Source organism: Netta rufina, assembly GCF_964035555.1.
Source record: "Netta rufina genome assembly, chromosome: 3".
NCBI classification, from domain to species: Eukaryota; Metazoa; Chordata; class Aves; order Anseriformes; family Anatidae; genus Netta; species Netta rufina.
This window is the reverse complement of record NC_140125.1, coordinates 28,746,672-28,972,204: the sequence shown is the minus strand read 5'-3', so window position 1 is coordinate 28,972,204 and position 225,533 is coordinate 28,746,672. Positions and strand designations below refer to the sequence as shown.

General features: G+C 35.9%; 2 protein-coding genes across 2 annotated transcripts; one reads left to right on the top strand and one right to left on the bottom strand.

Annotated features, from left to right (window-relative positions):
- Positions 1-21,390: 21,390 nt before the first annotated feature.
- On the top strand, positions 21,391-61,691 carry GREM2 (gremlin 2, DAN family BMP antagonist). Its single transcript, XM_084285242.1, has 2 exons — positions 21,391-21,553; positions 59,706-61,691. The coding sequence occupies exon 2, from the start codon at positions 59,707-59,709 to the stop codon at positions 60,211-60,213; it is 507 nt and encodes a 168-aa protein (XP_084141368.1). The 5' UTR covers positions 21,391-21,553; position 59,706; the 3' UTR covers positions 60,214-61,691.
- Positions 61,692-67,803: 6,112 nt separating this feature from the next.
- Positions 67,804-222,340, bottom strand: FMN2 (formin 2; the record flags this gene model as incomplete). Its single annotated transcript, XM_084284031.1, has 19 exons — positions 67,804-67,830; positions 69,269-69,350; positions 85,396-85,545; positions 99,464-99,515; positions 113,118-113,210; positions 123,341-123,461; positions 123,631-123,690; positions 125,392-125,538; positions 126,486-126,615; positions 126,795-126,886; positions 136,467-136,528; positions 157,192-157,279; positions 168,546-168,690; positions 169,812-171,508; positions 174,785-174,817; positions 185,232-185,293; positions 190,393-190,540; positions 202,732-202,898; positions 220,408-222,340. The coding sequence occupies 19 exons, from the start codon at positions 222,338-222,340 to the stop codon at positions 67,804-67,806; spliced, it is 5,289 nt and encodes a 1,762-aa protein (XP_084140157.1).
- Positions 222,341-225,533: the final 3,193 nt, after the last annotated feature.

Below are 225,533 nucleotides of genomic sequence, written 5' to 3'. Positions count from 1 at the left end.
CTCCAGCTCCAGGCCTACATTTACAGGCACGCTGTGAGCACAAATGTCTCCAATCTGGTGAGATAAATTGAAAATATTACTTCCTTCCCATCAAGTCATGCCAGTTGCAACTGAAATACACTGAAGAGATTTTCTATCTTTAGATAGAATATCTCCACACATTTGCATATCCGATCTTTTTAATTATTGCCAATTCACTTCCATTTTACATCACACTAAATGCTTACACTGACTGTTGATATTTGAACTCAACAACAACAGATGGAAGGGAAGTAAGGAAAAGGAAGAGATTTTAAAATAGGTTCTGGGTGTATTAGTAGCAATTATAAGGTTGGCTCCCAGAATCTGGGTCTACTGAATCTTTGGCAGCATGCTCTCAGTCTTAAAGCTGAAGTGGTGGTCACACATCAACCCTGGAGTTACCGATGCAGTTCCAAGGACTGGAGTCCATCCTCTCCCACTGATAATAACTGCATCTGCAGCAAGAAGTCTGCCATTCTGTAAGCACGAATCTGCTCATTTAACTTGCTTAATTCTTTCCACACAAACACAGACATGCACACCCAAAACAATACTTTTTAACTCTAGCTCTTTCATCCTGAAGTTATGCAAAGGTGCTTCTTGCTGTCAAAAGACTCCTGAAGGCTTGCATTTTGGGAAGAGGTAAGTGATGAAGGAGATGGACCTGCAAAGGTGAAAAGAAGCATTCCTCTAAGCTAGAAGTTACAGTACATCTCTGGTCAAAATTCAAAGTACCAGCTTCATTTATTGCAAAAAAATAGGATCCCTTGTGACAATAATTGCTGCTTTACTACCGCTGTTAATATCAGGCTGGGAGATGCCACAAGCAGCTGAAAGCTGCAGGTTTTATTCTGTAGGGCTGTTAGAATAGCAGAAGGCTAAGCAGCTGATGGAAAGCAAGTCTGTCAACAGTTTGGTGTGACAGACAATCCATTCCCACGCTGTCATGTGCTACAGATATCTTCTTTACATTCCTACACAGGTTTTCAAACAATGAAAGGAAGTGGTCAATCCCTTCAAATTTGATAGAACGATGCTGGCATTGAGTTTTGCGGCTGCAGTCATGTATCAAGAGATTATTTGTCCTGGCATAGTGAGTTCAACACAAGTGTACATACTTGATACTTGAATGTCAAAAACTTCACTAAAAGAGAGGCCAGTAAACTGTTATTTTCTCTAAGCACCAGTTCTCTTTAGATGTAATCATAATAACAGTGTTCACATTTGTGCTAACACTGGCCAGCAAGGACTGAAATCTTGGCCCTGTTGAAAACTTTCATAAAGTTTTGGCTGAAAAGAGAAAATAGGTTTTCACATGAAAGTAAAAAGACAGAAAAATAGAGTTTTGTGTAATGGTAAACTTTTGTGCTTTTCATCTTCCTGTTGTTAATGCCCTTAAGTTTATAGAAGTTCAAGTTTGTTTGTGCTAAAATGAAACAGAACAAAAAAGAGTTCACTCCCCTAGCCTTATTTCTATCTGTTTCTTCAAAACAGTAAACCTGGCAGGAATATGTTTCAATGCAAATGTTGTCAAATTCACTGCCAGCTAGGTATCAGGATGATGATACACCAATTGAATTCCTACGGGTAGATTCAGGGATTTTGTTCACATTCTGAAAAGCGTGATGCTAAAGTTCCAGTCTGCAGCCCCAGACAATCTTTAGAGAAAATGTGGCCTTCAGACAGAAAGCTAGGTCTGTCTGATTTGCTAAATCAGCAGGTCTGACCTAGCAAATGCTTGCTGTAATCAAAGGAAGCCATTCCATTGATGTTAATCAACTTTGGAAGCCAGCTCTGTAAAGCAAATACCTGTAACACCAACTATTTAAGCCATGAAAAACACAGAAAATGCATCAAGTCCTTGATCTGTGAGCCACATGAGATTTCTGAGTAAATATTTCTAAAACTTCACTCAATCATAAAGAAATAAAATTAGCTGAACTCAGAAGCATGCTTCATCATTTTGGTGAACATAAGAATCACTGTTAGCTCACTGTAAAAATATTCAAAAATGCTGCCAGATAGTATATGTTAAATGGGATTTTGATACAGGGTATTTGCATTTAGAAATAGCTTTTATTTATTCATGATGATTTCTTTGTAGCTGCTTATAGATGCATTGAAAAAGAAAAGTCACAAGCAGCAGAAACAGCAGATGGCAGCATCAGGCTGCCTTATCTGAACTATTAAAGCAAACGGAAAAAAAATATGAACCTAGCTGAACAAAAGTTTCTTAGAGTTTGTTTGATTTCAGATCTCCTTCATTTCTCCTCTTATTTTGGATTGATTTTTTTTTCCTTTCTCTATTTTTTTTTCTTTCTATTCAGTATTGTAAAAATCACAGCAGAGGAAGAAAATTGCTGTCAGGTCATCCTGTATTGATTTAGTAGAAGATAGTAAGACCTGATGTGACCTGCTGAAAAGATGACATGAGGTTATGGCCTAGCCTACCGGTGCTTCACGTCGTATTAAACACTCCACAGGGGCAACATCTGGAGGGTTAAACAACTGCTGGGTAATGCAATTTTAAATACCACTTCATCAAAGTAATAGACTCCACAGGACCCTCTTGGGATCTGTAAACTGATGTGTTCCAGGCTTTGTATGCTGCAGCCCTTTTGTGTAACACATTAAGGAGAGTCCGATAGCTCTGACTATTGCATAGGGATATAACTGAGGTTTGCAAATTCATCTACAGCACACCACCTTGCTATGAGATCAAATTCAAAGCCTTAAAGTTTTTTGTTTGTTCTTTGTTTTTGTTTTGTTTTGTTTTGTTTTTACTCAAAGCTTGATAGTTTTACAGCCAAAATTCCTGTTAGTCAAGGAGAACAAGTTTTTAGAACAGGAGGTTTGCTCTTGAGTGTTTTAACAGCAGTGTACAAGCTTCAGAAAGGGATCAGATCCCATGCTCTCTGTATTCCAGAGTAGTTACAAAAGACAGAATAAATTCTTGGTGCTTTCTTCCTAACTAGCCAAGCTTTCTACCTGAATATCAACCTGATTCATTGGGTCCTTACCAGACCTGGCTACTTTTCTGCATTCCTCAAATACAACCTAACCAAAGCTCCAACAATAAAATCATGAAGAAAATGTCTCTGGTATGGTGGACCATGGAGGCTGGTACAGCCATCTTGCTGCAAATCAATGTACCTGACAGTTAAAAGAATGGTGTGTCATTTTCTGAATTAACTGTTTCTACTATTTTGGCACTGCAAAGCAACAATTAAGAGAAGTCCCATCAAATAATTAATTTCTTTTAAAAAGGACAACCCAAGAACTTTTCCTATTGTCTGCTAACACAACTTTCACTTTCTGAATGCTAAACCAGCAAAAGAGTTAGTCCACACAGATCCCTGCATCTGGGCAGGGATAATTACTTGGTAATTATCACCAACTGATCTTCATCACTACCAGAAATATGTGGAAGAACACTTGGCAGCTCCTTTTCAGTGAGAAATATTAAATATTTTTAAGGGTAAGTTTTGCAGCTGAAATGAGCTAGCAGTGTTCGGCTGAGGTCAATGGAAAGACTTCCAGTTGTTCCAAGTGAGTATCTGGCCCCAATTGCTTTCCTTGCTCGAAGATTGTTCTCTCTGCTTTACTGTACTCATTTCAGATCAAAAGGCAGTGGAAAATTTCTTGATTACCTAACACAGTTTTTGTTCAGAAATGTCTCTGGATAAGTTTTTGTGTGATGCCTTTCAAAGATGGATGATGACAGAAGTCACAGGCAGAAGGAGGAGATCTGAAGGTGGCTTTAAACCACCATTCCATTTATTTCTGTTACTGGGTACTTGTAAATTCTGAGAGCTTATGGAGAGCATTGTTATACCTCTGCTTCCTATCCATATAAAACAACAGTCAGTCTTCATCTACCTTTGTGATAGAAAGCAGACACAAATCATTCCTAAAGTGCATGTTGCAGCCTCACATGGCATCACCATGGCAATCCTGCTCAAAATGTTTATATTGGGCAGTAGTATTCACAGCTGATCATATTAGGTAAGCTAGTCTTTCTACATAAAATTTTATTAAAAAATTAATGAATTATAACATTTATGAATGCTTGTATATGAAAGATGCCTCCCCCCTACCCCAAACTGGTTTCTGTTCTACACTTTAGAAATAAACATATTAAGACTGCAGGCATATTAGCTACCGTAATTGATTTACTGGAATTATTTTCCATTCCTTGTTACTGCTGGGGAGACCATGGCTGCCCTCCATCTGTGTAGAGGTCTTCATAAGAAAATGGGGAGCAGTAGAGAAACAGCATGGATTCTCCAAAGAATACATTAGTTTATTTATTTATTTCAAATGTCTTTCATGTCTTAGCTTTGTGCATCTTTTCCAAGAAGCAAATGCTTCACAGATGGAAAGAAGCAATTTTCAGTTGTAAAAATTCTAAACAGTTCAGGTGAAATGAAAAACAGAATGTCCTGGATACAAGCCAACTTTTTTTTCTAGCCTCACTTTGACTGTGAAAATATTCAACCACCTCCAGAACTTATGGCATGAGAAATGCCCTGCCTGGGTTCTAATGCATGTCTGAGGTATCACTGCCAGGTAGATGAGAAAGGAAGGCTCCTATTTCCACAGACACTACACATCTGCTCTGATTTTCTGCAGGGTAGATCTACAGTGACGCTACAGAAAAAAATTGAGTCTCACATAAACCAAGCTTGTATTGGTATAGCTCCTTTTCTGGAGGGATGTCTGCTATGTTGTTATCAGGCAAAGACACTAATTTGTCCACTGCTACTCTGTTTTCTATCAATTTGTATGGCTAGGTAGTGAAATTAGGAAAAAAAATCATAGGTGATTTGTAAGAAAGAACAATGAGCTTATTTTTATATGCCTCCTGCTGATAAAATCTTTTAGGATTTACTGCAGATGAAATTAGCAGTAGCATTCATAATTACCCTGAGAACTTTAGGGTACCACAAGCTGTCTATGAGGCACTTAAATCTCCCTCCCACACACCCACCCCTGCAGGGAGCTTAACTCATCATTCAGGACATCCACATTGGAGCCAGACACCCATAGGCAGACACCTACACATCTATGACCTGCTGCATGTGGAGTGAAGCCCAGCAGCAGCCAAAACATTTCCTTGCACTGTAGGTAGAGGGAAAAAAAAAATAGGGGACCTGAGATATTTCTGGATAATAGGGAGTTTAGGCTCACTGGGCTCTAAATAGACACTCAGGATCATAGACTGAGTGTAGTATGGAAGAAGGCCCATAATTATTAGCTGCCGTGGTGTTGCCAGGAATGCAGCTCTGGAACACATGAATGAATATACAATACGCAGTCCTTTGCTCACTTTGGATGTTGCAATGGTATTACAATGTGTATTTGACAGGCATGTCATGCAGGACTCTAAAGGAAGAGAGAAAAGCATTCATAGAGGGTGCCGAGTCAGGATCTAAATGCATAATCCAAAGTTATTTCCTATAAAGTCTAGCACATTCTCTGAAAAATGTTGAGTCGTGCCGGAAATGTCTGGTTACTTGTGTAAGAGTTTGCAAGATATACAAACTCATCAGGCTCTGACTCCTAAGTCTTATGACAATAATGCATTTTCTTCCAGACTTATTCAATTGCATATCTGATACACATAATGCTCAGCCAAAATGACTTGTTAGTGATTTATTTTGAATATCCAGCCTTTACCATATGACATCACCTCCTTAACTTGATGAAAAAAAGGTTTAGACTGAATTCTTCCCATTAAAAATAATGGGGCAGTGGTTTCTTGATGCCAATATTTACTGATATCAAAGCAAAATATTGTCTTGGTTATTTGTCTTAATTTAGCCCAAACAGTACACAAAGCACAGTGTACAAAAACAATGTGTTCTTTCTTCTAAACCAGATCATCACTTACTAATTACTATATGATTTAAGTGAAAACAGAGACATGATTCAGTAATGCTTTATAGAAATTATCTCAATATATTCAGAGTTTTTTGTTATCCTGATTGATAGAGAGGTCATATAAGATACAGTGGCTTTCATCCAAAATCTCAGAAAGATTACTTTTTAATTATCTGTTATAAAAAATACAGCATAATGAGACCCAGATTCTTCGCTAAGATATCTAGCAAACAGCTACGTTATTATGTAAATGTATATGTATAATAATATACATTGTGTGTGTGTGTGTGTGCACGCACAAATACACACACATAAACAATTTTCAAAGTTTAATTAAAGCTTACAGATCCCACTGGTGTTTGCACAGACCATGTAATACATCTAAATCCAACACAAAGCCCAAACCTTTATCACAGAAAATTAATGTCAGAACTGATATGCCCAAAATGGATCCTTTGCTTCTGAATGACAATTTGGACACAGAGAGGGATGTGGCTGTGGTTTCTATCTCATTTGAAAACTCACATGGAAACTCCAGGGTCACATGCTCAGGTAAATTATCAGAGAAAAAGTAATTGAGAGTACTGCATGAATACCTAGAAGAACTAGTCTGTTTTCAGCATACAAAACAAGATTTGATCCAAAATTTTTGACTAGGACTCTAGGACGCAAGTGACTATGGATGAATCTGTCTCTACACCATTCACTTTCTATTCCCCAAGAAATCTTCAGCAGAAGCTAAGAATGCCTCTCCCTCAAGCCCTGCTGACATAACACCCCTTGTTTACATGCATCCCGTGGACCTTTGCTTCCATCCACATAAGGCGCTGTCTCCTCCTGCCTTCTTTCTGACACTTCCTGTATGGGGCTTCATTACCAAGGGCACTGTGGTCTAATGGGAAACACATTGGCAGCAGCGAACACATCAAAACCAATTCATTGACTTCTTTTGCGCTTCCCTAACTGCAAACATGCCCAAACAATGCCAAGCACATCAAACATGGGCTTTTAGCTATACTGCATGCTTTGCAACTTCTGAGCGGAAGCAGCAAAGAGAATTTTGGTCTGATTACCACTAGATGGAGCAAAGCCAAAATAGGAGATTTTAATAGACTTGTGATGGAAACATCTCCTATATTTTTTGACCAAATGACTTTGGTTGAATGATGAAACCAGTTTTCAGGTGGTTAAGCTGAAAACCACACCAGTCTGGCTCTAGATGGAGTGAAAGAGCCTTGTTTGGTATGCCACACTGATTTGCAACTAGGGTTCACCCAACAGATTTATGGCACACAATCTTCATCATTTTGTATGATGAAGAACATCAGATTTTTAAAAGACTGGTTTCCTTGTTTTTCTTCCAGTGCCCAATTCAGATGAGTAAATAAGGAGTCTAAACCATGAAGGGAGCCCCTATGCTGTGACTGCATAGATGTTTAGGCTCTTTTATTAGGCTTCTAGTGTAGGTCACTAATATTTGATGGTGCTGACATCCTCGAAAGAGTTTATTGGTAGTCCATCTTCCAACTTTCTCTTGTGCACTGTTAACTGCCCAACTAATTACATACTAATAATATGTGGGGAAATCACTAAATATCTCAGCTTGGAGAGGTGCAAATTATCACTTCTACTGTTTTCACAGCACAAGCGATATTTCCAGATGTGTTCAGCATTGCCCTAGTTCAATTTCCAACCAGGGAATTTTCACTATTATCTTAAATGGCTGCTGACAATAAGATAACAGTTAAGACTTCTGAAAATCCACTACATACAGATGTGTTTTTTGAAAAATACCATGTAGTTTGAATGGTAAACATGTATAAATACAGGTAATGTGTATTACACTGTTGGTTTTGTAATTGTTACAACTCTGCATATATATCTGTAACTATTGAAATCCCTAAAAGTCCAAAATTACTTTACGAATTGAATTGATTTATTCACTAGACTGTTTCTTTTTCAAATCTGAAAACCCTTATCTCCTATTGCTTATTAATTGGCAGGAAAGTACACAATTCATTCATATTATTCTTTCAGTCTGAATTATAAGCTGAATTTTACTATTATTCCTTTTGAAGTGGGAACCATTTCTACTTCACAAGCTTTGAAGATCTTCTACTAACCAGATGAATGCCTTGTAGTTCTCTGCTACCACTAATACTCTTCCAGATGAGGTTGCATGGATGTTATTTCTTTTCCACCAAGTGAGGCTCCTTTTTACTGTGCTCAGTGATGAAATGATATAAGGCAATAGCTGGTCAGAAGTCCAAATACATCTCATCAAGAACTTTTTAAAAGAAAATGTTGTTGAGGAATGTTTCTGCTTGAAAAAGAATCTTGCATTTTCTCCAGGAACTTTTAAACAGACTCAGGAGAAAATAAAAACTTTGAAGCAGAATGGTGATGTATCTATTTAAAATGTTCTGTTACCTTTTATTTATTTATTGATAAAAGCAATGAAATTGTCATTTACAACAAAACAAGAAATTATACATTTATTTTATAATAATTGACCATTTGACTCAAAACAATGTTTTATTTGGGATTTTAAAAACTGATTAGTGCAAATTACAGGTCTTCTGGACTGCAAAAGGAGTTGCCATTTCAGTGTAGACTACATCAATTTGAAATAAAACCAATGTTTTTACATGCAAGAATATTTCAAGCTCTTCTACACAGCTCCTCATGCCAAATGCTTAGCTGTCCGTGTCTATACACTTCATAGTTATCATAATTTAATGATCAGAGATGGCTTGTGAGGTCTTGGTTGTGCAAGCAAACCTGAATTTTGCCACCCCAAGGAGAGTATGAGAGCCAGGCTATTCCTCTCATGGGCCGGAGAGGCAGAGATGAAAAGGAATATAAGTGGGATGAAGAGTATCAGATGATCATGCTTGCTGCTCCTCATGCTTCTAGGGGGACAGGGAAACCGTAATGATGTTTCTAACCCAGAATGATGGAGCTTCCCACATGCCAGCTCTTTCTTCAGCAAAACAGTGGAAACATACAGGTTACCTCTGGCAAAGACAGTCTGTGTGTTGCTGTCATTCTCCCCCACTGCCCTAATGCAATGGTAGTATCCTGCCAAACCAACTTGCCCAGATTTTGAATAATAATTCATTTACTTCATTCACTTCAAGGGTACCATTCCAGAATTTGCAGGGTATTTAGGTTACTTGCAAGTCTTCAGCTACCAAAACCCTCAGCAAACAAATTATCTTCCTTACCACAGATGTATAGAGTTGCCTTATCATAACTTTCCAAACAGGAGTTTGACTAGGCTACCCTATATGCTTTTTTTTTTTTTTTTTTTTTTAAACACAAAATATGAAGAGTTAATTTACCCTTTTCCACTAACACATTTATCATTGTATTAATCTCTTACTTCATATCCTTTCTGGAGTACTAGTTTACCATCTTATGAATATCAGGTACTCATATCAGTAGCTCTGACAATTAAGACAGATACATACTCTTACACAAGTCTTCTAACAATTCCTCATCCTGTTTACTTCACAAGATTGGACACCACTGTAGTAAAGATGTACTGGAAAGGAGCTGATAATTATTTGGGTCTTTAGTTAAACAGTTTGCATGTAGCCATTAATATCCATTTACATTTCCAACTGGAATGGGTGGGGGGATCCATCACTACTAAACAGAAGTTTTCTAAAAATTCAACATAAGATAGAAATGACTTCTCTAGCTTTTTGTTTGTTTGTTTGTTTTGTTTTGTTTTTGATACTTAATCAAGTATCAGGAAGAGATAGAACTTTTGTAGGGCAAATCATTTATTCTGAAGACGTGTAAGAGTATGACATAAATAACTCGCTACAGATATTTTCTCTCTCTCTACCAATCATAAACGGGTGAGAGATGACTAGCTTAAAGTAGATAACTAAATTTTGTAAAGCTAGATTTAAGTCAGATAAATCCAAACAGCTATGTCTCAGCTTTAATATCTAGTGGGAAAAAAAAAAAAAAAGTCAAATCGAAAGGTCTATATCAGGAAAATGGTTATGCATGTGTTTATGTGTGTATATGTAAATATTAATGAATCTATCTAAAGCCCCATATAGATACAAATATTTTATACTAATTTTTGTGAACTATATCTATAGCAAGGCTGGTTTTCTTTGTGTCTCTTTCCTTCCTGACCTACCTTTCTGTCTCTTCATTATCTGGAAGACATCACTGCCTACCTACTTGGTATGTGGTCAGAGTTTTTTTAACTTATTGAAGAAAAACATTTGGAAACATCTTGCTCTCTTCATCACATATTGCTTGGCAATATTCTATAGTGCAAAAGTGGTTTTAAAATTGGGTTGTCTCCTGTTGCTCAGCTTGTGAGCCTCAAGTCTTTATATAATTTTGCAGCTGTGAAATATCATTTCATTCTAAGGGCTGTAAAGAAAATTGTTTCCTTGTCCGTTGTTCAGGCAGGACCACCAAGCAAAGGGGAGAAAGTATCCTCTGTGCTGGCTGTGCCTGAGGTCACAGCAGAGGAAAGTGAGCCGCTGTGATTCATGTAAACACAGCGTTTGTTCAGAACATGTTTGTGTCTGGGAGCACAGGAGCTGATAGTGTGTGCCAGAGGCAGACACAGCTCTGTCAGTTTACTTCATACTTGTGTCCTTGCAGTTCGAATCTGTTATTCAGCCACCCGAGTGCTGGGCCTGTCCTCAGTCAAGAAAGAAAATTATGCCAATGCAAGTGATTTTTTTTTGATATGGAAAAACGTCAGAAGGGGCTAGGATAAGATTAGCAAAACAATTTCCATTGCTGACCAAACACAAATTTAAACCCGGGTCACTAAAGGTGAAATGTCACTACACCAAGTTTTGTAGTTTTGACTTCCCAGTTAATCCTTATTTCAAGGTAATGTAATTCAACTGTCAGCTGGAATACTGTGTCCAGCCCCAGTATCCACATCTTTAAAAGGACTTTGCAAAATTGGAAAGCATTCAGGAAACTGCTTCAGGAATGCTTTGAGAACCCTTTAATGCAGCAAACAAAGCCATAACAAGATCCAGTATCAGAAAGGTGTGTTTTGAAATATTCATGTTAGAAATAAGGGATATTAAAATCACACAGACAAGGGGGGACATGTTAGCTTCTTCATCACTTCCATCTTTAGAATCTAGACTGGTTTATTTTATAAAAAAGATCATCTTCTGCATAACCAGAACTATGAATTTGAGGCCAGAATTAGTAAGTTTCATCACATTCCCAATGGGCTTTGTCAAGCTCTGAATCAGTGATAAGTGAGGTAATTTCAGGTATCATGCCTCATGTCTTCTCTTTTTGAGTGGGTACATGAAAATTGGTTCAATAATCTTATACCCAAATGAAAAGCCGAGACAAGCTGAGCCAAATCTGACAACTGATTATTTTAAACTACATTGTTAGATTCTTATAGTTGGAAGATTATTTTAGTTGCTTCTTCTGATGGTTACATGCTACTGTCCATGCTACCTGAGAGGATGAGTGGCTTAACACATCCAACACAAATATGGGCATATTCGTATTCAGATTGAAGTTTGGCATCCACAGAAGATGGCTTGAATAAAACTTAATTGCTTAATAGGAAATGAATATGAGAAAGTGCATTAACAACACCAAAATTATTCATAATCCTAGAATTATTCTCCAAGTATTTTGCTTTAGTACAATGAAAATTCAGAGGGAAGTGGCATGATACACTAGCCATTCCCAATGTCCCCTTCCCTTTTACACGTTATTTTTCCTGGTGGTATATTGCCCTTTTTATCCATTGCTCTTCCATCTCCTCTTTCAGTGTAACTTTTTAAATGTAAAATTCTTGTATTGTCAGAGCTTCTTCAGATTTTTCCTCATGCCTGTTTCCCTCCCATACTGACCACTCCAGTTCCAGGCTACCCCATTCCAACAGTGCCTAGGTTTATAGAAGTGTATTATGTGGGAAAACGAGGAGATGTGTGTGCAGGTCACCTTGCTGTAGTTGCACTATGAGTTCTGCTCATCTGCAATGCATTTTTCCACTGCAGAAAGCCAGGGTACCTGAATAAAATATGTAGTACTTTATGTACATAGTGCTTCATTACATGAAACAATAAGGCCATTATGAATTACCCACAGCACCTCAGGAACTGCAGAAGTTGTAACCCTTATCTCCAAACACTAAGCCCTAAGCTTGTTTCTGAATTTCCTAATGGTTAGAGAGAAAGACACTAAGCCCGTCTTCTTATATAATGTTTAAAAAGATAGTGATAGTATTGAAAGCAGACCTGAAGACATACTCAAGTATTCAGAAATGTGGTTGTTGTTGTTTCAGTTCTGTAAATTGGCTTAATATGAGTCAATAGTATGAACAGTACCAGTCCATTACACACAGCCACTCTCAACAAGAAGAAGACTCATAAGGTGGATCTAGAAAAGCATAGACTGAGGACTAGAAGAAAGATAAAACAGACTGAGGACTAGAAGAAAAATAGGGGGATCTTGCCTTCCTGTTTCTAGTATGATTTTAGAGGTCTTGTTTCTTTATCATGCAATTTTCTTCCTGTTCCAGTCCAGGCCAATTGTCTTATATAGATAGGTGGATTGTTCACATTCTGTATAGCATAGCATGAAAAGAAGAGAAACGTATGCACAGCAATACTGTCATTTTAAACTTGCTGAAGATTCTCAAGTGCTTTGGAGTTGGAGGTGTTATAAATATCTGATAGTAATAAATAAATAAATAAATAAATCGATCAGTCCCTTGGAGAAACGATGATGCCTTTCCAGTTGTACTGTCACACACTCATAAAATTTACAAACCCTGTAAAAATAATAAATGTTCCTACGCTGTACTCACTCTGTTCTGTATGGATGATTCCCTTCTTGTCCCTGAATAATTTAATGTGAATTAAAATATATAATGTATTTTATTTATTATTGATATGAAAATGGATTTATTTATGCACTCAGGATTGTACATGTATTATTTTTTTATGTGAATCTGTAAGACATCTCATTATCTATAAACCGACTATTTACTAGCTGTTAGGTATAGCTACCTGAAACACCCAACCCTTTGATGTTCAACACTGACAATAATCCCACTCCATCACTGAGAAATACTCTAAACAGTTTGCTCAAATATTCACAGAATCACAGAATGGTTGTTTTGGAAAAGTTGGAAGGGACCTCTGGAGGTCATCCGGTCCAATCCCCTGCTCACAGAGGAATACCTAGACCATGTCCAGATGGCTTTTGAATATCACCAAGGAGGGAAAATCCACAACCCCTCAGAAATCTATTCCAGTGCTCAAATGAATATATATTCATATACACATTAATAAAGGCTAATTTCTTTTTGAAAGTGGACACACATACATATTAATTCAGGTTCCAGCTCAGACTGAGGCAGCAAGCTAGTTAGGTGAGCAGTCTGCAGTTCATGTGGAGGACTGGGCAGAAGAACCACACCCTCTGTTCCTGCACTCCATCCAGATGTCTTACACTGAGTGGGAAGATGGCATGCTTTTCTCTTAGCATTTGTGGCTTTACTTCAAAGCATGTGGGGATTTCTCTAGAAGGATGGGAAAGTGACAGAGCTGTTCATATGGAAGATTTGCTCTTGAGACATCTGTTCCTCTCACTTATCATTTGGAACCTTGTATTTTTACTTTTGGGAAAAAAAAGATAGCTCAAATTCAAGAAATTCCAAAAAGAGAAAAAGAAATATATATATATACATATGTATGTATGTATGTATGTATGTATGTATGTATGTACACACACTTTTTTTTTTCCTCTACAAGCCACTGTGTGTAAATAATCTCAACATACAGAAAATAAATTGTTTTTATTGCATAGCACACAGTATTCAGTATATTATTTATTTTTTAGAGAATCAATCCACAGCTGACAAAGATCTGTCATTAACTGGAAGATAGTAGCAAAAAAGGAAAAAACTGAAGGACTGAAGAAAAAAAATGCTATATTACTTAATGGATACATATAGCTCAAAGTTGAGCTGTATAATTTAGTCAGAGCTGGGTAGACAATATTATGTGACAGGAGCAGAAAGAAGAAAAAAATACCATCATTTACATAGAGTTGATGAATGATGTATAAACTATGCATAAATTGTATGAAACAGGCCAGGCAGATTGACAAAACTTGGCAAAAACAATTCAATCCGTAGAGTCAAATTATGCAATAAAAACAAGCTGGCGCTATTCAAACTGGTACATTTCACAAAAATAAATAAATAAAATAAAATAATTTAAAATAAAATAAAATAAAAATTCCTAGGTTCCCAGAAAATCATAGATTACATTTGTTTTGGCCAAATCTCAGTCCCTTTCTAGTTCATGCAGTAGATGTGAATGTTTTCACAGTGATACATATTTTGTTGTCATTTGGTTTTCCTGGGCCTTGATCACATCTATTTATTTCCTAGGATTATGATAAATGTGTATTTAAAAATTAATAGCATAAGGGGATGTAGACTGGACAAGAGGTTTCCTGAAGACTGGAATTTCAGGGACAATAATATGTGGCAACTCTTATAAGATATTTTGTGCTCTGTCACCTCATTAGCTCATCCAGTAGCAGCTTAATATTTCTCCATCACATTTAGCTGCTGTGTTCATATCTTTGAAATCTTGAAAGAGGATACTATCCTGTTGTTTAAACCAACTATTTCAGTGAAATGCTTGTGTATTTCCCAAAACATTCCCTATCAGTATCAAGTGAGATAAAATTAAGTTTAATTAAAATACCTAATGCAATTGCACCATAAGATATTAATATATTTTTCCCCTGTGTGCTGTACATATTAAAATGCTATCATATGTATTCCATACTGAACATATCCCTCACAGGATTCTTGCCACTTAAAATCTGCCCTGCTGTCAGAACGAGCAATCCATCATTTTATTTGTTTGTTTGGAGTATCCTCTGCTGCTTTTGGTGCAGAGAGGGAGGGCTCAGTTTGCTTTGTGCAACTGAAACATCTCCCACAGTCTGCTCACTCTGTAGTAGCAAGAAAGAAAATGCTCAGATTTGAAGGAGACATGCTCTCAGTCATGGACAGCTACGGGCTTCCACAAGAGCCGTAATGGCCTAAAGTACACAGAGCAAAAGAACTCAAGCTTTCTTAATCAAGAGCAACAGTGATGTAGCAGGTTGAGAATAGTCTTTTCCTCTTTTTCACTACTGTGATGGGAGATCCACAAAGAAGGGCAAGATGGTTCCTTGGGATGAATTTTTCATCCTATGGAACATGCTGCAACTAATTGTGTTTCTTCCATTTTAAGGAAGTTTTGCAAGATTTTTCCTCTGAAACACCAGAGAATTGAAACACCTCAGACTAAAGCAAGAAGCCACAGCACTTTATGCAAGGATGCAACATATATATGGCTGGGTTACAGAACACATTTTGAGAGGAAAACTAGTAGGAGATTAGCAACTAAGGAGTAGCAAAGAAATGTAAGCTATACATCTGTAGAAAATAATACTCCCAAGATTTTTAAACTTCATATTTTATTTTTTCTTCTCTTCCAATTGAATGAACTTGTTCTGTTTAGGAGTAGATGGAGACGTCACACAAAAAGCAACACTTGTAAGAATCTCACTCAACACATTTTCATGAAAGAAATTAACCAGGGACCTAGTTAATTACTCACAGTTCTTGGAAGAAGCTATATTGGCAGCCTTCCTAGTTCCACACATATTGCCTTTATTAGTCGTTATACAGAAAGTGAATCATACATGACAGAGCTGGTCTGGCTCTAATATTTTGAGGTTATCTGGTCCTATTTAGTGATGTTCCCTAGAGATCCAGATGTCCCCATGGCCCCATATGACAGCAAAGAAGGAAGAGAACTCATCCCAAATGGATTTCTCCTCTCTGCTGCTTGTCTCAATACCATCTTCCTTGGCTAGGTACTCTCCCCATGCAACTGGAGAAAAGAGATGAAGTGGAGTGAGCTGGTCTCATTCATTCATTTCCTCTTGGACTGAGGCAGAATCATCTGCTCTTAAACTATGACAGCATCACAAAAACAGGTTAAAAAGGAAGTGTCTAAGGTCAGTCTAATCTATAGACTATAGGAATGACAGACCTCGGATAGCCTGACTTTTTTTTATCCTTGTAATTGTCATTGAAGGTAGATCTGAGCAAAAATCCAGATCTATGTCACATACTGTACGAGACAGAAAATATAGGCCTGAGCATTTGTAATGCTCGGTCATACGAGATCACGGCTTTCACTCTAGATGAGCACTTTTCAAAGGGTTGTAGGTGGGTCAGGGTTCTCAAACTATTTCCAAGAGTTCATGGCTTTTGTAAAGTGTTCACCTAAGAAATCACAGCTTTAAAATTACCATTGAAAAGAACGTTTTGGTCTAATGTGTACATATTAAAGGAAAGGAGCAGTGAATGTTTACGGACCTATTCTGTCTAAAAAGGGAATGGCAACACTAACATTTCACATGCCAATTTCCCTTATTTTTTTTCTGTTCTTCACTAGTTACCTGTCTTCTTACTATAAACTCCTTAAAAACGATATGGAAACACATATCATTAAGCCTCCACTGGGGCAAGCAGAAATCTTTCCTAGACTGGAAAAGAATTCTAGTTAAGGAGTATTTTATTTCAGGCTCTGTTGGGACTATTTTTATTTGTATTTTTATTTTTTTAATTTGGTAAACTTAGTTTGTGAGCCTTCTGGAGAGTAGATAGATGAGTCAGGAGCAATCATTTCCTCCAAGAAAAAACACAGAGGAGAGGAGGAGAGGACAGACCACTTCCAAATACCTAAAGCATAATTTCCTGTGGTGTAGAGGTGGATTCTGGGCATCTGGGTAGAGCTTGGCTCTAATTAAATTTTACTGGGAATGAAGTGAAAGAAGATAAGGGTAGAGAGAGGTTTCAGCTCTTTCTTTTCTGTCTAAGGAGTACACAGAATAATTTATATTTGAAGTCAGAGTCAGGCAAGACTAAGAAAGTTTCATTGATGTCTGCTGTGAAATACAAATATGGCATTTTTGACAGAAATAATTTTATTTCTGTTAATGAAGTTCATTATCAGTGGCTGGGTAAAGTACTTACTCATGTCCAGGGATGGGATGTTGCCCTGAGTCAGCTAGAGACATATTTTAGAATTGTTTTCCATAGCGCACTGAAAAAAACCAGAATCCAAATTACCACTGTTTAGAGTGCTTTTCTGGCTTGAATCCACAATGTTAGAAAGAACTCCAAGTTAAAAAAAAAAACAAAACAAAACAAAAACAAAAACAAAAACAAAAAAAAAAAAAAAAAAAAAAAAAAAACAGGTGCACTATGTCCAAAGGCATTTAGGTGCCTAATTGTCTATGAAAACAGTATGAGCTGTTGAAGATCTTGACAAGTGTGATTTATCTTAAGGGGACATGACATTCTCATGCACTCTGATAGATTATCCTAAAGCTTCACCCAATATTGCTGCTACAACCTCTTACAGAGATGCTAAATTATCATGCAGATAAAATATGAGCCAAGTTCTCTGCAACAGCAGTGTGATATCACACATTATAACTCCCATTTAGCAAGGTGGCTTTAAGTGGGTGCTATTAAGGAGCCAGAAGTGGGAATACTTATACATAGTGACTACAGCTGGGGTGGGACCAGCCACTGAGACTGAGGAAACTCAAGATCAGGAGCCAGTCTCCAAGGACAGACCAGCCCAAGGCTCCAGACAGAAAGTATGCTCAGGAAAATGGAGAAATCAAGGCTACCCCAAACCAAAGGGCAAATCAAGAGCAAGGTCAGGAAATGAAAGAGCTTGCACTAAAGGACAAAGCTTTAGATAAAGATGAGCTAAGTCTACAAAGGGTCAAGAGGCAGGAACAGTGTAGAACCAAAGGGTCTGCAAGGCAGTGAAAGCAGCTGTTGGGGTTGCCTCCTGGACCTGAAACCAAACCATACACCAGCCCTAGGGCAGCCAGGCTTCTCAGGAGCCTGATCTCCCAGGAGAGTGATCGAGCACAGTTCCTGGCTATGGTGCTTGGCTTCAGGGCCTGAGAAAGGATGACATGCAGAACCCAAAGCATGTGCTCAGGTTGCCCATTCAGTGCAGGTATGCCTATTTACAAATAGGAAAAATCTGTGTAATGGAATCAACAGACCTCTCAGGTTTCTTCTCTTCCATCTTATGAAACTCTATGAATCATATCTTGGGACAGGACTGAGGCTGGGCTGTGTGATGGACTGCCCCATCTCTCAAGTCTCTTTTGGCCCCGGGGCTGTGGTCTCCATGCACTCCTGCCAGACGTGTTCACAGATCAGGACAATCTCTGCGTTCAGGACTGCAAAGTAGAACAGAGCTGCTGTAATGGCAGTGACAGAGATATAGTCCTCACTGTGAAGGAGATGGGCACCAGTTGTCTGGGCTTTGTCTCAGTGGGAGACACAAGATATGAACAATAGTCATTCCTGAAGAATGGCCAGATCAGAAGGAGAATGCAGTCATGAAATCTGTAGATTAAAAATGGGTATATGCTTCATCAGTTTGCTGAGTGGCTGCCTCTGTAATTGCCAAGGGATGTTAAAAGGTTAGTTTGTTCATTTAAGTAGGGCATACAATAGAAGTCAGGCTGTCACACTGTAGGAAAGATGCAGTAATATCAACACAAATGTGCTTTATACTGGTGTCGCTAGGTAACTGGTATCTATAACATATAGCTGTTGTACTTTTAAAAATCAAAATAAAGCCCGCACACCAATTTTTTTTTTTTATTTTTTTTTTATAGCATAAAATTATGGTGTACACCAGAGCAAAGAATGAACATGTTATGTATTTTCCATGTCAGATCAACACCCACTGCAGTTCTCATTAACAAAGTTGTAAAAAAATTAAAGTTTTGGAAATAAAATGTCTCAGTTAGCCCTACTAGTAAATATGTGGAAGGAATATTCACAAAACCCAAACATTTAATTTAGAAATTAGTCATATAATGAGAAAATAAAAAAAATATTTATGAAGTCAAACAACTTTTAAATCTTTAAATTCCCCACATACCTTCTAGGATTATAGTAACCTGTGGAAGGTCATTATAGTTATAAAGGAAAAGATTAAATAGGCACTTAAGCAGACATAAATAAAACGGACAGGTTAAAAGCTATTAAATTGAACAAGACTAGATGGAAACCTCTAGTGCTGTAAAGGAATCCAAACTAAACGGGAAGGAAACAAACATGGTGTTGAGAATGGATAACATGAAGTAGCAACTCTGGAAGTACAAAACCTTATGAAGTCCCAAGACCATTTCACCACAGAAAGATCTAAGGTCATAAGGAGAACCAAAAAGAATTTCTTCCTGTAGCAGGTTCAGAGCTTTCCTGCCCCCTCCCCCCCTCTAAAAAAAAAAAAAAAAAAAAAAAAAAAAAAAAAAAAAAAAAAAGCAGGAGATAAAATGTGCATAGAGATGATGTGATAATACATCTGAAAACCCATAACTGGAAGGAAGCCTACAGGAACAGCCTGCCACAGTGTTTGCTTCAGCACGTGCTCAGCTGGAGGCCATGTGCCTTACCCTTCCACAGCCAACCGTCCATGAAGGGAGAAAAAGGGGAGGCTGAAAAAAAAAAAAAAAGGTCTGAAAATGGTGTAAGGACTCTTCCTGGGAGAAAGCCAGCCTGAAGGCAGGCATCACTTTTTGACTTAGGAAATACTGAAGTAAGATAAGCCAGTCTTTTGGATCAGGAATGCGCAGGAAGAAACATGCCTGCTGCAGAGGTTCCAGTGGAGTCATGGGGATGCAGTGGCTGTTGTGGCTGAGCCTGGAGGGCCACGGCTAGCCCTCCAGGCTAGCCATGAGATCACAACTTAGCTTGATCTCTAAGCTAGTGATTTCATTTCTCTCAGGGAAAAATAAATGGGAAATATGTGACGGAAAAATACATAATAATAATGAAACAGGAGGATTTTTTTAGTTACTTTTGTGTTCCAGGCATATAAATCCACTGAATTAACTGGGGGATGTTTTCGCTAATAAAGCTGGTAAAATGAGGGATGATTAGACCTCAAGTATGGATATTTCTAAACATCTCTGTTTTCATATATTTCTCAATATTGCCATTTTTTTTTTTACTTTTGCCTGAATAAAAAATAAACAAAAACATTTTGTTAGCTAGCTCTGCATACCCTGAAGAGACAAAAGCATGCACTCCTTCTAGAGAGGGCGAAATAGCATCTTATTTTACAAAGAAAAAAATCACCAAACAACCAAACAACCAAAAAAACGGAATCAATTTGAAATGTTCTGAAGGTTACCATTTAAAAATGTAGAGATGCTGCCGGGATGCAAAGGTATCTCAGCAACTCCATTCACTGTGTTTCAAATGCTACAGTCTGCCAAATTTGGATAAATGTTGACTTTTAATGGCACCTGATGTACCATCAGGCACAGACATTTCTTAATTCAACAGCATCAGTCGAATGCAAGTCACTGCATTAATTAAGAGTGCGTCTGTTATAACTGATCATTTTGTTCTCCCTAATTTTTAATAAGCAATTTTGCCAACATGTTTACTGGAAATATTACAACATCTTCCTGCGCTGAGAAAACCCAAAGGGCCTATTTATCTCATTCTACTGTATTCTTGTTTAAACAGAGGGCCATGCTGAAACCAAAGGATTGCCATTTCCCCCAGAAGACAGGTCTAAGATTTGACATTATACAATAGCACGTCTGAGGGAGAGAAACGTCTTTTCTACAGGCCACTGAAGTCATCCTGAGCAAAAGGGGAATACCAACATCAAAGATGTACCGGGAAATGACAGTCACAGTCGCTGTGATTTAATAACCCTGGGTACAGGAACAGGAGGCTTAGCATCCTGATTCTATTTTCTGTGCATGCCACGGTTTGACATGGATTTGACCAAGTCAGGGCTAGGAACCCAAACAGCGTTAAGAAAAGCAAACTGAACTTAGGCAAAGACTGCTTTGTCCTACCTCAGACTGAGCCCTCAGGTGATCGGGCTCTGCATGCTTTTAATTTTACTCGATAGGGATATTTAAAAACACGTTCCTAGCACCAGCGAGGCTGGATCTCGAGCATGACACCGAATGTCACAGGCTCTTAGAGCGCAGGTCCTCCGGCCCAAGGCGGGGGACGGCGTACGGGGGACCCGCGGGTGCTCTCCCGGGAGAGCCGGGGCGGGCATTCCCCCCGCGGAGGCACGGCCGGGGGGTTCGGGGGCGGCCGGGGGGGGCTCGTCGTGCCGGCGGGGCCGCGCACAGCCCAGGGGCTGCCAGGGCCCAGCGGAGCGTGTGCGGCCGGCGGCGAGGGGAGGCGGGCGGGGAGCCGGGCGGGCGGGCGGGCGGGCAGGGAGGCTGGTGTGAGCTGTTTGGCCACCGGAGCCAATCGAAAGCTGGGGCTTGATCCTCTCCTCGGGCAGTGGCTGAGAGGAGCCAGTGCCGAGCTCCCCCCCTCCGCAGCCGGGACCCGGCGAAGCCGCCTCGCTCGCTCCGGGCACTGCGCTCCCGCAGCGGGCGCCTATGGGCATCCGCACCGCGCCGGGGCTGCACACCACCGCCGGCGGGCGACGACGGCGACCCCGCTGCACGCCGCGTCTGGATCTATAGCCGGCAGGACGGAGCGCGCCGCAGACCCATCCCCGCCTCGCTGCAGGTACGGGGGGGCGCCGAGCCGGCACCAGCCCGCGGCCGCCCGCTTGCTCTCCCCCATCTTCCTCCTCTTCCTCCTCGACCCCTGCCCCCCGACACCCGTCGCGGCGTTGACAGCGCGGGGCCGCCCCGCAGCCCCGCCGCAGTCTTCGGCAACCCCGCGGCGCCGCCCCCGGGCACGCTCCCTGAGCGGGCCCCGCCGGGGGCAACGCGGGGCCCCGCGGGCGTCTCCGCGCCCAAGGGCGCTGAGGTCGGGTCCCGGCAGCGCCGAGGCTCGGCGGCGTCGCTCCGAGTCACCTGCGGGGCCCAAGCCCCGTGGCGTCCCGTCCCCACGCTCCCCGAGGGAAAGCTGCATCAATATATATATATATATATTAAAAAAAGGAAAAGAAAAAAGAAGAAAAAATAAAGAGAAAAGCCGCCCACCCCCTCGCGCTTGAAACCTGTGCCCCTTTGTACCCTTCTTTCCTTGCTTTGGGTTAATGATGGGTTGTGATTATGAAAGCCCAGGAGTGATCATCTCCAAGAGTGAACAGCACTACTTTAAGTTGGGAGCTGTAAATCTGTACAAGTGCATACATACGCCGCTCATTCCTCCTGTGAATGACAGTAATGATCCAAATCCACGTCTTGTCTCACAAGGAGCGCCTGCCTGACTTTGTGCTGAAGCTAAGGAAATATTTGCACTCTCACAGGTCTTGCAGAATTGGAGTCACAGGTCCTGTAAAAAATTGCACTGGCATTTGGCTGAACAACTCTTTTAGCTTGCTATTGTGAAAGCTGTTATATAACTTTCAGTGGATTTTTGAGGATGAAATTAACAGCTCATAACAAGTTAAACCTTTTTTTGAGAAAGGGGGGGGGGAATCAACTGAATGAAAGCCCAATGACCACTGTCAGGTGAGCTTCCATCTTACCACGGCAGTGGCAGACATCCCCCGAGGAAAACCCCCAGGCCAGGAATCCCACAGCCCTCCTGGGAATCACCAGGCAACAGGTGCAAGAAGCGGCAGGGCAGTGCCCGCGCACGGCCCTAATTAGCAGGCTGCTTATCAGGCCGCTTCAAGGCTGTTTCTCACTAAAGCGGGGAGAAATCAGCGTGACTTCAGAGTCCTTACTTCCCGCCAGCGCAGATACAATACAGATACTGTGCTTCGTGAGGGAATTAATTTGTTGCTTGAACTCCAAGAAGTATGTGCTGCCTGGTATATTTTGACACAGATGCTTCACTTGCTAACCTTCGCGCATAATTTCCAGGCTGGCTTTTGCAAATACTGAGGAGAAACAATACTGTTCTAAGATTTGATAGCAGAGCCCTTAACAAAATAACTGAACAGAAGCAAGAAGTCTGGTTATTACTGGGAATCAGGGTTCAGTCTCAGTACCCAGGCTCAGAGCAAGGGACCTCTCTTTTCTTGCACAGTCCCCATGAACTGCCGTTGTCCAAGAAGGGCAGCAAAGTCTTAAATTCTGAAAGACTGTGTGATTACTGTGAAACTGAAGAGGGCAGACCTATTTGCTAGATGTGTTGTGGAATGAGGGACAGATTTAGCTGGTAGCATTTTGCTTTCTTGCATCTCCTGCTGCCCACTGTGCATGCAGAGCTCTGGTGCTTGGGGGGAAGTGCATCTGGTAACTGCAAGGTTTGCTCAACCTCCTGTGTGGGATGATAAGTGGCGTGAAGGAAGTGAAAAGCATCAGAAGGGGCTCTGAAAGGGTGGCACAAAAATAAATGCCATTAACTTCAGATTTTGAGCTGATTGGTTTAGCTGATCTATTTGCTTTTTGTTTGTCTTTCAAATAGACTGTCATGAAACATGACTTTCAGAGTGGAATAGAACAAATGCATAGGAAGTTGAAGAATTGAACTGAGGGGATTTTTGTTTCTTTCCATAGTACCAGGTGAGGGTAAAAAATAATCTGAATTTCCAGCTGAGGTATATAGATATGTGCAGTCCTGTGGAAACTGATGGGTTTCAGTCATCATTTGTCAATGTTTATGGAAGTGTAAATCAAGTAGATCTGGGCCATACCCTTTTGTAATAAATAGTTCAGTCCTGCTGTGATTTTTCTTGACAAACTTGGTAACTGGAAAATTCCAGTTTACCAGAATCTGATGCTTGAGCTAGAACTATTTCAATGTAAGTTTAGTAGCACTGCATGTAGAAGTATGAACCCAAACAGTCGAAGTCACCGTGCAGATTTACTGACACTTGAAGAGTCTCTTCAAGAGCTGCACAATAAGCTCTTTCACTTCACTCTCACAGATGCTCATGGGTGTGGTTGTGCATTTATATTAGGGTTGTGGTTCATATCAGGAGTGCTCTTTTGACGCCAATCTTACAGTTGTTCCCACTTACTGTCCATCTCCATATACCTCATGGTGGGCCAGCTGAATTCCTTTAGGCTGAATCTAAACTGGAAGATGTGCTTGAGTCATTGCTGGAAATTCAGTCCGTGGGACCAGACCAGAGCCAGCCTGAAGTAAAACCCTAGGAAATGCATTTAGCATTGACACAAAGTCTCCTCCACATAATTGTTTTGCTCAATATTTCTGTTCCTGTTGGGCTGTGCTGCTTGCTAACATAGATGTAGTCAATTTGCAGTGCTGATACACAGCACAGTTTGGAGCAGACACTAGCCATCTTTCCCTGGGGTGTTGGCTGTTCCCTGCTCCTGGCACCATTGCCTGCAGATGTGTTACCGAGAAGCTCATTCTGGCTCTGTGGAAGAGCACGACCCTGAAACCAACTGTGGCTGCCTTACTTGTATGAACACACACCGAGAACATTTCAGTTCTAAAAGAAGATGGATAGGTGGTAGTTGTGACTTTTTGTTTATATGTTTATTTGTTGGTTTTTTTTTGTTGTTTTTTTTTTTTTTTTTTTTTTTTGTGTGTGTGTGTTTAATAGTCTGTTATGTGATTGCAGACTTTTTTGAGTGAGAACTTCAGATAACACAACCTTGTGCTTGCCTGATGAATGTGAACACAACAGTTGTTCACAGAAAAAGACTACGGGTGCTTCTTTATGTCTGCTTCCCTGCCATTGGCCGTACTCTGGTGCGTGTGAAGGTTTACAAGGCTGTGTTTATGTTCCTCATTTCATTTGGAAGCAGTGAAAAATGTTGGCTTGAAATGTAAAAACTGTCATTTAGAAATGCAGTGCTGTGTTTTGTGAGTGCAGCATCTTGCCTGACTACATTTCCCATAACACACCAGAAACGTCCCTTTGAAGAAGGTGCAGCCTGTTCTGGCCATTCCTGTGCCCCAGCACATCAAGAGAAAGAGAGTGTGGCCGTACAGTCCAGTTGTCCCAGGCAAGTGGGAATATGTGATCCCCAGATAGATGTTCAGAAACATCCACTTACAGCTTCTGATTAAAACACTCTAAAGCGTCTTTGTGTGCAGTTTTCACTTTAAAGACGAAAACACTTCTCTGTTTCTTTGGTGACTTGGCTGACTTTTTTGCACTTTCTTGTTTTTCTTAGTTTGCTGTTATTCTGAAAAAATATTATAAATATATATACATATATATAGAAGATCCATTACATTTTGTATGAAAACTTTTCTAACTAGGAAATATATGATTAGAGCCATTAATGCTCAGATACTTTTTAGTCAATAGCAGATGTTTGTCATTCCTGCAAAAATTGGGCTTTTATTGACACTACAGTTTTATGCACATATTCATGGGGTTCATAATGTAAGTCATAGGGTTTTGTGTGCATCGTGAATTATATATATATATGTATATATATATCCTCCTTGTTCTGCATCACTGTGACTGCTCCAAACTGCTTTTAAAAAGCAGAAAATGTTGTGCTATTCAGAGCAATATGAATTGAAAAACAAAAGAGTTTTTGTTTTGTATTGTTTCTCAGATGACTATATTTCTATTACTAGAGGTTTTCTACTCCAAACCTTATTTTAGTAGAGTGCTATGGGGGGGTGAAGATTTTAAGATGAGTTATCTGGGTTATGCATATGCCACTTTGAAAACATGGTATTTTTTGTTCTCAGTGCATTAAGCCTTTTATGACTTTTATAAAAAAAAAATAAAAATAAAAAAAATCTTTTATAAAAAAAAAAAAAGATTTTTGAAGCCTGCTTCAGAAAGGGAAACAGACCTTAAGAATCTTTCTTGCTGTAAAACACAAGGCAGTCCATCTTTCAATATCCAGTGTGATACAATCATGGAAACTTTAGTTATAAACTGCCCTTTTTCAAAAAGTCATCTTACAGCATCTACCTTTCACATTCTTTTTTTTTTTTTTCTTGTGACTATAACCATGTTTATCTATGACATTTTGCACATATATTTTTTTTTCTGTTACTGTTGTCTTTATAAAGCATATACTAGTTATAGCAACATACATGTATTTTAGATTAGTCATAAAATTAAAGGGGATTTACGAAGGTCAGTGTTTTAGAGGCTATATTGCCATATAGAATTATATCATAAATATATTTTGTATATAGAAATATGCATGCTACTGTTTTCACTACAAGATTCTGTATAGAAACAAAAAGGTACATTTTTCCCATGTTAGACAGTTTCAAAGTCATTACTGTATAGGAAGTGAGTATTTGAAGAAACTATCATTTGTAATGAAACTCAGAGGAAATTAAAGTTGTGATGCATTCAAATACAAAAAGTCTCATAAAGATTACATTTCTGCCTATTTTGCATTAAGGAAGTGGGAGAACAAAAATACACTGAGAAAGGAAAATATATCATTTACCCTCCAAATTTCGTTTTGGAAACATTTTTTATTAAGTGTGATGGGCAATGCACAAATATAACATCAGACTGTGGATTTAATAGCAATAAATCTTAAAAATTTCCTAAATTTTTAACTTCTCTTAAAACTTGGAAACAACATTTTTACAACTCATGAAGAATGCATTATTGACCATGCCTTGTACAAACACTTGTTAGAATGGAAAGCTTTATTGTGCTGGTGCTACGAGTGAGCTAGCTGCCTCTCTTCATTTGTATGCAGTTTTGTTATGGATTACAGCCATGTATAGTCTATTCTATTAGTCTGCTTAAGTGCTGTTATGCTAGCGCTAAATAGCCTGATGTTCTACAGTAGTGCTAACCAAAAAATAAACAGCATTGTAAAAATTCTGCACGACTGTTTCTGGCAAGAAACTGCAGTTTTTTCCTGGTGCAAATCTCCAACCTAATCTCATTTCCAGTGAGGCCAAAACACTAGTTTGGCCTAGAGTTGAGCAGGATCCTGCCCATAAATCTGGCCAGTCTCCATACAGATAACATCTGGAAAGTAGTCATCTAAAATATGTGGGAGAGATTGGGACAGGGGTGTAAATAGTGGGTCAGAGCTTCTATCCAAACTGAAAACATCCCAGCTCTCAGATGTCAGACTTCCTTGCTCTAGGCATGTTTTTTGTTATGAACCATCTATCGTTTGTCAGTTTCTGTTCCATCAACATAATTTGGAGCTCAATGTCCTTTCTTAGGAACAAGAAGAGGTTGACAGCAGAGAAGATGGGAAATATGTGAATATATTCTGTGTTACTATTGCATGACTTAATGGATACATCCAGTAACATCTCCTAATGAAGGGAGAGATGGCTATCATTTGTATTTCTATTTAATTTGTTCTTTGGCTGACACCTTTCAGATTATGGCACACAATGGATTTATGCTAAGCATGTTTGTTGACTTTGGTCTATATTTTTCATTAATGAAGCCCATGGAAACTTTGCCCAATACTTCAGGGAGAACAGCTTTTGCCCAGATATTCCTAAATGTGAATACTTACAAATCATAAGCATCTTAGATTCTATGTAGGTAGGGCAAGATTGTTGATTTATTTATTCTACTCCTTATTGAGGCTGGTCCTTAAGTAAAATCATAGCCCCAGACTTGTGACTTCTTAATGGTATCTGAAACTGAAGATGTAACATAAACATTCAAATGTAACATAAACTGATTTTTAGGAAAATGTAAAGCTTTATAAACTCACAGGAAATATTTGAAAATAGCACCATTGTATGCTATTTTTGTTATATCTGATGACTCTTTTCCTATAATGTCTCTGAGCCAACTGAGAGAAGTGCATATGGCTGGAAGATGAGCTAGTTTCTGTGATCTGAAGCTATCTTGATTTGAGATTTCCAAAGTCCCTTCATTCACTTTACAGGATGTTATTCAACAGCTTGATCTATTTTTTTTTTTCTTTTTGTTTGTATTAATAACTGTAAGACAAATGCTACCTTGGTCTACCATAAATTCCTCCCAAATGAAGAGAAGCTTTAAATGCAATTTGTGCCATAACAAATCCATTTGTTTTTCTTTATCCACTTTTTTTTTTTTTTTTTTTTTAACTTCACTGCACTTGATTTTCTTTCTTCTTGATGGAGCAGTGAAAAAATACCTTCACAAGCTAAAGTTTATTATTTTCTAAATTCTACACCCCAAATGCCAGTTGCTTTATCCTTCAGCTCAGGTAGATTGCTTCCAGTAAAAATATTTTTATGTTATTGTTTTGGTAACTGAGTTTGAAAGTGTGATACTTGCAAACATTCTATTGAATACCTATCAGAAATTGCCACTTGACCCTTTATAAAAATAATCTTGTTTTGTTTTGTGTTGTTTGTGGATTTTTTGTTTGTTTGCTTGTTTCTTATTTTTTGTTGTTGTTTGTTTTGTTTTGTTTTAAATCTAATATTTTATAAAAACCTAAGCTTTTTTGGAAACAACTTTATTGTGTCATTCCAAGTCAAGCCTATTTTTTTTTTTTTCTGGACATCTCTAAGGTTTCTTTAAACGAAGGATATGATATTACAGGAAGAATGTTACTCTTGTTTGCCAGAGGGCCGTACTATGTTTACTATAATAGGATTAAAGGCAATTTGGAAGTCAACGCTAGCTCAGTGGGAAATTGATAAACACACATTGTACTTGCAGGAACACTCTGCCCAGTAGTATTAGGAAACTTATCGCTATTTATTTAGCAGTTCAGACTTTATCCGACAAACAGATTTGTTGTCCATTTAAGACTATGCCAGACTTTGAAAGACTTCACAATATGGATGTGATTTGCAGAATCCAAAGCGTTATCCTGGCATAGCCATCAATGTGGCTTAGAACTGGGATTCTCATACCATAGACTCTCAAACTGACGAGTCTGGAGCTTATGGATCCTGTTGCTTTCCAAAGTCTGTGGTTTGATTCCTGGCATTTTAAGGTAGGTCAAATATTATAGCCACAGTCATAAACAGTGATTTTCAGAATCTAAGCAAGCTAGACGAGGGTGTAGCTTCTTGGAAAATTTATTCTGGAAGAGGCAGACCCAGCAATGTCTCTGGATCCGTATCTGATATTGGCAGACTACCATTGAGAAGCAATGGTAGTCCAGTCTCGTATTTACTAATGTTTGTTTATTTGTGCCTTGGCCAATGTTTGAACTAGAGAGTGAATTCAGGAGAAAGAAAAGGCCACAGGGATGAATTTCCATTCCTAAATACATATTAAGAGGTCACCAGATACCTGCCTTTTTACACGTACACAAGTACAGTGTCTCAGTAAAATAGAATGAAGTAATTCTGCTATGAATGACATACATATGGAGGACATATCAACTGGATGCATAATCACAATGCAATACATAAGCTACTATTGTAAATGTTTTAATCACCTCCAAAGTGTCATTTGTAAAAGTGGTCAGCGAATCGCTTTGTATTTCTGAAAACCAGAAAAGGCCAGTGGACTTTTCCCATAATTTACAGGGAATTAGTAGGAACTGTAGGACAGAGGCACTGTTGGTTATGGAAACTACTGCTGTGAGCTGTTCATGCTGTGCAGTAATACAGTTGTTTGATAGACAGGGAAATCAGCTTATTTCTAAGCTGCTCTCAGCTTTTATTTTATTTTATTTTATTTTATTTTATTTTATTTTATTTTATTTTATTTTATTTTATTTTATTTTATTTTATTTTATTTTATTTTATTTTATTTTCATTATTACTATATATATATATTTTTTTTTTTTACAAAAGAGCCTAAAAAGCAAGGATATTTTGTTTTCTTTTATATGAAATATATGGATTTGTATGTTCTCCGTAAAGTCCCCCCAAAACACTAGCTTCTGCCATTCATATAACGTGCACTGTGAATAGCTAATCTACTCCCGAATATTCAAGTCTGAAAAAAACTCATTTGTTCTGTTCAACACAGTTGTTCTAAGAAGGAACAATTTCATTTCTCCTTTGTTCCTATCCCATGTAAAATAATCTTTAAAAAACTGTAGAATCACTGAAAATGACCTTTCCCAGCTATTTCATTATGATCTGAGCCTCTCTATAGCAATGATGGCCATGGTGCAGTCCAGTGTTGTGGAGCCTCTGAGACTGCCAACAAAAACAGGAATTTTCACTTTGGGTTTAGCTGCTCTGTTCAGACAGCAGAACTGCAGGCTCATGGCTGAGAAGTCTGTAACAAGGGTTTCCTGTCTCAAGAGATAAAGTTGTCTATGTAACTCTGCTGACAGTCTGGTCATGGGGGGCCCGAGTTCTTCTTCAGGTCTGTCCTGGGCAACTTCACCTGAATACTGAAGAAGTCTTTATCTTGCTTTATCATTAATCAAATCAAAATGTTGCCTATTTGAGCTCTTCTGCTTAGCTTCATCCATATAGATATGCTACAATCAGAGCACTTGCAGTTTGCTCCATTATATACAAATTGTAATTCAAGGCTGCGGCAAGTTGCCAGTTCATCTCCCCACTCGGACGCCAGCTTCATTTACTCGTATAAATAACTGTATAGCGGTCAAACATGATTGACTTAAGCTGTTAACTTTTTCTGAACGTGTAAAATATAGCGCGTTCGGGGTGCTAATGGAGTACTTGTTGTTTCTTTCCCCTCACACTGAAATTTAGCTGTATCAGTTGAGAATATTGAAACATATTTTTCACTGTATTTATCTTGGCTTTATGTTTATTCTTACTGTTTACAGGACAACAGAAAAAAAAAATCCTAAGAATCCATTTTTATTGTCATATAAGCATATGGATGGTTTGTTTTATATTAGTTAAAGAGACACTTCATTAGTCAATAAAAGTGAACTGTAATATAAGATATTTTGGTTATGAAGGACTCCAAATGAGATTTTTTTCCCCCAGGATATTTTTTCATTTTTCTTAAAAAGTGCTAACTACATTTGAAAACTAGCTTATTTTACCATGCCTCAAGTAACTCATCAAAATCTACTATAAGTTTGTTAACATTTTGACGCATGATGCTAACTTCTAAAATCAGTCAGATAGCAATGCTGGTGGACTTTTTCAAATAAGAGTCACAATTCATTTTTATTTTTTTAAAGTGCTGTCTTCTTGCTAGTTGTAAGCCTTTCCTGAATCTGCTGTGATGGACTTTTGCTTTCATTTCATGACCAATTTCTTCAGGGTGGCAAAACCTAATCGTTTCTTAAAAGCATTAATGGTCCAAGGAGTATTGCTTCCTTGTTATGATGCCTATGGCTATGGTGTCACTTTAGGCAGGCGAAAGTCTAAACTTGTGTTGAAGTGGTCATTCTGCCCTTGTCTCTGCTCCTAGGCACTTGGTTGTTTCTTAATTCTGCTATAAACTTTCTTTGTTACACCTGTCACAAAGACAGGTGCAATGGTACAATCTAAATGGTACAATCAAAATCTATGTGAAACTGGCTTATAAGCTGTGCTGCATGTGTTCAAAATGTTTTGTGTCCTCTAGCTGGCAACGCTAAGTGCAGAATATGGCGGCCTGAAAACCCCATTAATGCTCATTGACATTAGTAGTCTAGTTCAAGCAGCAGGTAGGTATACAGGCTCAGTGATGAGTGTGGAAGATCTCAAATGAGATTTCTATTGAAGAGACAGCCCAACAACCAGCACTCTTTTATATACTGAACAATGGCAAAGGCTATTGCAATCATTGTTTGAACTCATGGGCCTCATGGGTTGCTTTATAGGTTGTAAAAACTGTTACTGTAAATTAAAACTAAAAAAAAAAAGGCTATAATTCTTCTATTACAATGCTTATTACAGTGTTATATCTCTATATGAATATGAATAGTGTGTAAAAGAGGTTGCCATGACAGTATGTATAAATGTAAAAAAACAAATGATGTTTGCCTTACTGCAAGGCCTATAAGGATGTGAATTCTAATGCAAATTTGCACACACTGGATTAAATTAATTGCTCTACAGAGGAGTGGAACAGTGCTTTAATACAATGCAAAAATATTTTTATGCTTAAAAAAAAAGGCACTACTAACTATGTCTTCTATATAGTGGGAAGATCTGCCATTGTGTATTGCTCTGCTATCTTCATTTCTAAACTTGTGTATCCAAATTTTTTGTTCATGGTTTACACAAGGTATCTGTAAAGTGTGTTTTTTACTGTAGCAAAAGAAAGAGACAACAGTTAATCGCCTTCACATTTTTCTCTTTTCACTTTTCTCTTTTGAACCAGTATTTACTAAGCATATGTATGGTTGGAAAGAAAGGATTTGCTTCCGAAGAACTGAGTGATTCCATACATGGATTGTTTCTGAGCAATTAAGTTACACTTCTGCTCAGTGTGGTTTTAGGGGTAGCTCTGAGTTGACATCATACATAAATGGTAACTTTCAAAACAGCTATGTAAATACTTAGGTTTTATAATAAAAATTTCAATATAATTCTGCAATTATTCTATCATATTTTCTAAGTTTTTTTTTTCTTCAAATTTGCATATATTATAAATGTCAGAATTTATTTCAAATTTGAGTGAAACTAAACTAGTTACTTTGAGATGTGGGGTTACCCTATCAAAGATATCTTCACTAAAGATTTGAAATTAACACTTCTGAACTTCATTCTTTAAGAGTCACCTTATTTATAGCAAGATAAATGCACTTTCAGCTCTAATTGCACACAGCAGCAAAAACATTCTTGGGATAGCCCAAGTAATGTAAAATATATCTTATCTGGGAAACCTTGAAGGATCTATTTATTCAAGAAGATAGGAAAATTTAAGTGATGTATACTTACAGCCTAGATTTCAGGATATACAACTGCAGCTTGCACATTTTATCAGGACTCCCAATTTCTTTTAATTAAATAGAATTTTTAAAACATCATAAGCTATGCATTCACAGAGTTTGTAGGACAGATATGATGACATGCTAGAAGTATATAAAAGAACTTGAAAAGTATATTCAAGAAAAAAAATGCAAACAGATTAATGCCTTTACATAACAGAAAAAAAAAAAAAAAAAAAAAAAAAGGAAAAAGAAAGAAAAATGCAAATAGTAACAAGTGAAAAGCAAGGTAAGCTTTTAAGTGGTCTGTCAGCTTTAATTGCTGGTTAAATTCCAAACAGTTTATGGTTTCTGAGTATTTCTTTTATTCAACCAATTTTTTAACCACCTATAGGTTTTTTTATTCTTCATAAACTATTTTTTTATTTATCATAAACTCACTCATTCAGTAGTCATTTCAAATATTTTAAATGGAAAGTGAACACATTTCCTGAGAAATGCTTAAAAAGTATGTCTTTATTGTAAGATATCTGTCTGTAAGCTAACAATCTCTTAGGACATAATCCTTTTCTAGAGGTTTATACGTACCACTTGCTGTTGTTAAAGCTTTTTATCAAGAAGTCAAATAGGATCTATTCTTCTGCAGGCTTCCTTAGTTAGCATGTGTGAGGGAACTCACGTCTAACTGCTAACAGATTTTATGTTGAGTAACCTTTCCAAGTATTCATTGCATGTTAATTCTTGACAGATAAAATTACTTATTCACTATTGACTTATCTTTGAGGGATGATTTACTTTGTCACTATTTAGTCATCTTCATGGTATGTTGAGACAGCAGTGTCTCTTCAAATCATCTTATGGCATGACACAATTTCCCTGATACAAAGTTGTAGTTAGAGGTCTGTAGAAGAAATGTGAAGGGGAAAATGGAAAAGACAAGTTTTAGCATGTTTTTGAATCTTAAGAGAGCAGTAATTGGTGTCTGCAAAGAGGGTTGCACCTTTGTAAATTTTGTTTGCTCCTGCTTGTTGGTCTACTCTCCAGGACATGCTGGAAGCATGGGGAAAGAAAGGTTAAGTATTTAGCCATTTTCTCTTTCTCTTTTTTTTTTTTTTTTTTTTCTCATGGGATTAAGTTATTTTACCCAACTCAAAAAATAACTAATCAAGAATAACTGCAACATTGCCTGTCTCTCTGGATCACCTTCTCATATCAGCTTACTCTTTACTTAAAATATGCTTATTTAGCCCAACCTTGCATGCCTTTGACTTGCAATAAAACCTTGACACATGCATAAATTAAAGAAAAGAGCCTTTTGTTTTTATTCTGAGTGTTTCAGCTTAGTCTCAGAGTAACTTATGGAGAATCTGCATGTGTCTGTCACCTCTGGCACTGCTCAGATATGTGGAGAATAAAAGTAGCCTTTGCCTTCTTTCCTTCCACCTATTTTCCCTATGCAGAAAACTGTCTTATTATGAAGGTCAAATGACTCTACAAATAAGAATGTCCGGTTACCAGTTTGGTAAAATGGAGCCACAAACTTTTGCTTAATGGCAATTCACCTTAATGCTATATTTTAGAGTACTTAGACTTCTTCTGCTCAGCATTACAAAAGTGATCAAGAAATTTGCAGGGTTCTCATTCGGTGTGTCAAGCTGTGAAGATAGATTAGGTTGACTGAGTCTGAACTTGACAAGCCTTGCAGAAGGTAAGTGTTGAGGGAAAAAGATGGATGATAGATTGAGAAATGCTGCAGAACACTTCTTAATGCTCCCATCTTTGGATGCATGTGCTGAGAATTTCCCTCTGTAAGGAAAAGGGTGCAGCTGAAGGCTAGGGAGGATCATTATGAGGGCTGAATGCAAAGGTTAAGTTACACTCTGGAACTAAAGGTGATAAAATCCTCAGAGCTATAAGAAGATGTAATCAGATCTAAAGTACAGCTAGACACATTTTACACCCTCCCCCAACATGCAGTAAAGCCTTCACACAAGCACTGGTCCCCGGTGCTGGTGGCCAGAATGTCATAGTTCAGAGCTGGTGAGCCTTTCAGAGGCTGTTGGGATTTCCCAGGTACTTGTGAGGTTTTACAAATGATGATCACTGAACATGATTTTAGTACAGGATAGACACTGCTGTATAAACACTAATTTTACAAGGCTGAAGTTTGATTGGAAACTGTGTACACAAAGCAACACAGACACTAGATTCTTCATTGATACTGTATTAGTAGTGCATGAGGAGAGATTAGGATCAGCCTTTTTTTCTTTGATTTGCCTGCTACAGCCAAATGTCAAAAACTTAATCCTTGCAGCAAACCTGTACCAAAAAAGGCACTGGTGTTATGAACCACACAAATAATGCACACATTGTGGGAAAGTTACCATTAGCTTCAGAAAAATAGACTATTGTTTATTGCCATTGCTGAAATTGATCATAATGACTTAAGAAGGTCTGACATCTCTAAAGGAAACATTATAGGACAGATCATAATTTGGTTGAAGCCAGGGTTGTAAATCAGTCGGGTATAAGGTGATTCTGACTATACTTCATTGCTTTTCAGCTTTTCATATTAGCTTCCGTGGCAGTTGTACCACTAAAATGTTAAAGTTTTGTTTTTTTTTTAATAACAAATAAAAAAGTGTGTGTGGGGGGAAGTTCTGCTGTAGCTCTACAGTCAATCAGATATTGATCTACATGGAATACACTTGAACACTGGTAGGAGGTGATAGCAAGCAAGATGTTAATGATGATTTTTTTTGGCACAATGTAATTGCACTCAAGAGGAATCCCTGGACCCATGTTCTTGTATAGCACTGGTGTAAGGGGGAGGAAAGGAATTTGACTGAAGAAAACACAAGTGTGCAGATACATGGCTTTATGGAATTCACCTGAGCTTCCTGAGTGATTGTGCCAGTCTGTACATGTTTAAAAAGAGGTTAGTTGTTCATCCTTACAAGCACTTTCAGGGGATAACTTTTTAGCCATTGTTTACAGAACCTGTTCAGCTATTAGTACTCTTGTATGTCCAAGGAGTCCTGTAGCCTTGATTAGGGCTAACTAGTCTAGATTTATGTGGTGCATTACAGAAAACAGATGTTTGTGGAGTTTCCTCTCCCTGATCCTTTTCTTTTCTTTTCTTTTCTTTTCTTTTCTTTTCTTTTCTTTTCTTTTCTTTTCTTTTCTTTTCTTTTCTTTTCTTTTCTTTTCTTTTCTTTTCTTTTCTTTTCTTCTTTTCTTTTTCTTTTCTTTTTTAACAGATCAAGTTTAATTAATTAAAATGCAATTTCAGATTTACAAAAAAAAAAAAAAAGGAAATGTGATATTGAATTGAAAGATAATTTGTACTGGAATCACAACTTATTACAAGACTAAAAATATTGTTAATTTATTGTTTCAAATTACTTCTTGGTAATTTTTTTGGCAATATATATATATATATTTTTTTCATCTGTCTTGTCACAGTAACTTGTTTGTAATCATCTCTTGTTACTTCAGACCAATTGGGTATTTTTAGTGGTGGTACTTTTCTTATCCACATGAGCCTTGTGAATATCAAAGAATCTACCTAAAGACAGATCTTTACCTGGCTTGTGTATTTTCAACCTGAAGATTTCAGCATTAATATTCCAATGGAGTAAAATTATTGGATCTGTTGAAGTAAAATATTATTTTCTCTGCTTGCTTTAGTAAAGTCAATATTTATCATGTGAAAGCTATAAATGCATGCAAATAATATTTAGCTAAGTATTTACAGAGAACCATCCATCTTTCCTACCCTTTCTTTTATGAACTTACTGGGCACAGTAAAGAGGTGTGTTGGGGGCTTCTTGTTGGTAACAAACACTGCGGTATTGCCTAGTATTTCAGGAATTCTTGCAGTTTCATCTTATGCTCTACTGTAATAATATATCTCAGGATTCCATCTTGTATTAAACTCCTTTTGTTTCAATTCCTTGGAAATGAGGGATGTAATTCTTGTTAGAATGGGACCCCTTGATCATCACTTTGTCTTAAGTTATGAGATAATATAGTATAGCATTGGTTTAAAAACATACTGAAGCAATGGTCTTCTCAAAGAAACAACACTACTTAGAAGAATTGTGTACAGTTACTAAATAATAGCTTTTATTTTTTGAAGTTGTGCATAGATGAATGAGTTTCCTGGCTTTTAGGAAACCACACAATGCAATATCACCTCACCTCTATAATGTACTCAGAAATATTAGACTATACCTGGGTAAAGGAGGAGTTCCTCACAAAAATGTTGAAGAGATGCCTCTACTCTGTAGGCTAATTTTAGGGAATTAGGAAAAGAAGCAAATCAAATTTCTAAACGTATCTCAGTTTGGGGAGAATAAACAAGGCAGATGGGAAACTGAAATTTAATTCCAGTGTGTGTTTAGTGTCAGTTTGAGAACAACTTGATTTATTTATTTGTTGGGTTTTGTGGGAAAGGGAGGGTTCAACAGTGGATACATCTTCACAGGGTATTACTGTGATTATAGAACAAATATCATAGCTTCATGATGACAACTGTTGACAAACTATTCCACACCTGTTAATTACAGGTATTGCAAACAGAGAGGAATTTGGGTGTTTGCTGTCACGAGGACAATACAGATGTTTTGGGCTGTGTAAACTTCAGTGTGTTTGTCTCACATCTCTGAGGACATGATTGTGTCCATGTCTGGAGTTTGGATCAAACTATTAATGCCAGCATTCTCCAATATATCACTTAATGCCTGTCTCATCCACATTTGAGAGCAGATGAGAGTTATGAAAGTGCTCCTGAAACATTTTACATACCAAATTACATGCGAAAAAACATCCTGTGCCTTGTAGACCATGTCTCAAAAGCAAACGGCACACGTGAGCCAAGTTAGCTGTGCACAGCTTGACCAGCAGCTCTCGCTGAGGGTCTTTACCTATTGTTTTTGCCCTTTGTCCTTCTCTTGCTATCTGAAATACAATGAGAGGAGGTGGCCATTTCTCCATTCCCCCACCTATATACCTGCCTAATGGGCAAAAGTAACTATGGAGCAGGCAGTGGTACGCAGTGGCAGCATCTAGGCTCTAAGTGACAAACAGTGAATTGCAAAGGCCACCATCAAACATGTCTTGTTCAAATCAGTGAGCGGAGACCAGTGGGGAATATTCTGGAAGCCCCCATGGTGACACCACTAGGGCTGTGTGTCACAGTGCCCAGCCATGGTCCCCAGGATGGAGCAGGTGTTAGGTACATGTACTTCAGTTATGGTACCATCTATTCACACCAACTAATTCAGCAGTTTTGACTTGAAATCAGTCCTCAAATGTGGTTTAGGATAGAGTTAACAGAACAGAATAGTTTAGAATATTCAGTTGGAAGGGACCTTCAAAGACCACCTAGTTCAACTGCTTGACTACTCTGGGGCTAACCAAAAGTTAAAGCATGTTATTGAAGGCATTATCCAAATGCCTCTTGAACACTGATAGGCATAGGCCATCAACCACCTCTCTAGGAAGCCTGTTCCGGTGTTTGACCACCCTCATGGTGAAGAAATTTTTCCTAATGTCCAATTTGAACCACCCCTGGTTCAGCTTTGTGATGTTCCTGAGTGTCCTCCTGTCATTAATGATCAGGGAGCAGAGACCAGCACCACCCTCTGTACTTCCCCTCCTCAGGAAGCTGTGGAGAACAGGGAGGCCACCTCTCATCCTTCTTTTCTCCAGGCTGGACAACCCAGTGACCTTAGCATCTCCTCACAGGACATGTCTTTCAGCCCTTCTACCACCTTTTTTGCCTCCTCTGAACACTTGCAAGTACTGTAACGTGTTTTTTTTTAAAAACAAACAAACAAAAAAAAACCCTGTGTGTATGTGTGATTTATGGATATTTAAGGATACTTTAGACACTTATTTGCTAATGATTTATAAATGGCATTCTTATCCTTCAGCAAATAAACTGGGCAACACTTCCTCTAAATAATGTAAATTTTGGAAAACCCTAGGCATTCTCCAGAATGTTTTGGTCTCTATTGTCAGAGACAAATTTTTAAGTATTCTGTCTGCAGCAAAATAAATCAATTTGTCTTTGATCTGAAAACATCTTATAATATCTGCATCATAAACCTGGTAGGTTCACAATTAGTAGATTTCAGTGCATTAACCATGAGGATGGCTTTTAGTAATGGTTTAGTGAGCCCATAGTAAATGCCTCTATGGCTGTACTGCAAAAAGAACAATGTTTTCTTTCTATTGATAAGTATCAAGAAACATAAAAGTCTAGGAAGATAGGAAAAATTATAGAAAACTAGGCAAAAATGTATCAAAAGTTGGTTATTTGGATCACAATAATTACTCTATATAATACCTACATATATATCTCTTTATTTACTTGAAAAGGAATTAAAGGGACTCTGAGATGTCACCTACCTCATCTTCTGCTTGTTAGGACTCATTTTATCTAAATTAATTCCTGGGACATGCGGTGATTTTTTTTTCTCCTTTTGCATCACTTTCTCCTTAACAATTCTGATGATGAGTATACAAACTTAAGCAAATCTACTCCAGTGCCTGACTATCTGTATATCACGAAGTTTGCTAATAGAAATATCGTTTGAAATCATATTTTCAGGCACTATTGCATTTGCATACATGAAGCGTAAAAAAGATTTTTTTTCTCCTTCCTCTATGTGTTTGGAAAGTAGTAACATCACTCCTGTTGTCTTTGCTTCATCATAATCCCTGATTTCTGCAATCTTGCCACATTATTATAATTTCTGTGTTTATAAAAGGTCTCATTTCTCTTCCCTGCCCTGCCCCTAGAAATGTTCATGTTTTTCCTGAATCATGGCGCCCAGAACTGGCATATAGCCTGTTACTTTTCTGCATGCACTTGTGCAGTCATATTTTGAATCCAAAAATCAAACCTTGGTTTGTCTTTTATGTTCTTGGAAGATGACCATCAAAGTATGGTGGGTATAGATTTTACTTTTTTTCCCCCAGAGATTTACATATAAATAGTGTTAGCTTCTGCTTTGGGATTAATTATCTATTTAATTATTTAAGTTTCCAGGTAATTAGGAGTCTCTTGTCCTAATATAAGACATATTGGGACAGGCTGGTTGGTGACTGTGACCATCACTGTGAGTGGCATGACTGCACATAAAAACAATATGCAGCATGGTATGTATATATGGAAGTTGACTTATTAAAAGTTGCAACAGACTGTCATTGAAGTACAAAAACTAAGTCTTAATTTAAGAGGAATAAATATTATTTGAATAAATATTATTTTCTCCATTAACACTAGTGACAGGACCCACGGGAATGGGGTTAAGCTGAGGCAGGGGAAATTTAGGCTGGACGTCAGGAGGGGGTTCTTCACAGAGAGGGTGGTTGCACACTGGAACAGGCTCCCCAGGGAAGTGGTCACTGCACCGAGCCTGTCTGAATTTAAGAAGAGATTGGACTGTGCACTTAGGCACATGGTCTGAACTTGTGGGTAGACCTGTGCGGTGTCAAGAGTTGGACTTGATGATCCTTAAGGGTCCCTTCCAACTCAGGATATTCTATGATTCTATGATTCTAAGTTACTGATTAGAAATAAAATCAATAAATTTGAGATGGTAGACAGCTTTCCCCCATTTTAATACCATCAGACCAGAACTGCAAATTCATTCAACCATGATAACATTTTCACCTCAATTTTAATTACAAGCATGTAGGGTGTGTTCCCTGATGCTTATGACTTTCTGTTGTGTAGGGTTATCACTCTTTTCTTCTAATATCTGGTAACTCCAACAGGCTTTTGGATCTGATCTTAATACAGGACATGTATTAAGTGTTTGCTTAGCTTCTTTAGTGCTAGTTTAAGGCTCTATTCCCTTAATCAGAAAGTAAATTACTAAAATGGTGTGAATTCATATCTGTACGAGAGCTTGGCCCACTCTGTTGACCATTAAGTATATTATATTTATGCATATATCCAACTATTTTTAGCTGAAAAACATTAGCCTGTGTGGCACACACAATCCTCCCCTTTTTTGGAGAACAAAATGCCTTTGTTTGGTGACAGGGGAGAAGCTTAATGCACATGTTCTGTGCCCTTTGGATGGTCTATCATTGTGGTATGTGTGGCCTTTGACTGGACAAGAGAGATACAAGCTGGTGCCCCTTCGGCATTGAAGACTTCATCTTAGGCACTGCTTATATGCTGTTTCAGCATTCTCTTGAATGAATTCTGTAAAACATGTCTTTTGTCTCCCTTGTTCATACATTAGGATCCTCATTCCATATCTTATCGTGTCATATGTATGCACAATTTGTGCTTTTGCCCAATGAGGGAAAAATGTGAATCCACATTGTAAATTCAATAACCAGAACAAGTGAACAACTTTGGTTATGGTTCTGGTGCTCTATTATGAAAGGGAGGTTAGGCAAATGTTTGCATTCAAATTGTGTTTTAAGTTCTTATAGATTTTTTTTTTCCAGGTCATTAACTAGCAGATTTCTTCAGTCTCATAGGCTTTTTTAGCTCATCTGTTACCTGGAAAGAGAGTGGAAAACTATTTAAACTATTTCCCTCTAACTTCTTTCATGACGCCACATCTTTCTTTCTTTCTTTCTTTCTTTCTTTCTTTCTTTCTTTCTTTCTTTCTTTCTTTCTTTCTTTCTTTCTTTCTTTCTTTCTTTCTTTCTTTCTTTCTTTCTTTCTTTCTTTCTTTCTTTCTTTCTTTCTTTCTTTCTTTCTTTCTTTCTTTCTTTCTTTCTTTCTTTCTTTCTTTCTTTCTTTCTTTCTTTCTTTCTTTCTTTCTTTCTTTCTTTCTTTCTTTCTTTCTTTCTTTCTTTCTTTCTCCTAAATTTAAGAGTGTTCAATTTTGCAAAGTGTGAATTGCATGGGTATGTAGCATCTTTACAAAAAAGAAGAGCCATCTCACCAGCTCACCATCTCAATTGTAGATTCTGGATTGGGCATGGAGAATCCAGCAAGGGGTGGTGTTAGGGCAGGGAAGGTGAGGATGGCAGGTGATTAATGGAGAAAGAGTGAAGGAGAAAGCCTTATTACTTCATATATCATGTAGATTATTCCTATGCAGTCTATCCAGGGGTTGTGTATAGTCACTTAAAACTCCAAAGCCTTTGGGGAAGAAACCTTTCAACTTACAAAGTAAGACACTCAAAGGTCAAAAAGTAGCATGCAGCAGATAGACTACATGTTTTTTCTTCCATCTTTAACATTTAGTTTTGCACTATAATTGTGGAGCTTATTTTCAAGATAAGATATAAGATCCTCTTTTTAAGAATCGTGTATCTATTGAGGAACTGAGTTAAATGGTACATACCTCTTCTGGAAATCTAGTTGTAAGTAAGAGCTGTAATGTTTGTTACCTGCAAAATACAAGTCCTTGTGCCTTTCTAGCAGAATGAGGTTCTGGCAGAGTCATTTGCCTCAGCCATTGTGCCCTGTGCCCATTTGAATACCTTACATTTACCACCTGGCTTCAGATGGCCACTGTGGAGGACTGTGCATCTCCATTAGGGTCTGTCTCTGATGTGCCATCCTGTGCAAACACATTAGATGTCCTAGGGCATCTGGAATGATATTAGTGTGGTTAGACAGCTGAAGACCATTTAGGAGATGATATAACCTTCACATTCTATTATTATTATTATTATTATTATTATTATTATTATTATTATTATTATTATTATTATCATCATCATCATCATCATCATCATCATCATCATCATCATCATCATCATTTTATTTTCTCACACTGCTGTGGTACAGACTGTAGTCCTACCACCACGCTGTTTAGACATAAAGACCATGCATCCCATACAGAAGTCAAAAGCATGCAGCTCTGTCAGTCAACGCCACCTTTATCAGCCACACCCTTTCAGCTACTTTAGCCTTCTCCACCCTGAAACAGGTAGGTTGGGTGACACCATTCCCAGGCCCCAGTTTGGAGGGAGTATCAGGGTGTGGTGTCACAGCTGGTTGAAGGCAGCCTGGCACAGGGGCCCCAGCGGTGCTACTGATCTTGTAGGCAGCTGGAAAGCCGGTCAGCAAAACAACAACAAAAAAAGTTGTCAGCTGGATCAGCGAACTTATCTTGCTGACTGTGTGGCTGCTTGGTTGTTAGTACTGGCACAGAGTGACTGAGGAGAGAGTGTGTGTGTGTATGCATGCATGCTTATGCGCTAGGCAGGAGAGGGTGGAGGGAAGGTGGTGCAAGTGCGGCTAGGGGCAGGGGGACCTTATATGTCTCACAGATTAAATTAATTAAACTACACCCCAGCTGGACTTGATATGACAGCATGAGATGATTTAAGCTTTATCTCAAAGGGGCACAGGTTACAATTAGAAATATATCCAACTGACATTAATCGCTGTTTTGGTTATTTCTCAAGGTCAAACACAGGGTTTTCTCTGTGCTATTACTTTACTTGAAAGTGGAATTGTGCTGTTCTGCTGAGTATATGAATTTGAACTCACATTCTGAAGTATTCTTATCAGAATGTAAAATTAAGAGAAAAAAAAAAAAGCATAGGTTTTCATTCTTTAGGTGTGTGATTATTTTAATTTAGATTCAGAAAACTGGGGAAAAAATGGCTATTTTAATATGTTAGAATGATAAAATTCAGGGAGCTTAAATCAGGACCACGTGCTCCACATCACAAAGACTAATCACAGAAAAATAGTGGTGGGCTCTATTTCTGTAAATTCCTTTAGGTCCAGGAATTTTATTTTTATTCCCTACCTAATTATCCAGCTTTAGCAGGAAGTATGGGTAATGGCTTATTGTGCTCTGCTCTTTCCTTCTACCTGTTTCTGCGATTTTTAGGTTTTCATCCCCCAGTGTGGAGGATGTGAGTTGAATTATCTCTGGTTTACGTGGGTACTGAAATTCTGAGGTTATATTCATAAATGGGGAAGATCTTGTTGCAGAGCTGGTTGTGTGAGAAATAAATAGCTGTGCCCCCTCTGCCTGAATTTCTGGATGTCTGGCAGTAGTTAATGGTGTTCGTCTTCTACTCAGTGGTGTCAGTTGAATGCATGTGAAATATGCCTGACAAAGCAGGACAGCCAGGGAGCTCGTGTGTGGCTCCTGAATTTGTCTGCCTTCTGCATGAATCATAACAGATGGCTTTGCCACCTTTCCAGCAGTACATCTGCACACCCTGAAGAGGTGATGGTGTATAGATATGTTAGCAATGTTGTAGCCCAAAATGAAACCGGAGGCTTTGTTGGTGTGAGAACAGGAGTTTTCTGTATTGCTTGTATTGATTCAAGTATGTCCCTGTCACCTGTTTCTAAAGTGTGTCCAAATCTCATCTCTGGTTTCTGTTAGATGATTTGTCATGGATTTGGCAAGCAGCCTTAAGCAAATATATATATATATATATATATATATATATATATATATATATATATATATATTTTTTTTTTTTTTTTTTTGGAGGGGGAGGGGCAGAGAATAGTCATAGAGAGGACCTTGCTAAAACCATGGTATCTAGATGAACTCTTTATGTCTTTATACAGGTATGCTACAAATTCACGAAGTAGCTTATTTTCTGAGGTCTGTTTCTATAAACTCAAATATGCCTGTCTTGCTTGCTTTCCTGTTCTGCTCTCTAATCCCATTGCATATTTTGCTTAAACTGTATGGTATAATGAATTCCCACTTTTTTTTTCATTTTAGATAAGCTTAAGGGTCCTTCTCTTAAGCCTTCTATCAAGGATGTAGATATGAAATTGTGCACTTGTTCTCATGTAGCCTTTTATGTCATATTGTAAAACAAGAATTTGATTGTGGGGAGAAAAAAAAAAAAAAAAAAAGAACGAACCCCCACACACAAACTTGTCCTGTATTTTAATGACAAAAGTTTTGCCAAGTGGCAATTAGTATTCCTCAGTTTTTGTGCTAATTAGGAGCTTCTCAGTGTCCTCCAAGAAATACATTTTCTGCTGAGTTAGCAAATATTCAGACAGGTGAGATAATTTGGTCTTCGATAGGTGCAATTTTTAGAGTGTTTTTCCGTATTGCTTTTCCCTTTCTCTTTTATGGTCTGACATTATTCATATTTTTATGCTGTTTAAATCACTGGTCTGATCTGCACTGAGCTTCTCTGCAATTTTGTGTTGGAAAAAAAAAAAAAAAGTATGGCAGCTGAATTAGTCACCCAAAGGAAAAGGTATTTATTGTTATGAAACTAAGGGAAGAGAGGAAACATAGTCTTGTTTTTCTTTAATGAGCTTCCATTCAAAATACAAGCATTAAAAATCCCATGGGGCTGTGGTTATTCTTGACCCATTGAAGACAGTCATGCTCCATGAATTGTGTTAGCTGGCTGCAAGGGTTCAGTTGATTCTTTTTCCTCTCCTCTCCTCTCCTCTCCTCTCCTCTCCTCTCCTCTCCTCTCCTCTCCTCTCCTCTCCTCTCCTCTCCTCTCCTCTCCTCTCCTCTCCTCTCCTCTCCTCTCCTCTCCTCTCCTCTCCTCTCCTCTCCTCTCCTCTCCTTTCCTCTTTAGAGGTTTACCATTGCTGAGGCAAAAAGGTGTTTCATGTTAACTCTGTGAAATGGCTTCTTGACCTTTGAAAGTTTAATAGTTTCACATCAAGATTACCTTAAAACCAATTCTTTCTCACTTGCTCTTCTTCTTCAAAAGGAACATAAGGATGAAGTCAGAATCTAGTAGTTCAGCTGAACTGAATTGAAAACCTAGGCCAGGTTTTGCCAACTCTCAGGAGAGTTGACTTTTTCTCCAATTTGTGTATACCATGAAGATAGAGCCTTTCATCGTATCAAGGTCTCATAGTGTCATAAAATGTTTTTCATCCAGTATTATTTGAGATTCCAATCCTCTTGATCCCATATTACACACCGTTTGGCTGGTAAGTCTTCTGTTTAACCAACACAAAGGAAAAAGTCTAGAAAACAGCCACATTCATTGGTGAGAGAGCAATTTTGAAAATGTCGCTGGTACTAGTGGTCTAAATCACTTATGACTATGTGAATTGTGTGTATGATCATTCACTAGGAAGCAAAGCAAATCTATGGAGTGATGGATTTTCCTTAGGATGATCTTACTTCAGGGATGATCTTATTTGGTCTGATCAACTAAAATGCACCCTGGCAAGTGGTGCAGACTGCATTCAGTTACTGAGCCAACTGACTGGTTTACAGATAGGGTGGCACAATTTTTTGCTGCTGCTAGGAGAACCATTACAAGTAATATGCTGAACCTCTTCAGCTGATCACCAGCTGATCACTCTCCCTTGTTGCTTCAGCAAGAAGTAAGTAAATGCTTGAACCAGCCGTAAGTGGCAGGATTAGTAAAATGTTTTAGACTATAATGTACAACATATTCTCTGACTGCTTTGTAATAAGAAAGGAAAAAAAAAATAAAAGACCAAACTTTCTAATCACTCATTTCTCAGCCTCACAATCAGTCTTGCATTTCCTTGCCACATATGGGAATGCTAGCTAATGTATAGCATACTATAATTGTGTCAAAGGGAATCTGTCTTTGCCACTTCACTTTCACGACTCATAACTCTCAATCAAATCAAGCAATGACATGAAGTGGAGTATTGGTATCTTTCTCCCTGTACATGGTAGTATGAGGTCATCACAGGTGACCAAAGGTGTCATCTGTCTCTTCAAAGAAGTGCCACCAAAGTTAGAGCTAGAGTAAAGGCCTTTGATAGACCTGGAAGAGAAATGGAACTTTTCATATTTAAATTTCTGGCTAGATATTAGTTAACTCATTCTGTGATCCTTCCTGAAATTTCTGAGAATAACTTTCTGAAAGAACTGAAGAAAATAATATTTAGATTTATTTTTACTTGTCTGCTTCTAATGAACTTGAAAGTGTGTAATGGAAAATTATTCAAATGTGAACAGCGGTGACACAGTGGGAATGGCTTATGGTCAAACATTGTGAAAAAAAAAAAGTTGGTTTGTTCATCTTCACCAACAGTTGGTGCTGTTCATCTTTTACTTGTGTTTATGTCTTCAACTACTATTAGCCAAAAAAAATAATCTCTGAGCCAGAAGGTCTCAAAGTTGGAATCTTTCCCCTTTTTGATGCTGCAAAATGATAAATGCAACTGTGGTTACAAGGTTAGAAATGATCCTGAAATTGCCTACAGAAGGGGAGCTCTGGCCCTTTCCTGTGTGTCTGTGAGCAGAAAAGTTTGGTAATTTTTTCTGTAGGCTTCCTCTTTTCTTCATCTGTCATAGGGAGCATCTTTCCTGCCATCACTAAGAAATATGTGCGCTCATTCCATTCCACGTGATACCTATATGATATATGAGTCCTTTACACTTTCCTTTCTGGTATTAAAACTGGATCTGCCGTCCTGATTCAAAAGACTAAATTTTCATATCCAAGTCAGTTCATCTGTTTGTCATGCATCATTCCATTTCCCAAACTGTATTTGAATGACAGCTCAGCTTTGAGACTCTGTCCAGCTTCACAGTTTCAATCATTGTAAAGATGGTTGAATGAACATTTCTCGTTCCAAATATTGAGTTGTTACTTTAAATCCCAATACTAGTTTTGCCTCTCATTCACTTGTCCAGTGGCACACTGCTGAATCTCCTTTTATTCTTTGAAGGGAGTCTGAGGAAACCAGTTCATGTGTGTTTTTAATTATATGTTTGTTCAGCCCTCTGTGGATGTCAGGAGCTGTGAACAGTAAACGCCAAGTGATTGCCAGGAAGAAAGCTGCTGACTGCAGTACATAGTAGACAAAACCCTTCTATGTAACTGCCACTGCCTTGCCATGCACATACCAACAATATCTGATTTTGATTATAGTTTCTCCTGTGATTATAGTACTGTCTCAGGTTCTCCTAGAGACAAAGTCTTGGTCAAGTGAAAACATAAGCAATGGTGTCATCAAGGACAAAGTCAGTCTCCTCCAGATTCCAGTCTATTGACTCTTCTTTCTTCCTCATTTGAAGAGAACTGAAAAGCTAACAATCCTCCTTTAAATGAGCATAACTTGCTGTATTATGTTGGTCTAGACAAAGGAAATCAAATTAATTAGCAGAAAGACTGTAAATGTGCTGTGTAGGAGGACCTGTCATTAAAGTACCTCATCCAGGCTCCTGTGGCTTGGTTTGCATTCCGAATGATAACTCTGGTCTTCCTTTCGGCAGAAGAAGAGAAATAGAATAATACTAGGCTTCAATTAGAACCATAATTTAGTCATGGACAAGGAGAGGGGGAGGTGAGTAGGAAGACAGTTGCTCTGCTAAGCCTAGGTCATAAAATATAAAATCCCAGTTTATGCATGGCAACAGATCCTTCTATGATTGAATTACAGCCTTCACTTTCAATAATGGGCCAAGTCTGTAAACCAGAATACAGACAGAACAAATATTTACATTCTTAGGGCAATGTCGGAGGAAGAATCACTGAGCAGAGCATGAATCAAAGCCACAAGAACATAGATGTGGGACAGCCACGTGTTGCCATCAGTGTGAAGTGGGAAGGACAGAGTAAGTTTCCAGAATTTGGATGTAAACTTTTCTGCAGTATTTCACTGGAGGTTCAGCTTCTGGTTAAGCAACTCACACTGCCAATAATTATGAATAAACTGCAGTTTGTCTTTATATTCTGCGCACTATACATTTTCCAGTGTATCCAGAAAGTGGTATTGAAATACCTAGGTATTTAGCAATGTTTATATTAATAATGAATACTTACAATTTTATTCGTATTTCTGACTTTAGCACCTCATAACTTTTGTACTTTTGGCAGTTGATTATCTGCTGATGTGATTTATTTTGGTTCAGCTGACAGCTATGACAGTAGTAAACATTACTTTCAATTTGTAAATATTGATAGACTTGTAGTGAAATAAATTAAAATTCCTTTATTTAACTTAACAAAATAACTGGAAAACAAGGGTCATAATGGTTCCATATTGAGGAGTTTGCATCAGGACATCAGTTGACACGTACTGCCATAGCCAAGAAGCCATATAACTCTGAAGTTTTTGAACTCAAAATTTCATTTTAATTTATAACGTGCATACACAAACGTGCATACACAAACAACCATCAGGATATGTGGTTTCTGTCCTTCTAAGCCCTCACAAATTTCAATTTCACTTCAGTCTTGTACCTGAATTTTCTCGTATGTGATCTTGAGCGAACAGGTTCTCTCTCAGAGAAAACACCAACAACTGAGTTAAACATTTGAAACAAAAGTAGTTAAACAGAGTTTCTGATGGACCATTAGTTAACCCACAAAATATAAGTGTAAAAGTAAGCCAGGCAGAGGCCTTAGGGAAACAAGAAAATATCTTGTAACTCCCCAAGTAAATTTGTTAACAAAAGGGGATCCAAGATATCACAGGATCAGCTCAGTGGTAATACCATGCATGGTCAACAGCAGTGAAGCATTCTCGCCTGGCTTCCATCTATGTGTGATGCAAATAAGGCTTTCTTAACCATTGGGCCAGCTTATACACTGAGCAAGAGAATGTAGTAAAAACTTGGAGGTGACCCATTCTTGTTTCAAGGGGTCTTGTGTTACACATGAACGTTAGAACTCATGATTTCTGATTTTCTATGGATGTGTTTGGTTTGCCAGTCCACTACAGTAACTCTAAACAGCGTCTTTACTACTCACGCCACTTAAGGTACCAAACAATGATATCCTTGACTTGTTTGACCTTCCTCTTGCCTGAAATAACTTTTGTGCCTTCCTGTACACCCAGGAACAAACACAGTGCACTGCAATGGATGTTTCAAAACTATCTTATTGTCAAAGTTGTTTGAAATTGGACCAGTGGATTAAAAAATGTAATTGTGAGGAATTGTCAGATGTATAATTCACGTTGCTCATTAAGAAAAGACTAAAAAATGGGGGATTCTCTAAATTCAGCATAATTGAGGAGAAAAATGCTGCTCTGTGAAGCTAATCGTTCTGGTAAGGCACTTAGTTACATGTTTGCCTGGCTGGGGTTAACGTTAGCTTGATAGTTGTTTAGTTTGTTCATTACCTTCTTTAGTTTGTTCATTGTCTTCTGCACTCTGTTCCCAGAACTGTTGTAAGGTTTAGTCAGCAAAACTGATGTTTTGTCAGGCAAATTTAATCAGAGATAAATGTAAATGAAAAACTCTTTAAGCAACAAATCAACGCTATTTTTTTATAAGAACTTTATGAAAATTGAGCTTCAGTGTTTCTTGCAAATAGCATATTGGAAAATTGTGGGATACACAGATGAAATTTTATGTGTGGGCAGGAATTTGTATACTACCTAATAAAAAGGGTAGCCCATGGTATATTGAGATACAAGCAATTCTTGAGCCATCCATGTGTTTCAGCTCTATCAACAGGATATTGTCTCACTAAAAAACTTAATATAAATATTAGACCATAAATAATATTTTGTATTTTTCAAACATGAACACAACTATGTCAAAGTAATAACATAGCAACTGCAGATAATTTCTAGAATAGACATAGAGCTTGACATAATGCAAATCATAGAATCATAGAATCATAGAATATCCTGAGTTGGAAGGGACCCTTAAGGATCATCAAGTCCAACTCTTGACACCGCACAGGTCTACCCACAAGTTCAGACCATGTGCCTAAGTGCACAGTCCAATCTCTTCTTAAATTCAGACAGGCTCGGTGCAGTGACCACTTCCCTGGGGAGCCTGTTCCAGTGTGCAACCACCCTCTCTGTGAAGAACCCCCTCCTGACGTCAAGCCTAAATTTCCCCTGCCTCAGCTTAACCCCGTTCCCACGGGTCCTGTCACTGGTGTTAATGGAGAAAAGGTCTCCTGCCTCTCGACACCCCCTTACGAGGAAGTTGTAGACTGTGATGAGGTCTCCCCTCAGCCTCCTCTTCTCCAGGCTGAACAGGCCCAGTGACCTCAGCCGTTCTTCGTACGTCTTCCCCTCCAGGCCTTTCACCATCTTCGTAGCCCTCCTCTGGACACTCTCCAACAGTTTCATGTCCTTTTTATACTGTGGTGCCCAGAACTGCACACAGTACTCGAGGTGAGGCTGCACCAGCGCAGAGTAGAGCGGGACAATCACCTCCCTTGACCTACTAGCGATGCCGTGCTTGATGCACCCCAGGACACGGTTGGCCCTCCTGGCTGCCAGGGCACACTGCTGGCTCATATTCAATTTGCTGTCTACCACGACCCCCAGATCCCTCTCTTCTAGGCTGCTCTGCAGCATCTTATCGCCCAGTCTGTACATAAAGCCAGGGTTTCCCCGTCCCAGGTGCAGGACCCGGCACAAATAACTGGATCTACCAGAAAACATGGAAAAAAATAGATGATAATTCTCCGTTGATTAGTGTTTTGAATATACAAGATTACATGATTATTGATTTTTAGAAGGAATTACTTTTCCCTGTCCCTAAGGAGAAGCAAGTAGAAACTTATGAGCACTTTTATGGTGTTTTAAGGTAGAGGCCTCAGTATTCTGCTAGAGCAGATCTCTATGCTCTCAAATGCCCTCTTCTGAGAAAGGTACAAATACAGTAATACATGTATATTGAAGACTAATGGTTTTCTGCCTTGCTGTGAGGGAGAAATGAGCTTTGTGATCTGGAAATAGGCCATTATTTGAAGCTATAAAGCAATAAAACTCCTAACACAAACTCTGTTCTACCAAACTTCAGGAAAACCGCATAGGACATTTTCACATAGAACCGCTTTCATATAGAAAAGTATTAAGTCTTTAAAGAAATGCTTGCCTAAGGGTAATAAATCTGGTTTGATCAGCAAAAAGAATAGTATTAGTGCTATACAGTGTGATTAAAAGACCTTGCAAACTGTCCACTCCCAGTTAATTTCTGACCTCCAGTAACTCACTTCCCCTCTGTGCTCTATTCTGGTCCCACCATATGTTGTTCACCAAGTTAGTCTACAAACATTCTGAGGTTATGCCTCTTAGTCAGGCTCTGGTCTTGGATGAGATTTCTATGTTCTGTTGTAATGCAAACAACAAAAATATAATGGAGACTACTCATTGCAAAATAGTCTTTTGTAGTATCGATTCTCCAGCGAGGAAGGAATGAAATGAACTATTGTATTTAAATGCTGAACTTTCCCCATTCTTGTGTTGACTATCTTCTTTTCCAGCAGGCTGAGGGATAGTCACAAATGAAGACATTTGCTCAAGCCACCGCTTCTCTTCCGGTTTAGTTTTTAGTTTCCCAAGGGCAGAATTCTGCTGTTTTCTCCTGAATGAAACACTGCCAAATGGGAGTGTACCAGCTGTCTTTTGCACAGAAGAATAAAGTTTAATGTAGGCTGTTATTGCTTGCTGGACAAAATGTTCATGTCCAAACAGAAATGACTTGCCTATCTGGGGCTCTTATGCTGAAAAGCGGGAGAACACTGAAAAGGAAAACAAACATCTTTTTAACCTGGTTCACTCTTGAAAAAAAATACACATTTTTAGATTCAGAGGAGAACTAGCTTCCAGACCATTCCAAAAACCTATTCTCCTTGTATCCAAGGAGTTTTCTTTTATTTATTCCTCCCACCCCCTGACTGTAGCATTCTCCAAAACCAGGTTGGGAGAAAGAAAATCAACCTCATGGGCAGCAAGCAGAAATCTGGTTTTATTTTGTGGGTTTTTCCCTCCCCCCATTCTCCCTTTTTTCCCAACTGTTGCATGTGCTGCCAGTACTGATGACTACCCAGACACTTCTGAGTAGGACATCTCACTCTGCTTGGGACAATTCACATGTGCTCACCAGGCAGACATTTGTCTGTGGTTGGCTCTAAAACCACAAGTTCCTGAAACTGAAATTGCAACAAAATTTAGGAGTTTTAATCATAACAGTATTCCCCAAAGTCTTTGTCCAATTACCTGTTAGTATTCAGTCTGAGCTCTGTGTATTCAGGTCCCTCTAAAAATGGCATTGCTGCATTACCTGAGTACTATAGGATGATTTAACACATTTCTTGCCACTTTTCTTCCTCATCTGTATTTTGCTTTTGCCTGTGTAGAACTGATAAATGCTGATGCAGTTGTGGGATCAAATCTTAGTTGCTGATAAATAGAGGACATTTTGAAGTTGATAGCATCTTGCTTCTCTATATTACTTGGGTAAAATTCAACCTTAAAAATAAAACAAAACTGGAACCTAGTTCCCTTCAATATTTTCTTCTAGTTGGACAATTGCCTTAGGAATTGCATATATTATATAAATGGTGGGGTTTTTTTTGTTCGTTTGTTTGTTTTTTTGGTATGCACTGGTATTTATCATGGATAGAAAAATAGTAAATGTATCTCAAATTAAAATACCAGGGCTGGTTTCACCAATATTTCTATTTTTTTCTTTGTCACTTTAGTCTTCTGGAATTCTAGGTCACATCTTAGATGTAAAAACCTGATATCTCGGCTATTGAAATTTCCAGTGACAGTCCTCACAAGCTCCTAGCTTGGAAAATTAGAAAATTTTTCTGAATTCCTCCAATATTCATACTATTAAAAACAAAAATAAAAAAGTGAAGCCCAGGTTTAGAAGCTATGCAAGATAAGAAAGATTCAGTCTGTGGAGAGACGAACACCATAGATCAGTAATACAATATTTAAATCAATATACTTCCTGGCAGGATGTCAGTGCAAAGAAGAGCATAGGAGTAATGTGATCTCTTAACTCTGATGAAATGAGCAGCTGCATTCAAACCTGTTTCAAATGTGCTTGTCTGAAGTTCCTGAAAGAAGGAAACCATGGTTATAAACATGGATTTCTGGTGGCAGAAAGGTAGATAAGAAAGATAGGGGACAAACTGGGAAGGAAAAGATACAATTCTAGCCAGTTTGCTTTAGTGCCAAAGGTGAACTTACCTTAAATTTTCTTCATAATTGCTCCTATCCTAAAAATAACATATCTGACATATTAAACATGGCTGAACATAACAGGAACAATTTTTGTTTGAGTCCTTGATTCCTCTTATATTTTTGTTCATGCACCAGAAATTCTTCTACGCTCCCAGCCTCTTTGTGGAAAATTCAAGATAAAACTCCCTGTTGTAGAGAATTTATAGTGAGAGCTGAAATTAGTGTGAAGTAACCTCATCTGTGTTCTTTTAACTAGCTTTACCTTAGCAAAGACTGGCCCCATCAATATATTTGTTCTATGTACTTTTATCTATGTATATTCTCTATTTTTCATGACTTTAAATTCAACACCTTCAGGAACTGTCTTGACAAGGAGAATGTCTAAGTTATAACATCATGGGGGAAATGCCAACCTCTTCTGAGGGATGCAGCCATACATCTTTGAAACCCTTCCATACCCTTTCAGAAACAGAACAAGAGTCTGGCCAAAACAGTAAGGTTCCCGAGACATCCAGCTTGTGGGCAGACCTCTTCTGTTTCATTCACAGTTTTTTGTCATTGCCTGTAGGTTTGCATGGGCCTCACTGAAGGAGAGGTGTTGGTGGGAGGAAGACAGAAGGATGGAGAGGAAAAAGATTCTCCATCCAAGCCAGGTAGTGAGCATGCAAGAAGTTCATGATATCTGGAAAAAAAAAAAAAAAAGTTTTATTTTTCTACACGTACTGCTAGGGTTGTGACGCAATAAAACTGCATTCTCCCAGATCACTGTAAAAGGTTCTTAGAGGGCAAGAATGGAAAAACTTCTGCCTGTAATGGCATTAATTATTGTTTTTTAAACAGTCATCCCCTTTGGTATTGCGTGCCGTGGTGTTTAAAGTGATGCTTTAAAAGTATTCCTAGTACATGGTAGATCTTTATTGCTAAAATGAAGTTTGTTTGTTTGTTTGTTTGTTTGTTTTTATCTGAGTATCTGAATAACACATTATAGCTGCAGTACTGTTTTTTTTTGTTTGTTTGTTTGTTTGTTTGTTTTTCCCTGCCTCCTACATGTTCTTTTGTTGTGGTTGGCCTCAGTCTTACCAATTTAATCACGAGAATCATGATTAAATGGTGGAATCATTCATTAAGTGGTCCATGCTTCTGCAAAAAGAACGATATAATACAGTGTTCCATTATTGCTGTTGTTTTTAGAGACACAGGATCAACAGTTTCCAAAGGATACTCAAAAAGAAAGCTAGCACCAAATGCCTCCCTTGCACAAAAATGCTTGATTGGTGTAGTTTTTATTTGAGCAATTTACCATTAGAATCATGCTTGACCATTAATAAATTAAATAAATAGCATTTTTGGCTTCCTGATAGAGAATCTGATATTTCCTGGCTTCCCACATATATTGTTAAAGCCAAGTCACAGTTCTTTGAAAAGTTACTGCCTGGCTTGTCTTCAAGGAACACTTCTTGTGTCCCATCTTAAATGCTGAATACTGACCATGCACACCATGTTCTTATGTTAATATACATATGGCTGTTTTGTATTTATTTATTTTTTTTGACTAGGTCTAATAAGAAAGTAAGTGGGAAGTCAAAAAAGTTTTGGTAACAGTTTCCCAGAATTAACTGACTAGCCAGTGCCAAAGAAAAGATCTTGTATTTCTGAAGTTTGCAGGATGGAAAAGAATGATGCAGGGGATCAAACATGACTGGGTATATATCATGCCACAGAACTGTACCTGATTTAATCCAGGCTATATTGCCTGCCTTTTGCTGCTAGTTGAAGAGAAATAACCATTTTCCAAGGGAAACTCTTCTGCTATGAATGAAGTTCAAAGTTTTCAAAAAATGAAGCATATCTGATTTTTTTTGGTTTTTTTTTGTTTTTGTATTTCTGTCGTTCTTCCCATTATCTCATACAGTGCTTTTGATGACTGTAGAATAAGTTTATAGCACTAAATCTTCTTCCACATATGTATTTACAGTTTTACCAGAGAGCACAATGCTTCCAGGCATGCTGATAAAGGCAAAAGTATGTGTTACATTCTGAAACAAGCAAATAGGTCTTAGAGTTGCAGTTTTCCTGAGCAGTTAATGTTAAGATACCACAGCAATCTTCTAGTTACGTCCCTCTCTCTTCCTCTCCACCTGAAGATCAATCCTGAAGCAGGCTGTTCTAAGAAATCGGAATTCAGAAATAGTCAGAAACTGCATCCTGAGCTCAGAAAGTGAAGTCATGTGCTTGAAAACTAGAGGAAGCACCAGAGCAGTCACTTGGTACAGATGGGCACTGTCATTACCTACTTTCCTGTCTTTTGGATGGTAGCTCCCAGTTGTGTTGGTAGACTTCTCCAAAATGATGCACTTGAATTCTGAGGTCAAAGCCATTGCTCCAGCTCCCAGAGAAGTGCCCTAACCACAAAACTATAGGCTATTTTTGGGGTTACACTACTGCCTGTCCTGCTCCAGAGCTGGATTGCTTTCAAGAATGCATGAGTTATAGGGCCAGAAGGTCGGTATGCATGAGAGAGCCTGACTTGGTAGATATTTTATGTTACACAGTAATTGGATACAAACAAGAAATAAAGCTAAGGGCAGACACAGCAATCCTGGGTCTTCCCCTCCTATCTGAGTGACCTGACCTCTCTGGATTACAGAGCTGGATCTTGGCGTTCCTGTTTCCTTGGCCAGTCTTTTTACGCTCCTGGGTACGTGATAGCACAGCTCCAGCATGACATGTTTCATGAGCTTATGAACACATACTTGAAGCTGATTTCTGTATCTAAAATAGGTAAAAACTTAACCTGTGAAAAGCAAAGGCAGCCAGGCCCTGTTTTGTGTCTAGTGTAAGGTTATTTTCTGCATCAGTTCACACATTCAAAATATGGGTTCGGTTGGGGAGTTGCAGCAGCTGGCACAAACTCCTAAAGAAGATGAAAACTGTCACATAGGAGCTTCCATCGTCCCTGACATGGGGAGCCCCTCAGTGCAGTGGGATTCATAGACTCATGCTGTCATTTGCACAAGTATTAGCAGTTTTCAACACTTGAGACCACATGCCAGGTAGTTCTTTGATATTGTAACAGGACAGAACTGCTCTGTTCTTGCCAGAAGCTGGAGACTTCTCACTTATATTTTGTTTCTTCTCATTCTGCTCTGTGTGCAGACAGGCAGCATTCACCATGTTGGTTTGCATTGTAGTTTACCACAATGATCTGTTTTTATGAGAACAGCGAAGTTTCTCTTCTCTTTGCATGTAATTACCTAAAACACTTGTAGTCCACAGCATATTGCTGGCATCAGGTGACCTTGTTTGCACCCTTACTGGCTTGAATAGGGGGCTTGTGTGCCAGGGTTTAGGAAGGCGTGACTTACCAGCTAGTCAGGGGCAACTCTGATTAGAAATTCCATGTTCTGACATGATACACATTTGACCTGTTAGAGTAAAATAGACTAATACACTCCCTTTACATATCTGAGGGTTCAGGCTTGAGTGGGATCAGTGACAGAAATAGGTGTTGCATTCCTACCTGTCTGTAGAAGTACTTGCTAACATGCACTGCAGTGTTTGATTTATAACCATACAATAGTGGCTTTGATTAATAATGCTTTATGAGTTGTAAACATAGCCTTACTGAATAAATCTTACTTATTCTGTTGGATGGCTTTCCATGCCCAAATAAAACTGTTTCAGAAATTACAAAGCTATTATAACGTTTCTCTACATTATAGACTTTTTTAGCTTTCTGTCAGCTTTACAAAATTCCTGTATAGGAATCCTTGACATGAAAGGGAAGTTGTTTTAACTTCCATTTTGTGATGATAAAGGGTGGTTGTAGTAAGACAGGGTTTCACAAAGAAAGGGGTTGTGGAAAGTGTCTCTCCTTTTGATGTGTCTCTAGACCTATACTTTTCCCCATCAGAATAAGAGAAGTGAAACTGGAGAGGTGATATCCCTGCTGAAAAGGGCCAAACTCCCTCCCTGAAGGACAGTAGAGTTAGTATAATTACTTCTTTGTGTTCTTGCATTTAAAAAGAAAAATAGAAGAGTATGTCAGAGCAGTGCTGGCATAAGACATCTTGTGGAGAGCTCTCTTCTGCCTCTTTCTTGAAGATGTAGTCTCGTAATTCCTGTTTGTTTGTTTTTTTCCCCTCCCCTTTCTACATAAAACATAAAGCAATGGGCATCAGTTTTTTTATCTACTACTGTAAAGCAGCCATCAGTACAGAATAACATGAGAACAATTTGAGAGGAAGCGTGGAACACTATATTCAACTGAAACTAATTACCTGATTAGATTTTGGCCTGGCTGTGGGGGTTGACATCCAATGGTCTTGGCGACAATACCTGTGAACAAAGCCAAGTCTGGTCTTGATTCATTTAAAGAATCTGAACAAACCTTCTGGACCTTGTGTGCTGAATTCTAAGCAGTGCAAAAATAGGCCACTTATTTAAAGTGCCCATGACTACCACGGATGTCAGGAGGCACCTTGCATACTTATAGATGAATGAGATTTTGGGGGTTTTAGAAACACTTGTCTCTATTGAAAGGTGATTCTGTTTCAAGCATGCAATCTGGCAAAATTTTAGGTCTGCATCAGAGCATTCTCCACTCTCAGCAGTAGGATTAGCACTTTCATTTCCTTTAGCACTTCCAACTTCTCCCCTTAAATTTTAGTCAAAAACTGATATTGAGATCTTGTAAACTTAGAAGGTTACCTAAAAGATGTCTTACCTACTCTGCTATAGTAGTTCCTTATCTTTATCTCTCTAGAGGTTAAATACATGTTAAGTCTGCTTTGAAGGGTGAGAAGTGTTTATTATTGCTGTGTCAGTCTTCTCTTAGGTCTTCATCATTATTGTGGTTTAATCCAGCCGGCAGCTAAATACCGCACAGCCAGGACAACTGTAAACACATTTTTGATATGTTGGTGTCTTTCTTTGTTAGGAAAATAGCATGTTTTTATGTTAGGACTACCTATATAACATCTCAAGTGTCTACTGTGTTAGACATATCTATGTTTATTGGAGTGTCTTGGCATCACACTGAAGGAAAAAAAAAAAAAAAAAAAAGCATTACTTGGAAGGATTTGAAGCTTTACTGGGAAGAGACGGATGACTATTTCATCTATACACTATTACAAAAATACAGTCCATTAAGAGCAAAGGTCTTTTAGAAAGACTTGAAATGTCCTTACCTCTGAACTGGAAGCTTCTGAGCTGCACTCATTTTGGCCCCCTAGAAATACTCTTCTCTCCCTTCCCTGAGAGAACAAAATTAAATAAACTGTAGAAATGAGCTGTGACAGTTCATTGGTGAGCATTGGAAATGCTCATTGGTGAGCATGAGGAAATTTAGTACTTCTACTCTGATATCATGGAAGCACATTTAAAAACACTACTAAACTGAATTGGACAAGTTGTTGATGAAAATCCAGGAGCTGCTAAGAGATGCTCTGCAGAACAAGAAATTCTAATAGACAACCATAGGAAAAGTATTTTTGCCAACTGGCTTATTATTTTAAGTTAACAACTGGCTTATTCTCTAACCTATTCCTTAACATCTAAAGTAAATATTGAATTCTCCCCTGTTTACAAACCTTCTTAAGCTATTTGCCTAGGAGGCCTTGCAGTAATGAAGTCCTCAAAGTTGTGTTTAAGCATTTCCTCCTGTTGCAATAGCAAATCCATCAAGTTTTCGGACTCCCACAAAGACAGCAAATGAAGGCTGTAAGAGCCTTAAGCCCCAAAACATTTCAGAAGCAATTTGAAATAACAAAAATAAGCTTTTGGACACCTCTCCCTCCTTCGGCATGGAACTTGTCTAGATAGGGACTCCAGGGCTGAACAGGCAGACAGGAGTTCACCTCATGTAACCTGGTATTCCTTTCTCCTCTCCACAGCCATCCACAAATGAGCTGTCACAGTATTGGCAGGAGTCTCCTGAGCCTTCACTAGCCAGAAATTTGCCCAGCTGTTTGGCCCAGGATTTCACAGAAAAAGAGGAAACCTTTCTAGCTGAAGCTTCTGTAAAGTCACTGGTTCAGTGATGAAAGCAGAAGCTTCCCTATGAGGGAAAGAGAGTAGCTGGAAGCTGTGATTTTTCAACAGGGCCTGGCCTCTTCATGATAGATATTCACCCTAGAATATACCCCTAATCTCTTAGGAAAAGTGGTGAGATTGCAAAGGCAGTAAGGTCTCATTTTTTTCTAACAGTATGTGTAAAGTTAAAACTCCATTACAATCTTGTGGTTTGAAACTGTGTCTCTTCTAACAGCTACTTGCATTGCCATTGCAGGATGACTTGGAAATTTGCCTTGTCGGTCCTCCTGATGGCAGCGCTGGTTAGACTAACAGACACCAGGAAAAACCGCCCTGCAGGAGCCATCCCATCCCCGTACAAAGACAGCAGCAGCAACAATTCAGAGAGGAGGCAGCAGCTGAACAAGGAGGTGCTGGCCTCCAGCCAGGAGGCCCTTGTGGTCACCGAAAGGAAGTACCTCAAGAGCGACTGGTGCAAAACACAGCCCCTGAGGCAGACTGTCAGCGAGGAGGGCTGCATAAGCCGCACCATCATCAACCGCTTCTGCTATGGGCAGTGCAACTCCTTCTACATACCACGGCACGTGAAAAAGGAGGAGGAGTCCTTTCAGTCCTGTGCTTTCTGCAAGCCACATAAGGTCACCTCTTCGACAGTGCAGCTGGAGTGCCCTGAGCTGGACCCACCATTCCGACTCAAGAAAATTCAGAAGGTGAAGCAGTGCCGCTGCATGTCTGTGAATTTGAACAACTCGGGCAAACTGTGAGAGCAGACGTGTAGCTACTAATTGGTGTTGTCTCCACCAGACTTACTGCTGCCTCTCCTCTCCTGTTGGGCAGACTGTCTCTTCTTGTTTTTTTGTTTTTTTGTTTGTTTGTTTGTTTGATTTCTTTCAGAAGGCATCTCTCCAACAAGGAAAGGCTCCTTGTCACTTGCCTACTGGAATAAAGCTTTTTAACGGGCTGTGTTATGCACTTCACCATAAAGTTTCAGCGTATGTCCAGTATCATCTGGCGGTTGAATCTTCCGGAGTGGAGCAGGCTCCCAGAAGCTGGGATTGATCATCTAAGTGACCAGTTGGCTGAATCCAGCATTAATGTTTCCACTGTGTGGAGTAAAGCCCCCTGCCCTACACTCCAGTCCCTTCCATAAGAAGAGAACGCCTTCCTGATGCGTTGGTTCAGAGCTTGCTGCACTCACTCTGACGTGCTGTGGTGCAGCCTGGAACCGGATGATGCAGACAAGAAGAGTAGCAAGGGGTAACACGCAGAAAGGAAGTGAGACCCTCTGATGAGGCTCAGCTTCTTAAGACAGCTTTAATTGTGCAATGACAAACTGTTCGGGGCTTGTAGTCTGAACTGCAGATGAGAACTGAAAGGGAGAGGGTGAAGCGTCAGGTCAGCCACCATGATCACATCAGCAGATTGAAGATGGATTCTTATGCTGCTGTGGCTGGAATACACTGAACACGTGGTCTCTGCAGCAGTGTTTGTTTTGTAACCTAGCTATAGTAAACAGCTGTTTAAAGTATTATAGACCTAGCCATGTATATTTTTCTTGTGGCAGAACATGCCAGAGATTAAAATGTGTTGAGTAAGAGACTTGGTTGCTAGGTCAGCTGCCTGGCTTAAAATGAACGTTTTAACTAGGCTTTTAGTAGGTTTTGTGTGTTATATATGTGTGTGTTTCTTAATTCAAAAGGACAACATCCATTTATTATCTTATATTTATGCCTGCTCAGACTGGGGAAGGTGGATGGGTAGTGGAAGAGGAGCTGAGAACCCTAACAGTGTTTCACTTAAGGTATAAAAGCACTGTTGCACAAAGAACAAAATTCGGTCATTGCTGGTCCGAATACAAAAGCTGCCTTATGCATTAGTGTCATCAGGTGTTGGGAGTGGCATCTCTGACTGGAAACCATGCTAACATGTTAGAGTTGAAGGACAGACCCATCAGTCAGTGCTGTGGGAATGGGTCACAGCTGTATGAACACGGGGAGAGTCAGCAGTAATCACTACAGCTCTGGTGGTCCACTGTGCGTTTTTGTTCTACATAATCAAGTGTTGGTGAACACTTGCAGTTCGTTTTGATCATACTATGTTGTTATTCAGTTGCTGGAGTTTAGCATGTCCTGTATATCCTGTTTGTTCCAGTTCTGATCTGTATTAGTACCAGCTGCATTAAAATCCTAAGATGTCTAAAAACAAACCAGCCCCTTTCCCCAAACCAAAGCCTATGCATGCTCAATCGTCTGAAGCTTACAAATTAAAAATGACAAGTTGACTCCCTGATGCATGAATTAGGATTCAGCATCTGCATCTACTGAAACCAGCTTGCTGTGGGAACTCTTTCCTGCCAGCCTCTTTACATGTAGCCACTTCAAGGGGTTAACGTATTTAGGCCTCTGGCCAGCCAAAGAGTTCAGTGCCACATTATGCGAGACAGGCTGCTCTAAGAGGCTTTTGGGACTGAGTTCCACAAGAGCTCACCAAGCGGTTTATGGAGATTGGCACGGGCAGGATGAGGTTAGTCAGGTATGTAGCCCTATTAGGTGAACAGCCATAGGTTTTCTGCTGATCATTCAGAAGTACACAGGGAGACCCTTCACACTGGATTGATTTAGAGGCTGTCAGTACAATGCTGCCAGAGTCATACCAGCCACCAAACGGGAAGTGTTCATTCTAGGCTTGATAGTATCAGTGTGGGTGTGGGGAAAGGTGGCAATAGCTGTAATCTATTATGACTCCAGGGATCTCAGTCTCCACTTGAAAGAAATGAACTGAAAGTCAGGCATTTTGGACTGGAGAGAGAAAAACACCCTAGTGACTTCAGTTAGGAAAAATGTGCAAGAATCTTTATCTTTAAGCTATGCCCTGCCTGTTTTTTTTTTTCCCCAGATTGCAATATGAATATGCTGCAGCTTAACGCTCCATCTAGGAGCTATTGTTTATGTAAAAATTGAGTTGAGCTTGTGATGGTTAAAACTGTATTTAATTCTTGTTTTATAAATGAAAACAAAAATGAAGAAATGCTTTAAGTATAATGTAATTATTTTATAGGTCTACTATTAAATTATAGATTGAATAATAAAGCTACTATAGGGTTATATGGCATCCAGGTGTACAGGCTTTGCTTCAACACCTTGTGTCCAGCCACTCTCTTATCAGTATATTTTTCAGCTTCCTTTTGACCTTACTAGATGCAGGTAAATGGATTGTCCTAAGAGCTTGTGAAAGCCTAGCTACTTCTCCCCTTTTCCCCTACCCCACCGCTCCACTGCAAAGATACCTGCAAGTGAAGAGAGGAAAACAGATTGAACTAATAGCAGATTCTGGAGTCATTTATTCATGTACAAATTCTGGCCTTTTTTTGGTTAACTGACAAGAGCACAACCAAAGCTCACTGAACTGAACTGCTGACATCATTTGTGGAAAGAGAAGTAACTATTATCTCAACCTAAGTGATTTTACTTAAAATGCAGGTAGATCCTTATGTAATAGGTACCAACTTACCCCATAGGGAAAAAAAAACCAACACACCTATATTAAGATTTAAATGAGTTTGAACTCTTGCTATCAACTCTTGAAGGAGTACACTGTATGAATCTCAAAGTATAGGGTAGTGTGTGTTATTTGCTTGTTTGTTTGCTTGCTTCCAACCCAGGGAAAAGGGAGTAACAAAATAATCTTAAAGGAAAACATGAGTGAGCCATCATTTGGCCAGAAGAGATGCCTGTCGTGGACCTTGAAAGAAGCACCTAGACCACAACTAGGAAGGGAGGGCTGTCTCCTGTATGGCAGAGTAACTGACATTGCAGAAACCCTTTGCTGTCTTCCCTTTCCCCAATGTCTTGACCAAAGCCTCTCATAGTTCAGCAATTTAATTTGTGAATTTGTGAGTTTTGCTTGTTTGGTTTATAAGCAATTTGGTTTTACTGTTATGCTGTGCTTTCACTACCTAAGTAAGTGTGGTCAGGGCCCTCTACTAAGAACCTGCAAATGACTCCGTCACTTGGCTCAAAAGCAGCTCAGGCAGCCATCTTCTCCAACACCCCACTCACTTCTGCCCATCTCTTAGCCACTGTCATGCTTTTCCAGTAGCTTCATTGCCCAGCACCCACCTGAACTTGTATCTGTTTGCATTACAACCTAGATTCCAGCTTGGCTCTCCCTGCCTCTAGCTGCCTGACTACCAAAGCGTACCAGAGGTTTATGCAGTAATCCAATAAAGTCCCTGTTGTGGAAGCAGTCCAAGACCAAGGCAAAATTCCCAGCATCGATGGAAGAGGCAGTAGGTCAGATAGATCCTGTATTTCTTAAATGCGACTGGTGTTAGCTGTACCACTGTGGAACTGCTGACTTGGCAGGGCACCAGTCTGTGATGAGTGACAAATGAAGACTCCCAGTTTCTAAGAGCTTAAATTTGAGCTACAGCTGAGAAGAAATAAGAAAATAGTTTTGACTCAACAGAAAGTTTATCATTCTTTATCTTCAGAGAGACACCATGCTTCTGAGACAATGGACTTACAATTAGAAGCCTTTACAAGTAGGTTGGATGAATGTTTATCAGATACAGATGGGTCTGCCATAAGCAAGAGAATAACCTGGAAAACCTGTTCCATAACGTAGGTCTCATTTGATTGATGGGCAGTAGATCTGAATGACGTTGGACATTCTTTTTTGTCTTCTTCGTTTGTTGACCAGTTCATACTATCTTCAGAAAAAAAAATCAGCTCTATCAGTTTCACTTATTGTGTCTACAGCGGTTCAAATTTGGCGTAACTTAACTGATATAAAGCACTTGGCATAAACTCAGTTCTCCTTGTTAACCTAGAGCATGCAAGAAAATAATGACAATGAAGACTTGCTACATGTTCTCTAAATTAAATTAATAACTGTTTCCAACTTCTTACGCTCATCACTGAGAAATCAGGCAAGAAAAAATGACAACATATGGAAGATATTACTAATTGCATTCCCAATGCCACTGTTGGTTAATACTTAACTGACTTTTGGAAGTGCTTTGGGATGATGAAAGTTGCTACAAAAAAGCTAACCACTACTGCGTCATAACACATATGACAAAGTACCATGCTTCTGAAAGACTTTAATTTGCAAAGCAGAACACTACAAATCTTCACAGTTCCTCATAAAAGCCAGACTTTTATTCTCATACTCAGTAAGTTACACCCACTGCTCAGGTACGAAAGTCCTTATTTAGCTGCTGCAATTTAAGTAACTCCGTGATATATGGGGTTCACAATCAACAAAGGTTCAGAACATGTGGAACATTTGATGTTGCAATAAACAGGGGGTGAAGGGACCTAAGGGGCTGTTCCACCTCTTAAAAAACCAAACAGCCAAAAAAAAAATAAATATATATATATATATATATATTAAGCCAGAATTCTGTAAAAAGCTGTGCGTCACTGAACAAAATAGCAATGGTGAGAGTTAGGCTGGGATTCCACTCTGGGAGTGCTGTAGGTCAGCCATGATGCTGCACATAATGGGCTACTTTACTCTGTATAGAAGTTAAAATAACTGTTTCCAACCTGTTTTCAAGAGAGGTGCCCAAATAGGTTGAGCCAGAGCACAATGAAAGAGGAAAATCTACATAGTAGCTTGTTTCTTCAGGTCATAGCCTGGTACTGCCAGCTGCAGTCAACCTTTGACAGAATTGCAAACAACTTTTAGCATCTGTGTTACAGATCCTGTGAAAAGGGTAGCATGTATGTATGTTAATATGTATGTAACAGTACTACAAGGTTGTTAGACATATACAACATCTTTAATGATGTAAAAAAAACATTTTCATTAATATGTATATAAAAGATATAATATACAGATAATACTTTTGAAAGCATGTTTTTGTCCTGATAGGAATTTCATGAGCCTGTTGGCAGTGTTAATAGGAACAGGTTAAAGGTGCCTTTGTAGTAAGAATGCAGTCAGGCTTCTATTGTGTATCAAATCAGCTCCACAGCTGCAAAGAGATGGATTTGAACCACCTAAGCCTAATGCACTACTGGAAGGTATGCACAAGCCAGAGAAGTGAGGACTTTCAGAGCCCTTTGCCCAATCAGACTGTAAGTCCTCACTATCACCACCCAGGGAAGAAGTCATATGTCTACATAACCTGAAATTACTGTCACTGTGCTTCCAAGTGGCAAGGAAAGAGAATCCTGTTTTCTACTGATCCCTTCGCAAAGGTTTTTCCTTGACGAGAAATGGTGCTTTGGGAGTGAATGGTTGCAAGCAAACTACAGCACAGCCTGAGATTGAAGAGAGAAGGCAACTATTTTGTTATTATTCATTTTATTTTCATATAAATTAACATTCTAAAAAAATTGAAATAGAAACACTAAATACAGTATTGCACATAGTGATCTTTGTTAGATGATCTATTATTTCATTTAGTATAGTAATATACATACTGTAGGTACTGAAGGAAACAGGAAAGCTACAAATGAAAACATGCTACTGTATCCTTGCACTTAGGAGCAAAGTTAAGAGGAAAAGACTACTGTTTACATAAATACAAACATGGATTTGAATCGGTGCCATTAAAATAGCTTTATTTTTTAAAGATTTTTTTTTTCCATAAGTTAGTTGTAACAACAAATAATATCTTCTTTTCACTTCCCCAAATAGTAATGTTACTCCCATCAACACAAAGTTTTAGAACTCTGTTCTTGGTAAATTTATATCCCTGCCAGAAATTATTACAACAACAGAATTTCAAATAGGTTTGTCAGCAACAGGAGACTTGCTTTTCACATAGTGAAAAAAACATCATTTCTAGTGCTTGGTATATGTGAAGAATAACAGATTCCTGAGGTCAAATTTCACACTTTCTTTTATGACACCTTGTATAAAATATTATAGCCTCTGGAACACTAGGAATGTCTCAATGTGCTAGATTAGACAGGGAACAACACACCCCAGCAGGTTAGACCTCATTTGCTTTACCCCAGCATCTTTCAGGCTCCAAGACTGTGAGCATGTGCATCTAGTTCAGTTGCACACACTGGTTACTTTCAGGAAAAGCCAGCCATGAAAGCAAAACGTTATCAATCAGGCTGATTGGTTTGGGGCTATTTATTTAAGACCAGAGGAATGGGTTGTTACTGGTTGAATAGTAAATTCTGGATTGAAATTAGGAATTAAGCACGTGGTCTAAAATGGAAGCCCTAAGTCATAGATTTCAATCATTGACCTCCTAAGGGAGGGAAGCTGAAAGCCTGGAGGAAAACTCTGCAATTACATTAAGTGTGAAATTGATGTAAATTAGTTGGTAGTCTAAGTCTGTCACTAGAATTGGCTACTGTTTTCCATAAATGTCAGTCTCCATGTGCATCTTTTAATGGTTCTCTAAAGGAGTTTTAAATTAATTGTAAAGCTAATTCCAAAAGGAATTCATGTACATGTGACCGAAAGCCTGCCTGACATAACTGATCAGCAGTTAAAACTATAAACCTTCTAAATTTCATGTAAAAGTATTAGCTAATTTATAATGTTAACAAACTATAATAGCCTAATCTCATACTCTCCATAGTACTTCTGTGCTTTTCTGTATTTTCCTGCCTTTCATTTTTATTTTTTTTAAATGCTGGATTTCTGACCTCCCCATTACCACCTGACATTCACTATCTGGCAAAAGATGAAGTAAAAGTATGCTGCCTTATCGATTTTAAAGATAGTTATAGTAAACATCTTGTTCCACAAATATTTAGTCATGGAGGGCAACCAAACGAGTTGGGAAAGCATTGATTATACTGTATAAACAGCACTTAACGATTCAAAATACAAACTACAAATGCCAACAAAATGCCAACATGAAACAGATACAAACAATTCACTAGGAGTAACATTTCTTTCCCTAATCTAAGTGCAGTGCCATGAAGTATTTGTGATAGACAGATGTTGCCAGTAGGAATGGAAATGTTTTACTTTATCAAGTAGCATTCTTATGAAGTTAAACTTAATGCAATTTCCAGCATGTTCAGAACTGATGCAGATGCTGCTTTTTATGCATGCTGACTTGGCCTATTTGTAATATACCATACACTTAACAAAATATCATTTTTGAGTGGAAAAGGAGATACAGAGTACAAGGAAGGTGTTTCAAGTCCATACCTAGTCTATTGCTGGGCACTCCATTAAAGTGATTACACTCATTCATGAATGTATATTAACACATCAATTGGTGGAAAACTCTAGAGAACAGAAAGCAAATTCAAAAAGGTCAAGAAAGCAAATGATTGGGATGGTGTAGTTTCCTTCCCCTTCACCCCCCACCCACAGACATGTTGAGTTTTGGTAACCAGGTAACAATGGCTTTTGCTTTTCTTCTCTCAGATTTTCATACTTATCTTGGCTTTCTGAAAAATAATAAATAACAAAAAAAAAGCAGAAATTGAATATACATAAAAATATCACAAATATGTAAAGCACACAAACACATAGGCTAACATACATTTATACCTACTCTGGAGCTGAATTCACAAATAACATCCCTTTGAAACTAGAACTGATGTAAAGTGTAGCTAAACACTGCTTGTGAAATATTTTGTTTACTTCCCTTTTCACTCTATCAAATTTTCAGTAACTGTGAATGACTGCAGTGGTATATAATCCAAGATCTTGATATTCAGGCCTATCTGTAAGTCCAAGTTTCAGTGACTATAATAATGGTAATGATACAGGAATAATTAAGCCTGTAGTTATTTTTAGAAACTATATGTCAGTGCCTTTACATTCAGCAAGATGCAGGGGAGACGGAGAAATCCAAATCAACATTTTTATATTTTTAAAGCCTCTTGATCCAGTTTCAAATAAAATTGATAAAGTAAAATCTAGTTTATCCTTCCTAACCAAGTTGTTACCCTGTTTACATTTCCTGTGGCATGAACCACAGCCAAAACTCCCTAAATACACCACCATTTTTTGGAGCTAACCTCTAAAATTAAAAAACAAACCTCTAAAATTAAGAAATAAATGCCATATCATATCTTCATGTCTCAGGTTATGCTAGTTGGAATACAGAAATTACAACCTGTTTCATCTGACAGATGTATCACAGTAAAATAACCATGACAACAAAACACAAAACAATTAAATAATGCTTGGGGGCACACATGAAAAAATCATCTGTTATAAGATTTTACAAATATAATTGATGGCCAGTTGCTACAGACATAATTTTAATGTGAGGTGCCATAGGAAAATTGATTTGTTGTAAAAGAAGTCATGGTCCTACCAACGTTTTGGCAATCCTAGTGGAAATTTTTCACTGATTTGACAAGAATTACTCATCTATCATTAAATTTATTTATCTGTTTTCAGGAAAACAGTCAGAGCACAGTATTATCTTTTCCTAGAGCTGCTGTTCCAAAGACATACAGATAAGTGGAACAGAAGCCACTAGTACTTGACACAGAGATCCAACTTGAAAAATGCATACTATCATGAACTTTCCCTACATTTTGTAGGTTTAGAAGCAAGTAATTTCAGACTGAATAAGCTTGAAGACTGTAACGGCCTTTCTCCCGTCCAGGTGCATCCCACATCAAGACTGAGATGCAGACAGATCGGCAGGACAGAACAATAATATGCTACTCTTGCTTGTGCTCTGTCTATTTTGTGGAGTAACATTACCAGGCAGCATTTAAACTACTTGTTAATCTAACAAATTAACACCATTTATGGAAGCATAAAAAAAAAAAAAAAGCATATCAAGAATAACATACTTATAAAAGTCAATGAGAAAAAGGTAGGGTGAATGATGGGAACAGAAGTATAGCTACAGTTTTTACTTACAATTCCGGAATCATGTTTTGGTCTTATATTGTATAGTGATTTCCCCTTTTTCTGCCTACAGACTTCCTCTGCTTCTTTAACTCTGAAATGAGACAAATTATAAATATTCCACTAGACGAAAACAATTTCCAAAAATAGTGCTGTATATAACTTAAAAATTTAGGCCTGAAGATACAAATGGACCTTATTCCCCATATTTTTATTAGCAGGCTCCACAATCCACTTGCACTCCCTGGTTGTTGTTGTCAGAGTACCAGGCTCTAGCACTTACAAGGTCAAGCGTAATCAATGGCATATTCAATACTAGTTACAAAAGTAATCACTTTTGTTGTAGTTAAAGATTCAAGTCTAGCAGGATTTAAAATACACTGGAAGACACGAAGACTAACTTTCAAAGCATTCATGCCAAACAATGCTATGAAAGCTACTTTTCGTGTCATGACTATTTTGAAATCATTTTTCAACCACTCCTGACCTCACTACTTCGACTGCAGTTTAGGTGAAGATTCTCACCAAGCTAATTTCTCTTTAGCCCAAATTTATTTGTATTAAAAATGGCAAAGCAGCTTAACCTACAATTCCAGTCTTCACCCTCTAACTTTAAATTTTCAGTCTCCTAGAAATGAAAATGTCCAGAATCATTCTTATAGAACATGATGTTTACAACCAACATGGCGCACAACACTGCACACATCTCTTTCCGAAACGGAAAATTAGCAGTGAGGCTTACATGAATACTGGAGGTGAATATACTTGGTTGCTTAGGTGCAAAGAGAAGAGCAGGTTCCAGATATGAGGGTGTCACTTATTAGCATTTCCTGACTTGGTAAATGGTAACAAATTAGGCCTTGTGAAATACCACAAAATGTCACATTGTGATGAGATAAATGTCCTTTCAGTCATCCAGATAGGGAACAAACCCCAAAAGCAACCCCAAAAGCCAGAAGGCTATATTCAGACTGGGAGTCTGCCAGAATCAGTCTGGTGAGCTCAATGGCACACTGCAGAACATTGCTCTAACATTTTTGCTCGCTTTGGAGATCAATCTTCCAAATACACATGGTTATTGAAACACTGATAATACAGATTTATGTTATGAATTCTCTGAGCTTCAAAGACTTATATATACCCTTTTTATGTGATGGCGTAAAGTGGTGTGAGATATGTACACTTTGTTTTGATGAGAAATGAGACTATTACTTATAAATAAGAAAGTAGAAAATAAAAATGTAAATCCTATATTGGCTTGCTCTTGCCAACAGTATAGATTTTGGATGGCATTTACTGTGCTTTTTCATCATTATCCAACAATGAAAAAAAAAACAGTAAAATTATATTAAAGAAATGATATATCTTGGCTGGTTCCTTGCGGTTCATCTCCAGACCACTCACGTCTACTATTTCACTGTGGCTACATAGGGCAATAAGAGAATCAGACTTCATGTTACTATTTTTTTTTAATATTTTTTGTGTGTGTGGTAAGGGCCAGATTTCTGAAAATATGACTCCAGCTGGGTCTGCTAAGCACATTACAAAAACTGCCTTTGCATTCATCTCTCCAACATCCAGCTTCATCAGACACACCTCGTTCTTTTCATAAGTCTCAAATTTGTACTTTCAAAAATTAATTTAAACTTCAGTTCTTTTCCAACACTTCCAACAAGCTGCTCTCTTCATTTGATGACCATATATTTTATTAGTGTAGGAAGACCTTTACGTGCACAGGTGGGGGGAAGGTGGGGAAGCTTTTGAGACCTCTTATTTTCAAGCTATAATACTTTCTATCTGACTGCAAATCAGACAGATTGCTGTAGCATAATGTAGAACAAAAATGTCAAACAGCCAAGTAATTCACCTTTAAAATGTATTTAAATAGATCCAGTAAATGTGGCAGCCAAAACTTGGTGATAGTTTTAAGTAAAAGCTTATGGGAATAATATAGAATGCAGTACAATTCAAAGATACTTTTTCCCCCCAAATTCCACTTTTTCTTCTGATTCACTTCTACTTACATCCGAAGGAGGAAAAGTACTTGTGATATTGACCTTCCAATGATATTTCCAAAAAGTCAGACACATTCCAAGCTATCAAAAGCCACTCTTACAGATATTAAATAGCTCATTTATGATATGATTTCCTCATTTTCAAATACGACTATAGCTAGCTCCCTTCACGGGTAGACATTTACATAAGAAAATGAAACCTTACTTAGGGGTAAACTAGTATCAAATCCTGGGGACAGTATTAGTACTACTGAGGTTATCAAGATGACTGTTTTATAGAAGCAATTTAATATATTCAGGTATTCAGGATACTCAACATGCAAATGATAGCATTTGTAATATACAAAAGCATTTACTGAACCAGTTCACACAGACCTAAATGTTATTCTCAGGAAATGTCAGGAAATCTTTAGTTCCAGTCTTTGTCCAGTTTAAATAACCCCCTTTAAGGATATATTGAGCACTGCTTGCCTAACATACCAGGTCATAAGACGGCATGGTTTCCTGTAGGTCTAACATTTACTCAAAACAAAAATCCTCATTCTAGAATGGAACCTAATAATACAATGATAGTGGTTATTCTGTAAAAAACAGGTCTTGCCATCATCATCATCATTGCCAGTGTAACACCTTTAAATATTCTGTTTCTATTAGAGAAATAGCTATTTGGAGAAAGGCTGTCTTGGCTTGAAACAAGAAAATGCTAATAACAATGCCACTCAGTGAGGAAGATGGTCTTGATTTCTCTGTCCCTTAAATTACACATAAAAAAAAAACCAACAACCTCACAGCTTCAAGATTGATGAAAAGACAACCTTAAAGCTTGCACTAGCCATTTTTCTAGGATTATGTAAGAGACGCTGTTATAACTCTGGTCCCAAGTTTTTTGGGAGCTTTTGTAAAATTCCTTGGAGTTTGAGCCTACTTATTCATAGCAACGGGAATGCAGAAGACAAAAAGCATTATTCCCTAAAGCACTTGAGACAAAGCTGAGAGCTAGCAGCCACTCAGTTCCAGTTCCAACCATATCACTGACTCATTGTGTGTGTTTGGGATAGCTTGCTGTCTCCTGGCCCCAATCCTGCAAGAAGATTCAAGTGGTTGAATAGAGCCTCACTGAAGCCAATACAACCTATACTTCTTGCTTCTTCAGCAAGAGATATTAGAACGGCAAAAGGTAGCACATCAAAGTCTCATTATTAGGAGGCTTAGTTTATGACCACGTTATAACTGGAAGCCAAGAATACTGTACAAATATACAGCTGTATGTATGTGTGTGTGTGTGTGTATATATATATAAGCCAGCAAATAGGTGAAATATAGAGATAAAGGCAGTCATTAGCCTTCCACAACACTAAGTCATAAACCTGAGCTGGTATCAATTTCTGCAGTGCACAAGTACATTTTCCAAAGACCAACCATTAAGCTTAATAATTATTTTATTAAGTTTAAGATTAAAGTAGTTTGATCTTTCCAGAACAAACAGATATTTTTTGACATGAACATCAATACCATTTAAACTGCAAGGTCTAGAAAAGCAGATAAAGGGTTTTCTCTGAGATAAAGACAATAGTCTCAATTCAGTTGGAAAATATTATTTAATTGCCACTGGCAATCCTTCTCAACTTCTTAGGTTTTCTCCACTGCTCCTGAATGATTCTTCATCTTTCTGACTATCAAATTCATAAGATGTGGGCAAAAATACCTTACTTCTGTCAACTCATTATTAATTCAGGTCCTATTTTTACTGTAGCAAATTCCTGCATACCCTCCTCTTGCTCAGACCTTTCCTACACTACTTCCCCCAACTTTGGTGTGGATATGCAAGGCAATAATCTGAGATCAAGATGTGCAAAAATTGTGTGAACTCCAGCTGTTATATCAGGAAGACTGGCTTAACTATTCATCTATGGTCAGTCGCTAGAGCTTCACGAAGAGGTTCATGGAATCTAACGTTGGGAAAAGGGAAGGGGATGTTTTGAGAAAACACAAGAGCAATCTGTGCTCCTCCCAACAGCCACAAAAAGGGAAAAAAATGCAGACAATGACATACTTCCAGGCCCAAGGCCAAAGTGACACTGCTGCTCTACCAATGTTGAGAACAAAGCACTCAGAGCATGAAACAGTTAACAAGACATTCCTAGGAAAGGAGCAGGGATTCAATTGTCAGGGCCTGTGTGGAAAGATAGGCTGCCACTGAGGGGGGCTGTGGAAAAAAAGAGTCTGAAGAAGGTGGGTGTTCCCCAGTGCCTGCGAATTATGACCCTTAGGCAAAGGCAGGCATGTGTATAGATTGATTTATTGTTTTGAAGATCTGTTTCTATTTAAACTATTTAAGTTCTATGCAACTAATGCATTCTGTTATAGAGGTTGTTTGGTCCCTTTATATAGAGCTATTGCTCTCAAGTGCAACCAAATATTCAGTTAGAAGTGGGACATTAACTCCAGGCATGATCTGAGAATGGGTGAGAGAGGGTGGTGCTAAGGGAGCCTAACAGGGTCAGGGGAGGTTCAGGTTGGATACTAGCAAAACATTCTTTACTGAGAGGGTGGTCAGGCAATGGAACAGGCTCCCCAGGGAAGTGGTCACAGCAATGAGTCTGCCAGAGTTCAAGCAGCGTTTGGACAACACTCTCAGAAAAATGGCTTGATTTTTGGGTGGTCCTGTATGGAGCCAGGAGTAGCTGGACACAATGATTCTTGTGGGCCCCTTCCAACACAGGATATTCTAAGATTTTATGAACTGGCACATGAAGTGCTCTTGAAGAAGCCAGGAGGCACAGTTAACACGGTGTAATGGGAATTATTCACAAGCTTACAGCGTGCTAAGATGCTTTGCTAGACTGATTATATCTTGACAAACCATCTCACTTCATACTTTTCAATTGTTTCTCAAACTGACTTTACTTCAGTACGCTGTCTTTAGCTCATTTGCTATCAAGCTGTCCCAACTCATGCCAATCTTGGCTTAAAAGCGAGCGTATCAGTTTGACAAGATAGAATCAGCTGCATTACCTTTATCAATTTTTACTTGTTTCTTTTCCCAAGTCATTTGTTCGGAATCCAGAGGGACCTGGATGGGCTTGAGAGGTGGTCCGGTGAGAACCTCATGAGGTTCAACAAGGCCGAGACCTGTGTCAGGGCAATCCCAAGCACAAATACAGGCTGGGCAGAGAATGGATTGAGGGCAGCCCTGATGAAAAGGAGTTGAGGGTGTTCATCGATAAGAAGCTCAAAATGAGCCAGCGATGTGCGCCCACAACCCAGAAAGCCAATTGTATTGTGGGCTGCATCAAAAGAAATATGGTCAGCAGGTCAAGGGAGATGCTTCTCCTCCTCTACCCAGACCTCATGAGACCTCACCTAGAGTGCTGCATTCATCTTTGGGGCCCCAACATAAGAAGGATTTCAACCTGTAGGAGTGAGTCCAGAGGAGGGCCACGAGGATGATCATTGTGCTGGAGCACCTCTCCTATGAAGACAAGCTAAGGGAGCTTTTTCAGCCTGGAGAAGAGAAGGCTCCTGAGAGACCTTACAGCTTCCTTCCAAGTACCTAAAGGGGACCTAAAAGAAAGCTGGAATAAAGACTCTTCACCAGGGATTGAAGTGATAGGGCAAGGAGCAATGACATTAAACCAGAGGAGGGTAGATTTAGATTAGATGTAAGGAAGACGTTCCTTATTGTGAGAGCTGTGAGACACTGGAACAGGTTGCCTAGAGAAGTTGTGGCCAGGTTTTCTCAAGGCCAGGGTTGGATGGGGCTTTGAACAACTTGGTCTAGTGGAAGGTGTCCAGTGAGGGTGGGGTTGGAACTAGATGATCATTTAGGGTCCCGTCCAACCCAAACCATTCTCTGATTCTTGTTTTTGCCTTAAAAAGGACAATCTTAACAAAACTAAAACAATCTTTTCAGTCTAGACAACCAGAGAGTTGTTTAACTCTATGTAGCAATCTGAAGAGCGGAGGTATTAACAGCAGTGGACACAACATCAGGCCCAAGGCAGATTCCATGAATGCATAATAAGAATGTTCAGAACTTGTATCTGAACAAATATACGTCCTTGAATATTAACTAAATTTAGCTAAAATATTGCTTTCATTATTTCAGAAAGGATAACCTTCTGAAAGGCCAGCAATTAGAAAACAGGTAGGGAACACATAGTAGTAAGCAATTAGTTTAAAACAAACAAGAGAATGAACAGCTAGACACCTACAGAGCCCAAGAATTAATATCTCAAATCCAACCACTTAGAAACATTCAGGAGACTCTAACAAGTATTACCCTTAACAAAGTAGTTTCTTTTTTCCACCAAAACTAAAACACCCTTCTCCAACACTTTCACCTCCTTATACTTTGTATTTATTGTTAGACTAACTTACACAAACTGTGGTTAAGTTTAAAGACTCTGTGAGACAAATATGCAATTCACACTTTGGCTTGTATACAGGAAAAAGGAACCAGACTTCCTTACAAACCCAAAAGACGGAGTAGCTTTATCTACCTTCTAGACCAAAAGCCAGCCTGGCCACAATCTTATCAAGGCTTAGAGAACTTCTGTCATCATTCAATCCATTGAGAAGGGGAGCCACTTTCCTGCCACTAAACATTAATAATGTTGTCTGAAGTATCTGTGGCAGACAGATTCATTTCTTACTGGCTCCATCTAGGCTTGGTAGCCTTACACTTCACTAGCAAGTACTATGACATGACAAATGTAAGCACAGTGAGAAGGCTGGAATGTTATATGCCTTAGATAGTAGAGCTGTTCACAAAAACTTCCATGATAAACTCACAGAGACATTAATTTTATGGTTTGGCAGTGTAGTTCATGAAACCCAGAAGAAATTTTTCTGCAGATATACTGTATTTTCTAACAAAGCAAAAGCTGATGCCAATATTCCTTATATTCCTCAACATTTATTATCAGATAAATAAAAAGTGTTTTTCATGCCAAAATACTTTACTTAGGTTAGTCTGCACTGGAGATAACTTTTTCATAATAACAACACCACCTTTACAAATAAATAATTAAAAAAACATCCCCTGCAAAAATATCAAGCGCCAGATATCCTTAAGATATCAAGGATAGAAAACTTTAAAAATGTTTATTGGAAAACTCTTCCAAGAGCAATGGGCCTAGCTTTTTTTAACTCAGTCACTAAAAAATTGGAATGACTTTTTGGTAAAGAGTTTCTCTTTAGTAAAAAATAAAATAAAAAATAAAAAAATAATAAAAATTAGAGTAACTGTTAGGGAAAATTACAATTCCCAACATAAAAGTAGAGTAAAAACTGTAGAGCTTTTACTTTCATGCCAATAGTATTGAAGTGATGACATAAATATGATTCAGTAACTGACTGCAAAGACTTTATACAGATAAGAAGCACATTTTAACGTACCTGGTCTCATCAAACTGACTGATAAAACCTAACCTCTACCTACAAAGAAAGATATTCTAATATAGAATCTCTTTCCTCTTTCCTGACATCCCTCCCGGCTCTTTGCCTGGCTACTTTAAGGACCATGGGGTGGACAATGACTGGTTGAAAGATGCAGTGATTGATCATACTTTGGCTCAGAGGACCAAAGAAAAATAGATTAAAATATTTTAATTTGGCCAGTTAACACAGAGAGTAACCGGTAGTGGGACCCAGATTATGATCCCTCCTCGGTTAACTGTGTAGAACAGATTTTTGGGAATACATCTTATATTTTCTTCCATGTGCATCATGTTAAAGTGGCCTAAAATATGACACTGAAGCCAAATGAATTGAAAATGAGACCTTCCAATTTGCAGTCCTACTGCTATCCACGACACACTTCACAACCCTCTGAAACAATTTCAGTTTGGAGGTATTGCATTGTGGAAGTGAAATCTTTCTAATTTGGCTTGACAGGGATGAAATGAATGTTGAATTATCTTATTAACCTATGGAAAAGAACTATTTGGTTTTTATGCATTTCTATCTGGCAACAATATTTTTGGTGATCTAGATGACTGTTCTTATCTGTGTAGAAATAAACACATGTATAAATGCAAAAAAAATGATACTTTGTTAAAATCCATGTTTTAAAGATGATAACTTTAGTATTAATGGTAATTTCATCTTGAAAATGTAGTAACACAAAAATAAAGTTTTAAGGATTATCTATAACTCTAATAAAATGCAAAGAAGCATATGACCACTTAAATAACTATTTCCTGACTTCTTGAAAAATTCATGTATTTCACAATGTATATCAAATGTATATCAAATTCATGTATTTTTCCTGTCAAAGTGGCCAATATTTCAGACTATACCTGTCTACCTTCAGGCAAGATGGAAATCACTTTCCTCCAGAATTTGCATATGAAAATCGAGATTGCTCTCAGAAAAGTTAGTCATCAACTTTCAATGTTTTTCTTGGAACTGAAGCAAAGATTGCTCTCAAAGAAGCTGGCTGCATTCTGGACTATTTGGTTAGGAAACTCAACAGGAAATAAGGCAAGAGAACAAGACTGGAGGTGAAGTAAAACCAGTGACATAATGAGCAAGCAAAAAGAAACGAAACTCTGGAATGAACAGAAATGTGAAACCATGTGTTTGCTCTAAAACGTGGAAACAGCAAATGCAGTAAAAAGAAGGAAAAAATTGCAATGTGTAAAAAAAGAATGAGAAAAGTCTTGGTGAATAAATTATATGGAGAAGGAGACCATCTTAAAGAGGATATGGTGACATACCCTATGCAGACAAGTAGCTATGTTGGGTGTACTGGGGTATACATATATTATGTAATCCATAGCTACAGGAATTTGCTTGTACAAGCAAATATGAGAAATGAGTAGAAAGAAGAGATCACTAGAAAGAAAGGAAAATTAGAAGAAGTCAGCTGGAGAACCACAGAATTAGAGATATCCAGTGCAGAAGGCAGGAAAATAAGATGCCTCCAACCTTGCTCTACCAGCTAACAAGTCTCCTATCATAAGTTGCCTATTCATAATTGTATACTGACATCAAAACAACTGCTGAAACAGCAAGGTTCTTCCTAAAAATGTAAAAACACAGACTGTTCCTTGTACTCATGCCATAAGACATGCATGCAACCATGTACTTATACTTAATGGATGTTGTCATTATGATAGCTGTATGCAGCTATCATAATAGCTTTGTTTGGCACAATGTCTCAGTATAAAGGAATCTAACATCTTCAGTAGTTAGAGATTAGTCTGGGTTGTGGTAGATTTTAAGTCATTGCAAGTGCCTTAAACTTTTGGGGACTAATATTTTAATGCCTTTTTTTTTTTTTTTAAACACGTTATGATATTTTAATGCACCTCAAATACCAGTGTAATCATTTTGCCTGGGAATGAAGATATTTTACAGGTATTGAAATTGCTGCACTTCTTGTCCAAAAAAAAAATCTGTTTAAAACTTTTAGTGGTGCAATTTTTCACTAATCTCCAAGTATCTATCGATTATGTTGGGCGGATTTTTTATTTTTTATTTTTTAAACCACAGGCAGTCATTCTCTCTTTCAAGAACTAGCAAATAGGAAAGAGCCTCAAAATCTGAAAAGATCACCATGGGGTAGGAACCACACAGTATCACCACTTGACTATATAAAGTGATTTCTACCAGAGATCCAGCTTGAGAAATGTATCTCAAAATTTTTATTTTTCACAAACTTTTCCTTCAAAAGCAATGCTAAAAATGAAAGTTAATGCTTTCCTCCCCTAACCAAAAAAACCTAATGTTTTCATTGAAAAAAAAATTACTAATTACCAGAAGTGCACATGGAAGAAAAAGAAATACTGAAATATTGAGCAACATGTCTCAGCTGGACACCAAATTGTCTCTTTGTGAGGCACTGCCTCAAAGGATTCTTCCTAGCTTCTGAATCTTTGCTCTATTTGACTTCTTTCAAGTATGTTTTCCAATGTCTATAATTTAACACAGTATTTTCTGATCAGAGAGCTATTTTAATCAAGTTAAAATTTTGAAATACTCTCAGAAACTGAGGAACATTTTAATTGTTCAGTTCAAAGACACATAAGCTGAATACTGTTTTGAAATGTTATTGTAACTACCCATTGTAAAACAAAGCCTAGCAGCATGCAGACCAGTTGATTAGACAGAAATACGGAGAGTGAGATTCAAGTTCCCAAGCCAGAAAACGTATCTGCTTACTAACATCATGCTAGGAGCTTTTAGTTTGTATCACAACAGCATGCCAAGCAAAATGTGACCACATTGAACATACTCCACATTTCCATCATTTTCCTCTCATATTTTCAGTCTCTATACCTTTTTCTACTCTTTTATTCCATTTCCACATTTCTTTGCAAGTACATATTCCCATGTCCCCAGATCTCTCACTATCAAGTCTGACTCACTGGTTCCTATTATAAGTGTTAACAAAATATCCCTTAAATTACCCTGAGAGTACATTGCTTGCGCTATGGGATTTAATGCCCTCCTCTGCAAGCAGAAGTGGCAGCTTACCAATATGCTCCTCACTGTGCAATGTACAGATATCCAATGCCAGACTTTAAATTGCTCAACAGCAAGTTTTAAATCATCCTGCCGAGGAGTCTGTAGGGAGACATACCAGTCTTTCTGCAGAGAGAGATCAATGAGCTGTGGAGACATGCTGGCCAGGAATCTCCCTTTCATCTAGATATACACAGTGTGACACACCAGGTGCCAGCTTAACTGCTATTCTTACGGGAATGGGCAACTTTTACATTTGAGAGACAAGTGCTTTATTTGATTTTTTTATTTTTAGTATAGATTATTTTTAATGTGTCAAAGATTTATCGTGGGAGTTAAAGGGTTGAATAAAGCTAGCCAAAAGATATTCTCTAGTTTAGTGTGATGCAAGATAACAGGGACTTACAGAATTTTACCATCATGTTGATCCTGCTCATGAACTCTCTTCTGCTGGCATCCCTGACAAAGTTATTCTTCGTTCAGTGATGTACCTTTTCATAAAGGCAAGGGCCAGTGTGAATCCATGAGCAATATTCACCTTATGCACATACTTAAAAGGTACCCATATCTGCCCGTGTCCCCCTCTAATTTTCTCCTCCTGTCTAGAAATTCATGTTTATTTCCCCTATTTATGTAAATCTTTGCAAGTTGGCACAGGCCATGGAATGGCAAACGTAGTCTGAAGAAACTGACACTTAGGACAGGAGTGGGCAAACGAGTGTCAGTATCCGACTTGAACCCTGAGAAAGGGAAGGTGGATCTGTAGCCTTGTAAAAATGCTTTTGCCTTGAACTGTTTCTAGTAAGCTCTGAATCTGCGTCTAAGGACTAATGATATTGACCTTTGACAACAATGGAACTTTTCTTTGTTCCAACTTCATTTAAACATAAAAGTTCTTAAAAGACTGTCTGCTTTTTTGTTACTGTCATAAACCAGGATGTGTACCCCATCTGTAAAGAAAAGATGAAGTTACGATCCTAATGATGCTTGTTGCTGCCCACACCCAATGAGATTTTTTTCAAAATAATTGTATTTTTAGCTACCAAGGATTTGCAAACTCTATATTTACACAGCAGCTGTTTCACCTTTTATTTTTTCCCCCCACTCCCTCCTATTCTTTTAATTGATCATAACTTTTCAAGACTTCCTTCTGCAGAGGTTTAATAGGTGAATACCTTTTCAGTCTTAGGACAGGCTGCTTTTTCCTCATTCCTAAGAAAGCAGTTGGGTCTGGGCCTGTAGGTCTTTGCTGGACATCAAGAAAAACTAAAATATTTCTCCAGTGCTAAACTGGAATAATAAATTTAATGCCAAATATCTTTACCTCAGCAATATAAAGAAACCAAGATAAAAAAGAGAACAAAGACAGAAATTTATGAGAAAAGAGTTAAGATATTAACTTTGCCAGTTTGCATGAGACACCTGCTCTCTCTACAGGAGAAAAATATGAATTTCAATATTGGTGGTGTGATCCCTTAAGAGTTTTCCTAAGGTGAGACTTTTGTATAATTGTCACTGCAGCTGTGCATTATCTGACAGTATACATTCAGAGGTCAATATACATCTCAGGGTATTTAGCAACTGAATTAAATGTATAGGTTATGAGGATGCTGAATAAGCATAAGAAGTTTGTAAGGTTCAAAATCATATTCTTTTTTCAAACAGCACTGAAAAGGAATTAGGCAATATGTCAACTCTTGGCTTTCTTGCTGATCACATATGAAGTGCAAGCTTCATACGAAACCATTCAGGTGTTTTCAAAGTACAAACACAAAGTATATCCTACCAGTGACAATTTAGAAATATAATGAAAGTACAAAAAGACCAACATTTAAGGATCCGAACCAGGCCTCATTGAGTTTTTGTTTGCTATAAGTTGCTTATTGAGAAAAAAAAAAAATACATTTTAAACTTTCATTTAAAGGTGTTTAGCATCAGAAATTTAGCCTAAAATATTATTTTAGAAATTTATAAATAATCAAGATGACAATTTTGATTGGAATGCTCCAGTTAGGCTCTACAGAGTGACTACAAAGAATAGTATGGTTAGGAAAACCTTTTGGCAGACTTACTCTTTCACTGTAATTTTGAGGTGCATTTTTCTTTTTATTGCTACTGTATTTTAACAGTTTATCATGCATAATTTTCTCTACAGCTGGTATTTTCCAGTTCTGCTTCATTTCATCTGACAGAATTGAGCAAAAGCAGTAGAAAATTTTGGAAAAAATAATTTGTTTTTAACCTCACACCATTTTTCTTCATTTTTTTTTCCTCATCCTCTTCTAAAGAAATATGAAGTCTGACACTTCAGTGTTTATCTTTTACATATAAATGCCTGGGAAACCAATACACAGTTTAAAATACTGACTGAGAAGTGTTTAAAAAAAGAGTTGACTCACTTGTAACAAAAAGTTGTACCACCTTAGGAAATAACATCTATGAAAAGCCTTTGAGTAAATTATTGTAAAACAGTGTGGCTCATCTTTACAGAGACTAAATAAGAAACAGTCAATATTAACAAGTAATTCCTTTCCCTACACAGTCTATACATAAACTGAGATATAAAATATTTTAGAAACAATGCCCAAACTATTCTAAAAGCATAGTATAAAGGTTTATTAAACTAAATATGAAAGTAGTGGAAGAAAAGGGGGAAAAAAGGAAGGAAGATGATTAACCTAAAAATAAAATCAAATAAAGTTATACTTTTTATAAATAACAATCATAATGTAAGTATGCTACATGAGGCAGTGGCCTGGGAAATAATTCTTCAAAGGTGGCAATACTTAAAAAGTTTCACCATAAATGTGACTTGATTTTTTCCACCAATGAAAAAGCACAGAAAGTTACTTTGATGATTAATGGTCTAGCCTGCTCTTCACCTTTAGCAACAGAAAATAATGCAACTTACTCAGACAGGAAGAATTAACAAGTGTTCACTTAACAGGAAATTCTCACCTTCTTGAGGGTTAATGACATTTTAATGCAGGACCAGTATTGCATCCCTCAAATTTTACTGCTGAGACATCCATATATTCTAGTCACCAGTTACTTCAATTTAAAATATATCCCTAGCATTTGATAGACATAGGCCATCACAAATCAAGATTTCTATTAAACACTTTAAAATGTATTACACTAAATTCCATGCTATGTCCTAAACAAACAAACAAAAAACCCAAAACATTCATTCAAGAATATCAACTGAAGAGTTAAAATCCAGTTTCTTAATTTTTTATTTACATTTTTTGTTAATTTCAATGGCAACAGGCATGTTCCTGTCACCTCAGCATCTGTCCATACAGGCTAAGATTTTCAAAATCATCATAATTATGTTTTGTATATTCTTACACCTTTTAGCAATACTTAATATTCTGTTAAGATTTTTCTCCTCCTGCAATTTCAATACTCAGAAACCTTCATATAATAGCATCCTTCCTATCAATAAGAACAGTGGAAGTATCAGGTCAGGCAAACAGTCTAAAGGACAACTTCAGATACCAGGCTGAACTATGACGGCAGGCAAAATGTTTTCCACAGAAAGGCTTTGATAAAACAGTTGTTTATCAAATGGAGATATTTCATTTGGGGGAAAAAATGTACTACTTGGAAGATATTTACTCTACTGTCAATTAGGACAAAATATGTTAGTACCTAAAAGGCAATGAAGAGCACCGAAACAACACTGTGCCAAACTTTTCTGAGGTGAGCACAGACAGGAAAGGTTTCCAAACACCAAACCCTGCCTAACCTGAACAGAGTTTACAAAGTGGAAGATTGGAACTTGGCAAGACATGTCAACCTCTAAGTAAATAAATAAATAAAGATCTATCTTTGATTTTCAGGATGGATCATTTTCAGTTTTAATTTCAGTGACTTCCTGGTTTGCAGCTACACAGTCCTGCCTGTACCCCTGAGAAAATCTCCCCCATTCCATCTGCTCTGAGCCTCGGCCTCTTTGCTGTTCTTTCCAGGAATATCCCAGTTTCCTTTCCCACTGTAGGCCCTTTTTCAGTATCCTTTCATTCCCCGTCACATCCCCAACCTAAAGACATTCTGTAGGCAAACATGTTCAGTTCTTTTCAGATTAAAAGGCACCCTTGGCCTAGAAGGGACCAATTTGGCAGACACTTTTTCCCTGCTGCTTCAATGCATCCTCTTAGCATATTTGTACATGGAACTGAAACAAAAAATTAAATGATTGTATCACAATACTATTCTTAGCTTCAGAAGTGTACAAAAAATAGGGGAAAAATGGTTAGTTAATTTCTTTTAATTAATTTCTTTTATAGCAAAATATTTTGTAGAGAGAACATTCAGGGGAGCTTTGGAGGGTTTATGTTTGATTCTAGAATAATAACCTAGTACTTTGGAAAACAAAAGGGCAGTTTTTAAAATACTGTTCTATAGAGATAATACAAAATGAAATTAACATGTATTAAGTTGGCAACTAAGTCTTTGCACAGGAAACTAACGATACTATTTAGCTGTCAAGTCAATTCTGAAGAGATGTACTTATTTACTTAAAATTAAGTCAGTCAGTAAAGTGAAATGCATCCCCAGATTGCTGCTGTATTGCACTAATATTTGTACCACGCTTGTGCAATAGGAACAGAATATTTTTTATATACATTTTTTTTTTTTTTAACTGAGACAGTATTCATTCCAAAATGTATCCACTTACACTAATTATATACAGTATATATGACACTGATCATATAAGTGCCTAAGGAAAGTTAACAATGATTTCCAAAGCCAGATGTCTGTGACATTTACGCAGGGTGAGTACTCTTGAAGAAGAGACCTATTCTTATACAATTACCAAAATATGGACCGATACCAAACATTTAAAGAACCTAAAGCTTCGGTCCTGTTAATGTTAAGGCACAGAAGTTGCTTCATTATCTGTACAATGAGATCACTCAAGTTGCTAACAAATGTAACCATGTTTACAGTTTTCATGGTTGTATTTAAATTGTCCTTATATGACATTTATTACTTTTTAACAACTAATTAATTCTTGGCATCATTTTTATAAACAAAGAATTACCACTATGTAATATCTGCGTGCAGATGAAAGAAAACTTCATAGCTCTTCTAATACATGGAACAGACATTATGGCTAATTTTTCAAAACTACAATCTTAATTCTTTATGTCATACATACCACAAGGCACATGTCTGTGGGGTTGTGATTTGGAATATGGTTCAGTTTGATTTTTCTCCCTCAAGGTGGGATCAATAGACCTTTTCTTCTCTCTTTCTGTTTCCCCTCCTTTTTCCCTGACTTCAATGGACAAATATTTACACATCTTGCCTTGACTTGTTTTCAGTAAATATATGAATGGGAAATCTTTTTTTTTTTTTAATCAACTTTCAGACCTGAAACAAGTTTCTTGTTTCTTAAATTCATATAGGCATAGCAGTTATGTGTTCTACTAAAAAAGTCATTCACATAGCTGACCTGAAAAACTTTAGCACAAATTGTTATTAATGTCCCATTCAAAAATTATGACAACTAGGCGGGGAAAAAAAAAAAAAAAAAAAAAAAAGACTGAGAAATTCCCAGTGCTAATGAAGTGAGGGTGACTGGTACAATTGCTCTCAATAACATTCTCTGAGAAAAGCCTTTGAACAAACAAACAAATGTACCTTTCCTGAAGAATAAGTTTGTTTTCCTTCTTCCAGAAGTCTTTGAAGTCAGAACTGAATTCATGCCAAATACTGAAAAAAGAATGTGGAGACACCTCTTTCTCTCCCATTTTTGGTTTCATACAGAAATATGCTGCAGTTTCCAAAAAGCTGTTAAAAAAAAAAAAAGAAAAAATGACAAATGTGTCAATGATACCCACTGACATAGATTTTTTTTTCCCCTACTTAACACTGACATGGCATTTAATTATCTTTGGTAGCAGATCTAAAATATAAGAATATAAAAACAACAGTTCTCAGCTCTTAGTATACCGATAAATACATAATACAATCCTTCAGCAAAGTTAGGATCTGGCATTTATCACAGGATCATAGGTTCTGTTTTTGACCAAAGTATTTTCCATTTCAAAAGCTAAAATTAGTGCACTCTCCAGAGGCCTGCATATCCAGACATCCACACTTGACAGTGCTTTAGTGTTGTGTTTAATGCAATTTTCAGATATCATATTCAATGCCTATAAAGACTGAAAATGAAGTTGTTAAAGGTCTGTTAAACCTACACTGCAATAAATTGGGATAGATGCATTAGATGGGAGCATACGCAAAAATATTAAGATTCCCACCTGGGCACAACAAGAAATTATGCAATGAAAAACTAAGCCAGGAGCAACTATGCTAGAAAGCAAGTATCTATCATTCTAACAGAACAATCTGCCATTTGCTTCTGAACACAGCAATTAAATTTAACAAATTTCTGAATTTGAATTGCTTTTATTTCAGATTTAAGAACATGTAGAAATATTATATTGAATTATATAGGGAGGAATTACCTCAAAAACTAGTTGTTTCATTAACTATTATTCCATTTCATTTCTGAGGTAAAGTTCTGTAAATACTGGAGCTTTTACAAACATATTTCTCATCTGAAGCTCAACACAGAAGCCTCTGAAGAACCAGTTATTTCACGAAAACTCTGGAAGGCTGTCTCTTGAAATATAATTCTGGATGCTTTGCTCATTGATCTAGTGCTACTCCATTACCCCTATGAAAACTTATATATAAAGTTATATATAAAGATAAATATATATATAATATATATCATAGTTTTAAATATTTTAATCTTGGGAAAAAAATACAATTCCAGTTCAATGGATGTAAATGTCATTTTAGTCATAGACATTTCATCTTTCTACATGGACTATTGTATCATAAAGTATTTAATGGTCACAGATTTAATCATTCAGAATGGTCGGCCTTACAAAGTCTCTGAGAAGTCTCTCTATTTCTCAAAATTCAACATATATGTAAATGATCCTATTTCTGAATAAGAAGGTCTACAGCTAAAAAATGGTATCTGTTTACCAAATTCTATACACTTTTTCTCTTAAGTTATATATATACATAATTTTTCATTTTATAAATATATATATAAATAATATAATAATATATATAATATATATAATATAATATATATAATACATAATATATAATATATATATTTCATATATATATAATTTTTCATTTTACTTCAGCAGATGGAATATATATATATATTAATATATATATAATATATATATAAATACTTATAAATAAGTAAAATGAAGTTATAGAGAAGATCAAAGATGTTGCACATAAAACATTAAGGACAAAAACATTCTCACTTTTACATCTATTATACTAATACTCAAATGCCACATCTCAGCACACCATTTCTTCCACTCCCACAGTTAGCCTACCATATCAGTATGCTCTGTGACAGCACTTCGTTAATCAGTAGAGTATCTGTTTTGAATTTCTCTAGCACACCTCTCCAAAAAAAAAAAAAAAAAAAAAAGATTTATAGATGATTAAACTACAAAATCCTATTCTACTTGCCTTACTTGACATTTTTTCTCACAGGTTTATACCGGGTAAATATTTATCATGCATCCTATGATCGCATAGAACTACTTATAAAGAATATCCCTGACATACATCAGTCAACTGAATGCTGCATTGTATTTTCAGAAGTTTTGCTTTCTTTTTTTTTTTTCAAACATGTTTTCAACTTTTTGAAAGACTAAAGCAAGCACATCTGGGAGATCTTTTTGGTTTTCCTCCCAGTCTCCTCCCCTGATTTCTAGTTATGGAGCTTGTTACTAGAGGAAGTTACATAAAAGGTTCCTGTGATTTTTCAGAATGAAGTGGCAATACTTTTGAAGGAACTTGAGGAATAGAGTAAGAGAGAGAGAAATCCATAGGCATCAGCTGAGTCAATGGCTTATTTTTAAGGAAGCTGTCTGAATGAAGGTCATTAGTGATTTGCAGAATACAGAAAGACCAGAAGTTAAAATAAGATGCCTTGACCTGAGAAATCTCTCTTCAAACTGTTCTGCAAATGACAATAAAGTGAAAAGAAACAGACAGTAAATGTCTATCCTAAGTAATGCTTTTAAATTTGAGGTAACGAGCTAGAATTCCATTACAGGAAAACATCCCACAAAACGGGAAGCCAAGACAGAGTGAAATTCATATTGTAGAGGAGTATGTTCAAGAAAAAGTTGATGACTAACACAACCAGCACTAACGTTTACTGAAGACCAACTGGATAGCCAATGTTTTTTCTGTGACGACTAAAAATCTCCCTGAGGACCACTTGTACAACTAGTGCAACCTTATGCACACATACAGCTGTGGCTAACAGCTGTAACTTTCTAGGATGCCTTTCTATATTTCTAGGCATATAGACAGAAATGCTCAGCCAGTTTGCTTGCCTCCGTGGCAATTTTTTTTGGAGGTAAGGGAAATAACCTGTTTGTGAAATGTGGAACAGCAGCAAGGTAGCAGGTTATCATTGTTAATGTGTCACACCTTTTTGATAACTGTTAACAACGTACAATGTATCAGCTGCAACAGACTCCAGAGCACAAGTCTCCATGAATCAAATTTTTTTTTCTATATATGCATATCTAGCTGTCAAAACAGTTACTGTGTGTATATATATATATATATGTACACACATTTCAGATGGAGGGGTCACCCCTAATTTAGTAGTTACTAGTTTCAGAGTGCATTTAGAAGATACATAGAAATCTGCTTGCCATACTCTTGATGCTGTCATTTTTGTACTACAAGACAAAGTGGCATAATTCACAGATGAAAGAAAAAGCAAATAAAGTGAATCCAAATGCATCAAATAATAAAACACACAGCAGTAAATCCTCCTATTATCATGCTCTTTAAATATCTGATTTGGAAATGTTTACATACATCAAACTAGATATGTCTCAAAGCTGAATCCAGGAGGAGACGCACATTTCAAATACAAAGAGAAATTTGGATGACATTTTCATAACCCTAAGAATAGATATTATTCAAACCTCAGCCAGGCAGCAAATACCTTTTCTCTGGTGCTTTTGAATGGGTTCCCCCACAGACATTTTCCTGTTGATCATTCAGCAGATTTGGAAACAAGACATCTTTAAATACTATCAATACTTTTCATGACTGTACATGCAGGCACACAGACATTTTGAATCAAATAAGGAACTAGAGTTGAATGCGTTGTGTTGCTATAATTAATTTTTGCAGGATGTAACTTTGGGAAACTCATCTCATCTTTCTGGATATCATTTCACCTATCTGAAAAATTAAATGTATTACACAAACAGGTATTGCAAAGCTTGCTTAGTGGCCATTTCTTAAGTGAACAGGTTCTTAGTTTTCTGTAGTCTTAGCAAATGTATTAAAGGAAAAGAATGTGCATTAGCGAAGAGAGAGTAGTCATGGAAGAGGGAAGGAAGGGCATGCAAGTTATTTTCCGGGATTAAAAGAGGTAAAAGAGGTCAGCGGCTTTGCTCCAAATAGCATGACTTTGAAAGCCTGATTAAAAGTAAAGCAGTGATGTTCACACTGCTGTCTTATCCTGACATGGCAAAAGCCAACTTTTTAAAAATAAATTTCAGACCAGTTTTCGTATTTCACATGTTGGCTCTGAAGAAGAAAGATATAAATTAAATCTCTCAGAACAGTAGACGAGTTTCCCATCCATGATAAATGAGTAAGAAAATAAGATTTCTCACTTTCTCATCTCTTAATTTCCTTGGTTAAACTGTTTGTGTAATTCAGAAAACAAAACAAAACACACTGTAGACTGAGATGACTGCACTCACTGCTTAGTCAAACGTGGAAATTTGATGAATGATTCGTTGTAGGGTTGTTTTTTTTGTGTGTGTGTGCTCCATTGTGTACAACTGTGAGACTATGTAAATTATTTTTTCTACTTGGAGGGATAGAATAAGTGGATACACTAACAGCCAAACCAAATTTTATCAGGGGTGTGTGTGTGTGGGGGGGGGGGGGGGCAGAAGTCATTCACATTGTAATTGGCTTATTGACAGCATTTCTAGATAATAGGTCTGATCCATTAAGAATATTTTAAGAGCAGCTATGGATTAATCAATTTTTCCATTCCATTTTGAAGGTAGTAAGAATTCTAAAGTTCATACAGTGATTTAGATTCAAGTCTGCTATACGTGATGTATCAGCGGATTAGTTTTTTCCATTCACTTGGTCAGTTTATAAAGATATATAGGATATGTTTGTATATGTGGATGTATATAAATTCATACAGTAGGTCAAGCAAAAAGGGGGAGAGGAAATAGAGCAGTTGGAAAAAAAATGAGACAAGTAAAAAAATACTAAACAAAGACCAGTAGTAATTTCACATCAATATCAGTTGAAAAGGCTTTTGTGGCCAAAAAAATAGCAAAGTGACAGTAGGTTCAGGCATGTCCTGACTGACATTTCTGAGAAACAGTGAACGAACAGTTGCACACACCCACCTGATTTTCACATACAATATATTAAATCACCTGTAAGAGTACAGTTCATGTTTGAATGTGTGTTTAAATGTAGAAAAATTGTTTCATCAATTTTGCAATAGAGATTCTGTATTGTTTAACAGGTTATATATTTTGTTTGAAGTTCAAATCTGGATATTTTGGACAACTTGTATTTAGGTTTACAAACTGCTAAGCATCACGTATGCACATTTGAAGTTAAAAACAGGTAATCTTAGTGGTGGTACTGTGCTAATTGGTGAAGCAGTTGTGTTTCAGAAGCAGTTCTGACTCAGATAGGAATTGCAGAAAATTTTTCTCCTTTAAAAACATATTCAAACATATTTGTATTCTTGCAAGTGATTCAGTTTTCCATATATGGAAATAATGCATGTGTGTTGATGTATGTATTCACCATTTCTCAGAAATGCTGAGGTATATTCCAGTTTGATGAAAGTCATAGGTAAAACAGAATTACACATAGTCCACCAAAAACCAGGTAAAAAAGAAGACAGAAGACTACACGTATCTCTTACTGATTTAAATCTGACATGAGTTTGATTTAAAAGCCAAACTGATTTGGCAGACCTGTAAACCCATGCAAAGTTCCGCACCTGGATTTATGACTACAGAGGGAAGAGAACAGTATATAGGTAACAGTAGATGTTCCCTGGAAAAGTTATCTATGTGAATCGTCACATTCAGTCTTGCTTTGTTTTACAATTATGAAAAGGCTTCGTATATATATATTTTTTTGTGTGTTCTAAACAGCCGAAAGCATTAAGGAGAGCTAGTCATATGACAGAATACAAATTCAGCAGTCACAAAATTATATGACAAAATATGAAACAGAACCATCATCCTGGTAGTTGAGATAGAACAAGTCTGTGAGAAAACTTAACATGCACAGCATCCTAAGATGCCTTGCATCTTCTATTGAGGTATTTTGTTGAGGACCCTCTCTACATAATAACCCTAGGTCACTTTCTTTGTTTAGTTTTTAATAATACCATTGCCTCTACTCCATGCTCTACCATGTCCTGCATGATTACAAGTGAAAAAAAATAAATTAAATATAGGTTCATTCAAAATATGCTGAACTTATATTTTGATAAGATTTTTTTAAAGCAGTATCTTTAAAAAAGTATTAAAAATTGAGATATGCCAGCTTAAGTAAACTACCAGAATGATTAATCTCTTCTTCCTTTTGCCAATTTATATTGTGTAACTATGGATTTTGTAATATCGTTCCTTAGAAAACAACGGTCTCGAGAGATTTTTTCCTTTCCTCTAAAAAAAACCTGCCAAACATTTGCAATGTTTTGAATCCTAAGTCATCTCCCTCATCTCTAGTCCCTTACCTCCTATAAATTTATATTTAAAAGAATAGTGTTTTAGTGCTCCAACTAGATGAAAATTAACAGTTTCAACAACAAAATCATCCCTGTACCTTTGAGTTACTATTTTTTCCACAACAAACAACCAACACGAAACATACAGAGAAAGAAACAGGAAATTATGTTTTGACAGTCCAGTTTGCCTCATTCATACAAATTTTGTTTCCCCTTTCCACCCCTAAATGGCTAGGAAAAAATTAATTTTAATATTCATGTAAAATTGTCAATATTATCAATTGTATACATTGACAAGGTACTAAATAATGTTATAGGCAGGATGAAGTTATCTTAGCAGACAGAACTTTTCTAATTACAAAGAATAGTGTTTGAAAAGTTGTTCTGCACAGACTGCATCATCTCTAGCCATCTAGAAATCAAAGGTCCGGAAATGTAGGTTAGAGGTATCTTTGCTACTTTCACTGTATTCTATACTAAGAATTGATTAGCCACAGCAGACTCAAGAAATGGGGTTGAAACATTTCAAAATCTGGGTTGATGAAGTGAAAAGGTCTTTGCATGCATTTTTAAAATTCTATGCATTTATCTTTGAATTCCTAACTTATCCCAATACACTCTCTTCATAGCAGTGACAGTATCTTTGTTTAGGTGAGGAGAGAAAATAGGTAGTATTTTCCACAGGGATCAAGTTTCAATGAAAATGTGACAGCCATTGGGGTTGATGGAAAGATTATGCTACGTAACTCTATTGCTCCAGACATCTGAATCATTGATATTCACACATTAAAGCAAAGCTAAATAAACCATAGTCCTCTGGACATGAGGAAGTCTTTTCAGGCCAAAGGAGCTGTTCCCATCCCTTCTTCCAAAGATTACGAGGGTTTCATGATATTTCTGGTGATCATTGCACTGTTTTCTTTGGGATAGAGAACAAACTTTTGCCTCATCAGCAGACTGATTAAGGTAGAACAGTCTTCCAGGCAACAATTAAGAAAAAAAGCAGGTGCAAGATTTCCCAGGAGAAGTGTTCGTTTAAGACAGTGCAGAAGGGATCAGGTTTGTTAAAGCATTTCTGAATCTGCTTTATTAAGGAAGCCATCTCTTCAAAAGGAGGAAAAAAAAAAAAAAAAAAAAAAAAGAAACTGCAACAATGCTGAGGAACAAATCGAGGAAGAATAGCAACAACACTTTTTTTCCTAGCCACTTAATCTCCATATATGAGAAGCACATTGGGGTTTCAGCAGCAGACTGAGGCAAGCACTGTATTGTGGAGGGGTTGAAGGCAGTATTCCATCAGATGGAAATTATTAAGAAAGGAATGACCTATATTGTATAAGTTATTACTGGACAGTTCCCAGATGAGTTAATAGAACTGTGACCTAATTAAACCACATCCTTTATGTCCAGTTTTTCCAACTGCATGTATATGACAACAGAAATATAATATAATAAACCTTAAAGTAAATTTTAAAATACAGCAAGGAACACAACAACTCTGGTGGCAAATGAAGAGAAAAGAGTGAAAGCAGAAGTGGTATCCACATTTAAGTCACAGTCATTGCAAATGCTAACACCATACTATAAAGGTCTTAAAAACAATCTAACTAAACAACTCTGGTGGACCATATAATGAAAGAAAAAACCTATTGAACATAATCGTAAACTGAAGCACAATGGAGAGTCACTGGAGCTAATCTCTCACAAGTCTCACTTCAGCTGTAACAGCTCAAAAGGAATATCTTAAATTTTTGAAGACTACTCAGTGAAACCACCTGCTGGAAATAGAGTAGAGCTGAAAATAATGTGTTACATTTAAAGATTTTAATTTCTGTGGTGTTTTTTTTCATAAATTTTATTAGTGACATTATTATTTTTTTTAATACTGAATTTAATGTTATAACACTAGATTTTGGTATGAATGGACCCCCACTATTGAAACTATACTGTTATCATTGATACTTAACTTTATTGTCAATGTTACTTAGTTGTGTAACTGTATTTACACCATAAACTAATTTCTTATTTTTTACGGTAAGATCTAAGAGTACGTCCTCTACATAAACTGCATATAGTAGTATACTATGCTGAATATTAGATCTCTAAATCGTATGCCAGTTTACTAAAAGCTGTAGTACCATTTGTTCATACTAGCATTGAATGCCATTACAGGGAAACAAATTTAAAACCAATAAAATGATTTAAGCAAGACGCCCAACAACATCAAAAGAAAAGATAATGCTCTTACACACACACATACAAAAAAAATCAATCATGCAGATGGTTAAGAACTTGCACTCATTCAGCAAATATTTTTAGAATAGGACAAACATCAGGGAAAGATCAATTACCCATATTTCAGAAGAAACTTTTTGACATAACTAAACTGCTGGCTATGTTTCCATTACTGCATATTTACAGGCCTTGATATTTCGTCAGAGACAGGATACTAAACTAGAATGATCCAATCTGTTTAACAGTCTGTAAGCTGCTTCTATACATATTTCCTTTACCCACTGAATATTTACTTTTTGCTGATGCAACTAATGTATACCTCCAGCCTGAAATGTATTACCATGAGGAATTCAAGTCCACATGCTGGGAACCACACAGCAGGAAAACAGACCTAATAACAGGAAAGGAACCAACAAAAAACAAATGGCAAAAGAACAGTGAAAGATGGAGGCCAACAGCATACTCTTATCTTTCAGTTAAAAGCAGAGTTGTTATTATTATTGTTACTATTATAAATATCTCCCTCCATTCTGAGCTTTTCACCACTTTCTTTCAATCACTTACTCAATTTTCACTTCAACCTTACGATTCACTTTTGGAAAAAATCCAAACTATTGTGTGGAGGGTAGTGAAGCAGGAGGAACTTTTACTGTTTTAAAGGATTACCAGACTCAGGCGCTACATTTCTAGGTGTTGCTTTTCAGCATTGCCATTGTACCATAGTGTCTGCTATTTCTCTAAGTGTCATCAACTTGTCAGCTCATGAGCAGGTGTAAAGGCTTTGTTCCTCCTCAAATGTAATGTTCAGTACAGCCAATGGAAGTCTCTGAAAAATGTCGTGTCATGAGTATTTTTTTTTTTTTAATTTTTTTTTTCCCAGGGAATGTAAAGGTAAATATTTCTCTTCAAAATTCATGTCATTTGTTGCTACAGCAAGAAAGCAGCAAAACATCACTAAATGGATTATTAAAAGTTCTGAAAACAGAAGAGGTGCCTGAGAGGCAGCACTCAGGAAGCACATACAAGACTGAAGATCACTGGAATGTGCAAGTAATGTGAGCAAATTATAAAGTAAACCAAATAAAAATATCCTGACATGAGGAAGATGAGCATTCTGTACCAAACCATACACATCTGAAATTCCCTAGTTGATACAAATGGCAGAAGGCAGTAAGTCCTTTGTTTGACTTTTTGTAAAATATATACGTGCTATCAGAATGCACTGAGATTTACAGAAAAAAATAAATTTTTAGATATTTTTAAAATCAGTGACGTACACAGAACCATTATAGTAAGTAGCATAGCTGTGTATTTACCATTCATTTCCTGCATCAGAGCAGAAAAAAAAACAACTGAACAGTTTCACCCCAAATCAAGCCACAGTTAAATCAGACTTGTGTCTTGGTGTTATGTTATCACTTAATTCAGGGTCATACTACCTAAAATATTAGACATAAGAGGGTCTATAGTGTTTAAGAGATTCTTAGCATGCATTGCTTCTTACATGGACTTAGTATGAGTAAAACTGAGCAATTCTCAGAACAATTGATTTTTCTTGCCAAAAATCAGACCCTCTATTTGAATTCATTATGGTTCATTAGGATTCAGCTAAATCCAAAGCTTATTTAGACTATAATAGATATTACTGCTCTAAATTTAGAATCTGATGTTTCATTGAGTGACAGATAGCAGGAATAAGTGAAGATCTTCTGAATTTTTCTCAGGCCTAAACCAACCATCTCCATTTCAATCTGTGAATGATTCTAAATGCCTTATTCCAAGAAGAGATATAACATTGCAGGTAGAAGGACAAAAAAATTAACTATTTCAGTGGAAGAGAATCAGTGTTCCAGTCTGCGTTTATTTTGTTATATTAAAAGACCATAACCTGTAAGCTTTCCAAGGAGATCAGAACTAAATACTGGGCAAGGTATTATAAGAAAGTAATAAAGCTACATGCTATTCCTTCATAACTAGTAGGTACATAAAGGCAGAGACTAGTGACCTCCTTCATTTAATGCTGTTTCTGATAATATTGGTCTGATCGCTTAGCTGTTGTTTCTTCAGGAACCAAGTGCAAGAAGAGAAGCAACTAGCTTATTTCAGACTGTAAACCAGCAAAATGGTTTTTCCTTCTGATGCATTTGCCTGTTACCCTAGCATGGTAAACAAGACATCAGCTATCATACAACATTTGACAATAACTTTGATGCAATCTTGGTTTCTATTTGCTGTAGATACTATGGATCAAACTATCTCCTTCTACAATTGATAATAAACGATAATTGTTCGTATCTAATGATTCTAGTGATTCTAATTTTTTTTCTCCCTGCTTAAAGGAAATATCTTTCTTAAAGATTAAAGGCATTTAAAGCTAAGTAAATGAAAATATGGAAGATATACAGAAAATATATAAAAATGTAGAAAATGTACAAAAAATGAAAATATAGAAAACACAGAACATATTTGTTATTTGGTGTTGTATTTCCCAATTTTCAAATCTCATTTTTAGTTATAATTTTTTTTTAAGTGTCAGTTACATTATTTCCAGCTGTGTGAATTGAGCACATAGCTATGCATCTTGGTGCATAAGACACAATCTAGAAAGATTTCAAATAGGAAAAAAAGGGGGGAGAGGCTCCTAAAATACAGAATCATCTCTTTCTCTCCTCTTCTCCTCCTCTTTTGCTTCCCCCGTGTTCCTCCCTCCCCAGTGTTTTTTCATTATTTTATTTTATTTTTTTTTTTTACTCTAACTTGTCATGTATTTGACAGTTTCTCAAGTATTTAGCAATGAGGATCTAATTGGAAAGTGCCAGGTTCTTTTTTATTGCACTTTATCAATATTGTTAACAGAATGATGTAATTGTTTGGGGTTTGGTGAAGACATTCCATGTCACTTCAGTGTTAATACCAGGCTGGAGCCTTCATTGTCTGCCTGCGTAAGCTAGATAAACACAGACCTGTGTGCTTTCTTCTCATCTCAGGATACTTACTCAGAGAGATCTTGGAACATATGCCTATTGCGAGCTAAACATTTCACTTTTCATTTTATCCATGTGCCAGAAATCCATTCCTTGGATAAACACTTTACATACTGACACTCTTAAAGTTACTAAACACGATAAATAAAGAGAGAATACATCATTTCAAAACCGATTAAACATTTTCTCACTTGTGACAAATGAACAGCTATACACTGCATGGAGTCCCTGGAGCAGACATTCCATTTTCTTTGTCTTTATTTTGTGTGGAAGATTAACTTTCCATTTCAGCTCATCTATTGCACAATTGAGCTTTTCTAAAATACACATTGCTGCATTTTCCCCAAATCATTATTCATTTTAGAAACATTTTGGTTGTTACTGCTACAAGAGCTGTTCTTTTAGACTTCTGTGCTTTTAATGGAGATATGAGCTTTAATATTCTGTGCCCAAGCTAAAAGAAAGAAAATTTGTAGCTCTTACTAAAAGCTAAAGAAATGTTATTTTGGGGCAGACCTGAACTTACATGTGAGCTGAAGTTATCCACTTCAAAAAGTAAAATCCAAACACATTAATCACATTAATTTTGCTCCATCTAATCCATCACTTTTCCTTGCACCACTTGCTTGTCTGGTCATCCTATGCACTGCTGTTCTATCTATGATTAGCCAAATGTAACTAATCTTTCATTTAGCTTTTTAAGCTTTCACCTTCTCTTTCACTCCCTGCCAAAAAAAAAAAAAAAAAAAAAAAAAAGAACCCAAGTATTTTATTTTTAAGACCCTTTAAAGATCTTGATGCAATAAATACACATAATACCAAAACTACACCAAGAACTTGTCTTCAGTATTTTAACAAATACCACAAATTTGATTAAGAATTACAGTGTGTGGGTGGAAGGAATAAAGAGAAATGTAGTTTACATAACAGTAAAAAAAAAATTGACCCTAGATTTTTTGTTTTAGGTCCCAGTGTATTTCCTCATGTGTTCTATAAGAACTTTTGCATGTGATGTCACCAATGAACTAGAATTTCCTTCTTGGACAAAATACTGTGCAAAGGAGATGCTGCACTCATCAGCAGAGGGGAGGAGAAAGAGTTAAGACAAGTAGGATGGAGTAGGCCAAGCTGACTGAGGGTCCAAGGAGCAGTTTTCTTTCTTCTCCCTTACCGTATACCGTATATCCTAGCTATAATGAAAGGAATATGTTGATATCATGGTTTCAGTCAGGAGAAAAATAAAAAATAAAAAAATAAAAAATAAAAAACAAGACTGGAGAATTCGACAATGACAAGTCACAAGTTTTCCAAACAGATTTCAGATCCCTCTTGCCCTTAGGAATCTGTCAGCATTGCACATACAGTCTAATCCATATTCCACAGGAGAAAGTTTCCTCAGCAGAGCAGTCAGAAATCAAAAATCTCTCTTCTACTAAGTTTCTTCCCTCAAAGTTTTATTGTAAAGGAAATTTTTAAGAGTAAGAATCATGTAATTCAGCAGTTAAACAAGCTTCAGCAGTTTCAGGAATGCCTTTCAAATACTTGAGCAAGAGGTACAATACTGAGCCAAAGCAATACTCCCTTTGTTCCATTTTTTTCCATCAGGATCCCACATCATTGATATACCACTCAATGACCTTTCAAGTAAGGAGGGAGCTTCTGATGACAGAAACATCCACCTTTTCAGGTACCGTCTTTATTACATGGCCCATGGGTATAGACAGAAACTACTGGTATTGGTGCTGTACCAGGAAAGTAGTCACCCATAACGTGACATTGTAGAAAGTAACAAATCAGGACATCAGGGCCATAGGATGGCTAACAAATCATAACTAGAATCATTGATAGTGGCATATTTTACTGTACATGAATTAATGAATACAGCTGTATTCATCAGCATATATTCAGTGGCAGTTGTAGTTAATACAAAAGGAAGATGCTATTCTTAGTGAACAGAAAACTAATACAGACTAATACAGTTTCACCAAATCTGGACTAGAAACGGTGTGTGTCATATTTCAGTCTTCTGCAGGGACAGATAAAAGTGTGTCCTATTTAGACACTGCTTCTGGAGAACACTGCCAGAAATTAGAAGAAAACACAAGTTGTGCAATGCAATGAAGTTCACAATTTTGAAAACTCTCAACTGTACACATCTGTAATGAAATTTAATGAAGTATTTCACTTTTTGCCACAAAAACTATCTGAATATCTATTAGCAATACTACAAAGGAAGTCACATTCAATTATACATATCATTAGCATATTAAAAAAACAGATTTCCATTCCACATTTTATAAGTTCAGGAAGTTGTACCTAATGAACATTAGCTGTCTGGGGAATGCTATTTCTGTCAAATCACTATGATTCTGGCATGGAAGGAACAGTTTCCTTTCAGAGTGAATGCCATATTCTAAGTTTGTTTTTACATAAGGTATATGCCTTTTATACCTTAAAGGCAAGTGTCTTGCACTAGTTTTTTAAAGGTAGACTGCACATCTATATACCTTTTTTTTTTTTTCCTGTTCATCAAGTTGAAATTGACAATAAATATAACTTCATTTTCCAAGTGCATTTCTTCCACTATTGAAAAATATAACATTGGATTTCAAAACAGCAGCTTCTAAAAAAACCCACTTCCTTCAGACAAGGAGTTTAGCACGTTGTTCTTTCTTACCTTTTATGTGCTTCTGTTAGTGACTTCTCTTCATTTTCTTGGTCTAATTTAGCTGTAAAAAAATACAGGCAAAGAATTAAAGTGAAAGATAAAGATTATTTATTTTTTTAAATAATGTTCACTGTAAAATTCATAAGTCTTTTATTCTTTATTTTATAAAAACAAGCTGAAGATACACTCAAGTATAACAATTCTGAAAAAGCTACATGAAGTCTGATATCCCTAGATATCCCTAGAAAAATACACACACTCCTAAAAACCCTCAAAACAAGTGCTGTGTTTTTTGTTGTTGTTGTTTAAATCTTGCAGTAATATAAACAATATAAAGTCATGAAAGTGACTTTAAAGCAATTCTTAAAGTATGACTCTGAAACAAAAAATATGGGAACTTGTCTATCAAGAGGGAGGAAAAGCACAAAGCATTTGATTTCATAGCTTTTCTGTAAGTTACTTGATAGATAAAAATTGTCTTCTCCCTCCCCTTCCCCTTCACATAGCTAGTTAGTTTATGAACTAGGAATTCCTAAACAAGAATAAATTACATCAATTAGTGAAGTACTAGCACCATAGTAGGCCCATATCAAAAACATTACTTTCTATACAAAGGAAATTATTGCATTGCCATTATGTGAAGAAAAGTCAAAACCAGCAAGCTGTCATTGCCACACTAGTGAAAAATCAGTTTCTCACTTCTTCTCTCATTCTGCACTACATACCAAGTTCAGTTCACTTAGAAACACTAATATGCAAAATCTACAAGAACATGCATATTAACCTAAGTATCAACAACATGCAAAGCAATAGTACAATATCAATCTGTGCAAGTGTACTTAGATCAAATTTATACAGTTATTCAGTTATCACAATTTAAATCCATTTAAGAGCTGCATGTTTTAGCCAAAATCTTTGTAGTCTGGAACTTTATTCCCTTTTCATGTCTGCTGGAATACTAAGTTTTTAATTTGCAAGAAGAATTTTAGAATTCAAGAGAGTCATTGGGTTTGGGGGCATGAAGAGGATCTGAAGTGTCCTGAAGACAAATAAATATCAATAGTACAGAATTCAAAGAGAAAACTAAAAAAGAAGCATAAACTTTAAAGCTATTTCTCATTCCCTACATTGCTTTACAACAATAAAAAATATTTTTCTACTTTGTTGATGCACCACATCAACAATGCGGTAGGAAATCAAAAATAGTAAATATAGATTTTAAATTTGACAAAAATAAGAATGGGATTTTTAGGGTACAAAAATAATCACTATTTTTTCTATTATGATGTTTCTATCAGCAGCACTTTACAAACACACACTTGCACACAGACATGTGAAATCTGTAGCAAAGTTACACAAGTGCAGTTTCCCATTCCGCCCTTCCACTCCCCCCCAAAGCCGGAACAAGGATCCGAATTATGTCTGATGCTGCAAATGCTTTTTAATAGTAGTAATGTAATCTGCTGAGGTGGGTGAGCAGTGCTCATTTTACCCACAGCAGCAAACTTTGTATCTAGCAATTGTTATTTGAAGACTAAGGCTCCATCGTTGTTTTGTTTGAAGTGAAAAAGAAATCCCAGCAAACCACAGGAAACTTGAGGGAGTACTGGGTAAATGTTCTCAAGGAAACTCAAAAGAACGTGAAGCCTGCCTGATTACGGGTTTCATTACTGACTTGAAACTCGGCCCAGATTCTTCAAAAGGTTTCTGAGGGCTCAAAACCCTTCTGAGTGAACCTGGGCCCAGTGTTGAGTGAATCTGGGCTGACTTATAGTTTTGCTTGAAAGCCTTGTCTTGCTTTGGATATGAAACCAGGTGAAACCTGGCAGCTTTGACAGATTTTTTACTTCAATCCTGAAAGTCAAGGTATGATTTGTTGTAGAACCATATGGTGCAAGAGAGAAGAAACTCCACACAGACTCCTTGGATGAAGGGAGAATATATAATTTTACATTAACACTTTTACTAATGTACCTTCAGATACAGTTTCTAAAATAAGCAGTGCTGTTACTGAAACATGTAATTTGAAATCCTCTCAGTTAAACAATGCTTGTAAATGGAGGCTAGCATGTTCCAGCTTAGGATAGTCTTTTCGTACTTATATCTGCTGGATAGAACCCTTTTTATAATCTTACAGGATTGATTGGACACAACATCTGAACTGTCTAGTTTTGGCTTTTTCATCATCCCAACCATTATACGCATGCTTATAAACAATTACTTACCTAAAAAAGCAATAGAGCAAATATTTTATAATTATTATTTTTTTCGAAGAGTGCAAGTACAAATTGTACAAGGCTTATCAGTGTGTTAGAATGTTTCCATGCTGCAACAACTTTTTTTTTCTTCCATTCTAATTTAGAAGCATGTATCTGTACTTTTAATCATTTCCTATAGAATGGGTACTACACAAAGAATCTTGAAAATTCCTGAATTATTCAGGTGTATGTAATAGTTTTTGTTTGTTTTTAAGCTAATAAGCACATATGCATAAGGCAGTTACTATACCCCCCGAGATTTCATTCTGCATCAGATCACCTCTTAGCATTAACAGTCTTGCAAGGAAAGAGTTTTCTCTAAGAGAATTCTGTTGTAGTCTGTTCCAAACATGTGATGACATGACACCTCTAAATCTTTTTAATGTTATCAAAAGGACATTATTCAGGTGTGAATCAGACTTGCAATCCATTTGCTTTCTTGTTTTTCAAGATGAAAAAGAAAGTTAAAGAACAGTATTTAAATGTTTCTGCTCCAACAAGATGACAGTTGACACCAGTGGAAGAGAAGAAAACATGGTACACACACTCAAGGATCTGTCGCAGTCCAAAGCAAACATTTAAATTACTACTTCTGTACTAGTGTAAACAACTGAAAGCCGTGGACAATAGCTAGTCAAAGACATTCACTGAGATTTAACAGGATGCTTTCTTCCCTTGTTGGTTATCAAAACAACAAAAGTTTTATTGTCATATGCGTACACTGGAATAACTACTAGATTTCTGAAGTAGCTAGAGAGTCTGCTAAGTTCTGAAATTGGCCACTGACATGATCACCTAATATTAGTGGTTGCTGGTATTTTGTCATACTAATTGCTCCTTTGGTAAATTATTTTCAAACCATTTTTTCTGTTTCAACAAGGGAGTAATGTTTTTAATATAGTTTTTCCTCAAAAGCTCCAGGTATTTCTGAATGTTACAGCTATGACAGATTCAGCCGAAGATTCCCCATACTGCATTAGACTTTTCCATTTCATTGAATATAATGCATCTTTACTGTCACTTCTTCCTCCAAAGCAGTACATCACAACTGGTAAACAGAGTGCCTGAAAGGCACTTTCTTGTCATTCTTTCTTAGCAGCCTATATCAATTAAGTGCTAAATACAAGCTGAAAGGCAGCCATGTGGGGAGAGGAGTGTTGGAAGAGAAGTCTGTTTCCTTTCACAGATGAGAACTTCTCCAACAGGTGAAGCAAAAAGGAGAAAATCCCTACCCATTTCACAGTGAACCTACCATGACAATAGCTGGTGCAGGAAAATCTGTCATCTTCAAGGGTACTGTGGCAGCTGAGCACATCAGGGTGCGCAGCTCAGCCACTGAAATTCCCCCCCTCTCTCTTTGTCCTGAAGAAGCAAGACTTCTTCAGAAAACTTCAGAAAGTCTTACAGCTTTTCTTTGAAAAATATTAAAAGAGGTCTTGTAGTCTCATCTGATTTTGTATACGTTTATATATAAAAATATATATACTTCTACTGATCACATCAGGAACTTTTTGCAGGCCCTTATGACAGATGCAGAGGTTCCCATTCATGGGTCAGTATTTTTTGCCAACTAAAAATATTCCATATTTTATTGACTCAACATCTTTTCCTCAACCCCCTGCACTGAAATTAGTGTTCTTGATCCTTGACACTAATTTTCTGAACTGCCTCCAAATATATTGTTTCAAATCTAATAAATACCTATAAAATCTATATCACACCCGGAAGTATTAGTCCAGTTAGTATTTCACATAATGCAGAGGGGAACAAAAGGTAATACTTAGATTTGTAACTCTGCCTACATACATTCAACACATTGTAGGTCTTTATATGCAGCTCTCATAATCCTGAAAGCATATATATCCTGTAAAATCTACTTAATTGAAAAATAACCTCAGGTCATATTGACAAACATTGCATTATTGAAAAGGGAACACTTTAGAGTGAAAATGACCTCTCATAGAACAAGGAAGAGAAGATGCCTTTTATATTCATGACATATACTAAATTAACTTACTCCTTTCTCACTTTTTCTTTTGAAAGCATCTCTTAACGTCTTCTTATGGGACAATGTTCTACTGTTTGCCTGCTTTTTCTGTTAAGATATCTTCATACTATTTCATGTTTGTCCCCATTTACTGCAAGCTCTGTACTTCCTAAATACTTCATATATTTGGTCAAAATTCAAGTACATTCCTTCCTCCCTATATCATTCCTTCCAAGCGTGAGGCTTGCACTATATCCCAGACTATTCATCTAACTACAGGTTATATGCATTTCATCAAAATTTACATCAGATATTCTAATTTGTAGCGTTACTTTTGTATTTGCTTAAATCTATTGTTTGATGTTTAATAACCGGGACATAAAGGTTGCTTTAATGCAATCAAAATGCTATTTCCCACAAAGCCTCACAAGTGATGTCTAATTAATTTAACGTATAAAAGGTGTCATCATCAGCATAGATACAGTCTAGAATGTTAACACACCATTATTGTGTTTGCTCTTCCAATTCTTCTATATTCCAGTCCTGCAAAGTTACATACAAACTTCTGCAAAGGCATGTATATGAACAGTCATACCAAAGTGATCTACACAGTTAAGAAAACCCGAAATGTTATACAAAACCAAATGAAAGAATGAAACACAGGCATTCTAGAAAATTACAGTGTTTAGCAGAACAGTATTGTTCACTGGTAGGTGAAAATTTTGTGTGCGTGATTTGTTTTTGTTGTTATTTATTTTTTTAGAAGCCTAGATGATTAAATGAAATTGAGAGGGGTTCAAAGGTAAGGATATAGAAGTTATTTTTGACCATGAATTGTCCCTTCTGATCACGACAACTGACATTTCAGACATATTATGCTAAAACCTTTTTAGGAATCAAGCCACTCTCTGAACTAAGAATGCTGCCAAGTATATTCTCATTTTCAGTCCAATGAACTTTTTATATCAGTCTCTTCTAAATGTAATCATTGTACTTTCTGCATTAAAGCTGTTGTCAAAAACAAAATAATATCTAATATATTAAAAATATCTGATTTTCTGTATGTATATGATTATGTGCTGTACAGGCATTGGATATAAGTTCTATTTTCCCTGTTATCAGTTCTTGCAATTTCTTATTTGGAAGTGCAACATTCCATTCTTTATCACCTCTTCCAATGGACTTAAAAATTTTAGGAAATATCTGCACTAAGACTAATGGAGAGGTCAAAGACTTGAAACTACTGCTTTAAAAAGGGAGTATTCTGCCTTGCACTACGTACATTTTAAAAGCAGTGGAATTCTTAGAAATTATTTTTACTGAAAAAAAGAAACACAACAAAACTCTCTGTTTTCAAAACTTTTACAAACCTTTTCTGCAGTTTTACCATGATCTTTAAAGAACTTTTTTCCCCCACAGAATTAATATTAGATGTGGTTCTGAAAATATTACAGAATATAGTAAATATCTTAACCCCAACCATCCCTTGCATAAAAAAATAAAAACAACAACAAAAAAACAGTAAGGGCCAAACAGACCAAAAAAATAAATAAATACAAAGTTGAGGGATAGACTTTCTTAAAACATGCTGCTGACCTACTCCATTGGGATCTGAGGACTTGAAACGCCTATCTGAGGCTATGAGGAAACCTTCTGCAGATTATCTCAAACATGTGAGTAGGAGAGGAGAGTGATAAGATGTTGCATGAACAAAGCATGTAGTCACTCTTGTATTATTAGGGTCTAAGGTTCAAGTCCGCAGGACCTCTGCCAAAGCTTCTAGGAGAGTTCCTCCTTTTTTTTTTTTTTGTGGTACATGCAGTTTTTAGATATCCCTCAGAACACACTTAAATAACACAACTATTTTATTTGGTCTGGAAATAAGCACATTGTTCAATGCTTGTTTTGAAACATCTTGACAATATTAACTATCAAAAAACAATAAAGACACATGGTGAGTGCAAAGCTCTTAAAGTAGGCAACAACAACAACAAAAAAATCTTTTCTTCTCCCCTTTGGTCTTCTGAGTGTTCTTTGACTAAATTTATATTTTTGTTGTTGTTTGTTCTCTTTGCCTGTTTAATTTAATAACCATAACGTGGTTGAGGAGAAGAGTGGCACTGGGGAAAGCTAACTAGTCATTTTAGGTGGAATCTATCAAAAAAGGAGGTGGGTTTCTGGCAAGACTGTAAACAAGGATTAGATGATCATTAAACTTTAAATGATGATGTCACTGGTGCTCAGTGGCTTTGTAAAGAAAAAAACTTAAAATGCAATATTAATATGCAAATATAAGCTTATAACCTGCAATAACAGAAATTTTATGAGAGAAAAGGGACTTAAACAGTTAAAAAATAATTTGTGTGCAAATCTACCAGATAAACATAGTCACAAAACAGGTCGACCCTTTGGTTCAGATTCAGAAATGATTCTGAGTAGACCTCCAAGGTCTATAAATAGCATTCAAATACCCACCTGGAGCTTACGTTCCACCGGAACAGTTTGCTTTTAGCCTGTGCCATGATCTTGACCCAGCGATTACTGTCTGTAGACACCACCTGGCCCCAAACCCTGTTGCAATTTAAGCTACTTCTACTGAACCAGTTTCAAAGGGCTATGAGTAAGAAGATGCACGAAACTGCCATCCCTTCTGATCTCCTGATCTCTCTTAAGGGAATATCACATCTTCTCAGGTAATTGAATACAGGAATGCATCTGAGTAATCTCAGATGGAAGACAAGAATCAATCCTTTCATCTTCTTCTCTATCTCCTAGATCTTTTTGCTTCTCTCCTCCCCTCCCCCCTTTATATAAGGGTATTAACTCTTTGTTTATAATTAATTATGCATGATCTTTCCAGTAACTTTCAAGTGAAGCCAGGATGTGGGTTGTTGTTTGTTGTGTTCTTCTGTTTGTTTTTGGTTTTGACAGATACAACTCCTTTATGATGAATCGTTACAGCTACGTTGCTATAGTTTTGAGAATTTCTATTTATAGTAAACAAAGATGAGAAATCTAAAAAAGCTTTGCAAAAAGAAGAAAGAACTTCTGGAAACCCAGAAGGATCCTTAGATCCTTCTGGATTTCCTATAACACCCATAGAAGGTAGTGAGCAGGAAGAACACCTACTCCCTTCTCCCCCATTTTTCTAAAATTTTCATGCATACATGAAACAGGACATATAAATACTTCACTCAGGCCTCAGTTTCTTGAGGATAACTGGGAATAGAGCATCTAACATGCTGGACATTTTTCTAATTATGTTTTTTCCATTTTTTTCAACACCTGTGAGTTAAACAAACATTTATATTGATTCCAATCAATTATACTTGAGGAACCTGATTCCTCAAATAAATAAGAACAACAAAACTCAGCACAAGTCCTGCCTAGCCCTCAATACATGTTTCAAGATCTGAATTTTCTCTACGTTAGTTTCTTCTGTTAATCCATCTCAGGCAACAGTAAAGAGATAGGTTATTATCACCCTTTGAAAGATGACATCTACTGTAAGCTGAAGGAAGTGGGACCCAGTTCCAACACTTCCAAAAAATACCATGCTATCATACTCTAGTTATGTGCATTTTGTGACTATTCATTATTATGTTGTTAAATGTCACATGCAAAGAAGTAAAATACATCATATTTCATATACAGTTTTGACTACCACTCCCCATACTAGTGTTTCTAAAGTTGTACACAGCGCATCGTGAAGTCAAGACTAGACCCTTAACAGACATGCAGTTAGCTAGCATACATAGGACTAAATATGCATTATTAAGTAAAGATCCTGCAAGAGGTTTCAGGTCTAATTTAAAAGCAAAGCTGTCCAGCTGTAAGCCTGGACTCTGGACTACTGAAGAACATGCAATGCCATGATAATTAGAGACAATACAGGAACAAAGTTGTCTTGCTTAAGTTTTAATATCTCTATTTTTTTTCACCACCCCAAGAAGTAGATGGTAAAAGCAATGTTATTTGAATGCTTTTTGGATTTTACAGAAGAAGGAGATTAAAATGTGGATTGGATTATCTTTGCCTATAATTATCTATAAACTTTTCAGTAACTTCAGTAATCTGCTGCACTCATTCCAAATAGTTTTGGGGTGGATGACATTATGACACTCACATACTCTTCCCAACCACTAGCAAAACCAATGCCCTTCTTTCTTACAACACACCTGTGTTGTCTGCCATCACTGTACTGATGCCTATGCCAAAAAAAAAAAATGTTTCAATGAGGTCCTGTGCCAAAGACACAAACAGCTGCCATGCCACGTCCAAAGGTTTGTCCTTTCATGGACGTTGAGGTAAGGAGAGGCTAATTCAGTGAACTCTGTTTAGTGTTGCAAATACAACAGAATGTGAATTCGGATTATTAGGTAATAATGTACACCAATGGAGGTGCTGACATCTGAGGTAGGGACAAGTTTATACAATACCGAGGTTAAACTATTTATTAGCATTAAGATGTCAGTGTGAGATTACAAAAATACTTTCAGCACTCAAAGAAAAAGTTTTAAAAGCTCATTCAATAATCCAACGAAAAGAATACCAACATAAAAATGTAAACATTCATGGAACTAGTTTAAGTGTGAATTCCTGCACTTTTGTTCTAGTGATTGTATGTTGCTCTATCTCAAGATGATTTGATGATCAATGATTTAAAAAAATTGTCTCAGTAATGAGTGTATTTTGATAATATTTAAAGTGAATGTCTCCACATAAATCTAGCAATACCTGACCCTCTAGTGTTGTATTTTTAAAAGAAAAACAAAACCAAAAATATTTCTTCATATATAATTCCTAATGGTTTTAGTCATTTTCTCAAATTATTTTTAGAAAAAAAATAAGAAATAGTGCTACATTCTCCTCTATATTAATCAAATTATAAAAGCAACATTTAAGGAAAATGTAATCTGCAAAATCAATCATTTCTACGTTAGAAAATGCCAGAATTAAGATTATCCTAGCAGCATTCATTTCGCAATCATCTACAGTACTTCTGGAGCCAGGAACTGAACCCAGCCATCCAAAAGTCAGTCTGATGCTTTAGTCTTACTCGCAATCCATCATATGATGATGCACAGCCTTTTGCTGCTTGACCTAAAAGAACAAGTTATGTCCAACTAGCTGGTTGCAGCTATAAAGATAAATACAACACACTTTGTGATTTATACATTCATTTACTAAAGGTTTGGAAACTGGATTTCTGAATGCTCTTTCTGGCAAGAGAAGGAGATGGTTACAGTCAGTTCCATCACGAGGACAATTTTAGCATCTTTGTTCTGCAAGATCATAAGGATGAGGCTAGAACTTGGGCCTGGAGAAGAGTCCAGCAGCATGAAACGTGGGGCTGGCACTCACTAACAATTGCAGAATTTTGTGAAGTAAGACCAGAAGGAGCCACAGGTTGAAAGGTCACCTTGTTCGCCTGAACTGGAATTATTCCCTTTTCCAGATGAACTAGCTAATCACCTGAAAAGTATGTTTTCACTTCTTTTAAAAGCAATACATTCTAGTGCTCAAGTATCCTACACTATAACACTTTTTTTAAAAATCCAAACCTAATGGTTATCATATTCAGAGGCTAACACAATATTCAATGATTTCCTCAGATTTGAAGTCTGTCACATTCACACAATTTATAAAGGTGAAAATCTGTTTTGAATATTTTGCCTCTTTCCAAGTCCCAAACCAAACTTCTATGAGGGTGCAGTGGCTACTGCCTCCTTAGAATTTCTCCTTAGAAATTTCCTGCCTTATCAGGCTGACAAGAATGCACAGCCGATCTGGAGTCCCTGGGGCTCCCAAAAACTGCTTTTCGCTGCAAAGTTAACCACAGTTAAAACCTGGGCATTGAAACTCAGTTGCAGCTCATCCACACACCTTCATCTATTTATTTATTTAACATGAGCTAGCTATCCTATCAAGTGTTAAAGGATTACTAACCTCTAACAAATTTCCTCTATATCTTGCATGATACTGTTTCTACTGTCTTCTGTGTGTCCTAAGAAGGCTTGCCCCCAGGAAAAGAAGTGATTTCCAAAGCTTCCTGAACTGGTGGATGTGATCTCAGATGTTTGTGTGTCACTATTCCACCCACAACAAAGTACAGTTCCAAAGGGGACAGCATTTTCAGGTAGTTTTCTTTTATGATCTCTCTTATTCAAATCCCGATAACTTGTTTGGAGTAACTCACAGAAAGAAAACTTCAGTAAAGATTACACTCCTGTATTGGAGAGATGCAAATAGTACTTATTTAGTACTTTAAGTCTTTAAACAAATGCTTAGAAATATGTAATAAATAAAACAATATACTTCTTAGAAGTCCTGTATATTCTGACAATCTCTCTTAAATCTCTTTTCTGGAAGTGTCTTTAAAAAAAGGATCTGTGAGTACGGAGAATTTCAGCAAAAATTAGTCATATGTTAATTTGAGAAATACAGAAGTCCTGTATGTTGTGCATTTTTGAGTGCATGCGGCTCCGAGTGAGAGAAGGACAGAAAACATGGGAGAACAGAGGGTTGCTTTGGAAGTTTCAAGGCACGTAGGCCCTCCAAAATTAAATGCATAGGATAGGGAGTGCTTGCAAATATTCACTGAGCCAGCGTAGAGAGGGTAGGACATAGATTTAATCTTTTGCTAAGGAGAATGATCATTTTATAAGTGGCCCTGAAGTCCATCAGAAAAAGACTGACATCCTTTTACTACTTTGCTTATTTTGATGAATATGATGACTATTTAATCTACTGAGTGGGCTAGCAAGAGAAGCGCTGGACAGCCTCAATTGTACATACCACTAGCATTTTTATCTAAAATGTTATGACTGAACACATTCCATATTTCTTCCCCTTTTTTATCCTTTGAATGAATAATCTTTACAACTCCGCTAGAAGAACTCTGTTACACAGCCATTTTTGCCTCTAACGGCTCTAATAAAAGTGTTAACATTAAGTGTTGTGTTTTTTTTCTTTTATTAATACAATCAGGTAGACTAGTTACAGTAACTTAATTCAAAGTTACATAACTGTGCCAGACAGTAACTATTCTTATAAAAAGTGCCTTTCTAACCCCTTGCCAAGGATATTTAATTTGATGTCCAAGTATTCTTGCCGATGGGAAACCCATTTTCCATTTTAACTGCTAGCAACAAGTTTAAGTGAATAAACTAGCTACTTTGAACTTTTGAGTCCCATTATGCACACAAGTTATCTACTCTGAAAAGGCATCATATAAACATGCCAAATTATTTAACCCTATGAAAAACGCTTTTCATCTGAATTATAAGTTAAAACTTTTTCTGACTTTAGAGAAACTGGAACTTTAAAAGATAAAACTTAAAGCTTGATTTTTCTTTGCCCAGAGCATATGTTATATAAACACAAATCCCCAAAAGGTGCCAAGAATTGTCCCTCTGTTTTTCTAAATGATCATGTGTGCAGTCTAGCTGAAAAGACTCATCGATTATGTCTACATAAACAACAAAAGCCCTTAGAAAAAATATCTAGATCAAAAGCCTGTCAAACACTGAACAGGAAAGAGAAATCCTGCTTTAAACATGGCCTCTTTCAAGTCTGAATTCAATCCTATGAAGTAAAAACAAAGGATTTCATAATGAAAGGTATTTAAAATTACTTTATTTTTGGAACTTAACCAGGGATTCTTTTTTCTTATACGTTAACCTTTGTCTGCCTTATATTGTAATATAATTCTGCAAAATAGTCTTTTAAAGAGTTTTAAATCAGTGTAGAAATTGTTTAGTCACAATTCACTGTATTCACATTTACATTTCTAATTATTTTAATTAAAATGCAACCATGATATTTTTACTGACATTATGGATTTCTCTTTTTGTCAATGACCTGGTAATATCCACTATTAACATGGGAACTCAGCAACGTTCTTCATGGATGAGATGCATATCTATATGTGTTTTTTTCCACACTTTCCTTAAATACATACACGTAATCAAGGTGAAAAAAAACACACACCCTTGCAAAAACAAAACAAATTACTGTAGCTTACCTTGTATGCAATTACCCTCTATAAGCCATAGTCAAAAATGAAAGTAAGCTACTCTAGAGTCAGATACTTCCCAGACTGCTCTGATTTATAAAAACTGAAAGAAATTTAACTGATACACCTCTGATGTATTATAAGCCCCATATTTGAATTGTTATTCTGTTACTCATATCTACTGATGAAGGACACAACATTCTGCTTGCCAGATTTGTTAAATGTGTGTTTATCTCAGGAAGTATCAGTTCACATCAGTTAATTCAAAATAATGTTTTTGCAATACTCATATATACAAATTTTAATCAGAATTTATTCACTGTAATTGGGAATCTTATAGCATGGACCAGTATGTTCTGGAATGCTAACATATATATATATATATATATATTAGTTTTTAAAGTGTTTGGACAGATCACCATAGATATTCCAACCAAAGAAAAAGTGCATACCTGGCTGGCCTCTCAAACATACAGCATAGACAGTTGATAATGATTTCTCTAAAAAATAGCTTATTATCTCTCAGTAATTCATTAGCCTAGATCTGTGTTACATTGAATAAGTAGAAAGTGACTTCTCATATAAGTCATCTGATCAGTAACAGATCTGTCTTCTATTATAAAATGTAATGTCAAAGCAGAAAGAGAAGTAATGTGACTAAGTTAAAATTACATTAGTGTAACTCATCAGGCCATTGTCACCCTGATGTATTCAACTCCAAGTTGTATCAAAATATGAACTGGTCTAGACAGAATATACTCTTTCAGAGCAGTGTTTCAAGAGATGCTCTGATACACCACTAGTCAAAAATTAGCTATCCACACTTCCTATAACATTGTAAAAGAGACTAGTAAAGCATATTCTATTCATTTTTAATTTTTTTTGGTCCATCCAGCACTCAGGATGCCAGTTCATCATGAATACTTCCAATATATTTTATCTTGCAGCATTTTCCATTAATCACATCCAACTATTGCATATGGATTTGCCTTATATCTGGAAAAGCTTTAACTACTTTTGCTATGCTTACTCCATGTTTCTGGCAAATACAAAAGAATTATCTCTTTGGAAAGAAGTTAATGACACAGTTCCAGCTTCAGTAATTTTTCAAGGAAAAAAAGGTTGTAAAATTGTTTTCTCTGGAATGCTGAACTTATCAGAAGATCACATACTTGAGCCAATAGCATTTGTCTTTGCTGTCATGCAAAAGAGAATGAGTCACCTACAGTACAACAGAATCATTTTGTAAATCTTTTAGAACTGTGTGGCATCTGATTAAACTAATCCACATCTTTCTATGATGCCAAAATAAACAGTCTCTTTCCCACAATGTATAAACACTGTTCCCATAACTTGCCTTTGAAATGTCATTAAAAGGTTAAGTGACGTTTCATTATTTACCTTGACTAATGAATTGTTCCATGCTGTCTTTGAAAGGCTGGAGGTGCTCTTCTAGTGATAGCTGATAAACTTTTGCTGCTTCTGTCTCACATACTGAAATTGAAATAACAGATTAGCTTAAGACACATCATAGTATGGATCTACACGCTGTAATAAAAGACACCCTTGAATTAACATATACTCAGTGAAATTGCTGGAATATGTTCCTCAAGCATACTATTTCAAGTACATACACTATGATAATATATTCAGGAACAGCTATGCTGTGATTGAACGTTTTTGACCAAAACATAAAGATAGCAGTAGTAAGATTAACAAAAGCATTCAACTGTTTTGAAGAAGACAAATTTAAGAGACTGACCAGTGATTATGAACAGTGATTGCAAGTCAGGTTGATATACATGGACTTAGGTGAAAATACCTTAATAAAAATAAAATTCAGTTGCAAAACCAGCACAAACTGTTTGGAGGGACCTTAATTACAGTGCATAAAGTATAGGTTATGGCTTAATACCTGCAAAAAACCACAGGTGTGGTTAAGTGTTTTGAATTGTTCAAAAGTAACAGTGAAAAATTATTGAAGTGCAAGAATATGAGAGTAGAGCCATTATAGCTTGAAGAGACCTTGGGGGAGGACAGCTAGGTTCTTACTGCACCAGAGACCAGGGCAAAGTTTGAGCCCAAAGCTTCCCTGACATATAAGTAATTGGTTAGGTGGTACCATCATATTCCCACAGATGAACCAAGGTAATTCTGTCTGGGGCAACAAAATAATTGACACTACATCTGGAAAATGACTCTGCCTGAAGTTTTCCAATAAAAGTGCACATATGCAAAAAATGTATTCCTTCTTGTTTACACTCCAGAGAATGTATACTTCAGAGAAACAGGATTATTGCTACGTCTTTACAAACAAAAAATAATTAGAGATTAAAAAAAAATGAAGATTCAGAATGCACTATTACAACTATCTACTTTAAATATACATGATGGGATCAGTCCAAATGGGATCAGTCCAAATATCTACGAATGAGAAATGGTCTGTTTTTGATGACCAGAAATAAACAAATAGTAGCCTTAAATACATTGTGTTCCAAAAATGTAATTCTGTAATATTTTAAAGGATTTCAGGAATTTAAAAAAATAGTAATAATTAGTTGTCAGGTCATTCTTACCTAACCAAGCATGAGTTCACAACCTGTAATAATAACATTATCTAGTTTACAGCAACAAATTAATGACAGATCAGGAAGAGCATGGTGGTGGTATTGCAATTAAAGATAATGTAATTAAATATATATAACATAGATAAGATAATGTAATTAAATATATATAACAAATATCTATAACAAATGCTCATCAGCCAGCCCACTGTAGATCTGTGCCTAGTCATTCAAGCACCAACAAGGTAAACAGATATGATGGTAGTCACATCACTCTTTTGTAATGTTAGCTGTGGAAATTGATTCACCTTTACCTAGTCCCAAAAGTTCTCAAAGTATCTTTAAGGTCTTTAAAAGTTCCCTGAATTTTCATACAGCATAGGACAGACAAAATAGAGGAATTATGTATCATTCTGCAAAGGAATTAATTCTGACAGTAACATTTTTACACTATTCTTTTCACCTATTTAGTGACAAAGTTGTGAGATGCTATAGACCCTGCCATAACCATCCATTTCATGTCACTCAAATTCCATATCTGTTTCCAAAATATGTATTACATATTCTTCACAGGGTTAAGGTTCATAGAGACCTTAGTTTTATACCTCATTCCAATAGCCTGAAGCAGTCCTTTTTCAAAATCTATAAGGAAATGCAGGGATATACCATATTTTATATTCAACTTGCTATGAAAAATAGAAACATAAGTAATATTGTCAGAATGAAATGTCTTAACCAGTCAGATACTGGAAGAGCCCTACCATGGTTGGTTTGTTTGTGTATGTGCTGGGGGAGGGGGGGGGAGTGGAGTTAATTATATCTTTGTTTCTCTGGATTGCTTTTTGTGTGTTTCTTTTTTTTTTTTTCCCCCCTTCTCCCTACATGAAAAGACTACAATTAATCACGTTCAGAAGAACAGCAGTTCAGGTTTGGTTTTGACCATATTCCTGAATTGCTAATGATGTGCAAGTCACTTAAAAAAAACACAGACCCCTCCCCCCTCCTTTTTTCTTTGGCTTTATAGAAAAATACCATATTAATATCCAACTTTAAAAAAATAAATAAATAAGAGGGAGAAATGCTATCATTATCACCACACTAATACCTATGTTGTAATCTGCCTACTTTGAGACAGATAGTGTTCAAGACAAAGTAGCTCGTTGGATGCTTTCTTCGTTAAAGAATTAACAGTCCTGTCAGCTCTCTTCTACATGTTTCCTAGTTCTCCAAAGCACCAAGTTTGGAATCATGGTCTCCTTGCCCAACCTGTTGGTTATAGCACTCATTTATCATGTTCTGTAATTTGTCACCAGAGCATAAAACCCCTCTATTTGGATGAGGTATTGTTATTCCTCACAGTAACTAAGGGAATTAAAGTGGTCATCATATGAAAGGAACATAAAACACTACACAGTTACCAGTATTTCTGCCCAAGTGAAGGAACATGATACTGAATAAATATGTCAGATGTGTATTTAATAACTTCTAAGCAATGTGGAGGTGAAACATGGAAAAAAAAAGTATGCAAAAATGCCAGTCTTCCATATTTAATTCCTCCCCTCCCCCCCAAGCTCTATACTTAATCACATTTTCCACAAAACAGCTTAACTAGACCTCCTAGATACCAAAGGACTAGGGTAGCAAATTAGATCTGCTGTAATGAGTTTGTTAAAGTTTTGTCTAGAACAAAAGCTTGTCTCTTTTCTGATTCCAGCAAGAAAACTCAAAATTTGCGTATTATCAACCCCATGCTTACAGGTTTGGTTATTCTTACATGTTGGGAGATGTATAAGCAACATAAAGACAATACTAGTGTAGATACCTCTGTTTATTTTAAGCAGATTATAAATTTTCTTATAATGTTAAAATGGAACGGTGTTCAAGGCACCACAAATGGGAGTCATGTAGGCCAATACAAAAGCCAACCACTACATAGAACCTTATCTCAGAATCTGGCATTGCCCAAACAGGCAGAAAGAAAGATAACTTACTCACATTGCTTTAGATAGTGAAGGTGTCTGTAGTCCTGGCTACCCAGTCCACATGCACTGACTTTGTACCTTCCAAGGATTTCAAATCCTAAGCAGGTGTTGGTGCACGCCGAGACACCTCTTTCTCAACCTTCTAAATCATTATTAACATATAAGCAGTATTTCAACAATGGAAAAGACCAACGGTCCATCTAATTTCATCTCCTCTCATAAGTTGTAGGGGACTGTGTGTGATTCTCTGGAGAAGCAATGCAAATGAGCTTTTCTGAGAGGAACTTCTAAGTCTCGTGTGCTATCAGTCTCAAACTGATATATGAGCTATTAGTAAATCAGATAGCTTTTTGAACTAGCAGTCTCAAAGTGATAGCTTTTTGCCCATACGTACAAATGGAAATTGATGTAAAAAAAAAAAAAAAAACAGATCAGGAATTAAAAATAAAATCTAATTACAGCTATACACAGTATCTCAAGAATCTAATTTCATTCACTATTTCCATGTGAAAATGCCATTAATTGCCATTTCTCAAATCTGTGTTAGACTGCTCTTTAAAAAAAAAAAAACCTACTACTCCTACTTTAGGTCAATATACTAAAACTGCATGAAGTTTCACAGCTGCCAATACTGTTTAAGAAACATCTACAAAAATGCAAGAGAAGTCACAAAGCATTCCATGCACTGTATTAATGCTTCCATTAAGTGACTCTAGTAAGTGATTTAAGATAAACCTAATTTCAGCAAAAACAATTGTTTTTTCTTTTTTTAAGAAGAAAATGTTTTCAAGATTTAAAGTATATTTTTATTGCTGTTTTCCAACTAGTTCTGCTGGATGCCAAATTTTAGTTCTTGGAAGTGCACATCTCTGCTACTCATATTAAAATATGCTTTTTTGAACAAAATGCATGAGCAGATGATCAATGACTCCTCAGGCTTACTGTATCGTCTTCGATCAGGATAGTAGGGAAAAATATGATTTTTCTTTCAACACTTCCAAAACATACAAGTTTCATGTCACATAACAACAAACAGCAACTACAAAAAACAGACCAACAATAAGAAAGCAAACAGAACTGTGAATTATTTTAGGATGGTTAATGAACTGAGGTTTGTTAGGCATTTTGGCGAACCACATCTGAAACCACAAACTTATATGAGTCCTGTAGAACTCAGGTGGATTTTCAAGAGTTTAAGATACCTGAGAGAACAAGTTGCGGTAAGATTTAATAGACTATTTGTTTATGTCTTTAAGGAATTTTGTCCCTGATTTTCAGAGGGTCTGAGTACTCAGACTCCCCCAGGAGATATGCCTGTGTCCAACTTGTTTGAAAAGTATATAACAGCATAACCACTGCTTTCACAACTTCCTCAGTCCTTTCTTATTCCTTATACATGTAGATGAAACTTCTGACTTTAAAAGAGAGTTTAGATTTTAACAGAGGAGAATGCTCATCTCATCGAAAGAAACTGATGAACTCAGCTACAAGCACAGAAAGAGCTCTTAATTTTCTTTTACTTATTTTTTTTGGAATTGTAAAGGCTTACACTAAGAACTGCTGAATCTTCAAGGGATTCCATAGACAGCTCCTTGTTTGGAGTTTTAAGGACAGTAAAATATGACTCACAGATTGACTGAAAGCCTGGCTTTAGTTTACATCTGGTTTGGGTTTAAGAGTCTGCATGCTGTATAACTGCAGCAATTAACCCTTTCAGTGATAGGAGAACAAACAGCTAGAATTTCTGGATGCATAGCTGTTAATGAGTAGGCAAAAGTAAAGATTTAATTTGGTTAAAGCAATAACTGCTTCTGTAAAGATAAGTTGTACAGATAACAGTAGGATTGACTAAAACAACTAGTGTTCTGTCATTTTTAAAAATATTTACCTTGAAAGATTTGGCTTTTTATTATAAAGTGCTGAGACCATCTTTTCAATAGAATATGGATCTATGGATCATATAACAGAAGGTCTTAAAATAAAGCATGTCTTAACCATGATAATCTTCATTCCCCGTTATATCAAAGCTATTGACAGAGAATAACAGAAACACAGACTCCTCTGTTAAAGTTTTTTGAAGTTGTAATGAATTACTTCCAATAATGCATTTTTTTTATTTTCATTTGAATTTTTCATCTCCCTGCCTTCTTTTCAAAGAGCTTATAATAACAACGTAGGAGTACATTCAAAAAGAACAGGTTTGTGGGAAGCCTCTTTGGATGGCATTCATTTAGTAAATTTAGCTATCCAAATCCCCAGGCAAGACTCAAGACCTTGCTTAGCAATTAGTTTTAGGGGAGCAATCACTTCCTTTCCTGTTATCTGTAGTGGTACCCTAAATGCCTGCTTAACTTTCTGTTACGTAAAGTTGGAATTAATGCTGCTCCTGTTCCCAATCAAGAAGTGACACTGAAATGTTGCCCAATGTTTTAACCCAATAATCAGAACTTTGATGTAAATTGTGTCTTCTAAATATGGAAGAAAAAAAAAAAAAGCATTGGGGTGTCTGTGGGGGAGAAGATGATGTGCAAATTTATTTTTTGCATTTTAGCCTGTATATGTTAGTATTACCTATGAAAGAGCTAACAGTGGATGCGATCTCACCACGCACCCCAAGCACAACAGTTGGCCATGAAAAGGAAAACGCCACCCCAAACTGCAGCTGGGCTACACTCTTAGGGTTGGGGCCTCTGTCTAAATTTCAGTAGTAACCATTACTAAGCCAAAAGGAGTGATTTGTTAAAATCCAAAAAGGTTATAATAGGTAACTGCAAATAAAAATGGTAAGAAACCAAAGCATAACACATCTACTATCCTATCTCTCTGTCCCATATTGATGCCACCCCAGATTCAACCACAAGAAATCTTTCTACTGCATGATATGTTACTTCTAATCCCGATTTACACAGACAATATTAACCTGAGACCACATATCAATCCTAAAAACAAGAGATCAAAATTGAATAGGCTTAGGTCATACTAAGAAGCGAAGCAACACAGGAAAAATAGGGAAGATGTATTTTTCCAAATTATTATGGGGCTTTTTTCAAAACATACATTTTAAAAAACAGTGTTCTGCAAATGCTTAACAATTTATAAACAGTTTCACTCCTGTTTATTTCAAATCAAAGAGATATCCTGGGCCATATGGCCTAGCTTCTTACGGATGGATACTTTGCAATGAGTTGCAAGCACTAACAGTTGGAAAAAAAAACATCACTACAAAACAAATACTTAAATTATCATAATCATTATTACTTGTAATCAGTTTTAAATCAAAGGTATTAAGTATGACAATACTATGGCATATAAACAAGTAATGACTTTGACTTGATTTTATAGCAGTCTGTATGATATGGTGTTATTACTCTCCTCTACATGCCACTAGTCAGATTTATTTTTTTGCCTGACGTTGTTTCTAATTCCATTTTAGCTGAGCTTCAGTGAAAGTTTTGCAATAAATGACAGTTGAATTAGTTTTTGATTTGCAAGAACTTACTATTGTAAAGCTAAAATGCTAACAAGTAGACAAAGAACAGTTTCTAAACTGTCTTAACCTGCCGTAAGTACTTCATAAATACTGTTATTACCATCCTAGTTCTTTCCTAAATGAAATAGATGGCCTGAAGAATTTCATGGGCCACAAATCCATATTTTTCCTAAATCACAATTATATCTACAGAGAATGTCAGAACATTGAGAAGATTAAACATTAATTTATACATGTTTTCCACATCTTTCTGCTCCACCATTCTGAAGTATCTAGAAAAATATGCTAATAATACTGGATATAAAACACAGGTCCTAATCAGCAAGAGTCATGCATCATTCTTGTGACCCTGGATGCCAAATATTCTTTACATGGTGAGTTGATTTAAGTCATGTGGCAAGTGCTAAAGTTTCTTCTGTGGAATGACACAGGAACAGAAGTCATTGCTTGGCATGACTGCATCAAGGAACGTTGCTGACAGCCAGGAGAGATCAAAAGCGGATCAAGTTGCTTAACAAACTATATGTCACTGAAGTCAAAAAGGCTAAAGAATCCTGGAGAGCTGTGAAATCTGGGAGCAACAGATGGAGCCATACTCATTTGGTTTGTTCTTAAAAAACTCTACTTGTTTTTTGGTCTTCAATTTCTTATAAAGAATCTACCATATTAAGTTTATCCCTGTGGATATTATCTTAAAATAATGACAAAAAAAGCCTGAATAATCTGCAAGAATTATGTTGTATGGTTAGTAGAGTTTCTGCTATACTACCTTAGGTGACATTTACTTGTTTTTATTTTTATACAGAAAAAATGAAAATTTCTGCCTTATTAATCTTGGAACAGGCACACATCATGCTTTATGAAAGTCTTTTGCATTTAATTTAGAATCCCTGAAGAGATTCTCTATTCTAACATTTACAAATTTTAAGGCATATACTTCACAAAACATAAAAATGGACAAGAGCATCCACAGTCAAATGGATGAAAGCATACATTATGAATGGTTTTTCTTCCCAGACATATCAGAATAACTACTACTTTTATACAACAATAAGCCTTAGCTCAGAACAGTGAAACAGTGTGATAAAAATTATTTCACAAAACCATGAAGATGCTTTATATCTGTATGGTTCTGTGTATGTTACTGACATATTTATATGGTAAAATACAGCATTTCTAGAATGAAATGCTATCGTTATGACTACAAAACTTTTTTTTTTTTTTTTTTTTTTTTTTTAAATAAGAAACCTCCAGTCTGTGGTTTTGTTTGTTTGGGTTTCATTTATAACTTTATAAAAGGATCCACTTGGGGATGCCTTTTTCCCCCATTTTTACAAAATGCGATCTCACTGTGCATTGTCTGAAGAGTATTTTAAACTAACATACCCTTAAACTGGTGATATTGCCTGTACCAATGCTATGTGGATTTGTGCATTTTTTTCAGTGACAAAATACAAAATAAAGAAGGCAAAGAAACAACAAGAAATGGTGTGAAACAACAAGAAACAACAATAAAAGGATGGTGTAATCCTCTCATTAAAAATTCCACCTAATCACAGATGAAGATGGGACCATAGCTACAAACCACATCTAACTGTAAAATGGGAATACATCCATAGACATCTATTCTTAAAGTTTGGTGATGCTCAGTACTTCCCAGGAATACTCAATACTCATTTATTCTCAGTGTCTTCAAAAGGAGAGGATCATATTTAGGATTTTGTCATAATTAGCATCTTACAGCTCTCCCTTTCTGGTCAGTCATTTAGTGAGGCACTTGCTAGTTCCTCAAATTGTAAGGTTCCATATGCACATTAGTAAACCTGGCAGTGTACTTAAACTAAATGCACTGGAAAACCACTTTGAAGTCACTTTATCCATTCAGCTAAAATTTGCACTCTATTCAGAAAAGACCAGCATTAAACATGGTTATTCTGACTCTTTGAATGCATTACAACAATTAAGCAATTGGAATACCCGTAATTTTTAGTGAATGCTCTTGCAATCATAGTTGGGTTTTTGTTGTTGTTTTTAATAATTTTGAATTCAGGTTTACACTTTTCTTTGGAAAAGAAGCACATCAAAAAGCATTTTGCATAACTCAGGGTTGATAAGAAAGCTGTGAGATTGCAAACTGTAACTGAAATTTTTACTTCATATCCAGGAGTGGATGCAGACGGGCCAACACCCAGAGAAGCTTGTCCCAAAGGGAATGGGCAAGAAGTCACAGTGCCTGCAGCTATTTTTCAGTTTCATTAACTACAAAACAGAGTGACAAGGGAGATTCAAGAATAATGGCTGGATCTGGAAGCACAAAAAGAATTTGACTGCAGTCTTGTGGCAGAGTGAAAAATGTAATTTCCATTTTTACAAAACCCCCACTTTGATCACTGCACAGTGTAGATTTATTCCATAAGAGATTTATGCCCATGTGCAAATTTTAATCTTGATCTAAAAATATTTAAGCCCTTGTCTGTATAAATACATTTTTAGTGAACTTGGAGGGATAATGTTCACCTCCATGAAAGTTCTTAAACACGTGCCTTAAGTACCAAGTACTTTCTCTCAGTCAAAGCTAAGCATCTTTCTCTTCTATTTGCAAGCTTGAAAACCAGCCCTCAGAAAAAAAAAAAGTTGCAAGAACTATAGAAATAAATTTACGTAGCTGAACTACAAAATGTTTGCTGTCCAAATTCTTCAGGGCAGGAAGTGGATGCTGCTTCAGTTTGCTTCTCAGTATCACAGTAAGTGACCTTGAAACAACTTTAAATTTTACTTCTAAATATTTAAAATACATTTCAAAACATCTGAATAGAACGTCTGATAGCAAGAAGAGAAGGTCAGATTTTACTTGTATTCTGTAATGGTGTGGTTTTTTGTTTGTTTGTTTCTTTTTTAGTACAGAACCTTCCATTCTATTCAGGAGCTAATGGTTTACCAAATCATTCCTTGGCCTCAAGACTCTTGGCATTCAAAACCAGCAAGACAACAGAATTACAAAGATCATTTCACTTCTTGATCAGAATCCAGCTTTCCAAGATTTAATATAAGTGTTACACATGATACATGTTCTTTATTAAAGTCTAGCAAACCTATCACATTTTTAAAAGTTGAGTTTATTCAAGGAAATATCGTTCCATAAACATGAGAAAAAATACTTCTTTTGCATACTATATTTTAGCAAAGTCAGGTTATTTCAGCATGTAAAAACATCCTGTATTACTTTTTCTTATTTGCTAGAGAGTAGCTTGGAAAGCTACTTTAGTCATGAAAGCATTTTAGTCATGCAAATAGTCTGATACTTCACAATTCTTATGAAAGACTTGTTGAAATCAGTTTGATATAAAAAAGATATTTTGTTTGGGTTTTGAGACAAAATTTTATCAAGTTGGCTTGATGTTTATTTTAACAGTCTCTTCCAGGTTAGCTACAGAAAATAAATTATTGCTTAATCATAAAAAAGCAAATTAAGGAAACAAATTACTAAAAGAGGACTTGAAATACAAGCATTTTTACACTGTCATCTAATTTCTCAAAATGATACAAAATAATAACAGCAAGTATATGCACTTAATCTAAATTCAGTACCTCGCAAATCTTTCTTCATTTTGCGGAGATCCTTTTGAAAGTCTTCAAACTTCATTTGTGAAGCCTGGAAGAGATCTTGTGGCTCTGGAAGAGGAAAGATGCATTGCTCTTTTCCAGCATCCTGACAAAAACACAAATGTGCAGTTACACAGTGTTCATTACTTTTCTATGTAGCAAAATATATAACTGAAAGCACAAAGAACATCTGCATGCATTCCTTGCCATCAGAAAACTGTATTTATTTTTTTTTTTTTTTAACTTGAATTTTAAAAAGCAGAATTAATTCTCACCTCATCAAAATTACGCAAATAGTAGGAGACAATGTAAGATAGAAGACTTCTGCTGTTGTCCTGTGTAGAAGAGAATAAGGTTTGTTACATTACTAAAACTCACTGAAAAAAAAAAAAAAACAAAAACACACAAAACAAACAAAAAAACATCATTTGAGTAAAAGGAATATTTAGTCACATACAGGTAATATTTTGCTGATTCAGTGCCTTTACCAAACAAACACACAAAAAAGTTTTATCTATTCATTAAATACAGTAACAGAAAAATATGTGTTAACACTTGTATAAACCATTCCCAATTTTTGAAATATACCTGACTTGAAACGGAAACCTTGCATTTTTAAATTTCACAACAAGGGAAAAAGAGAAATTGTTTCTGGGTTAGTATACACACCTTGTTTTGGCAACATTCAGGTCTTTATAGACATGCATCTATAGACTAAAGCAAAGTTTAATTAAACAAAGATATTTCTAAATGAATTTTTGGCACTTTTGGGGCTCTTTTGTGGCTTGACTTTCTCCTTATTTCTCTTCTGTAATAGATCGTCAACTGAAAATCTTAGAATTTAAGATTTTAGATAGAACTATGTTTTCAGATGGAAAACTATAAGAACTTTTCTGAGTGAACAGTAGCAAATGAGTTGAAGATGGATTTTGTAATTGCAAGGTTAACGGTAACAACATTTCGAGCAAGGTCTGTACTATGGTGTCATTCACATTACTACTTTCTTGGCTTATCGAAGAAACAAGTGCACCAGAATGAAGTTCCTTCACACTTTTAGAGGAAAGTAGTTGGTAAGGTTAAACAACATTCTGCTTACATTACCTCACACAAAAGCTACAGCATGTATATTTAGGAAGTGAGGAAGCAGGGAAACAAACTCTTCTTTCTCCGCAACTTTCAGAACAGCAGATCTTGACAGTGATTCACTAGATGGACGTAGGGGCCAATTTAAATTTTTAAGAATTATTACTATAACCATTCTCATACCACTACCCACATTCAGAAGGGTCTTTTCATCATAGACATAGAGACTCAAAGATAATTGTTTCCCTGTAAACGGAAGCAAAGCTTTTAACACAACCCCAGTATGAATAACCAAAGCCAAAAAAATGCTGGTAACACACAAGCTTCAGTCTAGCACTGTGCAAAAAACAAGACTACCCAGCATTCTCTTTACACATATAACTGTATCAGATGAATTTTAAATCAAGTACTTATTTTAATTATACTTTACTCATCTGGATCCATGGTCTAACGCATACTATGTAATCATGATATATAATATCATGAATAATAAGGGTGAATTTTGTATTATAACAAAGACAATGTCTAATCAACCATTTTCGGGAGCAACTGCTACTACTCACAAAAATTTTAAATCAGTATCAAAAAAAAGTTGTGATTCAACTGTTTCTACTTCTGCCATAAACCCTTTAAGAGTAAGGATCATTGCTTGTGAATGCAAAAAAAAAAAAGTGAGACTATACAGTATACCAAAAGTCAAATACATATCAGATTAGAAACTAGGTTTAAAATATTTTTGTTCATAGTGAAAAGAAATAGTTCATTTCCAAATGTCTATGAAAAGTCTATGGAAATACATTCAATTCTAGGAGTGCAGTCAGCTAAGTACAGTAACAAAATTGTTCCCTTTGACATGCCTAGGTCTCACACCTTTTATTTAGAAACGGAGAAAGAGTAATTTTTGGAAAGAGTTTAATGGTGTAAGGCCTACAGGAAGTCTAAGATCAACTTACACTGCTCTTGACATCTTTCAATTTTGGCAGGATATCTAGTCCAAACCCATCAGCTTGTCCTCTTGTCCTGTTTCCACCATTCATGTAGTTTCCAAAGGCAAGAACCAAACCCAAGACCTGCATAACTCCTGACCCATTTTTCAGTGTCTACAAAACAGAAGAGAAACTCAGTAATATTTACTGTTAACAGTATAACTGGCAACAGTTTTTAAGCAGATTTGTGGACACTGTTTAGAAATACATACATCAAGGCTCAAATATAGGAAATCTTCTGGTGAAATACAAAGATGTAGAATATTATCAACATATTGTGAATGAATGTAAAATATCTCCAATTAAGATTTCTATTTAAAAAAATAGGAAAACTATACGGTATTATGAGAGGTGATCATTTGGGAAAACTTAAATAGTAATTTCTTAACTGGTGCTGACAGGAATTATCTTTTTTTATTTTTTTTTTATTCAGGAAAGGGTTCTGCAATAAGTCCCTAAAACACCTGTATCAAATAACTAAAACATTTAGTTTAAAACAAACAAACAAACAAAGTGATAAAACAAGTAAACATAATTTAAAATGGTTTTGAGTTATTAAAGTACTGATAAAGGTCTGCTTGTTAAAGCCATGTAGTATTGTTTTGTTTGTTTTTGCAGGGGACCACTAAATTACAAGAATCTCTTCCAGCTACAGTCAACATTGCTATCTCTAAATCATTTTAGACCTTGGAAATATAATTTATTTGTGCTTCCAAAATACAAGCAAACACAACGTGAACTGAACTGGTATTCATTTGGAAAGGAATGGCACAGTCACTATGGAGAAAGACTTTGCTTTGACAAAAGGAGACGGTGCACTGTTTTCCAGAGGCTGATATGCATTGATGGCAACAATATGATATAGTTCAGTACCAAAAGCTAATCTTAAAATTTGCTTTGATGTTGAAGTACAATCATAAAATGTTCTATTCTGCAGGACTGCTATCCTTCAGATTTAATGAGCACTTAAAGTAAATAAAGAGAAAACTTTTGAAATATGAGTACAACTTAAGATTAAATATCAAAAATTTAGCTCTACCTCTTTATGAAGCACAACCTACCTCACACAGTTTCTGTAACAATTCAAGTTTGCGATGGATTGAACAAATGCTTTCTGAAAATGTTGACTGAAACAGGATGCAAAATACACGTTCTGAAAAGTTGGGAATTAGTGAGAGTTCATAGAGGAACCTGTAGGAACAAATAAAGAAAACGTTTAGAGCCAGTGTCAGTACATTCGGAGGCTGGGCTTTTTTTGTTGTTTTGTTCTGCTTTTTGATTTCTTTTCTATTTTAACATGTATAGCTAGTCTACTGCAACATGTAACTTTTTCTGAAGTAAACAGAATTGTTTTTTAAGTATGCTCTTACTGTTCTGGCTTATCCAAAGACTTCGCATTTTCTTTTTCCTTAGATGCCTTGCTGTGCTTTTCTATTTTTTCTAATTCATCCGATTGTGCTCTCTGGAATAAAGAAACAAAGTAATTAAAAAGTGTTACTTAAAAACCCAGTCAAAAAGCACAAACAGATGCTCTTGTCACTAATCTCATTTATGGATTTTTTTTCCTTTCTGGTATCTGCTTATAGTAAAACTACTTAGTCCACGGAGTGATTTTAAGTAAAATGAAAACAGAACAATCAATTTTATTGATTACTGATAATCTGTAAAAGATTTATTCATTCAACCACGTATTGAGAATAATCTGTGTCCCCATTCCCTTTGCTTTGACTGTTTATTAAACCCTCGAATCAAAGAGCTTTCTTATTGAGATGTGTTTTTCTTTCCAAGTCTATTGGGTTGCATTTGCATGCAAACTGATTTTTAAATATATTTAAATAATATCTACTACTTAAAACAAACAAACAAACCCACCTAAATGAAAATGTTTGCATTGCTTACTGCAATTAAAACTTTATTTTGCATTTGGAAAAAGCTATGGAATAACAGCAATTAACTGATTTATAATGGAGCTATCATATATACCATAATACATGAGAACTACTGCATATTTCTATGGAGCAAAATTATTTTCATTTTGTATCTTAATAAGTAAAAACAATTATATGTAAGCTGTCTAGTGTCTTGGAGAACTCTGTGGTACATTTTGTGGTCTCTTCTTCAATATTCAAATCAAAAGAAACAGAGCTTCACTTCTTTTTTTTGTATCATGGAACATGGAAATTGTTTTTTATTTCCAGTTACAGTGCTGGAAAATCAAATATCATGGAAAAGAATAGAAATGGAAAGAAATTTCTCCTCCTGACCTTTCTTTTGACATCCATGGTGGTTTTCAAAATAGATTCAAAATAGATTCAAAACATGAATCTGTGCAATAATGTAAGAAAAAGTAGGAAATATAAACATAGATATAAATAAATATAGATATATCTATTTATTTATATTTATTCGTTTAAGAAAACACTGCATACGTTTTTGAATTTGCTCCACCACAGATCTCATAGACAACAGTGGAAAATTATGTTCTAACTACTTAATGCCAAAGCAAAAGATTGGCTGCACCTGTCTTGCCTGATTTTGCATGATTAGCACAATTAGAAGAATTAGGGAACTAGCTAAAATCATACTGCCATGGCTACAGCAGCAATTTGAAACTAGAAAGTCAGGTTTGGACAGTTCTACTGAGGTTGTTGAACATCTCATGTGAAAAAGGCGAAAATCCTTACGTGAAACAGAAAGATGCCTCAGTTTCTCTGATCAATCCAGTAAGTCTGGAAATGACACCAAGACCATTTGACCAGCCAGAACAGATTGCTCTGTCAGGTTTTGGATCTCTCTCAGGATCGAGACTCCTCAACCTCCCTAGGTAGTCGGTTCCAGTGTCACATTTACAGAAAAGAAATTAAAATGGTATTTTTATTTCTAAATGAAATCTCCAGCATTTAAATTTCAAGAGGCCCATAGACCAGTAATGTCTAGTGTGGCAATCTCTGCACTTCACTCCTTACTCAGACATGCTGGGTAACACCTCCCTGAGCTCTCCTGCAAGCTTACCCCTAGCTCTCTCAGCCTCTTCTTGTATGACATGTCCTTCATGCCTTTCATCACCACTGTGGCTCTGCACTAGACTTGCCCCATGTCCATGTCACTTGCACTGGGGAGGGCCAAAACAGGACACGGCACCCCAGATTTGGGCTCAGCAGTGCTGAGGAGAGGAGAATAATACTTTCCCTTGACTTGTTCAGTCCTTCCTCAATCTATCATATCTATCTTATTTTTAAGAGCTAGTCTTAGACTACTTTATGCATACCCCAAAAACACTTCAGTGTGGGAAAACAAACCTGGGGATTCATCCTGTTATAGGTATTGCTTCTTTTGAGGCAGGTGTAGGATATAGGAATATAATTACAGTAGTAATTTTTGCTTTATCCTGAGGAGAAGGAGCTTTTTAGGATACCAAGGTCTAAAAAATGGATTCAGACATTTTAGAAGACTCATCTGGACATGGAGTGAGGATTAGGAAAGATGTCTCTTTATAAGACTTAAACAAACAAGCATTAGTTCTAGATTGAATAGTCTTGGCTCCAGGCCCAATACATAACAACACTCTTTTCTTCCATCATAACTTCATTTCTCCTACCTGTCAAAGGATTGCATCCATATATTTTAGAAGTACAAGGGAAGCAACATGGATACTACTTAATCAAAGGAAGTAGCTGCATACTGAAATCTATGTCACCTGTTAGCAGAGGACTGTTTGAGGTCAGTAAGAGAATCCAAATCTGTGAGCAGTGGCATCTATCCTTCATCTTGGAAACACCATAATGTTCTAGCTATACTTAGAGCACATTCTCACAGTCAACAGTATCATGTTGTATCTGTATTCACAGTATGCAACTTTAAAGAATAACCAAAAAAAAAAAAAGAAAGAAAAAATTATTGCCTTAAAGGGTTTATCTTCTAACAATAGGTAACTGATGATAAAAACAAAACAAAAAACAAAACAACTTATTAGAAATATTGATCTTCAAGAAAAATGGCATTCTAAGATTTCGGTGTTACAAAGCTCTGACACAGAGAGATTTCCTTCCAAAAACTTGTGGGAAATACAACTAATCTTTTGCCAGAGCATTAAACAAATGAGCACTTTTCTTCCTTCTTAGAGGTCTCACACAGTTCTGTAGAAGGGACTCTAAATGGTCAGAGTTAATTTTGACCCACAAAGCTTTCTGACAGGCCTGAACAGACTCCAAAGCTATGAGTGCAACAAAAATGACCATAATCAGTCTGAAATGAGTGAGTTGGGTATGATATGTTTGTCCTTCAAATTCCACAGGAAAATTCTTCTGTTACTATGTTAATGCTTATTTTGTTAATACTGACAAAAAGGAAGAATTAGGCATGCCCAGTCACAGGGGGGAGAAGCAAGAGGTGGAAATCAAATGCAAAAAAGTAAAATTAATGGAAAAACTAAAGCTATGTGTATGTGTATGTATGTGTATTAAAAATTACTTTTGTTTTATGCATTCATTTAAGTAACTTTCAATAAATCACTTAAGATATATATTAATATCTTATATATTAATATATATTAATTTAAATACCATTGCTAACTTATAGTTCCTGTAAACTTCCAAAGCTATTTAAACAAATAGTTTTTATAATAAAATTCCTATATTTTATTTAAAAATAATAGACATTTACACACATATACATATATTGGTTTGAAATCAAATGTGAGTTACAATGCTTTACTCCATTTTTGACAGTAGCCACTTAAATTGAAGAAAAAATAAAACAATAAATTCTCCTAAAGTATTGCATTGATCACAAGACATATTTTAAAATTAGGAAATATAAGGACAATATATTTTTAACTCCTGAGGTCAACTCAAAGATCACCTCTTTGTCACAGTATCATCCACTCTATCCCCCTTGCCCAAGCAGTATCAGAACTTCTGTCATCTCTGACAGGTATTATTCCTCCCTGTCTTCTAAGCTGCAGGTGAAAGAATCCAAAACTTCTCCAACAGCCAGTGTTCTCTGCTATCCTCATCCCTGGAATACTTTTCCTAATATCTTATCTAAATTTCCCATGCTGCAATTTACTATTTCTCCTGTTGCAAAGACAGGAGTATGTCCTCAGCCAAACATGTGTTTTACTCTGAACAATTCCACTACATCCAGGTTTCGACTAGTAAATCATGGTTTTAGCTTAAAATCAGTGTTTTACTTGGCTCTATTAGTTACTGACCCACATTTCTTTAATCAAAGTGTAATACTCAGAACTGTTTCAGCCTTATTTTAGGCTGCTGTTGAATATGAAAACATTTTAAAAACATTATAATGTGTATGAATATAGCAAATAAAAATATTGCGTAGTTCCAAACTCTTAATAGAAAGGTGAGGAGCCACCATCAATGTATTGCTTCATTTAATAAGGAATTCCTGTGATTAGAACACTTTTCTAAGCTTTTCAGCCAGCCTTTGGAAGAGCCAATTGAGCTTCCAAATTGGACCAATTGGCCCAATCTTCCATGGGCTTTTCTAGAATACCCTGTGACAGCGTCAAAGCCACCCCTCTCCCCCGTCAGCCTTCAATGCCAATGCCCGCAATACTACTATACTACTACAAATATAGTTGGAAATAGTTGGAAATGAGATTGTTTTGGCATTATCTTCTCTTGACAAAGCTATAATGGCTGTTATTCAACTCATTTGTTTGATTTTAGATAAGTGCAAGTAGCTAATTTACTCACTCTGTAATTTTCCCAGTAAGTAGCTTATAATATGAATATGTATTTTATACATTCTCTCTATCTAACAGAGAGAATACTTTTTTTTTTTTTTAAGGCTTTTTTCAAAATTTCTAATCTAGTTTTCAACACCAGAAGTTTCCATTTTTGAGCACTGCTGGTGCTGTTGAGAGGAAAGGCTTGCTTTATATTTTGTGTTAGGGAGCAGGTGTAAAGAAAAGAGTTCTTAACTTTACCTAGACATTCATAGCCAATGGAGACTTAAAAATAAAAAAAAAAATAAAAAAAAAATCTCCATTTCATTTCTAATCAGTAAAAAGTCTGTTGACAATCAATAAAAACTACAGATTTTAGAAATCTGAACGATGCCAGGCAATGCAGCATTGTTCTAATAGTCATGTTGTCAGACCCACAGGAGTCTAGGTATGTGAATGACATGATTTTTTAGGGAGATCAATTTTATTTATTCAACTTAGACTTAAAAAACCCTTCAATTATTCAATTTACGCTCCCCCCCCAAAAAAAAAAAACAACCCTCCAAAAGTCAGTTTCCCTACTAACTTTTTTTACATTTTTTTTTTAAAGTATAATTAAAAAAAAATGTTCAGAAAGAATGTAAACAAAGTATAACACAAAATAAAAATTCTAGGTACTTTAAATTATGACAAAAAGAATGAGGATGACAAGTCTTCTGCACAATTATTGTTGAAAATCATTTCTCAAAATTGTTACTGGTTAGCTTATTTTTGTATGGCTAATGTTTATCTGTTCTCAAATTTGCAGATAGGTAATAAAAAAAAGCTTTTGTATTACCCTTCAGCATTTGTGTCAAAAAAGAACATTCAATACATCCCATAAAATTCATTAATCTGATTGTATTAACACCTCTTTGAATGTCAATGCTCTTTATTTCCTTTGTTTATATATATATATATATTACAAATAGAACAGAACAGTGTAATATACCAGAATTTTATGTTAATTATATCTAAAATCAGGCACCATAAATCTGATAGAAAGACCACAAAAGCATGCTGTTTCAGTTTTAACTCTTTTCCCACTTTTGCCAGTGTAGAATCTTACGAATCTTATTTAGGATCAAAAATGTGGTAAGGGCCATGCTTCCACTTTACAACATAATTCTATTTCCTGTACTTTTCTCCTTGCAACAGAACCTTACCTCTGACCTTAGATCAGTTTGAAAGCATTTATTATTATTCATATTTTATTTTTGTTTGGTTTTATTTTTGGGAATGTAACATTTCAAAAGTGACTTGTCTAAAGAACATTGTCAAAAGTAAATGAAACAAATATATACAAAGATATCCTCGTTAACAGCAATTATCATATTCTTTCAAAGCTGCGTCTTGTATAAGAGGTTTGTATTATCTTGCTGAAAAATGTTAAGATGGAGCATTTTAATAGTCTGTTTAAAAAAATCACAAGAAATAATTGGGGAGGTTTGAATTTTAGTGGTAAAGTAGAGGCAAACACTGCACACTTCTCGATGCTTTTGTTCTTACAATAGGCATTTAGAGGTTTTTGAAAGCAGTGAGCTGTCTTTTAAATATATGGATAGAACAGAATGTAAGAGGAATTAAGAAACTATAGAGATTTGAATTTGTGATGTAAGGCAATTTTAGAAGAACAAATGCAGAAAGCAGAATCCTTTGATACAGTTTTCAAGCAATTCTTATACACTTATTTTCACAATACAGTGAAAATACAGCAGGCCTTAAGCCTAACCTGATTTCAAGAAGGGGTATTTCAGATAAAATGTCTGCTAAGAAGCTACTTGCTTTCAAGGTGAATATTCACTTCTCCACAAATAATTTTATTTCTCATTATAACCACCATAGTTAAAGACATACAGTGAATTGATAACTGTATTCAGTTTTATCTGCCTTCTTCCTCTCTAAATAGACGGCACCTGGAAAAAAAAAGATCTTAAGGAGTAGGGATGCAACAATTTCTCTTTCCCTCCCCCCCATAGCAAATTGAAAAAAAATCTGCAGAAAATATTTTTTATAATAATGTGATAAATGTATCCCCAATCTTTGTAAAATAGATGGAAACAGGAAAAAAATACTGTAATGATAAAAGGGTAAAATGGAATGCAGCTCATTAAAAGTAAATTATTAACTGACTGTTGACTGACTCCAAATTGGAGTTCTTTGTATATAAAGCAGAGAAACCACCAATTTAAAGTGCATTACGTGTATGTTTATAAGATATAAGTAAAAATACAAATAAAATAAAATAAAATGCAGAGAAAAACTGAGCCCATAAGGCCATTCTGGTAGATGCTAGCTGTGAAAGCACATTAAAGTTCCACATGTAGACTTATCTACTAAGGCTTTCCTATTAATATTGTCTTAATACATAGTTAATTGTCAACACATTTGAACAGCTTTATAAAGAAAGCTGCACAACCATATGTGGGAATGATAACACTGTATGAGCCAGGACTGCAGTAACAAAGAGTTTCTCACTAACTCCAGTACCAGTTAATACTATTAAATTATTGAGAGCTTGGGTCATTGGTGGGGTGTGAGTTTCTTCATTTATAAAAAGTCACTAAGATATATACAGTAACTTTGTGGTTTAACAAGACTTTAATTCCTCAGTAAACAGGAATTGAGCCCTTGGGACTGTGGTTTTTGAAATTAGGGTGTGTTTAGGTTTGGAGACTGCCCAAATTTCATTCACATTTAAGAAGGGAAAGCACCATGCCAGACATATGCAATCAGGGAAAAAAAAAAAAAAAAAAACACATTCTGATGGAAGACTGTAAAACAAATGCTGCCATATGTTCCATAAAGATCAGATAGAAAGGCTTAGAACTAGTATAAAGGTATTTAAATATCCAGAAAAAAAAATCCAACTCAATAAATAAACTCTAAGAACTAAAAATTTGGTTAATGGCTACAATATAACAGAGTTAGTCACCTTATCCCCACCCACAACACAGAATGAGGCTGAGAATTAAGGGAGGAGTCAAACATGTTAGTGCCTCTTGAATCACCTATTGCTCACTTTTTTTTTTTAATTGAACAGTATTTTTATAATTAGTGAAGCTACCAAGATCTGATTAATATATTTGTATTTTCAATCTGTAATCAAAGATAAACAACAACAAAATAAGAGGCTTCTTTTCAGTCAGTTTTACCAAAGGACCCAGCAACAAGATTCAGCTCCTCTGATGAAGGTCTCTCCAAATGAATTGAATCATGTATTTTTTTTCCTGCTTTCTTGCACCCAAGCAAATATAGTGATAAAGTTGGGCTGATACATCTTTTATTCACAGAAAAAGTCTATAATACAGTCATTCAAACTTTCTGAGTCTTCCCCAAACTAGCATATATTTTCCTCAATTAGGCCAACTTTTCCCAGACGTTCTCAGTAATTAGCAAAAGTTATTACAAAAGCAGCATTTGGTATTTCAGCAAACTGCAAATTTGGAGGTAATCTATTATAATAGAATTCAGAAGTATATTACAGATGAGATTAAGAAAGCGATTGAAAAATATCCTGTTAGCACAAATGATATTCAGCAACAAAAGAGGACTACTTTTTAAACTAATAAAGTCAAATGCAACACAAAGGAGTGAAGTTTTGCAAAAAACTGATCATCAGGGCAGTATCTATTCCATACTTGCAATAACTCAATCTCTCACAATCATGCATATGTAATATATCAAATTACTTTTTTTTTTTTTTTTGCATGCTAAAGAATGTGTGGAATGGGATATAGCTGTGCAAGGAGGCATATTAAAAATAATGCAAAACTATAGAATATTTTGGTTTGGAAGATCACCCAACTCTAGCCTCACCTCCCACTAGAGCAGGTTGCCCAAAGCCCAATCCAACTTGGCCTTCAACACTTCCAGGGATGGGGCATCCACAGCTTCTCTGGGCAACCTGTTCCAGTGCCTCACCATCCTCAGACGAAAAAATTTCTTCCTAACATCTAATCTAAATCTCCCCTCTTTTAGTTTAAAACCATTCCCCCCTTGGTTCTATCACTACAGTCCCTCACAGAGAGTCCCTCCCCATCTTTCCTGTAGGACCCCTTTAAATATTGGAAGGAAAAATAAAAATAAAGAAATAACACATGACTGTCCAAAAATGCTATGGAATAAGGATGAGAAGTGTTTAAAGTGTAAAGGCTGGGGGGGGATATAGTTCAGACAGGTTTCCATTAGGTCATTATCTTCCTTAGGAGTGCTGGGGGAGCTAATTCTTCAGGGATGAAATAAGAACTGTAGAGCTTCTGAGTTCTTATTAGAAAATCACAAACTTCCCTTCCCCCTCCCCCACCCCCACTCAGAGAGGACTAGAGCTTAACTCTCTTTTCATGCCCTAAAGTGTTTCATTAATGAGAAATTCCAGAAATTAATAAATCATTCCAAAATAGGCTGTAAAAACAGTCCCCCAAATCCCCCAAAATCAGAAAGGTGCAAATTAAGGAATTTATTATGAAATTATAACATGATGGAAATAAAAAGTCCAATGCAATATCATACATTGTTTTTTAATGTCATTCTGTTTCACACAGCTTTGTGTTTTGGAGGGTAAATAGAGAGCCTCTTTGCTCTTTCTGGAAATACCTATGTCTCCAGGCAATGTGCTCCAAGAAGGCAGTAATGCTCACTGGCCCCAGCTGAAGACAGAAACGTGCTTCTGAAATCCACCTCATTGAGTTTTGCATTTAACTTGCTAAAGCCAGTCTTTGACCATACCTGAGTACATTCTGAATCCTTGATTTTGCATATCTAATAGTCAAACATACTCTGATGATAAGCACCAGTCATTTATGAAGCCTCCTACTTTTCATTGCATTAACTTAGAGTAAGCCTTTTGCTTTCAAAGAGCTGAAATTATTTTGAAGGAAACCCTGAAATAACAATTAAAACTACAGTTCCACAAATGAAATAATGAAATGGTTGTTCTTATTAAAACAAATGTTTTTAATTGAACACGTTTGTTATATTAGTGAAGTTACTAGGGTAAGTCTTGGAGTGCAAGGCCTGATGCCTATTGACCAAAGACTGCCCTACCCAAAAATACATACAAGAGTAAAAAAAAAAAAAAAATTCTCATTTAGAAATCAAATCACAATACTATAAGTAATAGATATGCTCTGTATAAAACACATGAAGACTATTAATACAGTTCAACTGCTTATCACTATCTTAATTGCTTCGGACAAAATAGTCACTTCAAAATAGGACATTCTACAGATTTCTTACAGTTACTGATGCAAGACAAAAATACTTTCATATGGACCTGCAGTATTCCTTTATTTTATGGACTTTGATTACTCACATTCTCATACAGGGCCTGAAGGGTCTCTAGGTCAACCACAGAATTGTCCAAGTTAACAACAGCTATAAAAAAAAAAAAGAATTAGTTGTCAAGATGATAATCCAGCTGTGAAAGAAAGCCTGAGCACAACACTCAGCAATAGTTTTTATGACCTATTGGTCATACAGCTTAAGGGTTTTAACTTTATTAATGCCTCGAATAGTGCCATGCCTAAGACTATGGGCTAGAAACCTGGCAGAGCCAGGTGTCAAGCGTTAAAGAATTCATTTCCCTTCCCCCAAACACATACACACACGATCCCACGAGTATGGCCATAGCCAGAGATCAGAGATAAGCTTTACATCAGACTTTCACGGTCTGACTGAAAGCATTATAAAAATTTGTAAATCTGCACCACAGCCACACACACACACACAGAGAACTCATTCCTGTCACTGGTTGGTTTCAGTCTTAAACTGATTAATCCATAAGTCAGCCAGTTAACTTCAAGACACCTGACAAGGGTCAAGTCTTCTATGCACTAAGCCGACAGGTTTAGTACAGATACAAAATATGCCTTTCCTGTTCCCAACCAATTCTGGCGCCACACACATACTGTATTTTTTCAGTGTCAAAAAGCAGGTTCAACAAGCATAGAGAGTGATTTCCATCTAACTACCTTTTACCAAAGGAAATAAAATCTAGGGACACACTTTTAGGAACACAAACCTGCCTCCCCACTAATATTAGGAACATTTACTGAGGCACAGGTAATGTTTGTGCGCACTAACGAAGAATTATTCTTATCTAACACAAAGCAAGAATTATGCAAAATGAAAACAAAAATTACTATCTTTAGAATATTTTTTATAAGCACACTGACAATTCACTGACAGGACAAATAAATCTAATTCTTGTCATCCAGACTTTAAAAGTTGAGATTTAGAATGTCGCATTAGAATGTATGTGATGGTAACAAAATATTTATTTTTTTAAAATCACACTATACCAATCTTTTCTCCATTTTGACCTTCATTATTTTTTTACCTCTACTGTGATGAGATGTGTGGTATGTATGTGTCTGTATTTATACAGGAAGTACCATAATCCCCTAGGTGAGATTCATCTAGGAATTGCAAAATGATCACTGAGAGCAATACAGCACAAGGGTATTATGTCCTATAAATCCGTGTCTTTAACTGTCACAGAGAAATTCTGTGTATATACCTAAAGACTACAGACAATATAATTCAAGTTCATTGGTTTCCGATTGTTTTAAACCATTTAGAGATACCACTCTGAGTCTGGGACTCATCACATTCCCCCTTTCCAGGCCTGAGACATAGTTTTAGTTACAGTATAAGAAAATTATAAACAAAGTAGTGTTGATCTCAAACTAAGCAGGGTACACTATCTATAAGGAAGGCATGAAGCTAAGTTTTAGGACTGACACAATAATAATAAAAACAATTATAAAAGTCTTTAATTTTTAGAAATAACAAAAAAGCAAAACCTTATCTTTTTCCCATTTTCCCTCATCCTTCCCTTGCCACAAAATAAGAGCATCTAAAAGATAACAGCAATGTACCAGATAACAGTCCAGGAAGCAACACATTTATTTTGTTTTTAGGTAGAGGGTGCATGCAAAAATCTGCTCTTAGTTATTTAACAGACTTAAAGATGCTCTCTCAACAAGGTACTGTATGTAGTTTTTGATACTCCCTTTTGCGCAGTAGGCAAATCTATGTGCTTTGAAACAAGCCAAACTTGCCTTGAGAACAGGAAACCAAAACACGCATGCAAATAAATACTGGGTCTAGATTGGTTAGGCCCCTCTACTTTGAAGAAACACGTGTCAAAGCATGTATACAAACAGCTCTATTAAAAACAGGATATATTGTGAAACTCAGTTTTCATTCTTAAGCTTACGCAATGTTTTTATACGTGAACACACTTGCAACCCTTCAGCTATTTATTTTGACTTACTGGCTGTCTTCTGCCTGCTCTACCCCCATCGTCCTTCCTTCCAGAGACTGTCTGCTCCTGCACTAAGAAATATGACATAAGTTCCTGTTCTGACTTTTGCTCAACATTAAGATCACCCATGGATTACTTAAGGGAGCAATAGAACACTTTTGTTTGAATGCTTGCACGAGATAAGAGAATGCCTGGCAAACACAATGGTGCCAGGTCTGTGTACTTTCAACAAAACAGGTATGCAGAAGAGTGTACATACTTCAGGGAGCTGCTTAAAACAAATCAGTCTGAGACAAGAACTTGGAGAAATTAGATCCTAGTATATCTGTTTCAAACCTCTTCCCCCGTCCTAGTCCTCCCTCTCCTCCCCCCCCCCCCCCCCACCTTGGGAAAAATGTTTATATATAAAGATCTATATAGCACTTAAATATCCCATTAGGATTTTTCAACATTCACCACTTTCTTTTCCCCTCTTTGGAAATCAAGAGATGAACTTCTGTTTCTTGGTGATATTGCAGCACTGTAAAGTAGAACATGATTGTTCATAAAAATAAATCACAACTGTTGTATGTTTAATTCCATTACCCAGACAATTTGATAAAACAATGTTTTCTTCCGCAGCCACGCTAACTAGCTAAATATATCCATTGTCCCCTCCACACAATGAGCATGATTACACAAAACAGACTTAAATATATCACCAAAAGATTCCATATGGCAACTAAATAAAGAAGAAAAATATAGACAAACATTAATTTCCCCTCAAGATCTCCTGACCTGTTACACTTACAGTACACTTTGATGTAAACATCTGGAGAAGGGTTTAAGAGTTTTGCAGTCAATGGATATGTTCACCCATATCACTTTTGTAGAAGGTGATTTTTTTGTTTGTTTGTTTCGCAGTTGACATTGCCATTCCCTGGTCTTGACTACTGTAAAATACTCTTTAATAGCCAGCACATTATCCAGTCTTTCGGCTGCATTCATAATGCAGCAGTGGAGAATATTTAGTGCCTCTTACTCCCATAGAAAAAAAACTTTACTTTAATCAAATCAAATTCAGGCATTCTGTTTTTACATTCAAGATTTAATAGTTCTGCCAATTTCTATTTTCTTGTGTTCATATTGTCACCACTGTCAATAAAACCAGTACTAGTTTCAAGCACTAATACAGAAAAAATATTCAATGTATATAATACTATACAATATTATACATAACAATTATTTATATATAATTGTGTAGTTGTACACAGAGATACTATTAAATTTGAACCATATATACACAGACAAATATGCACAGACAAAAATGAAAAGAACTACAAACCAAAATTATTTATTTATTAAAGCAAGCACTGGTCAACAGATGTTTATAGAAAATCTACCCAGTAAAAAGAAAAAAAAAGAGGTTGAAGAGCAGTCACAAAAGGTTTCTTGACTCTATAAAGGACAGAGAAGTAAAAGAGAACATTTCAACAGATTTGTAGCCAAAATCAAGGATTTCTACATAGTTAGAGGAATATTTTTTTCTGTCTTGAACTTTCCTGATATTTTCATTGTTTTTGTCACAACCTACAAAAATTTAAACTAATATCTTTGGGACAGAAATTATATCTTTTTTATACAACTGTAGAAGAATATGGAAAGTTTAGCAGAATGGAAGAGTTTTAATTGCATTCTGTACTTCTACAACATAAATTGAACAAGAAAAAAATATGCATATGCACAATAACAACTCACTTAGATACTAGTTTCAAAATGGAAATTTAATAAAATTTATGCAAAAGGATAAAGATTTAGCATTCCTAGTAATATTAATTTGCAAACTTGGCTGGGCACCATGGAGGAAAGTTCACCTGGCAGGAAGATAATATTATGACTAAAAAAATTGAGATTACTGTAAAGAACATGACTACATTCAGCTGCATGCTGAACTCAGAACAGAGAGATCTTCTCCCATATGCACAGAAAAAAAAATGGAACACAGACATTTAAAAAAAAAAAAAAAAACAAACAATCACCACTAACATGCCTTTAGCGGAACATAGTATGTAACCAAGCCACCAATGAGATCAAAGACAGGGAGTTGTAGAATGCAAACTGTATTCTCTGAAAGGCTATAAATGGAAGCAGCTCTGTTTTTGTTTGTTTTGTAAAACAGATCATTAACATCATGTATACACCTAGGAGCACGTGAACTACCAGCTACCACTGAAACAAACATGACAGCCAATACAGACACAGCATATCTACACAGACTATGAATCTAAATCCAACAACAGTAACATGTACATAAGCTGTAAGAGAAAAGACAGCTTCCTACAGCTAGCCAGCACTTGGAAATTCTTTTCTGTTTGCAAGTCTGGGTTCTTCCTTCTAAAGTGGTCAAAATTCGAAATATGTCACTAAGTAGAATTTCAGGAATAAGAAAAAGACTTAACACAATATTTTGGATCCAAATTTTGTCATAAACTCTCATGAGGCACAATCTTGCTTATAGGTGACTATCAGAAGACTGATACTCAGTCCAAAAGTTGGTTCTTCGTCTTCCCTTCTCATAGTAAGCTTATAGTTACTGTCTATACTGTCTACTTCTCTGGCTTTCCGAAGTAAAACTCCTAAGATTTGCTGTCTTAGGAGTCTATCCAGAAGTGACTGACCTCTTTGTGAGGCCTCCCAGAAACACTGCTATCCAACCAAAGCTGACTGAGCGATTCCAAATTCCACTTGACTGATTACAGATTACAGTTTATCTCCTCATGGAGGAGCAGTAGCTAAAGCAAAGACACCTAAATTTTGCACAAGGAATTCCGAACCAGTCCTGCTATACTCAGATATATATATATATATATATATATATATATATATATATATATATACACACACACCCAGCTTCTGGGAGAAAAACAAACCACCAACATTTTTCATGCTGTTTTCCACTGCAATTACCTTTTCCATGACTCCAAAAAAAATCAGTATCACTCCAAGATGACACTCCTTTTCCCTCCTGCACATTTTTGTCTCTTTGCATTCACATCTGCTCCCATTCTCCAAGAGAACACCAAGACTATTTCCAAGACTTCAAATCTCCATTGTCAAACAGCAGCAAGAGTCACTTCAGCAGGTTACAGAGACAGTATTCTTCACTGGACCTCCTATTTGTACAGCAGAGAATCACCATAGTGTGTGGGACACTAGTTTAGGGGGTTCAAAGTTGTTCCAACATTGTGTGACTCTGAGGTACAAGACTAGAAAACACCGAGAGCTTACAATATCCAAGGTACCTTTCCCTAACTTCCATCTTAGATAATTGTTCCTTAACAATAAAACCATCTACATTCCAGGAATGATTTTGAACAATTTAGGATTTGATTAAAGAAGGCTGCTCCAAGAATAATCTATAGGTAGTAAACTTAAACAGTCAGAACCAGCATCAGTAGAAGAATAACACGTTGACAGAACCTAAGCAATGGAACGAGACAACACGAGAAAAGAAACTTGTGCAAAACCATATATACGTGTAGCCTGCTCTAAAATATGAAATGTTTCTGGAAAAACAAACAAACAAAAAAAACACAACAAAGCATAAAAGCAAACAACTAGAACCAACAATAAATGGTTTGTCTACTTATTGAATATGGAATAGAAACCTTCACTGACACATATTTGAAAGAATATGCAAAAACACCATGTATGCAGATATTAGCAAAACAGACAGAAGCCTCAACATCGACAATTCCATCGTGTTCCTCAGAATGACTGACAGGTAGGCTGCCAAATTCAGAAGCAGCAGCAAAACAAAAACACTAAATATGTCTTCCTCAATGTTCTCATCAAAATAAATAAATTAATTACTTTATTAATAAAGAGCCAAGAGAGAGTTAGAAGAAGATCAGAGTGCGTTGAATTCCTTTTCTACCATAAAGATTATGACAGTATGACTCAATATCAAGGTAAATAAATTTAAAAAATCAACTAAATGTTATTATATAATATCAACTAAATTGCAAAATTTGCATTAAAGTCATTGAATTGTTTACATAATAAAACCATAGCTTCAAGGATTGCTATCTTCTTCTCTGTTTTTTTCCATATGAGCTTATTGTTCATCTAACACAGACCTACTGCACAGTCATATTTTTGTCAGTGATAGTTCCACAAACTACTACTGCTCTCTTGGGATTCTTCTTCATCTCAATTAAGGGAAATACAGAAGTCCTAATGCAGAAATTTAACTCTTAAATGAGTCTCTTTGAAATAAAAATGGAATAAGGAAAATGCAGTGTAAAACAAAATGCCCCTGGGCTAATGGGAGCTCCAGCAAAACACTCAAGGATTATGGCTATATATACATATATTTTAAAGATCCTCAGAAATTAAATGATTTAAAAGAATTTTTAAACAGGAGCACCTGAATTTGCACAACTTAGAGAAAAAAAAATGTTGACAAGGGGTAGACTAATGAATAATGTTGATAATAGATGGTCAGCTACACTGGACAGAAATAGCATAAATTTAAAAAATATATATTATTACCTACCTGCTTGCCCTAGGTACCTAGGTATCTTTGTGATACGTTTATCTATTAGCAAATACTCTCAACCTTCTAAGGATGTAAAGGTAAGTACACATAGCACAACATACATGTAGGTTGGTTATTCAAGACATGCACACATAGCATGGATTAGAGGCAAGAAACAGCACACAGTTCTTCTGTGGTAGTAATTCACCTTGATCTAATGCTTGTGTAAGAAGCCAGAACAGCATACTAAGTTTTCAAGCAGAAGACATGGATTAAGCTGAGCTGTTGCTTCAGGTTGGTTTGCTTGTAAAGAATTTAACATTTTTATATAACTTCAAGAACAATGCATTTACTTAAGTCTCTGGGAAGCAATAAAATTAGAATCAATTAACAAAGCATATATATTTTTGAAAATTTGGTGTAACAGAAGTAGGAGACATGATGAAGAAGTAATCTTTGGTATCACTTTTTACATTGCTTCTTCTATTATAAATACTAGTCAATTTTTTTAGAACTCAGCATTTTCCATTGTTCTATAGTGTTACAAATACATAATAATACATGTAAGAATAAAGTTGTTTTTGTGTTTTTTTTTTTTTCTTTTTAACATACATATAAATACATATAGAGAGGCATACAACAAAATATATAACCATACATAGTTAATATAAACAGCTACATACTTTTCAAACAATTGCCTATAATGTTAAGGACAGTTACTGATTATGTGAAGTCTGACTTCATACACCTATACAGTTTGTTTATAAGAAGTATGCAAGCTCAGTTCTTAGAGAATAAATATATTTTGTTTGACTCTGTATGTCGCCCTCTTGTCTAGGCAGGAAAAAAAAATGGAGACCAATGCTGTAATCCTTTCAGAATAAAATGTTTAAATACAAACATGATTGCCATTGTAGACTGTTTAATTTAGAGAGATTGTATTTCAGTTCTGGTTTCGAGAGGTTTGCTGATTTGACTATTGAGAGTACATTTCAATGCTTATCTTAATTGTTTAGATAAGTTTTGTTTAAATTAGGCAGGTGAAAAAAACATGGGTGTGGGATACAGGAAGGTTGAAAAAGACTGGCATTTTACCAGATTATGCTTATTTTAAACTATAATGCATAGAAGAGCAAACAGTCTCAAAGAACCTGCCAGGGGCTGGTCTTCAGGGAGTGAATTTGAAGCGCAAGATTGGCAGTAGTCAAGATTTTTCAAACTAGAAAGGATTACCATGATAACTCTATAAACACTACTTAAGGCTTGCTACAGCACACAAATGCAAATGATGTAAGACCAATTTAATAATTTTTTTAAAAATTACGTTTTATGCATATTTAAAGGTTTTACTGCTTTCTAGATTGACTTCCTGTCCCTTAAATGTACTTTTAGAAGTGTTTCATGAACACGATTTTTATATAAAACAATCATTGACATATGGATATATTTTACATGTAAGAAATTCTGCTACAGTAAAAAAAAAAAAACAAAAAAACAAACAGCTATAAAAATACAATGCTAATTAGTGCTTACTGAAGTATCAGCTTGTACTATGTTTTTGCAATTTCTGGTTAAGGTAGTATATCGTACCACAAGTGTTTCATTTCAAGGTTCTCAAATGGAGACTTGTCACACCTACCAACTGTAACATTTTCGTGGGGAGACTACTAGAACAGAATATCTGAGGAAAATATCTTTAGGATGCTTATGTGACCGTATATATTTACAGTGCGCACATTATAAAAACAAACTGCAAAAACAGATCAGCTGCAGGTGATATGCAATAGGTTTGACATGTATTAATCTGTCTTCAGAAAGATAACATACAGTTTTGTATTCATGAGTCAAATGAAATAAAACTTGGCCTTCATGGGTGTTAGTACTTTTTGTTTTAGAAACCTATATATGCTACTACTTTTTGATCCCTGTTTCAATGACATTAGATCACTGAGTTCCATCAGACTATTTGTGATACTAATGCTGGTAAACGTGATTGACAAAGCATGTATGCAGAATGAGGTAGCATTTCTTACTAAATACAGTTGGAAGAAGTTACTAAGACTTGGTCCGGAATACAAAAAAAAAAAATCATACGTTTCAGGATACATACTAATTTAGACCTTTATTTTATTTTATTTTTTTTTATATATATTTATTTTTTTTTTTTTAAGTATTTTGGATTTTCTGGCTTTTGGGTTAATTCCACCTTACCTATTTGCATCTGAGTAGCTCAAAGTAAACAACAAAGCCATGGCTTACTGAGATGTCCAGTCCATAATCAAAAAGATCAACTTATTTTTTCATGTTTCATAGAGCTCATTTTAAATTATCAAGACGAACAAAATGCAGGATGCAGAGGAAGAGATTTACTTATAATCATCCAATAGATCTAATAAGCAAAGATGAAACCTAGGTTTACAGTAGTGCAAAGTCAAGAATAAATTTAGGTTTCAATTATTCAAACTATAAAAAGAATCATATATTTCTTACTTTGTCATCATAATCACTAGAAGGAACTTATTTTTTATACAGGATCTCTGAACTGTGTTACTTTGCTCTGTGACCCTGAGTACATCTGAACAGTCCCCAGTCTTTTCATGTTCCTTATGCACATTCCAGTCTTTAATCATTTTTCCAATCCATCATTGAACCTCTTGATTTTTGGTACTACACTAGTTTGAGATAAAGCAACCACAATTCATCCCTCATAATAAAGGCAAGGGTATACTCTAGAGCATTCTGCATGTTGGATAAAGTTAGCTGGGCGGATACCAGAAATAGATTTGTCCAGGAAAGGTTTTCTCTACATAAAGCAGCTCACTCAGGATCTTAGTTTTTCTGCTCTCACTTTACCCACAATAAATAGAGGTTCAGGTAGCAATTTAGCATACTTGCTTTAAATGACTGAAGTGTCAACACTAAATCAGTTTAAAACTAACATATACATCTGCAAAATTACTGGTTCAAAAAGCAGTATGAGAAAGGAGAGTAATTTAAGTTTTCATGGAAATCTGCTCTCAGTTCTCTGCAGCCAATTATATCTTTAATATCATTGAAAATGAAGATATTAAAAAAATAAATATATTAATTATCAGTGAAGTCCACATGGTTTTGTTAATGAGAAAGTTGCTCTTTCCTAAGCAGACTCAAACTCACCCAAAGAATCGTCTTGATTACACTGTCAATAATCATGATCAATGGCTGATTTAACATTTCTTGTCTCTCTACAGGAGTGACTAGAAGTCAAAACTAGAGGTCTTGCTTAGACAAGAGGTCTAGCTGATGGAACAAAGACCAAAAAAAAAAAAGGAAATAGAATAACCTGAAGTCTCAAGAACCTGTCTTTCTGGAGAATTGTTTATTTAGCTTATACAGAATAAAGTTGAGAGGCACTGTTCTTATGTACGCCTACAAGAGATGTTTGAAACTAGATCACTCCATAATTTCAGACCAAAAAAAAAAAGTCTGTAAATTAATCTGACTACTTCACTTTGTAAAGAATATTTTAAGTGTTAAAAGTAAGTGAAATTAACCTTTTGAGCATTGTTTTGCAAGATACACTGACATCACTTAAAATATTTGTATGAAATCCTAGACTCACCAAAGTCAACAGCAAAACTATCAGCAACTTCAAAGAAAGCAAAGGGTTGAAGGGTCAGAATTTCAGCTGGAACTCGAGATCATTTATATTGTTAAAAAGTTCATATTTGTACAGACTAATGGCTTGAGCCAGAAATTAGCAGGCAATATTACATGACTTGTCTTATTTAGTAGCCAGACTAAATGCTCAGAATATTCTTTCAAACTATACAAATTTAGAGTTGAGCTGTGTGTTTGCTAGGTCCTTCTGAAGTTCTCCATTACTCTTCTCTAACATCAGCAAACATAAATCATTTCATCTGCATGGAACTTTGCTACCTTTGATGACTTACAATACACATTATAGTGGAAATTCATTTAGCCATGAAGATATGCAGTAATTCACATGCAGAAACAAGCTTTCCTTGCTTACGGTTCAAGCTGGCCAGATATGCATGATGATATCAGTATCTGCAGTAGTAGAACCAGTTAGAAAAATTATATGGAAATTTACATGGATTCAGAAATCAGGCAAGTCCCTATCAACCCATGATTGCAGTATAGTCAATGGTTATGATCACAAATTGAAGTACAATTTTTCTTGCTCTAGAATTATAAAAAGAAATCATTTGAGAGGCTTCATTTCAAAAGCAAATTTTCCTTTCCATCTGTTAGACGGTAGTATCTCACTAAAATAAAGATTTTAATTTCTTCCGCAAATCAAATTAAAATTTTATTTTTTGCACAACAGAGACCAGTTTAGATGTAGTCTGGTATATTCCACGTCAGCCCAGCCTGAAGTTTGGATAAATACCATGGCCTTCATTGTACTAATGCATGTTAAGTCTTTGACCAAATATTCTGAAGTTACAGTATTAAAGAGCTACAGATGCTAACAAAATGATGTAATGATCTTGTGATATTTAGTCAATGCTCTAAGTATGGTGGGATTATTAAAATAACGCAACAAGATTTTTGGCTAGGTAGAAGACAGATGACACATCTTTACTAACTCAAATCACAATACTGTGATAACTGAGGGCAGAACGATGCGTGTTTATGGTTTAAGTTCCATCTTTTTTCACGCTCCAAACTATTTCTCAAGACCTGGTATTAATAAACTCAACAAAATTACAGACCAGAATTGCAACAGAATCAAAAGGTATGTGGAAAACCAAAATATATATGTCCCAGAAAATATATATATTTTTTTGAATCATGGAATATCTCACATTGGAAGGGACACACAAGGATCATCGAGTCCAATGCCTGGGTCCCCAAAGGGCCACCCAAAATCAGACCATGTTTCTGAGAGTGTTGTCCAAATGCTTCTTGAACTCCTGCAGGCTCAGTGACATGACCACTGCCCTGGGGAGCCTGTTCCAGTGCCCAGCAAAAAAACCTTTCACCTATATTTATTTCAGTATTGTTACTCGATTCAGTCTGCTGATGACTGTAAGACTAGAAAAGGCATTCTATATTGCTTCAGCTCAATACCATTGAGCTATATTACCTGTTTAAGTAGCTAAAGTTATTTGCAGCTTCATAAATAAATAAATAAATTACACTGAAATATAATGCAACGTATATCGAATAGGGAGGTTTCCTGTGGAACAGCAGAACAATGGAAATAAATCTTAATCTTTCATTATCCAGAGACCATGACAGAACATGACAAAGAAGAGAAAGAAAGGAAAATCCAGGAGCATCCAGGAACACTGGCACAATAGCTCTAGCACACAAAAAAAGCATGCTCTCACACTAAACGTTCCACCATTTTTGCAGTAGAAAGCGATTTTCTAACATCCAACCCTAGTTTCCCAGCCCTGTTTCCTACCCTGTCGATCACGGCCGGATCCAGCAAACTAACCGCTGCCCTACCTCTGCACCATCCCCTCTGCTCCCTGCTCTCGGAGCCGAGGTTCGCCGGGCTGAGCCCCGCAGCGGGCCGCTATTGCCATCTGCTGCTGGGAGCGCGGAGCCGCCCGCCGCGCCTCCGGGGGAAGGTGGGCAGCGGCGGGGAAATTCAAAAAAAGGGAAATGCAAAATAAGTGAGGGGTAGAGCCAGGTACGGGGCGGCTCTGTGGTACGCTGCTGTGCAGTGACCTGTCTGCTGGTGTTTGCGATCGGCACGTTTTTGTTAACCAATGGATGCAATGGATGTTCCACATGAGACCAAAGGAAGATCGTCAGTGCCAGGCGCGTAATAAAAGGTTGAACATGGTGCCATAACCAGCTACTGCAGAAGAGTGGCAGTGAACACTTGAGGAAGTGAGAGTCAGTAAAAATAAAGTGATGAACTGAAACAGATTTGCCACGCTCCCTACCCAGGGAGCCTAGGCTGAAATACAAAGAGCACAGTTAGTACCCTGTTACAAATCATTCAGCAGGCATTTTGATAATGACTTCTAAACACTAACAGCCATAATATGCAAGATACAAAACATAACAGTGGAAGGGTTAATCTGAAATACATATCTGAGATCCGTGCAGAGTGTAGATTTTAGGATATTGCAATTACTACTCTAAGTAGGCAGGTAGAAATACCAAGAGTTGAAGCAACACTTTTCCTAACAGTCTTTTCCTAATCTTTCCATATCCCCAGCGTCTTTTCTCCTCAAAACCACATACATGATTAAACAGAAGAGCATGGGAGACACCTGTAAGTAAACAATACTTTTCAAGAAGTGGAAATCAGCCAAAGAAAATAGAAAAGCAAAACGTGTCATAAGTTCAATGTAAATTGGACGAGAACAAAAAAGCAACTTGCCAAATGCATAAAGCTAGTAATAAAATTGCTTTCAAACACATCAGATGTAGGAAGCCTGACAGGAAACGGTTGGGCACACAGATAATCTGGCTGTAAAGAGAGCACAAAGGGAGAATCAGAAAAGATTAAACAAAGTATTTGTGTTAGGATTCACTACCACAGAAAAGGTCAAAGATGTTCTAATACAAGATCTACATCTCTCAAGTGATGTGTTTCGGGCACCATCTTAAACCGATGAATTTCAGAGCATACAAATGCAGATTTTAAGAGGATTCTAGAGATGATGCTGGAAATTCCAAACCAGTCAGTCTGAATTCTGTGCCTGGAAAGTGTCCATGTATTATATGGAAGAACAGCTTCTTCAAACACAGAGAAACACAATGTAGTGAGAAAGGTTGCATGTTGTTTTGTAGTGGATACCCATGAGCAACAAATTGAATGGGACTCTCCTAGTGGAATCAACCAAGGCACAGCAGTGGTCAGATTAATACTGCATTTGCATGAGGCTCCTTCTTACCTAAGGCTCTAGGAAAAAAAAAAGTGCTGTCATGAGATAAAAAGGAAAGTTTACTTAGTGTAAATATAGAAACTGATTAAGAAAAAAAAAAAATCACCTACAAAAATGATTGATGAATTTTCAAAATAGAGAGTTGTAGCAGTGGGGTCATACTAAGATCTTTGCTGGTTCCTGTATTGTTTAACGAATGTGAGGTAATAATGTTTGCAGATAATAAAAGTTAGCCAGTTTAAAGCTAAGTGCAAGCATGTGCAGAAGGATCTCTTTCAATGTCAATACAAGCAAAGTAAAGTACATGGAAAAAAAAGAATCCAAATGTAAAAACAGTGAAAGATACAAAATCAGCAGCCCTTGGGAAAAAAAAAAAAACACTTTTTTCATAGGTTTCTGAAAACACAAGCTCAATGATTAGCAACAGTTAAAGGGCAGACATCAGTAATATAGAAAAATGGAGACTGAAACAGAAGTTTCAGCCTACTGTGTCATAGGCACACAGTGCACATAAATATTGAAAAATAACTTGCAGAGCTAGTCAACTTTTTTGCAAAGAGAAGAAAGAGAGCTATGGATGGTAGACTGGTGACAGGGAAGAACAGAAATATAGGCAGTGTGTGTGAAGGTCTTTCCAACAAAATTTTCAATTTGTTTAGAGAAAGACTACTACTGCAAAAAAATTAAAAAAAAAAAAAAGATAGAGATCTATAAAATTACATGAAATTCAGTCAGTGCCACTCTGTTTTCTCCTACTTCCTTGCTATCCACACAGGAGATTGTGTACTAAGCTAGACAGATCTTTATTTGGCCTAATACAGTATACAATTTTAATTTCTTTCTTAAGCAAGGAATGATAAGAAGGGAAAAAAAACGCATACAACTAATGATAAAAAAAGTATGGGTCCATTTTGCAAGTTTTACTGTTTTCATTTTTATTAATTTGGATTGAGATTAGATTCTAACTTCTGTAGACATGAGGCATTTATTTTTTTATACATCTGAAAGCATATGTATAAATATATTTAAGCCTAAAAAACACATCACTAAATGTTGTGGCAAGCATCCTTTCCTCCAAAAACTTTCAACTCAATGAAAAAATGTGTGACTAAAGAGCTGCATTACAAAGCGCTATTGCAAGAAGAGATTTGTTCCTGCTTCGTAAATTCTTAAGTCAATTAATAAGATGTTCATAATGTTCATAACGTTAAAATATTTCTTTGGTTCAGCAATACATAAAAATATGGCACTGAAGAAGATTCCTTCTTCATTTTGTATTCTGTAAAAATATTTCCTTTCTTCCCTGTTTTTGCATGGTACTGATGTGAACAGCAAGCATTTTATTGCTTTTCTACTCAGAATTTCATAGTCATCCCTCTCACAAGTGACTGACTACACAGTACACAAATAAGAAATAACAGTAGTGATTTTTTTTTCTTTGGGTAGAACAGAACTTTCCTGAAACTTTTTGTTCAATGCTGCAAAGTTAATCAGACTTCCAAGAAAAAAATAAAGCGTTTTGAATGAAACAACAGACAAACAATGCAGTTACAGTTCTTACATTTCTTACAAAACTTTTCTATTAAATTACATTCATATGTTTTTAACAACAACAAAAATTTTTAATTAGCCAAACTATCCAATGTGGCAATAATTAGTCTCTGCCGATTCAAATATTGTTAAAAATTTCAATATAATTTTTCCTTATTTAAAATGTATTTGGCATTACAGAAAAATGTATTTAGTTCTATAAACATATTTTTAAATTGTAAATTCCAAAAGCGTGTTGCATGGAAACCAAAATTTGGTTCCTTTCTTGATGTGAACATTTCTGTCCTTCATACCTGGATTTGTTGCTATTATAATATATATTAGTAGTATATATTCATTTGCATGTATAGGCAAAAAATAACTGAGGTTATATTTTTCCTTGACTTCTAACAACTTAACCCCATGGGGAAGCTTTGTTGCCCCATGATCAATGGAATAAGCCTTCAGAATATCTCACAGGATAGGTCCCTTCCAGTCCCCTCTCTATCACTACTTGGGACTGGCTTTTAATGCTATCAAGGTTCAAGGAAGTGCTAATGCACAAGACAGAAAAAGGCCAAACCAACAAACCTTTTTCTTTGTGGTGTCTTGGAAGGATCTAAACACACATTGGAAAGGCTATCAAAGGGAAGCTTGACCCTAGATCTTGAAAAAGTTTTTAAGCTGTCAAAATGCGCAATATTTGATAAAGTAAAAAAAAAATAAAAAAATAAAAAATAAAAATAAAAATAAATAAACCAGAACAGGTAAAGTTTCTAACTTTGTAATTAACTTACACAGACTATAATCACTTTATGGATCATCCCTTTAAGAAAATGCACAATTGTTACCTTGCCTAAAAACTGATCTATATATCTACTTCAGGACTTTGTATTCTATTCATAACCTAAAATGACAGAAATTAGAATTTTGGTCATCTAGTTTGTCTTCTAGTTTAACAAAGTCCAAAAAACTTGAACCAATCATGTTATTTTACAACTTAATTTGTTTAAACCGTAAAATTCATTCTGAGAAGATATCCATTCCTGATAAATAATTTGATTCTATGAGTTTAAAGTGATTACATTTATAGACACGTATTGTTAATGTCCTATTTACAATAAATACTGATAAATACTGAATAGAGTACCTCTGGACCTTTAATATGATAAACTAATGTTGAGTCTTAGTTTCCAGATTGAGTCATTTTTTCCTGAATGCTTTCCATTTAGAGCATCTCTACACATAGATGTAGACTACATCGTAGTTTAATGAGAGCAAAGAATTCCTGCACAGAACCTTCAAATAATGCAGCATGAGAGATTTTCCCTCCTCCTCCAGTGAAATAATTCAGTTAATGTTTGACAAAGTTTTTCCCAGCTCATCATTTGTGTCTATGTGAGCAGTCAAATGAGAAAACAAAACCAAGATTCTCTCGTGTTCATCTATCACAAATAGCCTCATATTAAAGATTAAGCATTTATTTTGTCCATTAACATTGGATGTTCATCCACTTCCTGCACAGTTGTCTTTTGAATTCAGAGCAGAAACTATGTCTGTTGTACACAGTTGTACCTCTGTTAGTAGCGGAACGCAACTTTCAGTAAAATAATCTCCAATCCAGATTAAAAGGTCAGGCTTTAACAACTAGTAGGTGAACCTGCCTACCTCTCCACAGCTCTTTTTCCTTTCTTTCCTTCTCTCATAGTATCACTGACCAACAATGAGTTGAGAGCTGTAACACAAATAGCTTTGGTCTTCTGTACTTTTTTTTTTTCCTTCCAATTATCAGATCAAGACAGGTACCTCTACCAAATTTTGTGGATTACAAGCATCACAGAAAAATAGCTATTATTAAATGAGGATGTCCTTAGAAAGGGAAGGGAGGGGTGGATCTGATGCAGAAGTCTCTAAACTACTTTCAACAGAAATAGGGCAACCAGGAGGCAGTATGCAAAGCTTTAGAGAAACAGTTACACTATTGCAGCAATATCAGAAGTAACACAATGCCTGAAATGATAAACCACGTTAAAAGAAACTTACTTAATTGGAAAAGATTTCAGAGAAGTTCAAAAGACAGATTTGCTTATGTTGTTTTTGCCAGTCTTCTTTCAACATTTACAAGACATGTTCAGCCTAAAATAACTTTGTTCAACAAAAGATTAATTTCTATTCTGAAAATAAATGCTGTATAAAATCTGACTATGTAGGGAATATAACATTTTCATGAAACATAAAATTTGCTTTCCTTCTATTTGACATCTTTGGTTTATTTTATTTTTTTTTCTTCTGCATTATTCCCTTATGTATTAGAAGTTTTTGCTATTGCTACTGCACTTGTTAACATGCATAAAGATAAAAACAAGCAGAGGACATACTGTATCCTTATAACTAATTGATCAGGGAGGGAACTGACAACTATGTTCTGGGCAACATATAACAATCATTTGAAATTGTAGCTATTTCTTGTGTTTGAAGGTATTTAAGAGACATGCTTAGCATGCAATTATATACTAACATATGGGGTGTTAATCATAGACTACTAAATACAGTTTACTGCAATCTTGTGGGATCTCAAATTTAAGCACAAAGAAAAAATAGGAAAAAAAATCTGAGCTATAAAAGAAAAATATGTAAGTGCTTGTTTGGTATTTCTCAAGCTTTGGCTGTATCATGCTGCCAAATGCATGTGTATTTCCAGTGAGAACATAACACTGGATAGGATGAATGAGGGAGATTTGTGGTACAGTGAACATAAAAAGCAAGCAAAATATCTGGATTAAGTGTTTTGCATAGTTGATAGGTGTATAAGGAATAGGTGTCAGTAAAATGTTGCATGAAACCAGAGAAACCGTGAGGACTAATTTTCATACTAATAACAGAAAAATGGCATTGAATTTAAAGAGAACATTTCTTACAATTCCTACAGTTTCTAGCCTAGACTGGGTAAATTAGCTAGAAGTTCTGTTAGTAATTAGAATTAAAGAAAAAAAAAAAAGAAAAACAACAAAAACACAAACAGAACATAACAAAAAGAACAAGAAATCAAACCATCCTACTTGACAGCACTACTAGAAACATGTACTAGAGCTCAGTACAAATACGCTCTGCTCCTTCCACACTGTAAAAATATTTAAACAGCAGCCAGGATTTTGGAGTTTGTTTTACTAATCCCAACGCAAAGTCAGGAGCAAACAAATGCAATTCTTCCAGCAGACGCTTAACAATATCATCATCATCATCATCAAAATCTATTTAGCTAATAGTGCAGTAGTCTAAGATCTTCCATTCAATGACATCTGATCACACATGCACGAAAAAGTCACTAAATGTTCTAGATCATTTTAAAAAATCCGAAATTTTCAAGTTTCCAAAACAAGCTTTCAAAGATCATTTTTACAGACAATATTTCACCTATGTTTTTTTTAACTCCAAAAATCAACCAACCAAAAAAACCCACCAACCTTTAGAACATTAGGCCAGGTTTCAAGGTATTTTTAGCATTTTAATTAAAAACAGTGTGGATTAAAATTTGAAATCATAAATGTATTAGGTGAACTCATAGCTATCACAATTGTTTTCCCTTCTGTTTCTGTAACATTTTGAAATTTGTCTAAGCTGTTAGAAAAATAAAACACAATAGCATGCAAACCAAGGAATATCAGATTGAATACCACACTGCGTTGAAATACTCTCCCCTCTTTCTGGGTATTTTTCTAGGTCAGTAAAAACAAACAAAAATCCCTACAGTTTTTCTGCAATTCACATATTTTTATATTCATTAACTCTACTTCCACCAGATATCCTTTAGATGTAATAAAAGAGATATTCAGAAAAATGCCTATGAAGAAAGTTTCCTGGTGCCACAAATAGTCAAAGTGGGGGAAAAATGTTTTGTTTGACTGGCTTTCAGATTCACAAAAATAAAAAAAATTCTTGTGTTGTACTGAGCAAGATAGAAGTAAATTTTCATGTCATTATACAGTAAACAAAGTAAAACCTCAAGAAGACTACTCAAGTCCTGGGCTAGAGGACCAAACACTGATCCATTATTTTACTGTACTTATTCTCATGCATCTTGAATCTTAATGTATATAAAAGCAAATATATCATTATTTTGCTAATGCAGGTTTTTATTTCAACATTTTAATTTTTGATAGCACTTCCTCATTAGACTATTCAAACTGTAGCAGATAAGCAAGCTATGAAACACTCTCTCTCAATCCTTACTCGTCTAACAAACTAGTAAAAATAGTACATACATAAAGGTGAAGCTAAATATTCTATGATTTTATAACTTCTCTCACAGACTCTATGGCTAGATCACTCAGAAAACTCTGCATGGAGTTACCAATGCCACAAATGTTTCTGTTGAGATCTCAGCTCTATTTTTCCTACTCCCAACACATGAATTTCTTTTCTCTTCCTCAACACCTTTCCTGCATGCCTATTTTATGTTAAACAAAAAGCAACAAAAGCATTTTTAACAAAAGGATCTTCCAAGAATTTCCCAAAGTCATCCCATCAGAAAAAAATTCTCTTATATTTTTTCAATCACTTCTGAACAGCTAGGAAGTAAAAACACTACTAAAATCTCCTTTGCAAAAACTATTGTTTTTAAAAAGCAGCTATTGAAGGAGGAATATACAAAATCTGCACATAGCTGTTAGATGATCACGTGTACTTAATATTGCAGTAGGATAAAGGTTAAGCATAATATTGTTTGACCCCTTCAACTACTGACATTCATGCCATGTTATTGTTAGTGTTGCATGTTAAGCAAGCAAATTTTCAATGAACTTGTGTTGGCTTTACCACAGACACAGATGTTAGGCGGACTCCTTTGTTCATAAGGTTCTCATTATTAACTGAAACCAAGTTGAATATTTGACTGAAGGAAAGGACCATATCATTGTTTTCAGATTTTGCTCTATGACTTAACTGAACTACATCTGCCAGCTTTGGAAATACCAAGTACTTCTTGGCGCCAGTACTGGCGCCTTGCTCTTAAGTGCTTCAGCTTGAGGAAGTCTAGTAACCATCAAAACAGTTTAATAAAAACTTAAAGTTGTGATTAAGAGTTACTCATTAGCTGACAGAGTGCACTGAAATTTGCTTCTATTTATGAATAATTTCACAAAATAAGCAAATCATAGTAAACTGAATGCATGGCTGTAAATACGTAGCCTAGAAAGTTCACAAGATGTTTTTGTGATTTATGAAGTCTGTGTTATACTTGAAACCACATTTATTTAATAGATAGGCTGGCACTTCACAGGACAGTTCAGTCTGCTTCAAATCTATCCAAAGCCTTTGGGAAACATAAAGGATGGTCTGAATATAAATACAATTCCACTTTTCACCTTTTTGCACTACTGTCTCTTAGCATAAATGTGAGAAGTATTACAGTCCTTCCAACAAATCTCCCATTATAAACAGCTGTTGAAGATGAAACAACTCCAGTTTGTGCTAATCCAAATATAAGAACTATTTTAGACAGCAAAACAATCCAATGTTACAATTCATTTTTCTGGATATACCTTTGGGATCTTTGAATTAGAAACAAACTTTCTTCCACAGAAAGACCAAAATCAAAGAGTCTAGATTTCACACCACTCAGGTAGTTGATGCCCAGAACTGTGGGAGGCAATTCTGCAAATTATCAATATTTGTTTTCTATGCAGAATACGTTACGGGGGGGGGGGGGGGGGGGGGGGGGAATGACATCTGATATTTTCAGAAAATTAAAGTGTGAAAAAACCCTCTTGATTTTTTTGACCTATCAAAAGATAAATATAATAAGCATTTCCAAATTATTAACAATGCAATCTAAGCTAGAATCAACAATAACTATTTCACTTACCATGCTGAATGTCTCTCATGTCTAAATGAAGGCTAGACATTAATATTCCAACAGCTTGAGATCTTTTGTTACTTAACAACTTGACAACCTGCCAAAAGAAACCCATCTATTAGTATCCACCTGCATTAAAATGTTACAAGATATTTTGTATTACTAATAACAAACTAATAGTGAGTATTTTTATTGTTTTTAAGTGTTTCAACTGCACAAATCCATCACAAGTGTAAATGTCATCTAGCTGAATTTTAATCTTAAAAGAGTCACTATAAAATTTCCCCTAGACTTCATTCTTCATCAGGATGCACACTTTCAACTTCACACTGATGTTACTAAGTGTATGAAACAGGCTGTCATATAAAAAAATCCAACTGTGTCTATCTTGGAAATGCTTTGGTTTCCAAAAACCACACAATAATTTCCATCTTTGATGTAAGCTAGAACTGTGAGAATTTGTATTTTATTTGAAAGTTTGACGTAGTAGGCGCCAATATGAATTTTATTTAAAAAGCAAAATAACCACGTACATATTGGTATTTTCTTTGATCACTTTTAGGGAATACAGAAGGTCTCAAAGCTTTTTATTTATTTATTTTTTTAAAATAATAGAAAAAAGTCCTCAAAATTTCTTGCCCTAGGGAGTTAAAATTAGCCACTGAAAAATATTTTTTTTGTGCATATTTGCTTTGCAAGCATAAAAGCAACAAGTAATTCACAGCTTAGAATCCTGTGGAAGACAGTCTATTTGAATTAAGCTGGCTGTAAATTTTACATCACTAATATGAGAAGCAAGTAATGCCAGAAAAGGATCCATATCTGTAAAACAATGTGAATTTAGATAAAGACATTTTCAATGTAGGGCTATAACCATTATACAGATGAAAGAGGTTAATATTTAATCAACTCAGTTTGGTAAGTTTTACATTGTACTAAACATGCTGAAGAAAAAAAAAAAAACCTTTGTCAATTATTTGGAGGAAAGGCGAAAAAAAAACAATTTGATCTGTAAATTCAAGTTATTTTTACATTTCAGTCAGGTAGTACATACATATTTTTTTCAAGTTACGTAATTTCTATATTAGCATTGAAATGCTGTATCACCTACAGACCCACTGAAAAAAATAATTTAGTAATCAATTAGAAGAAATTAGATTATGTAAAAAAATAAGATAGCTTGAGTAACGAACGTCAAAATCCAATCCACATCTTAAAACGTATAAAAGTACCCACAAGATGGCCACCCTGTGGCCACCTTTGATTCAATCAAGTTTTCACACACAAGTTTGTAAGTTGATGTCTGAGCTGCAGCTGAAGAGAAGTAAAACCATGACACAGAACTCTTCCACTAGGGCCTGCCTAGAAAAGGAAGCTAAAGTCACAGTGCTTGCAGAATGGGTTTCCTGATAATGTGCTTGACTGGGCAACCTTAAACCTACACAACCAACAGTGTGTCAGGTATTTCATTTTCCTTTCCTGATAGATTCCTAACAGATTTCTGATTACAGCAAAGTGAAAAATACTGCTCCCTGCAAATGAACTGAAAAAAAACAAAACAACAACCACCAACACCACCACCACCAACAACAAAAAAATTAAAATTAGAAATCAGGTATGTCATAACTGTAGATCAAAGGTTAAAGAAACAAATCCAAGGCACAGATATTGATGTCATCTGTCAGAAGTTAGCAAGTGCCTAGGCAATATCTAGCACATGTGATATATTAGGAAATTAAAAATTGAAGTCAAACGGACTAAATCAAAATTTTACAGAATAGGATATAACAGACAAATTTTATGAAGGAAAACTATTATAATTCAGAAAAATATAACTAAGATATCCTACACTAGCCTTCTAATAGGCTATAATTATTAAATGTTTCCTATAAGGAACATAAATCTATTTTAAGCCCATAACTTAGATAAAGCTAGGACAAATAATATGAGAATTCTCTGTGAGAAGAAGCTATTATCAGTACCCACATACTACTATATTAGCTTAAAATTGTGAAAACACTATTTCTACCACTCATCATCAATCTAAATCTCAGAACTACCAACGTGAGGACTACAAATATAGCAAAGGAACCAAAGCAAGACGAAAAAAAAAAAAAAAAAGGAGCCACAAAATAAAGCAACTAGGTGCTTATGGTGCGGATTAGAATGTGATTTCTTACAGGACCAGATTTAGAGGCCCGGTAAATGCCTTTGAGTCCTGCTCTCTAACAGCAATTTGGTCTAAAAGTTAATAGAAAAAAAAAAGAAGAGGCTTATTCTTAAAGAGACCTGCTGAATAAAAGGATAATTATTTACTGACTGATGCATTCTGCCTGTGATAACAGGGAAAAAAAAAGTGATGTCCCTATGCACAATAGGTCACCCTTTCTACCAAAATTCTGATTATTCATCAAAAAGTACCAAAGTGGTGGAGTCACCATCCCTGGAAGTCTTCAAAAGACGTTTAGATGTAGAGCTTAGGGATATGGTTTAGTGGAGGGCTGTTAGCGTTAGGTTGGAGGTTGGACTCGATGACCTTGAGGTCTCTTCCAACCTAGAAATTCTGTGAAATTCTGTGAAAAAGAGTCAGGTGAATGGTGTGCAGAATAGCATCAGGTAAAGCATTTTTATATAGCAACTACAGATTTTGTCTGGCTTTATTTAAAAATGTATGCTCTAAGTCAACTTTTATACTCATCTTCATTCATTCATTCCCATTTTTAGTAAATTGCATGAATATTAGAGCTTTCCAATAGAATGGTTGTAACAATAAAACACTAATTCAGAAAATATGAATATTAGCATAAGTGCCTAAAGCAATTCCCACTAAAAATAAAACAATGAAATAAATCAGCTGCAGTCTAGGCCTACAGGCCACAGACTAGTGACGCCATTTAAAGGCGGAACACCAGAAGATTGATAAATCCAATCTCTACAAGATCTAAAGCCTCAGACACAATACACAACTCCTTTTTAGTCTGGGTCCTGGACCTTTGCGTTTTAAACAAATTTGAAAATAAATAAAAAGGAAGCTAGAGATGTTATCTGAAGCCTAAACTCCAGGACAAACTTTCTAATTGTTGAGTAGTCTTCATCATTAAGCAGTAAACAAACTACATGCCAAATTGTTCCTGATTGTTTAACACAAGCAAAACCAGTCAAAAAGATATTTAGTGAAAGGTAATGCAAGACACATGTTTGATGAGAACCCTGAAGCAAAAATACAAAGATTCCCTTTCCCCAGAATAATATTTAGTTAATGCATGGAATTCTGAAATGCTTCGTTCTCTGGTTCCGATTTTGACCGCTAGCATTAAGCAAAAAATTATTCCATGGTTCTCACTGGCTAAGAAAAACTACAGAAGAGTACAAAAACTCATAAGCAGGAAACTCCCCTGTACAAATACTTGTAGCTTGTAACTTTTGCAGAGAGGATACAGAAATACGGAAGTTCCAAACCAGATCTTTAAAAACTGGATCATGGCAGTAATGCAGAAATCATCTGACCAAGCATTATTTCAACAATTCTTTTCTATGGATTTCAGTGTATTTCAAATGTAAAATTTTACATTTGTAAAATATACAGTCAAAGAATTGGACCCATCACATCCTTCACGTGGATATCCTTGGCTCCTTATAGATATAAACAGAATAATGTAACGCTCTTCTGAGTTTATTTTCCTTTAAGGTAAATCCAGAAGTGACTTCTGGCTAGTGATGGTGTGAGAGGAGAAACAGGCACTATGCCAAGTACTGAGGAATTTTGGTGCAGCAGGAGATCAAACATTTCTACTTACATATAAAATAACACTCATTCCTGACTATCTAAAAGACAATCTGTGCTGACTGCATGTACTGATTTAATTGAACTTGATTTATATCACTTCATTTGAAGAATTACTTAGCTTAGAAAAATTACTAGCTTAGATTCAGATACACAGTAATAAGACAGAATCATTGTGTTCCTCAACTGGAGACTCAAAAGTGCTTAAATTTCCCCCATTAAAATAATCACAATATTAATTTTAAGGACCGGAGTGGGGAATGGAGATAAATAGCAAAGTTTAAATTATCTACATTAAATATGCATCACAAGGAAGTTATTTTTTTCATACCTAAAGCTCTTTTTTGACAGTTTGACTCATTTTTGTGTACCACAATTACAGTTACTCCTTCTTTCATCATCTAAAGGATTGAGGTACTTAAAATTTTAGTTTCTAATTGTTTACCTCTTCCGTTTATAATTGTCAGAATATCTCCATGGGTTGATTAATAACACAAGTGACAGCCTAAAATATAACCTCTTAAAAAATAAAAATCCAACAAGCTAAAATATCATCAGAAATTAAGTATTAAAACTAGAATTTTCATGCATGGTCTGCAATGCACTCAGCATTTTTTTTTTATTGCAGGTCATCAGCCCAACTGCTGTGAACAACCTTGTCACTGTGCACTCACGTTAGGAATGCAATTACATCTTTTGATAATTTTTGCAAGAGATGTTGCATGCCCAATTTCTTTATCTCATAAAATATTAATTGATCAAATCAGGAAGACAAAAAAAAAAGGAAAAAAAGGATAAGTGAAAAGATGGAGAAAAAAAGCAGAAATGTGAGAAATCAATAGGCTATTTACTATACCTAGTGGGAGATATTCCATGATCTTAAATACAAACAGAAAAACCCACTGTAGGAAAAGCTTTAGTATTCCCACTTTTAAGGGAAGACATATGGTTACAGTCAAATCCCAGTGAAACCTTTCAATTACAGCTGTCTGCTTTTCTTTAGCAGCTTTTTGTTGTTGCTGTTTGTACTGATCAGCACTAAGCAACAAAATATAGCCATAAGGAAAAATGTGCATTAAACTCTAAGTCATCATCAGAAAAATCAACACTCTCATCTAAAGTCTTTTGATACTTTAAAAACAACAACTAAAAAATAATTTTAACAACTTGATTTTCAGGCTGACACCAAAAATCTGTTTAGCTTTTAAAGTCAGTTAGGATCTGATAGAAATACAGTTAAGTACACTCATACAAGTTAAACAGATTTTTTTTTTTTTTTTTTTTCAAATAAACCATCCCATTCAGTGTACAAATCTCAAATTTTTAGGTGAAACCCATTCAATCTACACATTTAATTCTGAAGTAACCTTTTTTTGCTTTTTTGTTTTTCCTTTTTTTTTTTTTTTCCCGATCAGATGTAAAATCTACTGCACTAAAAAGTTTTGCTTCTTGCCTTCTTAGCACAACAAAGGTAGGCAGAGAGATGGGAGGAAAAAAAAAAAAAATCATATATCCATGCTCTCTTCCTTTTTCCCTTGATGGCGCCTAACGCTACAATGTCCAGTGCACTGAGCCCTTGTACTGAGAGAGTTAGAAATGCACCATGGTCCTCTCAGCCATTCAAGCTGAGATGGATAAGAATGTATTTGAAAGATACAGAAGTACTGTATGGAAATGTGTGATCATCAGTCTCCTTTGAAAGATGTCTGTAACTAAGATGTCTGTTCAACTTGATGGTTTTAGGTACACCAAGAATTGTACACAGCCCAGGCTGGCAGCTATTTCTGCTGGGATTCAAGATCTGGGTTACTCTTTTTAGATGTGCAGCTTTCAAACTCACAGAACAGCCACCGCTCACTCACTTCAACCCAAAGCCTACTTTACCCTTTACTTCAACAAACTTTCACTATGACCTTCCCCTACATAGATCTTCCAATTCATAAAGGAACACAATGAGGCACTCTACATTGCACCTCTGGTTAAGAAATGAGCATAGCCCTTCTTGTTCATGCAGAATATGTAAGCTTTTAAGCAGCAGCAGCTAAAACAAGCCAATAGGTCAGCAGAACATTTCAGATGAGGATACACATACAGAATAGAGAAACAAATCTGTGATCTAAATACAAGAAAGCAGTAATAGGAAACAAGAATAAGAAATGTACATAGTTAGAAAACATCAACCTGGGAAGCCTGAACAGGCACAAATTTGATACATGGATGCAGTCAGGTAATATTGTGCTTGCAACAAAGAATTTTGAAGATAATGCAATAACAAGAAAAATAAAAAGTCATATAGCAACAACATATCCAACAAGCCACATAAAGAAGAAAAGCAGAGGTAAAAAAAAGATACCATATTAAAAAAAACAGTGTCTCAAAAAATCAGTCTTACAAGCAAAACAAATGAGATATTTAATTTCATAAATAACATCATTACATATTTATGTACAAACAAAAAGCAACATATCAGACAAGTCTTCCATAATTCCTGTCTGTCAGGGCAACAGAACCCCAACTGCCTGGAGAATGCACAAAATCACAAGAAATAGTTGTGCCAGTGACACTGATCAATAAATGTGGATAAGAAAACTCCCTAAGACAGTGCCTCACCTATTTGCAGAGGAAACTAATCCTCCTTTTCAAATAAATAAATAAATAAATAAATAATATATATATATATATATATTTCTCCCTTCATGTCTTCCTTGTTAATGAATAAACATGAATAATCTTTTATCTGTTAATTCAATGTGGCATTTACTGTATTTAACAATTTATACTTATTTTTATGTGGTATTTTATTCCTAGGGGTATTCTATTACCACAGCTTCTTTATGTTCAACTTAAAAATTCAAAAATGCTGAAATCATTAACAAAACACTTTTATTGATACATCTTGTTTGCATCTAAAGCTTTTGAAACAGAACGAAACTTCAGTAACCTATTATTTATTTTCTGGGGTGGAAGTAGGAGATTAAAATCTTAATGTCAATAGATTAATAGTGGACTTTCCATATGAGAATATCTTCAACATTTTTCTTTCATTTACGTGATAGATTATAAACATATGGTCTGTACTTGAAAAGTTCACTAGATTTAAGTGTGTATTATTTTTCAGAAATACAGTTAAAAGATCATCAGGAAGGCTTTTAAGACAATGATTCAAAGTTAGGAAAGAAATCTGTGCAACTCAATTCAGTCCCTTTTGTCTACCTGTTATGCTGACAGTCATATTAAGATTTTCTCATCATACACTACTTTTCTACTATCTATTTGGTGTACACTAGCCAACATTCTCCATATAATTAAGTTTTTAATATTGAATTTACATCATTCTTTAGTATTTGCCTTAATTAAAATATAACCCTTTTTCTTCCTGCTTTTCTGATTACATTTTTTTTTTTTTTTTTTTTTTTTTTAAGTGCTGCAACTACCAATAAAAACATTGTTATTCTGGTATCAGCTCTATTTACTAACTAACCAGGGTTCATCATTAAGAACTGTGCTCATTCCACAGCCTGCTGCAGGTATGGAATACAGCCTATGAAAAATTCTATCCCGACAGGTAACTAAGATTGATACTGTAACTAGACAGAGTGGTTGAACAAGACAATCCAAAAGCAAGTTTTCATCTTTTACTTGGTTAAACAGTGTAGTCTTGATGAGGTACACTATTTGCTGACAGGAACCACCCACATCAAGAATACTTAGATTCATAATAGGTTTTTGAGAGAAATTACTTTAGATGGAGTAAGAGGTGACATAGATTTATACCTACCTTGCTCTACATGTATATTTACATCTGTCAGATCTCCTCTGTTCTTCAGTCCCCCCTCAGTTATTCATCTTAATCTCCCCCCTCAGTCCCTGTTTTCCTATCTACCACTACAAGATTAGGAAAAAGTCTTCAGAATTATATCTGAAATCTCTTCCAAGCTACAGGAACTGAGATTTCATAAAACTTGGAAAATAGTGAAATTTAAGCAACCCTTTATAGAACTTACAGAAGGCATGTAGCTGATAACATTTTTACATATTTCAAGCCTATAGAGCTATGTGGACATGAGCAAAACCAGGCTGTTTTCTTTTTTTTCTTTTTCTTTTTTTTTAAAAAACATTGGAAAAACGAACGAGACACCCAGTGTGGGGAAAAAAAGCAACAAAAAAAAAATTTGCAGCTCAAGAGCTAACTTTTGGCGAAGTTATAACTTATAATGAAAGCCATACCATTTTAATAGGTAGCGATGGCAGCTCTACCTATAATATAGCCCATAAAGGGCTTTCTTTGAAGATTTGAGCCTACTTAGGCATTCCCATTTAGTGAGCCTGCACACATTTACAGCAGCTGAGAATTTGACATACGCGTATTATCAAAGGAAAATATATCACAGCTTTTGTCATAGCACCAAACAAGAGACAGTAGGAATAAAATCAGCTACATTCACAAATAAATATTAACCCTTCATTTTTCCTCTTTCTTTATGGTTCTGGAATGGATTTTAATATCTCCTTCACCCAAAGCAAGATGCAATATGTTTTTTTTCAAGAATTATTGATTTATATTGTCTTAAGATATTTGCAGATAATCATATTAAGGAAAAAATAGAAACAATATTTTGCAAGGGTGAAAAAGCAAACAATATATGTAAAATTACCACTTTAAAAGGGATTACCATTTACAAATAATTACATCATGCATATCTACATATACACACACAAACGCGTATACTGTCATATATAATAACTGCACGCAGAACAGCAGTGTTTTCCAGAATAATACTTCACCTACTTAAACATCCCAAAATTATCAAATCTTCCTTCAGATTACCTAGAACTTTTCTTCTCCTGTCCCCGTGTCCCCCCTCCCCCATGGCCTCTTCTGTAAATACATTTTTATTTCAGCTTACAATAAAAATATTGTTATTAAAATCAGATGTTTATATAGAGTACCAAATATTTTATACATTTGAAAGTTATTTGGGCATTTTTTTTCCTGATAACTATTTCCAGTTTAGCTATAATTTTACATTCAATACATATAAGCAATACATCCACTCAGCATACCCACATATTAACATAAGGAAAAAAAGATTGCCAAACTAGAACTTCTCTGGTAAAAAGTACAGTAAGCTTTGTGGATCCCAGTTCTGTTCTGCACAGTGCTGTTCTGCAGCTCAACAGGTGGCAGAATACATCTGCCTTGCATAATGCTTCCCTGTAAAAATCACTACAGAAACACCATTTGTAAGATCTTTACAACACCCATAACTATCATAGAATCTATGTAAGTCAGTAACCACTTAAGCAGCACTTGGTGCTTTCTATAAAAACATACTTGTGGAATTACAAACATGCTTTCCCCCCAAAGAAACCTGTTTCTTCTGCTAAACATGGATGGACTTCATTATCCAAGTGTTTATTGCAGTATAAATGAAGAGAATTTCAGAAATGAAGGCCTGCATTCCAAACTACTGAGAGTGCATTCACAGAATATGTATGCATATTTGAAGTTGTTCTACTTTAATTTTCTTACATCAATGTTATGAAAAGCCCAAACTGTATTAACGCACAAGAAAATTGAACTTTGACATCTGCAACAGATACTAGTTCTAACAGTAGTTCTAATGAAAGCATGTGATGCCTTTTTGTGCTAGAAACAGCACATTTGGTTATCTATCCAGTTGAACTTTTTAACCAAATACTATCATTCAACAAATTGGACTTCTCCATTAGGCAATTTCTCTCTCATTTGGTAAGCATTTGTTTGATCAACAGACGAAGAGAAACACATGGAAGACTTTTTTTGTCAATTTAGGTAGCCCACAGGAATGTATGGTCCAGGTTATGGCAACTACTTAGATTGCCTTAAACTTTTGCATTGAAATTTCTGTCATAAACAACTTGTTTTTTCAAAAACATATAGAACAGTCATTTTCATTTAGTTTTATCTGCATTTTATTTATTGACAGTATTTCTGTCATTTCATTAAAAAAGTGCTAGTATTAAAATAAATATGTAATGTTTATTCATAATTTCTATCTTCACAACTGTTTATGCCACAGAATTAAATAAAATTTAAACATAAACATAATTTCTATTATGTTTAGAGATTTGCATCACCAAACCTCATGAAATGTGAATAAATTGACAATTTATAGACAAAGCATCACGTTCTTTTGCACTTCCCTCTATTGCTTTTTTTTTTTTTTCTTTTTAAGTTTAAAGAGGTATCAATGATTTAATTAAGAATGACCACGAAAAGTGGCTTTTACTGGTGGGAAGAGCAAAGATCTTACACATGGGAGATTTGTTGCAGGACAGGGAGATAGAAGCTGTAACCTGCTACCTTTACAATAGAGGTTACTCCATTACCTTTATTCCCATCCCAGTTAGCAGAATCTAGTGTAGTACACAGATACATCACATGTGGCTGTGCTATCCTGCCCATCCATCAAGGTGAAGGTTTTATCCAGCACACTAGCACAATAATCCGAACCTCACTACAAGTTCTATTGCCTGCAGGAGGTTGCCAGCACAGTAAAGAGCACCTGCATGTTTATACTGCTGACCAAAGGGTGCATGTGAGGGATAATATCTCCAGAGCCACTAGGTGTAGAGGTCATATTCAAACATAAGATGTACTGCACAACCGCATTGAGATTCTGAAGAGTACCACTGCACATTGTGTGCGGGGAAAAATAAAATAAAAAAATCTCATAAAGCATTAAAACGCGTGGAAATAATGATAGAAAGAGCAGCCTAGTCTTGAACTGATTTCAGACAAATGAAGATGTAAAAACAATAATTTTAACCACCATTAAAGATTTTAGAAAAACAAAACAAAACAAACCTCCTTTATAGCCTGAAATTTTAATTGTGAATTACTGATCATATCACCACGACTTGGTTGGGACATGGATACCAAGATTAGAGCCTTCTATTTAGTTAAAGATTTAGATTCAGTAATTTTACCGTGGGGTTTAGCTTTCACATTTAAAATATTTCTATTTTTATTTTTTGTATATCTTTCAAAAAATGGTTTAATATTAGATTTTCTTGTGTTTTTCATATTCATATGCGTAAACTTCATATTCACTATATAAACACACTCACACAAACAACTATTATGATTGGTGCAACATCAGGACTTCGATTCTTAAACATTTTCCTCTGAAGTCATGGTAATTTGTATGCAACCGTTACATTATTTAATTTATAAAATTCTTCAGAATAATTTATATACTGCACATGTGTAGTCAATTTCAAAGCATCATATTTGCACCACCTATTTTTAATAGTTTTGAAGTAGATAATTTTAAACCAGGTAAAGCACAGATTTTTAAAGAATGAACACATACTTGAAATTAATTAACAAAAAAGAAATGATTAGTTAACAGACATAAGCTTAGAAATGCATCCTCCATTCTCTCCTTTTATTTCTCTTTATATATATATATATGTGTGTGTGTGTGTGTGTTAACAATTTCAATCCATGTAAAATTTATCTCAGCTGCATGCAAAATTCTGTCATTGTGTAATAGCTAGCCTAGAAAAGATCTGAAATTAAATGAGTACTCACTTGTTTAGTCTTTGTTTTTGTAATGGTGTCCGAAATAGGTTTCTTCCTCTCTTTAACAGCTGTTTTAGAAAACAGTTCTTCAAACTCATGATAATCTATGGAAGGTTCTTCAATTTTTTCCCACACAAGTGAAGCACTAGAATCTCTAAAGTTAAGCAAAAGACCTATGTAGGGCAGTGTCAAACTAAATAAAGTCATAAATGGTGGAATGAAGAAAATAAAATAGCAGCAGTTTACACGTTGTTGCCTAACTTCTACTAGCAATATTTTGATAAGACATACTGTTGATTCTCCCCATACTTCATTTTCTTTTTTGTTCACCAAAAAAAGAGTCAGACTCATTTATCTTCACCCATTTCACATACACAGGAATATAAACAGGCTGTATATAGGTTATAAAGACAAGCACACAGAAGAATAGAAATGGACAGTTATTTGCAGATCACCTTTGTGACAGTGGCAAGGAAAACTTGAAAAGAAAGAAGTTCATCGTTAAGGAATAACAGCAGAAGGATTGTACAGTCAATACTCAGAGACAAAGGAAAGATTAATAAGGAAACACTTTTTCATGACCAGAAATAATACTTCACAAACAAACAAAACTCACCAACAACCAAACCCACATATTACAGTATATCAACTAAAAGAGCTACAAAAGTAGCTTTATGCTGCAAGAAAAGAGAAAAACAGAAAAGAGAAAAAAGAAAAGAAAAGAGAAAAAAGAAAAGAAAAAGAGAGAAAAAAAGAAAAAAAAACTGCAGTTTGAATCTGGCTGCTAAATATGCAATGTGGAAAAATAAGGGTTTCTAGGTCTCCATACAAAGGAAACTAAAAAAAGAAAACTGTTCAGTTTACATTCATTTGGAGGAAAAACACTACCAAAACTTATTCTCTCTTGCTCAAGAGAGAGACCAAATCTGTCTTGAAAGCTGAGGGATGCACAAGTACAACTCTTTAGAAAATAATTCATGGAAACTTAGTGGCATACAGCCACCTTAGGATTTCTGATTAACACATGGTATGCAACTCCAAAGGACAGCTGAGAACTGCCTTCAAAGAGCTTTCATGCGTAAATAATATTACTCAGAATTTCTGCACTTATAAATAGAATGGGTACCCTGTTTAAATACCCAACTACAAATAAAATTCTGCTTGCCCCAAGGCTCCCAAAGGCCTGCACAGTGGTAAATAAATCATTTTGCTTATGACACCACCAGGACAGTCTTAAAGTGAAATGAACACCCTCTCCACAATTATATAATTTACCTTTTACTGTGGAGCTGAATTCTCGTCCAGTAAAGAGGCTTCATTGGTCGAGAAGGTTCTATTACATGTTTTCTGCTCCCTTTCTCCTGATTCATCCCCATTGCAAATAAACCAGATGGTAAAGGAGGAGGAAGAAATCCACCGACTTGGACTGATGGATAGGCAATGCCTTGGACTGGTGGTGGAAGTGGTGGTGCTTCTCCAGGCAAAGGTGGTGGAGCTAGAGGTGGCATCCCCAAACCAGGTAAAGGAGGTGGTGGTGGAGGGACTCCTGCACCAGGCAGAGGTGGAGGAGGTGGTGGAGGGGCAATACCTGCACCAGGCAGAGGTGGTGGAGGGGGTGGCGGAGGGGCACCCGCACCAGGCAGAGGTGGCGGAGGGGGTGGCGGAGGGGCACCCGCACCAGGCAGAGGTGGCGGAGGGGGTGGCGGAGGGGCACCCGCACCAGGCAGAGGTGGCGGAGGGGGTGGCGGAGGGGCACCCGCACCAGGCAGAGGTGGCGGAGGGGGTGGCGGAGGGGCACCCGCACCAGGCAGAGGTGGCGGCAGAGGAGAAGGGGCTAGGATGTCCCCTCTGGGTAGAGGTGGGGGAAGCAGTGGAACTCCTGCTCCAGGCAGAGGTGGTGCTGTGGGTACTGTTGACATTCCCAGACCAGGCAGAGGAGGGGGTTGGGGAGGGATAGCAGTCCCAGGTAAAGGTGGTGGTGGAGGAGGAGGAGGAAGGATGCCCCAACTGGGAGGAGGGAGTGGAACTCCTGCTCCCGGCAGAGGTGGTGGTAGAGGTGGTGGTGGTAGGACTCCAGTACATGGAAGAGGGGGAGCTGGAGGACACGCTGCTATCTCCCCACTTGGCAGAGGTGAAGGAGGAGGCACCAGCTGTGGGGGTGGTATCATGATGCCTGGCAAAGAGTGATCCAGGTGTGGCATTGCTGGGCCAGGAAGAGATGGAGGAAGTCCTGCGCCAGGCAGAGGTGGTGGGGGTGGTACTTCTGCCACAGGCATGAGAGCAGTGATGGAAGGACCATGCACTCCAGTTACAGGAGCAGCAAGTTCAGTGCCTGATAGTGATGGGGGAATGCTACACATGGGCTCTGGGGGCAAAGAAAGGGGATGTTCACTACAAGTCACATTTCCAGTACTTAGAGGCTGATGAGCAGATGAAAATTTAGTCTCTCCTTCAAATGCAAGGGACAAATTAACTTTGGGTCCTGGAAGAGGCGACTGTGACGTAGTCTGTACTGATTGGCTTCCATCCAGTGGCACCGAGATTAGCTTCGGAGACAGAATTAAGGAGATTTCAGAACAAAACGTGGGCTGTAATTCTAGAGCTGGCAAGTTCTCTGTTGGCTCTGCACTTTTGCCCCCTTCCAAGTACAGTGGTGAGGGGGGCTGTGGCAGTGCATTGGCTGAAGGCATTGTGTGTGTTAAATAATCTTCTATTGGTGATGTTTGTACAGATCTTGCTTGTGACACTATTCTGGGCACATACTCCTCTCTGTTTGTTTGAAGATTCACAATACTAAGTTCCCTGCACACAGTGTATGCATGCTCATTTTCCTGCTCCCTTCCAGCAGGCTGTACATCTGTAGCAGGGAACTGTTTCTCTAGTTCTGCAATTTTGGTCCTCAGATCCTCAATAGTTTGTTCAAGCTGTTGGATGACACTGGCACGCTCCTCTGATTTCACCTCAAAATCATCCTTTAAAAGAAAATAAACATGCAATCAACACAAATCAGATAACATTTGTCACTATATAAAAAATAAAATATACTTCAAGAATATTGGTATTCCAGAGCTTCAGAAATAAGCCAGTTATAACAAGCCTTTAAAAAAATATATTTTGGCTAGCTGCATTTTACAGCATATGAAGACATTTCAGGAAAATGACTTGCTTCAGAATGAAACTACCATCACATCAGCAAGAATATGTTTTGGACTGTGATTACACTTAAAAATCCAGAGCAATCCCTCTCCCCACATAACCATGACCAAAAAAAAACAACAATCAAACATTGAATATTAGTACTGTAAGAGTGTGCGTACACCTGGATACACAGCTATGATGGTGGGAAGGGCACTGCAATACTTAAATTCAGTTAACTGAAAATACATGTTTCTTCAAAGGCATGGACTGTGCATAACAGACTCAACATACAACTGACTGCTAGATTTCAATACATATACGTTAATGATAAAATACAGATTAGGCATGCAGAACCTCTTGAAAGCAGCTAATCTCAGAACAGGATAACAATACTTTTCTCCAACCAGATGCTTAGAAAGGAAAGAAGTAAGACAAAATCAGGCGAGAACTTTCCTCCCACCTAAAATTTGAAACTTCTCTGCCAAGTAACAAACTGTGAACGAGTATCATCAGAAAGAGCTTTCTGTCTGTAATAGTTATTCTGTAATTGTCAGCTTCCACATTTTTCATATCTTTCTCTGAAATATCTGATCCTGTCTACTGTAGATTGAGTAGAGAAAGCATGAGCCTTAAACAGCACAGTAATTCCTTCCTTCTAAAATAAATATCAGTTAAAAAAATAAATTCAATCAGTATGTTCTTTATCATAAAGATGGCAAAAGAAGCAACTTAGACCAGAAATTGCCATTAGTGCTTATTTAGGAAAGTTGGTCAGGATATAGAATAGAAGTGACATTACAATACCAAGTCTTCTAAAAAAGATTTTTTTTTCTAGTTACATCCATTTACTTTTTAATATTTTTTGTTTTGGTTTGGTTTGTTTTTTTGTTTTGTTTTGTTTTTTGTTTTAAGATTTGGAGCAGAGGTCACCATCATCATCAGTTCAAGCACTTAGATTAAGTTTTTCATCCAACGGGTTTCCCAAATTGTTATGTCAAAACAGTTTAGTGCTTTTTTTCCTCCTTTTACAAAACCAAACTTCATGGATGAGACTGTAGGCTTACTTTATGGGTGATCTTTCAAATATTCAGATTTCGCAAGTCTTGTAAAGAAGCCTACAAATAAACATACGATACCTGGTATACTAATTGCCTTGATTTGTTTCAGGAAGATGTTTTTCATCTCATCCTTTGACACATGAAACATTTAAAAGTCAATTTTCTTTCTTGTAAATGAAGTTTAATTTCCAGCTGGGGACTATTAATAAAATGTATGTTCATTAATACTTAAATTGTTTCTGCGCAGAATTGGTTCTTAAACATAACATTTCAATTTCATGTTTATCTTAGTTTTTCAGCTATCTTCAGGCAATCCCAAAAGGTTTTTTTTTGTTGTTTTTTTTTTTTGTTTGTTTGTTTGTTTTTGTTTTTTTTTGTTTTTTATGTATCTATTAGACTAAACCAATTATTATGTGATGCTGAAGCCACTTCATCAAAATTTACAGTCCCCTATGTTACTGAACTTTCTGGAATCATAGCTTGCACTGCAAGTTATAGATTATAACTAGTTCTCCCTCGCAAACTTTGAATAGAAATGCAAACCAGACATCCAAAAAGGCTTTTGATGAATAGTGAAGGAATGAATACAGCAGACATTTGCACACAATATTATAACAAGGAAAAAAGGCTGAAAAAGACATTTCCACTACAGAGTGCTCAGGGTGCATTCAGATTCTGTTAATAGCTCACTGTTTTGTAGAAGCAACTCTTTTGTTGAAGAAATTCATTATGAAAGAAAAAGCGAATATAATACTATCTTTTTGTTTCACCTTCTGGTATCCCCCCTTCCAGTCACCTGCAAATACAGTACTAAGACCTATCAGTTCTTCAACAAGCAACATTATCAAAGGAAATTTGTTTCTAGGATTACTAAGGCTAAATGGTAATTTTCAGTTTGAGAACAACTCCGGTTTCCCTGGACTCTCAAGCTCCCATTTTTAATTGAAAGAACGATCTACCAACACTTTTGTGACAGATGCAACTTTTCAATTTATGTGAAGTGGGGAATCACTTTTTGCTGTAAACAAAGCATAGCCAACAGGATTAGACAATAATAAATGGTCCTGAAGAGTTACCTTAGTGATAGCTGATCTCAAAAGAGTTCACTGTTTTAAAAAAAAATCATTTATTCAGGTGATTGGATTGTTTTCACAAGAACAAAAGGTGATCCTTGAATTCTGAAATGATACCTGAACTACAGGAAAAATCTAGGATTTAATGTTTTACAAGACAATGTATTCTTGTAGACCAAACTTCTTTTGAGAAAAGAGGTATTTTTAAAGTTAAAAAAAAAAAAAGGCTATGAAGTGATATTATTAAGCAACTGAAGACAAGAAAAAAAGTCTTGATGAACTAAAGTAACTTTTGACTCCATGTTTTAAAACACTATTTTTCCACTGCCTTGTGACACAGTATTTCAAACAACTTGGCGAATTTACTGTTATGTTGTTACGTAAGAGTCACCAATACATCCAGGTTTTCACAAAGACAGCATGTTATAAACACAAGACTTTGCTATGAATGCTGAGAAACTTATCCAGAAAGAGCTGCATACAGCATTGAACCAAAATTCACTTGGTTCAAAAACAATACCCATATTTATAAGCTTCAGTAGTTATTTTAGGTGGAAAAAGGTATTTTACACTTTGCCTTTTAAGATGCCCTCAGATTAGATTCATTAGATTTATGCCTTTCCTCCAAGTTTAAAATCTTTCTCCAAAGTTATTTTGTTTTAACCCTCAGAAATGGTTGTATCAAACAAACATAAGCCATTGCAAGTTTCCACTATCTTCAACAAGAAAAGAAACTTAAAAGACAAACACAAAAATAAAACCCATGAGTGATCAGAAATGAAACTCAGACAGTTCTCTTAAAAGAACAAGCAAGGGAGGACTTAATTTTCAATATACAAGCTGTTGATATGAATATTGAATGAAAAAATGCACATCATGAAAATAAGGTTCACTTTTAATCCAAAGGACAATTCCACTGCAGAAACCTACGGGGTTTAAAAGAAATATGTGGGAACTCTGTCTTGCCTAGAGTTCTTACCCAGGACCCAGGTACTGTGGAACAGTCTTCTTTCTGTAAAGAAAGAAAGAAAGGTGGAAGCTTAAGCCTTGCTTTATCCAGGTGACTTGTGTGAAAGTCGTGAGTAGGGAAAAAATATAAACATCTACAGGTGCATGGCTATAGCACGGTGCCCAGCATTTCTCAAACAAGCTGTACACATTCCATGTTCAATGATTTGAATGCATCTGGGACTGCTGGCCTGATAGTGCTTGTGTTTTACTGATAGACTTGTCTGTGTACAGTATCGAACAGATCTGAAAATACTGTTTTATTGTGTAAAGGTTGTATATTTGAATCTGCACATGTACAAAAAGCCCGTGCATTACATCCAACTCATTCCAATTTTGTCATGTTTTCCATGTATGTGCATCAGATGTCCAGCATAAAAGCTGATCTATGTGGATAGAACACGTCCAAGATCTTAAAAATTTTAGAAGTTCAGATCACAGCTACCTCTTCTAGTGAGTCAGATTTATTAGGTGAGTGTCTGAAACCTACAAACCCTTCCATGACTGAATTTCCAGGCAAAAAAATAAAAATATAATAAAATCTGTGTAAGTTACCCCTAGACTATATATGTATATATTGGTATTGGATAATATAAATATATTGAATATATCATATATAAAAATTGCATTCAATTATATACTTTATGAACAGCCATAGTGTTTTTCTCTGTGGAAAAATAAACAGGATGGCAATTCTTAATGGAATTTTTGGAATATCTGAAAATAGGCACATTATAATTTAATTTTAGAAGTTAATGCCTATTGGAAGTTGCATCAGTGATTTGATCATTTTCAGCAATTTGTCAGTTAGTGTCATGAAATTTCCTCTCTGGCTGGAATTCATATTTAGATGATATGTTGACACTATTTTTTTCCCCGTTTTTTGTCATTACTGTTTGTTTCCTGAAAGACATTAACTGTGTTGCTACTTGACTGCAAGCATGCACATGAAATACCAGCACACACTTAAGTAGGACTAAGATGGCAAAGTCAAAGATCCGTTAGTTTCTTCCCGTAAGTCAGAACGTGGCACTAGCAGCACCCACTTACATGGAAGGATACTCCTTCCAACCACCCAGTTAATAAAAGGTTCTTTTCTATGCAAAAGAAGTTTTTTTGTTTGTTTGTTTTGTTTGTGGTTTGTTTTTTTTTTTTTGAGTGCATTCGCTCACAGAAGGGCACAAATTAGTGTCGTGGTAAACAAAAAATAACTGAAAAAAATAGTATCTGCTTAGTATTCTCTAAAGATAACTCATTTTCAAAGGTATTTCTTGAATCTGCAAACCAGCCTTAATGAAAGGAGACATAATACAAGCAGGAATTCTCAGTGCTACAGCTATTGTCAAATGAGAAGTATTGACGGTCACTTGATTTGCATTCAAACAACTCAGCACCCATCTAATTTATTCTCTCATTTCACTTAATCCTCAAAACCCATTGCAACATGGGTTTTACAGTTGTAGAAATTCAGTCAAAAGCTGACAAACATGCCAATGACTTCAGGGAAAACTGCCGAAGGAGCAGAATTAGGATTGGATACCAGTTTATTCCTTAGACTACTATAACAAAGCTTGATTTCAAGAAGTTTTTATTATACTGAAGGGACAAATATATGTTTTCAGAACAATTTCAGCTATGCTCCATGTTTCTTCCTACAACCACAATGCAACATGATGTGCAGCTCCCCAAGACAGTGTTGAACAAGCAAGCCCTGGAAAGGAAGTGCAATGCTCTGCCCTTCCTGAAAGGCTAAACTTTAATTGGTGGATTTCAGCTAATCTCCCACACAGTGACACAAGTGACATACTGCAACCAGTGAATTACACCAGTTCACACTGTACTGGCATTGGGCCTATTTAACTCTTCCTAAACTAAAAAGACACAACATGTCTAACAAGCTGAGAAGTTCTCGTATCCTATCACAGATGTTAAAAAAAAAAATAAAAATGCAGAAATCAATAACTATTGCAATTCAAACAGTTCAGTTAAGCAAATGGATCAGTGAGGAGCAAGGATGTTACCAAAGATGTATGCATTACAAATGCCAACTTCTAAAGCTGGTGACCAGAAGAAAAGTTCCAAAGTTTCTTCTCAGACAATTTCTTAAAACTTCTGTTCCTGAGCAGTTATTTGAATGTCTTATCCCTGGACTAAGCACACTTCAGAGAATAAGACTCCATTTCTTTTCAGTTCCTGTTTTTAGTCAAGAAACATAAGATACAACAAAGGTTGAAAAACTGCAGAATTTTCTCTCTGTAAAGTCATAATGCTCTTAACTGAGGTGAAATATGACCATAGGTTATCCCCAATATCTGCTACAATAGGAACCTCAGAAAAGGTTTTGTAGACTGAAGACAAAACAAGATAAAAATTTCACAGAACCACTGACTACCCTAGAAGCTAGACAGCAGTGAAGTATAACTACTGTCTTCTTACATAATATTATTTTTAGTCAGCACAAATAGCATTTTTCTGCCTGACTTCCCAGGAACTTTTGGTTCTGCTTTATTTAAAATGAAATAGAAATTTAAACAAAAACTACATTAACACAAAAAAACCCTCAAACCTTGAAGGTTTCTCTTCTAGAATATTTGAGATGTCATTATTAGAGAAGCGTGGAACAGTGCAGCCATAAACAAAGACTTCAAGAAGGCTTTACCCCTCCATCTAGTTTTTATTATTCCATTTTACGTGTTCTGTCACTCACCACAGTGTAAAAAAAAAAGTGCATAAATGATAAGGTGGGGGAGGGAGGAACTTACCTTTCTTAGTTTTGATATAACCTTATTATGCCTATTTCTGCTGCCTCTGTAGGTGCTCTGCCATTAATCACAGACTGCTATAATAGAATTAGTTACACTCAGGTCTTTCAGCAGATGAAGAGATAATTGAAACCTAGCCACCTATAACAGCAATTCAATAAGCAGCAGGTACCTTAAGTGTCAAGGATTTCTTTAAAAGTTGAGATAAAACTGATCTGGATTTATTTTCATGTGGCAAAACACTTCCTTTCTTCTCTTGACTATGTTTTTTTTTTTTTTTTTTTTTTTTTTTCCTACAGTATTTTAACAAATCTAAAAGATTTCCCATGTATTGATGCCGAGGAAATCATCCATCTCCACAATTAAATCTGGCATACCTTGAACAGAGGTATGACTACATTTTAGACTACATTGGCATACTAGAGAAAGGATTTGAACTGTTCTAGACTAGGCTTTTCCTTGTTTTTTCAGTTCAAATTGAAATGGACCAGTATTCTGGGAAGTTGCCACTGTGAAAACTACCTCATTCTATTATTTCTGTATTCTTTATTTAGAGCAACTAAATTAGTTTTTATGTTAGAAATAACAGAAAGGATTTTATTGCCTAAAAACAAATATTAATTTAACATAAATTTGGAGGACTCACAATGTCTGTAATTTCTTCCTCTGATGGTGTGGTATTGGAGAGAAAAAAAAAAAAAAAAAGATGCTTTTCCAGGTGAACTTTGGCATATACTGATAGGTAACTGCCTGGAGTTTGATACTTCTACACAATGCACGACTCTTATCCAAAAGTTCAGCCAGACCACAAAATGGGAGGTTCACATGTTGCTTTTGTTTCAGGCTTCCAGCAGGGAATAACCAGCAAAAAGTACCCACAGTAAGAATAAATCTTTGTAGAAGTGGAAGAATAGTCTTCATGACCCTGAAATATGAGCCTGCTACTCACTAAAGAAAAAGTGTGGGGAGAAGGAACCAGTCTTCACAAATGTATTCACAAATGAGCTGAAGGTAGAGGCTGAAGGCCAGTCAGCTTTTCTAACACTTTGAAAGTTGAAAAGCAAAGATGTATCATTTTTGGTGGGATAACGTTAAATAAAATACATCACAAATCAAATGATCAGAGGTGAGTTTTATGTTTTGAGAGCTTAAGTAAAAACTGTAAAAGTAAAAAACATGTATGTACAAACAGAAGAAAGTGATATTACTATTGTTACTTATGCCAGCTTAAAATAGAGAAAATAACTGTTTTGATTTTAAAAAATCAGTCAAAAAGTTCTGTTTCATATACAAAGAGTAGATATAAGTAATATTCTTCTTAACTTTACTTTTGAATTCTCATTCGGGTATGGTAATTTTAAAAACTCAATCTGGATATGTATAAACTAAAGAAATATTAATTTTTTGAAGAAAATTTCTGATCTCTCTTCCATACAAAATAGGGTCCAATGGAAATTCTCAGATTCTATATAATTGTAAAGTAACACCTGATCTCTAATGCTGACAGAAGTAAAAGAATTTAATCTTTAGATCATGGCCCAATTTTAACTGGATGAGGTCTCTCTGGTTAAAATAAGTAAACCTCATTTTAATTCATTTCTCCTTGTTATCGTGACAACTGTAAGTCCAGAACTGTCTGTAAATCCTGATCAACTTCCATTGTATAGAATTTGCAACCCCACATATCAGACATTATTAGTTCCAGAACTTTAAGGTTGGTGCTACTTTTCAAAGAAGTTGTACTCAAAAAGAAAAAGAACTCTGGTTTTGAGTATAAAGCATAGTCAAACTGGAAAGTGCAGAAGGTTCATTATTTATGTAAAATTATATTCTGTTCTACCAGATTCTCATAAGTCTGTCTGTCTTGAGATCGGATGAAGCACTTGAAGCTGACCAGCAGTTTCCTGATAATTATTTTAATCAACACCTGTAAATACACAGTATTTGAACTAGGAATCTATAATATTTATTTTTAGTTCTAGAACATGTGCTTTTAGACCACACATTTTCAACTGTTCTTAAGCATAAGAAGATAAAAGGTTTATCTGTTAAGATAAACCATCACATCAGAAATGTAGCAGGTAATCATAAAGAAAGTCTATCATTCCACCACTGACTAGGCAAAGCAGGAAGTACATATCAGGAATACCACAGATTCATCTTTGGAGATGAGCAAAGTCCTGAGAAACATGACCAAATACCTAAGCTAGCCTTGCTTGGGGGAGGGTGCTGGTGGGGAAGGGATTGAACAACATGACCTCCTAATGTCTATTCAGCTCTAAATTATTCTATGATCTTTATATTACTTCAGAGATGTAACTGAGGTAGTAAACAACTCAAAGAGGAAAAACAGAATAAAGAAATTTTCAAACTGAAATGAGTGTACAAGTAAAACTTCATCTTGACATGAACATTAAAAAGATTAGAACAAAACAATTTTTAGTCTCACCAGGAGGAAGAGTGCAAAAGGGTGCTTTATTGCTTCACTGAAAATTATACCAATATTTCTTTTAAAGAAGCAACCACTGCCTTCATGCAAAACAAAGGAAGTCTATCCAAGTATTGTGAAGTCAGGATACCAAATAATAATATTTGTTCTGAGAATTAACTGACTTTTTTTTTTTGGCCACCATGCAGGCTTGATGTATTAGACTCCATTTATTTTTACTTAAATATAGTGTCTATGACCTATATTCTATGTGTATCAATTAATTGATCAAAAATCACACCTTGTATTTGTTGTTTTTTTTTTTTTTTTATTTCTCTCCCTCATCAGAACTAATGAAAAAGATTCAGGATTATGGTTGAAGAAACACCTTTTTTATTCATTTCATATGTCTAACATAAAATCGACCTCTATTTATATGATGGTAATTCAACAGTAAAGCTTTTAAGTTATCATTATAGAAAGTTTTTTAGAAGCCTTGTAGATTATATCAATCAAGTGTGCTCACTTTTCTGTCTTAAAAAACAACAAAACACCTTAACAATGACAGCATAGAGCTTTCTGAACATTCAATATTTCAGGATTTTTGTTATTATTATTTTTAGGACCTGGTGTCATTAGCCCTGGGAGATGCTCCAACTACAAAACCTTGGTCAGATTTAAGCTCAAAAAATGCAAGTACTTTTTAGAGGCTAAATTATTAGCTACCAGAAAGCCACCACTTTCTGACCAAGAAAAAATATGTATGTATTCTCACCGAAGTGTTTTAAGGACCCCACTGAGCATGACTTAGTAGTGCATTACACGGTCCCTTCAAAAATACTTAACTGCCATCTAGTGGCTGAGTAGCCCGACTTCTTTATAATATTCTCCAGGCTCTCTGAACGCTTCTTCCCTCATTTCTATTATTTCTACTTGCATTCCTTCAGGGCCTGAGAAATTTTGACATTAACAGAAGCCAGGGTTTTAATCATAAAGCTCAGCTACAGGTCATACAGGAGGAAGAACAGATAATCTCACAAACTATATTGGGGTCTCATCTCAGAGAATAGAATATCAGACACTCTTAGTCAATCACTTAATATAATAAAAGTTTAGTTCATTTATCTATTACCTGAATACAAAAAATACCACTTATTAGGCTTTCTATACAAGAAACCAAATCCTTAAATTGCAGCATGTTTAAGTTGAAAGTAAGTTCTAATTTCAAGAAGCAAAGAAATCTACATTAATAACATTGGAAACTTCCGCATAAAAACATTTAAAAGACAGAGTATATCTGATTTGTCTGGGAGGTTTAACAAAGGTTAGCCTCCCCCTTACTGCCCAAGTAAAACGTTTTGCACTTGTGCAGTTCCTATCACTCTAGCAGTAAAGTCTTCTGCCAGGTTTCCATCATTTCTTGCATCACAAAAACTTTGTTTCCTTTCTGTACATATTTGATAAGCCATTTGAGATCCATGTCAAAAAAATGATAAAGGTTTAAAAAAAATTCTTGATTGTAGAATAATTTCCCCATTTCAGATAAATCTTACATTTACCTTCTTTACCTCACCTTATCTCTACACATTATCTATCAGTCTGAACTTTCAGTTATGAAAGTTTTGAGCAGCATGCATGTTTCCAAGACAAAGTTGAGCTATGACACTGTATAATAAAACGAAAAGTAAGCCCCAATCCATCCAACGTTTTGTAATTTCTAGACGGACACATTATGCATTTATGTTTAAGGATACACAAACTTTTTTTCCAGTATTACTACGTGTCAAAATTAGAACATTCCAAATGACATTAAGTAATAATAACTAAAACACAGGGAAAAGGGTTGTCGTCAAGGTGTAGTAGTTAGCAATATTCTACAGAAACACTCCAATAGTTAGAATTATAATATTTTCAAAGCAGAAAGTATATTCGACATTGCAAAAAGTGTCCTGTAATTTAAGGTTTTTAAAGCTAGAATTGTTTCCCTATGATATTGCTGGAAAGTGCACCAACAGACCATGCAGCATAAATCTGTCTTTAGTGCCTGAGAGCTGCCAAAATGTTGTCTGGTTGTTACTATTTGTTGAAGTACACGGCGTTCCAAAAGGCTTATTATTTTGGTTGAGGGATTATTTGTTGGTTGAAATGAGGTGAACCAAACCAAAATGAACAACTGAATTTAAAATGCTACAGGCATAATGTTTTTTTGATGGCAAAATTTTCCACTGTAAATATGCTTTAGATACTCAGTGTAAACTATCATATAACCAAACTACTAGAAATTGGATCAGTCTGGCAAAATCACATCTCCTGAGATAGGATTACAGAGACCAGTCATCTTCAATGGAATGATTAACAATTTGTTAAATCTGTATGCTGACCTTTAAATAAATGCAATCAGGGCTTTCTTTATAAATTTGTGTGATACTCACAATAGGCACTCATTGCAAATGACCAAAAAAAAAAACAACACACAAACAAACAGAATTTAAAAATAATTAAGATAATAATATAAGAGAACAAGGAATTTAGATGACTGTCATACAATTTGTAAGTTTTGTTTCTGTGATGTCCCACTAACAAGGCTTAGTTTGCACGTACTCATTTTACAGTTAGAAAAAGTTTTTTCTTTGTGTTACATCTCCACCACATAAAATAAAACAAACTAAACTTGAGTTAAAGTGTAGGGAAAATTGCAATGGTACCATAAAAGATCAGGGGTGTGAAAGAGAAAAGAACTTGGCTCTTGCACAAAAGTACAGCTGCCAAATCGCAACATCAGGTTTGAAGCTCAAGTTTCTAAATGAGTTTCTCTTCTTCATTCACTAAAGAATTTAGGCCTAACCAAAATTTGTTTGTTCTGAGAAGACCTTGTAGACTTTGTTGCTCATTTTTGGCATTTCAAAACTAGGAGTTGAAATGGATGCCAGTTTCTCTTATTTTCCTCCTGCACTAAAACAAGCACCCCCATGCACTTTTTTTTTTTTTTTTTTTAAATTGTGACTTCTTAAAATTTGCTGTTGTTCAGTCAGAGATAGCTATCTTAAAACTTTAGGAAATTATGCTGCAAAATATAAGGTTATGGTCATAAAGGTTACATCATAAAGGTAAGGAAATTGCCAGAATATACAAAAAACAGGCCCTTCCAATGGTGAGGAAGTGCAGAATCAATGGGGGGGGGAGGAGAGAGAGAGAAAGAGAGAGAGAGAAAGAAGAGTTTTAATTTAGAAGTATTTTTGCAATTTTTACTCAATGATTTATTATAAGCGAGATAATTTATCAGCATCATTTTACATTTGCATTTGTTTCTATGTCAATATTGACCATATCCAATTATTTTTATCTCATGTGGGCAAAGTCTTTTCCCAGGGAAGATTTATGGTACAAAGGAAGTCTATGAGTAACCTCAGTTGATCAGTATCAAATTTTACACTAGATCAACCCCTCTGTGTTATTACCTACTTGGCTAACTACAGCCAATGCTTGCTTTCTTCAGAAAGAAAACCTGTACACAAACTAGATGAAGAATACAAGAAACCTCTTTAGTCTTAAGTAGAGACATTTCATAGTGTTTCATCACTTTTTAAAAAGTACAAATCACACCAAGAATAAACTGACTGAAGTTCATCTACAAGCAATGAAAGAAAAGTTATTTTTACCATTCTACTTTGTAGATTTTATATATATATATATAAATTATATATGTATATATATATAATGTATATATACATATATATACATATATATGTATATATATACGTATATATATATGTGTATATATATATGTATATATAATTTATATATATATATAAATTTATATAGATAGATACACTCAACTGTTATGAACTGCTTAATTGTATCCACTGAGAGTTTCTCACATTAAGTAACTTCCACTCTGATTTTCAACGGAAACCAGAATGAAGACATAGTAAAGCAAAAGCTTGAAATGATGTTTTGTCAATGAGGTGATCATGCTTACAAAGCATTTATTGCTGCTCTTCATTGATGAATAATAGTACAGAATGGAACAAGTTCACATTATTGCTGTAAAAGACAAACATTAAGCAAGATGGATGGGGATCTCTAACATCAGCAAATACAATTCATTCATCAGTCAACATGATAGGTTAAAGACAGAAGAAACACCAAACAAATGTTATTTGTTTAGGCAACCAAGCGGTGTTCTAGTGCTGCTGATTAAACTTAATTCTAATAGCAAGAGAATTAAATCTTTAGGGGAAGTATCAAAGTAGTCATAAATATTTTCATTAAATTTCCAGTTAAAAAAAATAAATTTTATGATAGTGAATTAAAATTCTAGATATGGATAAAATATGCTTTTATGTGCAATGTCTTTCTGGATATATACGAGTAAGCTTTAAAAAAAAAAGCCAAAAATATTGCCAGTGAAAAGTAGTAAAATACTGAAGTAAAATAAAAAAATGCATGGGACAAATATTTTACAATTTACACTTAAGATACTGCTATGCAGAATAATTTTATGATATAAGTTTAAATAAAAAAAAAAAAATCTAGTCTTTAAATGTTCTTAATTATGGAGATTAGAAAACTTAGGTAACTGACTAGAACTCTTGACATGTTGTTGGTAAGACAAAAACATGCAGGTAATATACCTCCTTCCCCCATCCATGTTCATAAAATCCCTGCTTGAACCTGAACTGCATTTGCAAGTCTAACAATCAAGAGAGTACATTTCACTAGGCATTTCTTATTTTCTTCCTCCAAAACAAAAGCAATGATCATTTTTATAAAATACTCAATGCAGCAATGCTTGAGGCATCCAGTCATTAGCGTAAAAGAAGAGGGTTGGGCGAAAAACGGTCAGCCCTAACCCTCCCTGAAAAAAAAAAACCTCTGCCACCATTACTCACACAATCTTCAGTAGAAGATCTGTTTATATTAGATAATCACTATTTCTTGGCAATACCATCAGACCTCTGGAACCAAGCATTACTTCTGAATGAACAATAACATCTCACAAGAATCATCTTAGGTAGGCAAGTACCTTGAATCTCTGCATCTAGATACACTATCGAGCATGTGAGTATTCTGAAATAAAAATTTAGATTTAAAGAACGTTTCTGAATGTTCACATTCTGAAAATTAATTACATAAATAAGAGCTATTGCATAAGTGTCTGTAGTATGTCTTTTCCATTTTTTTTTGTTTACAGAATGCTAGATAGAACACTTCTGTCAAGATCTTACCTGTACCTGCTGAACATCTTCTACGAATTGTTTTTCTGTTTCTAGTACAGTAGATTTCAACGCTGAATCTGAAAAAAAAGAAAAGTATAGCTTTTACAATATACATAGATTCCATTGATCCTTCAAAATACATATTAAGAATTTAATGAAAATAAGATAGAATTAAAAAGAAGACAGTTAAATCTCCCACTTCCCAAGTTATGCATCTAAAGTTAATTAAGCAGGTTGTATATATAAATAAAGCCAGTCTGATCTCAACATGCAATGTATTTATTAAGACTCTACAATAAACGGTATAGTCTTAGAAGCCTACCACAAATCTTCAAAGAACTCCTTTAATTGTCAAAATTTCTGTTTCAAAGAAAAATAGTTACTTATGTCTCTATTATTTTTATCCAACAAAAAGTTAAGTAATAGTTCTCATGCTTATTCTTCTCATCCAACCTCATTAAGATGTATCTGTGTCCTTAAGATCTGCAGATTGTATCTGTTCATAAAAGGTTACTAGAACCCATAAACAGGCTGACTACTGTTGGCAGATAAGTTGTCTTTTTGACATCCTCCACAGGCCCTCCTTAGTTCTACTATAAAATTTGAGATGGCCACTAGGAAACAGACAATGATACAGATCTAAACTCACATTTTAAAAATTGTTTGAAAGACAGTTGACCTTACTAGACTAAATACCTTTTGAGAAATCTCAATTTCATCCCAATGATATTAGTCCCCCTCTCTGGCATCTTAGCAGTATGAAGATAGTCTGGGACTGTACACTTATTGTGAAACTGTACAGTCATAGCTTCCCAGAACTGGAGGCATTCAAGCTGAGGATATAAAACTAATTCTTCACCTTTTGAGTCTATGGTCCTCTCATTTGTGTAAAGAAACAGCATTAACAGCATTAATTTGACTTTCAGAATTTTGACCACAATACTAATTTACATTGAAAGACAGCAGTACTTCATTCCAATAGCACCTTTTTCTATTATTTTCTACTTCAGAATAACTCATAAGAGTCCTAATAAATATCTAAGAATTTCTCCATTTAATTACTCTTTAGACAGTATACTTGAACAGTTATGGTTTTAAACAGAACCACAGATCTCCAGGCAATAAAAAATAAAATGTGGGACTAAAAACTTTTATCTGTGCTCCCCCTTTCTCCCCCCCCTTCTCGAAAACAGGCAAAACATAAAACTCCCCCAAACTGAATTTCATTTCTTAGTTTAGAATAATTATCTAGGTTTTGTCTAACTATTAGTCTTTGAAATCTCAATTTTAATAAAAAACGCAACTAAACCTAACTATAAAAAGTTACATTAAAACCTTGATTGTGCAAATATTTATTTCACTGAGAAGCATGTGCTGTATATCTGTGCTTTGCTTGTGCAGTGATGCATTTTGATTACCTACTGAATGAAGGAAATCACAAATTCTGTGCTGAAAATGACACAAGCATATAACAACCCAATACACATTCAGGATTCTCAAGTTTTTTTTTATAAGTTACTGCAAAGAATAACAAAGATATCTTTTTTAATGTATTTTGAAAGAGTGTCTTGTAGTTAAGACACAGGGCTGTGAATTAAGATAAGTTTTTTATTTTATGCTTTTTGCAGGTTTAAAAAAAAAAAAAAAAAAAACCCTACCCTATCTGTTCTTTAGTTTCCTTGTTTTTAGGAATAATTTTGAGGAAGGAATAAACCAGGAATAAATCCCTTGTTTTAGGACATAATTAGTAAAGGGGGGGGGGGGGACACAGCAGCTACACTGTGAAAAGTTCTCTAACCAGCTTTGTAGCTGCTGCTAATTATGTGGATTATGCCTCCAATTAGTCATAGTGTACTTTTGTACACATCACAAGAAGAGAAATTTCTTATACCTTCCCAGAGAAGGTCTCATGCATCCTTCTTAGGGTACCACTAAATAGCAGGCAAATCTGATGACTATTTGCATGGGAACAGTTTTGATCAAAAAACTCCACATACCTAATTCCTATACATTTGGCCTCCTCACAGCTTTCTGACAATCCCTTCTGTTGGGAGGTGAGGTGTGTAAGCAGGAAGTGTCATTGCCAGAGGCAGATAATCTGCAAGGCTACCACTTGAATACTAACAACTTTTATTTATTTACCCTTTTTGTTTACTAAAACAACATTTCAAGTCTTATGTGGCAGAATTTTCCCAATTATAGAAGGCTGGATGAGGATAGGCAGTCATTAACTAGAAATAACCCATCACGTCCCACTTTGACATGTTTTGATTATGGATAAATCATGCCTTGTTGCTGACTTTTACATAACTCCATTTACTGAAGCAAATTTAGGATGATACCAGCAAATTGGTCGCTCAAGTCTCAGGGCTACTAAAACCAAAACGATTGTCTCCTCTTAAGGAAGGGAGTTTTAACATTTTCAAAATAAGGAACTGTCAGATACTTGTTTTACAAATTATTTGGAAGAAGAGAACTTCCTTGGCTAACCATATCTTGACAGATTTCCAAACCCAGGAAAACAGGCTTTGGATCATCAGATAGAAAATTAGCAGTTTACATGTATATACCACTACATTTAGTTCATGATATCAACAGATTTTGTCCAAAAACTTCTCTGAATCCAGAACAATATTTTTGGTAGAAGTATTTGCTGACTGAACCCAAAGTTATACTAGATAATTAAAAACTTCATTTTTTAAATAAAACAAACAAACAAAAAAACCCCTGATCACTCTAATAGCCTCTTGAACCTAACAATGCTCCATAGGATGCAGCACAGCAAAGCTATTAAATATGTACTACATGAAACCAAAGCTATTTAATATATATGAAACAGTGATACTTCGCTTGTTTAGGAACAAATTACCTAGCACCCTGCAGAATTTCCTCTTGCCTTACGTAAAATTTGAAGACCTAGTATTGCTGTCCTGCTGATGATAGCAATAAAAAGAAAGACTAATATGTATAAATATCCTGCTATATTCCTCTCTGGATAAATACTTTTGGTCTAAAATGCAAGTTTTTGCTTTTAAACTCTAATGTTAATATTGTACATGTTTAACCATACAGCAAAAACAATACATATCATAAAATGTATGCAGAGTAGCTATATTAATTTAAATCCTTAAATAATTGTTGCCCTCTCCATGTTTCAAAGGCCACCTATACATAAAACAATTTAATTACAAATCATGAGGAAGATATGAATCCTTTAGTATTCACATGAAATATCGCTCACCTTTAGGTTCTTCCACATGGCAAGCATGCAAACAAACAAAAAGTTCAATTATTTATCTACCCGAATTGTATTCAGAACAATTTTTTTTTCCTTTTCTACACTGCAAATTCACACCAACAAATAGTGTCAGTAATATTTTTTTATTATTATTATTATTTTTAAGTCAACACCCCAAGTAAATTTTGAGAACTATTTATGTTCCATTTAGAAGTGGTAAAATACACTATTTGCCCTTTTACTTCTAATTCAATTTTCTTAATATTTGCAGTTTTTGAGAGGGTCATAACTAAGGAAAAAAATAGATATTATGTACATGTAGTAGGAACAATATTAAATAGAACAAGATTAGATGGAAACAAGCAATGTATAAGATGAATAGATTTAATTATTCCTTGTGATTGAAGTACTCTTCCAAATAGTACTTCAGTAAAGTAAAAATAGTAAAAGAAAAAATGTATTTTTATTATTATTATTATTTATTTATTTTACAAAAAAGTGTTAAAAAATGTATTTCAAAACATATTAAATCTATGCTCATCTAGAAATTAGAAACAACAAACTCGTTTACTTGCTGTCATGACAAAACCTCAAAGTAATATAATGAAAAAAAAAACCATTTTCTCTTTTGTCTTTCAAGTGCAGAGTCTGTTCACAGAAACTGTGATCACACATCCATTAGGTAAATCTCCAAGAAACACAATCTTTCTTCTTAGAGTACCTGGCAATGAATTTAGTTACCACATATGTCCACACTCATTAAATACTACATAAAATAGTAGATCATTAGTCAAAAATTGGACTATTGAAGTAGTGCAGTTGTTGGAGTGTTCTACACTCTTAATTGCATCAGTGATATGCAGAAATGTTTCCTTGACCACAAAGCCACTGCATAAACAGAATAATATAGCAATGTTGCATTTTTGTTGGCACCACTTATCTTGCTTGTGAGCACTGGAATAAGTGATACCAGTAAGAGAAGTGTTGCCATGACAAATGATGTCCATGCAAGGAACACTTTGCTTGTGTTCCAGAGGAAGTGGTAGAGAAGTCCCAAAGAGAAGAAAATCTGAAATTAACTCCACCCAAAGGCTACAAGCACAATGAAGAGATTTGTTGAAATAATGACTTAATTCTTCAAATTTAAGCAATGAAAAAAAAGGAGTGGGAGGAAACGGAAAAATTGAAAATACCCAGTGGCTCTCCATAGAGGTCATGGGAGATTGAAAGTGATGAAAGCCATTGAATACTAATGCAAAACTAAGCCTTTAAAAACCTGCGGTATTTGCCCATCAACACTAGTAACAGAAAACAGGTTTAAAATTCTCTTCTAAATTTCTTCGTAAGCTACAAGAGGGTTTTTCATTTTGTTCAATTCTCAACTGGACAAAAGCTTTTTGAGTATGCTGAAGATTTCAGAATTTGGCTGTTAGAATAACCTCATGAAAATTTAAGACAAACTGTTTTTTTTAAACAAGACCTCAGTTTATTTTTCAGACACACTATTCCTACCTCTCTGTCAGCAGAGGACTGCTGAATCCACGAAGGAATAACTTACACCACTCTAATAATTTTCAATATAACACCAGTGGGCTTCTGAAGTTTTCCATATTTTTAAGAATAGAAAAGTACCCATATTTCATGGCTCTGAAGGAATATAAAATTGGAAAAGAACAGAGGTCAAAATATCTGGTAAAATCCATTAGTCAGCAGATGCCAGATGCACATCTTGATTGTCAACAAGAGGCATATATTTTTGCTGAATATTTTATTAGATTTATACCAGCTAACAGTATTTCTGATGCTAATACAAGATCTTTAAAATCAGGTATGTCTTACAAGTTAAGATATTAAGGCCTTATCTTGGATTCTAAAAGGCAGAAGCTCACTCCCCCTGCCATACATATATCTTGTCTGCATCCAAGAATATACCTGTTTCCGTAATTTTGAGTCCTTGTTCTTCATCTGGTGGTTTGGGTGGGGGCCACACAGATGGAATTCTCCTTGGAAAGCTTCCTTCAGCGTAATCTGATGAATGTGTGGGTTGGCTAACTGCAGCCCAAGTATAGAGCTGGTCTTGCTGTGGTTATAAAAAGAGGGAGAAGAAAAATATGGTTAAGAAGTTCATATATGAAGACATTTTCAAAATATCAAAGCTTTTGTTTCCAACACAAATAGTTCATTATCCACCCCTATATCAAGGCAGGCTTCTTTATATACTCTTCATCTTCTTACAAAGACTTTGCATAAACCTGCGTTAAAAGAACTGAATGTTCTGATTTTGAAATGATCTCTATTAACAATAGAGAAACGAAATTTTTACTTATCTGCAGCACAATGAGAGGCTAGAATACAGTTCTGCATTCCTTGAACATGTGAAGAACTCTGACATCTCTCCTTTTTCAGAGAGATAAGTTTCTGTCCATCACAACTGTACTACTTTACATAGGACTAGTTCACAGTTTAAAGAGAAAAAAAAAAAGTATTTCAGTCCGTACTCTATACTGTTTTATATTAAATGTGCAAACCAGAAAAGAAGCAGGACTATTCCTAGAAACATTTCAGCATAAATTGAACTGAGATATTTATTCTTTAAATCTCTGTTAATTTTTGTCATTTACATTTCCATATTCATAGAGAGACAGCTAAGAAGGTGCGATGGCTTTTTTTGGAAAAAGAAAAAATTATTCTCAATCCTCTAGGAGCAGATCAAAATATATCTTTGTTTTTCAATAGCTTTGAATTTAATCTGCTTTGTAAAAGTAGGAGACATCCAGACTGTCTGATGCAAGGCACAGCAAACAGTTATGCTTTAAACCAGAAGAAAGTTTAGCTGACCACAGTTCAAGCAGTTTTTGTTGCAACTCTCAGTATGCACACCAACATGCACACCTTGTGATTAAACCTTTTTAATACTGTAAACTCTACAAAAAACATCCACAACAAGATCATGAATGTCCTAATATTTGGCCTGGAAACATGCAAAATACTATAGTACAAAACTGAAAAAATCAAGTCACAGGATAAAAACAGTCATATCATGCAGTACTATCTTCTTACAAAGATCACATTTATGATCCCTCATTCACACTTTTGTCTAAGTAAAATATTGGTAATATATATTTGTTTTGCTGCATTCTTCATTTTTAAGATTTAAAACCTTTGATTATTTCTCCTTTACCCAGATCCTAAACAAGTACTGAAGATATTCGGGGAAAATAAAAAAACCCATTTAATACTTCTGGGGATAATACCTACTTCGTATGACTAAGCTTCTACTTGCCTAAACATAAGTTGTGATAAGAGTGGTAAGACCTTATTCTATTAAGGACAACTTCCTTAGAATGAGCAAATGCTGGTTATAAAGGAAAATGGTCTGGTTTATAGACTGCTGCAAATAGGGTGAAAAGGAAGCTTATTACATGTATGTCTTTCCAGTATTAAAAAACACAGTAAAAATTCAGACACAAACAGACCTTCAATTAAAGCAAATGAATAAAAAGCTTAATACAAAACCACATCAGGTTGTTTACTTAGCCATGAATGCCATTTATTTATTTTTTTCTGCACAATCAAAATCCCAACAAGGGTAAAATAATCAGTAACAAACCAGAACAAAATATTGTTGCCCATTACATCGCTCAGAGTTGTAAGACATACATGGTCCAAGGAACACAGAGAACAGCAGAGGGTTACTTGGGTAAGCATAGTCAACTTTCAATGGGGATTAGCTGTAGGGTCACAGAGCTATAAAACAGAAAATGACAGACTGTAGATGATACTGACATAATATAAACAAGGAAGACAATTAAACTACTCCTAGACATATTTCAGCATGCCAGTTCTTCAAAAATATAGCATAATCATTCAGCAAATAAGTTTTGAAGTATGATTAGTCTACATGAATTAAGATGTGTTAAAAATCATGGTAGGTCTCAGAGCTATGGTACAGATGGGATGCATTTGCAGGGTAATAAAACATGAAGTACCTATGTTCCTGCTGATAAAACTTATGTCATATAACTATGAACAGTTAAGACATCACACAACTTCATCACAGACTCCCCTAAACTGGCATATTTGTGAGTATAGAAAATCATTTATTATTTTGTTATTTTTATGGTTTTGGATTTTTTTATTTTTTTTTAATTTTCTGTTTGACATAGAGAAGGACAGGAAGTAGAATTGTAACATAACAGACGTTTACAGAGGAAAATCTAAACTTGCAAAAATGCCTTGAATGGGCATACATTACAGACAAAATGCATCAGTGTTCAACATATTAACAAAGCGTTTAACATCAGCTAAATTCTGGTTACTTTCAAATTTATAAACAGAATTTCAAATATGAAAAGCCCTCATGACAGAAAGGCAGTCTGAAGGTCCAGACTTTGAATTGATAGTCAATAAACTGCACTTAAAATGGGAAAAGATTAACCCTATCTCCACTTCTGCGTCCTTTAAGAGATGAATCATTTGAATGTCCTAATATTTGAGACACTGTCCAAAATTTCTTTGCCTTTTGTCTTTAATTCCTTGACAGTTAATGTAATGGACCCATCATGTTTCTCCCTCTCCAAAATTGATAATGCCATAAATTTGCATGATTATTAGAACATTTTGAGAAAGTCCTTTAACATAATAGAATTAGCTGCATATAGCCTATTCAAGCAAAATAAATAAATAATAAAAAAAATCCAAATAAAAACCAGACAGATTTGCTTTTGCCATTAATATTTTTTTTACTGCAAGGATCCATGAACTTCCACCTCCAACATTTTTCCTTTGGTACTTTCATTTTAGAAGCAGTTTTTACTAGATATCATAAGTACAGCCAACGAATTCTCTTACCGTAATCAAGCTTTGAATGCATCTGGAATTTCCACTTCATCTTGCTCAGACTCCGCTATCTAGGATAAAGCACTGCTTTGGGATGAAAAATAATAAGAATTCCTCTACTGAGCGATCCCAATCTTATTTATTTGGACTAATTTCTGGGCAGACGTTGAAAGCTTAAAGCTGTCTGAGTCCAGTGCACTAAATGTGATATCAAGAAGAGAGTTCTTGTTTCCACATAACCTTACACAGCACTTTCCACTGGTTCTTAAAACTGCAGAGCATTTGCACATGGGTGAGGCAAATTGCCTGCAGGATCTGATGATATACAATCAATAGACATTTAACCGCTTATAGATGCTAGTGTTGAGAACAAAGATACACACCATCAGATCTGTAGTTTAACTCACTCTCTTCCCAGCCAGATGTCACCAGGCACAAAGTACATCTTTTTGTAATATACTTTAATTCTTGGGTACCATAACACTACATTTGAGGTACAAAATATATTAAATATTAATTACTTTCCTTCACTGCATGAGCTAAAGATATGCTTACTCTCCTACTAATCTTTAAAGACAGAAGCCAATGCTGTGAGCTACTGGAAGTAAGGGCCTCTCATAAATGACATGAAGAAAGACACTGGTGGACCCAGAAGAGAAGACCTACAGCAAACATCAGAAGGCATAGTGGTGGTGCTTGAGCTTTCAGGGAAGGGACCACACCAATTTTTCACACTAAGAAACCAGATTTTCTTCCTGTGTCAAAGACTGAATTCAAAATTATCACATTTACCACATAGGAATATGATGCACAAACTTGTATCCATGCTTCTGGCAGCAGTATTGCTCCTGTAGACGTGCAGATTATACAACCTTCTGTTCAATGCCACCTTGGTTTTTAAATCAACTGTATCTTCTTCCAGTTCGATGTACAAAAATAGCCATTGTGAGAAACGGTTGAGAGGTACAAAAACTGGATATGAAACAGCAAAGAAGAAATATAGGGCTACCCAAACAGGTTACAAAAACATAAATTAAAAATTTGAAGAAAAAAAAAAATCTGATCAGGGGTATTTTGAAAATTCTAAAGAAAAAGAAAAATACTTGAAGCCAGATCATATGTGGTGAGATGGGAAAAGGCGGGGCAGTTTCAAAGGCATACTGCTACCAGGAATAGCATCTGCACTTCAGCTCAGAAAAGCAGCAGATGGCAGAAACACATTAACAGTACCTCCAACCTTTCTTATACTAGAGTGAATTGGTACTAACTTCCCTGGTGGCTCCCGTGTTAGGGCCTGGTTCCATCATGGATTATCTCTCAGACCATTTAATTTCAAATAAAAAAACTAATGCAATTTTTCACTAGAACCCCAAGCATTCACAGTTATCCTAAAAAGGGGAGGACAGAAATGACTGACATGTCAGCAGACCTGTATAAATGGGCCAGGAGTAAACACAGGGTGATAGTTACAAGAAGGTTCCTACTAATTAAATCAATCTGTATCTGAATGTACTTCTTATAGGAAGAGCTAGGATAGTGGGGAGGGGAAAAAGCATAGCTGCCTTTGAGGTGGAACTAGATAAACGTATAGAAGAATTCAATTTTATGAGACTTGAGATAAGTGGGTGGGGGGCAGAGTCCATGACCTGGAAGGTGTTTTCCAGCCTAAGAACTCCAAGGAGCTTGTTCCACAGATGTGCAACAATGTGTGTAATTTAGACTGTACTACATTAGTTCATGCAGATGGAATTAATTTTTTTCAATGCAGGAAGTTTAATCATTCCAATATACTAAGTATATAAATTCTAAAACGAAAGAAAGCAAATTGCACGTTCCCACTGCATGCAAGTAGTTAATTGGACAGGCAAGGTTTTTGTTTGAGAAATTAGAGTCAGCCTACCTCAAAATGCTCTTATCAGCAGGAGACTGCTTTATTTTTAGCAGCTTTTAAAATAAGGAAATCAATACTGTCAAGAACGGGAAAAGTGGTTTACTTTTTGAGGAGAGGTTCTGTAGCAAGGCTCTATCTGACCATTGCCAGGTAAAGAGCAGTATTAAGCACTGCTCTCAGTTCTGCTACCTTTGGCTGCACTAGTGAGCACAAATGCCTTACAAGGCTGAAAAAAAAAATCACCAAATCAGTCAGAATACTGTAACATATCTATGAAGTAGCATTGTAAATTCATAAACTAAATTTGATGACTAAGCATTATACTTTTTTCTTCTTTTTAGAAAACAGGTGCTTCTATACTGCACTTTAAAATACCTCCCAGTTTCCTAAAGTCATGAAATGCTTCTTTCCCATGATAACTCAGAAATGACTCCTCTCCAAAAGAAAAACTGATGCCATCAAACTTCCCCTGGACACAATACTGAAACATCAGTGATGAGGGAGGCCAATAGAGCTAACATACACCAGCAGTGACAGCTGTCATGGGAAAGAAAATCAGAAACTTAAGTTTCACATTTCTTATGTGAAAGAATTTCACTTATAAGAATTCTATTCTTATCCAGTTCCAGAATTATTGTCTCAGCCTTCCTGTTCCCCAATAACTTTTGGATTTAATATAGCTGAAAATATTGAGCTGGTGAACTTAACTGATTCTCCCGCTTTCCTTGGAAGAGAGAACAGTGACTAACAGTGCACAATGAAACAGAACCCGAAGATCTAATCTCTTTACCCATGGGATTCAAACTTCTGTGTAGAAGACCACACATCCCAGGACCTCTAGATTATCAACTTAAACCATCTAACTTCATTCACTCTTTTCAGAAATTGTAAGTTTAGGAAAGAAGCTTATCCATCAGGAGTTAATTTCACCTACATTAACACTGTTCTGCAGTACACTTGGATTCTGTCATATTTTAATTTTCCAAAGGAAGCTGTTTCATTGTAAAATTCCTTTCACCTCAATTCTATTTGAAAAGGTAATTACTACTGCTTTAAAAACTTTCTCTTGAAATGACATGCAAAATGCAAAAATTCAGCTGTCACTGTATTCACAACTCCAAGCTAGAAATGATGGCCATCACTCCATCTTTTAAGTGAACTACTGTACAGAAAGTCAAAAAATATAAACATCTCTGGATTTGACAGGGTGACCATCACCTTCATCTTACACATGATGATTCTGAAAATTCTGAATGCGTGGTATAAGCTTAATATCCAGCACGTGCCTCTTGAAGCAGCTTTTCAGAATAACAAGCATGTAAGCAAAGCTCTTTTCCAGAGAATGAAAGAAAAAAAAAAATGAACAAAAAAAACAACCACCTAGCAACATCCTACATATACAATACCACCATTGTTAGTGGATATGGTAGCATCACCACAAGTAACTGAAACATAGAAAGGACAAAAAAAAAAATAAAAGGCTAGAAGTCTATGAGACCAGATGTAACAACTATAAAATAAATATGCAATTAAAATTTAAAAAAAGGAAGTAAGGAAGCAGCATAATAGGAATACTTCAGCCCAGTGAACATCCAACTGTTTTCATTTTACTACTCTTAGGAACAATCAGAGTTGCTTACCACAAAAGAAAAAGCATCACAAAGTATGACTGGGCAATGGAAAAGGAAGAGGAGACATGAGGAGTTTAATTCAGCCAAACTCAACTGCCATGGTAACTACATGACAAACAGATTAAGGCAACTTATTCACAAAGTATTTTCTCTGCACTATTCCACAATTTTGCCTTGTTTACTTAAAAGCCTTATTCACTACTAACCCCCAATACACTGCTATAACAAATATCATAACATAGGACTACATTTAATCTTATACATTTAATTCCTGAAGCACTTTAAGTATGCTTGAAGAAATGCTGCTTTGGTGCCAGTTTTGTGTGGAAGAGAAGTTCTCCTTGCTGAAGTTGATTCTTGTGACAGTTGCTCCTTGGAAACTGATCGATGGTGTTTTGGCTTTCTGACTTCTGAGAAAGGGGTTTGCCTATAATCTGCTCAACTACTAATTTTCAGATCGGCATAAACAGTGTTAGTAAGAACATTAAGAAAAAGCTCCATGTCACTAAGCCCTCTTCCAGCTGACCTGCAAAGTCCCAACATCTGCTACTACTCAGCAGAAAGAAAAGTGTCTTAATTTCCTTAAAAAAACATCTGTAACACCATAGGTGGTGGAGATAAGAGGAAAACAAACATTTTAATAGCATTTTCCATTTATGCCGTTTGGCTCTCTGCTTACCCGTGGAACAGAGAGTTTATTCAGAAACAGACGACAACCTAGTCAGACATCACACCTGCAAGTCACACAAGGGGCAGTCTTTATTCCAAATTGTCAAACATACCTATAAACCACAACATAACACAGTAAAGAAAGACACCCTCTTGAAAATGTCTATTTAGCTCTTCTATAGAATATGAAGAAATAATTTCTAAATCAAGATGGCATTAACAGAAGTATTCAAAACACATAACAGCATTCAACAAAGCACCAAAAGGATTTAAAGAGGGCTAGACTAAACAAAATTATACCTGAAATAAACAAAGATCAAAGCTTAAAGTGTGACAGCAGAAATGTCTTGAAAAAACATTTCAGACATAGGTAAGATGACATTGCTGGTTCATATCACATGAGAAGAGTACCTGTTGCACATTTTATTGCTAACATACAATAGAGACAAAGTTCCCCAAATAAGAATTACACTGTGGATACAAAGCTATGACTAATATTCTTTTCAAAGCTCTTACTAAACGATAATAGAAAGCCTCTATCACAAAATTATTTTATCTTTTTCCACTGAGAATTGGAGTGCTTTAAAACTAAACTACTTGAAAAGCTTACCAGAACAAAAAAAAAAAAAAAAAAAAAAAAGCATAAATCTGCTATGTAGGGAAAAGAAGTGCCCAAAGCTTAAGACTGCACCATATGAACTGGAAAGTCTGGAATCAGAATTCTGAAGTAGGGACTAGACACCTACAGTCTTTAGACATTTCAGCTTCCGGATAAAATACAGACAAACGTGAAGTAAATATTTCTTCATAAGAGCGAAACAAACAAAAGTAGCCTTACATTGATAGGAAAATGTCAGCTTTTACTGGCGTCTAAACAGTTTTAGTTCTAATGTGAACACGTATTTTTATAGACATTACTGATGGTTCTCCTAGTTCCTGTGATATATCCTTCAAAGAATAGCTAAATAGGAGGTAAGATCTCTGCTTACTGAAAACTGTGATCCTCTTAACAGGTGGCTGCAACACTTACCTGTAAAACTCTCCCGTGATGACATTCTTGTGAAAGATTAACTGTTCAGAAAGCTCAACCTTATGTTGATTTTACTCTAATAGGGTAATATAATGAGGTGCCATGTGAAAAAAACATGCTTAGGACTACACCTGCACTACATAAGATTATTAAATAACATACCACAATTATTTTGGATTGATATTTTCCCACAAAGCATTAATTTCTGACATACTATTCAGTCACAATCATTTTCATTTGAAACTTTAGAAGCACCTTTGAACAAGTCACAACTGTTAAAATGAGGAAAGAAACAGGCTACATTTATTTAAAAGGCAAGCAATTATTTGGAGAACACTCTTTGAATATTTTTTTTAACCGATCTTTCTATAAGTTGTTTATTCACTTGCTTGGTGTTTTTAAATTTGTTTTACAAAATACTAGCAGAAGAATGACAGCACTAAAGATAGGCCGACAAGTAAGAAGCCATGACTTCCATGAGCCAATAATTAGCAGCCCCTCAAAGAAGGAGCAAACTATCAGAGAAAAATCATATTTCTAGAGAATGATTCTGCCATTGTACATTTACTTAATATTTATTATTATAAAAAGCGCAGGTAGGAAGAGCTATAGTTAAAAATTCCACCAGTGCTTAACAGCAATCATTTTTAAAATCCCAACCTATTTCTGTTACTTTCAGAGATTTGCTCAAATTTCTCAGACTAACTTTTTATGCTGGGCATCTGGCACAATCTGCTTCCAAAGAAATAACAATGGGTCAAGAAAGAACACGTAAGTTTTCTTATAAGCTCTTACAAGAGTTCTTAACCTTCTATCCTTTGGGCTATAACAAAATTTGACAAAAATGTCACTGATACTTCAGAAACGTGCCATATCATCACTAAAATCCATCCAAAATCTGACCAGGTTATAAGTTTCTGAAAATTAGAGACCCTCTGGAGCAAAAATTCCAAGACAGCTGCTAGTTCTCTGAAGATTTATGTTTTCATTTGGTATTCTTTAGTCCTTCACTTTTAACATATACTAACAAAGTAAGCACTTTTAACTAGAACTAATAAAGAAATGAGCATCATTTTCATAAAGCATAGCCTACACCAGAAATACAAGTGTTAAGAATTTTAAACTGTTTTCCAGAAGCTGTTATAATGCTAACCCAAAAAAGCACGAGTTGTGAAAGTTGCCTTTACTCTTAATGAATTGTAAAATTGCAGTCAGGCAGTGCAGAAGAGAAAAAGCAGGATCTAATGAGAAAGTTAAAATAAGTTATATATATTTATTTAATGGGGTCCACAATAAAGCTTGGAATGATATCTTGAGAAAAAAAAAAAAAGATCTTAGTGTGCTACTGACATCACAGGCAGAGGTTTGGACAAATACTTGCAGGACAGAGAGAACTAGAGCTGGCTACTGAGCATGAGTATTAAGAAGATGAGGATATAATCAGTGCGTAATTGCAAACATTTCAAGCCAGCCAAGAGTTCAGCATTAGCCATGTTAGATTAAATTCACTGGAGGACATCCAGAAAAGGAGATCAGAGTGAAAGAAAAGGACTTCTAAATAACTTGTTTATATTCATCTCAGGCCATAAGCAATAGATCACAGAGTGAACAAAGCTTGCTGAATTATTTTCATAAACTGCAACCTAACTCAAAAAAAAAAAAAAAAAAAAAAAAAAAAAGACTATGGGACTACACTTAAGCAAAAGGTGAAACATAGAAAAAAAAAATAAGTGAAAGCTCAGAAATACATGTGATCGGTCACAAAGGAGAAAAGGAGAGATCCAAAAAAGGATTTCAGTGAAAAAAAGATTTCAGAAAAAAGATTGGCAATCCAGCAAAAAATCATGCTGAAGGAGTGACCTAAGAAGCTTTATAAGAACCAGAAGAAGCTTTAAGAAGAAGCTTTATAAGAAGAAGCTTTATAAGAACCAGACTAAGACAAAAATCAAAACAGCCACATGAGTAACTTTAAGGAATGAGCAATCACCAGAGCTAGATGTAGCAGGGAGGGAGGATAGCAAAGCAGTAGATAAACCTGCCTCTGACCAGGACAGGGTTACAGGAGCTTTGGGGACAGCAGTTTCAGCTGAGTGAAAAGGACACCAGCCAAACTGGAGGTGATCCAGCATGGAACTACAGGCAATAGCTGTTAAGCGGCACGTCTGATGAACTCAGAGATGAAGGAAGAATATGGGACTGGCTGCGCTCCCAATTTTGGAATGGAGTCCAAGATGATATATCTCCTAATTCTAGACTGGTAAAACTTTAAATACTGCTTAAGGCTAGTCTAACTCCTCTGTCTTTGAAATCAACAGTTAGGTCAACATTAAAACCCTGTTCTAATGAGGGAAATGGAAAAAAGATAAAGAATCAGAAAAAGAAAACTATGGACATGGAGAGAGTAGCAAAAGGGAACACGAGTAACATCTACTTTTTTTTTTTTTTTAAGTAATAATCATCATCACAAGAACATTTTTTTCACAATAATTGTTTCATTTTCTAATGTGACATTTGGCATTTATTTTCTGTAAGATATGTAATTTACTCACTCTATGAAGGAAGATAATCTAGAAGCCAAACTTTTACATTCTCAGCTATGAGTTTATACTGCAGTACTAAAAGTTTTCACCCTTACAGGGCTTGTAATGAACAAACATGGAGTTCCTGTACTATGGATTCCAACGCTGAAGAAGAAACACATTCCCAAATTAAGGAGTAGCAGATCTCATACTTGTGTCCTGTGAAATGCATATTTGGATCATAGTGTTCAAGGCACATATATGCTCCTTTGAAGAGGGATACATTATTAGTTGCATGCACATGCACAAAGCTTTATGCAACTTCTCACATTGTTTCACAGGAACATCATCTATTTAGGGCACTTGTACAGAAAACAGTATTTGTGGCTTACCAATACCCCAACTCAAATTGAGATCACTGGTGAACCAGAAGCATCTTAAACTACTGGCGCAGTGTTTACATGGCTGTAGGCTAAACTCCTGTTTCTTTTCAGACAGTCCATACTGTTAAATATGGTCAATGAAAGATGACTATAATAATTCTCTAGATAAAGCATTGTGTAACAGTTAACTTCTGCTTCTTTCCAAATTTTTAATTTAATAAAAGTCTATTTATAAGTGAGGAGAAACTTTTTTGAATACAACACTTATTAAAAAAAACTTAAAGAAGATGACATTAATTAAAATATATGATAAAACCAAGAGAACTGAAACAATTGTAGAAATGTTTAAACAAACTGAAAAATAAGAAACATGTGTTTTCCTATAACTTTATTGAGTATGTATTGAGTATGTAAGAGGAAACTTTCAGATGGATAGTGATTTTAAGGTGCTTGAATAATATTATTATAGCCATACTCCATTTCTCATATTTTCCAATTAATTTAGAAGTTTGAAAATACTTCAAATACCCTTAAAACACACACACAAAGACTGAATGTTGTCTGAGTGATTTTGTAGAAGAACTAGGTTATCTAGAAAAGCTTGTTTGTTTTAAGAATTTATCCCAACACACTTATTCCCTTTACCAGCTGCATTATGTTATTCTTCAACAAAGATGAGAAAGACTTCAAAAAAGTTAAAAAGTTCTCTTATATCAAATCATTTCCTATTTCTAAGCAAGCTTCATTTTCATGGGTAGAGTAGAAATGATCTTAAATTTACTGGTAAACTATTAAGTAGATTAGGTAACATTTGTACATTGTTTCGAAGTCATTTAATGAAAAAAACTTTCAGTCACATAGACCAGTACAAAGAATGGTTAAAGCTAAAATTTTAATGGCAAGGATCACATAAATAAGTTCACTGTAAAACTTCAATGATTGTACAGTATCACACAATAGAATCACATCCTAATGTTGAATTCATTATCCAAGGGGAAGGAACAGCATGTTAGGCGATGTCTACAATACAATCTCTTCTAAAGTTTTGTAACTGTATGCAAATACCACCAATAACAGCACTAAGGCCACATAGCCCAAAGGCACAGATAAAAATGTAGTTGGAATGCCAGTAAATCTGTACTGTCTCTTCCTTGATTTTGTATCAAAAGTTTTTTTTTTTTTTTTTTTTGGGGTGGGGTAGAGCGGGGGGAGTTATCTAGCACAGATGTGTCATTTGGGTTCTGTAAACATTTGTGACACACTTGTCCCTCTTTGAAAAACAGATAAATAAAACTTTTCCGGTACTTACATCAAATGTGGGTGTGCTTTGCTGGGCACTCTGATTACATGGTTCTCTGAAGCAATCGGTGAATGGAAGTAAGAGACCCATTGCAATAATACGAGAACATAGTTTTTCTGCTTCTTCTTGTGGTGCATTTTCCTGCTGGCTGAAGAGCTTCTCCAGCAGAGTTCGTCCTGCCAAGGTGATGACATATATCAATAAGAATTTGTAGCTATATATGGGATACAAAGTTTAATGCTTTATAACGCTTACTGAAAATCTCAACAAATATTAGAAATAAAGTGAAATAAATTTAAAAAATATGGAGAAAAGCAACTGACAATAAATATTTAATACAAAATAGTTTTATAGAATCATTTGGACTGATTGGAGCCTGATTACCTGGTACACTAAAGAAAACATACATTGAGCTGGCTGCACTGTGGAGTGGGAACAAAAAGTACGATTTGCTAGTGAGACATCAAGTTCTTATTTATATTATACAATTATCCTGATGGGAAAAATGAGATATTACCAAGGAATGAAGTAACTTTTTCCAAGGGTGTCACACGAAGTTATTAAAGAATCAAGTCTCCAAGCTCTTGGAATAAGCCTTTGTTTTTTTGAATCACAAAGTGATCATAGTCTTTAAGAAACTGTGCTCCAGTTCTGTGGAGAAGCTCTCAATAGAAGATCAACAAAAACAACATCAAAAAAAACCCGACAACTACTCTGCTTAAAATGACATTTAATACAGCTCCAGAGCAGCAGAATGCTAAAATGTATTGCCACAAGCAGCAACACATATTTCAGAGAAGTAAAACTTAAAGAGTTGGAAGAGCGATCCATTCCTATTACAGGGCCAGATTTCACAATCAAAGTGTTTTCATTGTTATCTGACCAGAGCATGAAAGGAGGGCATATGTTATAAAGCACATTAGAGAAGACAATGAGGTCTGAAAGAATTTCAAGCTGTGTGAAGTTCGCCAGAAAGAGACTAAAAAGAAGTAGTTGTATACAGAGGCTGGAGTAAAATCTACATTGTAAGAATACTAAATTGCTTGATTAAGCTCTACAATGTCAGAGGATGCCAAAGTTCAGATTTATGGGATATAAAAAAAGAGATGAAATAGACCTACTGGAATAGAAAAAGCAGAGGGAGTAATAAAGTTAATTTCATGGCTTAGTATGAACTAGCTGTGAATACAATTTGTACCTAAATCAGTTTCTATACTCTGTTTTTTTCCACTCACTCATTAGAAGCCAAAGTTATTTTCCAGAAAAAAACGCACTACATTAAGAAAGTAATTTAGTGTCATTTAAACCAATAACAACAATACTGCTTTTCATGTACAAATTTAAGATTTCTTTTCAAATGCTGACTTCATTCAAAATGTAAAATTTCCCAGGCCTTTTTGAACATACAAAAAAAAAAAGAGATGCTTTTAAAACATCTGGATGTGATTTGAAAAGGATATTGTAAGTGACATTTAGCCCAAAGTTTCTGTATTATTTTAACTTCGCACGGCAATGCCGTCTAAAATTGACAATACAATAAAATGTTAGAAGTTATTTCTAAGATTTTCCTCTCCACATCTAAAGATCTGATAATTCTGAATTATTAGTCCAAGTTTCCTAGCCTAAAAATTCGACAAAACACACAAAGCCAGGGGATAGGTCTGTAAGAGAAACAAGTTTTGTTATGTTCTGATCAACTTGCTGATTACTTTGTCTCTGTTCCTTGGTTTCCCCATCTACAAGGTGAATTACTTATTCAACATATCCCTCTATTTATTTATCTAAAGACAGCACAGCTGTTAAATCTTCAAAGTCCCCTTTAATTAAATTAATTGAAGAGGGGTTTTCCTACTAGCTGATATGCACTGTGAGTTTTTAATATCAATTTACACAAACTTGCAGCAATACACAGTAACTCCCTCCATGAAGAGGCAACAGTATGAAACCATGGAAATGAAGCACAAACAAGGAGCTACCTGCTGACATTTTGGTTATTTGTTTCAGTAATCATTTTTTGGAGTTGTACTTGCAAATGCTTAGTGGTGCTGTTAATAATGGAAACATTTTTTTCTGCAGAATCATATTCAAGAAAAAAAGGGTAAATTTGATTTTAAAAATAGCTACTACCCTTTTACTGCAATAAGTCAGTTCTACTAGACATAAATAGTGACATTTAGCTATACCAGCAAGTTGTAGAAAAAATAAGACCCCAAGACTGGTGTCACAGTTATACAGGGGCACTAACAGGCAGCATTTCTGCTTCAATTTCTGGAGCAAAGCACATCAAAGTCCTACAACACAGAAAGTTGCCTGGTTAAAACAGAGGCTACAAGAGATGATGATGAATCGAAAGATTGATAGTTTATATTATGTAATTTTATTTTGTGCATTTTAAATTACATATAAAATATAATAAATTGCATGTGCCAGAGTTATTGCCCTTTGCTCACAAAAAAAGAGAGTATGCAAGAACACTACACGTTTCTTTATGCTATATTAAATATACCAAAGTCATGTATTGCATTGTAATTTCTGACTTGATTACTTTTACAGGTGTTTCAACATTTAAATAATTATCATTTTTAAAGAGCGTTCTCCTGGATGTACAGCAGCATACTTCTTCCCCCCCCCCCCCCCATTTACTCAGTTTAATTTGTATAGTGGTTATTAACTGATGTCTTTTAATAGGCAAAAATAAGGTCTCTGGAAAATAGTTTAGCATTAAGCCAATAAAGAGTAAGCAGGTGTAAAAAATATCATAGATGAACTTCATTTCTTGTACATTTCAGAGGCAGATGGCCAAAATGACAAAAGTAATGCAGAGCAGCGTTCTATCCAGTCTTGGAATAAGGAGGGTATTGAAACTTATTTAATTATTTTAGCTATCACTTTTTAATCTAAAAGAATCAACCATTTAATTCTGGATAACTTCAGTAACATTAAGCTGTCTTTTGTAACAAATACACATTGAATCAAAAGTTTTTTTTTTTGTTTTTTTTTTTTTTTTTGTTTTTTTTTGTTTTTTTTTTTTTTTTTAAGACAAAAGGTAATAATGTCCTAATAAAGCTGTGTTCTAACACTATCTGCTCCTTGCAATGGCTGTGGAGACCTGACGACAGTGACAGAACTTGAAATTAAATAAATATATTTAGCTAGTTCTTTTAACACATTTTACCAAATGGAAGCTGAAACACATTTAATTTTCAGTGCATACAGAAATAGCTTCTCTGTGAACAGCTGTGGGAGAAAAATTCCTGTATCAACATTATATGTTACAAATTTAAAGTACTTCATAATCAATGGAGGGTTAAGCCACTGGTTTTTTTTCGTTTGTTTGTTTTGTTTGTTTTTTCTCCCTCTAACCAACTACAGCTTAACATCCAAATGAACGGTCATTGCAAGCACGAGAACACCTCATCGAACATAAGAAAACAGCCAAAGCTTTAAAAAGACAATATGTTTTTCCTCAAAACAGGGTGAGGAGACAAACCCTACCAAAAGAAAGCATTTCAGTATTTCAGAATGTTACTCTTTCTCCACGAAGCAACATCACACCATGCTGCTTCATGGATGGACAGATGGAATTGCTGCACTAGAACAGCTCCAGAGAGGACTGAGGCTACTTTACATAGGAGGATGACATACAAAAGCCACTGCCTACCAATAAGTAGTTCCTCCCTTGTTAAGCTGGTATTGCTTTCAACTACTTTCAGGCAAAAGACACAGTCATCACTGCAGCAGAGACATTCCACCTCGATAGTCCTCGGTGACCCATGGAGACTGGTGGGCTCCCATACCTTGCCACCACCTGACCCTGGTGCTCCTGCACTTGTGTCAAAGCAACCATATGAAGGATGCTTGTGAAGCAGAAGAGGTCACATGCATGATTTTGATTCATGGATGATAACAGTTATATTTTTGTGGAGGTACAGCAAAATATTTCCTTTAACACTAGACTCTGCAGACAATTAAACACTTTTGTTTGGAACTAGAACTAGTTTTCCAGTGCCCTATCTATACTACACACTTTTGGAACTAATTCAAATTAAAGTGACTTTTCATATATACACACGAAATGGGAAACACCAACTTGACAGTGTTAATCCCCAAATCTATACCTTAAAAAAAAAAAAAAAAAAAAAAAAGGGGGTCACAACCATATTCAAAGCATAGGCTAAATTCCAGACAACTTCAACAGCAATATTTTCAGCTAAGATTTTTCATCTTCAGTCTATAAATAGAATGCAACAAAAACAGTCTTTCTCAGACAATAATAATCACCTCATATTCATAATTTACATGAGTTAATATATAAACATCTAAGCATGTTCTCAGCAGGTGCAGATGGCAACAAAAAAAATTGAATAACTAAATGATTAATGATTATCAAATGATTAGCTGATTTCTGTTACTGGGATTTAAATGCACTCTTAAAGGAATTTCTCTGGATTACTTTCACATGCCATGAAAATATTAAAGGGCAAAGATCTCTCAGCAGATATTTTTCTAAAAGGTTAAATAATTCCATTTTTAAAATATAATATTTTTTTCCCTAAAATCCCAGGTCATGACATTCCCGGAACCCATCCTTAACCTTTACCTCAAGTATTGGTGAGGGGGGGGGGGTTGTCAGGTTGTCAGATTTGTATTAGGTACAAGAACTGCTACAAAGTTTCAGTCTCAGGTCAAATCAATATTCTGAGAATCCTGCCAAGACCCTTCATCAAACAAAAAGAGAAGTGTGATTTTTTAGGAGTTTAGAGTTAAAAAAAAAAAAAACAACAAAAAAAAAACAGTAAGGAACAAAAAGACTCCTTCCCCCTTCCCATTTTACAAAGGCATACACAATTAAGGAAAAGAATGAGAACGTGAAATTAATCTTGGAAGTATCAGGTACTCTGCCTTCCTATGGATATTTTGTGAAACATGGTTCAGCTGAGGTTTTCCAGCTCAGCTTCCATTTTCCCTTTCTCCTCCACCTCCATGTCATCTGCTGCTTCCTCTCATTCCTCTTAGGATGAAGCACTATGACCTTGTCATCTCCTGTGTGACATTACAGTTCTTCATTCTATCACTGAGACTTAATTAACACTGTTTATCTGAAACACCTTTGGCAACAATTATAGAACATATAGATTATTCATCAGAGAATGAAAACTCACAAGGTCCGGTATGGCTCCCGTTACTTTTTGAAAGATGCAGATATTTGCAATTCCTGGATGTTCATTTTCAACTTTCGATTTACTACAACCATATCTACTCAACTGTGTGGTGAAGGAAGAAAGGAAGTCTGCCCCCTACCTAAAGTCAATCTACAAACATTACTATTAAAAATAATATAAAATATCAGAGATGTAATGACTATAACGATTTCATACAATCACTCCAAGCAGTGCCATCCCATCACAAGCACAGGTTCTTCCTTGCCTGGAGTCCATGTGTATACTTTACACCTCCACACAAAGGACAGCAACTGCTGCTGCTAGCACCAATAACCTTAACCACCCTGTCTGCCATCACCTTGATGGAGTCACATCTGATGGGAGATGATGTTTAGAAGGAAATATATTTGGTTTTTCTATTACAGTTACTTGATATTTCAGGGCACCTTTTATTTCCTTCTCTAACAGACACCAAAAAGATGAGGATCTCCACTACTCTGAGGGTTAGCTTTGACTGGGCTGCCTATAGAGCTATTGAACGGTGAAGGTGCCTTCTGTGTGGTCCACAGAGAGACATGGCAGATCCTGACTCAATGAATGCACTTTACAGCTTTCTTCCTATCTGGTCTGCTTAGACAACAAAGCAGTGAGCAACAGAATATTTAAGAGCTAACGAAATAGTTGCAGACATACTAGAAAACCCACACTTGCCCGCACTGAGGCACTGCACCATACCAGAGCTCACAATGTTTCTCTGAGGAGTGTGTTGTTATAACCTCACTTTTATCTTTAAAAACGTGGCTCTCTGCACTGCATCTGCAAAAGCCTGGGAGCATAGCTGCCAGTGAGCACAAGTGGAGCCTAACAATCAAATTGCATTATATTCCGAAAGCTCCCCCTTCTGCTGGTCTCATGCGATTCCCTTTTCTCACCAGCTACACCACACTTTCACCATTAGCGGAACAGCTGCGTCAGCAAATCTTAACCTATGCAGGCTGGAGACAGGCTTTCCGTTTTAATTTCTCCCAAGGAGAAGTGAATGACTTCAGTGTAACAAATCCTGAAAGCCCTATTCAGAATCATGTCAAGGGTGACTCATGCACATACCGCTTATATCTTCAAAAACCCAAATCAGTTTGATTTTTTTTTTCCCCAGCTTACTCCTCCTCCCCGCCCCCACTTCAGCAAGATCAGAAATGCTCACACAGCAAAGCTTTTTCATGAGCTTTGAAGCAAAAAGTACCATAGGCCTTGCTCTATTTTGGGGACTTAAGAGAGGAAAAAAGGAAAAGGAAGAGAGAGACAAAATGGTGTATATCCATTTTGTGTATGTTTTCTATCAGTCTTACAAAATATTAAAAGACCACTGTGGTCTTATGTTTTTTTCAATTCACAGAAAATTACGATTGCAAACATAGTTCTGTATATTTAAGAAAAATAGGGAAAAAGAAGAGCCAATTTTTTCAGCAGTCAAGAGTTAGGAAATTTTTGCTCCTCTCTCTCAAAATCATTTTTTTCCTGTTCAATTTGTTCTCTCTCTTTTTCTACATACACAAACACCAAGGTCATAAATTAGGCCTAGATCATCTGACAAAGCACTGAGCTGTGCAGCGTCAAATGTTTCCCAGAACACTGGAATACGACAAGCATGTCTGAGAGAAAAATCCTGCGAAGGCTTCCACGGTGGCTGGTAAGTGAACTACATGCAATTTCTTAAATACCTCACAGTACAAGTTTTAGTCCTCATACTTCCCTAAACTGCAAAGTAAAATCTTGCTGAATAATTTCCTAGAGGCAAAAGCATCTCACTTCATTTTCACCTTTCTCCTGTTTAATATGCTTTCCTAGGTCTCAGGTACACAAAACAAAGTGACTAGTATTTCACATATAAAAATTAGTATTTCAAGGATCAAAAGTATTACATTTATTTAACACTTCCCTTTCATTTCTTAATAGTTTCAAATTTCAAGGTAGTTTTCCAGCTAAAGGGTAGCAGTCAGCCTACATGTAAACACAACGTACAATGTGACTGCTGAGAAAGAAGAGGTTTTCAAAGGTGCACAGTGAACCTGGGGAATGAAAGAACTGGAAACTGGTAATCTAGCTATTTCTTATTCTCTTCAAATAATAAGCCCAAGAGCTGCATAAATACATATTAAACATATATTTGCATTAAAAATAACAAATTAATTTAGTGTCTTGCTTTCCTGAAACCTGACCTGAAAGATTATGCCCACTATTCTGGGATTAGAGAACTCATTTATTGGACTTTCTCACTGCAGAGCTTCTAATCCTCTGCCGACTTAAATTGGGAAATTGTTCCAGATCTCTCATCCTGCGAGGGGTTTTGTTTTTGTTTTTAAAGGGGACTGAATTTTAATTGACAGATACTTTCTTTAAATAATGTGAGCTTTGTTAAACAAAACGTTGAAAACCAACAAGCAACATGTCTGCATACACATGGTTTTGAAACAACAACAGAAAATCCTTCTAAAAGAAATAAATACAAAATAAAATGCATCATGAATTAGTTTCCAGAAAATTCAAACCTTAATAATTTAATAGTTACAAAACTTGTCAAGGTCTAGGGTTATTGTACAAATTCCTGTGACTGTCATTAAGATATATTTTATTTCACTTTTATTCTCAGTGTAATAGCCAGTATCTGCATGTTTCCAAGGGGGAAAAAAGCAAAGGCAATGTATCGATTTCTTTATATTTTTTATATATGTTTGTTATATTTATATCTTCTAGTATTTAGGGTGTTACCAAAGTCAGGGATTCATGGAAATTCTTAAGAGGACTATTCTTTCTTTCCTTGATAACCATCTAGTAGACTTTCTGGCTTTGTTCACAGGGATGGTAGGAACTGAATCCAAAAATCATCTTAAATTTAGATAGACTTTCTGCTTTTGACTTCTGAAGAGAATTCTAAGAGAACTAGGAAAAAGACAAATGTCAGCACTATTCTCCTCCTTCCAGTTTTTAATGCCTGCCTGCACACAGTCCAATGTCATTTCAAAGTCAGAAATATTTATTTATTAAATTCTACGAAGGAATATATTTATTGATGGAATGATAACATTCATAGACTCTTAAGCAACTGTAATCAAACTACCAATTATTAATTCAATTTCTTCAGTTCTGTATCAAAGTAAACACCATGCTTTACTTGTGTCAAGTTCTCTGAGTCTCTTGGCATCTCAGTACTCCCCTTTCTCGACACTGTCCTCTCTTAGCATCCTCTGGACTGTTAAAAATTTTACTTGAAAAATCTTGACTTGTTCTGAGTTGGATCTGCAATGTACCAACCCTTTTCCAGTTCAAGCAAGTACTTTTTTTTTTTTTTTTCTTTTTATTTCAGCCACAAAGTTATCCATAACAGATTTTGGATTGTGCTTGAAGATGGTTGTTATCATTCAGTTTTCAACTCACTCAACTAGAAGAAGCAGTCCATTGTAGAAAGAGAAGCATGTAATACCAACAGCTTCAAGTGTTCAAGGCACCCCCAAAAATGCCATGTGTAGAACATGTGTGCTTACTTCAGGAAGCAAGGGTACAAGCTGGAGCTGACACCTGCTTCTGCTGCCACCTCTGGGGCCAACACAGCACAGGAGAGGCAGAAGTGGCACCTCAAACAAACATCACTGAAATGCTTTCAGGCCCTATCTGAGGTCTGCCAAAATCTGAAAACGAGATTCCACAAAAATGAAGATATCAAGGAAAGCTGCCCCAGAAAGAGGCTACAAAGTAGAGTTTTTTTTTTTTTTTTGTATGTGTGTGTGTGTGTGTTTTCTTTAAAAAAAAAAAAAAAAAAAAAAAAAAAAAAGCCCTACCATTGATCTCGTTGTTGATCCATCATGTCCCATGACAGAACTAAGCATCTGTATTTTTTTAAACAGCTTGTTCCACTTGGGCTTGCTAAGAGACATGACAACACCACTAATTTCAGCATAACATCCAATGGTCTATTAAAATATTAACTTAACTCTATGCTAGACTTGCACTGATCATACTTGAAAAGAGACAAAGCAATTTTAAATCAAGAACTGGTTAACACAGACCTTGGTCCTGGTGAATGAACTCCTGGAACAGCCCATCTGATATCAGCCCATCTCCTAACTTTGAAATTTGGGTTTTAATACAGGAAGACAAGAGTTTACCAAAAATTTCCATTGGTGATGAAAAGGCTGAGTCCAGCAAGTGCTAAGGTCAGGAGCCTGCTCTACTCCCACAGTAACTATGCAATGAAATTCCCCCGCCTGACCAAGTGTATCATAGCACGAAGTAGAACTGGGCCAAAATGGATTTGTGCCCCTATGGTGGAAGAGAAGATACATGACAGCGTCCCGTGTCAAAGCCAACAGTAATTTTCATCTTTGGATAAGTGATTTGCAATATTCTGTTTTGTACAGAACCCAGATTAATCCCTTTCTAACACTTTTGCATTGCCTAGAAAACAGCCATGCATAAAAAAAATAAAAATAATAAAAACAGTCTTATTGATCTTTGTTGAAACGATGCTGTATTTTGTTCTATTTTACTTTACCTTCTTATTGAGTAGCCAACGATATCTTACAATTTCCTTCTTCAGGATTCATTCCAAAGCCTTGCTTGTTGCTGCAGCCAAACTGAAGAGGACTGAAATTGCCTGGATCATTTGCAACAACAACATAATACTTTTTCTAAAAAGCAGGTATTAAAACTTTGCTACCACCAGAGCTTCAAAATTTTAAAATATTTGTGATGGTCTGTGACAGTTTTTTCTGCATCTTTGCAAATTAGCAAGTCTCTTACGCACTCCATATTTCTAACGTGAACGTTAAGCTCCTTAAGATTTTGCTTTCACAGTGACAAAGTTTTTCTATCTTACTCCCACTCTGCTTTTTCTAATAACGCATAGGCATTACAGCATAAATTGAGGCAAAGTATTAACTAAGCTTTTATATACGATAAAATAAGGTGCAAAGGTAAAGATAATATCTTACATTTCAATAGGTATATTCGATCATGAAGACAGTGAATGGTAAGAGTATTTTTTATGTGCCACTAAATGACTTTCAGAAGCTGATTTTTTTTAAAGTAACAAACAATTCCCCAGCTACAATGCAACAGTGATACACAGTACAAAATACCTTTCTAAAAATATAAAAAAGATTCACGCTCCTACACCATTATATTGCTTGTCTGCCTTTCACTTTCTTTTATTTTCAATTTCTAACACATTATTATTGAATATTACAGAGGTACATTACTAAAACTTTCCTAATTTCAGAGTGGTTTATATTAAAACAGAATCTGTGTCTGTCTACCAAATGTTTTAGGTATCATTTGCATCTCTGGCAACTTCCAGATTGTATTTTCTAGGTGCTTAGGTTCCTCTCAGCAAGTATTTAATTCTGTCCATTTTTACCCTTTTAGTTTCTGTGGTGATTTGCAACGTGAAGTTGGTATTCTGTGCCAAGTTCTCCCAGGCTGCTGGAAAGCCACGTTTCTTTGTCTGACTCTTTAAAGTGAGAAGCACCTCTGATGTTTTTTTGGGCAGCTATTTCTAACTGCTTCTTCTGTCAGTCCAAACTGATACACACAGCATGATTTTATGACCCAATTTAATAAAACAACTCGATTCCCAATCGTTCCACATTTCATTTAGCATTTAATTGCATCTGGCTCATCTCTACCTTAGAAGTAAATTCAAGTATTTGCACAAGCAACTACAGGTCACAAAACACAACTGAGCTGGACCAGCAAGCCTCTGAAGTGGGACATATAATAACTGATTTCTTTCAACCTACCTATGATAGCCCTGATGCTTTCTTTCTCTACAGGACCATATACACCCAAAGTCTAATCTCCTCCAACAGCTGCTGACTTTTTATATTTATACAATGTTTAAGAGTGTTTTTTGGTTTTGTTTTAAAGTTAGGTACAAAGAAAAAAAACACTGCTAAAATGAAGAAATGGAACAAGCAAAAAATTAGTTATGTTCCATGAAAAATAAATATATATGCCTGCCTATTTGTGCCATGTTTGTACATATTTGTGCCATATTCTATATTCCTTGAGACCTCATCCAAATAAACTTAATCCCATCTCCCTCACTGTAAGTAGGTCTTTATGTTCTTTCACTGATGTAATCAAATATTTCCCTCAGCCATTTCTCAGCATACTATATTGACTTGGCTCTTTGCATGACAAAAAAAAAAAAAGTGTTTAGATACACACCCTCTATTGTGAATGCAATGTTTTAGGTTTGTGTTTTGTTTTGTTTTTTCCCCCCTAAATGAAAACCACTTCAGCTCCATGACTGTTAGCAGATGTTAATGTAGTTAATTATCGTGTTACTGCAGTATTGACTTCATTTTCCAGCAACTTTTTCCTTATTGGTGCAGGGAAGAGGGAAGTATACAACAATTATTTTCCCCCCTGGTATACACTACTTATTATGTATCTTCAAGGGACATCTGAGATGGATCTTGGCTTCAAATAAATTCATTGTGGAAGTAATTACAGTGGGTAGCTTTTTTTTCTCTATATAGTTTATCTATGCTTCCTCCTGATTCAAATTCACACCGGGTTCAGACCTCTGGCATTCCTGATAAATTTCATATAAATCTTAGAGACTGAACAATTCATATTTTTACTGCCAAATAAGAACATTTCAATGGCAAGTCTCATTTCTTACTGGGCTTTCCTGCCACTATTTAGCTGTATATGTCAAGACACCAAAATTACTAAGGTCCCAAGCATTTGTGTCCTCTGAATTTATATATTTCTATTTAGTTTCATCCATATTAGGATTTACTGTGCATGTGTTATCACAGTAATAATCTCATTACCACTGCATCTTACCTTTGCAAAATAGCTAATTGATTTAATGTGTTATATCATATATACACCTACAGATAAAATAGGTCATGTTCTGCATTCATCTATTCATGTTCTGAGAATAATGCAAAGTTTTGCATCAGAAAACACAGCCCACCTCCTATTCATGGTCAGGGAGCTGAGGCATTTCCATTGAAGGAAATTCATCCTCATCAGCAGTAACATGAAAATAAAAATGAGAAATTGTCATTTTGTAATCAACGTAATGCAGACCATCTCCTCGTCCCTAACTTCCTCCAGATGAACAGCAATGTAGGAACACAGGGAGTTGCTGCTGCTCACAGGCAGGAGTGAGGTGACAGTGTCAAGCCCTCATACATCCTTTCATCACCTTCTTTGCACAATGTCTGCTTTGTGCAAAGCAGATATATTCCTTGTATTAAATAACCTTATCTCTACAAAAAGACAAATTGTATGCATAAAGGTAAGTTTCCAGAAACCGTCGTATTCCACATGACCAGTATAGAATTATGCTTTTAAATGTGCCTGAAAATAGTCAAAGCCACAGCCACAAAACCACCCACACATATATGCTTTATCACTACTCTTCCTTACATAAGTTCACATTTTTAAAGGAGTAGTTTATAAGGAATACTCTTGGCCATATTCTGAGCTTGGTTAAACTAGAGCACAAACAAAATACATTGGCTAATTGGTACTTTCACATTTTCTGTCACTGTGATTCACATCAGCACTTGATCCCTCATAAAGCAGGCAGCCTATAATATTCCTGGGGATGCTTTTCAATGCCAAGTTTATTTTTATTTTTAGACACCACGATGTAGAGAAAAAGGTGAGGCCTGCTTTAAGTAGGTTTTGCACAAAAGAACCTATGCACTTTTTAAAAAGCCAAACATCTGGACACCACTAATCCAGCACCCTCCAAACGAAAACAAAGCACAATTAGATCCAAGAAACATACTCAAACTTAAATTCCATATAGCTATTCATACCAGAAGAATCTCTTGCTCTTTTCACGTAACTGAAGTCACCGAAGCATACAATGTCCTTCATGACTAGTTCTAGCCATCTCCTCTGTGGGATGGATTAACACTGGCTCAGATCCAAGCAGAGCTGTGTGGACCTTCAGCTACAAACTGTTCTTTCTCCCTTTGCCCAAAAGTGATCAGCAGGAAACCAAAAAAACACATCTTTAGCTGAGGTGCAAGCTGGGCTCAACTCAACTCATCATACCTCAACTCCAGCAGAGGTTGCCTGAGAGATGCAGTCTCCCAGCCCCATGACCAAAACCCGTTACTTCCAACGAAGCTCCAGATAAAGATCAAAGCATTAATCATAAGACTATCAAAACAACACTGTGGCAGCCCTGCATTCCAGTGACATTACTCACATTGCTCCGATTCCCATATTGCAGTGCTGGCACAGTAACATTAAAGCTGCTTATCTGCACTCAGCAGTTTCTCCATAATGAATTGCCCCCCATTTTCAAGTACTTTTTATGGTAGTTGGACTGGATTTTTGCCTTTTTTTTTTTTTTTTTTTTTTTTATTACGCTCTCTGGGCTTGAGTTTTCTAGGCAAAAAGAGTATGTGATCATACATCACATGAAGGGATGTTCTTGGGTAGGCTACATTGAGGCTACATTGTCCCGCCATCAGATAAAAGACATTTGTATTACTGCTAAGAAACATCAGCAAAAGAGTATACTGTAAATAGCCTTACATAACAGTTGCATGATAAATGTTCTTCTCAGCACACCAATAAATACAAATCCATATTGTGTGCATCATGCATCAGAATACAAAAAAATTTACAAAAGCATCTAAAAAGATTTACTATATGTCTCAGACACAAGCTTTCATTCTAGTTTTTCAAGTTTCACATACTTATCTTTACTAAGACCTTTGTAGAAGCTTGCAGACAATGTATTGGAGCTGCAAGTGGGTGTAGGTGACATTAGCACTTTGCAGCAGTAACATAAAGTGGTCTTTGTGAGAACCAGGCTTGCATTCCATGGAAATCAGAGAGAGGCCATGATCACAAAAGCATGGGATTGAGTTCAGGTTTTTATTTTATGGTAAATCAGATTTTTGTTTGCTTCCTGTTTACAGCTAAAGTTAAGACAGATGTGAAACTGTGAACAGAAATTTAATGATAAATGGGCAGATTGAAATAGATTCACACACCAAATGTGTTACAGTCAGCCAACAGAGATTAGAAAGGGCATACGTTTGTTTTGATAAAGTTTAATTACAGCCCAGTGTAGCTGATTGAACATTCAGTTACATTCAGTTTATGAAACAGATCCTTCCTATCTGCTTTGCAATCACTGCAACTCAAATTAGTGCAAGGATAAACTCCTTTCTCTTAACTGAGCCTATTAGCTCTTCTCTTTCAGTTATGTGAATGTTTGGAAACATTTTTCATTTCCCACCATGACACTGTCTTGACGTTAGCAAATACCATTCATTGCCACATCCTGAAGAAAAGAACCAACCCTTATTCATTCAGGTTCAGCTTGTGTCCTCCTGGGACCACAATGTGAAACCCATGGCTCCACTGCACATCAGGTAACCTAGAACTTGTAATTACTGTCACTGCAATTTCAAATACAGCTGTCCTCATCAAAAAAGATCTGCTGCCTTAATTACAAAATACCCATAAATTTGTCCACACCAGATTCTTAGCCATTGTATCAAATTCAGTTTAAAATACTGTACTGTACTTATTTCTCACATAAATCAAAAATAAAAATATTAATTAGAGGCAAAGTTAGAAAAGTGCCTTTTTTTTTTTTTTTTTTTGGCAAACTGTATTCTTTGCTTCTCCCCCTAAAATTCAAACAGGACTATTTTTTTTTTTTTATTCATATTTACAATTCCAGTTGTTGGTTTCCATCTACATTTCGCATTGAAGAAGCCTTAGTTCACATGGATCATTGTGAAAACCAAATGGCACACAGCCAAACTACAATGTTGTGCCAAAGTAGGCCAGTCATCTGCATAGAATCTGCTGTCATTAAAATCAATGACTGAAGTGTTGTGGAATATTTTACATTATTCTAGTTATAAACGCAAAACCGACATTGCAGTCACTGCACAGCAAGATGGGATTTTGTGCTCCAGGCAAGAAGCTAACATATCTACACACATACACACACACATAAAGCATTCTTTATAATTCCTTATTTCTACATTTATTTCTAAAAGCCTGATTGTAATCACCTCATTGATGCATGTGATGGATGCAATTAAAATGCAACAATTTTCCAAAACAATATTTACATTGCCAGGAAATTATTTCTGTAATTGTTGCTATGCAGACAGGTTTAAATAAAAAGACTTCGCTGCTCTTACTGCAATGACAGCCAGCTTGTGGGAATATAAATGTTCAGTTTAACTTCCCTTTTCCTTGCATGGTAGTTATTGTTTGTGTATTCCTGATAATTTTCAGCTTATATTTTATAGAAACCAGAAGACCAACCAAAAAGAGAGATGAAGTGTTATCATGTCATTTCCAATTCCCTCATTTCAAGCTACTCTGCATGAACTGAAAGGTGTAATTGTCCTCTGCTTGTAAAGACAGCTGGCATATACATGCAAATTAGGGTCACAGTAATTTCCATAAGAGACAGAACTACTGTTGCATTGGACAGTGGTCCCTTCACAATAACAGCATAACTGTTGGTGGGATAAGAGAAAACAAAACAAAAACAAAAAACTTCAATAACAGGTAAATCAAAAATTTATAAGGAAACATGAAGCTTGTTTCCTCAAAAATAAGGTTTTAAAAGTAACTGTCCTTGAGATTTGCCAAAAAATTATTTTCCTCATAGCACCACCATAAAACTGAGTCTAATTAGTGGTGATGCAATTTAAAGCTTTGCACTTTGTTTATAAGTTGTATATATATTGATAGCAAAAAAAAAAAAAAAAAAAAAAGTGTTTTACACACCAAAAACTTGGAAGTAGAGATCACCTCCAGTTGCAAAACTTTAAATAGGAATGTTTGAAATTAAATCTACGTAAATGGGTGGAAGGGATTTAAAACACAAAAAGGATTCAGCTCTCTTTGGAGAGGGCTAGCTCCCCTGAGAGGGGAGGCTTTTTGTGTGAGGTTGGGGATTTCTATTCAAGACAACTGAAAAATGAAAGTATTCTCATTTCAAGTGACAAACGTTTTACCTGAGTATTTTGCACTCTTTGAGTTTGTTGCTGTGTGAAAAAAGCCACTAATTCTAACTTTGGTTTCCAGGCAGGTTCATTCACTAGTAATATTTTGGTGTCAAGTAGAACATAAAGCGTACAAAGAAAGTGAATGCAAGTGACTACAAGTTATGTAATTTTTTTTAATCTGCATTATAAGATAGCATTTTCATAATGAATAGCTGTTGATAGCTCAATTGTTTTCTTGTATGTGATTTTTAAATTATGTAATTGTTCCCTTCATAAATGATACTAATTTGTTTATTTTTCATAAAAGCACAAAAAGATTCTCACTATTTTTTGCAAATAGCTCTGATACATTGATACAGTTACTGTGCTCACACATTTAAAACAGATCCATTCAAAACAAACCTGGACAGTGTTATTAATTCAGCTGCTTTAATCTTACATATTCACTGCAAACATCAGTTGTATTCTTAGTGTTAATTTTCTTAAGTGAAAAATTAATGGAATATGTTGCTGAATTTACTGTGTATACATACTTCATATTTGACAGATGTAACAGAGGCCTTCTCTATTTGTCAATGCCTTAGCTTTTACAAAAAAGAAATTGCAGATAGAGGAAAGAAAGGAAAAACAAACACAAGCAAATGAGCAACAACAAAAAAAAAACACAGTGCAGGACAACATAATCTATGCACACTATTTCATTTTTAGACTGTGTTTCTGGGCCTTTTTGACAGGATGCAAGTTGCCTAATAGACAAGGTAAAAGAATGCTTTCCTGAATGAGTCACATGATTCAGCCTGAACAGCAGCCAGCCAGAATTACCAAAATCTACTCTACAGTGTTTCCCTTCTCCATTTTATGCTACTTTTTGAAGCCATTAAAATTTTTTTCCTTCTCCTTTTTCCCCTTCTGAAGGGGAAATTGTTTTTTTTTTTTTTCCTCCCCCTGTAGTGCTGTTCATCTGTGCTTGCATGCCTTTTTCCTTTTTGTACTAAGTGAAACCTCATCATTGCCTCAGTCTAATACCAGGTGCAGCTCTCAAATATTTACAGCATATCAGAATTATTACAGTATATCTTGTGCCTAGCACAAGAAAAGCCTGAACAGGCTCACAGTTACAAAAAGCTTCAGCTCCGAAAGACTCATTTAAGCAGAGAGCTAGTCTGCTTCAAGTAATGCATCTCTTAGCATTTTTCAACAAGAACACTTTTAAGGCATCCAGCCTTTTTCAACTGGATGTAGACAAAGAAGGGTAAAAAGAAAAACTTCAAAGAGTTAGGCACTTCCTTTACTGGCTGACACTGAATACAGAGAAGCTATTCTCATTAATAAAATGTGAATGTGGTTATAAGGTTAGGCCTTCCATTTTAAAACTGTCAGTTCAAGTAAGGACAACAGTACATGCAAAGGCCTGAATTCATGTATTTTAAATATATTTCAAAGACTCTCAAAACAAAACAAAACAAACAAACAAAAAAAAAAAAACACACATCACTCACCTGAAAAGACATTGGGAAATGTCTCTGCAGAAGCCTGCACCCCTGAGGACTTTCTTGAATGAGTCAAAGGCACTCTTTCTGTTTGAAATTTCTCTCTAAACCCCTTGTGCTCCAAGTAGCCCGCAGAGCCCACTTTCTGTGTTATCTCATATTTGTGATTAGATATCTCTTCTGTCCAGTCTGCTGAACGGCTAAACAAACCTGCCAAACTAGCAGACCTCTGCTTCTTAATTGGGACTTTTTTGTGGAAGGACTCCTGCCTCCTTGTAAAAAGTGGGCTCTGGGATGGGGAGGGAGAAGGTGAATGGTTGGGAGAACTCAGTTGCCTAGTTGTAGTTTTGATGTAACAAGGATTAATTAGATAGGGCTTAAAGCATCCGGAACCAAGCATTGGACTGCCTGCTGTCCCCTCAGAGGACAAAATGCCATCTTTAATTTCTGTAGATAAACCATTATGCAGGTTCTCTTGACTGTCTGACAGAGTATGTTTCCCTTCCTGAGTCTCAGCAGCATGATCATGGCCTGCATCTGAAATACCATCCTCTGTTCCTGAACCCTGCAAATCAATAGCCTGCACTTCAGCAATGTGAGTCTCAGAATCTACTACTGAGGTTGGAGAACGTAGTGTGAAGCTGTGGGTTTCAGACGCATTTTCTACTGCAGTTCTGTTTAAATCATCTTCTAGTTCACCAACTACAGCATCCACAGCAGTGAGCTGTCCCTGTTCCTCAATCAATAGCTTACATTCTTGTTTTTCAAATAAGCCGTTACCAGGAGAGCCCGTTCCATTTACCGCTTCTTTCAGTTCACGTTCAGTTGCACAGGAGACAGGAACGTTTTCCGCAATTTCAGATGCTGTTGGAAAAGCCTTCACAGTGTCTGGGCTACTCTCTTTGTCAGTGGTAGTTATTGAAAGAAACCGTTCAAAATCCAAGGGGGCTGCTTGAGAATTAGCCATGTGTCGGCCCATTGTTTTGGTGACAAGGTCCTCAGTTCCAACAGTAATTGCCCCCTGCTGCTGCTGCAGTCTAATAGCTTGCTGGATATCAGAAAGCAAATCCTCTTGTTCTGCAGCTGAATGGAAACTGTATATATCCGTATCAGAGCCAGAGCTGGTCCTTTGTCCATCCTGTGTCTCTGCAGCAGCTGGGACGGTTTCATTTCTGATTTCAAAATGTTCGGCATCTGTGTCTGAGAGACCCCCTTCATCTGCAGAGATGCTTATATCTGGAGTTTTAGTAACAATTGAATGAGTACTGTCCAGCTCTCCAGTCTGCAAGGCCTGGCTTTCCAAAACATCCTCCCTTGAACTACTATTCCCATCTTTAGCCTTGGACAGATTTTTTCTGATCCTCAAATTTGAAAATACTGAGGCCCTCGAGTCCGACTTATTCTTCTTTTTAGCAGATTCACTTCCTTTTGCATGCTTCCCCAGTCCCCTTCTGCTTCCCGATACCTTCTTTGTGCCATCTGTATCCTTCGGCCCAGAGGCATCCTCTCCTCCTTCATGCACATCACTTGTATTTTTCCTTAGCTTCCCATCTTGATTCCCCATGATTTTTCGCAGTGCAACACCTTCGGTAATCAAGCCATGCTCCCGGTTTTCTTTCCTTTGGCCTGCCGGCAAGATCCCCTCTAGCGATCCAGGTTTGTTTTCAGGCGGTGGTGATGCAAGTGAAGCAAATGCTTGCTGTGCCTCTCTCCCATCTGCTACAGCTGCCTTTTTGCATAATGTGCTGCTTGCACTGGGCTCCGCTGGGACATGCTCAGTACAGCACTGTGAGCTGCAGACAGCTCCTTCCAATGGCTGCTGCTCACAGAGCCGCCTGCTCTCTGGGTTTCTGCTGCACTCCTGTTTCTTTAGGAAAGATTCTGTGAAAAGTATCTCCTTTATAAAAGTCACTTCTTTTTCCACAGTTTTTATTGCCTGCATTGCAAGCTCAGAGTGTCACCAAATCATTTATAATTTCAGGACTTCAATGTTCATGTTCCTGGAGGGGGAAGGAAAAAATAAAAGTTAAAGAAGGGTACTATAATTATTCTACAATTGTTCAAATGAATAAACTAATAACCTTGGAAAGATAAATATTATAATTATTCAATAATTTATAAGGTGCTTAAACATATGCTACTCTGACAGCTTACAGAGTACCTCTGGTTATTTACATGTTTACTTTTTAAAGGCCACCTAAACATGATAAATAATTTTAAAAGGAAAGTCACTCTGAAAATAGATAGAATAAAGATAATAAACAAAGAGTTCTTTCCACAGTTTTAAAGAGTTGTGCTTAAAATTCAATGCATCATGGTAATTACATTATAAAAAGCCTCCCACAATTTGTATTCTGAGATGGTACATATACTATTATTCCCAGGAGATTCAACTCATCAATATTAACACACCACCATTGTTTTCCCTGATAAGAACATCTGGCATGAAACAAGAAGAAAAAACAACAACAACAAACAATGACAAAAAAAAATAGAACTATTCAAATGCAACTAAGGAAAAAGATACAGTGAAGCATTCCTCCATTTCACCCTATATATTTAATAATTGATTCAAACTCAGATGCTTGCTAACTATTTTGGAACCTTGTGCAACAATTGTTTCTTTTCCTCCATTTTTGGTTTAGATGTATAAGCATCCGTACCTCATAGCTACATTTCCTGAACTTCCAGACAGGTACTCGCTCCCCCTTTTAAAGTTTAGATTTAAAATAACTCCAATAGAAACCAAAGAGCAAAAGCATACTGAATCACCAAGTTGGATCAGTTCAGTATTGTGATTCAAATCCAGCCAAAAATCTGATATCTCTCTCTAAACTGCCTGGTCTACTTGGTTCATTTTCTGTGAAGGACTTTACGCATTCCTCACACTTCTGAGCTCCTTTAGCAGCAATTTCCCTTTTGCTTAAAATAATACATTATTCCAGATAACTGCATCCTACTGATTTACTTAATTATTACTTTTGATATCATTCTCCACCTATGAGAGGTTTCACTTGCTTTTCTCTGCCTTAATACATATTTAATAAGAAAAAAATATCACTCACACTTTAAAAAAATATGTAAGCGCCACCCCCCTCCCCCCCCCCCCCATGCTCTTCCACCCCCCCAAAGTCTACCAAATCTTTACAAATTTGGGCTGTTATCATTGTTAAATAATTACTGTTAATTCAGTTGGGAAGGAAGAGCACTGTCAATAATACACATAACTAAATAATTCTGAACCATCATAATTTTTTCCTTGTGCTTTTTGTTCACTAACTGCTCTGATGCAAGTCCTGTCCTGAAGGGCCTGTGGCTTAGGCACCAGAAGTATTTCCATGCACAAGAACTCAAAAGTTTTAAGCACATCACATGATTTTGTACATTCAGTGTTTTTTCTAGTTTACACTTATCTAATAGCAGAATTCATCTACTTTTTTTTCTTCTTTTTCAATTTTATAATTTAGTAAAAAACAAACAAACAAACAAAAAAAAACACATAAGTATACTAACAAGAGCTAGTGAAGCAAAATCTGCAAGAACAGCATTAGGTCATTTTGCCTTTTGTCTCCATTCCTGCCTTTGTTTTCTGTTACCTTAATTAATTATTTCAATTTAGATTCTGTTATCTTAGTTTCTAATTTGTTTGTACTTAAACTTGTATGACATTATTGCATACTTGAAAAAGGCTTTCAAAAGCTCAAATAATCTACTGCATCTGAAGATACACACTAAGAATTACCTAGGGCACAACTGGAAGGAACCACAATAGTAGAATACTACCTTGATGTGAGAGGGATTTTTACTCATTACAGACCTGACAAGAATGAAACATTTGATTACAACTGAAGCATTGTAGCCTCCAACCCCATCTAAAACCTCTCAACCCACTAAAAACTTCCCAAAATAAACATAGTACAGAAATAAAATAAAGATACTGTGGACTGAATGTGTAAAGGAAATGCAGATTTAGTGAGATGTTCTAAAGCATTCCCCACTCTTTTCTTCTCCAGAAACTCACAGTCTCAAAACACTGCCATTACTACTAATGATAATTCACCAGCAGTAATCATGCTGTCAATTACACTGCAAAATCAAGCTACCAACAAAGCTGGGTTAATAACACAGTGAAGTGAAAGACCGATCTTTGTTTTTTAATTAGATGCTAGAAACTTATCTCTCTACAAATGCATCATGTACTTACACTACTTCCTAGCTTTCATACAGCACATCCTGATGAGCAATTTTATTAGTTTTTTAAAAACGTACAGATTTTATATTACCTGAGTTTAAGTGTGTCATAGTATTTATTTTTTACTTTTTTAAATTTATGACTGTAAACCTAAAAGAAAAAGAACTATAAGAAATATGTAGTGGAGATACACATATATACACTTTCTGAATAACCTTTCTGAATGTCATATCTGAAACAAATGTGAAGTCCAGGTAGTATTTCTGATCAATATGGGGAAATAGTATCACTAAAATGATATTATTCATACATACTTATATGAAAAACTTTGTATGTGAACTGCTGTTTAATATACAGAAGGCATACAAGGCATTTACATTTACTCTAAAGTGGCAGTGATAGATACAACTCTCAAACAGCATTTGCTGAGAAGTACAAACAGTTAACATCAACTAAATATAAAAATTAATTAAATATTTTAAGTGCTTAGCTTCTCACAAGAAACATAATATTATTAAAGACAGCAGCAACCAGAGCATTTTGGCATCTGTATAAGCTTCATTTGAAAAACTAAGATTGCATTCAACCCTGTACACCAAAGAACAAAAACAAACAAGCAAAAACCCCTTTCAATAGAAAGTAAATGGGGAAATGAACTTGCTTGTTTGTTTGTTTGTTTTCCTGAGGTTCAAGAAAGATACTTCATTTTTAGTATATAACTTGTTCTTAGCTTGTTATAGACAAAAAGCAACTTAGGCTGGTCCTGGAGCCTGTCTACCTCGTTTAATATAACATGCCAGTGGCCAGTCAAAAGTTCAAGAGGAGAGATCCCAGGCACAGGCCTGAGATCCCCCTCACCCCTTAGTCTTCTGTAAAGGTCAGGAGATGCTAACAGCAGCACACAGAGGAAGTTTAAAACTTACAGTTCAAGACACATCGTCCT

Coding starts and splice junctions, on each gene's coding strand:
- GREM2 (XM_084285242.1), top strand. CDS start 59,707: ATGACTTGGAAATTTGCCTTGTCGGTCCTCCTGATGGCAGCGCTGGTT.